Below are 235,459 nucleotides of genomic sequence, written 5' to 3'. Positions count from 1 at the left end.
CTCAAACTCACCATGGCCAGAACTGGACTCATCATCCTTCTCCCCCAAACCTTCCCCCCTCCTAACTTCCCCTTTGCTGTTGAGAGCACCACCAGTCTCCCAGACCCTCAGGCTTACGACCCAGGAGTTATCCTGGACTCCCCAAGTTGTTGCCAAGGCTTGGCGATTTCACCTTTGCGCCACCTCTCAGATACTCCCCTTCTCTCCTCTGCCACCAAGCTAGTGCAGACCTTCATCACTTCAGCCCTGGGTTATGACAATAGCTTCGGGTGGGTCTGCCGCCTCAAGTCTCCCCTGCCCCACCCATCCTCCATTCAGTTGCCAAAGAGATCTCTCTCTCAAGCATAGATCTGACCACATCTCACCCCTCCCCTCATTCAGCCACTCCCTATTACCTCCAGGATCTAATATGAAGTCACCCTACTGGCTTTCAAAGCTCTTCACAACCTGGCCTCCTTTTACATTTCCAGTCATTTTATACTGTACTACTCTCCACCCCATACTCTGCAGTCCAGTGACCCTGATCTTCTGGCTGGCACACATGACATTTCCGACCTGCGGGCATTTTTCTTTGCTGTCCCCAATGCTTAGAATGCTCTTTCTTTACATCTCCTCCTCCTGGCTTCCCCAACTAAAATCCCACCTTCTACAAGAATCTGATCTCTCTGAAGGCTTAGTGCCTTTCCTCCGTGGATTGTCTCCAATTTATCCTGCCCATAGTTTGTTTGTACATAGTGATTTATCTGTTTCCTCTCCCATTAGACTGTGAACTCCTTGAGGGCAGGGACTTTTGCCTTCCTTTATATCCCCAGTGCTTAGCATAGTTGGTGCTTACTAAATGCTTTTTTGACTCACTGACTACCCAGCTGGCATCTCTCATGGGGCTGACTCATGATTCCCAGCTGAAGAGCATCCCTGGGAGGCCACTGGTGTAAGCAGTATTGGTTTGTGTTTCATGGAACAGGCTGGGGTATGGTTGAAACTGCTGTTCAATTTCCCAATAGGGATCCAAACCCGTCTCTTTCCCCTGTTTCATTGTGGGTCCAGGTGCGGTCACCATATGTTGATGGGCCAGCTCTAAGGACTGTCTACCCAATTCCTGTGTGTATGCGTGTATGGGGGTGTGTGTAGAAACGCTAGATTGGAGCCAGGGAACCCTGAATTCTGGATCTTCCATTCCCTGGTTGTCCGACCTTGGGTAAAATAACTTCCGTTCGCTGGGCCTCAGAATCCTCACTTATAAAATGCATCTTGTTAAAATAAAGGTGTTGGCAGAAATCCCATTGAGAGGCACTTACCACAAGGCAGTCAATGACAAAAAGACATACCCTCCAAAAACCAATGTGTCCCAAAAGTCTTGGTGCAAATCTAATCTTTAACAACTTCCAAAATATAAATACTACAAACTTATTAAAAAAAAAACCCATTATTTGAAAGCTTAATTATTTCTATTCCTTTTATAAATATTTGAGTTTTGTAAATTTTGGATAACAAAATTATTTTTTTAACTTTTAAAATAATTAAAAATTTTAATGTCATCACACATTGCTCGTGCAAGAATTTCTGGACGACACGTTCTCAGATCTATGGATCAGTAGAGAAGGTCCTCTTGATCGGCCACCTCAGTAACCTGTTCTATCTCCATTAAATTTCTTCTAGTGTCTGCATGAAAACTTCATCCCGGTGGAGTAGATTCAGAGGGAACCAATGAGGAGGTCTTCTGTGACTGTTCTTTGGATGACCTTAAGGCTAGGATTAGAAATGCAATCCTTTCAGTCACCAAACAGCAGCTGATGAAAGTTTTTACAAAAGTCAAAAGCTGACTGAAGGGACATCTAGTGCAAGAAAGTGGTTGTGTTGAATTTAATCAAATGCCCTTTACAAATGCTGCTTTTTGTCATGTTGTAGCATTTATACTTCTGAAGTTATTAAAGCTTTCATCTGCACTAAGACCTTTGGGACACCCTGCATTTTCAGCCCCAGCCTTTTTTTGCAGCCACAAGAGCCAGAAACAAGGGAGGTGCCCAGCGATTGCGGAATGGCTAAACCCCGTTGAGGTACACAAACGTGATTGAATAATACAGTGCGGTAAGAAACAGGGAATGTGATGAAAACAGAGAGGAATAATTAGCTGGTAATTACTTAGCACTTCGAGGTTTGCAAAGCATTTTATGTACATGGTCTCATCCTCACAAACACCCTAGGGGGGAGGTACAGCTGTGAGCCTCATTTTATAGGTGAGGAAACTGAGGCAGACAGGAGATTAAGTGACTTGTAAGTGTCTGAGGTGGTATTCGAACTCAGGTCTTACTGACTTAATCTTGTTTACCTCAGTTTCCTCCTCCGTCAAATGAGCTGGAGAAGGAGATGGCAAACCACTGTCAGTATCTTTGCCAAGAAAACCCCAAGTGGCGCCACGGAGAGTCAGACACAGCTGAAACGACTGAATGACAACAGGTTATTGACCTCAGGTCCAAAACTCTACCCCAGGGGTGGGGAACCTGAGGCCTCAAGGCCTCTCTCTCTCTCTCTCTCTCTCTCTCTCTCTGTCTCTCTCTCTGTCTCTCTCTCTCTCTCTCTCTGTCTCTCTCTCACACACACACACACACACACACACACACACACACACACACGGATTCAAAGGGCCGCACTTGAGGACCTAGGGGGCCACATGTGGCCTCGAGACTGCAGGTTCCCCACCCTTGCTTTATCCATTATGGCTCTCCTAAGCATTGTTGTTGTTCAGTTGTGTCCAACTCTTCATGACCCCTTGGGTCACACTGTCCAGGGATTTTTCTTGGCAAAGATACTAAGTGGTTTGCCATTTATTTCTCCAGTAGCCTAAGGCAAACAGGGTTAAGTGACTTGCCCAGGGTCACACAGCTAGTAAGTGTCTAAGACTGAATTTGAACTCATCTTCCTCACTCCAAGCCCAGAGCTCTAGCCACTGATCCACCCAGCTGTCTCTAAGCATAGAAAGACTTAAATGAACAGACTCGAAGAGAAGCGAACAGAACCAGAAAAGCGACATCTAGAACGTCTACAACAATGTAAATGCAAAGAACGATACTGTTAAAACAATACAACTGAACGCTTCCAAATTACATGGCGCTGAAGAAGAGCTATGAGAAGATATGTTCTTTTCCTCTCCTTTGCATTGGTGGGGGACTGCTGGGGTGGAATACTGTGTATAATGTCAGACTTTTTCAGTATGTTGGTTACCTTTGCTTTTTTCTTCTTTATTGTAAGGGATGACTCTGGGAGAAGGAAGATTAGGATAATGATGATAATGTAGCCCCAGCCCCAAAGCCCATTCGTCTGGTGTTCCCTCTTTATTTGGTTTCTTCAGGTTCTTCTGGCTTCCAGCTTGCTGCTTACAGTAAAAGACTGGAATGAGTTCCAATCAGTGCTGATACTCCAGTGAGTGTTGGAGGGTCTGGACATACCAGAACCAGACACCAAAAATTTCCTTGGGACATTTCTAGCTTACCTGGTTGAATCCCAGGTGTAGATATCATTCAGACCACCAAGTTCAAGGCCTATCATAAGCTCTAAAGGTATTTTAGCCAAATACCTGTCATTAAAAGATTGGAAAATGATGGTCACTTGAGATGTACTGTCCAGGACAGCTCTGTAGTCTGCATTCTCAATTTTTGCCATCACCTCTGCATGAGTCCAGGTTGTTGCTGTGTTCATCCTTCCTTCTCAAGGAGGACCATGACATTAGGGAGATGATGCCATGACTTGCAATTGACTTTGATTTGAGTGAGGGAGGGCTGTGCAAGGTCACCAGCCTCACTTTCTCCTCCAGAGCCATCTGGGTCCAGTGACCAGACATTCATCAGGATGACTGGAGATGACCCAGGATGCAATGGGAGACCCTGGCCCTTTCAGGCTAAGGCCTTTTCATGTACTCACTTAAGAGTGACGTAACACCCATTCAGTGAATAGGCCCCTTTAAGAAGTGAGTCAAGGGATGGCCACTTTAATTAGAAAAAAAGAAAAAGAATCAAGCATGAATTCAGGTGCAGTAAAGTTGAAAGGAATTAATGATGAGGTCAATGGGACAGTCCTAGGTACCAGGATGATGTCTTTCCCTGCCCTGCTCTGGTTTCCTGAATCAGAATATTTTAGGAGTGTGTCCTATGTGGCTCTCAGAGAGGTCAGAATAGATTTATCTCTAGCATGTGGTTTTTGGGTTCAAGCTAACCTCCTCACGTCTCTTCATTAATGGAGAGAGTTCCAAGCTTTATAATTAAGTCTTGACTCCCTTCCTACCAAATACCAGTTCCATAATGAACACATATAGCAAATCTAAAAGAAACCCATTTATTTAAGTTGATAGCAAAAGAGAAATCAAAGGAAGTATTCATACTAGAAAGTATACACAGAGTAAACTAGTTCTCCCTCTGGGAGCAAGATAACCCAGCTCAAGTCAGAGTGAAAAGTCTTGATCTCACTCAAAGCCTCTAGTGGAGAAGTTGGGAAAAGAGACATGATCAAAGTTCTACAAATCTACTTCTTCCCAGAGTCTTTTTTTCTCCCTTTAGTGACCTGAAGAGAGGCTGGCATCTGCCATCTTCTCTCTTGAAGGTGGAAGCCGGAGGAAACCAAAGGATCTCTCCTTTCTCTGGCTGTTGCCAACTCTGTCCTGGCCCTCATGAAGACTCGGGACATTGACTTCCCCCAATGAAGAGAGAGGTTCGTGCCAATAGGCTTTGGGGCTCAGACTAAAATAGTAATAATAGCTAGCATTTAAATAGTGCTTTAAAGTTTGTAAAGTTCTTTACAAAAATTATATGAAGAAAATGTAGAAACAAAAGATATTTAGAATATTTTTATAATATAATTTATAATATTTATAAATTAAATTTATTATAAACTAAAATATAATATTTTATAATATTATTTCTAATATAAACACATAATTATTATAATATAATAATATGTAGTAATTTTAGATACTAGGAGTTGCATCTATCTAGGAATCTCACATAATCTTAATTATGTGTAAGAAAATGACATCATGTTGGAGTAAGGCTTTAAGCCTGAGATTTACTCTGTTTTGGAATGAACAAAAAACAGCCCTACATTCTGCCTAGGGAAGGGCAAATGGGTCCAGGACAGAAACTCAGCAGGTCATTGTTTCTGCGCCTAACTGGGCCTGTGAGTAGCTGCTGCACCTGGGTAGGTGCATTCTGGGTAAAATAGGGAGATGTTATTTAGTAATTTTCAGTTGCGTCTGACTCTCCCATGATTCCATTTGGGGTTTTCTTGACAGATACTGGAGTGGTTTGCCATTTCCTTCTCCAGCTCGTTTTACAGATGAGGAAACTGAGGCAAACAGGGTTAAGTGACTTGCCTAGGGTCACTCAGCTAGGAAGTGTCTGAGGCCAGATTTGAACTCAGGAAGATGAGTCTTCCCAGCTCCAGCTCCAGTGCTCTATGCACTATGGTGCCTTCTAACTGGAAAGAGAGAGGGGTGTATTTAGCTAGAAAGACAATGCACTCTGTTTTGAAGGTGTTGATTTTAAGATGCCTACTGGACATCAGTTTCAAAATATCCAATAAACTGTTGGTAGTGTGGGAGTGGGGCTCCGGAGACAGATTGGGGCAGATATATTCAACTGGGAGTCATTATCATAGAGATGTTAATTGAACCCATGGGAGCTGATGAGATCCAAGAGAGAGAATATCGAGGGGAAAGAGCAGAAGGCCCAGGACTCAGCCTTGGGGGACCCCCACCAAGTGGGCATGGCACATAAAGATGTTATGATGATGTTTTGTGGGCGTGTGGGTCAGCAGTTGATGTCCCCTCCATCGCCCTTCACCCAACAGGAAGAGTTGATTATCTTGACTCTTCAGTATCTTCCCCTCAGATATTTTGAGTGTCTGTCCTTCAGTGTCCCTAAAATGGTGTGTCCTCCAGCACTAATTTCCTCCCTGTTGTGTTTCCTTTTATACGGTTTCCTTCAGGGTCATTTCCTCTTCCGCATATAGCACACGAGGGGATGCTGAGATGCCAGAGCTCAAATGGAGATTGGTGAAGAAAATAGCCTAATGCAGGAATGCTGACGTTCCTGTTCCATTTTGGTCTGGCTGTTGCCCCCTTTCCTTTGGCCTGTTGTCCTCCTTCTGCAAAGCTCTTTATGATAAACAGATTTCACCATGAAGGACGGTGGAAGCGCCAGCTTGGACCAACGCTAGCATCACGGGCACAAATGTGCTTGTGAGGAAGGTGGAAAAGGTGCTGGAGAGGGGCGGGTCTGGACCAAACGTATGGAGAGGAGATTGGGGAGGGGGAGAGGAGGCACAGCTGTGCAGGCATGAGGGGGCGAGGTCAAGAAGCAGCTGCCAGAAGGAGGAGAAGAGAAAGTCCAGGGAAAGAAATCGTTGATCTTTTTAATATAAACAAAACCAGATGACCGCTACTGACTTTTCTGCTTCCTTTCTCACCTGTACACAATCTTTATGAGAGTTTTGTGGCTGTTCATTTGTGTCTGACTCTTCATGACCCCGAGGACCATAGCACACTAGTATCGTTCATGGGGTTTTCTTGGCAAAGATCCTGGTGGGGTTTGCCATTTCCTTCTCCAGTGGATTAAGGCAAACAGAGGTTAAGTGACTTACCCAGGGTCACACAGCTGGTATGTTTCTGAGTTCGGATTTAAACTGCCAGCTAGGTGATGTAGTGGCTAGAGTTTGGAGTCTAGAGTCAGGATGACCTGAGTTTAAATTCAGCCTTAGAGTGTGACCTTGGGTAAGTCACATAACCTCTGTTTGCCTAGGAGGCAGCTAGGTGTCTCAGTGGATAAAGTGCAGGGCTTAGAGTCAGGAAGACTCATCTTCTCGACTCAGACACTTACTGGCTGTGTGACCCTGGGCAAGTCACTTCACCCTGTTGGACTCAGTTTCCTCATCTACAAAATGAGCCAGAGAAGGAAATGGCAAACCACTCCAGTATCTGTGCCAGGAAAACCCCAGATGGGGCCATGAAGAGTCAGATATGACTCAACAAACATTCTCAGCACTTAGCATGGCACCTGGAGTGTGGGTCTCAGTGAGCACCCTGAGTCCAACCTCTCTCCTTCAGGACCTGGGTAACTTCCTTCCTCACTGCACTTCTGGACTCGTGGTTCATCATTGATCAGAGTTCTCAAGACCTTCAAAGCTGTTCATTATACAGTATTGTTATTACAATATAAATTGTTGTCCCGGTTCTGCTCACTTTAGAATATTGTAGTTGAAAAGATGGGCCTTTGTTTCCAGGGGAAGCCTAAGCTCCTTAGAAGAGCTTCGAAATTTCCTGAAGGCAATCCAGCTGTTTCTCCTCTTCCTCGTCAACTCTGGGGCCCATCTCGGTGTCTGGCTGTACTTCTTGCCCCCAGCATACAGACTGATGGGTGCTAAGGTGAAAGAAAGAAAGGAAGGAAGGAAGGAAGGAAGAAAGAAAGAAAGAAAGGAAGGAAGGAAGGAAGGAAGGAAGGAAGAAAGAAAGAAAGGAAGGGAGGGAGGGAGAGGAAGGGAGGGAGAGGAAGGGAGGAAGGAATGAAGGAAAAAAGAAAGAAAAGAGGGTCATTGAATAATTTTAAAAAACAACATACAAGAGAGAACACAAAGAAAACCAAAAAACAAAATCATAGACAAACCAGGGCACTTTGATACTTACATATTAGTGGCTAAAGCAATGGGCTTTTAAGGGAAGCCCAATGGACAAAACCCTGTGCCTGGAGTCAGGAAGACTTGAGTTCAAATCCAGCTTCAGACCTTTCTAGCTGAATGACCCTGTTTGCCTCAGTTTGAGCACCTACTTGGCAGAGTTGTTATGAGGATCAAGTGAGATAATATTTGTACATAGCAGTCTCTATATAAATGCTAGCTGTTATTATTATTAATAATAATCCTGCCCCAGACACTAACTAGCTGTGTGACCTGGTCACTTAACCGCTCTCGGTCTCAGTTTTCTCATCTGTAAAATGGGCATAATAGATCCTACCTCCCAAGGTTGTTGTAAAGCTCAAAATAAAAAATACATATATATATATATTCATTGACATAATTCTCTCTATATATAATATATTTATAAACCTTAAAGTGCTATACAAATATTAGCTATTATTATATACTTAAGAACCGAATCATGTTGCACATAATATAAATTCTTAGTTTTATGTATAAGTCATCTTCTTTTGGTTCTGCTATGGATACAGAAATGCTCATTTTATTTGGTGTTGGTTAAGTTCAAAATTTTTTTTAAAGAAACATGATTGGAAAGAGAAGATTGGTTGCCTTCAAAGAGCAAAGGGTGCAGGTAGTTTGTTGGCTAGAATGCTCCCCTGGCACCCTAATGGTGCCATGAGAAGTTGAGGAAGGCATCCAGCACCCAGGGTGGACCCTGGCTTCTTCCTCTCCACCCCTGCCCCAACCCATAGACTTAGGGGAGGATTTGGACAAGAATTGCCCAGGGTGAGTGGGCATGGGTGGGTTGGGATTGGCATTTTAGGCAGGAATTCCCAAATTGATGAAATCACAGCACCAATGGAATATTTGTCACCCTTCCAGGTTGGCATATAAATGCTCTCCCGATGACTTGTCTTTTACTTGGTTGCTGCTGAGTTTTGGGCAGTCTCTCTCATTTCTGCCTCTATTACCATCTTCTTGTGGGACTTTGAACTAGTGCTGCTCTTTGGAGCCTTAACTCGAAAATTTGGGGCTGGGGCAGAAACCTTCCCTGGGGAAGCATCCTTAAGTCAGCTTTAAAAATAAAATCTAATTATTTTAGGGAAGGCAGTGTAGTGCAGTGGAGAGAGAGACGGATTCACAGCTGGGGACCTGAGTTCAAATCCTAGCACTGCCTTCTTTTTCAGTTGAACTTCTGTAAAAAATGGTGAAGGTCCGTGCTGGTGTCCTTCCTTGTTCCATTTCCCATTTTCCAGCATCAAGTTCTCATTTCAACAAGTCAGGTCAGACCTATTTTTTTTTAACAAGGTGCATAGACATGCATTTCTGGCTGTGGCCACTATATGGATCTGTTTTGTTTGACTCTGTTTCAAGGCTTTTTTTCCCCTCTCCCTTTTTTCCTGGTTAATTTGGCAGAGTTGGGATGGGGTGGCAGAGCTGTTAGTGGAAGAAGGAAGGGTTAACAATAGTGATGCCTTCCCCCAAAAGAGGACTTTTGTAACATTAAAAAAAATGAACAGGAGGGAAGAGCAGGAAGTTCCGAAGGAAGAGCAGAGAAGCGGGACAGTTTTGAAAGTAACATGTAGAATTTCGCATGTGCTGTTAAAAAAAGAAGGCACTGTTGTGAAACGGAGATTCATGGTCTCACATAGAATCCTCTTTTTGTGTTCTGCGGTGTATGAACGTGCCCTTTATCTTGGCATTTAAGTCCAGGATACATTCTTTTTAAGATTGTAGCCCTTCTCTTATTTTCTATTCTAAATGAGGACATTTCTTCTCATTCACTGTTGATTTTAATCTTTGCTTTTAACAAATCAAGTCACTTGTTCTTGATGGACCTGCTTCTGCATCTGTGCAATGGGGATAATGACAGCACCTACCTCCTATGGTTGTTGTGAGGATCGAATGAAATAATAATTACAGAGTGCTTAGCACAGCACTTGGCACATAGTAGGTGCTTCAAAAATGTTAGCCGGTGTTATCGTGGACCCCTTGGGCAGTCAGTATTGTGAAGCCCATGCGCCCCTTCTCTGAATAAAGCCTTTTAATGCATAAAGTAAAGTATCTATACAGGGAAGATTCCATCTGTACAGAGGCCCACCTGTGGTGAGGGCTGTCCTGGTGTGGCTCAGAGGGAGGTAATATAGACATCTCTAGCTGCCTCTCCTCTGAGGAGAAGAGGCTATGTACAGGGAGAAGACTGTCTTTCACCTATAGGGTATGTCTCTATGGCTTGAAAGGAGGCCAGATAGATATCCCTAGCCTCTTCCCTCCATCCTTCCCCAAGAGAGACTTTCATTCTTGCAAGGCGAGGAAGCAGGAAGTTGGGGCCAGAAACCACCCTTCTGTCCTCAGAGAGGGCATATGGGGCTAGAATTAAATCTGCTCCCTTAAATATTATTAGTCTAGGAGATGTGGTCAGGTTCAATCCAACCTCTGATCACTTTATCATTATTATTGGGGAGAAGGAGGACTCTAAGCTCTATATCTGAGGCTTGACCCTTTTCCCACCAAATACCAGTTCCACAATGAACACACATAGCTAAGAATAAAGAAATCCATTTATCCAAATCACAGCAAAACAGAAATCAGAGAAGATCTACACAGGAAAATATACACCAGACCACAGAGCCTGAAAGAGCTCTTGCTCTGTGAGGAAAACCCAGCTCAACTAAGAGAAGTGGTCTTTTACTTCACTCAAGGGGAAATTCCCTGACATCTCTAGTCTAGCAGATGGGAAGAGGGAAATGATGGAGGGGTGCTGGCTCCTCTCAGTTCTTCCCAGAGTCTTTCTTCAGGACTTTGAAGCCCACATTAGGTCCATCTTCCATCTTGAAGGTAGAAGCCAGAGGGGCCTGAAGAAGACCCCAAAGAGTTCCCAAAGGGGACTAGAGCAGGCTTAGTCTCTCCTGCTCTGCCAACTCTGCCCCGCTCCTCCAACAGATCAGGACATTCATCACCATCAGTCGGAGAGAGTCTCATACCAATGGATTTTGGGGCAAGGGTTACCCGTAGTATCACAAGGGAAAAAATTATAATGAGATGTAGTTATAAAAATATCTTTAAAACCCAAGTTCAGAGATCCCAGGTTCTGAACTTTTGTTTTAACCAGTGACCTAATTGCACACACGGAGCTGATTGGGAAACAGCCCCCCTCCGTCAGTGAGCAGTCATTTTTCTGCTAAGTTTCAGTCAATTTCATTCTTTTTGGGTTCTGTGAGCTGCCTATCAAGGCTAGGGTCTTCTGATTCTTTTCTTAAAATATTCATAATGTATAGGCATGAGGTTTCTGGGGGGATCTGCAACACTTTTTTTAGCTTCATCATGATGGATTTAACAATGAGAAAATGAGGAAATGCCATCTCCCGATGCAGTTGGTTTTAACTATTCTGCAACTTTTGCAAATATCTCTCAAATCTTAACCCTGTTCTTCATCCTCATTAGGACTAGCATCTTTGGGGTGAAGGGTGGGGGTGGGAAGTAGATGTATATCATTATCCTCATTTTACAGCTGAGGCAGACGGTTTAGGAGATTTGCTCCCAGTCATCTGAAACAAGATTTGAACTCAAAATGCAACCTTCTATCCATCATACCATATAATTGCCTCTAATATATGGACTATTTTAAGAGTTATACTTAATAGAACTTCATGGTTTTGTATACTTTTTGGGTAGAGAGAGATAGCCTGGAGTAATGGATATAGTGTCATCCTGAGTCAGGACCTATCATATCTTTGATACTTAAATACCTGTGTGATCCTGGATAAATTACTTAATATATTAGTACATCAGGTAACTCTTCAAGATTAAATGTAAAAAAATTGTAGAACTATTGCTGGTCTGCATTGGTGGAGGGAATCTTCTCATAAGAGCGCTTCAAACTAAAAAAATTAAATTAACTGGTTTCTATGTGGCAGAAAATAAACAGCTAGTTTAGAGTGCCACCTTGTGGCTCACTCAGTTACGTGCTTAATTAATACACAAACATTTATTTATGCGGACAGCTAGGAGGTTCAATGGATAGAGTTCCAGGCCTGGAGTTAGGAAGCCTCATCTTCCTGAGTTCTAATGGGGCCTCAGACACTTCCTAGCTGTGTGACCCTGGGCAAGTCACGTCACCCTGTTTGCCTCAGTTTCCTCATCTGGAAAATGAGCTGGAGAAGGAAATGGTAAACCACTCCAGGATCTCTACCAAGAAAACCCCATATGGGGTCATGGAGAGTTGGGCGTGAGTGAACAACAAATTTATTTAAGTGCTTCCTATGCATTGGGCAGAAAGAAAAATAGTGCCTGCCCTCAAGGAGCTTATATTCTATTAGAGAAGAAGCGTGTGTGTGTATGTGTATTTTTTGCTAGATTTTGGCCTAGGTCATAGGAAATGCTACTCTGTCTGCATCTTGTTTGCACATAGCTGTTTACATGTTGTCTCTACCATTAGATTGTGAGATTTTTGAGGGCAGGGACTGTCTTTTTTGCCTTTATTTGAATCTCCAGCACTTGGCATAGTGCCTGGCACATAGTAGGCACTTAATAAATGTTTATTGATTGACAACTAAATACCACTATCCTCCAAGGGAATGTCACAAATGCTTTGTGCCCCAGAATGGACAGCATGTGCAGTCAGAGGAGTTTCCTTCCTCAGCCAAGAACCCACCAAACAAAGGAAAAGACTGGGCTTTGTCTGCCATCTAGTGGTCAGCAGGGAGAGTAAACTGTGTTATGAGTTAAGCTGTCAATGCCAACACAGCAACGCCGGGATTACCCAGCTAAATTTAAGGATGATGATGATGGTGATGATGATGATGATGATGGTGATGGCCAATATTTACACAGTTTTTAAGTTCTCCAAAGTCCTTTACCTATATTATTTCATTTTGTCCCTACAAGAACCCATGGAGTTTATCATCTTCCTTATGCTGGAAAAACCAACATAAACAGATGAAAGATAACTGTCATTGTTGAGTCACCTTTGACTCTCCGTGACCCCGTCTGGTGTCTTCTTGGTAGAGATACTGGAGTGGTTTTGCCATTTCCTTCTTCAGCTCATTTTACAGATGAGGAAACTGAGGCAAGCAGGGTTGAATGACTTGCCCAGAGTCACACAACTAGTGATTGTCTGAGGCCAGATTTGAACTCAGATCTTCTTGACTCCAGGCCAAGTACTCTAGCCGCTAAGCCACCTAGCTGCCCTGCATAAAAGATGATGGGGAACTCCTATTCCCCTTTATCTTTAACTGACTAGATAGACTCGAGTCCCTTCCAGTACCAGTCCCTCAGTTTTCCCCATATGTAGAATAAAGGGGTTGACAAGAAGAAGAAATGGGAAAACGTAACCTCTTCCTTCTTTGCAAAAGCGGTCTCTGGGTGCGAAACATCACCTAGTATGTCAGACTCGGCTGAAAGGTTGGTCAATTTTGCTGAGCCGATTGTCTTTCCTCTTTCTTTTTTATTCTGTTACAGAGATGGCTCATTACATAGGGGATGGAAACACCCCCAAGTGAAGGTGATGTAAAAACAGGAAAAAAGAGATCAGTGCAAAAGGTCTGAACTCAGAAAGTGGCTGAGGCCGCTTTAATCACGTCAGCAAGTCACCTAGCATTTACTCAATGGGCTAAGCACTGACGATACAAAAAAAAACCCCTACCTTCAAGAGGCTTACAGTCTAATGGGCAAGACAACATGCACACAACTGGGTACAAATAAGATAGGACAGGATAAGGCTTTTGGGCTTATAAAGTGCTGTACAAGTCACTTGATTCTCACAACAACCCTAGGGGGTAGGTGCTGTTATTAGCCTCACTTTACAGGTGAGGAAACTGAGGCAGACAGAGGTTGAGTGATTTGCCCAGGACCACACTTCTAGTGTCTAAGGCTAGATTGGAACTCAGGTCTTCCTGACTCCAGGTAGTGTGCTCTAACCACTGTGCCATCTAACTGAGTTCTTTTAAGTCTGAGGGTGACCGTGAGGCAGTGATCTGGCCAAAGCAAGGGCCTATGCTTCCTGAGTCAGGAAAGTTCCCTGGGAAAAGGTGAGATGGTCAATGAGAGGACCCACTTTGGGGTGAAGGGTACCTTTGGGAGCTGCTCAACAGGTTACATTAGAACAGTGCTGATGTCAAGCAATCCAGGTGCTGAGATTGAAACGGGGGATCTGAGGATTGTAGATGCTAAGGTGGAAAGGACTCCCGAGGGCCATCTAGTACAGTGACCCCCAAAGCAGGGGCTGTGGCCTTAGTCCAGGGAGTCTGGGAACTCTATGGCAGGGGCATGTGATCATGTGATCTCCTCATCAGAGGAGAGGATGGCAGCAGCATCCTGCCCTGGCTGAGCTTGTCCATCTGTGGCAGCCTTGTCTCCAAGACAGTCATGCTTCTCTTCATCCCTCTGCCTCCCCCTTTTAGAGCCAGGTGTGTGGCCTCTCAGGGCAGTTATAATCTCAAGAGACCTGTAATCACTCCATAGGTGCCACCGGGAAAAGATTGTCCTCCCTTTCTGCCTCCCAGCTCACCTCATGGCTGCACCTCGGGCCCCTTGGAAGGGGCAGGGGGTGGTTCTGGCACTGGGGCAATGACAGGTGACTTAGGGTTCTCCCTCCTCTCTCTCCCCACTTTCATTTTGGCTGGGACAGTGTCGATCACAGGATGAGCGTACTTGCATAGATTGTGATCTGGGTTACAGATATCATTCCAATCAATTAAGGCAGAGTGGGGGAGAGATTGCTAGACTTGGAGTCAGGAAAACCTGAGTTTGAATCCCACCTCCATTCTTTTTTTTTAAATAATATTTCCCCCCAATGGCAGGTAAAAAAATTTTAACATTTGTTTTTTCTCAAAATTTTGAGTTCCAAATTCTATCCTTTCCTCCCCTACCCCTTCCCTGAGTTAGTAAGCAATCTGATGTAGGTTATAAGTGTGCAATCATGTAAAACATTTCCATATTAGTCATAACAAACTTGAAGAAGCAAAGAAAGAAGGAAGGAAGGAAGAGAACAATAGTCTGTTTTGTTTTGCATTCAGATTTGATCAGTTCTTTCTCTGTAGGGGGATACCATTTTTTTCATCATGAGTCCTTTGGGCTTGTCTTAGATCATTGCATTGCTGAGAACAGCTAAGTCATTCACAGATGATCATTGTACAATGTTACTGTTACTGTGTACAATGTTCTCCTGGTTTTGCTCATTTCACTTTGGATCAGTTCGTACAAGTCTTTCTAGGTTTTTCTGAAATCTGTCTGCTCATCATTTCTTATAGCACAATATTATAACACCACAATCATATACCACTTGTTCAGCCATTCTCAACTGATGGGCATCCCTTCGGTTTTCAATTCTTGGCCGCCACAAAAAGAGCTGTGATAAATATTTGTGTACAAATAGGTTCTTTCCCCCTTTTCTTTTGGATCTCTTTGGGATACAGACCTACTAGTGGTATATCTGGGTCAAAGGGATAGTCCTTTGGGCATAGTTCCAAATTGCTCTCCAGAATAGTTGGATCAGTTCACAACTCCACCAATAGTGCATTGGTGCCCCAATTTTCCCACATCCCCTCCAACATATTTCATTTTCCTTTTCTGTCATATTAGCCAATCTGATAGTAAAAGGTTAGGTAGCTCAGAGTTGTTTTAATTTCTCTAATCAATAGTGATTTAGAGCATTTTTCATATGACAATAGGAAGCTTTGATTTCTTCGTCTGAAAATTGTCTGTTCATATCCTTTGACCATTTATCAATTAGGGAATGACTTGTATTCTCATAAATTTGACTTAGTTCTCTATATATTTGAGCAATGAGGCCTTTGTCAGAGATACTTTCTGTGAATTCTCTGCTCTCCCCCCTCCCCCCAGTTTTCTACTTTCCTTTTCATTTTGGTTGTGTTGGTTTTGTTTGTTCAAAACTTTTAAATTTAATATAATAAAAATTATTTTATATTTTGTAATACTCTCTATCTCTTGTTTGGCCATAAATTCTTCATTTATCCATAAATCTGACAGGTAAACTATTCCATGTTCTCCTAATTTGCTTATGGTGTCACCTTTTATCTCTAAATCAGGTACCTATGTTGGCCAAACCAAATTTCTGCCATATTGTTTTACAGTTTTCTCAGTAGTTTTTGTAAAATAATGAGTTTTTGTCCCAAAAGCTTGGACCAGGGTGGGGAAACTGTGGCCTCGAGATCACATGTGGCTTTCTAGACCTTTGGGTGAAGCCTTTTGAATGAATCCAAGTTTTACAGAACAAATCCTTTTCGAAGGGGATTTGTTCTGTGAAGTTTAGATTCAGTCAAAGGGCCATGCTTGAGGACCTAGAGGACCACATGGGGCCTTGAGGCTGAAGCTTCCCCACTCCTGGCTTGGACCTTCTGGTTTATTAGACACTAGATTATCATGGTCATTTACTACCATGTCTTGTGTACCTAACCTATTCCACTGATCCATCATTCTATTTCTTAGCCAGTACCAGATTCTTTTAATGATTATTGTTTTGTGATAGTTTGAGATCTGATATGGCTATGCTACCTTCCTTCAGATTTTTTTCATTGATTTCTGTGATATTCTTGACCTTTTGTTCTTCTAGATGAATTCTGTTATTATTTTTTCTAGCTCGATAAAATAATTCTTTGGTAGTTTGATTGGTATGGTACTGAATGAGCAGAATAATTTAGCCAGAATTGTCGTGTTTTTTATACTAGCTTGGTCTACCCATGAGCAATCAACATTCTTCTAATTGTTTAGACCTGACTTTATTTGGGTCAAAAGTGTTTTGTAATTGTATTAATATAGTTCCTGGTTTTATTTTGGCAGGTAGACCCCCAAGTATTTTACTGCCTTCATTCTACTAGGTGTGTGACCCTGGGCAAGTCACTTAACCCTGTTTTCCAAATCTGTAAAATGAGATGGAGAAGGAATGGCAAACCACTCCAGTATCTCCGCCGAAAAAACCTCAAATGGAGTCATAAAGAATCAGATGTGACTGAAATGATTGGACAAGTAAAAGTTTTAAGAGCATTGAAATGGTGGCAGATCCTTTGTCCCACAGCAGGGGAAGGTATGTGATAGGACCAGCACCTCCCTCATCACTCCTTCCCCACCAGTTAGGCCAGTTTTTTCTGGGAAAGGCAACACGATTGTCTCCAGGACTTGACTGGCCTGAGGACTGAGTCTCAAGCTGTAACTCCCAATTTCCTGGTACCCTCTGGTCATAGTGATATGGTTTGTTAGTCACCTGAGGGCATATGAAGGAGAATCCACGTGGAGTCTGGGCTCCTCAGACTTGGCTCAAGTCCCAAGACCATTTGAATCACAGCCTCCTGTCCTGCTGACCAGACCTATTTTTCATATGGAGACAAGAGTTGGGTGTGTCTACCCAGCTTAAATTCTGGAGATCTCTTCCTGGATATTGCCTTTTGTTAACTGTACAATGACCTATGATGGCTTTCTTTCATTCCAGCATTGAACCTGAACTAACAGCAGGGCCAGCTTGAGTCACGCCTGCCAGTAACACAGACCCGGGGAATTTTTACTGTGCTGAGACTTCCCCTCAGTGTTTTGAGTTTGTTGTTCATTCTTCATTTTTGAAGAGGACCAATGACAACCCAGGTCAATATCTTGACTTGCAAGTAAATTGAATTTAAGTGAGGCAGAGATCCACAAAGTCCTCAGCCTCAGTCTCTCTTCCAGAGTCATCAAAGTCCAGCATCAAGACAAAAGTCAGGATGATTGGCTGTAGCCCAGGATGCAGTGAATGACCTTGGTGACCTACTTCAGCACCTTCATGGCCATTAGAACAAATTGTCCCTATCTGCCTATTCCTCCAGAGGAAGTCTTCGTATACTTGGGGCCAACATCCTTCCAACTCATTGTCAAGTTGGAGGACCACTGGTTACCCTCAACCTGGTTTAGCCCATTTCCCCAGACTAAACCGGGGTGTAGATACTGCGAATGCCAAAGTTTCTTGGAGCCACAGGGGAGAGTTGAGTGCCAGGTAGACACCAAAGGTGGATGAGCAGCCCTGAAAAGGGCTCAACAGCCTTTGCACCAGAGGTGCTAGTCTTCCTTGAACACCCCAGAGAAAAGATGGTGGCTGGTGAAGTCCTGTAAAATTCTTCTCTGTTACAGTCACAGTTGAGAGTCAGGGTGATGCTGTAGAAAGAACACTGGGTTTGGAGTCACAGAATCTGACTCAGATTGGCCACGTGCTCTCTGGGTCATCTTGGACAAGTAAGTTATAGGGTCGCTGCTGCTCCAGGGTTCTAGGTACCTTGTAGGTCTGAATCCCCAAAAGCATAGCCCACCAGCAGCCTTCCCATGAACAAGCAGGCAGTAAACACAATCAACTCAAAGTAAAGGCATTTACTAAAATGTGATTGTAAGAATGGTAATGACAATCCTTTCTGATTATTTGAACCCCAATAATATCCAAAGCTTCCAAACTGCTTTGCTCTAGTCTAAAAATGCCCCTTTCTGTGTCAGCAACTTCAAAGACCAGGTAAGATTGACAAGGGGTATCTTTCCAGTTGGTGACAGGATGTCTGCAACCAGAACAGTGGGATTTCTCTTATCTTGATATTCTAGGGACATTTGCATCTTGTGATCATAATCTCTAAGTGACACTACCTTGTCAATTGTCTTATTCAACTAAGAACTTCCTTTCTTATGATATGGAGACCATAAGATTGGGTAACACAGACACGCTGAGTTTGGACTAAAAATGTATTTAAACCTTCTCATTCCTTTGTTCAGACAGTCAGAACTTATGCTCTGGCTCCTTATTCGTACAAGTAAGCTAGCTCTGCCAGCTTTAAGGGAAAAAACATCATGAATTTACATATCACCAAGCTCGTTTTCCTCTTTAAATCAAACTTTCAGGTTGATAGTAACAACCTTTTACTGCTTCTACTTGGCTTAAAGATTTTCCTGGGTGGGTGTCTCCCTGTGATCCCAGGCCTGCTCCTCTCTCTATCTGTGGTTCCGTGGAGCCTCTGTTCCCTGCTGGATGTCTCTCTTGTTTTCATGCATTAAAAGAAAACAATTTACAGGATATAAACTAGGATGCAAGGCCAGGTAACCTGATTTCTAATTGGAGGAAAGATTAGGAATTTTCCAAGTTGGGAAGTGGGGGTGGGGGGTAGGGGTGAGGCAAATAGGTGCAATTCCCTGAAAAGCTGTGGCCCACACCAATGAAGCAGAGAAATTAAAAAAGTGTTGTTGAGGGAAAAATGTACCCAGGGATGTAGAAATCCCAAACCAAAGTTCCCAAGGCAAGGCCGCCTGGAATGAGTTCACTGACCCAATCATTCTTTAAGTCAAGGAGGCAAAGATTTATTATGCTTTTTCAGCGGGCAAGAGTTCTTAGGGAACCTGCAACCATATGGGGCGACAGGGAAAGTTTAAGTACAAGATTTAGGGATGAGACCTGTCAATTAGGTGTTTTGGGGTGGGATTAGGGAGTGGTTTAGGCATGATTAAGGGGTGGTCAGTTCTTAAAGGAACATGCATTTTTTGTATCTACTGTGCAGGTATCTTACCCAGAGTTAACTGGGAAATGGCCCACGGGGGTGGGGGCGGGGGGGAGGCTACCTGGGGGTGTGATTTGCCTGTGAAATGTCACTAAGTCACCAAAAGTTCACGGCTGACTGGGAATATACAGGTGAATTCCATCATGTGCCTTGTTAGACAAGATTAATGTAAGGGAATATACATTTGACTATGTCTAGGATACATGTTATACTCAGTGTATAGTCAGTTATCAGTACCCTGAATCAATCTATAATTGGGCATAGCTGCTTACTGAGGAAGAAGCAGAGATAAGTTAGTTGGGGCATGCTGCCCTTTATCTAGAGAGAGAGACTGCTAGGGCCAATGCTCTGAAGCTAGGGAGAGATGTGATTTTAGAACTGGAGTTCAGGCACAGGCAGAGGCTAAGGGGAATGTGATGTTAGAATTAGAGTCCAAGCACAAGCACCACATCAGTGTCTCCAACAAAATGATGGGATGTACAATCGAGCCCCGCTTCTCCATCTATGTTTAACAAAATCCAAAGAAACTTATAGAAAGAGAAATAATGTTGACCTCAAAGACAAAATGTAAGAAAGATGTGGGTATTAGCCTGCCAAGACACAAGCAAGAACTTGGCTCAGATGACATTTTTACACAAATAGTAAGAGCTCATGTAAAGTCAAAGAACCTCAGAGGCCATGGGGCCCAATCATTTTATTTTACAAATGAGCAAACTGAGACTGACAGAGGTTAAATGACTTACCCAGGGTCATATAGGTAGTCAGGGTCCAAAGTGGGATTCAAAAGTAGGTCTTCCAGATTGCAAATCCAGAACTCTGTCCATTGTAGCTGCCACACAGTATAACACTTTATATTTTACAACATACTTCTCTGCTTCCTCCCATCGCCCCCAAAGATTTAGGAAGAGTATTTGGAGTGATATGTAGACAATTTATAAGGCTGGGCTGAATCAGTGAAGGCAAAATGATAAATTCACCCGGATTAATCCAGGGATTCGTTAAGAGAAGAGCAGGATTTTGTTTGATCTCACTGTGGTGGCTAAACTGCCGACAGCTGCCACACATTTCCCCAGTTTGGTTAGCATCACTTTAGGTGTCCCTTGTCTCTAATGCTCATCTTCTTTCTGTGTCCTCCTGTCATGGTGGCCTCCTCCAAGAAAAATCCAGTTTGTTGGAGTCTAAACCATTGGATTGTGAGCTCCTTGAGGGCAGGAAATGTTGTCTGCCTCTTTCAATATCTCTGGCCCTTAGCACAGTGTCTGCCTGGCACTTAGTAGGTCCTTAATAAATACTTATTGACTAAGCCCTGTAATCTCATCAGTTTGACACGTGTGTGTGTGTGTGTGTGTGTGTGTGTGTGTGTGTCTGTGTTGGGGGGGGGGGGCTGGGAGGGAGAAGATTCAGATCAACCTCTCATTATCATTATATAGCAAGGATTTCTGTCAGGTAGGTGGCACAGTGGGTCCTGGAATCAGGAGGACCTGAGTTCAAATCCATCCTCAGACACACATTAACTGTGTGACCCTGGGCCAGTCACTTCACCTCCTTTACCTCAATTCCTTATCTGTAAAATGAGCTGGAGAAGGAAATGACAAGCCACTCTAACTACACAGTCTGCTACTTGACTAGTTCTCATATTTAATATGATCATTTTGAGCTCTAGGATGATCCAATACTTGTTTGTATATTTCCTTATTAATTAGGTTTGCAAAGAACTTTATATTATTTCAGGGAGGTAGAGGCTATTTAATAATAATTTACAAAATATATTTATTCATTCATTCACAATCATATGTATTTTTTCCAAATCTCTTCTAAGCAGCCTAAAATTCTCTCCATGAGTAATACATTGATTTGGTTACTGAAGATTTTCCCATTGCCCCAAATCCTCCTCCTGAAACCTTCCCTCATCCTTTTAAAGCCTGGCCTACTTATGGGGCAGGGGTCACACCTGAAGCTATTATTAGTCCTATACTTTATTGGGAATCAGTTGGCAGCCTGCAGAATTGGGGGTGGACAGATGGAAACCAGGAGGAAAATTGTCCTTGAGCCATAAATTGGGAGTCAATCAATTAGGAGGACTAGTCTGAGGGCCAGAATATTTAAGGGATGTGTGATGGGGGATGGGAGTTTTTTTTTTAGTTATTTGGGAGTTTTTGACTTTGGGCCTACAGGAAGATGTTGATGGGGACAGACTGAGGCTGGAGGCTCATTTGACTCTGAATAGGCTAGGTTAGCTAAACTAGGGGCTGCAGTGAATATTCCAAGGCAGTGGTGTCCTTAGCAGGGGCTGAGGACTGGAAGATGGGTCCTATTTTTTCCTCCTTGACCTTACTAATTGTGGGGCTTGTCTTATGGGTAACTAGAGTTATCCTTCTCTCTTGACATTGTGCAATCTCCCGACTTTCCCCACCGTTCTCTTTCCTCAGCCAGGCATTGATCCTCAAGGCAGTTAAAAATCTAAGGCTACCTGTGCACCCACGGGAACAGTTCCACAGACACCACTTGGAAAATTTCATTCTGTCTCAGCTTACTCACTTCTCCCCTAAAGATCTCACCCTTCAGCGAGAAGCCTGCTTTGCCTCCCCTTTTCATTTCTGCTGGGGCACAGCATGAGCAAGCATGGGCTGCAATTGATTGAAAATTTTACTACATCTTTCTCAACTCAACCCTCTTTTAAACTTCCTTATTACCATTGAAGACACTCAACCTCAGTGTTCTCTTGGGCTATTCACTCTCACTGAACATCTGTATCTCACATCTGGTGCCAAGTGTTATCCTTTCTGCCTCTACATCTCTCCCACCTGCTCTGTGGTGTTTTCTCATCCCACCTCCTCTTTTCTTCCCTCCAGACTTTATAATCTCTCCTGCAGACTATTACAGTAGCCTTCTAATTAGTCTTCTGCTCTCAAGTGGCTCCCTGCTCCAATTCATGCTACCCACAGCTACCAAAACAATTTTTCCTAAAGTGCAGGTCTGAAAATGTCCCTTATCCAATAAATCCCAGTGGTTCCCTATTGACAGTAGTTAGTAAATCAATTATCATTTATTATGTGCCTGTGTGGGTCAGAAGACCACCAACTCAAGTAAAAAAAAGAGGTTTCTCAGGTTAGGAAAAACAGAAGCTATATTTGATCAAGTTTCCCGAGAGTTGGGCATCTCTCTCACTACCAGGGCAGACTAGCAGTGATGAGAGATAGCAGGGGTGGGGTGGGGAGGAGAAGGCAAGCAGGGAGATATATACCCTTGTACAAACAATTCTAAGAAATCCCACCCCAGAGGCTGGACCCCCATCTCCATTGGCGGGAGACAAGTGGCCTCACAATATAACCAGGAATAAAGAAATAAGTTTTTACCCAATACAAGCACAGAAATTGCACAATTACCTTATGGGGGCGAATAGGCGAGGGGAGGGGGAGAGGGGAATACCATCTGGTTTCCCCGAAATCATATGATTTACAGGAAAATAAAACTTAGGCCTGGTGAGGTCCTTGCCTGAGTTATTCATAGCGAAGTTTTCACAATCTTGTATTCCACTCACAGCTGAGGTGACATCTATAAATCTAAAGGAGAGGAAGAAAGACATTCCTAAAGGCTAAACAATTAGATTCTCAAAGATGCAAATTCATCCCATTTCCATTTTCTCTAAACACTGATTCTCAAACATTTTAGATATAAATACATATATACATATATAAATACATATATATATTATATATATATATTCCCTGTGAAGCCTTCACTTTATTCTCTCACTACTTCACACATGCCTAATAAATTTTAAATAAATTTTAAAAATGTAAATGAACTTATGTAAATTAAAATTTTAAATTAATAAAATTAAGTGCCAGGTACTCGTGCTAAGTAGCACGAGTTTAATGGGGTAGGCAGCATGAGAACAATTATATCCAAACAAGTTTTGAACTGTATAAATTGGTGGTGGTGGTGGTGGGGATGGCAGGTAGTTTCAAAGGGAAGGTAACTAGAACGGTGACCCTTCCAGGCATGGCGGGGGTGGGATGGGGGGGGGCGGTCAGTCAGTGAATACTGGGGAGAAGGATCACTATTTGATATTGGTCTCCGTTTTGGTCAAGGTTTTATAAAGTTCTTGTTAGTACAGTAGCACACGCAGAGAGGACGGGCAGGGCCCGGCCCGGTTTGGGGAATTCCTGGGTAAGGAAACTCCCCCTGCCAGAGGGTCACAGCGCTCTCTCTACCACTTAAAAGGCCTGTATTTGGGGCGGGCCGTCTTCCTGACTCCAGCCCAGCTCCCCAGCCACATGGACGCGCCCCTCCTGATGCTTCTAGGAGAACCCTGGGGGTCTCGTCCAGCCTAGAGGGGCTGGCCGGTCGTTTCTCAAGGCCGAGGCCCAAGCTAAACAAGCTACAAGCTCAGAGAACTGAGCCGAGCGCAGAGGGAGACAGCTAACCTCAAGGCCGCACCGAAGCCGACTCTTTTTTCTGGGACACACACCCACTTCCGGCTCCTCAGCCAATCAAAAAGAGTCTCTAGTCTCCCAGGGGTCAGCATAGCGGAAGTAGTTTCTGAGGAACAATGCGCATGCTCCCCAGCCCCCGCCCCCGCCTCGGCCCGGAGGAAGTTGCGTCACGGGGCAAAAAAACGGTTGTCTTCGGTGCCTGCGTAAGAGCGGCGTCGGCTGCGGTTACCTTCTTCTGCCGGGCGGATGGACGGGCGCCCTGCGGCCTTGGGCAGCGGCAACAGCAGCGCAGAGGGTAATGAGCCTTCTTTAACGGTGTTTCTGTGGAGAAAACGTGTCTGTGTTTGACGCCGAATCGTTTGACTGTGCCGAGGTCGGGGGTGGGGAGGACTTTCCATCCGGGTCTTCGGGAGTGGCTGCGGGGGCTGCTGAGGCAGTCTGGACTTGGGAGAGATGGCTGCAGGGGCAATTGATGGAGGCATCTTTGGGGGGCATGGTTGCGGGGGCTGCTGGGGCAGTGGATGGAGAGCCCCTCCTGCGTGTGAGGCCCCGGGCTGCAGGTTGTTGGTTGTGGCAGCTTGTGCGTAGGGGATGCCCAGCCCGCAGCAGGACTGGGGGTCGGGCGGTGCCGGACTCGGGTCCTGGCGCGCCCCGCCTCTCGGGGCTGTCCGGGCTTGCCCCGCGGGGGGCACTCGGGGGGCAGTGCGTGACCTTGGCGTCCCCGAAGTCCGAGCGCAGACGGAAGGGAGCCCCTTCCTGCAGGGGTGTGCCTGGCTGGTGGTCCCAGGTGACGTTGGGAGAGGCTTGGACACCCCGGGGTGGGTCAGACGCCCCGCCGGGCCCTGGGGGGATGGTGCCGAGGCTGTCAGGCAGGAGGTTGCTGGTAGATTCGCCGGTCTTTGTGTGAGGGCATGGTGCCATTCTCTGGAACAGCAGGGCAGAGGCGGCCGAATGTGGGCGTTGCAGTTTTGCCAGCAGGGCAGGCTAGAGACGTGCTGGGGAGTTGGGATCCCTAGAGAGGGCTGGGGTCTGACGGCATCCCGAGACCTGCCTTTCCACCATGGCGGGGGCTGGTGGCCCCAGGAGGGCATCTGAGTACCCTGTGGGCGCTGTTAAGGCCACAGGTCAAGTTGGGGAGACTTGACCTCTCTCAGCCTCCGACTCCTGTAAAGTGCGGGCATTAATAGCCCTCCTCCCCCCTTGTTGTGAGAATAAAATGAGATAATGTTTGTAAAGCGCTTTGCAAACCTTTAAATGCCGTATAAATGTTAGCTATCATCATTATCTGATTGGGTGCTTATGTTATTAGTGCATGGGAGCTGAGCTTTTGTCTTATTTCCCTTAATGGTCTTCCCTAGGTAGGGGCCTCGAGTCCATTGCCTTTCTCCCAGATGCCTTCATTTGTTTGTTAAATGACTGAGTGACTTCATTCTCAAAGGGCTGACTGCACAAGACTCCAGTCTGGAACCAGGGAAACTGGAGCCCGGGGTAATGGCAGCCCAGCAAGAACACATTTGAAAGGAGGGGATTCTGATTTCCTGGTACCCCCACTGCTCTTCTTTAGAAAATAGCTAGAAATGAAGCTCTGAGAATTATGAACTCCCCTGGTACTCCTCTCCATCCTTTCCCTGGAGCAGCAGAGAAAGGACCCAAGTTGCTCAGGTGGGTTCGGCGCTCGATGTTTATTTTCTTTTTCTGCAGTTTTCCTGAGCTGTTACTCTTGGGGAGGGCTGGGGGCAGGAGCAGGGTGACGGACCCTTGCTGTGGATCTGGGCCCAAGAGGAAAGACTGGGTGTTTTGGGCCCTCCCTGAGCTTGGGGAGACATTAGCATAGGCTGTAGAAGGTTCATAGGAGACACCTTAGAGGGCCTCTGGCTTAACCACTTCATTTTTAAAAATAATCTGTTATGGAATTTTTCTTAACTATTTAAAAAAATATTTATCAATCTTTAAATTTTCCACAATGTACAGTTCCTTAATGAATTCCCCTCTCCCGGCAAAGGGAGCTGTCCCGTATAACAAAGAGGGGAAATGGTAGAGATCAGCTGAAACGACAAACCATTGAAAGATTCTGATGTTCTCTGCTGCCTTTCATACCTATAGATCCCCACCGAAGCAAAGAAGGAGGGTAGGGGCTGTTGCAAGAGTTTTCTGTGTCCTTGCTGGCCACTGCACAAATATGCCAGCACAGGATACAGACAGACACTGTACTTTATCCACTCAAGAGTGCCACATGCACCATCACTAGGTGTTGATGGACATGTGGGTCTTAGTTCCACAGGTGACACATATCAAGTCTCTCCTGAGCTACAGGACCCAGAGAGCAGAACAAAAGGGAAGTTTTTTACAAAGCACCTTTGGGCAAGATCTGATAGGACACCTAGTAGGCAGTGAATAGAGCACTGGGCTTGGGGTCAGGAAGACTTGTCTTTCTGAGTTCAAATCTGGCCTCAGTTGCCTCCTAGCTGGGTGACCTTGGGCAAGTCACTTAGCCCTGTTTGCCTCAGTCTTCTCATCTGTAAAGTGAGCAGGAGAAGGAAATGGCAAATCACTCCAGTATCTCTGCCAAGAAAAACCCCCAGTGGAGTCATAGAGAGTCTGACACGACTGAAAGTAACTGAACTGCCCAATTAGATGAGTTAAAGGGAAGGGACAACTCCAGGAACTAGTCAAAGACTTATGAATTTTTTTTAGTAGTGGTGGATAGTGGGGTGCCAAAGGAGGCACATTCAGTACAAGGCCAAGAGGCATCACTCAGGTGAAAACAAAGTATACTAGCAAATATGGAACAAGGTGGAGTCAGTTATGTTCCCCCCATCCCCTTTTGACAGTGACTTTCCTTCTCTGTGGCCCAGCCTGCTCATTAGAATTCTGCAGCATTCATTTCTCTTCTTGTTGTTGTAGTCACTTCCCGATTTTGCTGGTCTGTCTGCAATCTGTCAGTCAGTCAATAAGGATTTATTAAGCATTTGTTATTGTCTATGCACTGGGGATACATAGAAAGGCAGAACTAGCGCCTACCTCAAGGAAATCACATTCTGATGGACATTGGGCAAAAATAACTAGGTAGGTCTGGGATTCATGTTACAGAGTAGATGGAAGGTGAACATTCCCTGTGGGGAAAAGGGTAAGAGGGGAATTGGGAAAGGCCTTCTCTAAAAGGTGGGCAGTCAGCTGAGTGTTACAGAGATTCTGGGGGCTGAAATGAGTGGGGAGAGCATCGCCAGGGTGCACCACCTGGAGGTGGAAGGCAGAATGGGTTGTGCCAGGAACCTCAACAAGGGTGATGGGGCTGGATTGTAGACTGAGGCAGAGATCAAAGTCTCCTGGAAAGGTAAATTCACGTGACATCTGGGCAGGTAGCTTGACTTCAGCATCCACAGGTGTCTAGTATGTGGTAAAGTCTGGTCAAGCTGGAAAGGCTTTGAGTGATGTTCTGTATGTTTGTGATCTGCAGACCAGCCTCCCCTCCTCCTCACTAGAGAACCATAGGGGATGAAGATTTTAACCACAACTATCCTTAGGAAGACTGCCTGCTGAGTCACAGAGGGGTCAAGATTAAGTTGGTGAAGGGAATACTCATGGTGATGAAATAAAAATCATTGTGGGCTGTGTAGATGTACATTCTGTATCTCGTGATGCCATGTCCTGTAGGTTTTTTTTACATTTATTTGCCCAGGCCAATTATTTCCTTGGTGAGGGAAACTCTATCCATTGATGCATATTGGCCACCCTGTTGAATTAGACATGCATGCTCCTCTGTTGCTGGCGTTCTTAGTTCCTAGGGACCGGAGAGGTTAATAAGATAAATAGTAAGCCAAGGCCATAGAGCTGAAGAGCCAAAGACCTTCAGCCGCTGATGTCCTGACCTTAAGGCTGGCCCTGTCTACACTGTGCAGTACTGTTAGCTTGTATAATATCATTTATGTAATCGCATGCTGTATCACATTGATTGTGTTCTGCTGCTTTGGGGAAAAACCAGACTAGAAAGGTAGGAAGGGAGCTCTTTGGTTAAGGCCTTTACATACCAAATAGGACCCTTTAGTGAACCCTGACGGTAATAGGGGTGACTGGACTCGGGCAAGTAGTGATGTGACTGTTTATTCTGGGATGAGGTGATGAAGCTTAAACCAGATTGGTAGCTATTGTGAGTGGAGGGAAGGTGACGTAGAGTTGCTGTGGAGCCTGATCTCCTGAGCCCTAGTCTCCTGTCATCGTCTGCCTGTTAACGTTTCACACTAGGTGTCTGGAGGGTGTCACAGACTCCCTGTGGCCAAAGCAGAGCTCAGGGTCTCTCCCCACAAATTCTCTCTTCTTCTGATCTTCCTGATCTCTGTGGTAGGCACTGCCATCCTCCCAATCACCCAGATTTCCAACATAGGTATCTTGTTCAACCCCTCATTGTTGTTCACCCCTTATTTCCAGGTTTTTTTGGCCTCAAATCATGTCCTTTTTATTTTCATAACATGTCTTGTTTTTGTCCTTTTTTGTACATATACCAGGTCCCTATCTTCCCAGTTCAGGCCCTCATCACCTCTCCCCTGGACTAACGTTCAGGTCTGTCACTCCTGACCCCACAAATTACAGTGATTCCGTATTTCCCCTGCTTTTGACTCTGTGGTCCCCCTTCACATCCTGTCTTTGACTTACCTTTCCAGTCTTATTGATTATTACTGCCTTTGTGCATGCTATGGTCAAGCCAAACTCACCTCCCTGCTGGTCCCTGAACAGGACACTGTCTCTCCTTCCTGGGCTGCATTCCCTTCTGCTTCTTAGGCCCTTCAGCTCCAATTTGGCCTTTTTGGATTTCCCCCATGGGTATTTGTGTGCGATGTACATGCCGTCTCTCCCATTGAGTGAGGCACAGCTTGTTTCACTTTTGTCTTGGTATCTCTGTCACCCAGCACAGTCCCTGACACATATCCATCACATCCATCCTTTCTTTGCCCTTCCTTCCGTCTTTTTTCTCTCCTGTTGAGGGGCTGGTGAGCTCACCTGCTCGACACCCCTTTGGTCTCTACTGGAGCTACACCCTCCTCCACCAGCAGAGGGTACCCGGGCTTTGCTTTCCCTCCACTACACTGCCATCTTTGGGGGTGGGGTGGGGGGGGGTGTTGCACTTCCCTACCTTCACCCTCTTCTTCAAAGAGGGCCTGGGTACCTCCCACTCTCTTCACATGACCACAGATTTATAGTTAGAAGGGACTGAAGAGGTGCTGTGGTCCAGCTCTTTCATTTTACAGGCGAGGAGACTGAGGCCAAAAATTTGAACCCATATCCTCTTGTTCCAAGTACAGCCAGTTCTCTATTCTCAACAGGTCCTTTCTGTAGGAGGCCCTGGGCTGGCAGCCTCTGCCATGTGCTAGCAGCACCCTGGGTTTCCATGATGGAGAATAATCATGCTTCCCTCCTGTCACCAGGATGCTGGGTCAGTGGCATCTTTCTGATATGTGGCTCAGGCTCTGCCCCCTGGGTCAGGTTGGCCTCCAGCTTGTATCTCAGAAGCTTTTCCCAGCAAATAGAGCCCAGTGACAGCTCATCTCTTGCTCTTCCTCCTGACCCACCTTATTCTGTCCTCGTCCTCCAGGACCAGGTAGGCCCCTTTCAGCCTGTGTGAGAATATGGAGGAGGCAGATGTGGCCCTTGGCTTAGGAAGGCTGGTGTGAAGGGCTCTACTTCCCCAAGCTTTTGCTGAGATTTTTCTTCTGCTGCCTTTGAAGAGTTTCTATTGGGAGATGTGCAGTATGGGAAAAAGATGGAAATAAAATTGAGGGAGAATGAGTGAGCCATCCTAGCCACGGGGAGCAGGCTGGGGTGCACGAGTGGCCAGAGGGTGGGCAGGGTCATTTGCTCAACAGAGCTGAAACTCAGGCCTAGAGTAGGAAGGACATAAGCGTGTATCAAGTACTAGGCACAATGCTTAGCACTTTATAAACATCTCATTTGGAAAGGCAACCCTGTGAGGTGGCGGCAGCGTTTCAGCTATGTCTGACTCTGTGATCCTGTTTGGGAGTTGTTTTTGTTTTAATATTATGTAAATATTTTTATTCTTCTGTGTCTGTCTTCTGTCTGCCTCCACATTTCTTCAAGTACTCTTCTGCAGCTACCCCCCCCCCCCCCCGCCGGTAATAGATATATCATATTTTGGAAAACTTCAAAGGTACAGATTTATAGAGGTGAGTTTGTAACGGTTTCCATTCCAGGTTTCAGTAAGTTTGTAGAAAGGAACATGCACTCTCCTTAGATTTTCTGCTTGTCTTCAGTTTTTCCTGTGGCAGTACACTTGTCTAGCCAAATGACTATGTTCTGTACTTATTCATTGGCCCTTCTGTACTGGACAGTTTGTCTCCCTATTTGCAGTAGCGAGGAGTGTGTCCTCCATACCCCTCCTGCCATCAAATCGAAGCTATTTCTCTAAGAGCAGCTGTCATCACTCTGGGACAGCTGTCTCTTTGGGAGTGTCATACATGTAGCTGCTATATATAGTATAACTAGGGAGAAATGACAGAAATGTGGTGGGATACTGAGCCTATTCTCTGCACCCTTAGTCGAGTTCCATTTATTATCTTCCAGAAAACTAGGACATCTTTCCATTGACATTGCACTTACAGTTGTGCACATGAAGGCATCTTCTTGATGTAGATACTGGAGTGGTTTGCCATCTCCTTCTCCAGCTCACTTTACAGATGAGGAAACTGAGGCAAACAGGGTTAAGTGACTTGCTCAGGCTCACACAACTAGTAAATGTTGCACTTGAACTCAGGTCTTCCTGACCCCAGGGCTGGCACTCTATCCACTGTGCCACCTAGCTAGGTGCTATAATTATCCCTAAGAAACTGAGGCAAACAAAGATTAAGTGACTTAGCCAGGATCATCTAACTAATAAGTGTCTCAGACTGATTTGAACTCAAGTCTTCCTTTTCCAGCACAGTATTCTGTCCACTGCACCCCCTAATTGCCTCTAACTGTTGCAGAATGCCTCCTGGGACTATGTAGGGAGAAGGTCTGGAACACAGATGGATTTCAGAGTCCTTTAGACTGGCAGCTTTTTAGAGGTCTTGTCAGCTGGTGAGTTGAAGGGAAGACAGTTCTCTCCTTACACAAAATTCACTTGTTGTAAGGGAACCCCCTGCCCCCAAAAGGGTTCTGGACACAACTCCCTTTCTTACTACGTTACCCAGCCAGGGAAAGAGGGGAGAGTAGTGGGAGGTTTCCATTTTAGTAAATGGTCACAGGCAGGCCAAGCAATCAGATGTAGAAGAGAAAGTGTCTTGGACAATTCATCATATAAATAATAGCTGTACTTTATAAGCAAACTTGGAAGCCATCCCATTCCACTAGGGTGCCTTTCTTCTTACACCTCCTCCAATATTAACTGTTGTCGTTTTTTGTCATCTTTGAAACCTCAGAGTTGTTTTGATTTGTATTTCTCTGTTATTAGTGATTTTTTTTCATGTAGTTGTGAATACTTTGCATTTCTTCTTTTGAGAACTGTTTGTTGTTCACATCCTTTGACCATTGGTTGATGTTCGTTCTTTGTTTTTGAAGAGGACCAGTGACATCATGGGTAATGTCTTGACTTGCATGTGAATTGGATTGAAGTGAGGCAGAGTTGCACCAAGTCGTTGGCCTCACTTCTCTTTGAGAGTCCTGGAAGTCTAGTGGCAAGACAGAAATTAGGATGGCTGCTATGGCTGGGGTTGTAGTGGATGCCATTGGTGTCTTTGGTGTCTGACTAAGCTCTAAGGGCTTCATAGCACCTGCTTCAACTGGTCTTTGTGGCCGTTGGAACAAATTGTCCTTATCTGTCCATTCCACCGGGGAAGTCTTCACAAGCTTGGGGTAGACATCCCCCTAACTCACTGGTGGGTCTGAGACCCCTCTCAACCTGGTTTAGCCTGTCTGAGGCTGACATGGTCATGGCCATTAGTTTTATGTGCGAGCACGTGCACACACGCACACAACGTATCAATCGTTTACATATCTTGAATACCAAACCCTTATCAAAGAAATTTTATACAAAGATGTTTTTTTGCATTCAACCACTTCCTTTCTTATCCTTGATGTATTAACATTGTCTTTGCAGAAGCATTTCAGTTTCAGGTAATCAGAGTTATCGCTTATCTTTTGTAATTGCCCAGGTAAGAATGCATCTCTTACCAATAGCTGAGAGGTATGTGATGTTTCTTTTCTAACTTTTTTGTAGTATGATCTTTTATGTTGAGGTCACCTATCTGTTTAGAATGTATTGTGGAGTAAATTTTATTTTATTTTCAAATGAAAATTTATCTTCTTCCCCTCCTACCTTCTATTGAGAAAGCAAGAAAAAGAAAACCTCTTATACAAATATGTATAATCAAGCAAAGCAAATTCCTGTGTTGGCTGTGTGTGGAAAAGGCATGTTTGCTCTGTCCTCTGAGTTCATCCTCTCTCTGTGGGGGAAGGGCAGTGTGCTTCATCGAGGGCCCTTTGAAATTTTAGGTGGTCATTGTATTAAGTTCCCAAGCCTTGCTGTTTAGAAGGGGCTTCTGGTACACGATCTAAAACCTGTTCTTCTACACTGTACACTACACAAGGTGACTGACAAGATAGGACTTGCCATACACAACATCCTCTTCCCAGATGTTTGAAAGACTTAACTTTCTTCTTAAAAGCTCAGATTCTGGGAGCCTCATCAGGAGTCAGCTAGGCAGGTATGCTCTGCTCATACAAACAGTACCTCACTGTAAGAGTTTGAGAAGTCCCACAGCTCTCCCTGGCTCTGGAGGGCTTTCAGAGATGGGTGATGCTGGACCTGTACTGGTTTTCTCTGAGTTATAATCCGAATTTAGCCAGCACCATGTAACTGTTGCAGAGCAATAGTAATACTTTATTCCAACTTTTAGGCACAAATCTCTAAGAAAACCATTTTATTTAAACATTGTAAATTCATTCATTTCAAGTTTATGAGAGAAGGGTTCAAACTGGCATGCTACTCTTCTCTTCCTCTCCTTCCCTCTCCCCCTCCCCTCCCCCCCCCGCCCCCATCACCATTCAGATGTCCGAGGATGATTTGAGGAAACATACGTAGGAATCTTGAACAAGAAAAGTGTGTTAATATGTTAAAATACCATTTTGTGTTAACATGCTAGAACAGTAGTCACTATTCAAGCCCTTCCTTGAATGCTGCCCCCAGTGTTTTCCTGGAGTAATTCAGGGGACCTCCTCTATCTGATCAATACCTTAATCCCTTCTGAATGGAGAAGAGGATACTTTCCCTAGGTGAGTCACAGACTAATCACTTTAGGGCATGGGGAAAGCAATGGTTTTAATTATTTTTAAAGTAATAAATTGTTGTCTTTTTTTTTTTTTTAACATCACCACAATTGCCCCTAGTAAATCTCCCACTCCCAGACAACTATCTTATATGACAGTTTTTAATAGAACAAAAGAAGAAGGAAAAAAAATCAACAAAACTGGCATATCGAAAATGTCTGAAAATGTGTGCTGTGTACCTCACTGGTGGCTCCCCTACCTCTGAGAAGGGTGGGAGGGTCACTTTTTATTTTGAGCCAGCCTTGTTCTTTGTAATTTTGTAGCTTACAGTTTTTATTTCTTTTGGTGGTTCTTTCCATTACATTGTTGTAGTCACAGTGTAGGTTTTTTTTTTTTTAAGCCCTACTTACTCCACTCTGCATAATTTCAGGGAGATCTTTCCATGTTTTTCTGTATTCATTATATTTGTTATTTCTTATACCACAGTAATATTCTATTAAGTGTTAGCAGGTAAGTGGTGCAGTGTAGAGTATTGGGCCTGGAGTCAGGAAGCCCTGAGTTCAAATTCTGCTTCAGACACTTAATAGCGGTGTGACCCTGGGCAAATCATCTAATCTCTGTTTGCCTCAGCTTCTTCAGCTGTAAAATGGGGATAATTAATGGTACCCACCTCCCAGGGTTGTTGTGAGGGTCAAAGGAGATATTTGTAAAGTGTTTAGCAGAGTGCCTATCATTGTTATTACTTTCATGTTCCACAGTTTAGTTAGCCATTCTCCATTCAGTGGGCACTGACTTTGTTTCTAATTCTTTGCTATCTCAAAAGGTACTACTCTAAATATTTTAATGAATAGGGGAACTTCTTACCAGTAGTATCCCTGGAGTATAAGCCTTGTGATAGAGTCTCTGTGCCAGAGGATATGGACATTTTAGTCACTTCATTTGCACAATTTCAAATTACTTTCCAAAAGGGTTGCATTTATTCACATCTTCAATCAGTAAATGTTTATTAAGTGCTTGCTATGTGCCGGGCACCGCACTAAGTACTCGGGATACAAAGAAAGGTAAAAAAAAAAATAGTCACTGCTCTCAAGGAGCTGACAGTCTAATAGAGAAGAAAATATGCAAATAACTATGTACAAACAAGCAATATGCAGGATAAATTTGAAATAATCAACAGAGGGAAGGCACTAGACAAAAGGGACTTGGGAAAACCTCTCTTTAGAAGGTGGGATTTTAGCTGGACTTGAAGGGAGCCAGAAGCAGAGATGAAGAAGCAGAGCATTCCAGATATGGGGATACTCGGTGGAAATGCCTGGAGGGAGACCATTGCCACTGGATCACAGAGTATGTGGAGAGGGGAGGGGTAGTGTAAGATCCAAGAAGACTGGAAAGGTTGGGCGTGGGCAGGGTTATAAAGGACTCTGAATGCCAAGCAGGATTTCATATTTAATCCTGGAGGGGATAGGGAGCCACTGAAGTTTTTTGAAAGGGAGGTAGGTTTGACTGCTGAATAGAGGATGGACTGCTGGGGGTAGAGACCTGAAGCAGTGAGAGCAGCCAGCAGGCTATTGCAGCAGGATGGCCATGAGGTGATGAGGGCTTATATGTGGGGGAGGCAAATGTCAGAGGAAAGATGGGGCATATGGGAGAGATGTTACAAGGTTAAAAGTGACAGGCCTTGGTAACAGATTGTATATGGGAGGAGTGAGAGGGAGTGAGGAGTCAAGGGTGACCCCTAGCTCATGCTCAGCATCCTGGGTGAATGGGAGGTTAGTGGTACCCTTGACAGTAATAGGGAAGTTAACAGGGAGGGAGATTTGGGGAGAAAGTCAGTGAGTTCAGTTTTGGTCATTTTGTATTTAAGATGTCAATAGGACATCCATTTGTAGACATCCAATAGGCATATAGAGATTTAAGACCAGAACTCGGGAGAAAGGTTAGGGCTGGATAAGTAGAGTTGAGAATCTTCGGCATAGAGATGGTAAATGAGTCCATGGGAGCTGATGAGAACCACCAATGAAATAGTATACAGGGAGAAGAGAAGCAGGCCCAGGACAGCCTGGTGGGACACCTGCAGTTAGCAAAATGACCCAAATGAAGGTCTGGCAAAGGAGACTGAGAAGGAATGGTCAGATAGGAAAGAGTATCATGAAAACCTAGTGAGAAAAGAGTGGTTGACAATGTCAGTCTGCAAAGAAAGGGGGAGGAGTTAAGAGATCATTAGTAACTTTGGAGACAGGTTTCAGTTGCATGATAAGGTTAGGAGCCAGACTATGAAGAATTAGGAGAATGAAAGGAAGGAAAGCAGCAGAGGCCCCTCTTGTAGATGGCTTTTCTCAAGGAGAAGGCAGAAGATAGGGATGGATGCACCAACTGAGGGCTTTTTGAGGACGAAGAAATGTGGGGTATGTCTGTAAGTAGCAGACAGAGATTGAGGTTTAGTGAGAGAGTGGGAACGATAGAGGAGGCAATATACTAGAGAAGACAGGATGGAGTGGGATCATGTGTGCATAGATTGGGGTTTGCTTTGGCCAGAAGAAGGGTCACCTCTTCACGTCACACAGGGTGAAGGAAGAGATAGCGGGGAAAGACTGCTGGGTGATATGAAATGAGGAGGAGGAGAGAAGAGGGACCTTACAGGGAATGGTGTCAATTTTTTGGTAAAATATGAGGCAGGTTCTCAACTGAGAGGGTGGAGGGTGGGGACAGATGAAAAGGTCTGGAAGAGCTGCCGTGGACAGTGGGAGAGTGCATTGATAAGGGAGCTAGGGTAGGAGCTGAGCAGCAGTGAGAGCCCAGTTCAAGTTGTGTAACAAACTGGAGTGGACCCAATCAGAATGATTGCGTGATGGTTTTTTAAAGCTTCATTCATCAGCATGCATAGGGGTGAAGGTAGCAGACAATGGGAGTAACCTGAGGAGGGCTAAAGGTAGCTGACAGTGGGAGTGATCTCAGGCCAAGGCTTGGCTGGGCAAGCTGGATGACCCAATAAGGGGAACAGAGACTTGGGAGAAGAGGAGAGTGTAGAGTTGGCCTGTCTGGTTCAGCAAGGGGTCAGGCTAGGGAAAGGAGGAGAGCATAGCTAGAGCTGGGAAAGAGCCCAGGGGTGGAGGGATTGGAGGTCACAGTGCAGATGAAGAACAGAATTTTATTAGTAGTTATTTGGAGCATTTTAAAATATGGTCTTTGATTTGCAATTTTTTATCTTATAACCCCTTGTACATCCCTCCATAGCTGTGAAAAGTATATGATCTGCTTCTTTTAATCTTTTTGTGGTATAATTTTTATAATTAAGATCATGTATCGATTTAGAATATATTGTGGAGTATGGTCTAAACAAGTAACTTGTAAGACAGTGATTTTAACATGACAAGAGATACCTTTGCTCAGTTTGCTTTCCCTCCGAATTCCATTTCCCTAAGAAAAGCCTTTTGTTCTTGGCCTTATACACACTTTGAAACAGAGAAGTCTGGAAAAGATTTTTAGGCTAGATGAAATATTAAGATATAATATTTTTTAGAAAAATCACAAAGGAGATTTTTAATATTATTCCACAGTGTGCTTCCTTCTTCTGAGTAGCCATTTCAGTTTCATTTTCTCATTCCCAGTGTCCTTTCTCAAGGATGAGAAATAGGGACATTCATACTTTATATTAATGTCTTTCAGACTTGGAACCTAGGACTGAGACCACAAAGTCAACTTCAAAAGAGAATATTCCAGGAGAAGAGTCATTCCCGGTGGTGAAAGTTGAAAGACCTGGAGGGGCTGACTTTTGCTACTCCACTTTGGGGGAAGGTATAGATAGTGAGAGCCAGAAAAGGAGGGAGCAAATAAAGGAAGAGAGTGAGGTGAGGCAGTTAACTAAACCTCTGAAGAGTCACATTGGAGCTAAAAGTGATAAATATAGTGAATACGGGAGAACCTTCAATCAGTGCTCAAACCTCACTGAAGATCAGAAAATCCAGGCTGATGTGAAGCCTTATAAATGTTGTGACTGCGGGCAAGCATTCACTAAAAACGCAGGACTTACTCGACACCAGAGGATTCACACTGGAGAGAAACCTTACGCGTGTAGTAAATGTGGAAAAGCCTTCAGACAAGTGTCAGACCTTGTTAAGCACCAGAGGATTCATACTGGAGAGACTCCTTACAAATGTAATGAGTGTGAGAAAGCCTTTATCTCTAACTCTGAATTTCATAGGCACAAGAGGACTCATACTGGACAGAAGCCTTACAAATGTCAAGAATGTGGAAAAGCATTCATTGAAAGTTCAGACTTTGTTAAGCATCAGAGAATTCATACTGGAGAGAAGCCATATATCTGCAAGGACTGTGGGAAAGCCTTCATTGAGAGCTCTTCCCTTGTTAAGCACCAGAGGATTCATACTGGAGAGAAGCCTTACATCTGTAAGGAATGTAGGAAAGCATTCACTCAGAAGTCCCACCTGGCACTACATCAGATCATCCATGCTGGAGAGAAGCCTTACCCATGTAATGAATGTGGGAGAGCCTTCACTGAAAGCTCTGCTCTTGCTAAGCACAAGAGAATTCATGCTGGTGAGAAGCCCTATGAATGTAACAACTGTAGGAAAGCCTTCACTCGAAAGTTCAACCTGATCCTACACCAAAGGATGCATACTGGTGAGAAGCCTTATGAATGTAAGGAATGTGGGAAAGCCTTCATTGACACCTCAATCCTTGTTAAGCACCAGAGGATTCATACTGGAGAGAAGCCTTATAAGTGTGATGAATGTGGGAAGGCCTTCAATCAAAAGTCCCACTTGATCCTACATCGGAGGATCCACACTGGAGAGAAGCCGCATAAATGTAATGAATGTGGGAGTGCTTTCACGCAGAGATCAACCCTTGTTAAGCACCAGAGAACTCATACTGGAGAGAAGCCTTATAAATGTGTTGAGTGTGGGAAAGCTTTCACTAGAAAGGGCCCCCTGATCAGACATCAAAAGGTGCATGCTGGAAAAAAGACTTAGAAAGAATGTGGGAATGCCTTCACTAAAAATTCAGACTTGGTTCAGCAGCAGAGTGGTTGTTCTTTATAAATGTAATGAAAATAGGGGAAGCATTCACTCAGAGGTACCCTTTGGTACTACATCAGAGGATAGGTACTAGAGAGTATATATAAATGTAATGAATGTCAGCATTCATTCACAATTTAAACCTTATTGTATATCAGAGAATTCATACTGTATGGACTGCTTGTCACTATAATGAAAATATTTAGAATTCAGCTTTTAATGCACATCATAGAATTTAAAGAGAAACTATAAATATAACAAATATGGTAAGACCTTGGATCATTAACCATCAGAGGATTCATAATAGAAGATAGCCTTATAAATGAAATGAATTAGGGAAAGATTTCATACTCTACTAAACAACAGCTGACCCATGCTATAGAGAAGCCTTAAATATAATGTGTGTAGCAAAACCTTCTGTACCAGTTTAAACATTAGAAAACTTAAGATAGGAATGAATAAAAAAGCATTTGAGCTCACTAGGTACCCTGCCCCTGATTTAAGTGCTGGGTATGCAAATAAATTTCAAGATGGTCCCTTCTTTAAAGGAGCTCATGCTCTAATTGAGGAAGACAGTGCATGTAGAAGAATTGAGCTGCAGTGAGGTTGGAAAGGCCTAGAGGTCCAATCGGTCCAGTTAAATGTACAGTGGCAAGGCCAAAGAGTCTTTCTGCCCAATAGAGCCTACTCACCGTCATTAGAAATGGGAAGAGAGGTCTAAGGGTCAGAGTAGAGAGGGCATTCTGTGTTTTCTCTAGAGGGAATTGTTGGAGGTAGAGATTCAGAGTCTGTCTAGGAGAGGCTAAGGGTGAGGGAGCATCAGCAGAAAAGTTGGGGGAGTGTTTGTGTGAGGAAGGGAAAACTCGGTCCGGGTGGGCCCCCAGGAACTTCAGGATGAGGTCTGATGCTTCTTGCCGGTGGAGGGAGTCATACTGGTGTAAGTTCACAGAAATGTAGTAAATAGTTTGAAAGTTTTCTCATACGGTATAGCTAGATAGTGCCCAGTAGATACCAGTTAGTGCGTCAATGAATCTTGTGGAATAGGTGCTTGTATTCAGATTAACACTATTTGAATCCCTAATTATGTAAAATGTGGAGTTGATTCCAGTGGAAATATGAAGTACATATTTAAATCATGAGACCACTTCACAGGATTCATTATTTGTAGTAATTGGGTCTTGGTTGTACAAACTTTACCTAATATCAGAGGATTCATAATTGAGGAAAAACTAGCCATTTCAAATTTAGTCTAACCATAATGTGTATCCATTAATATTTTTCTTGTAATTTTTTTGATTCGTTGTATAATTCATTTTCATTTAATGAAAGACTTTAAAACATCCACTTTTGTTATAATTAATAAATTCAGTTTGACTGCTGACATTTTCTTCTTATTGATGTTGCTTGGAGAGAATGAAATCAGGCCTAGTCTTCCATGTACATGGGTACCAGAATTACATTTTCTGATTATACTCGTTCCTCCTTACGTCTGATGACCCATTCCTGTCTTTCATCCTCACAGTTACTTTCCATCAGGAAAGTTCTCTTGAAGGAGATGACTCCTCCTTAGCTGAGCCTTCAGTGGAGCAAGAGATTGAACGAGTTGGATCTCTGGAGGGAGAACATTCTAGTCATGGGGGACAGCAGGGAGACAGGAGATGAGATATGGTTGCTGGGGAACAAGTACATCGTTTCAATGGGAATATAGAATGTGGGAAGGGGAATAATGTGAAATTAATCTGGAGAGCTTGGGAGGAGCCAGAGTGTGATAGATTCTAATGCCAAACAAGGAAAGTGTTTGTTTATCCTAAAGGCGGTAGAGAGCCAACGACAGGCAATGTTCCTATAATACCACTTGACTTAACCATCATATCACATGACAGGCCCCCTATTACATCACCCAAAATGCCCAAATTGTTATCCACCTTCCCTAACTCAGACTGTGCCATGACTTCAACCACTACATCTCAGCCATCCTCATCATGCTCCCATGACAGCGCCCCCTCACCCCTAAAGACATCACTAGTTATGCCCCCTAGATCTTACATCATCCCTAGTCAGTGGGTTCAGGATCTGGACTCCAGAAATTTCATTGCTGAGTGAAGGACAGAGTCCAGTCACTGTCTGGAATGGTGACAAATCTGTTTCCTTGATTACTCTTCAAGACCTCTTTGAATCTGGTAGCCTCACTCCTGACTCTCAGGGTTGACCTCATCCCCAGTAGCCAGCATCAACTCATTGATAGGATCTTCCCTGGAGGGCTTCCTATGAAAACATTTGGGAGCATGGTAAGAAATCCTGGCATGGGGAGTTCCATCTGACCTGATCTCCAAGTTATATAAGATCCATGCAGATCTCATGACAGAAATCCAAAGGGGAAAATGTTTTATAAGCTCTTCCCCTACATGGATGCAGATTAACCTAGCAGAAATCAAGGTGGATCAGCTCTGTAAAATCTGAGGATTGTAAACAACACCACAACCAGCAGAAGCAGATGGGGCAGCCCTGTCTCTGGTCATCCTTTGTATACTCTTATGATAGAAACAACTCATTTGGGGGGTGGGAGGTACCATCAAGTTGGTATAACTAGTATGTCATGGGATGATGCTATGGGGGACATGAAGAGGGTGATTGAGATGTGGTGGTGGTTGAAGTTATGGCAGAGGGCGAGTTAAAAAAAATGGAGGGGGGAGGTGGTAGATGACAGTTTGAACATTTTTGGTGATGTAATAGTCATGATGATTAAATGAAATGAGGGCATAGGGAAGTCATGGGTAATGTCCTGGGGCAAAGCCCATCAGCCAATGTGGGAGCTAACTACTAATGGGGTAGAGATTTGGCATTTGTCCCTCCCTTCCCTGCCCTTCCCTTTCCCCCAGAGTTCCTAGGGAGGGTCAAGTCCTGGATAGTGGCCAGAAGTGCATTAGGTAGTGGTACAGGGAGATATTTCGTATCACCCCTACTGGGCTACGCACATGAGGAGGTGGTGACCTATTGGCAACTTGCCTGTGTGGGACTCTACCTTGATGAGGATCCCTGACTGTGCAGGGGTGGCTTATCTTTGGGGTAGGCAGGCCTGGTGTTGCTGGTGCTGCTCCCACTCACTGTAATGTGTATGAAGGGATCCTCTGAATTGCAAGGACCATGTAGATCCACCATTTAGATTTCTTATGAAGCGGGGAAGTGAAGCCTGGAATAAAACGCTCTTCATTCTCCTATAGCTACATCTGAAGGGGCCTGTTACATAGCTTTGCGCATTTTGGTATGACTTTTTGTTATCTTTCTGTTTGAGATTCTTTTTTCATTCTGGGTTGTACTCTTCTTTCATCCTCAAGGTCAGAATTGTCCAGTAAAAGCCCTAAAAACAGGCTGGACTCAGGAAGTTTCTTGTTCAGTTTTTCAGTTGCATTTGACTCTATAGACCCCATTTGGGGCTTTCTTGGCAGTGATTCTAGAGCAGTTTGCCATTTCCTGCTCATTTTACAGTTGAGGAAACTGAGGCCCACAGGGTTAAATGACTTGCCCAGGATCCTACAGCTAGTAAGTTTCTGAGGCCTGATTTGAACTCAGGAAGAGTTTTCCTGCCTCCAGGCCCAGCATGCTATCCACTGAGCCACCTAGCTGCTCGTGGACTCAGGAAGTCTTGAGTTCAGACTTGAGTGTTTACCTCAGTTTCCTCAGTTACAAAATGGAGATAATAACAGCATCTACATCTTCAGGTCGTTCTGAGGATCAAATGAGACAATATTTGTAAAGTGCCTGGCACGTCGTAGGCTCTGTATAAATGCTCACTCCCTTCTCCCTTCCTCAAACCATTGAAGTGGGAGAAGGTCCTTTAAAAGGCCTTTGCCATACCATGCAGTCTGCTTTTGGGCCAAGAGTCTATTCTCTCTCCCGTTGGAACTTTGGACTCAGCCTCTTTGTCCCTCAGGGCCCAGCCCTCCAGGCTCCTTCCTACAGGACCCACCTTGGGCTCTGCCTTTGGGTTGGTTGGTTTGAATTGGAAGTGAAGGCTTCACCCCAGTGAAACAGTAAGGCAGTAATAACAATGTAGACGGTAATGGTCAAAATGCCTGTGTGGGTCTGTATCGCAAAGTATATGAGACTCTTCACAGAGAAGGTAGAAGAAGTAAACCATTTATTCAGACACCAGAGAACTATATTCCATAACCAAATGCTCAGCTCTCACAGCCGGTGAGTCCACTTCATCATAACAGCAAGGAACCCAAAACATTCAATATAGAAAATCACAACATGAAGCCTCAACATCCCAAACCGTCTCTGACCCCCCTGCTGGGGTCTTCTCAAAGACAAACTCACAGTACAGCTAAGTCAGCCTCTTCAGTTCTAACAATCAGGAGGGCGGCTATTAGCAGCCACCATCAGCCATATTGTCTTTCTCTCTGTCAGCATTTTCTGTGACATAACTTCCTTTTCCTGTCTGGAAGCTCCTCCCACTGTGTAACTTAGGCTTCCTGTGACATAAGCATGGCCTATTAATGGGTGGGAAAGATCTTCAAATCTAATTTCTTTTTTTTTTTTATTTTTTTTTATTTTTTTTTTCATTTTTTTTTTCAAATCTAATTTCTAATACACCCAGTCATGAGACTTCTCTGAACTGCTCTTACTCCACTGCTTGACAGTGTTTTTAATGAATGTTTTTCATGTTCTTTATACTTATATGGCTTCTTTCTAGTATGAATCCTCTGGTATTTCTCAAAGTTTGAAATTTGAATAAAAGCATTATCAGTCATTACATTTCTGTGGCTGTTTTCTGTTATCTGTTCCCTGATTTGGGTCCAGTGAGACTTTTTGCGTGTGTGTGTGTGAAAACATTTCCTCTTTCATCACATTTATAAGGCTACTTTCCATATGCATCCTCTGATGTTTAACAAGAGCTGACATCTCAATGAGGGTTTTCCCATCTTCATTTAAAAGGCTTCTCTCCAGTCCATTCCATATTGGATCACGTGGTACTTTGGAGTAAACATTTGTTCCGTTTATAAGGCTTCTTTCTAGTAGGAATCATTTGTTATACAAAAGGAATTGAGCTGTCCATGAAAGCTTTCTCACATTCACTTTCCTTAGAAGCCTTCTCTCCAGTCTGTTTGCTCTGATATAGGATCAAACAGATCTTTTGAGGGAAAGCACTTACTGCACCTATGTTTATTGCTTTTATAAGGTTTCTCTCTAGTATGCATCCTCAGTTGCTTAATAAAATATGAATAAATGCTGTGGAACATTTTATACCATTTTATGTCATTTTTGTAATTTCAATAAGACCCAGAGCCTGAATTAATGACGCACTTGAAGAGCCAGGACCCGGGCTTCTTTGTTCTCTCAAGTTTGCTCAGAGAATATCTTCTCTCAACAAGGCCAGATCCGGCTGACCTAAGAACATTCTTTCCCCTGTTAACCATTAAGGGATGAGACCCTGATCCTGAGAGACTACATCGCTTAATATTCTATGGGTATATACTCCAGCTGACCCTTGTCAACACTCTTACTGTATTTACAAATGTATTCCATTGAGGAATATCCTCTTCTTGTATCATGGTTAAACATACATGGGGATCATAAAAGTGAGGTAACACAGGCTTGTTGAGTCCACTAAAAATAATGTATATAAGTTTTCTCATTCCTTTGTTCAGACAGCCAGAGCTTATGCTCTGACTCCTTGTATGTACAAGTAAGCTAGCTTAGCTCTGCTTTAAGGGAAAATAATAAACAACATGGATTTTTCTATCACCTAGCTTGTTTGCCTTCTTCAACCAAACTTATAGGTTTAACAATACATATAGTGTACATATGTGTCTGTATCTACCTGTCTGTCTATCTGTCTATCTATCTATCTATCTATCTATCTATCTATAGTAATGGCTTTCCCACATTAGTTACGTGTATAAGACTTTTCTGGTATGTCCGCACTTATGTATAGTAAGGTTTCAGTCCTGTTTTAAGGCTTTCCCACATTTATTGCACTCATAAGGCTTCTGTCTAGTCTGAATTATCTGATGTACAATAACATTTGAGCATTGAGTAAAGATTTTTTTCACTTTCATTAGAATTATAATTTTTTTCCTTCATTTTGAATCTTACTAAGTTTAGTCTTTTTTGTCTTGTTGCCTTCCAGTAGCAACAATTAACTTCTTTGAATTTTTCTACTTTCACCACCCTTGGAAGATCCTCCTTCTGATGTATACAGTCTTGGAGTTGCTTCTGGGCTCTGATTCCTAGGGTCTGAGTCTGAATCACATTAACTGAAAGTGCAGATGTTTTCAGTTCTCCCAGCTTTGGTGAGGTAGTTGAAAAGGGTTCCCAGGGAAAGGATGCACATGGTGAACACTCTTAAATTTGGCCAGACACTCTGCAAACTCAGTAGGCAAAGGTGAGGGAAGGCTAGTGAGGAAGATCTAAAGAGGTGTGAGGGAGGAACTGATGTATATGGAAGAGGCACCCAAGAAGTAAAGCAAAACCATCTGGGGAGACTGATAGGCAGTCTTTAGAGCAATGGAATAAGAAAACTAACTTGACTGTATGGTGGATTAAGAGAATTTAAGGGCAATGGATAAGATGATGGGTAAACATCAGGAGAGCAGGGCTGGAGGGAAACAATCTAGACTAAGGGCTCAGGGCCTTGTCAGCTAAGAGCCTAGCATTAAAAAAATGGGGTTTGGAATCAAGGCCTAGGTTCAAATCTGAACCTTATTGCTCTCTCCATGACCTTGGGTAAATAACAGACTAAACAAGGAAGAATCAGAAAGAATGGAACTGAATGCCCCAGTGTTCAATCAATTCAAAAACAGACATTCCTTAGAAAGACCAACCTGCTTGGCAAACGTGACCAGAATATTAAACATCATAATGATGGAGTTCGGGCCCAAGCTGAGACCTTCACTCATTACCCCAAAAGAATTTGGGTCCCATTTATTTAGGGTCCCTGGAAACCTCACCTTGAACTTTCCCCTGAGCTCTTGAATTTTCCCACCTCTGTCAAGTCTTTGGCTTTTGCCTGAGGCATCGACCCTTCCCAGTTAACTAACTTCTCTTTCATTGTCTGTACCTGGCTCCATTCTAGACTCCTTCCTATTTAGACCCCAAGTCTCTCTTGGCCATGTGGTCTAGGTTCCTGGTGTTCCTGATGGCCCTTCTCCTTACCTCGCTGTCACCCCAGCCTTATTGGCCACTCCTAGATCCTTCCCACAGTCTTTCTGTGTTAAGGTGCTCAGATTCCTTAGGAGTCTGGCCAATATGGTGGATTTTTAGAATCACATCCGCCCTGACCAGTGTTCTAATAAACCTTGTCTTGGCTGAAAGAAGACTTGGGTCAAATTCATTTGTGCAGGACCTGTGTGTCACTATTTTGGGGTCCCAGCACCCCTAAACCTCAACAGTGCCGTCAAAAAATCAGCAGCATATAATATACCTTTTAAAGCTTTTGGGAGGAGATACATCCTCCATCAAATAGAAGCAATTACAAAAGATAAGATATAATTTTGATTACATGAAGATGAAGAGTCTCTATATTTACACTCTATCTAGGGTAATGGGGTCAAATGGGGAAAAAAGCCTCTGCCTATCAGATACCTCAGAAAAAAGTTTGGTATCCTAGATATATAGAGACGTAAATACGATTGTAATGTGTATATGCATGTGTACATTGTTCAGTCATTTCATTCATGTCTGATTCTTTATGATCCCATTGGGGATTTTCTTGGCAAAGATACTGCAGTGGTTTGCTATTTCTTTCTTCAGCTCATTTTAGAGGAGACTGACATAAATAGGATTAAGTGACTTGCCCAGGGTCATACAGCTAGTAAGTATCTGAGACTGGGTTTGAGCTCAGGTCTTTCTGACTCAAGACCCAGCAGCAGTCCGTCCACTGTGCCACCTAGCAGCCCACATGCATACATATGTGTAGATATACCCCAAGAGTCATTTCCTAACAGATAAGTGGTCAAAGATATAAACAATTCTCCTCCCCTCCAAAAATTTGCGAACTATTAATGATGGTATGGAAGAAAATTCCAAATTGCTAATAATAAAGGAAATGGAATCAGAATAGCTTTGACTTTTCATCTCATGTCCTACAGATTGGCAAAGATGCCAGTAAATGGCAATAGGCCGTGTTGGAGATAGGCACACTATTACATTCTTCATGGAGCTGTGAATTTGGAACCATTTGGGAAAATAATTTGTAGTTAGACTGACAAAAAGTGATTCCTGTGTCTGTACCTTTTGTTCTAGAGCTTCTGCTCCTGGACATGTACTCCAAGAAAGACATTGGGAAGAAGAAAGTCTCTAAATACACAAAATAGTTATTGTGGCACTTTTTGTAGTTGCAGAAACAGGAGCAAAGTAGAATCCTAGCAACTGGAGAATGACTAAACACATTGTAATACATGAAGCTGTGAATAGAAAGCATGGAAGTATCTAGATGAATTACTACGGAGGGAGGTAAGTGGAGCCACAGTGTCAGAAGTGAGAATAGCCATCACAAATTATTTGAAAGCAAGCATTGCACAGTGACAAAGAATTAAGCATGGAGGTAAAGGAGAGATTTGAGGTCACACCCCCCTTTGTTCCTTTGCAGAAGTGGGAGGTTCTTGTGGGGTGGAGCATTGTACATATTTTCACATTTTTTCCAATGTATTGATCAATTTTGCCAACTTTTTTCTCTTCCTTTTTTTTTTTTTTTGTTTTTTGGGAGGGAGGGCAGGGCAATTGGGTTAAGTGACTTGCCCAAGGTCACACAGCTAGTAAGTGTGTCAAGTGTCTGAGGCTGGATTTGAACTCAGGTCCTTCTGACTCTAGTTCTGGTGCTCCACTCACTGCACCAACTAGCTGCCCCTTCTTCCTCTTTTTTTTTTTTAAATAAAAAAAAATCTTGTTATTTGGAATGGCTCCCTGGAAGGGGAAGGGGGAAGAGGGAAGAATACAGGGGGAAATTTAGGTGATGTAAAAATGGATTAGGATAAGATCACTACCCTGGCGTTTGATTCATGATTGGTAACAAAATAGATAAAGGTCAAAGAATGGGGAGAAGATATCAGGGGGGCAGGGATCAGGTTAAACCCAGGTCCTCATTAGGTCAAAGTTAAGAACCCAACATGAATCAGAGAAAACATCATTTCTTACCAGAAATTACCCTGGACTTAAAATCAGAAGAACTGGGTTTAAATCCCAAATCCCAGGGTCATCATTTACTGTGGTTTTGCATAAATCACTTCTCTCTCTAACTTTGTGATTGTTCATAGAAAAAAAATGATTGTATTAGAATAGAAGTAGTGCTCTCTCATTTTGACAGATTGGCCTAGTGACTTGTAATAATATCTGATGTGTTCATGGGGCTTTGTTTGCCAAGTGTTTCCCATCACTTGATGTTCACAACTTCTGTGTGATTCAGGTGGTATGTGTGCTTTGCTAAAGGTCGAAGTGCAAGTAATAGTAGTTCACACTTTTAGAACACTTTCACTGTATAAGAAGTTTCTTCACAGAAACTCTGGGTTGGTACATCGTTATCCCAGTTTTCCATGTAACCTCTGAATTTGATTTCTGCTCCAGTCTGTAGCTTCCCTCCTCCCCCCACCCCCAATCAATTTTTGTATCTTGGTGGGGTGCCAAAGAGAGATCAAAGTGTGGAGGTAGTACAGGGAAAATAATAATAAAAAATTAGTAATGGTGATAACTGGCAGATGCTGGGAAATCAAGAAGGAAGACTGAGGAAATGCTGTTAGTTTTAGCAGTTAAAAAATCAATCATGATAACTTCAGAGACTATGGTCTCCCTTGAGTGATGAGCTCTCATGCTAGATCACAGATGATTTAAAAGAATCATAGCATCACAGAATCAGATAGTTGGAAGGGACTTCAGCAGCCACCAAGTCCAGTCTACATAGGAAAGGAATGTACATTGTAACATCCCCAAGAAGAGAAGTAGACCCCTGGCCTCTAAGGAGGGGGCCTCCACCACCTTTCAGAGCAGTGTGTGACTCTTTTCATGCCTATAATTTTGGGAAGTTTGTCCTGACGTAAATCATACATTTGCCCTTAGGAAATTCTATGTATCGCTCCTGATTTTGTCTTTTGGGGCCAAATACAACAAATCTAAATCCCATTTCACATGATGGTCTTTTAAACCTGGCTTGGCCGTTGTAATGGCAAGCAAAGTGGGACTTTGTGCTGTTTTTTCTTTTGGAATGCTTCTCAGCAGTAAGGCAATCGAGTGCCTTTGATTGAGCCTTACTTTGTTTCAATCGAGTCTTTGGTTGAATCAAGAGTCTTTGATGACTTGCTTAAGTCACAAGAAAGCCTAAGTCACGTGAGTTGAAGTCACATGGTTGTGGTGCCCTCTGACCTTGAAGAATCCCATATATACTTGGAGGTTAGCATTTTGCTTTGGGGGGCTCACTCATTGGAAGAGCATTTCTGTGATTTTGCCAGGCAAGACTCTGGGTAGCCATTAAGGAGCTCCACCCCTGGCTTTGAAATCCAGATGTTGGTGCTTCTCTCTCCAGTAACTATGTATGTATTGCTATGGACAGACAGAAGCCCTGTCTGCTGATTTGTGTTATTTGCTCTCTTTATATAATTTGTGCTTGTAATTTCTGTTTCTGTTTTCTCTGAAAGTTCAGGGTGCTGACTTTTTCCCCTGAACTAAGTGAATGACATATGTATGTTTAAAGTGAGATTGTAAACCCCTTAAAGTTGCTTTCCTTAGAAAAGCAGATCAAAGAACCTGTGCTAACAGCCCTCCTGTGTGCTGGTGTTATTGGCCTAACCCCTCCACAGCAGCTCTCCCACTTACCTCCTCAGGGTGTCTCTTTGTCTCCTTTTCAGCCTTCTTTTATGTGTTGCCTCATTAGAACATAAGATCCTTGAGGACAGGGACTTTTTCTTTTTACTTTTATTTGTATTCCCAGTACTTGGTACTAGTGCTTGGCACCTACTACACCAGTGTTGTTGTTGTTGTTCAATTGTATCCTTTCTGACTGGAGGACTGTACTACCCATGGGGTTTTCTTGGCAGAGATACTGGGGTGTTTTGCCATTTCCTTTTCCAGTGGATTAAGGAAAACAGAGGTTAAATAACTTGCCCAGGGTCACATGGCTAGTAAGGGAGGCTGGATTTGAACTTAGGTCTTCCTGACTCCAGATCTGGTGCTCTACCCACTGACCCATATAGATGCCTTTGGCAGGGCAGTAATAAATGCTTTATCTATCTAAAAACCTGAAGGTAGCTCTTATTTTGCTACAGTTCTTTTCTCTAGGTCCTTCAAATAATTCTCATAGGACTGAGATTAAGGTCTGTCAAGGACAAATCTTCTACCACTGTGATGTGTTTTCATGGTGAGAGCCAGTGTGGTGTGCGGGAAATCACGTTGAATTGGGAGTGAGGAAATGGGCATTGCAGACCCAGGGGGGTAGTTCCCTTCCCTTTGGAGCTGTTCATTGGCCCTCTTTTAGCCTCAGCGTCCTCTGTAAATTTGTGTGCTGATATTCACATAAGCAGCACACAGTGGGCTCCCTTGAGAAAAGTATTCTGCAAACCGTAAAGTGCTATTGCAGTGGGAGCTGGCATCATCCCCATGAGCTTCTAGATAATCACAAAATTTCTGACCTTCAGTGTTGTGATGAAAAATTGGAAGAAGGGAGAAGTCTAATACCTGATTTGTTGATTCTGGAAGGAAAACTAGGTCCAGAATTGGAGAAAGCAAATGCTGACCCCAGTCTTGCCCATCCTGGGTAGGCCGTAGAGCGCTGGCCAGATGGCTCATGTAAGGCACTGAGTGGGACTCGGCTGAGCTACTCCCTCAGCAGAAGAGCCGGGGATTCTCTCTTGGAGACATGAACCATCAGCTTCCTCCAAGTGAAGACATGAAGAAACAGCAATGTTATGCCACATGTGTGACCTTGGGCAGGGTTCTCTGGCCTTTATTTTCATATCTTTAAAATAAACAGAATGGAGTACATGGTTTGGAAGATCCTTTCCATTTGTAGATCAGTGAGGAGCTGATCTGAAGGCCATTGTGCCAGAGCTCTGGAGAGTCATCAATCCTTGAGGTTCAATAAGAATTTCCAGGCAGTCCAGGATAAACCAGCCCTTATTTGGAAGAAGGTAAAGGAAGTCAAGTCAACACACATTTATTAAGTGCCTACTGTATACCAGGCACTCATCTAAACAATGGGAATACAAAGAAAAGCAGAAGACAGTCCCTCCTCCCAATGAGCTCACAGTCTAATTGTGGCAGCAATATGCAAACAGCTGTATGTATGTGTATGTGTGTGTTCATGTAATAAAATATATATCAAGAGATGATATAAAAAGAATATGTTTCATATCTGTACAGTGTGTATATATACATGCATATACACACACACAGAGAACTTGATGGAAGCTGGGAGAGAGAGAATTCCAGGCATGGGGGGCAGCCACTGAAAGTGTAGAGAGTTGAGAGATGGAGTGTCAATGGGAGGAGTAGGACAGAGGCCAGTATCACTGGACCTCAGTGGTGGGGACAGAGTATAAGATGCAAGAATACTGGAAAGGTAGGAGTGGGCCAGGTCACAGAGCCTGAAGGCCAATGTTGTTTATATTTGATGCTGGAGATGTTAGGGAACCATTGAGGTTTATTTAGTAGAGTGGTGACATGGTGAAACCTGGGCTTTACACAGTGGGGGATGGGCTGGAGTGGGGAGAGACAACAGGGAGACCAACAAGTAGGCTGGTGGAATGGTACAGGATTGAGGTGATGAGGGCCTGCACCAGGGTGGTAACTTTGTCAGAGGAAAAAGAGCAGGTTCGTTGACAAGAGATAGTACAAATGTAGAATTGCCAGGACTTGGTGTCAGATTGAATGGAAGGGGTCAAGAGAGTGAGGTGTCCAGGATGACACCTGGGTTGGAAGTGTGGGAGTACTACAATAGGAAAGACAGGAAGGGGGGGGAGATTTGACAAGAAAGATAAGTTTAGTTTTGGACATGTTCAGTTTCACATGTCCAGTAAGTGGATCTGGGAATTATCTGCATAGAGATGAGAATTGAATCCATGGGAGCTGGTAAGATCACAAAGTGAAGTAGTAGAGAGGGAGAAGAGAACAAGGCCCAGGACAGAATCCTGTGAGACACCCAACATTAATGGGAATAACTTGGATGAAGACCCAGCAAAGGAGACTAAGAAGGAGCAGTCAGACAAGTAGGAGAACTGGGAGAGAGCAGTGAATGTCAAGGAGGTGGCAGTGATGGATAGTGTCAGTGGTTGCAGAGAGGATTGAGAAAAGGTCATTAGATTTGGTAATTAAAGAGATCATTGGTAACTTTAGAGAGAGCACTTTCAGTTGGATGATGACAGAAGCCAGACAGAAGGGAGTAAGAGGAAAGAAGGTGGAGGCCCTTTTTGTAGATGGCTTTTCAAGGATTTTAACCACAAAATGAAGGAGAGGTGTTGAATGACAGCTAGTGAGAATAGATGGATGAAGTGAGGGGCTTTGGAGGATGGGGGCACACCATTGGTGTGTTTGCAGTCATTGAGGAAATGTCCAGTAAGTACAGAGAGATTGAAGATTAGTGAGAGGGATGACAGAGGGGAGTATTTGTTGGAGAAGGTGGCATGGAATGGGATCACTTGTACACATGGTGGGGTTAGCCTTGATAAGGAGAAGGGCCACCTCTTAGTGTGAGATGACTGAAGAAGAAGAAACTGGTGGAAGGAATCTCGAGTAATGGGAGATGAGGGGCAGGGAAAGAGAGGGAGCTCTTGGCAAATGGCTTCAGTGTTTTCATTGAAGTATGAGGCAAGGCTCTAGCTGAGAGTGTGAGGGAAGGGATTTGAGGTTTGAGGAGGGATGAAAAGTTTTGGGAAGAGCCACTGTAGTGAGTAGGATTATGAAACTTAGGGAGACGTGAAAAAGATTGCCTTTCTGCAGTTAGGGTCCAGTTCAGATTGGGTAACATAAATTTGTAGTAGATCTAGTTGGCATGGTTTCATGATTTTCTTCATCTTCTTTCAGCAATACCTGAATTAGGAAGGAAGGCTGCCAGTGGTGGGAGCAGTCCAAGGCTGAGGCCTGACAGGGCCAGATGGGGGAAAGGATGAGGGGGCAGGAATTTGAGAAAGTATGACAGTATGGAATTGGCCTGCAAAAATAAGGCATGGAGGGATTGGAGTTTGCAGTGAAGATAAAGACCAGGATTTGGGATTACAAAGCAGAGGGGAAAGGTGGTCAGGGATCAGATGGGAAAATAAGGAGAGTCACAACGGAGGAATGGTCCTGTCTCAGGTCGAAAGAGCAGAGCTGGAATTCACAGGCTTAGGGGAGTAAAGGCCCTTAGCAACCATCTAACTAAGGTCCTTAGAGGGGAAGGAACTCTACCGGGTCATGCAGGTATCTTATTGTCTTCTCCCTCCAAGGCCTGGGCTCTTTCAAGTGCTCTGGTCCTGGAATCTAGTGAAGCTGAAGTCATGGTGGTGAAGCTAGAGCACTGTTAATGAGAAGGGGCTCACACAATCTCATAGCAAGGAACCCTGGCAGTCAAATGTTGGTGAGCAGGGGAGTGAAGACAGATCTCCACAAGGTTCAGCTCACCCTCTCATTATCCAGGGACTCTTTTCCTACTGTCTACAGCTGGGCCCAGATCTTTCAAATCCTGACAAATCCTTCCCTTGACTTCGGCACCTTTATAAGCTACCTTCACAGTCAAACTCTTACGAGCCGCTCTCTACACCTTTTGCCCCTGTTTTCAACTCATTTCTCTTTATCTTGTAGTCTGGCTTCCATCCCTACCACTCAGTTCAAAATGCTTTCTTTGTGCTTACTAAAGATTCATTTCAAAATCCAAAAGGCTTCCCTAGGACCTCTCTGGACCTTGGACACTGCTGACCATATGCTTCTCTTTCATCACCCACTTTTACTTTGTTCTCCCCACCCCGACAACAATGTTCTCTGATTGTTCTCCTACCCACCTGATCATTTTTAGATATGAAATCTTTGTCATATAAATTTGCTGCAAAGATTTTCCCCAGAAGTTCCCTTTTGATTTTAATTGCAATGGATTTGTTTGTACAAATATTTTAAATTTTATAAAATCACTGTTGTCCATTTTATTTTCTGTGATCCTGTCACTTTTTAGTCATGAATGGTTTTCCTATCCAATGATCTGAAAAGTAACTTCCTTGCTCCTCTGATTTGCTTATTATGTCACCTTCTGTGTCTTAGTCTGTATCCATCTTGGTGTGTGGTTTGAGATACGGTCTATACCAACTTCCTGCCAACTGCTTTCTGGTTTTCCTAGCAGGTTTTGTCAGGCCTTTCCCTAGTAAGGTTTATTAAACACCATACTATTTTCCTTCCTTCCTTCCTTCCTTCCTTCCTTCCTTCCTTCCTTCCTTCCTTCCTTCCTTCCTTCCTTCCTTCCTTCCTTCCTTCCTCTCTCCCTCCCTCCCTCCCTTCCTTCTGTCTTTCTTTTTTTCTTTGTTTTCCTTTTTTCTTTCTTGATATTGTATATCTGTTTTGTGTCAGCATTTGGAACTTACCTTGGTAGATTAAGAAAAGGATTTGTTCCATAAAACTTGGACTCAGTCAAAAGGCTGCATCCAAGGGCCTAGAAGGCCACATGCAGCCTTGAGGCTACAGGTTACCCACCCCTGCGTGAGTCCAAACCGAATATGTGCACGCTGTGGTCCAGTTTTCCCAGCAGTTTTATGTCAAATAGTGAGTCTTTATCTCAGTAACTGTGATCTTTGGATTTATTGAACATTATGGCATTGTTTCCTTACTTTTTCATGTTATGTACCTAGTCTGTTCTACAAATCAATTTCTATTTTTTAACTAGTAACAAATTATTTTAATGGTTACTGCTTTGTAGTATAGTTTGGGATGCTACTAACCGACGGTTTAACTTCCTCCTTTCTAAAATAATTATTATCCTTGAAATTCTTGACCTTTTGTTTCTCCATATTCTTTGCCTTACAGTTTTTTCTAGCTCAAGAAAATATTCCTTTGGTAGTTTGATTATTTGTTGTTGTTTTTTTGTTGAGTCGTTTTCCGTTGTGTCCAACCATTTGTGACCCCATTTGGGGTATTCTTGGCACAGATACAGGAGTGGTTTGCCATTTCCTTCTCCAGCTCATTTTACAGATTGACTTGCCCAGGTTCACATAGCTAGTAAGTGTCTGGGGCCAAATTTGTACTCACAAAGATGGTCTTACTGACTCTAGGCCAGGCATTCTATCCCACTGTACCATCTAGCTACCCTTAATTATTATTACTGAATAAATAAATTAATTTAGGTAGTATTGCCATTTTCATTATATTGGCCGGATGTATACCCATAAGCAGGAATGTTTCTCCAGTTACATCAGTTTGTCTTTATTTTTGTAAATAATATTTTATAGCCGGATTAATATAATTACTGGATACATTTCAGTAGATCCACTTCCAAATATTTTATAGCTTCTGTAGCTATTCTGAATGGAATTTCCCTTTCTAACTCTAGCTGGTTTTGTTGGTAGTACGCAGGAATGCTGATGACGTATATAGATTTATATTATTATATCATGCAACTTTGCTGAATTTATTGTTTCAATAATTTTTGCTTGACTCTTTAGAGTTTTCCAAGTAAATCATCATATATTAAAAGTAATCTTTTTGTTTTTTCCTTGCCTGTGATTATTCCCTTGATTTATCTTTGTTGTCTTATTGCTATAGTTAGGATAGGATGCTTGTAATGGTAATAATGTGCATAATTTCTTTATCCCTGATCTTACTGGAAAGGCCACTAACTTTTTTCCATTACATATAATGTTTCTTCTTGTTTATCAATAGATATTATTATTGCATAAAGGAAAAGTCCATTTATTCTTTTGATTATTTTAAACAAATACATATTGGATTTTGTCAAAAACCTTTTTAGTATCTATTGACATTCTTGTGTTGCAAAATTATTTTCATTATTGATATGATTTACATATTTATAGCCTACTTTACATCGAACAGCCTTGCATTACTGGTATATATCCAACATGAACATCGTATATAATCTTGTAAGCCTATTTACTAATATTTTATTTAAAAAATTTGTGTCAGTGTTATTTAGAGACGGTGGTCTGTAGTTTTCGTTCTCTGTTTTGTTTCTTCCTGGTTTAGCTATCAAAAACTATATTTGAATCATGGAAAGAGATTGAAAAGGAACCATCTTTTCCTATTATTGCAAACTGGTTTTGTGTGTGTGTGTGTGTGTGTGTGTGTGTGTGTATGTGTAATATTGGGGTTAATTTTGGTTTGAATTTTGATAAAATTCACTTGTAAATACATCTGGTCCTGGAATTTTTTTCTTTGGGAGTTAATTTATGACTTGTTCAAGTTCCTGTTCTGATATTAGGTTATTTCTAATTTTGTTATACAGTGTATTTTCTGTTTTTGTAAGTAGTTTCCCCTAATATATATCATTCCTCTAATAATATTTTTTTTGATATCTAATTAGTCAAAATAGTTTCCAATAATTTCTTTTATTTCATCTTCAGTTGTTGCTGTTTCTCCTTTTTCATTTTTGATTTAAAAAATTTGGTTTTCCTTCTTTAAAAAAATCAAACTAGCTGTTTTTCTATTTTATTTTTAAATGCTCCTAGATTTCTCCATTCAGTTTTTAAATGTCAATATTAATATCTTCTTTAATTCTTAGAACTTGTACTTTTTACTTAGAATTTTTTATTCATTTTTTTAAAGTTGCAGGCTAAACTTACTGGTTTGTTCTTTTTAAATCAATGACAATTTTTAAAAATTAAATTGTTTTCTTTTTGAAAAATGAAATTATACTTTCTTTCTGTCCAACTGCCCTCCTTCACATTTAAAAAGAAAGGAAAACAAAATCCTTCTAATGTAGGCAAGAAAAACACATAATGAAGGCTTTGTTGTGCCCCCTACCCCCATGTCTCAATTTGCATTGTAAATCCATCATCTCTTAGTCAGGAGGTAGGTGTCATGTTTCATCATAAATTCCCTTGCATCATGGTTGGTGGTTGGTTGTGTTGATGAGAGTTCTTAGGTCTTTCAAAGTTGTTTTTCTTTATGGTATTATTGTTAGATATGCTTACTTTACTCTGCCATCAGTTCATCCAAGTCTTCTGAGGTGTCTCTAAAACTGTCTTCATCATTTCTTCCAGCACAATAGTATTCTGTCACATTCACGTACTGTAATTTATTGACTCGCTCCTCAGTTGGTGGCTCCACCTTCCCTCTGTTTCCAGTTCTTTGCCACCATGAAAAGAACTGCTATGAATATTTTTCCTTTTCCTCTTTGTTCTCTTTAGGGATGTAGACCTAGTATTGGTATCATTCATTGGGTTGAAGGGTATGTTTGGTTTAATAACTTGGGAGATAGTTCCAAATTGTTTTCTGGAATGGCTGAACCACTTCATACTTTTTCAAAAAGTGCATTAGTGTACCTGTTTTCCCATGTTCCCTCTAACATGTCATTTTTGTTTTTTTGTCAGTCTTGTCAATCTGATAGGTGGAGAGTTGTTTTAATTTGAATTTCTCTAATTGTTAGTTGGCTTTAGAGCATTTTTTCATATGGCTATTGATAATTGAATTCTTCCTCTGAAAACTGCCTGTTAATATCCTTTGATCATTTATCAATTGCTTTTATTCTTATAAATTTTAGTCACTTCTCTACATATCTTAGGAATGAAATCTTTTTTTTTAGAGAAACTTGTTGCAAAGATTTTTTTTTCCCTCCTATTTACCTGACTCTCTTCTAATTTTAGCTGCATTGGTTTTGTTTTGGCAATTTCAAAAAAAAAAAAACTTTATATAATTAAAACTGTCCATTTTATCTTTGATCCTCTCTGTTACTTGTTTGGTGATGAATTCCTCTCTGTCTGTAGATCTGACAGATAATTTCTTCTTCTTCTGATTTGTTTATGTTGTCATCCTTCATATACCCATTTGGAGCTTATCTTGGATATATCATGATATTTTGATTTATACCTAGTTTCTACCAAAATTACTTTACAGTTTTCTCAACAGTTTTTGTCAGATAGTGAGTTCTTACTTGAGTCCCTGGTACTTTGGGTTTATCAAATACTAGGATACTTTTGTCATTTGTTTCTATATATTGTGCACTTAATCTATTTGACTAATTGACCTGTTTCTTAATCATCACCCATATTTTTTCACCGTGTCATCCAGTTTCTATTCACAAGGAAAAATCAGTCTTTTAATATTTTTGAAAAATTCCTGACATTAAAAACTAAATTGAAATGTATTAATATCCCTCTCTTACATTTCATTGATAAAGCAGGAAAAAAAAATCATGAACCCCCTCTCCCCAAAGGAAAAACAACCCCCTCCAAAACTCAAAAGCAAAACAACAATATCTAAATCCAGAGAGGCTTATTAGGCTAAATGGTTTTTAGCTTTAGTAGCTGAACAGAGAAAGGAACTAAAGCAATATAATTTTTAAAAACAAATGAGTGATAAATTTATGTAGAAACTGAAAATGTACCCAACTGTTCAGAAACTACACAGATGGATCATGGGTAGTGAACAGCACAAGGGAATCATGGGTGAGTCTAGCTGTTCCACACCTCATCTTCTCTGAGGCAAGCCTGACATTGATTAGATACTGGGCCAGGCTAATGCAGGCGGCAGATCCAGTCATGATAACCTGCCTTTCAGGAGATCCTTCCATGGATTGGCCATTTGATTTGAGCCCCAGACATCTGGAGCTCCTTTATGGTACCATTATGCCCAGTTATGCTGCCAATTAAGTCATTTACTTTGGTGAGTTCATGAGAAGTAGTCTGAGCAGATGCATCCAATACTGGCCCATAGCTTTTCACCTCTGGAGATCTGGATTCATTGCCACTGAACCTGATGTTGCCGCATATCACTGGAAAGTGAGACTATTGCTTTACCAGCTAGTGCAGCTGGTCAGATCTGGTTGTGCAATGGCATATTGGCCTTGGATAGTATAGGCCTCGATAAGGGAAGGCGGTGGCATTGGGAAAACTCGTACTATCACTGCCTGCGCTGTCCCTATACTGATCACCTGCAAAGATTGGCTGGAGAGTCAGGCTGATATAGGATGGTTACATCCTTTAGGAGGGACTTCAACGTGACTACGCAGATCTGTTTGACACACTCTGTGGGATGCCAGCTATAGTGATGGCCTTTTCAATTGAGTTTGTTAGCCACTTGGGCCTGTCCCGTCTACTCACTCATTTCTTTTCCTTTAAGGTTTACTCCTCCTCCTCCTCCTCCTCTTCCTCCTCCTCCTCTTAGCAATAGCATTGATATAGTGCTTCAGAGTTTGCAAAACACTTTACAAATATTATCTTTTTTATCCTTGCAACAATTCTGGTAAATAGATTCCATTATTATCCCTATTTTATGGTTGAAAAAAACCAAACTAGATGGTAAGTGACTTGAACAAGGTCACACAACTAGTAAGTGTCTGAGGCTGGATTTGAATTCAGGTTTTCCAGACTCCAGTCCCAGTCTTCTCTCTACCCACTGCCCCCTCCTTATCACTAGTCCTTTATTATGGTTGATCATTATGTTAATCAAAGTTATTTAAGTTACTAAAAATTGTTCATTTTTATAATACTGTAGTATCACATACATACTTTTTCCTTTGGGAATTTACTTATGACTTGTTCAGTTTCTCTTTTTAAAATAGTATGATTTAAATTATCTTATTCTTTAAATCTTTGTATATCATATATTTGTAAATGTTAATCCATTTCAGTTAGGTTGTCAGTTTTATTGACATATAGTTAAGCAGAATTATCTCTTAATCATTTCTTTTAGTTTTTATTCTTTTCTTTAGAGTTCCCTCACTTTATTTTTCTTACCAGTAATTTGGTTATCCTCTTTTTTAAAAAAATCGAAGTGTTTAGTGCTTTATCTGTTATAAAATAATTCCTAATTTTTTTCTTTCAATTTTGATAATCTTTTATTTTGAAAATTTCTACATTGATATTTGGGTTTTAAAATTTTATTGGTTTTCTAGATTTTAAGGTTGCATGCCCAGTTCATTGATCTGTTCTTTCTCTTGTTGATGAAAATATTTAGAGATGTAAAATTTCCACTAAAGATTTTTCTGGCTGCATCCCCAAATTTTGGTATGTTGTGCCACTGTCATTATCTTTAATGAAATTATCTATTGTTTTTATGATTTGTTCTTTGATCTACCAATTCTTTAGTATTAAGTTATTTAGTTTTCAATTAATTTTTAATCTTTTGTAGTGGCCTTTTTAAAAAAGTTATTAGCACTATGTTGTAGTCAACACAATAAAGTACAATCCAACATCTGTTTAATATTTCTGCTGTTCTGTATTAGCTTTTGAGGTTTTTATGCCCTAATATATGGTTAATTTTGTGAAGGTGGCATGTACAGTACAGAAGTATGTATACTCTTTTCTTTTCCTATTCAGTTATGGCCAGAGTTCTATTATGTCTAACTTTTCTCAAATTCTATTCATGTTCTTAACTTACTCCTTATTTTTTAGTTAGATGTGTCTAGATCAGAAAGGACACATTGAGGTATCCCACTATTATAGCTTTATATTCTAGTTCTCCCTGTAAGTTGTTTAGCTTTTCTGTTTAAGTATTTTGATTCTTTGATAAGACCAGTAATTTCCTGATGTAACCTGCCTAACTTCCATGACTCAGCATCCTCCCTGCAACCTGATGAAGCTTTCTGACCTGGGAGCATAAAAGGTCTAGTCATGTGTAATAGAGGCCTCTCAGACTTGGTGGGTGCCTGAAATCACAAGAGTTTACCTAGCTTGATGACATACTGACCAACATGTTTTTAGATGAAGATGAGAGGGGCTGCATTCAGAGAAACTAAGTGTCACTGTATCCTTGCTGTGTTAGAGAAAAGGAAACCACCTCCTTTGTTAAATATTCAGCGACTGCAGCTACTCATTTCATCCCAACATGGAACCTGAGTTAAGACAGCACTGGGGTTAGAGCTGTGCCTTCAACATATGTTAAACCAATGGGTGCATTTTTGTTAAGTCTTGAAGTTCCTTCATTGTCTGTGGTCCCTTTTAGTTGTCAGTTAGTTAATAGACTTTAAGCTCCTCCTGTGTGCTGGGCACTGTGCTAAGTCCTGGAGGTGGAAAAATAAAGAAAGAAAAGTAAAAGAGAACTCCTACTTAAGGAGCTTAGCATGTGTAGTTTCCCTGTTTATGTCTTTTAATTAATTATTTTGCTGTTTACTTGTCTGAGATCTTGATTGTTGCCCTTGCCTTTTTGGCTTCAGGTGAATGAAGTCAGCATAATAGATTTGGCTTCAACTCTTTATTTTAAGTCTTGGGAGAGCTACTGTTGGGTGTGGTGGAGCTATGGCCTGTTGGGGTAAGGGAGATGGGGAAGCAGCCCCTGGAGGGGCCCTTCTACAGTGGGGTCCTCTGACAAGTGCCCTTCAGGCCCCTCCAGTCATGCTACTCTTGTGACGTGAAGGGGCTGTGCACTGGACCAGATTCTAGCTGAGCAGGGTTTGACCAGCTCATCTGGCTGTGGAGTACCTGTAATGACTGGGATGACTGTGTCACACAGATGGATGCAGTAGGGCAGCCATGGAGTTCCACTGTAATCACATGGGAGCTCTTCTCAGCATCCACATATAGACCTGGGGAGCCAACAAGAAAAAGAAGGGAGAAAGGGGATGGATCTTGGGATCTTAGAGTGGCCTAAAGAGGCAGCAGGTGGTGGGGGGTAATGGGAGAAAAATGATTAAGCTTCAGAAGATTCAAATTGGAGAGAGATGTTGTCAGTGTAATGATTGCAGTAAAGCACTCCCAACTCAAACATATCAGAGGATTCGTACAGAAGTGAAGCCTTATAAAGCTAATGAAAGTTAGGCTCTTATACCCACATCTCCTGAGTCATCATGAGAGAATTTATGTTGGTGAGAAGCCTTGTTAATGTAATAAATGTTTTTTTAAGGTAGTGTTTTCTTCAGTGTATTTTTCAATATTTTTTTGGGTCTCCTTTAGCAAGTCATTGACTTGTTTTTCATGGTTTTCTCGCATCCTTCTCATTTCTCTTCCCAATTTTTCCTCTACTTCTCTAACTTGCTTTTCCAAATCCTTTTTGAGTTCTTCTATGGCCTGGGGCCAGTTCATGTTTTTCTTGGAGGCTTTTGTTGTAGGCTCTATGACTTTGTTGTCTTCTTCTGGCTGTATGTTTTGGTCTTCTTTGTCACCAAAGAAAGAATCCAAAGTCTGAGACTGAATCTGGGCGCGTTTTCGCTGCCTGGCCATATTCCCAACCAACTAACTTGACCCTTGAGTTTTTCAGTGGGGTATGACTGCTTGTAGACTAACGAGTTCTGTGTTCTACGTTTGGGGGGGAGATGCCAGCTCTGTCAGAGCCGCACTCCTCCTTCCCCAAGAACCCCCAGTCCAGACTGGGCTTAGATCTTCAGCAGGCTGTTGCACTCCTGCTCTGATCCGCCACTTAATTCCTCCCACCAGGTGGGCCTGGAGCTGGAAGTAACAACAGCTGTGGCTGCCCCACTTCCGCTGCCCCTGGGAGAACTCTTCCACTCCTGCAGCTTTTCCCACTAACCTTCTCCGCAGTCTTTGGTGTTTGTGGGTCGAGGGGTCTGGTAACTGCCGCAGCTCACATATTCAGGGCGCTAGGCCCCCCTCTGCCCGGCTTCTGGTCTGGATGGTCCACGCCGCTCAGGCTGGGCTCTGCTCCACTCCGTTCCCAGCTCCCAGCTCCGTGTGGGATAGACCTCACCCAGAGACCATCCAGGCTGTCCTGGGCTGGAGCCCTGCTTCCCTCTGCTGTTCTGTGGGTTCTGCCGTTCTAGAATTGGTTCAGAGCCATTTTTTATAGGTTTTTGGAGGGACTCGGGTACAGAGCTCACTCTAGTCCCTGTTTACCAGCCACCATCTTGGCTCCGCCCCCCCTAATGTAATAAATGTAAGAAAGCCTTCATTCAAAACTCCTGCCTTAATAAGCACCAGAGGAGTCTGAGATCCAAGTGTAAGGAGAGTAGGAAGGCCTTCACAGCTTCAAAACTAATCCTGCACTCAAGGATGCATACTGCAGAGAAGCTTTATAGATGCGATAAATATGGAAAAGCATTCACTGACCCTCTTCACATATTTCATCCTCAGAGGATTCATACTGGGGAGAAGCCATTGAAGCGTAAATAATGTAGGCACACCTTCACTCAGAATTCAACCCTCATTGGACATCAGAGGATTCATGCTGGAGAAAAGTCTTGTAATGAATTCAGGAACAGCCTCATCCACCATGTGTAATTTATTGAACAATAAATAATTCATATTGTTCAGAATTCTTAGAGAGAAGATGAAAATCAGGAAGCCTGCATTCATGTTTTAGACCTTGTTAAGCACCTGAGGATTCATGCAGGATGGAAGGAGCCTTAATAAATGGAAGGAAGCCTTGTGATTGTAACGAATGGGAGAATGCCTTGTTTTGCTGGTAAATTTACAAATGCAATGAATGTGTGAAAGCATTTAGGAATTCCTCATCTTTTTATTTTTCAACATCAGCTGATTCATACTGGAGGAATATCTTATAGAGGTGGTGAATGTGAGGAAGACTTCTGGAAGGTCAACCATAATTAAGTATCAGAAATATATGAATGAAAAGGCATTTATTAAAAGCTTAATAATATTAAGCATTGTGAGAAGTACTGGGGATACTAACAGAAGATGACAGCCTCTGCTCTCAAAGAGATTGTATTTTAATTGAGAAAGTCAGCACAAGTAGAAGGTTTAAGTGGGGAGCTAGGAGGCACAGTGGATAGAATGCTGGGCCTAAAATCAGGAAGAACTGAGTTCAAATCAGCCTCAGCAACTAGCTGTGTGACGCTGGCCAAGACATTTAACTTCTGTTTGTTTGAGGTTCCTTAACTATAAAATGGGGATCCTAATAGTACTTATCCTCAAGAATTGTTGTAAGGCTCAAGCAAGATAATAAAGTACTTAGCAGAGCACCTGGCACATAGCAGGTGATCTATAAATGTTAGCTCTTAATTGGTAAGACAAATATAAAGTCTGTGGGAGATCCTTAGGGTTCAGTGATCCCTAGTAGACATCTGGGTTAGTTAATAAATATTTATTAAAGTGCTATTTTGTGCCAAGTACTGTACAAAGCACCAGAGATACAAAGAAAGGTCAAACAGTCCGTGCCCTTTTAACCACCAGAAGTACATCTCCAGCTATTGGACATTTCAAATTGGATATCCTGTCTTAAACTTAACATGGCCAAAACTGAACTCATTTTTCCCCCAAAACTCTTTCCTCTTTATATCTTTCCTATTATTGTCAAGGGCACCTTAAGATAGAAATTAGGGCTGGATATGGAGGTTCGAGCATCCTTAGCATAGAAATGATAATGTGAATTCATGGAAGCTGATGAATACGTATCCCCCAGAAGCTGTCTGCCACCATTGGGAAGGGAAGAACATGTCAATTTATTAGAACCAGGAATGGTAATGGGGGTTCCTTGTCTAGGAAGGAAAAAGAAGGTGAAGGAGATATTGGCAGGAACATTATTAGGAGACTTGGGGGCTAATGGGTCCTGTTGGGCAATAAAAAATTCCAGCTGAGGCCCTGTAGGCAACCACAGCTAGGTCTGGGGCTTATTGCTATGGAAAATAAGAAGATTCATATTGGAGAGGAGAGAATTCATACAAACGTAATAAATGTCAGAAGCCTTCCTCTAATAAATACAAACCCTTTTAAATACCAGAGTTTTCATAATGGGCAGAAAAACTAACCACCTTGAATTTAATCTACCCCGAAATGTTTGCATTAAATGTGTTTCCTAACAAGCCATTAGAGCAAGTATCAAGTGTCTGCAATGTGCAAAGACACTGTGTTAAGCTCTGGAGGTCCTTACCTGTAAGTAACAATGTTTTTCATAGTTTTTTTAGTCTGTTCTAAAACTTTTTTTCCCCCAGGTAATAAGGTTGGCAAACACCAGATGATTCATAGGGAACAAAACTCATGATGAAAATGAATTTGGGAAAGTCTCTTCCTAAGCACCAGATGATTCATATTGCATTGACACCTTATAAGTGTAATGAATGTGAGAAAGCCTTCTGTGCCATTAACCATGAGCAGATTCATAGTTTTTAAAAGCCTTACAAATGTAATGAATTTGGGAGAGTATTTAGTCACTCCTCATAGTGTATTCACCATTAGCCGATTCATACCTGAGAGAAGCCTTATCAATGTAATAAATGTGGGAAAGCTTTTAGATATCAGGTTAGATCTTATTAAGCATCAGAAATGAAGGAAGAGAAAAGTATTTACTAACAGCTTCCTTTGTGCCAAGCCCAGGGCTAATATGTAAGTGCTGGGGATACAGATAGAAAATCCTTGCTCTCAAGGTGCCAGCATTCTGATTGGGAAGAAAACACATGTAGAAGAGGCAGCTGCAAGGTAGACAGAAAGACCTTCAGATCCTTCTGTTTCAGCTCTGGGGCCACTGGCCAGCACCAGTAGTTCTTAGCATGTATCTGGATGTCAGCTCTGAAAGGGGCTACTCACCACCTTTGGGAATGGAGAAGTAGCTCTGAGGGTCTGAGTGGGGAGGGGAGCTTGGATTCTCCCTGGTCAGGATGGTGATGGTGGTTCAGGGACTTCCCCAGAGGAGAAAAAGGGAAGGGAACATTGACTGACATGTTGGGGGAAGGGGACATGGGGTCCCCCTGGGGGCTTCTAGTGCTTTTCAGTTGCCTCTGAATGGGGTCTTGGGCTTTTGGGGATAGGGGGAGGAATAAGAGGATTGATGGTAGATTAATAGAAAAGTAACAAACATCTGAAAGCTTTCTTTCAGACCACATCACCTCTCCCCTAGATCGACGTGGGGAGCTTCTCTTGAGGCTCAGCATATCCAGGATCTTTGACTTGGTGCATTGGTAGTGAACCTCATCGTGATCATAACTCTGGACTTTCAGTGGTGTGAGTCCCAAGTTGCCCAACCCTTGACTGGAAGAAGGGAACAAAACTGTCCCTGAGGAGGAGAAAATATTAAATAAGAAGCAGTCAAAGAAGACCGAGAAGAAATGAGTGGAATGGAAGAAGTAAGCCAGGGTCAGCTCCCATCTGGAGCAGCCATTCCACTAGTGCTTGTAGCTATCCCCTTGAAGCCAGATTAGATGTCTCTGCCCTAAAGGGCAAGGAGCTAAAATTCTGCCCAAGGAAGATAGAGTTCTGACAGGGTGGCTGCCCTCTCCCAGAGCCAGGCACCTTCCCCTGCCCCCTTGCTTTTCAACTCTCTTTTGTGGGTTATTTTCCCTAATGAAAATGTATGGTCCTTGTTGGCAGGGACTGTCCTTTTCCTTTCTTTCTATCCTCAGCTTCAAGCACAGTGCCTGGCTTATAAATAGGTGCTTAAAAATCTGTTGACTTTATTCGATTGAAACTGCCCTCTCAAGGCTCTTTCCTCTGCCCTCTTCTCTTCATTATCTCATTTGGAGAACTCATCAGTTACTATCTCTGTGCAGAGGATTCCCAGATCTCCATATCTAGCCCTAATCTCTCTCCTGAACTCCAGGCCCACCTTCCCAGCTGATTTTTGGACATCTCAGACCATGTGCTTCATAGGTATCTCAAAGTTAAACTGTCCAAAGCAGAACTCATTATCTCTCTTCCACCTTCAGAATTTCCCTATTATTGTTGAGGGCACCACCCTCCACTCAGTGGCATCTTCAAGTCCTTACTGAAACTCAGCCCACATATCCAGTCTCTTCTTACATCTTATAATTTCTACTTTCACAGCCTTTCTCCCCACTCACACGACCTCCTTGCTAGTTCAGGCCTTTATCAGCTTTAGCTGGACTATGGCAGTAGCCTTCTTTCTGGTCTCCCTGCTTCAAGTCTTTCCACTGTCCAATCTGTTCTCCACTTAGGTGCCAAACTACTTTTCTTTTAGTAACTGTGTATTCCCATATGCAGTCAATTCTAGTGGGCTCCTGTTGGCCTCTAGGACAAAGTATAAACTCCTGTTTAACTATTAAAGCCCTTCATTGCCTAGCTGAAACCTATTTTTCCAGCCTCGCCAAACTGGTTTCACCTCCTGCACTCTACCATCCAGCTGAACTGGCCTCTTTGTGCTCCTCACACATGGTAGTCCCTTTCCCATCTCTCATTTCCACTTCCCATGTGTACATTAGCTGTCTTCCATGCCTAGAAGCATGGAAGCACTGGTACCTCCACCTCATGGAATCCCACTCTTCCCTCAGAGGCCTTAAGCCCCATCAGACAAGGAACAATGAATGAGTAGAAGATAAAGATAATCAGGTTGTGACTTGTTGTTGATGTAGCCCCACTGCTATCTTACTCCCTTAACCCCCCCCCCCCCCCCCCATTGCTGGGCCAGGTCTCTAGAGGGTGGATCCTTTGGATCCTAGGAATAGCTCAGGGGGGCATTTTTGATAATGTCACTCATGGGCCTCCATTAGTATGCTCCCTGTTGATAATCAGGCAGTCATCTCAACGAGCTTGGTATTCAATATGAGAACAGTTGATACAGTATGTTTTGTCCAAAAGTCTAATAGCACTCTCCCACAAATACGCAGGGCCCATGAGAAGACTGACATCACGTTTAGAGTAGGCTAGTGTTGAGGCGCACAGATAGAGACCACATGTATCCAAAGGGTAAAGTCCAAACTTCTGGTTAGTGAGAAATTGTTGGGCCTTGTACTTTGAAATTGTTTCTTCCCTCTGGTGGCTGGCTTCCTCTGTCTGTTTCCCCATTCATGCAAGTTTTTCTTTGGCGTGTCCTCTGGCTGTATTATCTGCAGTGCTTGGTCAGTGTCTCAGATGATGGGTGATGACAATACGGGAGGGGGGGAAAGCAAACCACCTGGGCCCCCTGCTGTTGTCCCAGGCCCCTTTAGACAGGCTTAAAGGAAGGTCTGTCTCTTCAAGGCACTCCCGAGCCTAGTAGAATCTTCTACCTATTGACTGAAACACTGATGAAATTTCCCCAGCTATTTCAAACACCTAGGGGCATGGTCAGTTTCAACAAGTATTTGGGAAGTGCCTATTAATGGCCTGATATGTGCCTGGTAGTCTGCTTGAGTGAGATACAGCCTCAAAGAATGAAATAATCCCTACCAGCACCAAACTAACATTCTAATGGGGGAGACAAAAATACATATCCAAATGTATACACTTAATAAACATATTTATGTAGACATTTATCTGAACAACACATATACAAGCATATATGTATATGTTTATATGTAGTATACAGATAAACTGCAAGTTTGGAAGGGAAGGCACTTGGAATTCTGGAGATCAGGAAAGTTTATTTGCTGAAGACAGTTCCCTTCTTGATCCAATTAAAGAGGAGTTTGAATGTGATAAAGGGAGAGAGGGTAGAGACAGTTTTATTTATGTATTTTAAAATTGAGTGTCTATTATTTAAAATCAATTTTTTTTACCCTTACTTTAGAAAGAACCTTGTACTCAGCTATCCTGCCAGGGAAGGAGCTTCCTTGGAGGGATTCCTTCACCCGTCCCCAAATCCCACTGCTGGAGTGGTCTGAAGTCAGGTAGAAACCAGGTAGATAATAGTTGTCCTCAACTAATTTACCACATCCTGCAGACCTGCGAAGACCAGCAGATATAATTGCTATGCCTTGTCTGTGATACTTGAAGGAAAGATCACGGAAAGTGAGAGAGGCCCCATGAGATTTGACAAGGGCCAATGTTCTGATTTTCAAAATGGAAGAAAACAGATGACAAACTATAGGACAATGATTTTGATTCCCGGGAATATTCAAGAATGTATCATCATGTTTGGTGACCATGTGGAAGGGAGGTGGTGATAACAATGAACCAGGGTGACTTTCATCAGCTTTTATTTTGGACAGCATTGCTAAAGTAGATGAAGGTATGCTCTTTATATAGTTTACTTAGAATCTAGTGAAATTTTTGGTAAAGTATCATGCTGTCCTAGTGGAGTATGTTTTGGACACGTTTTATTTCTCTGTAGGTGGAAGGAGCTGCCTTGAGGGTCGGTGGGCTCCACTTCCTTGGCGGTTTTCTTGATAAGAGGTTGAGGGATCATTGCTTGGGTATGTCATAGGGAAGGTTCTTTTCTTGATAATTCCTGATGTCCCTCCTAACTCTTAAGTTCTGTGATTCTTCTAAACTGTCTGCCCTAAGGATGGCATCATTCAAGTGAATAAGCATTTGTTAAATGCTTTTGATGCACCAGGTACTGTGATAAGTGCTGAGGATACAAAGCTGAGCAAACATGAGAGCCTCGTCCTAAAGGGACTCATTCTAATGAGTGAGACAGCATTCATAACTGCGCATGTAAATCACGTGTGGTGAAATGCAAAGTAATCTCCAAGAGGAGGTCATAGGACCGTGTGTGAGAAAGCCTCTTGGAGAATTTGGAATTGCAATTTGGAGTCTTACAGGAGGCCCAGTGATCCAAGTGGCAGGTGGGAGGAGGCAGAGCATTCTGGTCAGAACCAGGGAAAAGTCATGGATTCAAGGGATGAGGTTCTCTGTAAAAGACATAGCAGATTCTGTGGTGCTGGATTATAGATTACATGGAGGGAACTGAAGACTGCAAAACTAGGCGGGGACCAGATTGTGAAGAGCTTAAAAGGCCAAACAGAGGAGTTTAAATTTGATTCTGTAGGTGATGAGGAGCCACTGCATGGTCTGATCTGCGCTTTGGCAGTACGGCGGAGGTTGGATGGGAGTGGCCAAGAGACTAACCAGAACTGTGCAGCAGTTGTTGAAGGATGAGGGGATGAGGGGATGAGGGGCTTCTCCAGATGACCAGTGTTACGTGTAATCTCTTGATTGACAAACTGAATTTATTGTCTCAGTCCTCAGCCTTCCTGAGCTTTCTGTATCCATTGACATTGTTGACCGTACTCTCCTCCACGGGTTTTCATGACACTTGTCCCTGTTGGTTCTCTTCCTGTCTGTCTTACTGTTCCTCAGATTCTCATTGAATCTCCATCCTCACCACGACAGCTTCCTGTGGATGTCCCATAGCTTTTGGGTCTGCTTTTCTTTCTTCTCTGTATACTCCCCAGTAGACAGCGTTCCAATAAGTCTGGTGCTCACTTTGCTGCTCCAGGATACTGCTCAGTGTTTTAACGCAGTGCTGTGTCCCTGAGACGATGATACAGCAAGAATAAGTGCTCTGGACAGAATGGCCTGTATCAGCCGTGTTATTCTTGGGGCTCTACGCCACATTTCTGTCTTTGCGCTCAATGATCCAGACAGTGGTCAGAGAAAAAGATCAAGTTTTGGAGTGGGAAATTAGTTCTAGCAGAGGTTTCATGTAAATATGATTTACTGACCCCAAGGTTGCTAGGCAAATGTACCGTGTGACCCTGACCGAGCTGCTGAAATCCTGTCAACTGTATCCAGTTCCTCATCCATCAGATAAGGATAACATGTCCCAAAGCACCCTCGCTTATGGTGGTTATCATGACCAATTAATGGAAAACATTGGGCCATCCTTAAAGCCACCAAAACTGTCATGTACCAGTGATCGAGAATGGCAGAGAAGCAGATGAAGAGATCTTCTGGTTCAGTTTCTCTCATACTGTGTATGAGGAAACTTAAGCCATGAGAGGTTAAGTGATTTACCCAAGGTCGCAAATCTAGTAAGAGATGGGGCTAGGGATTGATTTTAGGCTTTTTATTCCAGATCCAAGGGACTTTCTGTTATGCAATGCTGCCTTCACTTAGTGATCTTACGCTCTTAGCCTTGAGCTAATAAGGATGTAGGATTCCCCTGAGCTCTGGATTTTTCCCATGTTTTTCTCTCTCTATCTTTTGCCCTTGAATGCATTGTTAACTCATATATCAAAGGCCAGGGGAGTGAGCCTATTCTAATCCATTCTGCGTACCTCACTTTCTATTCTTTCTAACTTATTTTTCCTCGTCTGCTATTCTCACCTTGTATTTACAGTTGAATTACCTGACACCTTATTAGACGGTTACTGATACCCCTTCCTTGCCTTTATCCATTTTCTGCAGGCTGTATTTGAGCATACTTAACACCATGTGCTTTCTCTGGGTGCCATTTTCAGTTGCATGACCTTATCCCCAGGTTCTTTCCTCCCAGTTCACAGAACTGGGGACATTCATACTTTATATTAATGTCTTTCAGACTTGGAGCCTAGTACTGAGAGCACAGAGGCAACTCCAAAAGAGAACATTCCAGGAGAAGAATCATCCCAGGGGGTGAAAGTAGAAACATTCGGAGGGGTGGATCTTTGCCACTCCACTTTTAGGGGATGTGGGGAAAGAGAGAGCCAGAGAAAGAGGCAACAACAGGTAAACAAGGAGAGTGGTGTGAGAAAAAGGACTCAGCGTCAGAAGACTCAAAGTAGAGAGAGATGTTATAAATGTCACGAGTGTGAGCAAGCCTTCACTCACAGCTCAAGCCTTGTTCTTCATCAGAGGAGTCATACTGGGGAGAAGCCTTACAAATGTGATGAATGTGAGAAATCGTTTTCTCGAAACTCAAGCCTTATCCTGCACCAGAGGATTCATACTGGAGAGAAGCCTTATAAATGTAATACATGTGGCAAAGCCTTCATTCAGAGTTCGACTCTTATAGCTCATCAAATGTTTCATACTGGAGAGAAGCCTTATAAGTGCAGTGAGTGTGTGAAAGCCTTCATCCAAAGGTCAGATCTTGTTAAGCACCAGAGGATTCATACTGGAGAGAAGCCTTATAAATGCAATGAATGTGGGAAAGCCTTCATTAAGAGCTCAACCCTGATTGTACATCAGATGATTCATACTGGAGAGAAGCCTTATACATGCAAGGAATGTGGGAAAGCCTTCATTCAGAGGTCAACCCTTCTTGTACATCAGATGACGCATACTGGAGAGAAGCCTTATAAATGCAGTGAATGTGAGAAAGCCTTCACTCAGAAGTCTCACTTGGTCCAACATCTGAGGATTCATTCTGGGGAGAAGCCTTATAAATGTTATGAATGTGGGAAAGTATTCACCTACTCCTCACATGTTTTTCGGCATCAAAGAATTCATAATGGAGAGAAGGCTGAAAAATATAAAGAGTAAGAGATAGCATTAATTCAGAATTCCACACTTATTGGACATCTGCTGAATGATACTGGAAATTAGTCCCAGAAATATAAACAACTGAGGAAACCACCGATTCAGAATTCAACCCCTATTGAACACTTGAGAATTTGTATGGGAGAAAAAACATAATTGTAAAGAATATAAAAAGTATTTTACTGAGAACTCAATCTTTATTGAATATCAAAGTATTCATGCTGAATAGAATTTTGTAACTACAAAGAATTTGGGGAAAATTTTTAGTAAATACTCAAACTTTATTCATCATTGGTTGATTCATATTGAAGAAGTTATCAGTGTCATGAATGTGACAAAGCCTTCTGTGGCAGTTTGAATCTTGTTAAACATCAGAAATGAATGAAGGAAAAAGCATTTGTTAAGAGTTTCTTATGTGCCAACAAACACTGTGCCAAGAGCAAATACACAAATGAAAAAAGAAGATACTTTGTTCCCGAGGATCTTTCAATTTGATTAGAGGTGGGAGCACATGTAGAAAGTTCTGCTGTCGAGAAGATGGAAAGGCCCACAATTCCCAAGTATTCACCTAAATACCAAAGGCAAGGCACAGTAGTCCTTAGTGTATACCTGGGTCCCTCCCCCACAAAGAACACTCCCAGTATTAGGAATAATGGTGTGGACTTGATAAATTGTGAACAAGAAGTTCTTAAGGAAAGAAACCCAAGCTTTTGATAGCCATTTATAAATGCCCCCAATAAATAATCATTAGACCACCTTCTGGTTCAGCCTCACACCCATCAGATGGGTAAAGTTGACAAAGAAAAGGAAAATGACAGATGTTGGATGGGCTGTGGGAAGACAGGCCCATTAATGCATTATTAGTGAAACTAAGTGGTGAACTGGTCCAGACGTTTAGGAAAGCTATTTGGAGCTGTGATTGAAAAAAAAAAGTGACTTAACTGCGTATCTCCTTTGATCTCGGCCTATACTCCAAAGACTTTATAAAAGAGAATGAGAAGGGACCCATGTATACAAATCTGTTTATAATGTTTCTTTTGATGGTGGCAAAGAACTGAATCCTGAGGGAGTATCTGCAATTGGGGAATGGTTGAAAACAATTATGGCATATGAGTGTAATGTAATACTGTTTTGCTAAATGAAATGATGAAAGGCATGGTTTCTGAGAAACCTGAGAAGACATATATGAACTGCTGCAGAGTGAAGAGAGCAGAACCAGGAGAATAATTTGTACAACATCATCATTAAAAAACGAACATTTTTGAAAGACTTAATAGCTCTGGTCAACACATTAACTAGTTATGAAGATTTTAGAAAACTAGCAATGAAGAATGCTACCCACCTTTTGATGAAGAGGTGTTATACTAAATATGCACAAGACAAATATTTTTGCAAATGTTTGTTTTTACTATGTATATTTATCAATTCCGCCCCCCCCCCTTTTATTTAGTGGGGAGAGGGGGGAGGGAAACAAAAATGCTTGCTAATTGCAAACAGTTTCTAAAAAGGAATGTGGGAGTGAATCTACTGGTCAGAATCAAAAGAGGATTCTAGATTCTTATTAATCAGGGAGGAGATACAGGTTCAGGGTCTTGCCTAGAGGGGAAAAGAGGGGGAAAGCATCAACAGAAAGATTGGAGTAGAATTAATTGGGAAAAGGGGGAAATAAGAGTCCTAGTAGACAGATGTTTTGAGACCCTCCAGGCATCCCTGGGATGGGATCTGGGACTTTTTGTCATTGGGGAAGTGGAAACATTGGAGGATTCATATTGAAGTGGATTCATAGAAAATAATATATGTCTGAAAGATTTCTCATACAATCCTCATCAGAGGATTCATAATGGTGTGTATATGTGTATGTAGGGAATGGGGTGGGGAACTAGCCACCTCTAACTTAAATTAGTTTTATATATATGCATTTGTTATTTTTCTATAAATATGATGTATTTTTTGTTTCTTGATCCATTCTATAACTTTTACTTAATGAAGGAATTTAAACCATCAACATTTGTTGTTAAAACTAATAAATTGAACTTGTTTTCTTACATTTTCTTGTGGATCATGTTGCGTGGAGAGAGTGAAAGCTATCTTAATCTATCTTTCCTTGTGACTGATGACCGCCTAAAGACTTCATTCTGGGAGAATTCTTCCTTCTCACAATGATCTCCTATCCATCTACCTCCTAGGTCTTAGCAGGCCAGCAGCTTTGCACTTCTTATATTTTCATCTTCTCAGTCTCAACACTTTGGTGAACTGATTTAACTCTGCACAATCCTCTTTAATCCGTTGCCTTCTTGTCCTGTTGCTGATCACACTTAGCCAAATGTCAACCCTGCATTACTTCCACCACCTGAGAACATGCTGCTGAAAAGATCAAAGACGTGATACTGATGCGGCATGTAATAAATTTATGCTCACTCATCTCAACTGGGCCCTTATTGAAGCCAAGCAATCTTTTCACACTTCCATAGTAGCCCAGGCTAACTGAGTTGGCCTGTTACCTCAGATTTGAAGTTGGAATGAAATTAAATGCTTATGGAAGCTCTGACAGTTAACAAAAGGGGATAGACTTAGTCATATTAGGGAAAGGACATTCAAGAAGGTTATATAGAGAGGACACCATATTAATTCAGCTGAGTGTAGCTCTCCTGCCTCTGTTGCCTGTGGTGGTCTGTGGGCCAAGCCTCAGAGAGCAGATGGAACTCTCTGACTTTTTATATTTAGGATATCAATGTAAGTAAGGATGATCACTTGATCGGTCACTTCACCTCAGTTATCCTTCGTACCTTTTTCAGGTAAGTGCATTGGAGTAACACTGGTAGGAGGTCTGTTCTCATTAGCTGAGGGACTTGGTCATATTCCTGTATTGTGTCATGTATCAAATAAGCAAGGTAATGTGGATTCAGAGATTCATGCTTATGGTTGCTTAAGGTGAAAGCCCAAGAAGTTAATAAGAAGGAAGCACTGGGTGGCGGTGGTGGGAGAGAGGAGAGTTTGAAGGAGACTAACAAGTCTCAAGTCTTTTCCTCTGCCTTTTCCCCATTTTAACAGATTGAATTGCCAGCAGTCAGCTCAGGCCTCTCATCACTTTGTGCTTAATCTAACCTCCTAATGGGCATGTCTTCCTCAATTCTCTACTTCTTCCAGTACATGCTCTCTATGGCCACCAAAGTGATTTCTTCAGGGATCATCAATTTCCCTTTCCTCTACAACCTGGTGAGAGGTAGTTTCCCATATTTTAGCAATTTATGTTTTTGTTTTTAATTTTCTCATGGATAATCTTTTGGCTAGTCTCACATCTTTTATATGAAGCATTTTCCATTCATGGCTTCTTCTGGCGCCTAATCATGGGTGTGGAGTTGAACTTGGGTACTAGAAGACTTTGCAAAGGCCATAACGAACTGGCCTGGCAGTGTGTTATTAGTTATGTCTGCTCTCTGAGAATGAGCTGCACTCTGTTCAAAGAAGATAACCATAGGTTGGCCACTGGGCAGTGATGACTTTTGGCCATGAAAGTGGTGAAGCCCAATTCCTGAAGCATATAAGGATCATGATGAAGGAATCAGTGAAATGAATGAACAGTTATTTATTGAGTCCCCATTCTACACCAGCCACTGTAGTTGGTAATAGGGAGAGAAGTAAGATGGCCCTTGTTTACAGGGAGTATGCATTCCAAAGGAGAAGATAACATACATAAGGGAGGATGCCATAGACGGGAGTTTGGTCTGGAAAGGCCTTGGGATGGTGAGGAGAGTCATGAGATTGCTGATGGATACACCCTAACAGGCTGTGCAGCTGGAAGGATCTTCCCCTTCAGGGGAGTCATGGAGCCTGGAAATAGAGGCAGAATCTGATCTGCCCACCCTGATTCTTTAGTCACTCATTGTCCCAGCAACATGGATTAAAGTGTCATTCCTTCCCTCTGTTGTGTTACACCTTAGCTCACCTTATACACGGTTCATGGAGAAGCGTCATAGAATCATAGCATAGTGGATTTTATTCCGGACTTGTAAGTTAGGAGACACTTTGGACACACCAAGCTGGGTGACCCGAGAAGGCCATTGGCAGGTATTGATCTGCTTTACTAGAGATACATTCCCTGTATCTCTCAAAGCATAGGTCTAGGCCTCTCCACAATTATTACTGCTGTGGTTATTACACAAGAAAGAATCAATGAACCAATAAACATTTGTTAATCACCTACTACATGCCAGGAACCTCAGTGCCTTCCATTCTGTTCCCTTCAGCTTCCATTGACTAAAGCTCCATTCTGTCCAATTCATTGTAGTTGGTGTGCTTGGACACAGGTGAACCACATGGTCTGTGTCCTTCAAGAGTGCATCATTTAAGTTGGGGAATGGCACAGTGCATAGAATACTGGGTTTGGAGTCAGGAAGGCTCATATTTGTGAGTTCAGATCTGGCCTCAGACATTAGCTGTGTGACCGTGGGCAGGTCACTTCACCCTGTTTGCCTCAGTTTCCTCATCTGTAACGAGCTGGAGAAGGAAATGGTAAAACACTCCAGTATCCCTGCCAGAAAAACCACAAATGGGGTCATGAAGAATTGGATATGACTGGACAAGAACAGCAAAGACAGTGAACAAATATAACCTCAGGGAGAACGTGGTCAGGGCATGAGTGATCTCTAAACAGCGATCTGATATGAGCGGGGCAAGATTGCTTTCTTCCTTTCATTAATCCCATAACAGTTTTGTGACTGACATGTTTCAATCAGAAATATGGCTCCTAGATTTTCTGTCATTCTTGATGTTGCTTTGTGAGCAGGAAAATGAGTAACTTGTGAATGACTAACCCTTGTATATCTGAAAGAAAAGTGGGAACTTCTGGGCTTCCGTTGACATCTCTTCATGTCCATTAATACTGCTTTGTTTGGAAAACTCACCCTGAGTCCTTCTTCTCTGTCTCACTAAAATTCCATTTTCTGATGAGGTACCAGATCTCACGTTACAGTTGTATTTCCTCTCATCTTTTTCCCCACATGTGGCAGGTTTTCTCCTCCCTATGTTGTACTCTGTAGCTTGGTACAGAGAGGATGATCAGTGGAACAAGTTAGTTATACAAACATAGAGAACTAAGTAAAATCAGTAGCCTAGTATTTGATAAATCCCCAAACCTCAGTTACTGGGACAAGAGCTCACCATTTGACAAAAACTGCCAAGAAACTGGAAAGCAGTCTGATAAAAGCTAAAGACCAACATCTCACATCATTATACCAAGTTTCCCTGACAAAGGTCTTCCCAAGATATCAAGAAATTGATTAGTAATAATAACTAGTAGTATTTATATAGTGCTTTAAGATGGGCAAGTATACTTTACAGGTATCTTTAAAAGCTGTTCCTAAACTGTTACATGATCAGAGGATGTGAATAGTTTTTAAAGGAGGAAATCCAAGCTAGAAAAAAAATACTCCAAATCACTAATAATTAGAGAGATGTAAATTTAAGCAACTCTGAAGTTTCATCCCATATCCATCAGATTGGCATCGGTGAAATGACAAAAAAGGAACATGACAGACACTGGAAGGTGTGTAGGAAAATGGACACATTAGTTCACTATGAGTGGATCTGTGAATTGGTCCTACCATTCTGGAGAGAAATTTGAAAATATACCCCACAGTTTCTAAATTCTGGATACCCTTTGTCTCAGGGATAGCACTGGTAGACCTGTACCCCAAAGAGATCAAAGAAGGAGGAAAAGGCCTGCATACGCAGAAGTGTTGTAGTAGAGATCAGGCCTTCTGAATTTTTTTTTTTTCAGCCCTTGGGATTATTCTTTTCTCAGACTGTTCTTTTGCAGTTGCCTCTGTGGTTTTAGTCCTAGACCCCAAATTTGAAAAGAGATTAATATGAAGTGTGATTACCTCCACCTGGGAGAAAGGAAATGGAGAATGGCTTAATGTATCTGAAGAGAGTGTTTGCCACCTTGGGGCAATAACCATGGGATAGATGTACTATGGAAAATATTATGGCAGGAGGTTTTCTTTTGTTTTTGTTTTTTTGCTCACAATTCTGCTCATTGAATTTGACGTCCTAAAGGACAGCTGGGTGGTGCTGGGATAGAGAACTGGGCCTGGAATCAGGAATGGCCTCAGACACTTACTAGCTTTGTGATACTGGCCAAGTCACTTCACTCTGTTTGCCTTCATTTCCTCAGATATAAATGAGCTGGGGAAGAAAATGGTAAATCACTCCAGTATCTTTGCCAAGGAAATTCCAGATGGGGTCCTGAAGAGTCAGAGATGACTGAACAACAACAAACAGAAATATCAGATACCACAGGGCCAAGCACAAGCCCCTGTTGAGCTCTACATTGAACTATTAACAGCTGACCTAATCCAGTCAGGTCTGAATCCATATGATTGTAGTACCATCCAGTCAATATTTTCATTTTCTCCACAAGAATAGTATGAGATCTTTTATCAGAAGCTTTCTAGAATATAGACAAATCATAGCCACATCATTCTCCTTATCCACTAATTTAGTGATGCTATCAAACAAGGAGCCTTGAGCCGGCCATCCTGGCTCTTTATAACCTTAACTTTTCTATTTGGTCTTCAGCCATCTTTTTAATGATTCCTTCTGGAATTTCCCCAACAATCCCTATCAAGCTCAATGGACTATAGTTTTCATACTGTTCTTTTCCTTTCTTTGGAGGAAAATCAGGACAATAGTCCCCTGATCTTTTGGTTTCTTTCCCTTTTATCATGATATTTCAGTATCACAGCTGGGCTCAGTAAATATATTTGCCAGTTCTTATGGGACACAAGGATGTGGTTCTGGGCAATGTGACTTTATTTCATTAAGGGTAGCTGCATGGTCTCTCACTAGCTCCTTGTCTGGGGTGTTTTTGTTCTGTCATTTCTAATGTAAAGGTGTTCTTTGCAGAGAGCACCGAAGTAAATTAAAAATTGAGCAGCCCTACTCCTTCTCTTTGTCAGATGTCATCATCCTATCCCCCCAAGCAAAGGTCTCATCCATTCTTGGATCTTTTTTCCTCCCAATTTAGCCAACTTCTGTCCCTAAGCTTTTTTTTTTTTTTTATCCTTAGCTTTCCTCTCCAGCCTCAAATCGTTCAGAGTTTAAGCATTTAGGACAGTATTTTTGCAGGACTGAGCCACACTCTGATATTCCTTCTCTGGTACCTTGCCTTGCTTTCATCTGTAAAATTTTTCTTTAAATTTAAGTCAATTGGTGAGTTTCCTGTGCATCCACATAGGCCTCTTTTGACTAATCTTTGTTTCTTCTCCTTTTTGGAAGTGTTTCCCTTTATGTCTGTGGAATTTCATGCTTGAGCAACTTCCAATCTTTCTAGGCTGAGGTCTGTTTAAGCATTTTATGCCAGGATCCCACCTTTTATTTTTTTGAATCCTTTGAAATATGCTTTCCCTAAATCTATGGTGGGTGTCAGGGTAGTCCAATATTGTTGTTGTTTAGTCATTTCAGTTGTATCCAACTGTTTGTGACCCCATTTGGGGTTTCTTGGCACAGATAATGGAGTGGTTTGCCACTTCCTTCTCATTTTACAGATGAGGAAACTGAGGCAAACAGCATTAAGTGACTTGCTCAAGGTCACCAGTAAATGTCTGAGGGCAGATTTGAACTCAGGAAGATGAGTCTTCCTGATCCCAGGCCCAGTGCTCTATCTACTGTGCCACCTGACTACCTCAAACAATTCAACCATAAAGGTCCCTATTTCCTCGTTTTATATCATGAAGTTTAGGACGGAGTGATCACTGAACCCTAGTATTTCAATAATTTCCATTCCATTAACCAGTTCTTCCCTATCAGTGAGAGTCTGATCTAGCATTGGCTTTCCTCTTGTTGGTTCCTCTACCTTTTGAAGGTTCGAATTACTGTTATTAGGTCTGAAAGATAGAAGGCCCTCTTCACTAAGAGCTAGCATTTATATGGAGCTTTAAGGTTTGCAGAGTGCCTTACGGATACCTTGTTTGATCCTCATGACAATGCTGGGAAGGAGGTACTGTTGTTATCTCCATTTTTGAGATGAGGAATCAGGCCAGCAGAGGCCAAGTGCCTTATCCAGAATGACACAGCTAGGAAGTTCATGAGGCTGAATTTGAACTCAGGTCTTCTGATTTCCACTATTGTACTTTGTACCTCCTAGCTACCATCATGCCTCTGGGCCAGTGTTTTGGGCCAACCCCAGACTTCCTCATCTAGTTCTTTGTGCCCAGTTCTTCTGTGATGTATTCTCATTACAAAATTACTACTGTTTCTCCCTCCTCTGACCTTCATGTCTCTCCTTTAGTTCCTGGACAACCTCAGTGAAATAAGGGCTAGACCTGTGGTTTAATAGATATGAGGAACTTCTGTTTTAGGAAATTCTTTCTGTTAATGCAGGGCAACAATTTGCCTGCAACTTTATTACTCTGAGAGAGTTGCCTAGAGCAGTGGGGTCAAACTCCAATAGAAAGGGATCCCTGCTGGTGGCACATTGTTGGAGAAAGCTCACAAATTTAACACTATCCGTGTTGTATTGTATTTTCACTTGTTTTGTTGAACATCTACCAGTTATACTTTAATCTGGTTCTGGCAACCCTGGGAATTTCCTCAGGAGAAGGGCCCCATCGCCCTGGCAGCTGGGAGCCTGGTGCCTCTGGTCTGGAGCACTGAGAGCTTCGTTGACACGCCTGTAGTTCCACAGCTAGTTTATCTCAAGGGAAACACTTAAACCCAGGATGTCCAGGCTCCCAGGCCAGTTCTCTTTTCATATCTTCATCCTCTGTCCTCTGTTTCATTTGAATGAGAATATAGAACAGTGGTTCAATTCTGAGTTTCACCCTACCAAATCTCAGTAGTATCTGGGAGGTCAAGTTTTCCTCTATGTGTTAGAACCCCTGGTTTGTCTTGTTTGTTGCCTAAACTTGAGCATTTGTGAATAGATATTTGATGCCCTAGGTCTGAATACTGGCTTTTTTCCTAACATTTTTTTTTTTATACTGTGGAAATGGGGTCATCATTTCCTACTGCCTCCAGTCTGAAAGAGCATGATCTCCAAAGCTTTGAGAGGTAGGTACCTCCTCTTCCTAATCCTGAGCTGGGCAGGTTGTGTGGGTATGGGTATAGTGAGTGGAGGGAGAGTTGTCATAGACCCACAGAATTTCAGAGCCACAAGAAACCTCTGGTCACCTACTTCAGGCCATACCCTAAAGAATTCACACAGCACCTTGTAATTGCTAGGCACTTTGTATTTGGCATGAAGCCGTAGCTGCTCATCTCGTTGCTTTTGGTTTAGGTAGTAAAAACACAAGAGAGTTAGACTGCTCAGTAGCCTGAGAGTTCAGGTTCTCAGAGGGAGCTCAAAGGCCTTTCCCTCCTTCCACCAGAGGCTCCTTAGACTCTGAGGGCCCCTCTCCCCCTTCCTTGCTATGAACTAGATAGAATACTCACTTCCTTTTGGCATCTAGGGCCCTGCCTCCAAACTTCTCTGGTCTCCCTAAAAGGTACAGGATCTCTTTTACCTGTCTCATTCTAGGGTGGGAGTTCTTCTGCCCTCCTATTTCCACCATAGAGATTTAGTGATAGAGATTCTTGGATCTGCTACTTCTGCCTGTATAACCTTGACTAAGTCCTTTTGATTTTGCTGGAACCAGTTTTACTGCTTATCAAATTTTTAGTGTGAGCATTTACATCGTGGAAATTGGCAAACACTACAAATCAAGGCTTGGTTTATTGTTTTGTTAATTGTCTAGACTTCAGAAAGTGATGGAAAAATGTTAATGGTACAGATTAAACTTAAAAATATATTTTGGGTACAATTTTTTTTTTCTGGAAAGCTGGTTGTTAAACATTTACCAGCACCCCCTGCTTTGAAGGCATCAAGGTATAGCAGGTAGAGTGATGGACATGGAATCAGGGTGACCTGTCTGGGAATTCCACTTCAGATACTTATTAGCTTTGTGATCCTAGAAGGGTCACTTCTTTTCTCTTGTGTTTCCTCATCTGTAAAATGAGGGATCTGGACTGGATGACCACTGAGACCTCTTCCAGCTGCAAATATGTGATCCTGTGAGCTTTCTCACTTGGGCCCTGTACCCCTCCTTCCAAGTGAGGGCATTGGGCTAGAGCTTTCAGGACTCTTCCAGCATGAAGTCCTGTGATCCCTGCAAGTTCTGAGCTCCTAATCCCTGCTCTCTCTGGCCTCCTCCAGGAAGCCTTCTCACATTACCTCTGTGTTTGAAGCTGGGTTTTCTGATTTTGAATCCAAAGAATTTTCTTTTATACAATGCTGTCTTCTCTTAGCCTTGTTATGCTTTTAGCCTTGAGCTTATGGGAACCTGGGTCCTGATTGCAAATGGCCTATCCTGATTCTCCTCCTCCTTTTGATGGTTATTCTTCTCCCCAGCTTGTCCCTTTAAACTACTTTGTTAGCTCTTATACAATAAAGACCAGGGTCATGATCTTATCCTACCCTATTACTTCTGAACACCTCACATTTCAGTTTTTCCAAATGGTTTCTCCTCACTCTCTGTGCTTATCTAACACACATACCAGTCTACTTCATGCTTAGATATTTCCATTACCTATACTCATTATTGTTCCAGAATTTCATACCATATATGAGAGTGCATAACACTTTTTTCAATTGCATTGCCTCATACCTAATTTCTTTTAGCTCAGAGAAAACAGGGCATTCACAATGTATAATAACCCCTTTAAATTTACAGACTAGAACTGAGACCACAGAGGCAACTCCAAAGGAGAATATTTCGGAGAAGAATCATGCCAGAGAATGAAAATGAAAAGATTCAGGGGGTCAATCTTTGTGATGCTATTTTAGAGGAATCTAGAGCGTATGAGAGCCAACAAAAAGAGGTGGCAGAGAAAGCAGAAATATAACTATCTGAAGACTCCTAGTGGAGAAAAATGTTATTAATGTAAGGGATATGGAAAACCTCCATTCAATGCTGATACCTTAATGAACATCAGTAAACAGACACTGGAGAGTAACCTTATATGTAAAAAGAATGTGGGGAAGCAGACAGTCACAGTTTAAGATTTTTTTGACAGGATTCATTTCAGATTAATACTTTCCAAATTTAACGAATGTGGGAAAACATTTTCAAGCCTTATTTGACACGAGCTGATTTGTACTAGAGAGAAGTTTTTAAGTGTAATGACTGTGGGAAAACCTTTCAGTTTTCAAAACATATTGTCAGAGAATAAAAACTAGAGAGAAGACTTATAGATGCAATGAGGGTGGGAAAGCCTTCATTCAGATCTCGGATCTTGCTCTACTCAGATGATTCATCCTGCAGAGATGCCTTATCAGTATAAACAATGTAGGAAAACCATCAGTCAAGCCTCTTAGCATGAGAGAATTTGTACAGTCAAAAAGCCTTATAAATGTAATGTAGGTAGGAAGGCCTTCAGTGAAGGCTCCTTGTTGAGCTCCAGAAAATTCTTACTGGAAATGAGCTGTATAAATGTAGTGGATTTGGAAAAGTCTACATTCAAAGCTCAGCCAGGGCTATGCTCATATCACCAAACCTGAATTAAGCTTGGAAGATTACAAAGCTCAGAGGAGGCATCAGTTATATTTTATCTTAGAACTTATGACTTTAGGCAATCTATGAGCTTTCAGGTTCCCAGTCTGAGCTGTACCTAAGATCATTGAAGAATATAGCAATGCCCAAAGAAAGCAAGAAAACAGAACTAAAGGCCCATATTCCCTCCTGAAGTGCAGAACTTAGCACTAATACAAAGCACAAGTTCAGGAATTCAGAAGATGAGAAAACAACAAGAAAAAGACTCCTACATAAAAAGTTGTAATAAAAAGGATGCCCAAGACACAAATCCCAAAGAAGAGAATGACTACAAAAGATTTACAAGTAAAGCTCCAAAGAAAAACACAACTTGGACGTAGGTTTAACTGGAATTCCTGGAAGTAGGATTGTTGTTATTCTAGAGTTAAAATTTTTTAATGTGATGAGAGTGCTGGAGGGAAAGAAAAGAGAGCTATGGATTAAAGACTTGTAGGAGAATTAACAGCACAGCAAAAGAAAGGTAAAACTTTACCCATGCAACAGAATCCTTGAAAATGAGAATGGACTAAACAGAAGGTAATGAACTGTGTGAGACAACAAGAAGTATTAAAACAGTCAGAACTTTAAATTTGCCTTAGTACTATCATTTTCATTATTTCATCATTGCCTAGCCATGAGAACTGAATATTTCTTTAGCTGTTTGAGTTGTTCTGTATTTCTTTAAGGAACATTTTATAATTGAATCTACACAAATATTTTGTGTGTTTTGGTAGATTGATGTCCAAATATTTTATGCATTTTACACTTATATTGAATGGAATTTCCCTTTCTATTACTGGATTTTGGATTTTCTCTTATTAGTTGTTAAATTATCTTGGATTTTGTTCTTATTATACAGAAATGCTGTTGAGCTTTTTGGGTTTTGTACCCTCTGCAACTTTGCTGAAGCTATTGTCTTAATTAGTATCTTTGCTGATTCCCTAGAATTTTCTATGTAAGCTATCAAGCCATTAGCAAATAGGTGTGATTTTATCTCTATCATTATGCATGTTAATTCTTTCTCTTGTCTTACTGTTATTGCTGGCTTTTGTAGAGCCATATCAAATAATAGTGGAGAGAGTAGGCATGCTTACTTTACTCCTTTATTTGTTGGGAAAGCTTCTAGTGGATCTCCATTGCATGTGATGTGTACTTCTGTTTTTAGGTACTTTATGTAATGCCTAAAAAAAGTCCTTTTCTGCTTATATGTAATAGAATTATTTTTTATATAAATAAGTTTTGTTCTTTGTTAAAGGCTTTTTTCATATCTGTTGAGACAATCATGGGTTGAGGCATTTTTGTTGTTCAACGTGATTTATTGATTATCTTCCTGATACTGAACTATCCTTACCTTGGGAGAACTGCTGTGGCCTGACAAGATTTTACTTTAAAAATTTTAAGTGATATTAATTAATGACTGATCTAATTCTCCTTTGCTTCATCCTTCCCTGCTTTATTTATTGGGACTATATTTGTCGTATAAAAGGTATCTCATAGAATGCTTTCTTTCTCAATTTTGGGAATAATTTTGGTAGTAATGGTACTGTTTCTCAAAAGTTTTGTAGAATTTTTCTGCAAATCCATCAGGACCACGAGTTTTTTCTTTGATAGGTCCTTTATAGCTGGTTCTATTTCAGTTACTGAGACTGGATTGTTTAAGATCTCTATTTGTTTTTCTGTTGGTTTAGGTATTTTACATTTTTGAAGGCATTTTCTATTTGTATTCCTAGTGTTCTAAATATACTGTGCATAGTACATTTGATCATTATTTTAAATTCTTTTTTGTTTTATTGTTATTTCACACATTAGCTACTTTGTTGATGTGCTGCCTTTATAAGCAGTGTGACTGTTTATTTTCTCCTGAATTTTGTTATTATATAGAAATGCTTTTGATTTTGGTGGGAGTGGGGGGAGTTGTTATTTTGTAGCCTGCAACTTTGCTGATGCTATTAATCATCTCATTTGGTATCTTTGCTGACTCTCTAGGAATTTTTAAGCAAATCATTATGTCATCAGTAAATAGAGATAGTTTTATATCCTTGTCTTATCTTTATGCCTGTAATGTTTTCTCATCTTACTGCCATTGCTAGCATTTCTAGAACTAAATAAAATAATAGCAATGAGAGTGGGCATCCTTGCTTTTACTCCTTTATTTCTTGGGAAAATTTCTAGTGCATCCCCGTTATATATGATGTGTATTTTTGGTTTTAAATACTACTTTTTAAAGTTATCAAAAGAAACAATGAATAAAAGGAAAGACTAAAGGGAGAATAGCACTTCCAGATGTCAAAATATTTTGTAAAGCAGCAGGAATTTAAAAAAAAATTTTTTTGGTATTGATTAAAAAATAGAGGACAGTGAAACACACAAGCAAAGGGAAAACTAGGAAAAATAGGACTCAGCCCAGTGTTCTACAAACCTGAAAACATGGGAAGGAACTCCCTATTTAATAAAACAGGTGGAAAACTGTAAAGCATTCTGACAAATTAGGCTTTGATCGCAGTCTTACATCATGTTCCACAGTAAATTCAAATGGATGTGACATGAATATTATAAATCATATAGGCAAAAATTAGAAGAGAAATGGATCATATACTTTTCATACCTGTGAGTAGGAGATATATTCTTAATCATAGGTATAGAGGCATTTGCAAAAAGATGAAGTTTGGTATCCAGGTATCCAAGATATATAGAAAGTGTGTTGTGTGTTGTGTGTGTGTGTGTGTGTGTGTGTGTGTGTGTGTGTGTGAGAAACCAAGAGCCATTCCCTAGTATATGTGGTCAAAAAATGTGAACCAGTGGTTCTCAAAGGAATTGCAAACTTTTAATAACCATAGAAACAATGCTCCATATAATAATGAGAGAAATGTAAAATTGAAAACTCTTGAGGTTTTACCTCACACCCAGAAAACTGGTAAAGATGGCAAAAGATAGGAATAGTTGAAATTGGAGGAGTTGTGGGAAGATAGGCATACTAATTTATTGTTAAGGATCTATGAATTAGCGCAATCAGTATACCTATTTGGGAAAATAATTAGGAATTATTCAAATAAAGTGACTAAAACCTTCAAATTTTCTAACCCAAAGTTTCCATTACTAAGTGTACATGGAAAGGTCATTGAGAAGAAGAAAATACCTATATATGACAAAACGTTAATAGCAGCGCATTCAGAGGTAGCAAAGAACTGGAAATAAAGTAAATGCCCGTCAACTGGGAAATGGCTAAACAAACTAGTGTACATAAATGTAATGGAATATTACTGTATCATAGGAAGTGACAAATATATTGCATACAGAGAAGCATGGAAAGATGTGAACTGATGCAGAGTAAAGTAAGCATTGCCAAGAAAACAACATACACAACCTCCACAACAATGTAAGTGAAAAGAACAATAATCACAAAATAATCAGAAGTGAAAATTATAAGATTATGTGTAACATGCATGGTCCTAAGAAGAGGTGTGAGTAAACACCCTTACCCCACTCCTTTGCAGAGTTGGGAGGTCCATGAGTGTGGAAGTTTGCTTATGCTTTTGGACTTATTCCAATATATTGATTGGTTTTGCTGATCTCTTTACTTGCTCTTTATTTTTTTCTTTAAGATACTATATTATAATATGGGGTGGCTTTCTGGGAGAGGAGAAAGGAAAGTTATTGGGAGAAATTTTGGCAATATAAAAACAAGATATCAATAAAATTTTATTTTAAAAAGTCAAAAGATGGGAAAAATAGAAGAAAATGTAAGGTATCTTGCACTATAAGCATTGGACCTGAAAAAAATAAAGTTGAAATCATTTAAGAATTATTGGACTACCTGAAACCTATAACAAAAAAAAAAAAAAGAGCCTGGATACCATATTTCAAGAAACCACAAAAGAAAACAACCACTGGCTCTTGAAACCAGAGGCAAAGTGAAAATGGAATCCACTAGTCACCTCCTGAAAGAAATTCCTAAATAAAAACTTCCAGAAATGTTATAGCCAAAATGCAGAGCTTCCAAGTCAAAGAAAAAAAAAATTAAGCATCAAGAAAGAAAGAATTCAAGGACAGAAGAGCCCCAGTCAGGACCACACAAGATTTAGCAGCCACCACTTAAAAGAGTGGGGAACTTGGAAGATGACATTCTAAAAGGCAGAGAGAAAAAAAGAAAGAGAGAGAAGGAAAGAAAGAGCTTACAACAAAAAATAACTTGTCCAGCAAAACTCAGTAAAATCTTAACTGGGGGGCGGGAGGGCAGGGGGGCAAGTGGACTTTTAATGAAATAGAAGACTTCCAAGTGTTCCTGATGAAAAGACCAGAACTGAGTAGAAACTTTGAAATTCAGACACAGGAGTCAAGAGAAACATAAAAAGGTAAATAAAAGCAAGCAATCAGAATGCATTACACAAAAATGAAGTGTTTACACTATAATAGAGGCATCTGTTATAACAGAGGCATCATCAAAGGCAATAGAGGAAACCAAAGAAGACACATTTTATTTTGGTGTTCTTTAAGAAGAAAGGAAAGAGAGGAAAGAAAGATGTTGGGGAGGGAAAGGAAGAGAAAGGGTAGGGAGAGTGGGAAATGTTTGAACCTCATTTTAATCTATACTGGTCAAAGTATAAAAAAAGATGTACAAAGCTGGGTGCAGAAATACATTTCACTCAACAGGGAAACAAGAAGGGGAGAGAAGAAGGAAGGGGGCGGAATAAGAAGGAAGTTAGATTTAGTTATAGATTATTCATAACTAAAACACTGACCGCAGAGAGTGAATCACAAGAGGGTTTATAAGGGGGAAAAAAAAAGGTAAGAATCTATGATTGGGTCCTGGACAAGTGATAGAGAAGAAAGGAAGTGAGCAGAAATGATATTCTGTTAAGCATAGAGCATTGGCTCTGAGCATACTTGTAAAGAGAAATAGGAAGAAAAGAGGAAAAAGCATAAGAGAATAGAATAGAGGGATATATACATTTAATGATCATGTCTATCAATATGAAAGGGATTAATTCATCTGTAAGATAGAAGATAGTTAAATGGTTTAAAAAGCAGATTTCAAACATAGGTTATTTATAGAAAACATACTTAAAACATAAACAATGGACACAGTTAAAATAAGGGGCTGGAGCAAAACTATTATATTTCAATTGAAGTAAAAAAGCCAGTGGTAATAATCCTGACTTGAAAAAGGGTCTATAGCAAAAATGGATTTAACCTAAAAGAGGGGAAACTGAATTTTGCTAAAAATGACATAGAAGATAAATTAATTTCAGTCCTTAATCTGTAAATTTCTAATGGCATTGTGTCTGAATATTTAAAGGGAGAACTACAACGCAAAGCTATAGTAGTTTGGTACCTCAGAGTATCCTTTTGCAGAATTAGACAAATCTGACCAAAAAAATAAATCAGAAATAGAATTTTACAAAAGTTAGATATGCTAGACCTCTGGCCATAATTGAATGGGAATAAAAAGGAGTATAAATGCTTGTCTTGCTACTGTTACAAAATCTGATCATATATCAGAGAATAAAAACCTCAAACTAATGCAGGCAAAGCAGAAATATTAAACATATTTCACTGACCACAACGCAATAAAAGTCATGTTCGGTACACTGCCACTAAATAAAAGATTAAAAATTAAAGACTAAATAACTTAATGCAAAGAATAAGTGGTACAAAAAACATATCGTAGAAAGAAATTGTTAGAAACTATTTTGCCCAAATGTATACCAATAAAACTGACAGCCTAATGAAATGGATGAATATTTACAGAAATATTCAAGAGATCCCAATCAAGAGAACAGGAAATAGAGAATTTAAAATTTAAATTAAAAAATTAAACCTCCAAAACAAATTGAATAAGCTTTGAATGAGCTCTCAAAAGAGGGGTGGTGGGAAACCGTTTGGGACAAGATGGATTTATAAAATAATTTCATGAAACATTCCAAGTACAAGTAATACCAATGTTACATAAACCCTTTGAAAAAGTAGTAAAAGGACACTACCAAATGCCTTCCATGATACAAATATAATCTGGAATCCTACCTAGATAAAAGAAAGTCACAAATAGGAAAAGAAAAATATAGGTCAACATCTGCAATGAATATTTACAAATTTTAAAGAAAATGTTAGCAAGAAGACTACAACAACAAATCACAAAGGTTATGCTCTTTGACCAGGTTAGATTTATACCAGAAATGCAGGATTAGTTCAATATTAGAAAAACCATCAAAATAACGGATAGTATAAATAACAAATCATATCAATACCAGTGATCATATCAATAAATATAGAGGCTCTAGGGAGCCACTGGGATGTCATTGAGCAGAGGGGTCAGGTGTACTCTTCAGAAAAATCATTTTGGCAGTTGAGGAGAGGATGGATTAGAGTAGGGAAGAAGTGATGGAGAGTGAATACTTTAAGTGCTGTTGAACTAATATAGGTGAGAGATAAGAGCCTGAGCTAGGGCTATGGCTGAGTCAGGGAGAGAAGGGGATATATAGGACGGGTGTTATAAAGGTAGGAATGACATGATTTGACAAGAAGGAGGATTTTGGGGAAAAGATAATGAATCTGCTGAGTTGAGGGACACAGGAGATCAGACTACAAGTCCTCTCTTGAGTCCACATGGTCTCATATGGTAACATTTTGCCCTTAAAGTTGCTCGGATGACTTGCCTCAGAATAGGTAAGAAGAAGTAGAAGCATAAGAGCTTGGTCAGGAGTCTGGACTGCCTTGCTTGTCTTGTAGAAGATCCTGAGGGGCTAAATGCTTAGGGGATCTTGCCCAGCAGTGATTCTGGATTTGGCCCCCCTCTGAAGCTAGAGAAAGGCAGTAATTCCTGATTACTGGGCTGGAGAGAGGAGCCCTATTGGAGGACCATAGGATTGTGTCCTGATTCCAGAAAGTATCCCCAGTCCAGGCTCTTTTTTCACATGTCTTCTCTTTTCTCCATCCTTTGTCCTTTAATTATTTTGTTAAGTCTCATAACAGAATACGGATGCCATCCTAATCTTTTTTTATGAAAACTTCACATTCCATTCTTCTGGATTAAAGGTGTCAAACTTTGGGTTGCAAGTGGCTACAGAACTTCTGAGTGCAGCCCAACTTAGGTTAAAAAGTAGTTGGGAAATGTTCAACAAAATAAATAAAAATATAATACAACACCTGTTATTTTTATGATTTATGGTATGTGTTGAATACAGAGGGTAAGATGAAACCATACACACACACACACACACACACACACACACACACACCCCTCTGTATTCAACACACATTCATCTATTCCTTTCCCACTTCTTTAGATGCCACACCGTGGCCTGAACATTATCTTTCCAGAGTGTCAGGACATATTTCAGAATGCTCAACATTATGTTCATTCTGTCTCTGAGCACCATTTTCAGTTGCATTATCCCATTTTAATTTTTTTTTTCCTAGCTCAGAGAATGAGGGAATTCACCATTTTTCTTAATCTCTTTCAGACTTGGAAGCTATGACTGAGACCACAGATGCAACCCCAAAAGAGAACTTTCCAGGAGAACAGTCATTCCAAGGGGTAAAAGTAGAAAAACTCAGAGGGGGCAAACGGTGCCACTCCACTTTGGGGAACTGTAGGGAAAGTGAAAGCCATAAAAAGAGGCAGCAGGCAAAACAGGAGAGTGATGTGAGAAAAATTATTAAACGTCAGAAGATTTACACTGGAGACAGAAGTTATAAATGTAATGAATGTGGGCAAAGATTTACTCACAATTCAAGCCTCATTGTACACCAGAGAATTCATACTGGAGAGAAACCTTATAAGTGCAATGAATGTGGGAAAGCATTTACTCGCAACTCAGTCCTTACGGTACATCAAAGGATTCACACTGGAGAAAAGCCGTATAAATGTGATGACTGTGGGAAAGCTTTCATTCAGAGCTCAAACCTTATTTTACATCAGAGGATTCATACTGGAGAGAAGCCTTATAAATGTAATGATTGTGGGAAGTCTTTCATTCAGAGCTCAGATCTTATTGTACACCAGAATGTTAATACTGAGGAGAAGCCATATAAATGCAATGAATGTGGGAAATCCTTCATTCTGAGTTCAACCCTTATTGTTCATCAGAGGAGTCATACTGGAGAGAAGCCTTTTACATGTAATGAATGTGGGAAAACATTCATTCAGAGATCAGACCTTGTTAAGCACCAGAGAATTCATACTGGAGAGAAGCCTTATAAATGTAGTGAATGTGGGAAAGCCTTCATTGAAAGTTCTACTCTTATTGTACACCAGAGGATTCATACTGGAGAGAAGCCTTATACATGTATTGAGTGTGGAAAAACATTCACTCGAAACTCCTACCTGCATCAACATCAGAGGATACATACTGGAGAGAAACCTTTTAAATGTAATGAATGTGGGAAAGCCTTCACTCGAAATTCAAGCCTTATTCTACACCAGAAGGTCCATACTGGAGAAAAGCCCTAAAATAGAATGAATATAGGAAACTCTTCATTCAGAATTCAACTGTTATTAAACATTAGCTATATTATATTGGATAGAAGCCTTATAAATATAATGAATGTGGGAATGCCTTCATTCAAAGGTCAGATCTCATCAAGCACCAGGGGAGTCATATTGGAAAGAAGACTTATTAATCCAACAAGTGTGGAAATTCCTTCGTTGAGAGTTTCAGTTGTACATAAGAGGATACATACAGGAGAGAAGCCTTACAAGTGTGATGACTGTGGCAAGGCATCTCCCAGCTCTTGACTTTTTTCTGCATCAGAGAATTCATGATGAAGGGAAATCCTTATTGAATGTGAGCTGCAGCATATTAGAGGGGAAGCTCACAAATGTAAATAATTTGGGAAAGCATTCACTCAGAGTCCAGGGCTTATACTTCTGAGGATTCATACTGGAAAGAATACTCATAAACACAAAGCAGTTTACTGAGAACTGAGCCTTTATTAGACATCAAAAGATTCATACTGGGTAGAATCTTATAAATGCAGTTTATGTGGGAAAACCTCATTTCGCATTAACCATCAGAGGATTTTTACTAGAAAATCATTTTATAAATGTATGAAATATGGGAAAGTGTTCAGTAATTTCTCATACTTTTTCAATAACAACTGATTCGTAAGGGAATGAATACTTACAAAGGCATTTATAGAGGGCTGATTACATGCCAAGTACTTTGCTGAATGCAGGGGATACAATAGAAAAAGAAGCCAGTCTCTATTTAAGTAGCTTGAAGCTTATTTGGGGAAAACAATCCATGTAGAAGAATTGAGGTTCAAGGAGGATGGAAAGGCCCAGAGGTCCTCACTGTTCAGCTGTAGGGCCAGTCTTGAAGCCTAGGATTTTCTAGCATACATTTGGATGTCTTCGCCACAGAGACTTCCTACCACCAGTAGGAATGGGATTGTGGAATTGATAAATGATCAGTGAATGAATGCGTCTAGGATAAGGGAAGTAGTTGAGTGAGGAAAATATCTTCATATCAGGTTTCTCAAATAAGAATTTGGTTTCCAAGACATAGAGAGAACTTCTCTATGGATTATTTCCCCTCCACCCCTTCCAAATAAGTTTCACACTCTGAGCAGAAATTGGTTTCTTTTTTATCTGTATCCCCAGCACTTAGCGCAATGCTTGGCACATAGCCCTCTGTAAATTATTATATTGTCTGTACACACACACACACACACACACACACACACACACACGCACGCACACACAGTATTACAAAAATTTTAGTGCGGTTTTAAGCTATTAAAGCCATTTCCTCAGTACAATTATAATGTAACAATATTGTTTTTTGAATCTTGACCAATTATGTAACCTTTTCATTTAATGATGGAATTCAAACCATCAACATTTATCGTTTTACTCAATAAATGTAATTTGACTTCTGATATTTTCTTATTGACCAGCAAGTGAAATTTATCTTAATCTTCTGTATTCATGGACTCCATAATTTGATATTCTGATCAAAATACTTTATCATCCTGTTTTTCTCTTTGCCTGATGACCCCTTGGGTCTTATGCTTCATTCTGACAGTGACCTCCAGTCCCTTCACCTCTCTACTCATCTATAAGCCCTCATACTTGCACTGGCCTCGCTTTTCTCTTCCCAGTCTCAAACCTTTGGGGAACCACTTCAGTTTCCCATAATCTTCTTCCCTTAAATCTCTTGCCCTGATGACCATCACAGTATGTCAAAGCCTAACCCTAGATTGCTCCCACCATGTAACTCCTTTATTCTTTCTAGTATGCTGCTGAATAGAACTGAAGAAAGTCAGGACATTATACTAATTAGGTTCATTACAAATTTAGGCTATTTCTTCTCAATTGGGAATTTAGTACAGCAAGGCAGGCCTTCTGTCCTGTATTGGAAGCCAGAGCTGATAGAGCCGGTCTGGTGTCTCAGTTCAAGACTAGAACAAAATGAAATGCTTATGGAAATTCTGACAGGTAAGAAAAGGAAATTTTACTTATGTAACATGGTTTTACTCCCCTCCCTAACCCCACCCAGCTTTCTCTAAAGCCTTAAGGGATTTGCATAGGTCTCTTCTCTACCATTGGATTGAGACCCCCCCCCCCCCCTACTGTATTCTCACCCTTTTTAGGAGGTGAGTGGCTAGCACCCTAGCGCCATTTAGCAACTTATATCAAATCAGTTTTTATAAAGGATTATTTACCTCAAAGATACATCAAGAACAAACAAACTCTCTACACCATTTCAGTCACTGCTGAACTCACACCATAGCTCCCCTAGCCTGGTGTTCTGGGATCTTGGCTTCTCTGAGCTTCCCTCTTGGACTGATTGCAACATTTGTTTTGGAATCCTAAGCTCCAGAAGCTTTATGGCTTGAACTCCTGAGTCAGAGATGCCCCTCCATGAGCCTGGAACTGAAAAGAACAAACCAAACCAAAACCCTGTCCTACTTTTCATTTCAGGACCACATGACTTAAGTGGGGGTAGGGGTGGGGAGGTGGACCTCAGACCCTCTCCCACTTGATGTCGACTGTGCTGTCAGTGGATGAATCCTCCCTCCTAATGTGACTGCTGGAAAGAGAGAGATTGTATCTAGTCAAGTTGTTTGAAAGACTCAGTTCTGACTACACAGCCCAGGAAAGGAGTCTCCTTTTAGCCCCCATGGTTGACCATTGCAGAATGTCCCCATGTGCATCAGTTCTCCTGACCTTCAGAAGCAGGTAACCAGGGTCTCCCATGTGTGTGCCTCCATCTTAGGTGATCTGGGCACGTTTGATAAACCCCTAATACACAGCCACAGCAAAGGACAGCCAATGGATTCTGCTAAGTGCGGCCCCCTTTCTGCTACCGGGGCTAGGAGGCAAGTGGGGTTTCAGACGAGCTGTTCATGGCTTAGCAGGCTCAGGGTGTTAGTTGTACATTTCACTCAGCCCTGAAACCTCTTTCAGGTGAAGTGTAAGAGTGACGTTGGCACGAAGTCAGCTAAATGGTTGAAGGACTTGTCATATCCTCTGAGACTTGTATTAAACCAGCGCTCTTATTCAGATTCCTCTATTCAGGCATCTAGATTCTTAGGGTGGAAGCTTCCAACCAAAGTCCTAAGAAGCACGTGCTGGGGTGGTAGTGGTAGGAGTGCAAGGACACTAGCAAGCCTCTGTCTTCACCTGGAATTAAATGACCACCACGTAGCTCAAGCCCTCATCATTTTCTTCCTGGATCGTAGGAATAGCTTCTTTTTTATACTTAATTTTCTTTTTTTTTTAATGAATAAAAATCATGTCTCCCAACCCCATTTAAAAAATAGTTGTAACAAATATGCATGGTCAAGCAAGACAAATTACTGCATTGGCCATGTCCAGTGTGGTGTGTAGATGTCTCATTCTGAATCCTGAGTTCATTTCCGTGCCTGCCCAGTTCTTCCCCTCTCTGTCAGGAGATGGGTCGCGTGTTTCATCAGGAGGCCTCTGGAATTGTGCGTGGTCATTGTTTTAATCTGAGTTAAGTCTTTCAAAGTTGTTTGTCTTTACAATAAAGTACAAAATTGTTCTAGTTCTGCTCACTTCAATCCATGTAAGTTGATAAAAATCTTCCCAAATTTCTCTGAAGCCATTTCCTTCATCATTTCTTTGAGCCAGGAGTATGCTGGTGAATGTTTTAACAACTGGCTCTCAGAAAAATATGTGTGTGACACACTTTTAAGGTTAATCTGCATGATTTCCATTTTCTCTGTCATTTAAGTCTAGACAACCAACAAAAGAATAAATCACTTCTGATTTGTAACATATGCTTATTTCTGAGGGGTTAAATGCGTATGCTGAAATTTTAACAATCAGCTTTGGAGAACCAGGTCAAGCTAGCTCTAGTGCACACTTAAAACAGCACAGCAGCACTCTGTCACATCCAGATACCATAATTTGTTCAGCCATTTCCCAATTGGTTAACACATCTTTAATTTCCAGTTCTTTGCCACTACCAAATGAGCTGCTATAAATATTTTGTACATGTGGCTCCTTTTCTTCTTTATTTGATCTCTTCGAAGTGTAAACTTAGTGCTACTAGATTCAAAGAGTATGAGCAGTTTTGTAATTTTGGGGGGTGAGTTCCAAAATGCTTTTCAGAATAGCTGGACTAATGAACAGCTCCATCCACCAACAGTTCATTTAGGTACTATTTGTAAAAGTGGGAGGTAAGGTGGAACCTCACTCGCTTTAATTTTCATTTCTCTAATTAGTAATTTGGAGGATTTTTTTTATGAGGCTTTTGGGATCTTGGATTCTTTTCCTCTGAAAATTGCCTGTTCATGTCAGGCAACTTGCTTCTGCTTGCATGCCTTTCCTTCCCTTTCCATTGCCCAGAGCCCCGTTACAGGTTCTTTTCCCCCCTCCCTCCCAGCCCTTCTTCATATTCCAGCTTCTGTGCTTATACTTCGTTTAACTTAGAGCTCATCTTTCTCTTAATCCATCCTCCCTTTTATTTTCTCTTGTCACTTCTCTCCTTTCCCTGCTGTTTCCCTGTTGGGTGAAATGTAGTTCTGCACCCAGCTGCTTGAGTGTGTGTTTATATAGATGTGTATGTAAAATGCCTCTTTTAACCACTTTAGATGAAAAGTGTGGTTCAGGTGTCACTTCCCAAACCTCTTTTTCCTTGTATGTATAGTCTTCTACTTGAATACTCCAGGCCTCTCATTGTTCTCTGGGTTTGGTTCACTTACTCCAGCTTACCGTCATACCAACATATCTAAGTTCCAATGGAGAGACCAGTACCAACGTAGGGTTCCATTCAAACTCAGCATCTCAGGTGTAAACCTTGTTGAGATGAAATACATTTCCCCTAGACTCCACCTTCTGTCCGTATAGCCAGCCACTCAACAAAGGCATTTTTGGATCTTAATTATAACATTATTAACAGCGGCACAAAGCAAATGACAACATAAATACTTATGTTAAAACAAATGCCCACACAAAGCCCATCAGAATACATACATAAGCCCCCATTCCACCCTCCCAGCCATGCACTTGATATCTGTGGTGAAGAGTGGTCACACAAGAATCTGGCAGTGAAGTGCAGGAGGGAGGAAAATGCCTGTGTTTATGGGAACTCACAACTCTAGTCCAAAGGTTTCAACATCTGGGATCTTAACCCCACAGAACTGCTTCTCTGCTCACTGCTTGCCTGTTGATCATTCCACTCCTAGTCAAGGAAATCCTCTTTTAATGTGAACATTATTGTTACAAACTCTTTCACTTAACCATCACCCTTAGGTTTTCAAAAAGTCTTAGTTTTTTTTTTTTAAAGCAACTTTATTGATTCTTGCATGGACCCATAATCAAAATAAAAAATTGACATCTCTGTTTCTGGATTTAAATTGTCATTCTAAATGAGACTTACCTATTAATGATAGATAGACTAGAATCAACATTTTAAAATATAGGAAAATTATGTAATATGCCAATTGACTACATCAGTTGAGGACTTTGCCAGTATATACACATCATTGCTGTTTCTGCTTAACAATTTTATTCATCCTATAGCAGATATAAAATATTGATAGACTTTTATAAGCCTGTTGTACATTTTGGGGTATAAAGTTATTAATGTTTGTAAATTGTAATGTGTTGGAAATAATAGCTAGCATTTATGTAGCACTTTGAAGTTTTTAAAGTGCTTCTCATTGTAGCCTCCTGACTACCCTGGGAGGGAGGTGCTGTATGATCGCTGTTTTACAGATGAAGAAACTAAGGCAGTTAAAAGTTCTGTTGAGGGAACACAGCTAGGACATGTCTGAATCCGGATTTGAACTCAAGTCTTCCTGACTTCCTAACAGGGAGTCCAGCACCCTGCCCACTTTTCTGCTGGGTGGCAATAGGCCTACTCTTCCCAAATCACCACGAATTACATACAGTTCTTGCTAGTGGACCCATCTGCAGATGCCTTCATAAAGTAATTTTTACATAATGCAGTTTTGCTTTAAAATGTGAGGGAGGAGAGAAGCAGAAAGGGGACAGCCAGTGGAGGGAGGGGCTGGCCTGGTTTAAGGACACATGGGGGCCAGGGCCAGCCTCGTGGTGGCCTGGACAGAACACATGAGAGTGGCAGAAACATAGGGCCTGGACACAGACAGGAGAGAATGAACGACAGGTGGGGATTGGGGAAAGGCACTGTATGCAAATGCAGAGAGGTGGAGGAAAGACACACGGTGACCAGACAGGACAGAAGGTGGGCAAAATGGGGGCAAAGGTCTACTCCCTTAGCACTGGAGGTCTCAAACCAAGCCCTGATCCTACTGTTGGGTCTCCCTGGCATCTGTTCCTCTGTTTTCACTTGGAAGGTTGCCTTTGTTTTGAGTTGGGGGTGGGGGGGCTTTGAAGTTGCTGAGTGACTATCAAAGGGACAGGAGGGCGGGGAAGGAGGGAAAGAGAGAGACAGAGCCAGTACAGAGTATTATAAAGTTAACAGGATTTTTTTTTTTTTTGGAATGCGTATTTCCTTCAGAATTCGAATTTGTGTAATGTGAATTTACATAAAGCCAGAATTGTTTGTACTAATGCCTGGTAGTCTTTTAGTTAAAGCTTTTGTAGTTCATCTTTAAGAAAAATATCATTGCATAAAGATGAGTTCTCAAACATTCTGAACTTGGATCTAATATACATAATTTTCCAGGACCAAATGCTATGTTTCTCAAAGTTGATTAATTGCATAAAGTTAGCTTTTCTTACTGAAGTCATCACTGAGAAACCCAAATAGAAGCAATTATTATTTGATCAAAACAGAACCACAGCCGATGCAAATTTAGCTTCAGTTTAGAACTTGCTACAAGTAGAAACAATAGAGCAGGAACAGCAACAACTGTAAGAGTAACAATAATCCTAATGACAAGAGAACTATACCAAAAGTCAGAGGACCTGGATGGATATCTTGGTTTTGCCACTAGCTTGGCTATGTGCCACCTTTTAAGATCACTTCTCCACTTTCATTCTTAGTTACCTAATATTTTTTAAAATAACTTTTATATATTCTTATATATATATATCTTATATATTTTTATATATTTATATGTATATCATATGTATTTTTACTTTACCAAAATGCCTCTAATTATAATTCAGTGTGCCTCCCCCCCAACCTAATGCTATCATAGACTGCTTTGAGAAGAGCAACAGTTTCTTCTACATGTGGAGTGGTGGTCCCAATGAGCTCATCCGGATAAACAAAAAATAAGAGGAAAAACTAGTGAAATTGATCAACACTTTGCTAAAAGTTTGAAAATGTGTGCCGTGCACCATTCCTGTGGAGCTACTACATCTGCAGAATAGTAGGGTAGGGGTGTGTTCTCATCGCTTATTTGGAAACATGTTCATTTCTTTGTAATTTTGAAGGATTCACTTTTGGTTATTTTGTGGTTCTTTCCATTTTACTTTGTTGTAGTCATTGTTGTGAAAGTGTCAGCTCTTAAGGTGAGCATCAGTTTTCTTTGAGCAGCAGAATGCAGAATGTTCCTTAAATGGTTCTCCCTGGTCCAATGAGAACGGACTTTACAGTAACACAGGTCAGCTCTTAAGGTTGACTCGGCTCACCCAGGGGACCCACAGCAGCTGCAAACCCTGCTTTTCCCTCTCACACTGGAGGTGGCAACAGAGATCAGCAAGTCTTTCTTGAACTCTAGGTGGCAGCGAAGAGCAATCATTTTCACTAGCGTCATTGGTCCGTTTGCAACCAATCAGGAGCCTGAAGCCTCTTAGCTGACTGATTTTACCTCCCAGCTCAGACATTGCAGCTTTCCAGTACACCACCCTACCCAACTTCAGGTTCCGATACCCAGTTCTGCAGGTTCCTTTAATTTAGGTGATGTAAATGAAAGCATCCTGTCTCAAAAAGACAAAATTCTCCAAATTCCCGCATCAAATCGATAGCCCTTTTTAAAAAAAAAACCATACCTAAGTCTCCAAATGTTTGCATGATTTCTAGTATTTTTTTAATTCTCCACAATCATAAAATATATGCAAACTAGCTGTTGTACCATAATGTCTTGTAGGTCTGATGTGTACAACAAACGTGGTAATCCATTTCTTTGATGTCCTTGAAACTATTTCTTTACTCTTATCTCATTATTTTAAAAATTAAGTTAAAGATCTTTCTTTATAACATTAAATGGTTCCCTAAGAAGCAAGAAGTAACTTTGTCATTCACAAAGAGATTTCAGGTGTTATAATTTGCAACAAAGATCTTTTTTTATTCCAAAACTGTTCAAATCCCTCCTACGACTTGGTGGGATGAAACCTCAAACCATTTGAGCACCTTATTCAAAAGAAACAGTGGAGTTAAACAGGTATATGTGTGGGAAGCTTTGTATGATTAAGAGATGTATTTAAGTGGTAGTGCTGTGGCAAGTTGGATTGAGAGCTGGCCTTAGGAGAGAAGAAAACATGGATTCAAGTTCTGGCTCTTACACAAAGTTTCTGTGAGTCCCCAGGCAAGTCAATTAACAGCTTCATGCTAAAGGCAGCTCTTTCCAGACTGTTAGTTGCAAAGAAGGTACTGGCTTGTGTTGATAGAGGGAGTTCTCTTATCTGGAAATCCTCTGTGTCAAATAAGTCCCACGTCCATTGCTTAACCCTATACTCATTTTTTTTACATTTTTTATTTAATACTTTATTTTCCCCAATTATATAGAAAAACAATTTAAACATTTTTAAAAAAATGAGTTCCAGATTCTCTCCCTCCCCCTCTCATTGAGAAGGCAACCAATTTCATACAGGCCACACAAGTGTAGTCATACAAAACACACTTCCACGTAAATCATTCTGTGAAAGTTAACCTTATACTCATGAAAGAAGTTCAATGACTAAAGGGGGGAAATATGAAGAAATGTATTTGTATGAAGGTCAAAGGTGGGAGAAATGAAGGAAATTTTGTCATTGGAATAGACTGCAGATTACCTGGACAGAGAGACGAGTGGGAAAGAGATCACAAACCATGTATAAAGTCATGATATGGTAGGGGTAGTGGTTTTTATTTTTGCTCTCTGCCAAAACCCACGTAGCTGGACTTGAGTGATAATTTCCTCCTTCAAAAAGTATAGAAACCAACAAAAGGAAATTCAATGCAGGATTAGATAATAATAGGTAACTTATATACTGCTAGCCATGTGCTAGGCACTGTACTAACAAAGAGGAATTAATTGGTTGCTGGGATGGAAATATTGGAAAACCCTCAAGGCAAGTGAACATTCCTTTATTTACTTTGTGGTAAAGGAGAGGAAATGCATCCCAAATTTTTGGAACCTGTTATGTTCCAGGCACTGTGCTAAGCACCTCATTTGATCCTCACAACAACCCTTTGAGGTGGGTTCGATTTATTATTCCCATTTTACAATTGAGGAAACTGAGGCAAACAGTTTAAGTGACTTGCCCAGGGTCACAGAGGTAGTAAGTATCTGAGGCCAGATTTAAACTGAGGTCTTCCTGATTCCAGACTCAGAGTTCTATCCACTTCACCACTAACTGCCTCTGGTAACAGAACTATGATCCAAAAAGATCCTGATAGAGTAGCATTTTGTCTATACACTTGATAGATAGTGTAGTGCTGAATCTAATAAGAGGGAATTCAGTAAAGTTAAATATAAATTATTTCACTTGTGAACAAAAAATCAGCTTCACAAATCAAAGGTGCATGAGGCATGGTTAGACAGCAGTTGTTTTGAAAATCGTATTGGAATTTTAGTGGACTTCAAAAAATTTTTCTAGGCATAGGATGATGGTCGCAATGTGCTCTGCCCGTATCAGCCTTCTTCTGGATTTGTGTTCAGTTCTGGGCATCACACTTTAAGAAGGACATTAATAATGGCTGGAGATTATTTAGTGGAGAGCAGCCAGCATGGGGAAAGGGCTTGAGTCCATATCATATTGAGGATTGGTTAAAGGAATCAAGGAAGTATGTAATTGAAGAGAGAAAATTAAAGGGAAGGAGATATGATAGCTGTCTTTAAATATTTAAAATCTGTTTTGGAAGAGGCATTAGATTTATTCTTTTAGCTTTAGGACAGAACTAGGAGCAAAGGGTGGAAGTGGCAGGGAAGAAAATTTAGGCTTGATGGTCAGGGGAAAAACTTTTTAAAAATTAGATGTGTCCAAGGGTAGAATGGGATACCTGGAGAAATGGTGGCCATCCCTCCTAAGATGTCATCAGTCAGAGACTAGATGACCACTTGTTAGGTATGTTATAGTAGAGTTTCCTCTTGGGTATGAATTGAACTAACTGGATACTAAGGTTCCTTCCCTTTCTCAAATTGGATGTAAAATTCTGTGAGTCTGTGATTCTTCTAAACCATTCATCACTCACCTGAAACTGCTCCTCCAAAGTTACCTCTTAATTACCAAATCAAATGGGATTTTCTCATTCCTCATCCTTGATCTCTGCATCATTTCATACTGCTGACCATTTATATTCTCTCCCTCCTCCTCCCTTCTTTCAAACCTTCTCTGTATCCACCATATCTTTTCTTCCTCCTGTCTCTCTTTTCTTCCCCCACTCCTTCCTTTTTTCCTTCCTTCCCTCTACCCTCCTTCCTCTCCTTCTCTCCCTGTTTTTCTCCTTGGGTTTTTTGTTCTCCCTTTTGGTGCCACATTTCTCCTGGACCCTATCTCCATTCCTCTGTTTTTATTTGGCTCAAAAAGATTTTTTAAAAAATTGGAAGGCAGCTACAAGAAAGAGCAGAAAGTAGGTTCAGACATAGGTTGTATTTGAAATAGGGGTGATAATAGTGACCTCTCTACCATACAAACATTCTGTGGAAAATGCTTTGTAGCCCTGAAAGTACCATATAAATGTGAGCTATTATTTCTTACTATATGACTCCAGGTAAGACACTTAACCTCTCTCAATATGTAGAACAGGAATAAAAAGCCCTGTTTTACTTTCATGATAGGAATGTCCTGATAACGAAGTAACATGATGTGTGGAAAGTATGTGGCTGTATTGGGAATCAAGATGGGCTCTTAGCACTTATTCAACCAAGTGCCCTTGAAGAGTTTGGCCTCTGTTTCCTTGATTAAATTAGGAGTCCTTGATGACCTCCTTGCCTCAAGGGAAAGCCTAGTTTACATGGGTTTGAGTGACATGTTTGTGACATCAGAGGCTTTTAGATCACGTGGGTTTAACTTGCATTTTTGTGACGATTTTAGGTCACGTGGGTGAGTTGCATGTGTGACTCACCTTTGACCCTGAACAAGATATATATAAAAACAGAGGTTGGGTTTCTCTTTCGGCGCCCTGAGCCACAGCAGGAGTGGTACGTGAGTCTAGGCCAGCTGTTGGTAGGAGCTCCCTGGCTTTGATGTTGATGCTTCTCTGGTAACTGTATATTGTGATTTTGTCAGACAGAAGTCTGTCTGTTGATATGTGTTTATTTGCTCTGTTTGTATTTGCTCTGAAGGTCAGGGTGCTGGCTTTTCCCCCCTGAGCTGAGTAAATGATATTTGTATGTTGGGTTAAAGTAAGATTGTTAACCTCTTAATATTGCTTTCCTTAGTAAAGCAGATCCAAAGAACCTGGGCTTGCAGCGTTCTTGTTGTTGGGCTCGTGTTGGTTTTTCACCCCCACAGCAGCTGCTAGCCTAATTGTTGCCACAATGGCAAAGGTCAAAGACATGTATACACATCAGATATATTATTGCGATTTACTAGAACCTATGGGTCAAAACCACAGAGAAGCAAACTAAGATATTTTAGTCTGATCCCCTTAATTTTGCAAATGAAGGAACATACCAAAGATGATCAAATGGTTTGTCCAAGGTAAAATACAGAGTGGGGCAACTAGGTGGCACAGTGGACAGAATGCTTGGCCTGGACTCAGGAAAACTCATCTTCCTAAGTTCAAACCTGGCCTCAGACACTTAGTAGCCATGTGTGACCCTGGGCAAATCACTTACCCCTGTTTGTCTCAGTTTCCTCATCTGTCGAATGAGCTGGAGAAGGAAATGGCAAGCCACTCCAGTAACTTTTGCCAAGAAAACCCCAAATAGGGTCACAAAAAATTAGATATGATTGAAATGACTGAACAACAACAAAAATACAGAATAAATAATAGGACTGAGATTTGAACCCATGCCAAATCTAAGGCCTTTTCTATTTTTTGAAATAATATTTTATTTTCCCCAGTTACATGTAAAGATAATTTTTAACATTTATTTATTAAAAATTTTGAGTTTTAAATTTTCTCTTTTCCTCATCTCCCTCCTCCCTGAGCTAGTAAGCAATTTAATATAGGTCATACATGTTCAATCATGTGAAACATATTACCATATTGATCATGTTGTGAAAGAAGACATAGACTCAAAGGAAGAAAAACCATGAAAAAAATACAGAAAGTGAAAACTAGTAAGCTTTGATCTGCATTCAGATGCCATTAGTTCTTTCTCTGTAGGTAGATAGCATTTTTCATTATGAGTCCTTTGGAATTGTCTTGGATCGTTGTATTGCTGAGGAATAGCTAAGTCATTCACATTTGATCATCATACAGTATTGCTGTTACTATGTATAATATTCTCCTGCTTCTGCTTTCTGCACTTTGCGTTAGTTCATATAAGTCTTTCCAGATTTTTCTGAAATCCATCTGATCATCATTTTTTATAACACAATTATTCCATCGCAGTCATATACCATAATTTGTTCAGCCATTCCCCAATTGATGGACATCCCCTCAATTTCCAATTCTTTGTCACTACAAAAAAGAGCTGCCTATGAATACTTTTGTACAAAGGGACCCTTTCACCCTTTTTTTGATCACTTTGGGATATGGACCTAGTAGTGGTGTTGCTGGATCAAAGGGCATGGACAGTTTTATAGCCCTTTGGGCGTAGTTTGAAATTGTTCTCCAGAATGGGTAGATCAGTTCACAACTCCACCAACAGTGCATTAGTATCCCAATTTTCTCACATTCCCTCCAGCATTTATTATTTTCCTTTTCTGTCATATTAGGCAATCTGATTGGTATGATGTGGTACCTCAGAGTTGTTTTAATGTGCATTTCTCTAAACAATGGTGATTTAGATAATTTTTTCATATGACTATAGATAGCTTTGAATTCTTCATTTGAAAACTTCCTGTTCATATTCTTTGACCATTTATCAATTTTGGCATGATTTGTATTCTTATAAATTTGACTCATTTCTTTACATATTTGAGAAATGAGGCAAGGCCCTTTCTATTAGTGATGTTAGTCTTTTAACTTTCAGTTGTTGTGTCCTGTGTCTTGATTCCAGATACTTCCCCAGATCCCTGCTTTCCTGATATTTTCTTTTTTCTCCATTTCTTCTCTTAAACTATTTTATTAAACCTTATTCATCAGAAGCTAGCCAGAGTGATCCTATCACAGTCTATTTTGGGAACATCCCACAATTCACTCTTCCTTGATTGTTCATCCTCATCCATGGTACTCCTTTTATGCATACATCAATCTCCCTTCAGAATCTTTTGATGAGTCCTCACTTTTCTTCCATTGTCTTTTCCACTGTCTCTCCAGAGTGTCCAGCTATATTTGAGAGTTCTCAAAACCATGTGCTTCCAGTCACTGGAAACCATTTTCAGTTGCATCACCTCATCCCCTTTCTCCCCGATTGAAGAACTGGAGAAATTCATGATTTATTAATCTCTTTCAGATTTGGAGACTAGCAATGAAACTACAGAGGTGGCTCCAAATGAGAATATTCCAGAAGAACAATCATCCCAGGTTATGAAAATAAAAAGTCTCAAAGGTGGCAATCTTTGCTACTCCGTATTTTCAGATTTGGGGAAACAAGACAGCCAGAAAAGGAGGCAGCAGGGAAGCGATTTGAGAAAAATAACTAAACATCATAAGATTCTTCCTAGAGAGAAATATTATAAATGTAAGGAATGTGGAAAAGCTTTCAGACAATGCTCACACCTTACTGAACATGAAAAGATTCATTCTGGAGAGAAGCCTTATAAATGTACCGAATGTGGAAAAGCCTTCACTCACAACTCAAGCATTATACGACATCAGAGGATCCATACAGGGGAGAAACCATATAAGTGTAATGTATGCGGGAAAGCCTTCATTCAGAAATCTGATCTTAATGTACATCAGATGATTCATACTGAAGAAAAGCCTTTTAAATGTAATGAATGTGGGAAAGCATTCAGTAAATCTTCATACTTTATTCAACATCAGCTAATTCATACTGGAGAGAAACTTTATAAATGTCATCAATGTGGGAAAGAATTCACTCAGAATTCTGGCCTTATTCAACATCAGAAGAGTCATACTAGAGAGAAGCCTTATAAATGTAATGAATGTGGGAAAGCATTCTCTAATACCTCACGAGTTATTCAACATCAGAGAATTCATACTAGAGAAAAGCCTTATAAATGCAAAGCATGTGGGAAGGCATTTACTCAGAATTCAACCCTTACTCAACACCAGAAGATTCATAATGGAGAGAAACCTTATAAATGTAGTCATTGTGGTAAAGCATTCACTCATATATCTGGCCTTATTCAGCATCAGAGAATGCATACTGGGGAGAAGTCTTATAAATGTAATGAATGTGGAAAAGCATTCTTTAAGACCTCACATGTTACTCAACATCAGAGGATTCATACTGGAGAAAAACCTTATAAATGTAAAGAATGTGGGAAAGCCTTCATTCAGAATGGTAGCCTCATTCGACATCAGAGGATTCATACTGGAGAGAAGCCTTATAAATGTAATGAATGTGGGAAAGTTTTCTCTAATTCCTCACATGTTATTCAACACCGGAGGATTCATACTGGAGAGAAACCTTACAAATGTAAAGAATGTGGGAATGCATTCACTCAGAAAGGTAGCCTCAGTCGACATCAGAAGGTTCATGCTGGAGAGAAGCCTTAGAACAATTGTGACCAAGCATTCCTTGAGTCATTGACAGGTTGTTTAGAACTGGAAGATTTGTATTGGCCAATAGCTTTATAAATGCCATTAATGTGGGAAAACATCATTTCAGAGGTCAAACTTTATTCTTCTGGAGAGGATTCGTACTGGATAGAAGTCTACTAAGTGTAATAATATATGTGGGAAAAGCTACAGTTGGAGTTCATTACTTATTGAACATTAGAATAATGAAGAGAAGGTTATAAATGTAATGTGGGAAATGCTTCAATTGCAGCTCATAACTTATTGAAATCCACTGATTCATGCTGTGGGGAAGTCTTACAAATATCATGAATCTTCAGTTGCAGCTCATAATTTATTGAACCTCAGATGATTTCATACCAGACAGAAGATTTTATAAATAAAGGGATTATTGGAAATTCATCAGTCATTGCCCAGACCTTGTTAAACACTGGAAAATCCTTACTGAAAAGAAGCCTTTTAGATGTATCGAAAGCCTTCTATTACATTCCTATTCTACTTAGCTGTTAGAGGAATTCATGTTGTAGAATAGCCTTAAAATTAAACAAATGTGAGAAGGCATTCAGTAAATCCTCACACTTTATTCAACATCAGCTGATTAATCCTGGAAAGAAGTCTTAAACATGTGGAACAGCCTTCTGTGGTAGTGCGTAATTAATAAAATATGCCCAGATTCAGTGTTGTAGTGAGTTGTAGCCACGTAATAAATATCAGAAAACTTTTTCAGACAAAGCTCTACTCAGAATCAGGGAAATAGGGAAAAAAGCCTCGCTGTGTCTAATTTAGGTCATAGGTTACAGAATTAGAACTAGAAGGGACCCTGGAGGCCACCAAGCCCGCTCCCTTTATTTACCAAGGAGGAAATTGAAGTTGATAGAGGTTAACTGATTTTCAGCAATGTTACCTGGCTTGTAAATGTCTGAGGTGGGATTTGAACTCAGGTCTTCCTTACTTTGGGTCCAGCACTCTGTACTCCCTAGCTACACCAGGCACCTCTGTTTGCATTCAGTGTGTTTCTTTGAGCAGTGTGATTATCTTGCTTTTTGTTACTTAAGCTGTTTTGTAATGTTTTCACATTTAATGCTAGAATGCAGACCATTTGTGTTTATTAATTTAATAAATTTTATTTGGCTTCTGATATTTTCTTAGTGAACGTATTTCTTGGAGTTAAATCAGTGTTAATCTTCTAGGTTCATGAAATCCAAAATTCCTTTATTTAATCCTAATCTTTTATCATTCCATATCCATCCATCAGTGCCTGAGGACCCAAACCCTGTTGCTCATCATTACCCTGACCTTCCTTCCCTCTATGAATCAATCTTTTCATAGTCTATCATCCTTGCACTATCTCTTTCCTTCTCGGTCTGGAAGCCATAGTGGGAACATTTTATTCTACGGGTTCATCCATTCTTTAATCCCTTGCCCCTTTGCCCATTGTCAATCACACTTTACCATAACCCTATCCTGGATTACTCCCACCATCTGCGTCCCTCACTTGTACTCACATGGTACTGATCGGAGCTGGAAGAAGTCATGGCAACTACGCTGATGGATCCTCTACGAATTTATGTTATCTCACACAGCTGGACTGGATCTTCACTGCAGCAGGGCAGTCTTACTCCTCCGGGATAGCCTAGAGCTGATCCAGGCTGACTGGCACCTTGTCTTCAATATTGAAATGAAAGGAAGCCCTCAGAAGATATGACATTTAATACATGCAGATTTACTTAGCCGCAGCAGGGCAAAGACACTCCAACAAGTACGTTTAGTAATCGGCACTGTGCTGGACGCTTTGTTGATTCAGCTGAGCACAGCTCCCCTGCCTCAGTTCAAACCTCAGGAATGGGAGCTCCTTGCGGTTTTGTGCATTTAGCCTTGTTGACCTGTAGTCAAGGACAATCTTAGTATCTCTAAAGGAAAAGAAGTAGCTCAGCCCACGTGGCAGGGTACAGTGGTAGAGATGTATTTCACTCACCACGTTTTACTCCTGGGTGCCAGGGTCTTCAAGAGTACCTTCCAATGCTTAAGTGGTTGTAGGGTTGTGGAAAACCCTGACTCTGGGACATGATCAGCTTCCTAGAGGTAGCATAGGTAGAGGAAAACTGAGACAGAAAGATGGCAAAATACAAAAAAAAAAAAGGCAAAACCCCACTCCCCTCACCTCCAGCAATGAATTAATATGAATGAAAAGACCAGTGTCACTTAGCATAGTGCCTGGCACACAGTAAGTCCTGTTTATTATCAAGGTTACAGCCTGGAGACTAGAAGAATATTGGTACTTTGGACAGCTACAAATCCATCATAGGATTCGCAGCCCCCCAGTATACCCAGGCCCCTTCATTTCAACCTGACCTGAGAAATCACTGGGAAAGATGGGAGGATTGTGAGAGGTGGATCTTCAACAGTGAAACTCTTCTCTGGAAAACCATAACCTCTACCCGTGTCTTGCCTCCTTAGTACCCAGCAGCATGACGTGTCTTGATGCGCGTTTTTTCAAAAGCCGCTCCTTCTCATTCCACTGCCATGTGCTCCCCCTCCTCCCCCTTCCCTGGGTAGAAATATGAGTGCTAAACAATTTTCACACAAACTAGAGGTTTTTACCATGCCTGTGTAGTCCTGCCATCATGTCACACCAATAACCAGCATCTTTTGCTGCTGGTATGGTGTGCCTCCTCAGTCAGAGTTTATTCCTTTAGAATGGGCTTTACGGAGGGAAGTGGGGGGAGGAAGATGGAAAGAAAGGAAAGGAAATAAGTATTCATGAAGTGCAAATAATGTGGCAGACAATGTGATCCTCAGAACAACTCTGGGAGGTAGGTGCTATTATTATCCTCGTTTTACATTTGAAGAAACTGAGGCAAACAAGTTAAGTGACTTGGCCAAGGTCACAGAGCTCGTGAGTGTCTGAGATTAGATTTGAACTGAAGTCTTCCTGACTTCAGCCCCAGTGTTCTATTCTGTATGACACTTGGCAGCCATTTTCATAGTGCCTACTATGTGTCAGGCACTGTGCTAAGTGTTGCTTGCTTTATGAAAACAGTCTTAACTAGCATAATAACTTGTCAAGTTTCAGGAATATGAGAGAACCAGTTTGGGTAATGGGAAATCTTTAATAAGCCAGAACTAGGCTCTGGACAAATGTTATGTCAGAGCATTGACCAAATTGTAAAATAATTTCTATCAGGAATGACATATCCTCTGCCAATCAGTCACTAGGTACTATTGAAAGGAATGCAACATTTATTAGAGATTGTTGAGCTTTTCTCTTGGTATCCCTAGTGTTTGATATATAATAGGAATCTTAATAGAACCTTAAAATAAAACAACATTTTATTTTATTTTTATTACCGAAACTTAAATACACAATAAAGAAAAAAAAGTGTAATAAACTTAAATACAAAAAAGGGGAGAAAAGAATGTCTTGTGCACAGCAGAATGTAAGAGAGGATTGAAAATAAGTAGCAATAAATTTCCATTTCAGGAAAGCCTATATAATAAATACTATATGTTGTTTTGAGAGTTGTCCATCTTTTCTTTGCTTCCTTGTTAGTTTTCTTTTGTTCTCTGTTGTTTACTTTTTACTTTATTCTTTTTCCCCCCACCATTCCCCTTCCTCCCCTGGAAGGTTAAAATTAAGCTCAGATATATTTTATATATAGTAAGCATATGTGTGTATATAGGTGTATATATATATATACATATACACACACGTGTATATGTATATATACACACACACATATACATCATATATAGACATCCATACTTTCCTTACTTCTGATCTTTGTTTTAATGTTTGTGTGTATCTCTTATTTCCAATCTCTCCTAACTCCTCTACTTTTGCCTGCTACCTTGCCCTCCTATTACTTAGCCTATCCTCTCTCCAAAGATCCCTCCCTTATCCTCCCATTCCTATAAATCTAAACACCCTCTTATATGATCCTTTGACCTGTTCTCTCACCCTCCCCTCTAAAAATCCCTCCTTTATACTTCCAAGGATCCCTTCCTTGTCCTCTCATTCCCATTAATCTAAACACCCTTCTATATATAAATATAAGCACCCTTTACTCTTCTAGATATATATGTATTGTTCTATCTTGAACTCATTCCTGATGAAAGTAGGTTTCCGGAATAACAACCCTTCTCCCTGATCTAATTCATCTGTGTTGGTTCTTCTTCTCGCACCTCATTTGTATAAAATAATTACTAAATGGTTTTATTTTTTAAAGTCATATCATACTCAAGTCTAGCCCAATCTTTCTTACAAACTACTCAGTTAATAATAACAATCTTAGGTGTATATTTTACATTTTATACATACATAAAAGGTAAACAGTCTGTTCTTATTGAGTCCCTTGTAATTAGTCTTTGGTATGTACCTTATATTTCTCTTGGCTTGTGTACGTCAAATCTATTAAGTTCAGTTTTTTTTTTTTAACAGAGTCTTCAAAGTCTGACAATTCATTAAATGTCCATTTTTAAAAAAAACATTCAGGATTATGCTTAGCTTTTCTGGGTATGACATTTTTGGCCAGAACCCCAGTTCTTTTCCTCTTTGATATATAATGTTCCAAGACCTGTAGTCTTTTAGTGTTGCCGTTACCAGGTCTTGTGTGATTCTAATTGTGGCACCACCATATTTAAATTGTTTTTTTTTCTTGTTGCTCTTAATATTACATCCTTGAGCTGGGTTTTTGAAATTTGACTATATATTCCTATGGGTTTTCTTCAGAGGATCTCTTTCAGGTGGTGATCAGTGGATTTTTTTTTCTATTTCTACTTTCCCCTCTTGTTCTAATGCTTCAAGACAATTTTCTTTATTTCTTGTATTGTTGTATTAAGAGTCTTTTTTTGATCATAGCTTTCCCGGTAGTCTGATTATTCTTGTGTTTTCTCTTCTTGATTTGTTCTCCAGATCAGTTGTTTTTATTATGAGATATTTCACATTCTCTTCTATTTTTCATTATATTTTGTTCTATTATTTCTTGATTTCTTATAACTTTGCTGGCTTCCCTTTACCTAATTCTTACTTTCAAGGAGTCATTTTCTTCCTTAAGAGTCTGGATCTCCTTTTCTAAATGGTTAACTTTCTTTTCATATCTTTTTTTTTTTTCTTGGATTGTTCTTTATTTTTTTCACTTTTTCCTCAAACTCTCTCATTTGATTTTTTAAGTTGTTCTATGAATTCTTTTTGAGCAGGTGACCATTTGATGTTCCTCTTTGGGGTAGAAGAGGATTTCTTTGCTTCAGTATCCAAATGGAATTGCTTTTCAGATCTGTTTCAGCCCTAAAAGCTCTCCTGATCTCCAGTTCTGCATCTCCAGCTGCCTATTGGACAGCTCCAACTGAATGTCTTAGACAAAATGAGGCCTTCGTAAGGTGTTGAACCAGAGGAGTTTTACTTTGCCCTGACAGCAGGGATATGGAACAAGGATACAATAGTACTGAATTTCTCTTGACCCAGACGCCTTCCTATCTATGTGGAAACATGTCTGGTCATCAGGGCAGGATATAGTGACCCCAGGTCTTCAGAAATTCACTGACTCAAAGGGGCACCAACTCCATAGGGGTGTGGTATTTTATGCCCTCAGATGACCAAGAAGCAAAGTCAGGAGAGGTAGAGACCAACCAACTGCCAGGGAGGGCTTTGCCTTTTAGGAAAAGCTGTCTCAGGAAAGAAGGAAAAGGGATGGGTATGACTCATATTGGAGGGGAAGGGAGGAGGTAGGGGCTGACCCATGTTACGAGGAAACACTGGCAGATTTTTGTCCTGCTACAATATCTTAAATCCACCATGTCCAAAAGTAAGCTGATTACCATCCCCCAAACTCTTGCCTCCTCCTAACACCCTGTTGTTATAGAGGGCGCTACCATCATCCCGGTCACCCAGGTTCATAATCTAAGTGTTACCCTTCACTTGCTTTCACCCCCTTATGCAATTTTTGCCAACTTGTGTGGATTCCACCTTCCCAACATGTCTCAGACACTCCCCTTCTCTCCTCTGGTGCAGATGCTTATCACCTATTGCAGCAGCTGCTGGTGGGTCTGCCAGCCTCTTGTCTTCCCACTCCAGTCCATTCTCACTCAGCTATCAAAGTGATTTTCCTAAAGGGCAGGTTTAATCATGTGACCTCCCCCTCCCATTCAGAACTCTAGCGGCTCCTTGGTACCTCTTGGATCAGTTATTGATCTTTGAGGGCTTTGAAGGCCCTGGATCACTTGGTGCCTTCCTTCCTTTCCAGTTTCTTAGACCTGACTTCTCTCCACATACTCTACAGTCCAGTGACACCGGATTTTTACTGTTCTTGCATAGATCCTCTGTCTCCTGACTGTTGGGGGTCGCTGACCAGCAAGGACCCCAATCTCGGGACACAATGATGAGGCGGGAGTCAGAAAGGATACAACTCCAATTTATTGGGAGACATTATCCAGTTTTATAGGGTTTTGCGCTACATGAGCAGAAGCAGGTGTCCAAGGGGTAAGGGGATGACAGCATGGGAAGAAACAGAAATGTTGCAGTATGAGTGTATTGTTGCACTTAGATTAGATATGGGTATCGATATCGGGTGGGAAGAATCTGGATTGTTGCAAACTATGGTTCCTACAAGCGTATGGGAAAAATTAGGACTGTTGCAAGATAGTTTCTGTAGGAGTATGGGAACAAAGGGAGATGCTGTCCTACAGTATCTATGGAGGCATGGGAAGGCTCGGGCATGTTGCAAGCTGGTATCAGAGCTGTATGAACTATGTGAGGCACGGGGCAGGATGTCCTTGTAAAGTATCAAAGATGTTCCAGTAAGTAAAGTAACAAAGCATTGTTGTGTTAGGCACTGGTTCAAGAGCATCAGGTAATGGCCAGCTGGGTTCCTCCTTCTGGGCTTGTGAGTCCCTTGTGGATGGACTCTGCCTGCATGTGTAGGATGACTACAGGGGGCTGTTAAGGGCGGAGGCCCTTCCTCTGGGCACTTGCCGTTCCAGCTCCTACTAAGCCTGTCTGGTTTTACCCAGGAAACAGGCCAAGTGCTAGGGTCCTGACAGCCCTGGGGTCGGCACCAACCCCTTACACCTGCCTCCATGGATTTTGGGATTCTCTCCCTTCTGTCCTCTACTTCCTGACCTCCTTCAAGTCTCAGCTAAAATTCTAATTTCTGCAAGAAGCTTTTCCCAATTTTCCTGAATTCTTTTGCCTTCCCACTATTGATTCTTTCCAATTTGTCCTGTATACATCTTGTTTGTTCATAGTTGTTTGCATGTTGCTAAAGTGGGAGCTTCTAAGATAGCTCTGTGTCCAGCACTTAGCGCAGTGCCCAGCACATAGTAGGTGCTTAATAAAAGCTTGTTGATCTGACTTGGCCTCAGTAAGAAGACAGTCCTCAGCAATGAGGGCACCTCAGATTTTGCACCTTGTTCAGGATTCAAGTTTGTCGGGCCTCATTTCCTTAAAGAGGCAGGACAGAAATAGAGTAGAGCCTTCTTGGGCTTGGCCTCTTTGGGTGCAGGGCTACACTGAGAAGGTCTGGGGTGGGGAGAGGCCATCATCCTTCAGCCTCTTTTCTTCCTCTCCTAGAAGAGAGAACACAACTCAGTCCCAAGGCACTGCAGACCCACAGAATCTTAGAGCTGGAGCAACCCTCCGAGGTATCTAGGCCAAACAGTCCCTGCCCCAAAGTGACCCCTAGAGTGTCCCTTACATGGGGTAGTCATGCAGACTTTGTTGAAGGAACTTCAGAGATGAAGCTTTTCCCTTCTGAGGCTGACCTCTGGCACTTTGGGATGGCTGTCCCAGCCAACAAGCTTAACCTTAACAAGGTTGTTAAGTTCTAGCGATGTGCCCAGCCCAGAGCAGTAAGGTCAGTCCCTGCCCTCCAAGAGGCTACACTCTAAAGGAGGAGACCCATCTAAGCAGAGTTCTTGAATCCCACCCTCACCTTGCATTCAGACAAAGATACTACAAAATTCTGGGGGTTTTGCCAATCTGTTTCTGGTCTCAATTCCTGAGCAGCTGTGAAATACTCTTGAGGTTCAGATTTCAAACTTTCCTTGAGAACCTGAATGCCTGTGCTTGGGGGCTTGGGTGATAGTACAGGCAGGGTAGAAATTTAGGAGCAGAAGAGAGCCTGAAGATCGCAGGGTTCCCTGGGTTAGGAGGCCGTAGCCTTGGGGAGGAGCTGAAGTTCAGGCCCAGGCCTTGGCTGGGAGCTCCCCAAGGAGGGGATCTTGGTAGCCTTGGGTAGCAAACAGTAGGTACTTAATCCTTGTTTGTGGAAAGGCTGTCTGAGCAGTGATAATGTTCAGAGCCTCATTTCACATTGGAAAAACTTGAAACTTTTCCAGGGTCCCTATTTCCTGAGGCCTCTCTCTTGCTGGCATTTTCCATCTCACCCTGTTAAGGACCTCAGTGGCCTCTCACCCCCTCCTAAATGAATAAGCCCTGGGCCTGGCCCAAAGACCTTTTTCCACCCGAGGAGTCTGAATATCAACAAATTACCCCAATTTCCCCAGAGTTTTCCTCTCCGCCAGGCTTCTAACTACCATGAATCCACTCCAGTCTCTAGCTGAGCTCCTTAGTAATGGTCTCTTCATTGCCAAATCCAAAGGCCTTTTCTCAGTCTTTACTCTCCTTGACCTCTCTGCAGCCTTTGACACTGTCCATCACGCTCTCCTTGATACTCTCTTCTCTAGGTTTCAAGACACCTCCTCTCTCCTTCCCCATCTCCTCCCCCCCTCCCTCTTCCCCTCCTCTTTCTTCTGCCTCTCTAATTGCTCCTTCTCAGTCTCCTTTGCTGGGTCCTCCTCTAGATCAAGCCCTCTGACCCTGGGTGTCCCTCAGGGTTTTGTTCTCAGACTCTCCCTCTTCACTTGGGGATCTCATTAGCTCCCGAGAATTTTATTATCTCTGCAGATCACATCTACCTATCCTGCTCCAGCCTCTCTGCTGACATCCAATCTTGTATCTTTAACTATGTTGCAGACATCTTGAATTTGAGCTCCAGAAGCTATCTTAAAACTCAAAATGTCCAAAATAGAACTCAGTCATCTTTGCCCCAAACCCTTCTCCCTCCCACCTTCTCTGTTACCACAGAGAGCAATGCCATCCTCCCAGCCCCTCAGGCTCACCACCCAGGAGTCATCCTGGACTCCTCACTGCACCCCACCCCCCATATCCAGTATGGCTCCAAGGCATGTCGTTTTCACATTTGCAGCATCTCTCAAATACACCACCTCCCCTCCTCCGACACCGCCCATCCACATGTAGGCCTTCATCACTTCGTACTTGGATTATTGCAATAACCTACAGGTTGGGCTGCCTATCTCATGTCTCTTGAACTCTAGTCCCTCCTCCATTCAGCCACTAAAGTAATTTTCCTAAAACACAGGTTCATTTGAGTTACCTGCCTACTCAGTAAACTCTAGTGGCTTTCAGGAGCAAATACAAATTTCTGTGTTTGGCTTCAAAGCCCTTCATAACCTGGCCCCTCTTACCTTTCTGGCCTTCTCAACCTTACTCCCACCATGTACTCTTCTATCCAGTGACACTGGCTTCCTGGCTGTTCCCCAAACAAGACCCTCCATCTCTCAGCTCCAAGCATTCTCTCTGGCTGCCTCCTGTGCCTGGAGTGCTCTCTCTCCTGTGACTCAACTGCTGACCTCTCTATCTTCCTTTAAGTCACAGCTAAAATTGTACCTTCTACAGGAAGCCTTCCCTAACCCCTCTTAATTCTAGTGCCTTCCCTCTGTTAATTGGTTCTTATTTATCCTGTACATAGCTTGTAGTATATATTTGTTTGCATGTTCTCTCCCCATTAGAGGGTGAACTCCTTGAGGGCAGGGACTGTCTTTTACCCCTTTTTTTATCCTTAATGCTTAGCACAGTGCCTGGCACATAGTAGGTGCTTAATAAATGTTTATTGATCAAATGATTGATTGCTTGTGTTCCCCCCAGGGTCTTGTCCTACTGGGTCAAGTTAAGGGCTGTATAAAAATCCACTAGACTTTACTGATTTGGGGTGCCACCCTGGGCTCTAATGGACCTGACTTGTTTCCATTCTCCCTGAGTATCTTTCTTTATTGCTAAGTATGGTCTTGTATTTTAAGTAAAGACAGCTAGATGGGGCACTGGCTGGGCTGATGTAGTCAGGAAGACTCGAGTTCAAATCTTGCCCAAGACACTTAATTAGCTGTATGACACTGGGCAAGTCACTTAATCTGTGTCTACCTCAGTTTCTTCATCTGTAAAATTAGGATAATCTCCTTCCAGGTGTTAAACCTGAAAGTTTAGTTAAAGGAGGCAAATAAGCTAGGTGATAGAAAAATCCATATTGTTTATTCCCTTAACCTAGCAGATCTAACTTACTTGTACATACAAGGAGCCTGACTGTCTGAACAAAGGAATGAGAAAGCTTATGTACATTATCTTTAGCAGACTCAGCAAGCCTGTGTTACTTCACTTTTATGATCCCCATGTATGTTTAACCATGATACAAGAAGAGGATTTTCCTTAATGGAATCGGTTGTAAATACAGTAAGTCAGGATAGTTGACAAAGTATCAATTGGAATTACAACCCAGGATCTCTGTGTTTAATTTACCATTAACATTCCATAACATAGTATATGCCCATAAAATATTAAGATAAGAAAAAGTCACATAATTCAAGATAATTTCTCGGGGCTAAAGGTCTCATCCTTAATGGCCATGGACAGAGGAAAGAATGCTCCATCTGGGCTTATTGACATAAGATAGAAGCATTTTCTGAGTCACTCAGAGAACAAAGAGACTGTTAGGATCAGGCTTTACTTCTGGTTAATCAGTTCAGACTCTTGAGTCTTATTGAAATTACAAAAATGATATAAAATGGTATGAAATGTTCCACACAGGGTTGTGGTGAGGACAAAATGAGATAGAACTTGTAAAATACTTTACAAACCTTAAAGCACTAGCTATTAGAAGTCTCTCTTCAATAAACTGAGTTTGCGGTAAGAAAGATGGAAGTAGAGAGGGATGAGGGAAGGAAAGACGGAAATCGACATTTATTTAAGTGCCTACTATGTGCCAGGCGCTGTGCTAAGCACTTTACAAATGCTTCATTTGATCCTCACAACAATCCTAGGAGGTATGTGCTGTTATTATGATCCCCATTTTACAGATGAGGAAACTGAGATAAATTATTATTATTATTACTTTATTATTGTTATTAGTTATCTCACCACCTTCCTCCTTTGTTCCTTCTTACTCATATTCTGAATAGACATGGGCGAATTCACCTAGCCACACTGGGGGGTCCACCATTTAGACGATCCCATCTCACCCACACCTTTAGTACAGCGTGGCAAAGCTCCTAAGCCTCCTTAATTCATTCTAGATCTCATTTTGCACAGCCCATGTTCCAAAGCCTTTTTTCTCTCTTCAAGAAGTATGCCCTTTTTCCTGTCCTCACCCATTCACCTTATATTTTACATCCGAGATGGAGACCAGTCTCTATGAACTCCCCACTCCCCTACTCTCTGTTCCTTTATTCCAGTCTTTAATGAAGAGGTGGCCCTTTTCCTGGCCAAAGCTAATCCCGTTTTTCATTTCAGCCCCTTCGATAACGGCAAAGATGAAATGCTGAATGACTTATCAGGTGACCCAGTTGGGAGGGATAGCTAACACCCTGGGTGACAATCAGGACCCAGATTTGACAGGCTAAAGCACTGGGTGGAATCTAAGAAGATGACATTCAGGGTGGAGTTGGTGGGGAGGGCGCGGAGTTGCACAGCAATCAGTTGGGGAGACATGGCCAGGTATCCGTGATTGTGAAATAGATCAAGGTGTTTCAGGAGACAAATTCAATAGGAATCAGCCGTGTGATACAGCAGCCCAAAAAGCTATTGTTGCCTTGGGCATCACTTAGCCAGAGGGATGTGACTTCTCCGAATAGGGAGGTGAACGTCCCACTATGTACCTTGTGCTCATCAGAAGTCATATAGATGTATTCAGGTCTGGGCTCCACTTTGATAGGAGTGGAAGTATCCAGAAGAGGGTGCTCAGCATGCTGAAGGGCCATTTGTCCAGTCCTGTGAGAGGATCGTTTGAAGGAAATAGGAATATGTAGCCTGGAAAAAAGCTGTGGCACAATATTAACAGTCTTCCCATGTTGGGGGCTGTTAGATGGAAGTGAGGTTGGATTGGTTGGGTTTGGCCCCAGAGCCAGGAGCACTGCATGGAGCTTAAAAAGAGTATGGGATTCTTTTGAGGAAAAAGTTCCTCAGAATTATCCACTGAGCAGGTAACCTCTGAACAAGATGCCTCTCCCTTTCTCAGTTCTTTTCAGTGAGGTGAGGATTACTTGCTCTATTGATGGTAATGTTTCCAGCTTCCCCAGAGGATGTTTGCTCCTTTGGGGATTTGAGTGTGTCTAGAGACTCTTGGGCCTGGGAAATGATGGACCTGGGGTCTCATTCACTTCCATATCTCCCACCCATTTTCCTCCTGGCTCCCCCAGAGCCTCTGCCAGGGCAAGAACTTTGTCCCTCTGTGGCTACAGGGCTGGGTTCTGGGTTCTGGGCATCCTGGTGAGGAGCAGATCCCGGAATCCCATTGGAGGGTCTTTCACTCATCTACTAACTAATTAATTAATTAATTTTAGTTCTTCCCTCCTAAAAAAAATTATTATTTATTTATTTAATATTTTTAGTTTTTTGCATTGATTTTCACAGGAGTTTGAATTACAGATTTTCTCCCCATTTCTACACCCCCACAACTCCAAGATGGCATATATTCTGATTGCCCCGTTCCCCAGTCAGCCCTCCCTTCTGTCACCCCACTCCCCCACATCCCCTTTTGCCTTACTTTCTTGTAGGGCAAGATAGATTTCTATGCTCCATTGCCTGTATATCTTATTTCCTAGTTGCATGAAAAAACTTTCTTTTTGAACATCTGCTTTTAAAACTTTGAGTTCCAAATTCTCTCCCCTCTTCCCTCCCCCTGCCCCAAGAAGGCAAGCAGTTCAACATAGGCCACGTGTGTATCATTATGCAAAACCCTTCCACAATACTCATGTTGTGAAAGATTAATTATATTTCCTTCCATCTTATCCTGTCCCCCTTTATTCAGTTCTCCCTTGACCCTGTCCCTTTTCAACAGTGTTTGCTTTTGATTACCTCCTCCCGCTATCTGCCCTCCCTTCTATCATCTCCCCTTTTTTATCTCCTTCCTCCTTCTTTCCTGTGGGGAAAGATACCCAATTGAGTGTGTATGTTATTCCCTCCTCAGGTCAAATCCGATGAGAGCAAGATTCACTCATTCCCCCTCACCTGCCCCCTCTTCCCTTTCTACAGAACTGCTTTTTCTTGCCACTTTTATGCGAGATAATTTACCCCATTCTCTCTCTCCCTTTCTCCCTCTCTGAATATATTCCTCTCTCATCCCTTAATTTGATTTTATTTATTTAGATATCCCTTCATATTCAACTCACCCTGTGCCCTCTGTCAATATATATGTGTGTGTGTGTGTGTGTGTGTGTATGTATATTCCTTTCAGCTACCCTAATACTGAGGTTTCATGAATTATACACATCATCTTTCCATGTAGGAATGTAAACAAAACAGTTCAGCTTTAGTAAGTCCCTTATGAGTTCTCTTTCTTGTTTACCTTTTCATGCTTCTCTTGATTCTTGTGTTTGAAAGTCAGATTTTCTATTCAGCTCTAGTCTTTTCACTGAGAAAGCTTGAAAGTCCTCTGTTTTGTTGAAAATCCATATTTTGCCTTGGAGCATGATACTCAGTTTTGTTGGGTAAGTGATTCTTGATTTTAATCCTAGCTCCATTGACCTCTGGAATATCATATTCCAAGCCCTTCGATCCTTAATGTAGAAGCTGCTAGATCTTGTGTTATTCTGATTGTGTTTCCACAATACTCAAATTGTTTCTTTCTGGCTGCTTTCAGTATTTTATCCTTGCTCTAGTCTTTCTCTTTTTGACTTCTTCAATCCCTAGAGATTCAATGGATCATTTCCATGCAAATGACTCCTAGATGTGTAGATCCAGCCCCAGGGTAGGTCCTGTGGGCCAGTCTCATGTTACCAGCTTCTTAGTCATTTAAAACTAGATTGCCCACCAGGCATCTCAAACTCAACAGGACCAAGAAAAAGCTCTTTCTTACTAACGCTTTCCTCTGTGGAGTGCCCCACTCTGAGCAGATACCCAGGATTCCAACCTCAGTCTTCTTGAGTCCTGGTCTCCTTCCTCCTCCAACCCCCTTCCCACAAATCATCAATCAGCTGGCAGTTTTTAATGAAACTCTCTGTTGAAAGCATCACCTCCCATGTATCAGGTGGATAAAGTTGACAAAAACAGAAAATGACAGATCTCTGAAGGGCTTTGGTGGCACTGTGAATTGGCACAGTCCTCCTGGATGACCAAAATTATGTATACCAAAACACACTGAAGTGAGCAGTAATCCGGCTAGTAAGCCTCTACCCAGCGAGGTCAAAGAAAGAGGAAAAGGACCCGTGTGTACAAAAGGGTTTATATAATTCTTTGTAGCAGCAGCTAAGGGCAGGGCTATGATGGAGCAGGAGCTCATTGTTAAATTTTGAATGTGAGTAGTTATACCGCAGAAATCAGCAAAAGCTACAAATCAAGGCTTGATATATTGTTTTGTTATTTTCTAGGATTGGAAAAAGTGATGGAGAAAAATGTGTCCTGCATCTCTCTCTCTCTCTCTCTCTCTCTCTCTCTCTCTCTCTTTTTCCCTTTCCTTCCCTCCCTCTCTTTCTCCTTCTCCCTCCCCCACAGAATTGGTTGTTAAACATTTACCAAAACACCTAAGTCTTCTGGTTAGTGAGTGAAAGAATAAGGGGATGATAGTGTGTTAACCACTGAGGAGTGAATCCAGTGAAAGGATCAATGATTGGAGAGAAGTCCATTGAATTAGGCAAGAGATTAGACTGTCCATATCCTCCCTTGAGGTTCAACCTGGTGGTCTCTGGTGATGTCTTCTCCTATAAGGCATTAGGAGGCCAGCCTCACAAAAGGAAAGAGCAGGCAGAGGCATGGGAGCCAGGTCAAGAGGCTGGGGTGCCTTGCTTAACTTATAAAGAGTCTCGGAGGGCCTGGACATTGAAGGGTTCTTGTCCCCAGAGGATTTGAGGATACTGGAGATGTGCCTGGGCCATGGCATTGAGACTGGGCACAGGAAAGAAATCCATTTGCTATGCTGGAGGAGCACCCCATGGGAATCTGACAGCCTGAGTCTTGGTTCCAGAATGTTTCCTCTTAATCCTTGCTCATCTTCAGATGTTTTCCTTTTTCTCCATCCTTTGCCATGAATTCATTTTGCTTGTTCTCAGGGTATGAGTGCTATACTAATCTATTTTTTTTAATATGTCACATTTCAGTATTTTAGATGGTTTCTTCTCACCCTCTGCAGGGGAAAAAAAAATACATCTTAATCTTCCTTTTAGCTCTTTGATTGCTGCCTTCCTTCCTCTCCCTTGCCTCTGATCACTGTGTCCCCAGAGTGTCAGGATATATTTCGCTGAGCACAAATCAGTGTGCTTCCTGACAATGACAACCATTCTCATTTGTATTAAACTCCTAACTTTCCTTTCTCCCATCTCAGAGAAGAAGCTGCATTCACAGTTTTTCTTACTATTTTTCAGATTTGGAACTGAGAGCTAAGACTAAAGAGGAAACTCCGAGAAAGAACATTTCAGGAAAAGAATCCTCCCAAGGTATGGAAGTATAAATTACTTATTGTCAATATACAGTCCCTGAATTTCAGTTCTGCATCCCAAACTCCCACTGCTTTGCACATCTCCATCTTAGTTATGACTCTTAGGTGTTCAACTTCAGAATGGCCCTTTCCTTCCGTTGTGCTCCCTGGAATGCTTGATCCGTAATGAACAAATGTATTTTCACATTAAGCCTCTTTCTTTGACACTTTTTCTTCTTCTGGCACTGACATCTGCTTCAGTCTGCTTGCCTCATCCCACTCTCCAGTGCTGCCTACTTCTGTCATACTCCCTGACCCACTGATTGCGTGGCGGGGAATCCGAATACACTTTTCCTTCCATGGCCCTTTCCAGACTTATCCTTTACCACTTGTACTAAGCACGCTCTCCTCTGAGGTTGGGGACCCAGTGCAGATCCACATGTCATTCCATCTTGTGACTTTTCACCTTTTCACTGGCTGATCCCTGTGCTTGGAATTCTCTCCCTCCTTATTTCCGCCTCCTTAATCTTAGTGCCTTCCCTGAGAGTATCTCCAATTTATCCTGTATATATCCTGCTTGTACACAACTGTTTGCAAGCTGTCTCCTCCACCTTAGACTATTGACTCCTTGGAGCAGAGGCTGTCTTTTGCCTTTCATGGCATCCCTAATACTTAGCACAACACCTGGAATATGGTAGATACTTAGTAAATGCTTGACTGACTTATGACACTGCATTGAGATTTACCCCTCAAACAGGATTCTGGCAGCTGTCATCCATCAACCCTCCCAGGTCATTCTCCTTCTTTCCTCAATGAGTTCAGTACCTAGCCCAGTCTTTCTCTCAACACCAACTTCTGCTCCTGTTCCAGGGGAGTTTTCATGTACATATGGGTAATACCTCAAATATCCTCACTTCTTCAACCTACTCAACAGTCCCCTTGCTTGATCTACTGTCCCTCTGCACCTTAGCTATGGAGATGGCCATATCCATGACTTCACATCACATAGAAGTGTTCCACTTCCATGTTTATGAATTCTGAAAATCCTCTATTTCATCATAACCCTTTGTCATGCCATCATTTCCTCTGCCTTATGACCCCTACCCTTGTTCTTTGTCCTCACCATGACTTCTCCCTTCATCCCTCAGTTCTTTCCCAGGAGATCACCCTGGCACCGATCACCTTCTCCTCTCTTCTCTGTCTTGACTCCTTGGTGAACCAAATTCAACCCTACACTATTGTTCTGAACTGTATATTAGACATAATCCAGCCTTGTATGTCCTGCCTTTTGAACATTTCATATTGTAGGCATTTCAAACTCAGCAGAAGAGAGAGGAGGGAAGTAGCGGCACTGAGTAAATAGCCCATTCAAGAAGTTTCACTGAGAAGGAGAGACAATCCTGTCTTCAGTACTGAGTAGCATAACCCTGCTGTCCTCACCTCTAACCTTGTAATACGTCTCCTAATCGATTTCCCTGAAACTAGGCTCTTCCTTCTCAAATATATCTTACATACAGTTTTATGCTTTTAAAGTAGCCTCATTCTTCTCAAACCTAATGGCTTCCCCTATTGCCTTAAGGATAAGTTGAAAAAAAAAACCTACTCCCTGGTTTGTACATTAGCATTTATCCCACTCTGGCTCTTAACATTATCTTTTCGGACTGAATTCTTTTGACTTCCCTTCCCGTTCTCAATGTTCTATCCAAAGTGGCCTTCTTGTTCTTCCTCATCCACCACATGTCATCCATCTCCTCTCTTCAGACTTTCATTTATTTATTTATTTTTTGCTTTTTTGGCAGGGCAATTGGGGTTAAGTGACTTGCCCAAGGTCACACAGCTAGTATATATGTCAAGTGTCTGAGGCCGGATTTGAACTCAGGTCCTCCTGACTTCAGGGCCAGTGCTCTACTCACTGCACCACCTAGCTGCCCCATCTCTCTTCAGACTTTCTACACTCTGCCTGTTCTACATGCCTAGGATACTATAGGTCCAGCTCTTCAAATCCCTTTGCACTGAAGCTCACTCAACTTGAGTCACTACCTTCAAGAGACCTTTGCTGATAAGAAGTCACTGTGTACATGAAGAGTCATCGAGCATAGAGAAAGAAAGAAATGATAAAAGATTATGATCAGAAAGAGAAACATGGAAAAGTTAAGATAGATTTCACAGTCTCTAGGTAACATTTTCAGTAAAAAAATGTCAGAATCCACATTGAACTTATTAATTGTAGGAGTGCATGTGAATGTTTTAAATTCCTTTATTAAATGAAAATGCATTACAAAATGGACTAAGAAACAAGCAACTCTTCCCCATCAGTATGTTACAGGAAAAATAGTTTATACATATCATATAGCTAGAACAAATGTGGCTAATTTTTCTTTCTATTATGAATCCTCTCGTGTTCGGTAAGGTTTGTATTGTGTAAGAAAATTTTCAGAATTTATTACATGTCTTTAAGAAAAAAAAAATTCAGTTAACAAACACTTATTTTCTCTTCCTGCATCACTGTCTCTCACTGGGGTAAAAAAAAGGAAAACAAAACTCTTGTAAGAAATATACATAGTAAAGCAAAACAGATTCTCACATTGGCTATGTGAAGAGGTGTATCTCATTCTGCAGCTTGAGTCTATATCACGTGTCTGTTAGGAGGTGGGTAGCATTCTTTATTATGGATCTTTTGGATTTGTGGTTGTCCTTTTCATGGATCAGAGTTCTTAAGTCTTTCAAAATTATTTGTATTTATAGTGTTGTTATTATTATATAAATTATATTCCTGGTTCTGCTTACTTCATTCTTCATCACTTTATACAGGTCTTCCCAAGTTTATTCTAAAAACTTGCTTTTCATCATTTCTTAATGGATTAATGCATTTCCATTATTTTCAACATAATTTGTTCAGTCTTTCCCCAAATGATTCCCACCCCTCATCCCCTTTTTCCAGTTCTTTGCTACTATAAAAAGAGCTACTATAAATATTTTTGGACCAATGAGTTGTTTTCTTCTTTCTTTGATCTCTTTGGGGTATGGGTCCACCAGTGAAATTTCTGTGGAAATGCACAAATTAGTATCTTTGGGGGCACAATTCCAAATTGCTTTCCAAAATGGCTAGACAAATTCACAGCTCCACTAACAGTGAATTAATATGCCTCAGCCCATCCAACATTAATCAATTTTTTTTAACTTTGCCAATCAGAGATATAATTGGAAGCTCAGAGTTGCTTAAATTTGCCTTTTTAATTCTTTAGTGATAGATAGCATTTTTTCACAGGGCTTTTTATAGCTTGGATTTCTTCTTGTGAAAGCTTGTCTATTCATATTCCTTGACCATATATATGTCAGTTGGAGAATTGTTCTTACATTTTTTCCCAGTTAAATATTTATCTTCTAAGCTAATCTCACTTGTGCTAGAAAAGTGGCCCACTGTGATTTTTCTTGAATTTCCTAATTGGACAGTCTGGTGTTTTTTTAGATACTTGTGGAGCAGGTGTGCCATAGAGCTTCCTTCTGCACCTCTGCCATCTCGGTTGATGTCTCCTTCCTTTACATATCTATGAATTTGCTCCAGTATGGTTACTGATTCTTCTTCCTCCCTCCATTAATAAGCAGCCCCAGGTACCTGGGATATTTTAGTGGCATCCCAATTGGTCTTCCGGCATCCATCTTTCAAATCTAAAATAAAATCTGCAAACTGATATTACGTTTGCCCAATTCTGATCATGTAACTCTCTTGCTCAAGAAGGTCCAGTGGCTCCCTATTGCCTTTATGATGAATGAACTAAAAACATTATTCTTTTATACGTTAGAATCCATCATATTCTTGCTTCCCACCCATCTTTTCCAGACTAACTTCCCATTGTTCCATCTCACGCATTCTGTGTGCCAGCCCAAATAACCCAATTATTGTTCCTCATTCATGACATTCTGTTTCTAGCCCAATTATTGTTCCTCATTTATGACATTCTGTTTCCTTCATGACCATGGACAGGCTGCCTCAACCTCTGTGCCTGAAATGTTCTCCCACTTCAGGGCCAACTCTGTGAACCTTCAGTGTGTGTGATCCCATGTCGGGGTCAGCCTGCCTCTAGTCTCTCCCGGCTTCAGTCCATCCTCTGTTCTGTCACTAATGTGATGTTCCAGAAGCTCAGATGAGATGGGTCACCCCCTACTCAGTAAACTCCACTGTCTCCCTTTTTCCCCCAGGAGCAATAATGTTTTGTTTTTTGTTTTTTTTTTTTAAATTATTTTTTTCCCTTCTTCTGCTGTAAACACTACTGTGTTTATGTTTATGCTTCTTCAATTACTTTAATCTTTTTTTTAAGGTGACCTTGTTCCCATTGATTATCCCCCTCTCCCCCACCCCCAGTCTCCTCTTCTCTCTGTCACCCTTTCCTTTTAGTGATTTGTTTATTCCTCTCTCTTGCTTTCATTTGGTTATGTGTTTCTTCTCCCTCATTTTTCCTTTGAGTCAAATAGATTCTCCTTTCCTTTCTTTCCCTTCAGTTAGTCCTGTTCGTTAGTTTTCTGATTTCATTTTTTCTACCCTTTTCTAAAAAGTATTTCTCTCACCCTCTGTTTACTTTAGACCCTCCTTTTCTGTTTCATGCCTCTATATATCATCCAGTCTTTCTCTTTTCTTTGTATTTCTTATGTAATCAAAGCTTCCATGGTGTTAATTTTTGAGTCTGCACTCTGGGTGCTTTCTGCCAGTGTCTTGTAGGGCTCATCTGGGGATTCCCCTTTTCTGTGGCACCTCACTTTGAGAACCATGACAATTATTGCATTCGTCAGAGAGGAAAGTACCCCATGGTAGGCTTCTCTGCCTCATACTGATCTATACCCTGTCTTGTTGATTGTTTTTTCTACATCTGCCTGTAAATTTCCCTGTGCCTATGCTTTCTCACTCTACCTTTAGGTGCCAGTTACCCCCCAGGGGTTCCAACTCCCTTGCTTCTAGGACAGGTATACTTTCCAGGCACCAAATCCCTAGTCTAAGGTCCTCATCTCACTTCACCCATAGGAACATTCATCAGTGGAATTCCCTCTCACCTCCACAGTAGGGTCTCCTCCCTCCCCGCCCCCAGTCCATTCTCCTCACTCACTTCCCTCTAGGTTCTTCTCATTCTGAGACCACAGAGGTCACTTTTCCCTCATTGCTAGTCCTTGATTTGGCCCTAGCACATCATTCACTCCTCTCTCTCCCTCTCCTTCCCCTTTTCGTGTACCTTCCTGTGTTGTAACGTAATTCTTAGCAGTGTGTTGCTTGGTTCTGTTCATAATTCCCATTCTCTGTGTCTTTACTGTTACCTCTTCCAGATTTCTTCCTTCACCTGTGTCTCCTTGTGTACCTTTAGAGAGAAGTCTTATTGGTCTTCTGTTGTCACTTTATTACTATTGCTGCCTTCATTTATTCACTCCTCCCTCAGTTCTCTTCTTTGAAATGTTCAAGAAGCAAATAATTTCTTCAGTTCTGGTTTTCTTTCTAAAAATGTTTCAAAACTCTTCTTTACTATTGTGTTAGTCATCTTTTGCCCTATATAGTTAAGTTCGGATTTGCAGGCTAGGTCACCCTAGGCTGCATCCTGAGCTCCATTACTCTTTAGAATACGTTATTCCTTCTTCCTTTTTCTAGTGGGTGCTGCATAATCTTGTGCTATTTAAATTTCCTTTGCTTTGTACGTGATGGTCTCTCCTGATGGCTTGAAGAACTTGTTTCTGAATTGGATTATTAACTTTAACCACAATGTGTCTTAGAGTTTGCACCATGGGTTTTTTTCTGGAGGCGATCTGTGAATTCTTTGAATTGGAATTTCATTTTCCATGTTCAGAAGTTCTGGGCAGTTATCTTCTATTTCATTCATTATGGTGTTAAGGGGTTTTTTGTCCCGTTGTGTTCTTCTGGGAGACGTATGATTGTTAGATTGTTCCTTCACATCTTGTCTTTAAGATCCAAATGTTTTTCTTGCATAGTGAGTATATTTTCTTTTAATATTTTTTGGTTTTTGCTTCACTTCTGTGTATTTGCATTTCTAATTCATTGTTCTCTTGTTTCTTTGGTGAGGCTCACTCAAGTTTTTTTATTCTGTTCATTATTTTTGCTGTGCGGGACATAAATTCTCCTCTCATAATTCCCATTTGTCTTTTAAACCACTCAGAAACAGCTTTTGTGGTTCCATATTCTCTAATTCCACGGGTATTCTGTCTCATCAGGTATTGGATCATTTTCCTTCATTTTGCAGTTTTTATTCACAGATTCCTGAGCTAATTTACTAGATCTGGAGGTCATATTTCCTTCCATTACTGTTTTTCCCTATTGATTTATCTGTTTTATGTTCAAGGTCTTTAAGATTCCTTCTTCTTGAAATCTTTGGTACTTTTAGACTTTTTGCCCTAACTTGTTTTTCTAATTACTCATTTCCTGACTCCTTCTCTTCTCTGATTATAGTTTCCTAGGGGGCTGGATCTTAGAGCATCTCAGCCTCCTCCCACATTGGGCAGTTCATGGTTCACTAGCCTATGTCTGTGCCTCAGCAGAATTTCAGGTGGTCAGAACTGGCCCCAGTTGGATACTGTGTTCTTTTCTCTGGCTTGGTGAAGTACTGCACAGATCCTTACAAGCTCAGTGTCCTGTTCTAATGACTATTCCTTTCCTCTGTTCCTTAATTCTCTGGCTCAGATCCTGCTGGCCCTAGCAGTTCAGAGTTTGCTTTCCCCCTCATGGTAGTTCAGACGTTTACAGTGCTAGTGCTTCTGGGTTGTAGCTCCTAGCATGCTTTTGGTTCTGAAGGGTTGTGGCCATGCCAGCTATTGAGGCCAGACCAAACTTCCCAGCCTGGAATCAGGGTCTCTAAATCATTGGAAACAGGGAGGGGGGAATAGGGTGCAAGAGTGAGTTTTAATGTAAGTAAACCTGTGCTGTACCTTTGGGTTTGCTTGCATGGCCTCACTGCTGATAGCTGGGAGGTGGAAAAGGGCACTGAGAGAACTCAGGGTCAGGGAGTATCAATTTCTGGTTTTTTTGGGGGGTGGTGGTGGTGGTGGTTACCTTCTTCTGGATTCTGTGTGTCCTAGAGCAGAGATGTCCAAAATGTGGCTGCATTAGTGTAATTTATGCAGCCTGCCTACAAGCATAGAAATTTACATAAATGCTTTAGTAAACAAAGCTGAGCTACCCGCAGAGCTCTCACTAAAATGGCAAATCAAAATATATTGTCTATTATTTCAATAAAAACCCAAGGTTGGACAGTCTTGTCCTAGAGTATTAAAACTGCTGAATTTGCTTTATCTTTTGAACTTTGGGAGGTCATGGGAGATTGGAGAAAATGTCTAGTCTGTCCTCTTGTTGCTCATTTAACTCAGCAATACGGTTTTACAGTTAATTTTTAATCTTTATTTCAAAAACCCTTTATTGAATGTATTTTTATTGCATTATGGTGAGTAAAAGATGCAGTTGATATTTCTGCTTTTCTATATTTATCTGTGAAGGTTTTATGTCCTAATATATGGTCAATTTTGTGAAGGTGCCATGCGTAACTGAGAAGTAAGCATACTCCTTTCCATTTCCCATTCAGAAATCTCCAGATATCTTATCATATTTGACTTTTCTACTGATTCTAAAATAATTTCTTTTTTATTTTTGGTTCTATTTATCTAGGTCTGAAAGGGGCAAATTGAGATTCCTCCCCCTATTATAGTTTCACTGTCAATTTCTTCCTATAATTCTTTTCATCTTTCCTTTAAGAATTAAGATGCTATGCCATTTGGCGCATGCATAGTATTGATATTAATTCATTGTCTTTTAGCAAAATGTAGTGTCTATGCTTACTTATCTCTTTTAATTAGGTATAATTTTGCTTTTACTTTGTCTGAAATCATGATTGCTATCCCTCTCTTCTTTACTTCAGCTGAAGTGTAATAGATTGTGCTGCAAATCTTGTTTAAGCTCTTGTGTGTATTCTTTCTGTTTCATGGATATTTCTTGTAAACAACAGATTGTTGAGTTCTGAGCCATTCTCACATCCTCTTGTTCTTTGTATGAATTTCTCTCATTCATAATTGTGGTTATGATTGCTACCTGTGTATTTCCTTCCATCCTATTCTCTTATATTTGTCAAGATATTTGGAGACACCCTGTTTCGAGAACATAGCAAGCAGGCTATGTCCTGAGCTGGGTGTGACAACATTCCGTTGCACTCTAGATGATCTCACCTTCTGGCAAAGTGTATCGCTTTGACCAGCACCAGGTATTCACTGAGGGATTTATGATTTTCATATTAATCAATTTAGATTTTTTGGAGCTCACCCTATTTCCCAGGGACCTAAGAGCCAACATCCATCAAAATCTCCTGACATGCTAACAGTTCTGAATCCCTATGCTTGTGCATTTGAATCAGATGCTGCATTCCTGTTCCCACCATGCTAACTCTGGTTCTGTACCCCACTGAATAATCACAAGGCTCAATGTACCTTAAGACTTAAGACAATCAACTTAACCATTCCCACAGGACCCAGGAACACCTGTGTTGTCATTGCTTGAGCCTGCCGTGGGGACTCCTGAGAATGATCATATCATAGTCCAGCCCATTTGTGGTTTTTGTGTATATAAGACCTGCCTTTGCCCCAGCATGTTAAACCCTGCTTCTCAGGGGCAGGGGTGGGGTGGGGGTGGGAGTGGGGGAGCTTCTCTTTGCAAGCAGTTTCCTTACTCTGAAATTAATTAAACTTTTGTTTAATCCCTGACACACCTGCCTTTGGCCTGCCCTGTTCAGCTCCTGCCATTCCCAGGTTAGAGGCCAGTTCTGGTCCAGTTAACACACTAATCCTTCTATTTTTTTTTCCTCTGCCCCCTCTTTAAGAGTCTGTTTTGCTTCTAACTAATGCCTCCTTTATTCTAACCTCCCTTCCTCCCTTTTCCTTTAACCCTTTTCCTTCGCATTTCCTTGTTTGGTTACATGTATTTTTGTACCCAAATGTGTGTTATGTGTATTTTTTCTTCCTTTACCCATTTCAGATGAGAGTGAAGTTTTTTTCTCTACTCCTCCCAGTGCCCCCTCTTTTTTGCATAAACTCCTCTTTTCACACCCCATTTATGTGAGATAATTTTCCTCATTCTTCTCCCATTCAATCCATTCTTCTTTTTTGATCATCCAAACGCAAAAGAATGAGACTCAGGTCCCCTAGTTAGATTCTCCCTATGACCCCTAATGATGAAAAATTCTGGGAAGTTAGATCTCTCTATGTGAGAATGTAGTTTAATATTGTTTAGTCCTTTATGATTTTTTACTCATGATTACTTTTTTGTGCTTCTCTTGATTCCTTTGTATGCCAAATGTTCTACTTGGCTCTGGTCTTTGGGTCAAGCCTACTTGTCTCGGGCATGTTTGGAAATCCTCTATGTCATTAAAGGTCCATATCTCCCCTCCTAACCCCTCCATAGGATTATACTCAGTTTTGATGGGTAGGTTTTTCTTGGATATAAGCCTAGATCCTTTGCATTCTAGGATATCATATTGTAAGCCCTCTGCACCTTTGTAGTGGTGGCTGCTAAATCTTCTGTGATCCTGATTGTGGCTCCATGGTATTTGAATTATTTTGGGATGCTTACTGTATTTTTTTAGTTTTTTTATGATTCCTTGAATTATGATGTCTAGGTTGTTTTTTTGTTCATAGCTCTTGAGTGGTCCATTGATTTTTAAATTATCTCTACTTTAGCTATTTTCTAGGCCAGTTGTTTTTTCTGTGAGGTACTTCACATTTTCCATTTTTTCAGTCTTTTATCTTGGTGTTATTATCTCTTGATGTCTCATGGAGTCATTAGCTTCCATATAGCCAATTCTCATTTTCAAGAAGTTATTTTCTTCAGTAAGATTTTGTAACTCCTTTTGTAGGCTGTTAATTCTCTTTTTATATCTTTCTTCCCTAGCTCTTGCCTCTTTCCCCTTTCCTTCCTCTAGTGCTATCATTTGTTTTTTAAATTCACTTTTTAGCTCCTTTAACTCTCATTTTAACTCTTCTATGAATCCTTGTTGTACCATTGCCCCAGCTGCTTTTTTCTTTGAGGCTTTGCTTGTAAATGTTTTCAAGTCATTCTCTTCTTTGTTCCTTGAGCGTCCCTGTCGTCATCATAGCTCTTTATAAATGAATCCTTTCTTTGTTTTTTCATTCTTCCAGCCAGCTTCTTGACTTTGGATCTTATATTAATTCTGGGCTCTGCACATTTTGGGGGTGGTGGATGGGGAGATTTCTGTCCTTTTCTTTCTTCTGCTTTCACAGCTCTGGATGAGTCTGCATGCTTTTTGTGCTTTCACAGTGGTGTAATCCATGGGGAGTTCTATTCACTGCCCTCCTGGTCTGAATTCTGCGAGGTAAAGTTCCAAAATTGGGTCTATCAGCTTGTTTCAGGTTGACAGTTTCAGCAGACTCCTGCTTGACTTGGCCACTATAGACCTACTGGAAGGCTCTATCTGTTCAGGGAGTCTAAACTCATGGCTCCCTTTTGGTTTAGGTCGTAGAGCTATGTTCCCTTCAAGGTTGAGAGCCACATGGCTAGTTTGTTTGCTGGAAGTTATTCCTGGATTGATGGTCACAATTGCTCCTCTCTGCCCTTGGTCTGTGACCCAGCACTGGATGGTGGACAATAGAGCTCCCTGATGACATAACTCCCATTCCTGCACCCAGCATTTGCCCAGAGATCCCCTGGAATCTCTGGTACTGCTGTCAGCACCCTGGGTGCTGGAATGCTCCCAGCTAGACTCCTGGACAAGTTCATCCCTGTAGTGTTGGCATACTTCTGTCCATCTCCCTAAGCTGCCCTGGGCTGGATAAATGACTCACGATGACTTCTTGGTTTTCCCAATCAGAATTCAGACTGGTGCATTCTCTATGCCTTTTTTGAGGAGGTGTTGGGGGAGAGCTAGATTCTATTGCCTCCTCTCACTTCTCCATCTTGGCTCTGCTTCTCTCAGGGGCTACTCCACTGCTGGGCTCTCACCACTGGCTTTAGAGCCTGCTCGATCTGGATTTTGCTTAGAGTTCTGGTGCTAATTGGGACTTCACCTAGAAAGCTCTCAGGCTGCTTTGTCTTCTTGACCTTGGAAAGAGACCCAACGGTGTCTCGGGTGAGGAGTACAGTGCTGGACCATCCCTCATGGCCTGGTATTATTTCCTGTCAAGCTGAACTCCTTTGGCCACAGATTGGAGAAGGCTTGGAATGAGCTTCAGAGCTGTTTGGTTCAGGCAGGGTGTGCACTGTTAGTCCCTAGAAGACCAGAGTTAGGCTCTGCTGCCATGGGCCTGGCAGAAATTCTGGCTGGGCTGGGCTGAACTAGGCTAAGGTGTTGCAGATCTCATGCAGAGATGGCTGGATTAGCCCCAGAGCTACTGAACTCCTGTCCTCTGCTCTTTGCCCTTGACCTGTGAACTTGATCTTGTTTAATCTAGAATCTCCATAGCACTCTTGGAGTGGGGAGTTGGGGGAGGGGGAAGGATGCTATCCTGTCAATTCCTATTTTGAGTGGGGAAATCTGAAAGTCATTCTTGCTATCTCTGCCCAGAGTAGTGCATCTCTAAACCTCAAAGGAGTGCTTGTGGAGACTCTGCAATCATCTGTATGCTATGTTGGAACAATTTCCCCCACCCCAACAACTGACCTTTCAAGAATCATTGTACAGAAGATGGAAGCAAGACTGTGAGACTTAAAGGAATATCAGCATTACAGGTTTCTGTAAAAATAGTGTAGGGAGTTTAACTCTGCCAGTCTCTACGAGTCTGATTGGGAAAGGTGAGTGACCTGCTGGCAGGTGCTGGACATGTCTAGTACTCTTCATAAGTGGGACCCTGGAGTCCTTCATCTTCTGCATCTGGGGCTGGTGTGTTCCTTGCTTGTTGGCAGATGGGCTTGGGAATCTTTCAGAAGTTACAGCAAGAAGCCATTCTAATGGTACTCAGCCAGAAGAGCTCACAAAGCCTATTAGTCATTATTCTGTTTCTTAGAAAAAGGAACTGCCTTTTGATATAGTGGAACTCATGGAAAAGGTAGGAAAAAAGACTGCATTTTTACCAAATGCCTTTAAAGTGTTAACTCATCAATGGGGGAATTCAGAGCATTTTTTTGCTCACTGCAATGCCATTATCGACAAAGAAACAGGACATCTCAGGAAGACCGATAAAGAATTCATCATGGTAGCCCCAAGTGCTAGTAACAGATGTCCCTGCTGTATAGTTGCCAATGGTGCGCTTCACAGGATGTGTTCCAAAACGACTGTTCCAGCTGGTCAGGCTGTCCTTCATTGGAAGAAGGTCAACTTATCATCTCAAGAGTTAACTGTGATGGAATTTGTTTTTGCTGTTAAGCTGATGACATAATGGAAGAACATTTTAAAAAGCCACAGTTGCAGGGTTTTGATCATGAGGATGCCTGGTATATAGCTTTCATTTCTGCTTTTTTTTTTTGGGCATATCTAACCATATTGCTTATTTTATTGATCCAATTCCCCAAAAAGAATGATCTCAAGGTCTGTAACAGTATGTCTACCACAGAGGCAATGTAAAATGTATGTATTGTGCAAATTATGATATGTTTATTAATAAGTTTTTTCCCTCTAATGTTTAGTTTATATATACTGTGGGAAATAAACTCATTTGCTATTCAACCTGGCATTACCAGTTTTTTTAAGTTCATTACACTTCATGATAATTATTGAAATGTAGTGAAATTTGGCACTTGTATAGGCTTTGATAATTCAGAGGGGCTTTTACCCAGGAGGCTATCAATTTCTTCATTGTGAAAAATTTACCTTTCATTTCCAACTACCCTTCTCACTTTCCCATTTCCATAATATTCCCTTATAAAGAAGATTGAAAAACAAAAATAGTTCAGCAGCCAATACATTGACTGAGTCTGACAGTATACGCAACATTCACCATCTCTAGTCTCTTAAAGGAGAGACATTTTCTCCACTCCTTTGTGGGGCTGAGTTTGCATTGATATTGCTGTCATTGTACGTATTATTTTGCTGGTTCGGCTCCTTTCACGCATAAGTCTTCCTAGGTTTCTCTGGATTCTTCATTTTGCTTTTCATGGTACAGTAATAATATTTCATTACATTCATGTATTGAGCCATTTCCTAATAATTGTATTAGTACACTATTACTTTCCAGTGCTCTAAAAGGTGCATTTGGAGGAAAAGGAAGCAGAGATGAGACTCAGAGGAATTCTAAGAACTGATAACCAACTACATTAGATCAGCCATTTTAATTTAAGCCCTTAGGGTTTAACAAGATTTTGCTGTTAGATGAAAAATGAGTCTGTTCAAATGAAGCATAAACATTATTTAAACTAATTCTTTTCAGAAGTAGATTTAGGGATTCTCAGATGAAAGGCAGGTTGATATAAGTAGACCCACTCTATTTTTCACATTTTACCTACTTTTTGATACCCTCCCTTTTTTCCTAACTTCAGGTGTGTACCTGATAGAGAGGCATACTGGGTGCCTTCTTTCTCAGTAGACCAACCAGTGACTTACTAAGGGATTGTAAAATCATGGTCATTTAAATAGGATTTTAATCCACAAATAACTGTCCTACTACTTTAGGTTTAAATAAGGATTGTCAGAGAAGCATTGGCACTCCTATCATTGGCTCATAGTTACCCTCTTACTGAAGTAAGAGCGGAAGAAATACAAAACTTGAAAGCAAGATCTTGTGTGTAAACAATTCTTTTAAGAGTTGTTTTACAGGGGAATTGGTTATGTTCTACTGTTGCTTCCTTACATTTGTATAGTTCTCTTTTTGACTTTTTAAAAGTGCTTTCATAGCTTTTATGTGGTTAAAATTATATATAGCCTACTTAGTATTTTCTCTGTTCATGTCTTTTTTCAATATTTTCTTTAAATAATAAATAATAATCTACTTTGAGAGCTTATTAGTATTAAAGCTTGATTTGATTTAACTATGAAATAACATTAACTTGAGTCTGAACAAAATATCAAATAAGAGGGGATTGTGTTATGACGATACCTTGAATATTGTGCCTCATAAAATATAACCCTTTTAAGTAGGGTTAATTTAATCTCACAAATAAAATTAATTAAATTGGAAAATAGTATAGGGGATTCTATACCTGAGAATAAGCTGAGGTTGGTGAGAGGAGCTAAGGGCAGCATGTTTGAGGGTGGGGTATATTTGTTTCTTTAGCTCTATTGGGAGAGGAAACGAGGCTCAAAGAAAGTCTAAAGCCTCTTCTTGGCATGGATGTGACGATGAGAACTGAAAATCAAGGGGAGGTAGAGCTACTTCATTTTCATTTTCATTTTCCTTCTGTTTTCTGGGCAATGAGAATGATGTTTTGCACTGGAAATGAGCGACTAGAAATGTTAAAAAGGAATTGCTACACAGGAAAAGTAAGGAAAAGAATTAGTAAGAGATCATGTAGATGCCCTTGATGACTTCACGTCACTCCACCCTTATGAACCACATCCTTAGGTCTTAAAAGGATTGAGAGAGAATTCTTATTGAACCCCTATCTGTAGAATTGGAAAGAATATGGAAAGTAAGAGGGTAACAAGACTGGTGAAGAGGAAATGCAATCCTGATTCTAAAAAGGTGGAGAAGGGACTGAGAAAGAAGAGATTCCAAAGAGCTAAGATGACTTCATAATGGATGGGTCATAGCATATTCAGTTTTATAAAAGTCCATCAGTGATGGTATGCTCCTTGAATTTGCAGGATCCCAAAGAATCCTGATGTTTTAGAGCGTGGGGGTTGAGATGTAAGAAGAAGAAATGCAGTAGAAAATCAGTGGAGGGAGGCAGCTTTATATAGTGCTTCTTCCCAGAAAAGTTTGGGAATTCAAAGCACAAGTCAACATGATGCGGCCCCAAAAATCTGTCTTCACCTTTGACTGCATTTGAGAAAAGTAGCTTCTAGTAATACGGAGGTGATGACACCACAGCTGTCTCTTCATCTCTAAAATGGGCATAACAATAGAACTTCCCAGGGTTGTAGTGATGGTGATGAGATGTTTTTAAAGGGCTTTGCAAGCCTTGAAGTACCTTTATAAAGGCTAGCTTTTAATATTTGCTTCTGTTTTGTTATGAGAGGAATATCAGCGTGCTGAAGAGCCCTGAGTCCCAGTCCAGGGAGGGTCATTTGAAGGAACTAAGGATGTGTATGTAGCTTGGAAAAAAGACTGATGAGGAGCTAATCATCCTCTTCACATCCTGGAAGGGCTTTCTCATAGAGGAGGGATTGAGTTTACTCTGTTTGGTACAGAGGGCAGAACCTGGAGCAATGCATGGAACTCATAAAAGACAAATAGAGGATTCCTGTCGGGGCAGATTGCCTAAGAAGTATAGCTGGTCCTAAGTAGAATGGACTTCCTTGAGAAGTGATGGGGTCTCCCTCCTTCCTTCAAGGTCTTCATTTCAAGGCCAGATTGCCCCCATTGGATATGTGGCATTGTAGACTCTTCCTGTGTGTTCTAAATTTGATGGCATCTGAGGTTCCTTCAGAACCCTCTGAGTCTGGCTTGAGAGCGCTTTGCTTAAATGAAACTGTCTGCTCCAGAGTTACCAGTGAACTCTTTGCTGACAAATAGAATGGCTTTTTCTTAGTCCTCATTTTTCTTGACTTCTCTGCAAGATTTGCCATGATTGACCTCCCTCTCCTGTTTTTGTGTCTTGGTTCTCTTCCTACCTGGCACACCACTCCTCAGTCTCTTAAACTGAACCTTGTCATCAACGTCATGACAACTTATTGAGAGCCTCCCTCAGAGTTCTGTCCTCTGTCCTCTTCTCTTTTCTCTCTCTGCTCTCTCCCTCAGTGCCCCAGTAGGCAACCTGCTCTCTAGAAAGTTAGGTGTTCACCTTGCTATTCCATTACCCTGCTCAATATTTAAGAGCATATGTTACTAGAATGGCTGTTGAACAAGAGTGAATCCTAGGAGGGCCCCCAAATAGATCAATAATCCCTGGCAGCTGGCCCATGCCGTATTCCCCTGGGGCCCTACTGCCACACTTCTGTTTCTCTTTAGCACCCAAAGATCCAGAAATGGCTCAGAGAAAACTGGGTCCAGGTTGCAGAAGGGTTGGTTCAGAGAAGGGTTACTTGGAAATTGAGGTGGATCCTCATGACCACCTAAAACCCAGAATGGTCTGAGGAAGGTGCTTTGTACACTGAGAGCATCACCTGTGACCTGTTAGTCACTTCATTGTGGATGCTGGGCAAGACACTCTGTGAACCTCATTTGCTCATCTATAAAATATAAAAAACATGCCCTTTCATAGCTTCATCTCAGTGGTTTATGAAGATTCAGCAGTGTGATGTATGGAAAGCACTTGGCAAAATGTCCAGCCCCATGATCATACTTCACATGATGATAGGGGTTAATTAGGACCTGTGGGTCCCAATGGCAGAGAAACAGAGTAAGAGATCTTCTCTCCCAATATCCTCCTTTTGCAGATAAGGAAACCTAAGGCCAAAAGAGATCTCAGAGGTGGCAAGGAAGAGCTGGGATCTGATCCCGACTTCAAGGAACAGTTCCTCCTGTAACAAAGTGTTGCTGCCTTCTCTTAGTATCATAGTAGGGTCTTAATTTTGAGGTGATTAGGACTTGGGTCCTGACTCCACATGCTCTCCCCTCATCCATGCTCCTGCCTGTTATTTTTTCTCCATCTTTTGCCCCTCACCTCTTTTTTTTTCCTCTTGTTCAGTTGTTTCAGTTCTTTCTGATTCTTTGTGACCCCATTTGGTTTTTCTTGGCAAAGATACTGGAATGGTTTGCCATTTTCTTCTCCAGTTCATTTTACAGGTGAGAACTGAGGCAGACGGAGGATTAAGTGACTTTCTCAGGGTCACACAGCTAGTAAGTGTTGGAGGTCAGATTTGAACTCAGGAAGATGAGTCTTCCTGACTCCAAGCCCAGCACTCTGTTCACTGCACCACCTAACTGCCTTTACCTCTTTGTTACCAATATTTTGATCTAGTATTTGGAGCACCTCCAATTCCAATCTGACTAGTTGGTATTCCTGATCTTCTGTGCTCACTTTACAAAGACATTAGTCCCCTTCCCACCACTTTAGATGGCTTCCTCACTAGCTCTCCTCTGCCTTTGCCCATTGGCTCCACAGATTGTCAGGCCAGGTTTGATGGCACTCAGTACCATGTATCTCCTGCATCTGGGTACAATGTACATGTGCATTACCCCACCCCCAGTTTCCTTTCTCCCAGCTCTAAGAACTGGGAACATTCAAACTTTCTATCAATCTCTTTCAGACTTGGAACCTAGGACTAAAAACAAAGAGGCAACTCCAAAGGAGATCATAATAGGTGAAGAATCTTCCTCATTGGTGAAAGTTGAAAGACTCAAAGGGGCAGACTTTTGTAACTCTACGCTTGGGGAATTTGGGGAAGGTGAGAACCTGGAAAAGCAGCAGCCAGTAAAGCAGGACAGTGAGGTAAGAATGATTAAACATCAGAAGATTCCAACTGGAAAGAAATTTTATAAATGTAAAGAATGTGGCTTCAGTCATGGCTCAGCCTTTGTTAAGCACAAGAAGATTCACATGGGAAAAAAGCCTTATAAATATAAAGAATATGGGAAAGCCTTCCCTCGATTCTCAAGGCTCACTCAACATCAGAAGATCCGTGCTAGAATGAAGGTTTATAAATGTAATGAATGTGAGAAAACATTTACTCAAAACTCAGTCCTTCTTCTACATCAAAGGATGCATACTGGAGAGAAGCCATATAAGTGTGATGAATGTGGGAAAGCCTTCATTTATAATTCAAGCCTTGTCAAACATCAGAAGATTCATACTGGAGAGAAGCCTTATAAATGTAATGAATGTGGGAAAGCCTTCAGGCAGAGTTCAGATTTTGTTAGGCACCAGAGGATCCATACTAGAGAGAAGCCTTATGAATGTAATGATTGTGGGAAAGCTTTCCCTAGTTTTTCAAAGCTCACTCAACATCAGAAGATCCATACCAGAGTGAAGGTTTATAAATGTAATGAATGTGGGAAAACATTTACCCAAAATTCTATCCTTCTTTTTCATCAAAAGATACATACTGGAGAGAAGCCATATAAATGTAATGAATGTGGGAAGGCTTTCATTTATAATTCAGGCCTCGTCAAGCATCAGAAGATTCATACTGGAGAGAAGCCTTATAAATGTAATGAATGTGGGAAAGCCTTCAGGCAGAGTTCAGATGTTGTTAGGCACCAGAGGATCCATACTGGAGAAAAGCCTTATAAATGTAATGAATGTGGAAGAGCCTTCAGTCAGAGCTCAGATGTTGTTAAGCACCAGAGGATCCATAGTGGAGAAAAGCCTTATAAATGTAATGAATGTGGGAAAGCCTTTATTCGGGGCTCAAGTCTTACTGCCCATCAAATGATTCATACTGGAGACAAGCCTTATAAATGTAATGAATGTGGGAAAGGCTTCCCTCAATTCTCAAAGCTTACTCAACATCAGAAGATCCATACTAGAGTGAAAGTTTATAAATGTAATGAGTGTGGGAAAACCTTTCCTCAACACACAAGCCTTGTTTTACATCAACAGATTCATAAGAGAGAGAAGCCTTATAAATGTAATGAATGTGGGAAAGCCTTCGCTCAGAGGTCCCACCTAACCCAACATTTGAACACACATACTGGAGAGAAGCCTCATAAATGTAAAGAATGTGGGAAAGGCTTCAGTCATGGTTCAAACCTTATTAAGCACCGAAGGATTCATACTGGAGGGAAACCATATAAATGTAACGAATGTGGGAAAGCCTTCAGTCAGAGCTCAGCCCTTGTTAAGCACCAGAGGATCCATACTGGAGAGAAGCCTTATACATGTAATGAATGTGGGAAGGCCTTTAGGCAGAGCTCAAATCTTATTTCACATCAAATGATCCATACTGGAGAGAAGCCTTATAAATGTAATGAGTGTGGGAAAAGCTTCAGTCACATCTCAGACCTTGTTAGGCACCAAAGGATCCATACTGGAGAGAAGCCTTATAAATGTAATGAATGTGGGAAAGCCTTTAGTCAGAGCTCAGTTCTTGTTAAACACCAGAGGATCCATAGTGGAGAGAAGCCTTATAAATGTAATGAATGTGGGAAAGCCTTTATTCTGAGCTCAAGTCTTATTGCCCATCAGATGATCCATTCTGGAGAGAAGCCTTACAAATGTAGTGAATGTGGGAAAGGCTTCATTGAGAGTTCGGCTCTTATTGTACATCAGAGGATTCACACAGGAGAGAAGCCTTATACATGTAATGAATGTGGGAAAGCCTTCACTCGGAGCTTAAACTTGATTGTACATCAGATGGTTCATACTGGAGAGAAGCCATATACATGTAACGAATGTGGGAAAACCTTCAGTCATGGCTCAGGCCTTGTCAAGCACCAGAGGATTCATACTGGAGAAAATCCTTATAAATGTAAAGAATGTGGGAAAGCCTTTAAACAGAGCTCAAACCTTATTCGACATCAGAAGACTCATACTGGAGAGAAGCCTTATAAATGTAAGGAATGTGAGAAAGCCTTCACTCAGAGATTCCACTTAAAAAAACATCTGAATACACATACTGGAGAGAAGCCTTATAAATGTAAGGAATGTGGGAAAGGTTTCAATCATGATTCAAACCTTATTAAGCATCGAAAGACCCATTCTGGAGGGAAACCATATAAATGTAATGAATGTGGGAAAGCATTCAAAAAGTTCTCAGGTGTTTTCCAGCATCAGAGGATTCATTCTAAAGAAAAGTCTTATAAATGTAAGGTATGTGGGAAAGCATTTACTCAGAACTCAATGCTTATTAGACATCAGAAGACTCATACTGAAGAAACACATTAGCAGCATAATGAAATCCTTTATTCCAAGATCCTAATGTATTTCCAAGGATGCATACTGGAGAAAAGAATTTTGAATATAATGAGTACAGGAAACTTTTAATTAGTGTTCCCAGCTTAATGAACACCAGAAGATTCATACTTCACAGAACTCTTAGAAAGAAATGAAAGTGGTAAAGTCTTCATTCATGATTCCAGACTTTGTTAAGGACCAGATGATTTGTACTGCTGCAAAGCCTTATAATTATAATGAATATAGGACCTGTCCTGTGTCATTTCCCATCAAAAGGAAATTCATACTGGAGAATAGCCTAATAAGAGCCAAGAACTAGGGATAACATTCAATAGCTCCTCACATTTTGTTCACCATCTAGTTCATACTGAGAAAAAAGCTCAATGATGAGAGCTAACATTTCTCTATGGCCTTTAAGGTTGATAAAAAGCTTTCCGTAGCTAGCTTATCTCATTTTATCCTTACAACAACCTTGTAAGGTAGGTAGATGCTAGTATTATTGCCAGTTTCCAGATAAGGAAGCTGAGTGACTTGCCTTCAGTCACACAAGTGTCTGAGGCCAGATTTGAACTCAAGTCCAAGTTCTGTGCTCCATCCTTTGGGCCACATTTTAAATATAGTGAGTGTAGGAAAGTTGTATGTGACAGATCAGTCCAATTCTATAAAATATCATAAATGAACAAATGACAAATATATTAAGAGCTTGGGGGCTCAGAGTTGACACCTTATCATTTCCTGCCTGGTTGTAGGACTTCATCATGCTCTCACTAGTACCCTCCTTTCTCTACTTCCCACATTTTAGCTTCTTTGTATAGTTTGTCTTCCCTCATTAGATTGTGAGCTCCTTGAGGCAGGGACTTTTTTCCTTTGGCCTTTCTTTGTATTCTCAGTGCTTAGGACAATGCCTGGCATATATTAGCTGCTTAGGAAATGTTTATTAACGTGGCTTAGCTCCCCATGGATCCCCAATCCTAAACTGTCCCAAATAGGTCATTGAGCATGATCTTAAAATACAATCCCAACATAATAGTGTCTGGGCAATGAGAAGTGTGGTTCAGGGTTTACCTGGTGGCCCTTGAGATCATTGTCAGTCTCTCAAACAAAACATGATGCCAACTTAATGCACAAGACTTTACATACGTCTGGAGTTGCTGAATGAATCACTTATAGAGGATCTGTCTGTTAACCCACCTCATTTGCTTATCTATAGCATGGAAAAAAATATTCAACAAGGCTATACTCTTTGAGGATACCACATTGATGTGGCAATATACTTCTTCATCTCCATAGAGAGGTGACTGACTCTAAGTGAATAATATCATCTAATAGCTCTGTATCTCAAAGAAATAAAAGAAAGAGAAAGGAAACCTTGATGTACCAACTTGTTTACATTATCTCTTTTTATTGTGGGACAATTTAGAAACTAAAAGTGTCTTCCTTCCTATTGGAGAATGGCTAAACAGATTGCTCTCTGTGAATGTAAGCAATATTGTTATGCCATGAGACATGATGAAATGGAATCTTTTAAAGGCAACTGGGAAGACTTCCATGATTGAAGCAGAAGAAAGTAAATGGAGCCTGAAAAACCATTTCTATAATGATAGCATCATTTAGAAAAACAACTTGGACAGACTTTCAAACTGATCGGTGCAATGATCAAGCACTGGAAATAAACCAAGGAAATATACCATTCAGCTCTTAGGAGAGAGAAGGTGATGAACTTACAATTCAGAAAAAGACCTATGTTTTGGTTTTGGATGTGTCCAATGTGTGTATTAATTGTACCCATGTACTTAGCTGTCCATTGAGGACTTTATTTTCTGTATTGTATTTAATTTGCTTGACTGGATTGGGGAAAAAATGGAGGTAGTGGTAAGGATAAATTAATTTTTTTAAAGAAGTAATGAAAATATGGATGTTTGTGCTCTAATATACAGCACTTATTTCAATACAATTTATTGTCCTACAGTGGTATTGCTCTGAATTAAATTCAGGTAATGAACCTCACTGCCAAAGAGGGCATCTTTTGTTATTTAAAAAAAATTTATTTCAATGCATTGTCTTGATGTGGTAGCACTGATAATGATGTGAATTGGAAAGATTTATTGCAAAAAAAGTGAAATGCAGAAGCATTTAAAGTGGATGACATTTGTATTTTGAAACCATTGTATTTGCAAGATATATATGATGCATAATAAAATTAAAAGGTGTGGTATAAATATAAATCAGTAAATTTTTTTTAAGCATCTATTATGTGCTGGGCACTATACTAAGTTCTGGGGATACAAAAAGAAGCAAAAGATAGTCCTTGTCTTCACGGAGCTTATAATCTAATTTAGATCTTATAGTCAAAATAAAGTTAAAGCCAATCTTGATGGCACACAGCTGCAGTCCCTGCTTTTGGGGTAGGGTGAGGATGGCTCATCGGGTGTCTTTACATGCAGTTCAGTACAAACAGGGTGAGCCTCTCTGAGCAGAGGGCTTCCTGAGGGATAACCTGACCTATGGAGCAAGTTCAGGCTTTGTGGCCAATTAATATTCATATCTGGCCCATGAGCAACTACTGACCTTCCAGTCTCGAAACAAATTAAAATGAAAAACAAAATACAATTAGGAATTTAGAAGAATGTCCCAATGGAACTCCTGAGTTTGGATACCATCTGTTGCATATTCTAGCTCTGTGGCCATGAGTAAATCTTTTCACCTCTCTCATGCTCAGTTTTCTCATCTGTTAAGTGGGGCTGTTGGACTAGGTTGCTCCTGAAGGCCCAACTCTAAACCTTGGGACTCAGCTGAGTGAAGCAGCCCTGCCTATTTCACCTGCTGGTCTGCCAGTCAAGCCTCAGGGAGGGAAGGAACTGGAGTTACTGGGCACCTTTTTGACCCACACTACTATAAAGCCAGCTCAGCAGCCTTTGTCTTAGTCCCCAGAGACAGTCAAGTCCCAAAGAGAGTTTCCATATCTCTTAAGTCAAAGAACTATTCCAGCCTACATTGCCAGGATGCTGGTTGAATTTTTCTTTTATCACATCCTCTCTATAAGTTCTTTATCCCACTTACAGCACCTGTTCCAAATCTTTTCTCTATTCTAGCAACCCATAGCAACTCCTCCCCAACCTCCCTCAGGTAAGAACCTTGTTGGAAGGTGCTGGAAAGTAAATTTAACAGCCAGCTCTCCATGAAAAAGAAAAATAGGTGGGCTACACTTTTAAGTTCATACTGCATTATTAACATTTTCTCTATCACTGTAAGTCTAGACAGTCAAACAAAACAATTAGTCAAGCCCTGATTTGTAATGTGGCTGATTTCTGGATGATTCTTCTCCTGGAATGTTCTCTGGTGGAGTTGATTTTGTGATCTTAATCCTAATCTGTAAGTCACTAACATAAAATGTGAACTTGTCCCATTTTCTGAGCCTTGAGAGAGGAAACTGGAGTGGAGCCAACGTGACTGAACAGGGTTTTGAGAGAAAGTACTCTCAGATATGGCCTGGCTCTGGACGAAGTAGTCAAGGAAGGGAAGAGGAGGAGGCATGTAAGGGGTCAGCAGTGGAGCAATGTATATATATATAACTCAAGCACTAGGAGGGAGTAAGACCATCTGGGAATACTGGAATATGAGGTATACAAAACAGCAGATCAGAAGATCACCAGCCTGACATTTAATTCATGACTGGTAACAAAATTGATAGATGACAAAGGAGTTGGAGATAATAGAATTCGCACTCCCCCCTCCCAATTTTTTTAAGTCACTGGAACAATGTCCAATCATGGAGGAAAAGAAGAGTGGGTCATTTAAGCATTTTTTAAGCATAGAAGGGAATAAAGTCTTGATGGAAACACAGCCAAGCCAGCCCATTTTGAAGGATACATACTGATTTTATTAGAAATATGTTAAAGAAAATGATTGTTGAGTTGCCGAATCTCACTTGGGGATTGGTGGTTCTGAAGGAAAGGCCTTTGAAAGCAGGAGTGGCCCCAACTCCTGAACTTTGCAGTATCTCAGGAAGAGAAGTTTGGAGAAGAGATAGGGACTGATATGTATACCAATCCTTACACAGAATTCAACAACACAACAAGTATTTTATACATTAGAGGAATCAACAAGTGAAAAGTGTGCAAGATAAAATCAATGGGACTTCCATGTGAGCTAACAATCAGCAGGGGTAGGGGGTGGGGATGAGGGACCTGTAAATTTAGAGCCTAAAGTGGCCTATTTCTTAGAGCCTTCTTTTCTTCAGTCCCAATTCTTCACAGCCCATCCTTCAGTCCACCTCCTGGAAGATCCCTTCCCAGGTTGTCAGTAGGATTGCCTTCTCCCTCCATTTGCAGTCACTGGGCATTGATTCTGCATCAGGCCTTTTACTTATCTGCATAAATTTCACATCGCTCCTGCCCCAACTCCACCCCACAGTAGAATGGACACTAGAGTTGGCTTCCTTTCGGTCTTTGTCTCCCCAGGGATAGTACTGGGTTTAGTGTATATTGGTTGATTAACTCCACTGCTGTCTTTTGTCTCTGGGACCCATTTGGGGCAGGGTCAGAAAGTGAGGAGGAACTCCATGATCCAATGAACAATCCATGAGACAATGCCTAGAAGGAGTGGAAGCTTCATTATCTGAGGCTCAGTGTTGTCATCTGCAAAAAGGGACTAAGGACTCCTGGGGTATCTACCTGATTAGAGGGAGTCTGGAAAAAGACTTTATGGGCTTTCTTTTAGTGATGTGGAGAAAGCCAGTGTGGGTAAGGGAAAGCACTTTGGAACTGGTGTCAGGGGACCTGGAATCTAGGTCCAGTCATGAGACTGCTTAGTGTGAGCTGGGGTTGCTCACTGTCCCTCTCTTGGCTTCAGTCCTCTCCCCTGTAAAGGGAGAGATGATCATGTTCACAGGAGCATGCTTACAGGGATCCCTTCACCTTAGAGATGATTGAACCAAGCCTGGTAGGTAAATCTATGACCAGAAAGCACATTGCATGCCATCCTAGGGTAGTTTTATAACACAGTTGAGAGAGCACTAGGGATATAGTTCAAGAAGAACTTGAGTTCAGATTCGCCCTAACTTGTCGTGTGACCCTTGGCCAGTCACTTAACCTCTGCCTCAGTTGCCTCATATATGAAGTGGGGATAATAATAGCACCTACCTTGTGAGGATTAAATGAGATATTTGTAAAGTGCCTGTCACTTAGTAGGTGCTTAAAAAATGCTTGCTTCCCCCCACCCTCACTCCACCCCCGACTCTTTAGCCCCAATCATTAAAGTGTGAGAGCAGTGGGAACTGCCATTATTACCATAAACTGGTCAGTCATGAAAATGGTGAAATTTTTTTTTTTTAACATTCACTTCCATAAGTTTTAAATTTTCTCCACCTCCCTCCCCTCCCCCAGACAGCATACAATTCAATATAGGCTGTACATATACATTCCTATTAAACATTTTCACATTAGTCATGTTGTATAGAAGAATTAGAATGAACGGGAGGAACCATGAGAAAGAAAAAACAAAACAAAACAAAGAGAGCAAATAGTCTGCTTTGATCTGCGTTCAGACTCCATGTTACTTTCTCTGGATGTGGATGGCGTTTCCATTATGAGTCTTTTGGAGTTGTCCTTGCATTGCTGAGAAGGGCTAAGTCTTATCAAAGTCAGTCATTGCACAATGTGGCTGTAACTGTGTACAATGTTCTCCTGGTTCTGCTCCCTTCACTCAGCAGCAGTTCATATAAGTCTTTCCAGATTTTTCTGAAGTCTGCTTGCTCATCATTTCTTACAGCACACTAATATTCCATTACATTCATATACCACATTTTGTTCAGCCATTCCCTAATTGGTGGACATACCCTCAGTTTTCAGTTCTTGGCCACCACAAAAAGAGCTGCTATAAATATTTTTGTTTATGTAGATCCTTTTCCCATTTTTATGATCTCTTTGTTATATAGCCCTAGAAGTATTGCTGGGTCAAAGGGTATGCACATTTTTATAGCCCTTTGGGCATAGTTCCAAATTGTTCTCCAGAATGGTTGGATCAGTTAAGAACTCCACCAACAATGAATTAGTGTTCCAGTTTTCCCACATCTTCTCCAGCATTTATAATTTTCCTGTTTTGTCATGTTAGCCAATCTGATAGGTGTGATGTGGTACCTCGAAGTTGTTTTGATTTGCATTTCTCTAATCAATAGTGATTTAGGGCATTTTTTTCATATGACTATAGATAGCTTTAATTTCTTCTTCTGAAAACTGCCTGTTCATATCCTTTGACCATTTATCAATTGGGGAATGATTCGCATTCTTAGAAATTTGATTCAGTTCTCTATGTATTTTAGAAATGAGGCCTTTATCAGAGACACTGGTTGTAAAAATTCTTTCCCAATTTTCTGCTTCCCTCCTAATCTTGGTTGCATTGGCTTTGTTTGTGTGAAAACTTTTCAATTTAATATAATCAAAATTATCCATTTTGCATTTCATAATGTTCTCTATCTCTTGTTTGGTCTTAAATTCATCTATTCTCCATAAATCTGACAGATAAACTGTTCCTTGCTGCCCTAGTTTCCTTATAGCGTCAGCCTTTATATCTCATATACCCATTTGGGCTTTATTTTGGTATACAGTGTAAGACAGTATTGGTCTATGCCCAGTTTCTGCCATACTATAAAATGATGGAATTTCATTGTAATTTTGATGTGGAAAACATGAGAAACAGAAATATGAGAGAAATTTGATATATGATTTAATAATTCTGCTAAAGAAACAAGGGCAAGAAGGAGATCTGGCCAGGACTGACCACAGTCCTCAGCCTTCCTGGGGTGGACCAAGGAGAGAGTCCAGATCACTCACATCAGGCAGTCCTGGGAAAGGGATGAAATTCTCCCCCAGGAAGAGGGTCCTAGGTTATGTCTTGAAACAAATCATTGCTTCCCAAAGATCCGCTGAGCCTCAGAAGTCTGCTTGGGAAGTCTGCTGATGTCTTGCTTCTTATGTGTCCATGGGTAACGCCCTCCTCCTTGGTTTCATCTTCCTCTGCTTCATTGGGAGGAGATTGGACTAGATGAGCCAGTGGGGGTCTTGGGAGCTCTAGCTCCGTGATCTTTCACCTCCCTGTCACCTCCCTGTCTGAGGCTAGATTTGATCTTAGGTGTTCCTGACTCCAAGACCATTGCTGTGTCCCACTGTGCCACCTGGCTGCCCCAGAGTTGTCATTCTTTGCTTGGTTTTTTGACCCTCAAATCCCAGGTTCTTTCCAGCATGCCATGCCTGGCTTCCAGTAAAGTAGAATGCATAGCCTTGGATCAAGCAAGAGATAGCAGGGCCCTATGAGTGAGAGAGAGGGAAAGAACCCACAGTAGTCATCCATGTGCATCTGAACAAGCATCCCCTCTGTATCTCTCTCACAAGTGGTCATTCCCCTTCTGTTTGAAGAGCATGGTGTGTAATTCTCTCCTCTTCAACCCCTCCCCCCCACTATTTGTCCTTGGTCCTCTGCCACCTTTGCTCCCACTTCTGCCTTGTGGGGCCAAGCAGAATCTGATAGAGAGAATCCAGGAACCTCAGAGTTGGAAGGGACCTCTACCAAAATAGGATTCACCACTCTGGGAGGCCTGACAGGCAGTCCTGTGTCATCTCCCCAGCTCAGAATGGCCCATTGCTGAACAACAGAGGAGCCAAGACTTGGGCAGAGGAAAGGAGGTCTTCCTTTTCAGGATCAGAGATGAGTGATCAGTAACGCAGAGGACTCCAGTCCTCTCAATGACTCCTCATTCATACAAATGAGAGAAGGCCCAAAGGGGCACAGAAGCTCCTCTCTCCTTTCTGACACAGAGATCAGATGATTTGGATCATGGCGCTCTTCTTTCATCTGGATCCATCAAGAAGCATTCCTTAATCCCTCACCTGGAATATAGCAACGGGCCTCCTAATTGGTCTCCCTGATTCCTGGGTTTCCCTTCTCAGATTTCTTTTGCATAGTGCTTCTAATTGATATTCCTAAAACAAAATTCTGAGCACACCACTCTCCTTCTCAAGAGGTTCAGTGTACTCCTTTTGGTGTTCAGGATAAATAAACAGATTTGGTTTTGACATTAGAATCCATCACACTCTGTCCCTTAGCTATCTTTCCAAACTGATTTCACATTACTCCCCTTTCCATATTCTGTGTTCCATCCAAAATGAACTATATCTTGTTCTCCTATCAAGTATTCTTTTCTGCATTCATACCCTTGAACAGGATGCCTGTTTTCCATGCCTAGAATAATTTATCCTCATAATTCAACTCAGAATCCAGCTCTTCATTGGTTCCCAAAAGATTCATTTAACAATTTCTGTTTATCTGTATTTGTAAAGTTTTTATGACCTGGCACAGTTGGTCACAGAAATTCATCTTACTCAACAGGGAACAGGAGGGAAAGGGGTAAAAAGAAAAGTGGGGAAGGTCAAAGGAGAAGGTAGATTAAGGGAGTAGTGGTCAGAAACAAAACAAACTCTTGAGGAGGGACAGAGTTAAAAAGACAAGGACAAGGATAAAAGAATAAGAAATGAAGGGTTGTGATTAAGTGATGTCTAACGACTTTAAGAGATGTAAACCATTGAACTTACGATTGCTAGTTGTACTCTATTTTTTTTTCACATTCATGGTTATGATGGTCAAATGTGTATTTCCTTCTATCTTTTTCTTTTATACTATTATAATTTTTATACTTTTATACTTTTTATACTATACTTTGTCTTTTTTACCCTGTCCCTCCTCAGGAGTTTGTTTTGTTTCTGACCACCACTCCCTTAATCTACCCTCCCTTTTAACCATCCTCTCTTTTCTCTTAACCCTTTTCCCTCCTGTACCCTATTGAATAAGATGGATTTCTGTACCCAACTGTGTGTTTATAGATATTCTTCCCTTCTTGAACCAGTTGAGATGAGAGTGAGGTTCAAGTGTTGCCTCCTTCCCGTCTTATTCTCTCCCCCATTGTATAAATTCTTCCTTCCGTGTGCCATTTTTTTTTTTGGAAATAATTTTCCCCGTTCTTCCTTCCCTTCCATCCCAGGGCATCCTTGTTCTTACACTTCCATTCTTCTTTTATGATAATCTTAACATGATAGAATCATACCCATGCTCCTTCCTCCAAGCAGATTTTCTCTAGCTTCCTCTGATGATAAAGTTCTTAGGAGTTTACATATATCTTCTCCACGTGTAGAAGTGTAAACAGTTTAACTTTGTAAGTCTATCATGATTTCTCTTTCATGTTTATCTTTTTATGCTTCTGTTGATTCTCGTGTTTGATTGTCAAATTTTCTATTTAGCTCTAGTCTTTTCATCAGGAATGCTTGAAAATCCTTTGTTCCATTAAATGCCATTTTTTCTCTTGTAGGATCATACATAGTTTTGCTGGGTAGATTATTCTTGGTTGTAATCTTCACTTCTTTGCTTTGTGGAGTAGAATATCCCAAGCCTTCCACTCCTTTATTGTAGTAGCTGCTAAATCTTATATGATCCTGATTGTGGCTCCACAGTATTTGAATGGCTTCTTTCTGGCTGCTTTCAGTATTTTCTCCTTGGCTTGGGAGTTCTGGGTTTTGGCTATAATATTCCTGGGATTTTTCATTTTGTGATCTCTTTCAGGAGGCATCCAGTCAATTCTTTAAATTTCTGGGCAGTTTTCTTTTATGTTTTCTTGGAAAAAAAATATGTGTAGGCTCTCTTTTTGTTCATGGCTTTCAGGTAGTCTGGTGATTCTTAAATTATCTCTCTTTGATCTGTTTTCCAGGTGAGCTGGTTTTTTTTTTTTTCTGTGAGATATTTCATTTTCTTCACTTTCTTCACTTTATTTTATTGTTTCTTGATGTCTCATGGAATCATTAACTTCCATTTGGCCAATTCTAATTTTTAAGGAGTTATATTTTCTTCAGTGAGGTTTTGTACCTCTTTTACCATTTGGCCAGCTCTGATTTTTAAAGGATTATTTTCTTCAGTATTTTTTGTATCACTTTTACCAAGCTGTTAATTCTATTTTAAAAATTTTCTTACATGGCTCTCATTTCTTTTCCCAGTTTTTCCACTGCTGGTCTTATTTACACTCTCTCTCTGTACATAGATACATATATATGTGTGTATGTATGTGTGTATACATATACGCACACACATATATACATACACACACACATATATATTTAAATCTAACTCTTCTAGGGATTCTGGTTGTACTTGTGTACAATCTTTATTTTTATTTGAGGCTTTGCTTGTAGATGTTTTCAAGCCATTGTCTTCTGTTTTTGTGTCTTGAGATTCTTTGTCATTATATTACCTTTTAATGGTCATTTGCTCATTTTGCCAGCCTACTTCTTGACCCTGGATTTTATATTAGAGTTGGGCTTTGCAAGGCCCAAGCCTCTGCACCCCCTAACCCCAGGACAGCAAGTGGTGTTTTGTCTGATCTTCTGTCTTTTATAGCTTTCTACTGCTTTCACAAGCCAACCTGAGAACATATGAGTTTACACTGCTTCCAAAATGTTGTGATCAGGGGAAAAGGTCTGTTCACTGCCTTTCTACAAATTCCTGATCTCGTTTGGGTCTCTTGGCTTGTATGTGGTTGTGTTTCTATAGATTGTTGTTAGACTCTGTCATGGTTAGCTTGCCGGCATATTCTGTGGGATCAGAGTGACTGAACTGCTGGTTTCCCCTTCATCTTGATCCCCTGCCCAAGTTTATTCACTGAAGGCTTATACACTCGGCTAAAGGTTAGACTGGAGCCCCCCCCCCGCTCTGTTCTTTGGCTCAGAGTGTGGAATTCGTTCCCTGCTCTTTACACAGATAAAGAACTCCTGCTCCCACACCACTGGAAACAGTCTCCTGGAACTGGGTGATGGTAGACACAGCTGCCAGATGGCACCCATTCCTGCCCTGCCCCCCCCCATAGTAGTCCAGGGCTCCCCTGGGATCTCTTTTTGACCAGGGGTTTAGTCCCCTTTCTGTCCTTGGTGCTGGGCTGCTCCCACTAGTGTATGTGCTGCCACAGCCAGCTGCACCTTCTACCCGTAGTGGAACATTTTCTGTCACTGCTGAACATTTAACTTATCATAGATTCATTTTCCCCTGTGGCCCAGAAACACAGTATCCAAGGTCTGCCCACATGGGTAGTTCAGTGGTCACTTGATGGGATGGTTGTTCTCTTGAAACATTTTCATGCATAATGCCTCCACCAGCCCTAAGTTCCACAGCTGACAGACATTAATAGAAAAGTTTGAATGTCCCGGTTTTCTAGTCTTTGAGAAAGGGAAGTGGGGATGAGATGAAGCAACTGATAGTAGTGTGCAGGGTTGAGTACACGTGAGCTTAAGAATCTCAATTGAGGAGGCATCTAAAGGGGTGGGAGGGGGACATGTGTATCTAAATCAAGCACAGAGGGTGAGAGAAACCATGTGAGAAGATTGGACCAAAGGTGTTCAGAGCAGCTGATTACAAGATCACTACCGTGGCATCTGATGGGTGACTGGTAATAACATATTAAAAGTACAAAAGATGGAGAAAAGAGAAAATTATCAAAAGGAGAATAGGGATCAGGGCCCTCATCTGGAATGAGGACCCTGTTTGTCATCACTTCAAGGCTAAGAGTCTAATGTAATGAGAAGGAAGCATCGTATACCCCCAAATTCCTTGGCTTTGGAATCCATAGCAGTGGGTCCAAATTGTTGGATTATTATTTATATTCTGTGACCGTTTATAAATCGATTGATCCCTCTTGGCTTTAGTATTCAAAATGACTGTACCGGCTGAGAATCTTTTTGTTTTCCCTGCAGACATCTCTGTGACACCTTACCTTACCAGATTTCTCTTATCTAAACTTACTCATACGTGAGATGATGGTGTTGGTCTGAACCTTTGTTTCTTTGCAGGTTTGATCTATTGGGAGTTAATTGTGATTTAAAACCCCCTGATATCATGTTTATAGGGATTTAACTTGGAATAAGGCAGACCACCTTAGACACTCAACGTGAGCCTGGCCCTGTGATTTAACCTCACACAGCTCATTTTCTGCTTGGCAAAATGGGGATAATGATATTTGTAGCACTTTTCACAGTTACCTTCTGAGCAGCCATGGGGATTCTGGCTAGAACGAGCCATCTGACCTTGCAGCGCTTTACCTGGAGCAGACTTACGCCTGCCTGCAAGTTATCTGGGATGGAAGAAGTTTGGGGCAGTAAACAGGAATAATAAAGGGAGGGAGAGAAGAGAGAGGAGGGAAAGACAGGAGAGGGAGAGAGAGCAAGAAAGAGAGAGGAGGGAGAGAGAGAAAGTGAGAGACAGACATACAGAGAGAGAATAGAGGAGGGAGAGAGACACAAAGGAAGAGAAAAAAGAGGAAGGAGAAAGAGAGGAGAGAGAGAGAAAGAGGATTCTTTTGAAGTATTTTTTAATCCTTAATGAGAACAGAAGAAAATTCTGATGGAAACACAAACAATGATGTTATTTGAAGGTTACATGTTTCCTGTATTTCATGTACATAGTTTGCTTTACATGTTTGCTTGTTGTCTTCCCTTTGGGTTGCAAGTTCATTGAGAGCAAGAACTGTCTCTTTCTTCTTTTTGTATTCCCACCTCTTAGCACCATGCGTGGTACTAGTAGGTACTTGGTCAGTGTTTTTTGATTGATTGATATGGAACATATTAAATAGTTACATGGAAGATGTTTGTTGATTTGTTGAATTTCATTTGGGCATTGCAGGTCCTGAAGAGACAGACGCTTTGAACTCGTTCCCTTTGAAAGCAGTAGTGGCCTCATCTCTTCAGCCTTGTGAGTTATCTGCAGCCCTCCTCTAGGCCTGACTTAGCCGCTAGGCAGAGAGGGCTAGATGTGGGCCCCAAGGGAGGGGAAGTGGTGGGACATAAGAGAGCCCTGGGAAGGTGGGGGCTCAGGAGAAGTCTCAGGTGACAGATCCGGAAAGGGTGTCTCCTTATGAGGTGTGATAATGGCCCCTTCAGCTCTTGAGGCAGACCTCTAAAAGCTGAGGCTGCAAACCCTTTTAACTGTTTGTGTGGAGAAAGGAGCTTGCTGTGGCCCAGGCCCTTGGAGACTTCTGGTGGAGTCTAGCTCCAGAATAGATCAACTATAAAAAGATGTAAATTGTCCGCACCTGCCAGCTCCCAGCTTCCAGGCCTGGAAAGCTCCATCCCACCCGTAAGCATTTCTACCTGGCCTCTTCCTAGGCCCAGCTCTTCCCCTCTTGTCAGGGTCTTCAGTAGGCTTTGAACTCCTTTCTAGCAGGTCTTTTGCACAACTGTTGAGGAACTGAGCTCAGAGGTGGAGGGGCCACACCCTCCAAAGTTTGCAGTCTAATTCAAGGGTGGGTGTGGGCTTAAAAATCTGTTCTGATACTGAAAGGATTTCTCTGTACAGCCCTTTGGGAGAGTGAACTTTTTTCTTTCTTTCTTTCTGTTTCCTTTGAGGGAGTGGTGGTAGTAGTTGGTTAAGGGATGTCTTTGTAATTTAGTTGTTTAGCTGGGAGACAGGAACATAATTAACACCTAAAGGATTGTTGTAGTGGGAACGACTGCCAGCCTTCCAGCCGAGAATTTTGTTAGAGTCATTCACTGTTAGGGAAAGGGTGAACTGGGCAATCCTGGGGTGCCATTGAGCTCTGAAGTTCTGTGGGCAGATATGGGACTGTTGTTAGCTGTTGTAGAAAATGTATTTTGACTTGGCATGGGCAATTCCATTTTGTTTTTATTTCTAATTTGTGACTAAGTAGTTCTCAATACTTGTGTATAGTTTGGCAATAGCATGTATGGAGGGCCTATGTTTGGTAAATTGCTACTATTGATGTGTGGGTGGTAAACCACTGATTGAAGCCTTGCTAGCGATGCTCTGGTTGATAGTTCCCTTTCATCATAATCCCAGGTATTTGATCATCAATAAGTACTAGCAGCTTGTTAGAATAATGTTTGACACCGAGATACAGATATCAAGGAAAATTTATTTAGAGAGAGTCCAGAGGATTCAGACTTACGTTTCTGGCCAGAAGTGGGCTTCACTCTTCTTTGGGAAACAGAAGCAATGAATACAGAAGTGAGAGTAGCTTCATACTGTTAATTCAACACAGCATCAGCACAGTACCTCCCTTCAGAGAATGGATTGGTTGATTCCCTTTTTGGGTTACAGTCTTCTCTATACACTCCTTACATGCCACTCCTTGATATGTTCCCCCTCCTTCAACATACATCCCTTGTTAAAAAATGGCGGAAAAAACCTCCCTGTGGGTGTGTAAGATAATATTCAGTTAGCCAATTAAGCATGCATAGTAGCAACCCTGACTGTTATCTGGCTGGTTTAAACCAGTTCTCCCAATATCCTGGGTTTGTGGTTTTCACAAAACCAATAGTTGTTTTCTGATTGGCTGGGCCCACCTGGCTTGGTTAATTTTTACTCCCTTGCTCATTCAAACTGATATTAATTCATTAATTATCCTGTGGAAACTTAATTTTTACTGATCTCTCACACTGTGAATATAACTTGTAACACTTAGCCAGAACCATAAAAACTCACTGGAGGTCTTGGGTCCAATCTGGGTGACCATTAGAACTGCCTCCTATGTGCCTAGAGATTGGAGCATCCCTGTGTGCAATCACAGAAGCAGTGCTCATTTACCGAGACTAGCCAGAGTGCTGCTTTGGGCAGAGGGGAAACCTTTTCTTGGGCAGCTGTATGATTCACCTTGCCCTGGCCCTTTCATAATCTGCTTGGTGGTGTGTTCCTAGAGGGGTTGATGTTTGTAACATCTCTTTGTGGAAGAGACGATTACATGCACAAAGCTTGATTGAATGCGTTGATATGCACATATTTTATTAGTGTACAGTGAGTATATTTAATGGTAAATTGGTTTTACATGTGCACCCTCTGTTACAAGTGGTGAAGATGATGGGATACTCTTATCCCATAAGGATATAGAAGAAACAGCAGGCCAGATTGAGAGCTAACTTCTAATATTTCCCACTAAATCTATAAGATGTTGACTAGTTTTCTTGGCTTCCACACCTCCAAGACCAGGGCAAGGTCAACCATGTTGCTGGCAGCTCCTCTTACCTCCAAAACTACTGAATCTTGACTTCTATTGCCTCATCTCCAGGGAACCCCTGTCTTATCACTCAACACCCTGCCTGCATTTCCCGAAGTTCTTGGATTGGTTTTCTCTGAAACAAATGCCCAGAGAGGAAACAAACTCTTATAGTAATCTCAGGTTATTATTTTCAAGTATTGATAAAACACTTAAAAAAGAGAGCGTCCAACCAAATCCATCTCCTTTGATCTTGGATAATATGTGATGTAATTTAAAATACATCAGCCTGAGAAAATCCATAGAGTACTTGCCATCCTAGGCTCAGGAAAAAACCAACACATGGAATGGACATATTGAGTATAAAGCAGCAACCAAAAAGTAATGTTGATTTTTGGTAGGAAAAGTTTTATGGGCTATTGTAGTTTAACCCACCCTAAACAGAGTTCTAAGTACCCGGTAGAATAGAATCAGAGGGAGAGATAAGGAAATTACAACAATATTGGAAGATTTGGAACAGGAATATATAATTCGGAAAGCAGCTTATGTGATTTTCTGACAGTGGGTGCGATATTGTTGCATCCTGCTGGAGAAGAAGGGAGTATTAAGGACATATCTAGAGAGACTGGCCTTGGAAACAAAGTGGGTTAGAGATAGAGGTGAAGGAGGACATAGAGATAATGGCAGAAGGGTTTGAGATTAGAAAGGGAGGAGAGGAAACTCTTGTGAACAACCTCAGTTTTTCAGGGATGAATCAGGTAAGAGTGAGAGAATGAGGTGTGAGGAGAGAAGGCAGAGTGTGGGGAACTTTTGTGGTGAGTTGGACAGAGAAATGATTAGGAAGATTGGAGGAGCAGAAACACCTATAGGTGTCCCCAGCCACGTGGGCTTCTCCTTAAAAGAAATCAAAACTGTCCTTGGGACTTGATTGGCTTAGGGAGCTCAGGATTGGGCTAGTCCTGGTTGCTGAGTAAAGTCAGGAGGTTGGGCCCTTTCTTGAGGCTGGACCAGAGGACCATAGGTGGCCAACACAGGGGCAGAGAAGATGCACTCAGCTCAAAAAACAAGATGTGGCCACTGAATATCTTTGTTGAACATCCTTCCTCTGCTATGGCAAAGCATCTCTTTTGGTCAGCACTTTGAGAAGTCCCCCATCACACCCTCACAGTGCCCGAGCTTCTCTGGAGATCTAGAGACTTGTGGAATGGAGAACTTCCCTTTGGCTTTGGGATTGTGAGTGGTGACTCTCCCTGTCCTTTGTAGCCTTTTAATGAGGATGGTGGGTGCAGGACTCTGTGCATCTAGGGCCCATACTGTTGGTGTGGAGAAGCTTCTTCGGTGGTTCCAGCCTTTCAGCTTCAGCAGCTGTGTGACCTGGTATCCATCCATTCCCCTCCAGGAAGTGACTTTGATAAGCATTACATGGGCCCCCAGGAGTGGTCTTCATTAACAAAATTCTGCCACCTTCATCTATGAAGTATCCCAGTGTACTGGCACAGAGCTCAGGAGGCCAGAGCATGCATCCCCACTCTGCCTCTTACTGCTTATGAGACATTGGGGAAGTCCCTTCACCCCTGGGCCTCAGTTTCCTCATTTGTCAAAGGAAGCATTTGGCCTAGGTGGCCTCTGATTCTGCAGGTCACCCCTCTCCCATCTGCAGATTGTTCCCTCCTGGCTCTCCTTTGTCTCTTGCCCTCTTTTCTACACCTCCTCCTCCTCCAACCTTGTCTTCTACTCACTCTTCCCCTCCAGTTCCCTCCCTTTCATGTCCTTTCTGTCTCTCCTTTTATTGATCTCTCCCTTACCTTTACCACTGCATCTCTTCATTCACTTTTCTTCCTCTTGCCCACTTTTTTCTATATTCTTCCCTCCCTTTCTTTCTCTTTTTGTATCTATATGGTCTCGCTGTCCTCCAGTCTCCTGCCCCTCTCATGTCTCTGTCTCTCCCCCTGCCCCCCCCTTTTCCTTTACAAGTTCTGTCCACAAAGAAGTTACAGCAAGTTCATGTTAGAGACTTAGACATCATCTTACTTAATGACTTCATTTTTGTTGTTATTTAGTCATTTCAGTCGGGTCCGACCCCATTTGGGCTTTGACAGAGGGTGAAATTGAAGCCTAGAGAACAGAAGAGACTCTTCCAAGACCACAGAGCTATTGAGTGTAAGTACTGAGCCTCAGTCATAGGGCTTCTGATTCCCAAGGCATTGCTCTTTCTCCTACCCCATCATCTTCCATCCCCCTCTTCCTCCATGTTCTGGCCCCTCTAGAAGCTCTCAGGGCCCCCCAGGCAAACTTTGAGATGCCTAGAAGGCCCCATTCCTTTGACCAGCACATCCCTGGTGATCTGCTGCACCAGTTTATTCTTCAGGCAGTAGATAAAAGGGTTCAGCAGGGGGGCAACAGTGGTGTTGAAGAAGGCCAGCCCCTTGTTGAGGTCCAGCTGTCCTGTCTGGGTGGGATGGAGGTACATGATGATGCAGCTGCCATAGGTGATAGAGACCACCAGGATGTGGGAGGAGCAGGTAGAGAAGGTCTTGCACCGGCCCTGGGCAGAGGGCAGCTGTAGAAGGGTCCAGATGATGCAGATGTAGGAAGCTGTGGTCACAGTGAGGGCACCAGCCACGGTGCACACAGCCACCAAGAAGGCAAGCAGCTGCAGATGGCTGGTGTCGGTACACACCAGAGCCAGAAGCGGGATGCTATCACAGAAGAAGTGGTTGAGCACCTTTGGTCCACAGAGTGGCAGCAGGAGGAGCCAGATGCATGGCCCTGAGAGGAAAAGGAAATCTCCAGCCCAGCAGCCCAGCACCAGCTGCAGGCAGGCCTGGCTGGTCATGAGGGTTGGGTACCTCAGGGGATAGCAGATAGCCAGGTATCGGTCCACAGACATTACAGCCAACAGGAAGGACTCCACAGTGCCCAGGGTCAAATAAAGGACCATCTAGGAGAAGCATCTTGGTGGGAAGATGGTCTTATGGCCTGTGAGGAGGTGATTGAGAACCTAGGGAGTGATGACTGAGGTGAAGGCCATCTCTAGCAGGGAGAAATTCCTCAGGAAATAATACATGGGGGTTTGCAGGCGGCAATCCACCAGGGAAAGGATCACGATGAACAAGTTGCCCAGCAGGGTCAACAGGTAAGTGGGCAGGAGGATAGTGAAAAGCAGGAGCTGCAGGTGCCAAAGGTCTGTGATACCAGGTAGAATGAACTCAGTGCCCTCTGAGTGGTTCCCCAGCTCACTCCACCCTCCTGGAGGCATCTGGAGTGGGGGGGGGGGGCAGAAAGGAGGTCAGAGCTCTCAAAACACAGAGTCATATAGGTGAATGGGCCTTTAGAGACCCAGAAAAGTCTCTCAACAAGCATTTACCAAATGCTCTGTGCTAGGCACTGTGCTAAGTGCTAGGGAGCAGGAAACAATGGGCAGTACTGTCTTATCATCAAGCAATCCACACCCCAGTCGTGCAGACAACATGTTAATACCTAGGCATACACAAGATAGACATACATGCATATGCATGTGTCTATAGACATGCATCCACACGTGTCTGTAAGTATGTATGTATATGTTATACATGTGTTGGATTATGGAAAGTACTTTCAGAGAGGAATGTTTTAGCTTGGGGTGGGGGGGTGGAGAGATCTATGAAGTCCTCCTCAGGAGGTGGATTTTAGCTAAGTGTTGAAGGAAGCCAAGACTTTGATAGGCATAGATGACTAGGCAGAGTATTCCTGGGGCTTAGACAGTCCACATGCATGATGCAGAGATGGCATGTTATGAGTGAGGACCAGTAGGGTAATAGAGGGCTTATGGAGTCAAGCTTATGCACACTCGGTGGGTCCCTCTGGGACACGTGCAGCTGGCCAGCCACATGGTCCACAGCCCAAAGACATGGGAGGTGAGTAGGATGGAGCCCATATCAGGGACTCAGATGGAGGAGAACCAGGTGATATGATGTGTAGTGAGAAAAGATGTCTGCAGTAACCCTCCTGGCTCCTGACCAGAAGATCGGGGAATGCTACCTCCTGCCTTCCCTGGCTTCCTTCAAGTTAGTTCTATAAGAAAGCTTTCCCAGTTCTCCATAAGCCCCCATAAGCCTCTCTTGCCTTCCCTCTGAGATCATCTTTGATTTTTCCTGAATGTAGCTTGACTCAGATCCCCAGCTCTGTCCCAGACCTCCTTAGTGACCATGGCTTTCTTTCTTCCTTTTCTGAAAAATTAGGGGGAGCTGTTCTCTGTCTCTGAATGTTCCTCACCTCTCATAAGCCTAGCCCTGATTGACATCCCTGAAAAAAATTCTCTCAGACTATTCCCGGCCTTCTCTACAGCCAACAACATTGAGAACTAGAGAGGGGAAAATGTGCTTTGGGGATGGCCCCTGCCTGCTCCAGGAAAGAATCCCCCAGCTAACCCCAAGTGGCTACACTTTGAGGGGGCTTGCAGCCCCCTCACCACAGCAGCCCTCCTGGGAAGGAGGTCGTTCATGGACCATGGCATCAGAGGAGGGCATTGCCAGTGTTGGTGGTGAGGCTGGAGCCTGGACCATACGCTAGTTTCCTGCCTCCCCAGAGGATGAGGCCAGTGTCCTTAGTTAGTGGTCAGCCTGTTGTCCCACTCTTGCCTTGTCAGTAGATGTCCTGGGCCCTGAAAGACCCTGCAGCCTGCTGCTGAAAGGGGCCTGAGTGGCTTCCAGCCCAGCCCTGGCTGAACATCACAACCTTCTGACCAGCCCTGGAGCCAGCCAGGCAGGCAGAGTGCTCAGAACCCCAAGGGTTCCATCTGGCCAGGCAGATGGCACCGTACAGCAACCTTCAGTTGGCTGCTACAATAATGTTATGATTCCCATTGTGCAGAATAGTGCTAAGTACTAAGTGACCCATCCAGGACCACTCAGCAGGTAAGCATTAGAGACAGGACTCCCCAGCAGTGCTCTTTATGCCCCCTAGCTCTGCCGGGGTCCCCATCCCTTGGAGTCTTTGAGGAGAGCATTGATGTCGACCTTTATGGAGCTCTCTTGGTCGGTCCCTGATGAGATCTCTTCCAACTTGGATACTGTGTGGTGATGGGCCTGAAGCACAGAAGGGCAGCCAGCCCCCAGAGCTCCCTCCTTACACCAAGCAGGTCTAGAGTGGTAGCAGTGTTACATTAGCTGAACCCTCAGGTCCCTTCCAGCTTGGAGAATGATGCCAGGCTGTGGGGCAGCCCAGGGAAAGGGGGGATCAGGTGACCTCTGAGGTTCCCTTCATCATATGCAAAGCTCTGATGTGTAGCTACTGTCAGCAGAGACCCTGAACAGAATACAGAGGAAGGAGGGAGGGAAGGAAGGAAAGAAGGAAGCAGGCATTTATTAAGTGATAACTGTGTGGGAGGCACTTTGCAAGTTCTGTGTCATTTGATCCTCACAACAACTCCAGGGAGGAGGTGCTATTATTTTCCTCATTTTGCAGATGAGGAAATAGTCAGGCAGAGGTTAAGTGGCATGCCCAAGGTCATACAGCCAGTAAGTGTCTGAGGCCAAATTTGAACTCGGGGGTCCCTGACTCCAGGCCCAGCACTGCTATCTACTACAAGGGCGAGGTGCATCCATGTTGCCCTCAAGGATCCTTTCCTCCATCCCAGACTGTTCTGACTCAGGGAGGTGGCCTGGTGAGGAGCTTAAACCCCAGCTCTGGCATGTCCTCTGTGTGACCTTGGGGAAGTACTTTCCCCTTTTTTTGGCTTCAGTTTCCTCATCTGAAAAGTGAATGAGTCAGACTCAATGATTGATAAGGAGGCTGAGCAGTCAAACCTCTGATGTCTAACTTCTGTCAGTGCTCTTGCCTCTCAAGCCTGGTTGCTCCAATGGAGCCCACAATGGGCTGATCCTCCATGTGACCATCATTCCCAGAGCAGATGGTCCAGATAGAACATGGGTGACATTGGGGCTCCTTTGCCACAAGGGCCCAGAGCCCTTTTCCTAGTGTCAGATTTGGAAAAGGACACAGAGGGACAGAGCAAAAGGAAAAGGGGGGGGGAGAAAAAGAGAGAGAAGGACAAGAGTGGACAGAGACCCAGAAAAGAGGGAGAACTTACTATTACTTTGATGATGGGCTATGGACTCCAGAGCAGGATGACTCTAACCCAAGGCTACATTTAGAATTCCTGTCACTCCATCCTCACTCATGAGGACCAGAGGGAACATCCTGTGTCTTCCCTCTGTCATCCCAACTTCCCCTCTGAGCTCCTGCACCAAAAGTTCTCTTGTGACCAACTTAGCCAACAGGACTTGGGAAACTTCCAAACCTTTAATGGCCCCCAAGAGTTTAATTAGATTGATGCCTCTGAACTTTCTGTAAGGAGAACTTGCTCCAGCCCTGAGCCTGGGGGTGGGAGGGAAATGTGTTGTTTTGATCTCCTCTATGGTGCTCAGGCACAGCCACCATGTCAACTCAGCAAGCAGCTATGACTTTCCTGCTGTGTTTGAAGTCCTCCTCTCTGCACTTGAAAGAAAGGTTTCCCATTAAAATCTCATTGTTCCCAACCACCTGGACCAAGGAGAGAGATGTTCCTTTAGGAGGTCAGCCTACATTTGGAACATCAGTCACTTGACTGTAAAAGAAATATAAACCTAGTATATGCAATGTAAGGCTCCACATGGTTTTCCCTATTCTTTATAATGGTTGAGATTTTTGCCCTTTTAAAAAATTACTTTGAGGTCTATACCTTAACCCTAAATGCCTGGTTGTGAGATTTATATCAATTATTGCCTTTTAATATCTTGATAATCCCACTCAATGACCATTCCTTAGTTACAATTCCACAGTCACACGAATCTCCTCTTCCCCCTTTACCAACCTCATCAGTTTGAGCCACCCCCACACCCCTGTCATCAATTTGCTTTACTCTCTAATTTTTCATCTTAACTTTTCTTATTTACCTTGCCTTCTCTTGCCAACAACCTTCTTCCTATCCTTCTTGAGTGTAACTATTCAGGGCTACTCCTTATTCCTCTAAGATTGTATTTAATCTTTTAAAATTCTTTTTAACTTCTTTCCTTGACTTTGGTCCTGCTCCTCTTCTCCTTGGTGGTCTTTAAGCAGAGTCTAGAGGACCAGTTGTCAACCATATCTCCAACTTGAAACAACTTGAGACTGATCCTACCTAGTCCATGCCCCTCCTGAGTGGGCCCTGGATCAGAGTCCAGACATTTCAGGTGAAGTAACGAATGGACCAGGACTGAGCTCCATGAGGAAGAAGATCTTGGATTACATTAGGAAGCAAGCCAGAAAGTTCTTCCATAGTGATCCCCAAAGACAAGAAGGTGATGCCTATGTCTTGTCTTTGTGACTTAGGACAAATCATTTCACCAACCTGGGGCTTGTTTTTGTGTGTGTAAAAAATGTTTGGGTTGGAATCGGTGACTACTGAGGTCCTTTCCTTATGTAAATCTATGAGGAGCTGGTCTGAGAGCCATCCTGCCTGGGCCCTAGACAGCCATAGATCCTTTCATTTGGAGGATTGCCAGTGCCAACCACTCCTCTTTCAGAGAAGAGAAAGAAGGCCCAGAGAGGGAAGCTGCCTTCCCTAAGATCACAAGAGCCCAAGCAGAGCTGGTATGCTGAGGAACAGGGACTCAAAAGCAGCTTTGGAACTCATGCAATCCCCTCATTCTCTGAGGGAGACCGAGCCCCAGAGATGGTCAGGAGCATCACCAATGTCATCCACATCTTCTAATCTCAAGGCCACCACTCATCATACTGTGCCCCAATTCATAGCAGTGAATCAAGCAGAAGCCAGAGCCCTGTGGGTGAAAGGTCAGAGGGGGAGGGGGAGGGGGAGGGGAAGAAGCATTTACTAAGCCCCTACTGTGTGTCAGGTGCTATGCTAAACACTTTCCCAAAGATGACCTAATTTCATCCTCATAGTCCTAGGGGAGGTGGGGGCTGTCATCTTCATTTTTACAGTTGAGGAAACTGAAGCAGACAGGTAAAGTGACCGGCACATAGTGAGCACTATACATACACTCTCCTATTAAATGGTAAGTTCCCTGAGGGCAGGGACTGTCTTTTGCCTCCTTTTGTATTTGCCAGCACTTAACACAGTACCTGACATACAGTAGGTGCTTAATAAACGCTTATTTACTGTTTTAAAATGATACCTTTGTTATGATTTTTACTACTACTACTACTACTACTACTACTACTGCTACTACTACTACTACTGCTACTACTACTACTACTACTACCATTACTGTGACTCTTAGTACTAATACTGAGGATCATATCTGAGTAAGTATCTAGGGTTTGAAGAACCCTAGAAGTAAGAAGTTGGGATGGAGGGGGGGAGACTAAAGTTGGCTTCTAGATTCATACCCAAATCTCTCACATCATAAAAAAATGAAACTTTCACTTGACCCCACCGGTTTCAGTCTTTTCCCTTTAACACTCACATTCTTGTTAAAAACTTCCCTTTCCTCCACTCCATGGAATAAGGCTTTCATGCCCACCACTCAACTAAACCACTTTCTTTTTGGCCACCTCTGGTGGTTCTTCTGCCTAGCTGGACATTCCTTCTCAAGTGTCCTCTGTTGGGTCATCATCTTGCCTGCTAACTATTCATGTATCCCAAGGCTCTGTCCATGACCCTCTTGTCTTCTCACTGTTTTTACTTTTGGAGCTCATCAGCTGCCCTGGGATCAACTATCACCTCTTTGTAGATAACTGCTAATTTGGTATTCTACAGTATCCAGCCCCAGTCTGTTCTTAGCTTCAGTTTCACATCAGCAGCACCATTGGGACATATGGAACTGGTCTCATGGGCTTCTCCAACCCAGCACATCCTAGACAAAGCTCTTGATTTTGTCCCTATTAAAACCAACTCTTCTCCTGATTTCTCTTTCTATAAGAACTCTCTTCAGAATTAATCAGCTGTTGTTGAATAAAGCAAGGAGATAATAATAGTGAACATTCATATGAACTTTGCAATGTGCCAGGCACCATGTTAAATGCTGGGGATACAAAAAGAGGCAGAAGACAGTCCCTGACTTCAAAGAGCATTCTAATGGTGGAGACAACATGTGAACAAATATATTACAAAGCAAACCATGTACAGGATAAATCAGAAATAATTTTAAAAAATTTTAAATTTACCATTTTATTTTTTCCCAATTACATGTAAAAATTATTTTAACATTCTTTTTTTCAGATTTTGAGTTCCAAATTCTCTCCCTCCCTCCTTTCTCTCCCTCCATTGAGAAGGCAAGCGATTTGACATAGGTTATAAATGTGTAGTCATGCAAAATACATTTGCATGTAAGTAATGCTCTGAAAGAAAACACAGTCAAAAAAAAAAACCCCAAGAAAAATAAAGTAAAAACAAAGTATCTTCGATCTGCATTCAACTCTAATAGTTCTTTCTTTGGAGATAGACAACACCTTTCATAATAAGTCCTTCAGAATTGTCTTGGATCATTGTATTGCTGAGAATAGCTAAGTTATTTACAGTAGATCATCATACGATATTGTTGTTACTGTGTACAGTGTTCTCCTGGTTCTGCTCATTTCACTTTGCATCAGTTCATGTAAGTCTTTCCAACATTTTCTGAGAGCATCCTGCTCATCATTTCTTATAGCACAGTAGTATTCCATCACATCCATGAGGGGAGTTCCATGTTAGCTATTGTAAAAGAAAACACAGAATGAAATACTAAAAATCAAAATTTTAAAAACGTATGCTTCAGTCTGCATTTAGAGTTCATCATCTCTGGAGGCAGATATAACATTTTTTTTTTTTTGCCGTGGGTTCTTGTCATGATCAGAGTAGCTAAGTCTTTCATAGATGATCATCCTTCCAACGTTGCTGTTACTGTGTACGATGTTCTTGTAGTTCTGCTCACTTCACTTTATATCAGTTCCTGTAGATTTTCCCAGGTTTTTCTGAGAGCGTCCTGCTCATCATTTCTTACAGCACTATAGTATCACAATCATCACAGCTTGTTTAGCCATTCCCCAATTAATGGCAATCCCCTTCACTTCCAATTCTTTGCCACCACGAAAGAGCTGCTATATTTTCGTACAAATAGATCCTTTCCCCCTTTGCTTTGATCTCTTTGGGATACAGATCTAGTAGTGGTATTGCTAGGTCAAAGGAAATGCTATATTTTACAGAATGGTTGGACTAGTTAACGATTCCACGAACAGAGCACCAGTGTCCCTGCTTTTCCACATTCCCTCCAGCATTTGTCATTTTCTTTTTCTGTCATTTTAGCCAATCTGATAGTTGTGAGGTTGTATCTCAGAGCGGTTTTAATTTGCATTTCTCTTATCAGTGGTGATTTAGAGCATTTTTTTTAATGTGGCTATTGATAGCTTTGATTTCTTCTGAAAACTACCTATTTCTGTCCTTTGACCATTTATCAACTGGGGAATGTCTCTTATTTTTTTTTTTTTTACAAATTTGGCTCTGTTCCCTATGTATTTGAGAAATGAGGCCCTTATTAGAGAAACTTGCTACACATTTTCCTCGTTTTCCTTCTAATTATGGCTGTATTAGTTTTGTTTGTGTGAAAGCTTTTTAATTTCATATAGTCAGAATCATCTATTTTACTTCCCATAATCTCTATATCTCTTGTTTGGTTATAACGTCTCTGCAGAGATTGCTTTAATTTGTATCCCCAGTCCTAGGCTTTTAATAAATGTTTGTTGTCTCAGAGCTGTCCTAAAGTGCCTACAGTGGTCTTAAGAAGGAAGGGTTCAAATTAAACCAGCAATGCTCACTTGGAGGATAATTTGGATGATGTTCTTCTCTGCAAAGAAGTTGAAATGGATGTTTCAGAGTTCCCATGCAGTTCTGGGGGGCTATTGGCTGTGCTCAGAGGACAGCTGTTTTCTCTACCAGAGGGGAAAGAAAGGTGAGAAGGCAGCCTCTCCTCTCCTCCCATTCTACTGTTTCACCTGGAGAGCTCATTGGTTCCCGTGTTTTCAGTTATTTTGTGTTCATGTGACTACTCTCAGATGTACTTGTCCAACTCTGATCTCTCATCACCTACTATCTGACATCTTGAACAGGGTCCTTGCTAGCCACTGCCCAGTACAGGATACACAGGATGCAGACAGACAGGTACACACCACATCAGTAAGGGATGGACACGTGTGTACCTCAGCTCCACCAGTGACAGATATGTGATTGAATATACATCTGTAAGTGTGTGCATACACATACAAAATATCCGACGTGTATAAATACATTGCTGAGCTCCATAACCCAGAGAGACCCAGAGAGCAGTTTGGGGTAAGATGTGTAAGGATCTGGCTGGGCAGAAAGTTGGGAAAACAGATTTCTTATAAAAGATTCTCAAGTTGTTACAAAGTCAAAAATATAAGTACTTTGTTGGGAGTTAGGTCACCCTAAGGCATAAGAAATGGGGGCTCCTTTATTAGTCAATATTTGTTAAGCTCCAGCTACTTACCTTTTTCAGATAAAGAAAAAAGAGTTAAGTTCCTATAACTATTCAGAGTCCTCTGAGTTTTCTTTTGTGATAGTAAAATCATTGTCGGGGTGGCACAGTGCAGGGGGAGGTACTGTAGGTGACTTTCAGGCTCTGGGATGCTTCCAAAAGGTTGGCCTACAAGCCCCCCCAATTCAGTAAGTTGCCAAGCCCTCTAGAATCTACCTTAATGTCGCTCATCTGACACTGCCTGGTGCAGGCCTCAGTCACCTCATCCCTGAACTATTGCAGTAGCTGCTGGCTGGTCTACTGGCCTTCATTCTCTCCCTCTTCCTGTCCATCTTCTACTCACCTGGGATATTCACATCCGACTATGTCACCTACCTCTTCAGTAAACTCCAGTGCTTGCCTGTCACCTCAAGACTTAAATATTCAAAGTCCTTCACAACCTTCTAGCCTCTCCCCGCACTTTTCCAGCTTTTTGACAGTAGACTCTGCCCCACACACTCTGTGATTCAGTGACATCAGCTTGCGTCCTTTTCCTCACACAATACTTTCCATCTCTAGATTATGCATTTTTACTGACTATCTCTCAGGCCTGGAATTCCCCCCCTCCTCATCTCCAACTCCTGCTTTCCCTGGCTTCCCAAGTCCCAGGTAAAATCCTGTCTTCTAAAGGAAGCCTTTCCCAATCACCTTGAATACTAGGTGTCAGCAGCACAATTTGAAACTTGAGCTCCCCGGTTTCTGATTCTTGGCTAACTTGGTTGGTCTGCAATCTGCTATGTGCCTCTATTCTGGAAATTCTGGGGCTTTCTACTATTGCTAATAAGGGTGAACTCAAGTGGTCAACAATCAGTTCTGTGAATTATAAGACCCTCCTAGAAATCCTAGGAAATCAGATCCTTCCTCACTTCTTTAACCCATCCCCAGACTTATAAATGCATGAGTGTGATTCGTCTCCATCCTAGGGCTCAATTCCTGTGCATCTGTGAGCCACCCCTTTTGTTTTTGTAAATAGTATTTTAGTTTTTCCAATTACATGTAAAGATAGTTTTCAGCATTCATTTTTATAAGATTTTGAGTTCCAAATTTTTCTCTCTCCTTGCTTCCCCTCCCCAAGACAGCAAGCAATCTGATATAGATTATACATGTGCAATCGTGTTAAACATACTTCCACATTAGTCATGTTGTAAAAGAAGAAACAGAACAAAAAGGAAAAACCACGAAAAGCAAAAACCAAAAAGAAAGTGAAAATAGTATACTTTGATCTGTGTTTCAGACTCCATAGTTCTGTCTTTGGTTGTGGATGGCATTTTCCATCGAGTCTTTTGGAATTGTCTTGGATCATTGTATTGCTGAGAAGAACTAAGTCAATCATCGTTAATCATCACACAGTGTTGCTGTTAATGTGTAAACCACCTCTTTTGAAAGAAAGTTCCTTCATTGCTTTAGAACCTGAATGCCTGGGGAGGAGCTTGGCCTGTGAACTGGATGGGCTTAAATCTAGAATCACACAGTAACTCAGACTTCACAGGCTTGTGAGACTAAAGCTCCAAGAGCATTTCTGAGATTTCATTTGTCTGAGAAACTCAGTTGACAAAACCAAGATCTCACACATTGATGGTGAGTAACCTTAGGGGGCACTTTTGTTTTTATTATTGATTCCTCTGCATTGAGTTTTAGTCTGAGGCTGGACTAGGAATTGACTGAGGTCTGGAGTCTGGCTAAGCTGAGCTGTGCACATAGCAGGTGCTTCAATTCAGTACTTAATCTTGCTTGTGAAATTGACTGAAAGGATTTGAAAACCAGAAGGCTTGGAGCACAGAAGAATAAAAGAGGGAGGGGCCAGAGCCCCATCCAACTGGAGGACATGAACTCAGCCTGTTCTCACTGGAAATTGGCATCTGAGAAGACTTCTCCTGGGTCCCCCTGAGGGCTCTCTCCCCACTTCCTTTTTCCATCCCGCAGGCCCTTTTATAGACCAGCTGCTTTTAGGTTCCCATGTCTTGTCCAGATTTGTCCTCTAGAGATAATCCCCAATACTGGGGAGTTCAAGAAGTCTTTGAAGGGAGGAGGTTCCACAAGGGAAGATACCAAAGGTTCCCTTTCAGAACCTCCAACGCCAAAATGTGAAAGTCATTGTATGTCTTTCAGAACTGTCTATCTGGATTTGGTTCTGGTCTTTTCTGTACCTAAGAAGCTTAAGTGTCTCTGCTGTGTTTCTGTTGGGACTTCCTTCTGTACCTAAAACAATGTCTCAGTTTTTCTTTGTCTGTATTTCTACCTGGATTTCCTTCTGTTCTGTAGGGGAAAAAAATCTTCAGTTTCTTTGGCTATGTTTTTATCTGGAAATTCTTCAGGTCTCTTCTGCATTAAAAGAATCCTTCAGTCTCTACAGCTATGTTTTTCTGTCTACAAAAAAAAAATTTCTTAATTTATCTGGCTGGGTTTTTCCCTGGACTTCCTTCTTTTCTTTACCTAAAAAAATGCCTCAGTCCTATGACTCTCTTTCTCTTTGGACTTCATTCTATTCCCCTGTCTATCTAAAAAGCATGCTTCAGTTTCTGTGGCTGTTTTTCTATATCAACATCCTCACTCTCTTGCTCTCTCTCTGTCTCTCTCTCTCTGTGGATAGATAGATAGATGGCTTCCAGGAAGCCATATATATGTATGTATGTATATATGTGTATATGTACGTATATGTATATGTACGTGTGTGGGTATATATATATATATATATGTGTATATATATATATATATATATTCATAAAATTGCCTCGGTTTCATGGCAGTGTTTCTGTCTTGATGTACTTCTGTACATTAAAAAATGCCTCTATTTCTATGGCTATGTTTCTCTGGACTTATTTCTCTTCCCTTTTATTAAAAGAATGCCAGTTGCTACTTCATTGTTTCTATCTGGACTTACCTTTTTTCCTTTCTATAACTAAAACAAATCTCAATTTTGATGACTTCCTTTTGTTTTTTTCTGTAACTAAAAAAATGCTTAATTATCTATGACTGTGTTTGTCTCTGGGACTTCCTTCTGTTCATTTTTGTATCTAAAAAAAGCCTCACTATATTCTACGTATTTCTTTCTGGACTTCTTTCTGTTCCCTTTTGCACTTAAAAAAATGTTTCAATCACCACCACCCCTACCCTGCTTTTTGTTTGTTTGTATGTGTATTCTGTGACTTTTCTGATAGTGACTTGGATAAAGGCATACATGGCATACTAAATGAACTTGCAGTTGACACAAAGTTGGGACTGTGGCTAACACTGGCTGACATTCAGGATCGCAAAGGATTAGCACATGCTAGGGAATTGGGTGGAATTCCACAGGAGGTAAAACAGCCAGCCTTCCGTTCTTCCAGTGATCTGTGAGTGCCAGAATCTGCAGTGTGACGAGGTAAGAGGCAGAAAAGCTGGGAGAGGGTCCCAGCCCCCAGGCACAGAGATGAGATGAAGGCCATGGCCCCTGCCCTCCTCAGAGCTTGTCTGGGGACTGTGTGCAGTTCTGGGCTCTGTGCCTGCAAGGACAGTGACAAGCTGCAATGCCCAGAAGAGGGCAGCCATGGAACTGAGCAGCCTTGACTCCTCCTGGGAGCATTCCAGGACTCAAGGATATGGGGAAATAAGAGTGGCTTTCACTATGGAAGGGCTGTCATGTGGAAGAAGTTTTCTATTTGTTGACTTTGGTTGTAGGAGACAGAGCTAGGAGCAATGCTTGGAACTTGCAAAGGGGTAAATAGAGGGTTGTTTCAAGAAAACCTTCCTAAAGTTGATCCTGGTCTAGAAGGGGAAGGGGCTCCCCTTTAGAAGATTCATTCAGAGGCTAGAGGGTGACTTCTTGGACATGTGACAATGGAAAGTCATATCTGTTAGCTGTTTGTCACAGAAGGCTGCGATCTCTTCCACACATATTTTTGTGATGCCCTCTCTGTACTCTCTTTCTTGGTCTGTCCTCACTCTCCAAAGTTAACATCAGTCTATTAATTGACATTTTTCTTAGTCTTCATTCTTGACCTCTCTGTAGTATTTGTGGTGATGGACTTTACTCTCAGGGCACATATGCTCTCTACCTGGGGTTTCTATAACATTGCTCTCTTCTGATTTCTCTCTCATCTGGCCCACCATCCTTCCAGGGGGGCAGCTGGGTGACCCTGGCCTTGGAGTCAGCAGGACCTGAGTTAAAATCCGGTCTTAGACACATCAATTGTGTGATCCTGTGCAAGTTGCTTGACCTCTGTCTGCCTCAGGTTCCCCAACTGTAAATGGAGAACATAATAGCACCTACCCCCCTGGGTTGTTGTAAGGATCAAATGAGATAATGTCAATAAAGGGTTACTTAGCACAGTGCCTCCCACATAGTAGGTGCTTAATAAATGCTTATTCCATTCTTCCCTTCCTTGCCCCCCCCTTTTTTTTTACTGAATTGTCATCTGTGTCATGATCACTTAATGGGGATGTCTGTCAGGGTCCTGTCCTGGGTTTTCCTCTTTTCTCTCTACACTGCCTTCATGGGCATCCCAATACATAATCTGATCACTGAAAAAATCTCTTGACCCTTTGCTGATCCAATATCCTGCTCTATCATTGAGCACCCAACTTATTGGAATGTCTATTCAGTAAGAGCTAGTGCCACAAGAAGACTTTGGGTAGAATGATTGTGATAAATATCTTGTACTATATTTCTCCTGGGCTCCTACCTCTATATTTCTATCTCTTTGGCACCCTGTGGACCAGAAATGGATTATGGGTGGGTGGTATGGAAAGTGGCTGTAGATTGGAGAAGAAAACAAGTTCAGATAGGTGTTTCATGGAAAATGGGATGGGTAACAATGACCATCCTCTCTTGGAGTCTTAGGGAGAAAGTCCTTCACAGACAGAAAATGCCAAATAAATGTTATCTGTTGACAACTCAACTTGTGACCCTGGGCAAGACCCTGAATCCCTGAACCTTATAAATTAGAGATGTCTTTCTTGATCCCAGGATTATTACCATGGTCAAATGAAGGAAGACACTTGGCAAAACATAAAGCCCCATGAACATTTCAGATATTAGAGAGGGAGGTAGGGGGAAAGTGCTCTGTATTTCAAGCACAAGTCTGCCATGACAGAAAAATTTTTTAAATATATATCATTCTACATCAAAGCAACTTCTAGCTGACAGAGAACTATCCAAACTGGTATGGTCTTCCCCATCCTACCTCCATACCCTCAGAGATGTCCCTCTGCCTAAGAATGTCTGTAGTAACATTTATCTTGGGGCAGGAAAGTCATGTTAAAATACATTTTGGGGTTGACAGGCTAAAACAATAGTCATTCCTCTGCTTCTCCCTTTATTGATAGATTCATAAAGCATTTAGTAATTTAGAGGCACTGAAACTACAAATACTTTGCATACAAACATAAGCAAAAAGAAAGCATTCCTTGCCTTCAGGAAGCTTACATTCTCACAAAAGAATGTCAACATAGAAAAAGGGTGCTGGAATGTAGAAAAAGGAGTACCCAGATGGAGGCAAGCTGACAAAGTAAATAGGGGAATCATGATTGTGGTGGGGCACTTCCTCAAATGGAGAGTACAGAGAGGAATTCACTAAGAGGAAGAGGTGGAGGTCTTAGTGCTGGGGGTACACAACTACTATGAGAAGACAACTGGGGAAGGGATGAAGAAGGAAACCTGGGAGTCTTGAGCTGAGCCCAGGTCTGAAGGGACCAGTTCCCTTGATTGTTCTGGACCTCCTCCAAATCCAAGATGACCTCTTCCCTCTAATCAGTACCTAGATTCCCTTATGAATAGAGACTTGAGCTGTGCTTCTAGGTGGTCTTAGTACAGTTCATTAAGGGGATGAAGAGTACAGTGATTTTTAAAGACATAAGAGATGACCTTTGTTCAAGGATTGGTTTTCAACCTTACCTATTTTAAGAAAGGCTTATAAGCCTTTATTTCTACATATTTTCAGATAGAGAAAAATCTGGAAAAGATTATTATACTAGGAAAAATATTATTTCTAGAGAAAGGAAAAAGGTTTTTAAAATTATTCTATAATGTGCTATCTTTCTCTGTGCACCACTTTCAGTTATGTCACTCTATCCAGAGTTTCCTTTCTCAAAGCTGAGAGAAATGGGAACATTTGTACCATATATTACTGTTTTTCAGATTTGGAGCCTAGGATAAAGAGCACAGAGGAATCTTCAAAAGAGAGCATTCCAGAAGAATCATCATGTAGAGTGAAAATTGTGAAAGAAAATTGGAAGCAGTGCTGATCATTGCTACTCTACTTCTGAGGACTGTGGGGAAAGTCAGAGCCAGGTAAAGAGTCAGGAGATGAAGAAGGAGAGGAATGTGAGAAAAATGACCAAACACCAGAAGATTCAAAATGGAGACAAAATAAATGAACATAAGGAACATGGCAAAGCTTACACTGAATCTTCACACGTTTCTGAAAATCGAAAGAACCATGCCATTAAAAAGGCTTATAAATGCAATGAATGTGGGTTAACATTTACTCACAACTCGAGATTTATTCAACATCAGAGGATTCATACTGGAGAGAAGCCTTATACATGTAAGGAATGTGGGAAAGTCTTCAATAAAAACTCAACCCTTATTAATCATCAGAGAATTCATACTGGGGAGAAACCTTATAAATGTAAGGAATGTGGGAAAGCCTTCACTCAAAATTCAATCCTTATCAAACACCAGAGAATTCACACTGGAGAGAAGCCTTACAAGTGTGATGAGTGTGGGAAAGCCTTCATTGAGAGTTCTGCCCTTATTGTACATCAGATGACTCATACTGGAGAGAAGCCTTATACCTGTAATGAGTGTGGGAAAGCCTTCAGTCAGATGTCAAACTTTAAAGTACATCAAAAGATTCATGACGGAGAGAAGCCTTATAAATGTAACAAATGTGAGAAAGTCTTTGGTCAGAGCTCAACCCTTTTCAAACACCAGAGAATTCATACTGGAGAAAAGCCTTATAAATGTAATGAGTGTGGGAAAGCCTTTAGTCGAAGGTCAAACCTGAAGGTACATCAGAAGATTCATACTGGAGAGAAGCCTTATAAATGTAATCAGTGTGAGAAAGCCTTTACCCTAAGTTCGTCTCTTCTTAATCACCAGAGAATTCATACTGGAGAGAAGCCTTATAGATGTGACAAGTGTGGGAAAGCCTTCTTTAGGAGATCAAACCTTAATTTACATCAGAAGAATCATACTGGAGACAAACCTTATGAATGTACTAAATGTGGTAAAGCCTTCGCTCAAAAGTCAACCCTTTTCAAACACCACAAAATTCATACTGAAGAGAAACCTTTTAAATGTGATACGTGTGGGAAAGCCTTCTTTGAGAGCTCAACCCTTATTAGTCATCAGATGATTCATACTGGAGAGAAGCCATATACATGTGATGAGTGTGGGAAGGCCTTCAGTAAAAAGTCAGTCCTTGTTAATCATCAAAGAATTCATACTGGAGAGAAACCTTATAAATGTAAAGAGTGTGGGAAAGCTTTCAGTCAGAGCTCAAATCTTAGTGTGCATAAGAAGATTCATACTGGAGAGAAGCCTCATAAATGTAATCAATGTGGGAAAGTCTTCACTCAAAGATCAACCCTTTTCAATCATCAGAAAATTCATAATGAAGAGAAGCCTTATAAATGTAATGAGTGTGGGAAAGCCTTTGTTCAGAGCTCAAACCTTAAGGTACATGAGAAGATTCATACCGGAGAGAAGCCTTATCAATGTAATCAATGTGGGAAATCTTTCACCCAAAGTTCATCTTTTTTCAATCACCAGAGAATTCATACTGGAGAGAAACCTTATAAATGTAATCAGTGTGGGAAAGCCTTCCTCAGGAGGTCAAATCTTAATGTACATCAGGAGAGTCATACTGGAGAGAAACCATATAAATGTACTAAATGTCGTAAAGCCTACACTCAAAAATCTACCCTTTTCAGACATCAGAGAATTCACACTGGAGAGAAGCCTTATACATGCAATGATTGTGGGAAAGCTTTCTTTGATAGCTCAACCCTTCTTGTACATCAGATGACTCATACTGGAGAGAAGCCATATACATGTAATGAATGTGGGAAAGACTTCAGTACAAATTCAGTCCTTGTTAGTCACCAGAGAATTCATACTGGAGAGAAGCCATACACATGTAAGCAGTGTGGGAAAGCCTTTAGTCGGAGTTCAAATCTTAATGTACACCAGAAGATTCATACTGGAGAGAAACCTTTTACATGTAATGAGTGTGGAAAAGGCTTTATTCAGAGATCAAATCTTACTGTGCATCAGAAGATTCATACTGGAGAGAAGTCTTATACATGTAATCAATGTGGGGAAGCCTTCACTGAACAATCAGCTCTTTTCAATCACCAGAGAATTCATGATGAAGAGAAACCCTATAAATGTAATCAATGTGGGAAGGCCTTTGTAAAGAAGTCAGATCTTAATAGGCATCAGAAGAATCATAATGGAGACAAACCATATAAATGTAGTCATTGTGAGAAAGCCTTCAGTGAACACTCACACCTTTTCAAACACCAGAGAATTCATACTGAAGAAAAGCCTTATAAATGTAATGAATGTGGGAAATCCTTCATTCAGAGCTCTGACTTGGTTAAACACCAGACAAGTCATACTGAAGAGAAGCCTTTTTTATGTAATGAGTGTGGGGAAGCCTTCAGTGATAGTTTGTCCCTTGTTAAGCACCAGAGTTTTCATACAGATGGGTTACATAAGTAGTAACTGTGAGAATGCTTTCAGCAAAAACTCAAATCTTGTTATTTACCAGAGAGGTCTTACTGAAGAGAATCCTGGAATATGGGAGCTGAACAGTCTGCCTCCATTCAGATACTCTTCTTGAGCAGAAGTCCTACAGTGTTGGATTCTGCTGGATGAAAGGCTGACTTCTAGTCAACAACAGGTCTCAGATCCCTGTGGAAAGACTTCCATGTGCTACGCTATTTCTGTAGGAACTTTTCTTTCTCAGATGAGAAGTTTGCTTTTTTTTTCTTTCCTTTTCAACTGAGTCAGTTATGAAACCTGATTTGTGTTTGTGTGCTTGTATGTGGCTTGAAGTGACTCCAGCAGAACCCTACCCAAAACCCAGAACCAATTATGGATCCTGAAACTGGCAGGTTCTCCAACATTTACCCCAGGAGAGCCATTGTTCATTGCAAGTCATTGGGAGGCAGTGGAGGATGACAGAAAGTCCTGGACCTGAAGACAGAAGCATTCCTGGCTCTGCCAGTTGCTGGCTGTGTGTCCTTGGCCAAGTCATTTCCCCTTCAGCATACCCATCTACAGCCTGAAAAGACGGGATTGGCCTGGGTTGTTTCTGATGTCCCTTCCAGTTCTGAATGTTATGCAAACTCTTAGATCATCAGTCCCTGCCTCCTTCCCTTCCTCATTATACAAGTGAGGGGACTGAGGTCCTGAGGGAGGCAGCGGCTTACCCAGGGTCACACAGTAAGTCAGTGGTAGAGGCACAACTAAACTCCCTGTTCCCTGGTTTCCAGCCCAGGCTCACCTTCCCACCTCTCCAAGTGTCCGATTCTAACCAGACCTGATGCTGAACAGGTCTCTGTGATTACCTATGCCTTCTGCTTTCTGACTCTAAACCTAATCTAAACCCCAAGCAGAGGGGAAAATTCACAAAAAGATACTAAAACTCTCAATTTCATCTTTAATCATGTCTCCATTGTGAACTCAACCCTCCCCCATCCAAGATCCAGGCTCATCTCTCCCTTCTCTCTTTCTCCCCATAAGCCATCTGATGGAGCTTCAGTTTAGTTAAGTATTCTCAGGTGTCCCTGGGAAGGAAGGAGAAGGGAGGAGTGTGGAGCCAGTCAATCTGCCTGGAGAGAGAATGAGGCCCAGGGGAAACAAGGGGAGACCTTCTACAGGAAGACTTTCTTAATTCAAGTGCTTCCCTTCTATTGATTCCCTCCAACTTTTCCTGTCTATAACTTATTTGTGTGCAGTTGTTTGCAGTATGATGATACATTTTCCTTTTCCTTTTATTCAGTTTTTATTATTCCATTGCCCCCCTGGAACATTTGGTTAACTAAAGCATTTTTCTTGTTAATATTGACCTCACCTGGATAAAACCTGACTCACTGAATCATAGTAAGAAGTCAAAAGAGAGGTTGAGCTTGCCAGGGGGATTTAGCTGGAAGAATTCTCCTGATCCCTGACCCTTTGGTGACATGTAAATCCCTTCCTCTTAGTTAGCCCATTGTGACTTCTTGAAAATGTAGCCCTGTAGAATTATAAATGTAGTATTTTGCAAACTCAGTGTTTAATTCTGTAACTTTGTGTGTTTACTAATTTGTTTTAACTTCATTTGTTCAACCTTAATTGAAAGAAGCATGAAAAAATCTTTTAGTAGGCCTGGGTGACCTTTGTGACCTAAGAGACCATAAAAATTGCAATTGGTTAAAAAAAAATTATTTCTCTGTCTCTGACAGTAATTTTCTCTATAAAGACTTTGCCAGAAGTTCCAATCTTGGTACAGCTATTTTTCTACTATCTGAACCTGTGCTTAAGTATAATAAAATCTAGGTTTTTACATCTATGATGTCTGTGTTGTGGTAGATTTATTTAGCAGCAATAACCTACTGTATGAACTTGTAAAGACAGGCCCTGACCTCAAGGAGCTTATCAACTAATGGGAAAAACAACATAGAAAAGGAAGTTGGAAACTTTTCAGCTAAGGAATCCATTAGGGTTACCTGGGGCCAAGGCAATGATGTATTTCTGGTGTCCCAACCAACTAGAGCTGCTGATGAAAAGTGGAGAGTTAGCTGTGAAGTTCAGAGCCCAGCCCTCTTTAAGGTTTACATGATGCTTTAAATTGATTATGTCAGTTGGTCACAGACTCAACTAGAAATGACTTTATTGTCACCTATCCCAACCCCTTCTTTTCACAGCTAAAGGAACCCTTAGGCCAGACAGGTTAGATCATAGACATAATGAGAACTGAGATTTGAACCCATGTTCCTTTACATGGAAGAGAATCTAATTCTCTTCCTGTTCTACCACAGCATCTCTCTCCAAGGAAACTGATGCCTAGTGTGAAGAAGAGACTTCTCTCACTGGTCAGAGACTTGTCACTTAGGGCCAAAGCTAAGCTCTGAGTTCCAGCCTTCTGACCCCCAAATCCACTGCTGTTTCCAGTAGACTACATTGCCTTCTCAATGACAAAGGATGTGTTCAGCAGCCACTGTCTAGGAAATTTCAAATCACCAAGAATGTCAAAGACCAAGACAGAGCGAGCACACAGCTAGATGGAGGAAGGGAGGCTTGGTCTATTCTTTGGCATGGAATGAGATAGATATGTGGGAGCTGGGCCTTTAAGATGGGTTAGGACATCTCTGTGACACTGGGCAAGTGACTTCACCTCTGTACCTTTGTTTCCTTAACTGTGAAAGGAGGAGATTAGACAATATGACTTTGAAGGTCCCTTCTTGACCCTCCCAGTGAGACAGATAAAGGGATGATTCATCCCACTAACCCCATTGGCATGCCCAGCCCTGGTGCTGCAGAAGGAAAGGAGACTCTTCCTGGTCATCTAGTCTGACTCTCTCATCTTACAAATGGGAGAAAATGGGCCTAAAGGAATTAATGAGACTTTGTGGAAGACCAGGCAGCTTCCAGCCCCAACTTCTCATCAACACCTGACAAAGATCATGGAAGTAGACCTTGGAGGGAGCTCAGAGGCCAGTCTGAGGCAGTGCATGGGAAACAGCATTTTTTCCATCAGCTAGCGCACCTCCCTCATTTTACAGATGGGCAAACTGAGGACCAGGGGAGTGAATTGAGTTGCTAAAAGTCATACAGCTAAAATTAAGCATGTGAGGCAGGGTCTTCTTCCTCCAGATTTCTGGAAGGGCCTTCTAATTCCCAGAATTAATAACCATTGGAGTTTCCCCTGGGCAATAGATGCCCCAGCATCTCTGGGATGGAGCCTCAGAATTTGGGAGTTTGTCTAATTCCAAAATGTGGTATGGAGGATTAAAGACCTCAACTGTAAGGATCTCTGTCTCCTTCTTCCCTATCTGCCCTCCTCCTCACTTCCAGCTTTTTGTCATTAGCCTCAGAAGTGGTATTTTTCAGGAGAATCTTGAAAGAGCAGTAAGATGCAGATTTGACCTTGATGCTACAAACACTTCCTCACCATTAGAGCCATCCCAAAGTGTCCAAAGCAGCCTCCAGAAGGAGGGGCTTTGCCCCATTGAAGATTTTGGATCAAAAGTTGGGCAGTCATCTACTGGAAACCCTGTAGAAGGCATTGCTGGTCAAAGATGGTTTGGGCTTCGATGCCTCTGATGACCTGCTTAACTCTGTAAGCTCTTTTAATAATTCCTGACTTCTAGGAACAGAGACTTATCTTTAATACCAGTAGCCCCTTCCTTTCAAACTAGTTTACTAGGGATCCTGTGCTGTCATACACTTCCTGGGATTAGATTCCCCTGCATCATGTAAATTTTGAGGGTTGGACTTTCAGAGCCCTCTGTCATTTTAGGACAAAGTGTTAGAGACCTTGGAGTGCCTGAACCTGGCATGTCCTCTTCTCAGCCATGCTACAAGACTGATGTCTCAGTCCTCTCACATCCCAGTTATTTTTTTTTAATCTCAGTGGTAATTTCTTGCGGGAGCCCTCTTTTGGCCTCTGGATAAAGAGCTTGTTGTCCTTGTTGGGTTTTGACATCTTGGGAGGCTGCTTGCTGCCTCATGTATGGGGACACTGGCTTTCCTTGGTACCCCCTTTCCTATTGCTCATGAGTTTCTGGCTGATTTCTTTTGCGGAGTTCTGGAGTAAAAGAAGTCACTTAACTGTAGTTTCTCATTGACTTGAATACATTTGATCCCTGTTTATTCAGGTATAATTTTGACAGTTTCACTGCAATAGGCGTGTAAGAGCGAGATGGTCTGCTTCTGTTCTGGCAGCCATCTTGCCCAGAAATCTATATTTTCACATTGAGATGGGTATGGGGAGTGACTTCTGGTCAATCACAGGTCCCTCATCCCAATGTCCCACAAGCTATAGGGATTCTATTTTGTTGTTGTGGCAGCTAGTGGTGCCATAGTACATAATGCATAGAGCCCTAGGCTTGGAATCAGGAAGACTCATCTTCATGAGTTCAAATCCAGCCTCAGATACTAGCTATGTGACCTTGGGCAAGTCACTTTACCCTGTTTGCTTCAATTCCTCATCTGCAAAATGAGCTAGAGAAGGAAATGGCAAACCACTCCAGTATCTGTTAAGAAAACCTCAAAATGGGGTCGCCAAGAGTAGGACATCACTGAAACAAGCCAACAACAACAAATTGGTACCTGACTTTGCCCAGATAGAGGATGCCCTTTCTGGCTGAGGGAGAGGATGAGGGCAAAGAAGCCAGCCCGCCTCGATCAAACGATGAGTGTTGCTGTACACGTAACAAGACCAATCAAACATCTCTAGCTCTTGGCTAATTTAATAAGAGTTGATCTGCAATCTGCTATACAAGTCTACTCTAGAAACTGAGACATTTTGTGTTTACTAATGAGGAATAACTCAAATGGTTAAAAAATTCTGGGAGTTGATTCTGCCTCACATGTTTAACCCCACTCCATACTTGCAGATGTATGAGGGTGTGTCTCCTTCATCCTGGGACTCAGTTTCTGAGCATCCGTCACCCACCATTTTGGGAAGGAAGTTCCCTTTGTACTTGGGAACCTCAATGCTTGGGGAAGTGCCTGGGCAATGGTTAAATAAATTTAAGCAATCAAAACGATAACCCAGACCTTCCCAGGCTTTTGAATCTAAAGCCCCAATAGGACTCCTGAGATTTCAACAGCCCTAAGAAGCCCAACTGAGCCTTCCAAGATTCCAGACACCCATGGTGAGTAAACTTCAGGGAAAATTGTGTTTTTATTATCGAATTCCTCTGCATTGGGTTCTAGTGTGAGACTGGGCTGGGAGCTGCCTGAGGGCAAAAGTTCATTTCTGTAGCCCTAGGCTCTGTACATTGTAGGTACTTAATTCTGCTTGTGAAATTGACTGGATTTGGAAAACAGTGGCTCAGGAGCACAGACAGAATTACATCTAGAAAGTCCAGATCTCCATCTGACAGGGACATGAACTCAGCCTGTCTGCACTGGAGACTGGCCTCTGAGATCTCTTGGGCCCCCTTTTTCTGAGGACCCTTTCCTTGATTCTCTTTTCCACCCCACAGGCCCTCCTATAGACCAGTTATGTGGTCCCTACTGCTGCCTTTAGGTTTCCATAGCTTGTTCAGATTCCTTTAGTGATAACCTCTGAGGTCTAGGGAGTTTAAGCCCCTCCCTACTTTCAAAGGGAAAACGCCAAAGGTTTTCCTTTAGAACCTCCAATACCCAAATGATACCGTCATCCTGTATCTTTCAAAACTGTCTTTCTATCAGGACTTCATTCCATTCCTTTCTATTAGTACTATATTCTGTGCCCTTCTATATCTAAAAAACCCTCAGTTTCTATGGCTGTGTTTCTAACAGGATTTCCTTCTGTTCATTTTCTGTTGGGGATAATAATAACAGTGCCTATTTCCCAGAGGCTCAAATAAGATAATGTGTGATATGTGTTATCTGTGCCCATCACCTACCGAAGGGGCGTGACACACTCTGAGTGGATAAACAAATTTCAGTTTACCTGTCTAAAGCCTCGGCTGGCTTATTCATGTAAGGACCTTGAAAATTCTTGCAGCTATTATTATTAAAAAGAATATCCTAATTTCTATGACTACTTCTACCTGAATATACTTCTGTTATCAACCAATAAACATTTGTAAAGTACCTAATATGTACCAGCCACTGTGGTAACACTGGGAATACAAAAAGACCAAAAATACAATCTCTGCCCTCAAGGAGTTTATAATCTAATGGGGGAAATGACAAGAAAACAGATACTAAGCTAAATATTGGATAAACAGGAAATAACAGCAAAAGCAATAGAGTTAAGGGATGGGGAAGGCTTTTGTAAAAGGTGGGATTTTAGTTGGGACTTAAAGGAAGTCAGAACTCCAAAGGAGGAAGAGGATTCTAGGATCAGGGGACAGCCAGAGACAATGCTCGGCATCTTATTCATGGAACAGCCAGGAAGTTGGTGTCATTGAATCAAAGAGGATGTAGAGGAGAGTAAGACTGGAACAGCCAAGTGATGAAGGGCTTTGAATGCCAAATGGAGTAATTTGTATTTCCTCCTGGAGGCAGCTGCCTCTGGAGTTTATTAATTGTAGTGGTTGTTTAAATGGATTTTATGTTTTAGGAAAATCATCTAAGTAAATGGAGGAGAGACTGGAGTGGGGAGAGACTGGAGGCAGGCAGAGCCACCTGCAGGCTATTGCAACAGTCCAAGTGATGTGCCAAGGGTCTACACCAGTTAGTGTGGGCAGTGTCAGAGGAGAGAAGGGGGAGTGTTTGAGAGAGGTTTTAAAGGTGAAATCAACAGGCCTTGGATGTGGCGGGTGGCAGGGAAGAGGGTGAGAGAAAGTGAGATGCTAAGGATGGCTATTGGGTTGTGAGCCTGAGGTACTGGGAAGAGGGTGTTGCCCTCAACAGTAATAGGGGAAGTAGGAGATAAAGGTGAGTGGATTTAGGAGGAAACATAATGAATAATGACGTACTGAGTTTAAGATGTCTACTGGATATCCAGTTCCAGATGTCTGAAGTACAGTTTGAGATACAAGATTGGAGGTAGGCAGAGAGGTAGAGGCTGGAAAAGTAGATTTGAGAATCATCAGCATAGAGATGATAATTCAGTCCTTGGGAGCTGAAGAGATTACCAAGTGAAATAGTTTAGAGGGAGGAGTGAAAAGGGCCCAGGACAGAACCCTGAAGGCTATCTACAATTAGAGGGCATGATCTAGAGGGATATCCCAACAAAGGATACCAAGAAGGAGCAGAACCAGGAGAGAACAGTGTCCCACGAAACTACAGAGAAGAGAGCATTGAGGAGAGAGTGACCAACAGTTTCAAAGGTTGCAGAGGTCACAGAGAATGAAGATTGAGAAAAGGCCTTGAGAAAATTGCACTTGACCACTAAGAGACTGCTGGTCACTTTGGAGAGAGCATTGTTGGTGGAATGATAAGGTCAGAAGCTGGATTGTAAGGGGTTAAGAAAAGAGTGAGGAGTGATCATGGAGGCAACTATTGCGGATGGTATTTTGGAGGAATTTAGCTACAAGAAGCAGAAGAGCTAATGGATGATAGTGTCAGTGAAAGGGTCAAGTGAAGGTGTTATTTTCCCCCAGGGCATATTTACAGGTGGTAGGAAACAAGCCTTTAGAGAGGGAGAGATTGAAAATAAATGAAAGTGGGGATGACAGAGGGGTGCAATCTCCTAGAGGAGATGGAATGGAACTTGAACAAGTTGGGAGGTTAGCCTTGGTAAGGAGTAAGGCCACTTTATCATGTAAGAAAAGGTTGAAAGGAGAGAATGGCAAAAGGCCTTTGAGTGGTAGGAAATAAGGAAGAGGGGAGAATAAGGAGTTCATAGCAAATGACCTCACTTTCTTCTGTAACATGAGACAAGGTTCCCTACTGAGAGAGTGGTGGTAGGGAAGCTATGAAGGCTTGAGGAGGGATGACAAGTTTTGGAAGAGCCTTTGTGGACACTAGGATAGAGAGTTGATATAAGAGGTATAATAGGATTGCTCAATAGCACCATGGTCCCAGTTGAGGTTGTGTAGCATAAATTTGTTGTGGACCCACTCAAAACTATTAGATTTTCTCTTCTGTTCAGCAGCACATGTATAGGAGTGAAAGTGATGAATGGCAAGCAATCCTAGGTTGAGGCTTGTCTGGGGGTAATAAGCAATATAATAGAAATTCGAGAGAGGAGGACAGTTTAGGGTTTAATTGGTTCACCAAGGAACCAAGATGGGGAGAAGAGGAGAGAATGGCTAGTGTGGTGTAGATGGCTTAGGAATGAATTGAAGGGTCAAGGGATTGAAAGGTTGCAGCTAAAGAGTAGAGTCATGTAAGAGAAGGCAGAGGGAAAGGTGAAATGTTACTAGATGATGGTCAGATAAGGGAATTTTCAGAATTCTTGAACATACAAATGATATGTTTGTGGGTGATGGCAAGATTACAGGTGTGATCAACTTTGGGTGTGGCTGAGGTGGGGTGCAAGAGTAATTCATGGGAGGTGTGTAGGTTGAGGAATTGAATTATTAGGGTATTTGAGGGAAGGATCAATATAAAATTCCCTAGTATGAAGGCTGTAGTTAAGAAGGACAGAAAAATTATAAGCCATGTATCAAGTTCATTGAGTAAGGGAGGGGAATGACTTGAGGTTCTATAGACAACAGCTACCAGGATTTTCATTAGGTGGTAGATATAAATAGGATGAAACTCAAAGGAAGAGAGGTTTCTGAGTAATGAAGGAAGGGGGAAAATGGAAGTGGCAGTGGGGAGCATGAAATATTCCAACCCCACCCCCCACCTTCACCTCTACCAGTGAGCTATAGAGAATGAGTGGCAGTGCTGGTTGTGATCCTTCATTCTAGAAGAGCACCAAAATAACACCACTGTGTTGGGGCCAAGGGACAGTGCATCTGACTGTGGCTGATCAGACCAACATGAGCTTAGAACACTGTATCATAGGTTAGGCACAAATAGTCTACACAAATATTTGGAGAAGAGATGTCTCTAAATTTGGGCATCTCGTGTTTCTTCTGAGCAGTAGCAGTAGCAGGTTTGCTACAGAACCCTGAAAGGCATCTACAATTAGAGGGCATGATCTGGAGGGAGATCCCAGCAAAGGATACCGAGAAGGAGCACACCCAGGAGAGAACAGTGTCCCAAAAAACTACAGAGAAGAGAGCATTAAGGAGGAGAGAGTGACCAACAGTTTCAGAGGGTGCAGAGAAGTCACAGAGAATGAAGATTGAGAAAAGGCCATTGGACTTGACACCATCTTTGATGTGGGTACACCATACTGGGCAGTGCTTTGCTAGTGTCTCCCATGTCATGCAATCAATTCCAAAGTTCTTCAGAGAGTGTCTTCTTGAGTGTGTCCTTGTATCACTTCTTCTGATCACCATGTGAGCACCTTTTCCATAAAATATTTTTTAGGCAAACACATTTGGCATTTGAACAATGTGGCCGGTCCACTGAAGTTGCACTCTCTGTGGTACAGTTTGGATGCTTGGAAGTTCAGCTCAAGAAAAGATCTTAGTGTCCAGTACTTAATCTTGTAAGGTTATCTTCAGAATCTTCCTAAGACAATTCAAATGGAAGCAATTCAGTTTCCTGGCATGGTACTGGTAGACTGTCAAGTTGTCAAGACAGTGAGGTCAGCCCAATAACTCTGTAGACCTTCAATTTGGGAGGCAGTCTAATACCTCTTCTCTTGCACACTTACCTTTCAGGTCTCCCAAACACTGAGCTAGCTCTGGTAATAAGTATACTGCCAAGGTAAGTAAACTTATCCATGGCATTCAAAATTTCTCCATTTGCTGCAACCGATGGTTCCATGTATGGATAGTGTGGTGCTGGCTGGTGGAGAACCTGTTTCCTTGGTGTTAATTGTTAGGCCAAAATTAGCACAAGCAGCAGAACACTGATGCATATTTTATTGCATCTCAGCTTCAAAGGCTGCATTGAGTGCACAATCATCTGTAAACAAATCATGCACCAACTTTCCCTCCACATTAGTCTTGCCTTTTCAAGTTGTCATCTACCATCAGTGAGGCAGCTGACTTTGATGATGTTGTCCTTATTGAAGGCTTCTGACAATATTGCAGAAAACATCATGGTAAAAACCATGGGAGCAAACAGAAAGCCCTGCTTCACTTTTTTGGTGGCAGGTAAAATGTGAGAGCATCATCCATTATCCAGAACTGGAGCAGGCATGCCATCATGAAATTGGCATATTGATGAACCTCTCTGGGCAACCAAGTTTTGATGTAATTTTCCACAAGCTCTCACAACTGACAGTACCAGAAGTGAAGGACAATGGAGGAAGGTGCAACCAGTATTGGGAAGAGGATGCCAGGGAGACTGTGGCATCGGGGAAGCCAGGCTTTATTAAGAGCTAGTAGATGGAAAGGCTGGTAGAGTAATAGATTTAAGATGAAGGGAAGTTTGTTGCTCATAGAACAGGTATTCCAGAGGGGAAGGGGCAGGTGGAGTTGGGATAAAACTTTGGGGTGTGAGGATTGAGGGGGATGGAAATGAAGAATTAGGTTGTAGGATGTAAGGAGTGGAGCTTGGATGATGATCTAGGGGAATTTAAAGATGATAATCCCAGATCACTGGGATGTCAAGGGTATGACCAGTTGTGACAATGTTCATCATTAAGGGAAGAGCACTCACCTGTTCCCTCAAAGGACAAGCGCAGTAGAAGATGGGAGGCATGAGGTTGAAAGAAGGGTTGCTCTTCGCTGTACAGAAGCTTCTCCACATCCCAGTTGGGAGATTGGGCTGGCAGCAGGAGGTAGCAGATGCCTTGTGCTGGATGGAAGTGGTTGCTTTGTGCCTCTATTTCTAGGACTATCCACCTAGCTTGACTTTCTACTGTTTTCTTCTCTACTAAAAGAATCCTTCAGTTTTCCTGGCAGTGTTTCTATCTCAACCTCTTTCTGTTCCTTTCTATAGATTAGAAAAAAAAAAGTCTCCTTTCTCTGGCCCTGTTTTCTCCCTAACTTCCTTCTGTTCTAAAAGAATCCTTCAGTTTCTCCAGCAGTGTTTCTTCTATCTGGACTTCTCTCTGTTCCTTCTGGATCTAAAAAGAATGTTCCAACTTCAATGGCTTCTTTTTGTCTGCAAATCCTTCTGTTCTTGTCCCTCCCTAAAGAATGCTTCAATTTCTGTGGCAGGATTTTTATCTGGATCTGTTACTTCTTTTTTTTCTGTACCTAAAATCAAAACCAAACTTCAGTTTCAATGCCTGTGTATCTATCTGGACTTCTGTTGCTCCCTTCTGTGCCTAAAAGAATGCTTCATGGCTGTGTTTTTGTCTGCATCTCCTTGAGTTTCCTTCTGTATATAAGAAGATGCTTCCATTTCTAGGGCTGTGCTTCTCTCTAGACTTCCTTCTGTTTGTTTCTGTACCTTAAAAGTTGCTTCAATTTCCCTGGCAGTTTGTCTTTCTGTACTTCTTTCAATTCCCTTTTAGACCTTAAAAAAAAAAAACTTCACTGACCCACTCATCTTTTCCTTTGCTGCGTGATATTTTTTACCGGTGAGTTGGATAAAGGCATACATACATGGTATGCTCAGAGGACTTAGAGATGAATTGCACAAAGCTGGGAGAGTTGCTAACACACTGGTTGACAGTCAGGGTCTAAAAGGATCAGCACAGGCTGGATGATTGGATAAAATTCCAGAGGGGATCACAGACAGCAAGGGTTCCTTGGGCCTGCAAGCTGAACAGGAGTCAGCAGAGCTAAAAAAAAAAAAAAAAAAAGCTCTGACCACCTTGACCTGCATAGAGAGGGGTATGGCTTCCAGCGATAGGCCAGACCCAGAACCCAGGTCCTCTACCCTCATCAGATTTGATCTTGGCATCGTGTGCAGCTCTGGACGCTATGCATAGGAGGATGCTGATCAAGTGGAGTGTCCAAAAGAGGGCAGCCAGGACTGGATGGCCTTGACTCCTTGTCCTGTGAGGGTTGTTTGAAGGACTTGAGGATTTAGAGCCTGGAGAAAAGACTTGTGGGGAGATAAGAGCTGCCTCCCCATATTGGGAGGGTCATCATGTAGAAGCAGGTTTAGCTTTTGTGTTGTGTTTGGCTGCAGAGGACTGACTGGGGGAATGCTTGGGACCTGCAAAGGGGCAAAGAGGGGTTTGCTTCAGGACAAACTTTGTCATGTTGATCCTGGTCTAGAAAAGGAAGGAGCTTCCTGGAGAGGTTGTAGGATCCCTCTCAGAAGGTTCATTAGAGTGCAGATGATGGCTTCTTGGGATGTGACAATGGAGATTCATTTCTGGTACTGTTGGTACTCAATGGCTGGTCAGTTACCTTTAAAATCTCTAGTCTTGTGATGCAGGGGGTTTTCTGAACCCTCTACCTTTGTGCCTGACATCTTTCCTCAAGACTATACCCCCCAGAGTTAGAAATTGTTTCTTAATTAATAAAACTAATGACAGGCTGCACTGTTAAGCTGTCTCCATTGTTAACCTCTCTATCATTTGTGAATCTGGGTTGTCAGCCCAGATATATTCTGGGGTGTGTGTGTGTGTGTGTGTGTGTGTGTGTGTGTGTGTGTGTGTGTGTGTGTGTGTGTGTGTGTGTGTGTCTTCATTCTCTCTTGTCTCATCACTCTTCAAGAGTAACAGCTGGGTGGTACCGTGGATAGGGCACTGAGCCTGTGGTTGTGAAGACCAGATTTGAAATCCATCCTCACACACTTAATAGCTATGTGAGTCTGGGCAACTTAATCATACCCTTTATGCCCTGTCTGCCTTGGTTTCCTCAATTGTCAGTGGAAAATATAACATCAACTACCTCCCAGTTTTGTTTTGAGGACCAAAAGAGATAATGTTAGTAAAGGGCTTCCTTAGCACAGTGCCTGGCACATAGTAGGTGCTTAATAAATAATTGTTCCATTCTTCCTTTGCCTGCCATCTCTTACTGAACCTTCATTGATGTAATGAGTGTCCAACAGGATCCTGTCCTGGGTTTTCCCCTTTTCTCTCTACATTCCCTCCATGTGTGCCCCAGTAGATAACCTGCCCACTAAAAAAAAAAACAGTCCAACCTATTGACTGTTTTTTGATCCAGTGCCCTGCTCTATCGTTGAGCATTCAAATTACTGGGATGTCTGTTCAGCCAAAGTGAATGCCATGAGAGCCCCTAGGAGAGAATGATTGTGAGAAATATTCTGTACTGTGTATTATTTGGGCCCTTACCTCCATTCTTCTGTCTCTTTTGTACCCTAGAGTCCAAAAAGTGATTATGAATGAGTGGTAGGGGAATAAATGTAGGCTGGAGAAGAAGACAAGTTCAAATTGGTGTCTCATAGAAAATGTGCTGGATAATAATAACTACCCTAACCCAGAATTACTAAGAGGAAAGCGTTCTTGTACACAGAAAGTGCCAAATAAGTGTCATCTATTGTTGACTTACTGTGTTACCTAGGGCAATAAATACCTTGAAACTCTACAAAAGATTTCTCTATTCATCATCTGTAAAATAGGGATATCTTTCCCCATGGGTAACCTTGTCACAGGATTCTTACCATGGCCAAATAAAGGAAAACATTTAGCAAAACTTAAACATTGAGAGAGAGAGACAGGGTGGGGGGAGGGAGGGAGGGAGGGAGAAAGGGAAGGAGGGAGAGGAGGGGAGCAGGGAGGGAGAGTATTCTATCTCAAACACAAGTCTCCCTTGACAGAAACAATTTCTAAATTTAATGTCATCTATGGCATAGTCTAGCTAGCCCATCCATCAGAGAGCCCTACTAACCAAGAATATTTATGGTAACATGTATAGTAATCTCAAAAAAAAATAGAGAATGGTAAAATACATTTTTGGGTCAACATGCCAAAACAATAGCCATTAGTATATTAGTTCCACCATTTATTGATAGATTCACAAAGCATTTATTAAGTGCTCACTATTTGTCAGACAGTAGCACTACAAATACTTTGTACTGAGAATACAAACATAAGCAGAAAGAAAGCATTCAAGAAGCTCACATTCTCATGAAGAAAATTAACATATAAGAAGGGTGCCTGGAGGAAGTATCTAGCAGGGCCAAGGTGACAAAGTAGACAGGGGGAATCGTGGGCTGGACTACTTTTGAAGTGATCATGGTTGGACACTTCCTCAAATGGAGATTCTGAAGAGAAGTTCACTAAGATGAGGAGGTGGGGAGTCTTAGTGGTGGTGGGGCACAGCTACTCTAAGAGGACCACTGGGGCAGGAGTGGAGAAGTAGTCCTAGCAATCTCCAGCTGAGACCAGGCTTGAAGGGATCAATCCCTTGGCTTGCTCTGGTCTTCCTCCAGATCCAAGATGACCTCCTTCCTCTGATCAATACCTAGATTCCCTTATGAATAGAGTCTCGAGCTGTGCTTCTAAGAGGGTCTTAGCACAGTCCATTGAGGAGATGAGGACTACAATGACTTTTAAAAAGATAAGAGGTAACATTTGTTCAAGAATTAGTTTTCACCTTTTCAACATATTTTTAAGAAAGGCCTGTGTTACAATATAAAATACTTGGGAGTCTACATGCCAAGATAAACCCAGGAACTATATGAACACAATTATAAAACATTTTTCACACAAATAAAGTCATCTAATCAATTGGAAAAATATTAATTGCTCATGAGTAAGTTGAGCCAATATAATAAAAGTGACAATTCTACCTAAATTAATCTATTCAGTGCCACACCAATCAAACTATCAAAAAACTTTTAAAGAGCTAGAGAAAATAATGAAATTCATCTGGAAGAATGAAAGCTGAAGGATATCAAGGGAATCAATGAAAAAAATGCAAAAGAAGGTGGTCTGATCATAACAGATCACAAACTATATTATAAAGCAGTAATTATCAAAACAATTTGGTACTAAGAAATACTCGTGGATCAGTGGAAGAGATTAGGTATAAATTACATTTTAGTAAATGACCATGGTAATCTAGTATATGATAAATCCAAAGATTGAAGCTTTTGGAACAAAAACTCACTATTTGATAAAAACCACTGGGAAAACTGAAAAACAGCATGGCAGAAACTAGGTATAGACCAATATCTCACACTGTATACCAAGATAAGGTCAAAATGGGTACATGATTTACACAGAAAGGGTGATACCATAAGCAAATTAAGAGAGCATGGAATAGTTCATCTGTCAGATTTATGGATAAGGGAAGAATTTAGGACCAAAGAAGATATAAAGAGCATTACAAATTGTAAAATAGATAATTTTAATTATATAAAGTTAAAAAGTTTTTGCTTAAACAAGACCAATGAAACCAAAATTATAAGGAAAGCAGAAAACTGGGAAAAAAAGTTTTTTGCAATAAGTATCTCTGATAAAGGCTTCATTGCTCAAATATATAGAGAACTAAGTCAAAATTATAAAAATACAAGTCATTCACCAACTGATAAATGGTCAAAGGATATGAACAGGCAGTTTCCAGACAAATTGAAGCTATCTATTGTCATATGAAACAATGCTCTAAATCACTATTGATTAGAGAAATACAAATTAAAACAACTTTGAGATACCACCTCACACCTATGAGATTGGCTAATATGACAAAAAAGGAAAATGTTGGATGTTAAAGGGGATGTGGGAAAACTGGAACACTAACGTACTGTTGGTGGAGTTGTGAACTGATCTAACCATTTTGGAGAGCAATTTGGAACTATGCCCTAAAGGATCCAGCAATACCGGTCTTAGGTTTATATCCCAAAGACATCAAAAAAAGGGGAAAAGATCTATTTTTATAAAAGTATTTATAGCAGCTCTTTTTGTGGTGGCTAAGAATTGGAAATCAAAGAGATGCCCATTAATTGGGGAATGGCTAAACAATCTGTGATTTTTTATTGTAATGGAATATTATTGTGCTATAAGTGGGATGATTTCAGCAAAACATGGAAAGACTTACATGAACTGATGCATAGTAAAGTGAACAGAACCAAGGGAACATTGTACACAGTAACAGCAATGTTGTTTGATGAAGAATTGTGAATGACTTAGCTATTCTCATTAATACAATGTTCCAAGACAATCCCAAAGGACTAATGATGAAGCATACTATCCATCTCCAGAGAAAGAACTGATATGATTGAATATAGACTAAATATAGACTTCACTTTCTTTCATATTTTTCTTTTATTCAAATCTTCTTGTACAAAATGACTAATATGGAAATGTTTTACATAATTGCACATGTGTGACCTATATTTGATTGCTTACTATTTAACGGAGGGGAGAGGGGAGGGAGGAAAGGATAGAATTTGGAACTCAAAACTTTAAATAAAAATGTTTAAAAATATATGCAACAGTCATTGCCTGGGTTTTTGAGCAGGAAAAAAAAGGCCTGTGTCCCTTTATTTCCACATAATTTCATTTAGGGAAAAGTCTGGAAAGGATTATTAGACTAGGAAAAAAGTTGTTTCTCAATATTTCTAGAGAAAATAAAAAGGCATTAAAATAGTTCCACAATGGGCTACCTCTCTCTGGGCACCATTTTCAGTTGCATTACTTCATCCCTAGTTTCTCAGAAATGGGGACATTTATACCTTATATTACTGTTTTTCAGATTTGGAGTCTAGGCTAAAGAGCACAGAGGGATCTTTGAAAGAAACCATTCCAGGAGAAGAATCATCCCATAGAGAGAAAATTGGAAGCAGTGCTGATCATTTCTGCTAGACTTGTGGGGACTGTGGGGAAAGTGAGAGCCAGGTAAAGAGTCAGGAGATGAAGCAGGAGAGGGATGTGAGAAAATTCACAAAACTTCAGAAGATTCAAAATGGAGACAAAACAAATGAACATAAGAAACATGGCAAAGCTTTCTCTCAATCTTCAAATGTTTCTGAACATCAAAAAATCCATGCTGTTGAGAAGGCTTATAAATGTAATGAATGTGGGAAAGTCTTTGGTCAGAGCTCAACTCTTTTCAGACATGAGAGAATTCATACTGGAGAGAAGCCTTATAAATGTAATGAGTGTGGGAAAGCTTTTAGTCGAAGGTCAAACCTAAAGGTACATGAGATGATTCATACTGGAGAGAAGCCTTACAAATGTGATCAGTGTGAGAAAGCCTTCACCCTAAGTTCATCTCTTCTCAATCACCAGAGAATTCATACTGGAGAGAGGCCTTATAGATGTGACAAGTGTGGGAAAGCCTTCTTTAGGAAATCAAACCTTAATTTACATCAGAAGAATCATACTGGAGACAAACCTTATGAATGTACTAAATGTGGTAAAGCCTTCGCTCAAAAGTCAACCCTTTTTAAACATCACAAAATTCATACTGAAGAGAAACCTTTTAAATGTGATACATGTGGGAAAGCCTTCTATGAAAGCTCAACCCTTATTAGCCATAAAATGACTCACACTGGGGAGAAGCCATATACATGTGATGAGTGTGGGAAAGCCTTCAGTAAAAAGTCAGTCCTTGTTAATCACCATAGAATTCATACTGGAGAGAAGCCTTATAAATGTAATGAATGTGGGAAAACCTTTGTTCAGAGCTCAAATCTTATTGTTCATCAGCGGATTCATACTGGAGAGAAGGCTTATAAATGTGATCAATGTGGGAAAGTCTTTACTCAAAGATCAACCCTTTTAAATCATCAGAAAATTCATAATGAAGAGAAGCCTTATAAATGTAATGAGTGTGGGAAAGCCTTTGTTCAGAGTTCAAACCTTAAAGTACATGAGAAGATTCATACTGGAGAGAAGCCTTACAAATGTAATCAATGTGGGAAAGCCTTCACTCAAAGTTCATCTTTTTTCAATCACCAGAAAACTCATACTGGAGAGAAGCCTTATAAATGTAATCAGTGTGGGAAAGCTTTTCTTAGGAGATCGAACCTTAATGTTCATCAGGAGAGTCATACTGGAGAGAAACCATATAAATGTACTAAATGTCATAAAGCCTACACTCAAAAATCTACCCTTTTCAGACATCAGAGAATTCACACTGGAGAGAAGCCTTATACATGCAATGATTGTGGGAAAGCTTTCATTGATAGCTCAACCCTTCTTGTACATCAGATGACTCATACTGGAGAGAAGCCATATACATGTAATGAATGTGGGAAAGACTTCAGTACAAATTCAGTCCTTGTTAGTCACCAGAGAATTCATACTGGAGAGAAGCCATACACATGTAAGCAGTGTGGGAAAGCCTTTAGTCGGAGTTCAAATCTTAATGTACACCAGAAGATTCATACTGGAGAAAAGCCTTTTACATGTAATGAGTGTGGAAAAGGCTTTATTCAGAGATCAAATCTTACTGTGCATCAGAAGATTCATACTGGAGAGAAGTCTTATACATGTAATCAATGTGGGGAAGCCTTCACTGAACAATCAGCTCTTTTCAATCACCAGAGAATTCATGATGAAGAGAAACCTTATAAATGTAATCAATGTGGGAAAGCCTTTGTCGAGAAGTCAAATCTTAATAAGCATCAGAAGGATCATACTGGAGACAAACCATATAAATGTAGTCATTGTGAGAAAGCCTTCAGTGAACACTCACACCTTTTCAAACACCAGACAAGTCATACTGAAGAGAAACCTTTTTTATGCAATGAGTGTGGGGAAGCCTTCAGTGACAGATCATCCTTTGTTAAGCACCAGAATTTTCATACAGATGGGTTACACAAGTGAGAATGCCTTCAGCAAAAACTTGTCTTCTTATTTACCAGAGAATTCTTACTGAAGAGAATCCTGGAATATGGGAGCTGAACTGTCTGCCTCCATTCAGATACTCATCTTGGGCAGAAGTCCTACAATGTTGGATTCTGCTGGATGAAGGGCTGACTTCTAGTCAGCAACAGGTCTCAGATCCCTGTGGAAAGACTTCCTCGTGCTATGCCATTTCTGTAGGAACTTTTCTTTCTCAGATGGGAAGTTTGCTTTTTTTTTTCCTTTCTTTTCAACTTAGTAATGAAACCTAATTTATGTTTGTGTGCTTGTATGTGGCTTGAAGTGACTCCAGCAGAACCTACCCAAAACCCAGAACCAATTATAGATCTGGAACTAGCAAGTTCTCCAACACTTACCCCAGGAGAGCCATTGTTCATTGCAAGTCATTGGGAGGCAGTGGAGGATGACAGAAAGTCCTGGACCTGAAGACAGAAGCGTTCTTGGATCTGCCAGTTGCTGGCTGTGTGTCCTTGGCCAAGTCACTTCCCCTTCAGCATACCCATCTACAGCCTGAAAAGACAGGATTGGCCTGGGTTGTTTCTGATGTCCCTTCCAGTTCTGAATGTTATGCAAACTCTTAGATCATCAGTCCCTGCCTCCTTCCCTTCCTCATTATACAAGTGAGGGGACTGAGGCCCTGAGGGAGATAGGGGCTTGCCCAGGGTCACACAGTAAGCCAAGGGAAGAGTCAGAACTAGACTGCCTGTCCCTTGGTTCCTGGTTTCCAGCCCAGGGCTCACCTTCCCACCTCTCCAAGTGTCCAATTCTAACCAGACCTGATGCTGAACAGGTCTCTGTGATTACCTATGCCTTCTGCTTTCTTACTCTAAACCTAACCTAAACCCCAAGCAGAGGGGAAAATTCACAAAAAGATACTAAAACTCTCAATTTCATCTTTAATCTTGTCTCCATGGTGAACTCAACCCTCCCCCATCCAAGATCCAGGCTCATCTCTCCCTTCTCTCTTTCTCCCCAAAAGCCGTCTGATGGAGCTTCAGTTTAGTTAAGTATTCTCAGGTGTCCCTGGGAAGGAAGGAGAAGGGAGGAGTGTGGAGCCAGTCAATCTGCCTGGAGAGAGAATGAGGCCCAGGGGAAACAAGGGGAGACCTTCTACAGGAAGACTTTCTTAATTCAAGTGCTTCCCTTCTATTGATTCCCTCCAACTTTTCCTGTCTATAACTTATTTGTGTGCAGTTGTTTGCAGTATGATGATACATTTTCCTTTTCCTTTTATTCAGTTTTTATTATTCCATTGCCCCCTGGAACATTTGGTTAACTAAAGCATTTTTCTTGTTAATATCGACCTCACCTGGATAAAACCTGACTCGTTGAATCGTAGTAAGAAGTCAAAAGAGATTTTGAGCTTGCCAAGGGGATTTAGCTGGAAGAATTCTCCTGACCCCTGACCCTTTGGTGATCTTGGTGACGTGTAAACCCCTTCCTCTTATTTAGCCCATTGTGACTTCTTGAAAATGTAGCCCTGTAGTATTATAAATGTAGTATTTTGCAACCTCAGTGTTTAAATCTGTAACTTTGTGTGTTTACTAATTTGTTTTAACTTCATTTGTTCAATCTTAATTGAAAAAAATATGAAAAAATCTTTTAGTAGGCCTAAGAGGCCATAAAAATTGTAATTGGTTAAAAAAATTATTTCTCTGTCTCTGATGGTAATTTTCTCTATAAAGACTTTGCCAGAAGTTCCAATCTTGGTACAGCTATTTTTCTACTATCTGAACCTGTGCTTAAGGGTAACAAAATCTAGGTTTTTACATCTATGATGTCTGTGTTGTGGTAGACTTTTCAGCTACGGATCCACCAGGGTTACCAGGTAACAAGGCAATGATATATTCCTGGAATCCAAACCAACTAGAGCTGCTAATCAAAAGTGGAGAGTTAGCTGGGAAGTTCAGAGCCCAGCCCTCTTTAAGGTTTACATGATGCTTTAAATTGATTATGTCAGTTGGTCACAGACTCAGAGCTGGAAGTGACCTTAATTGTCATCTATCCCAGTCATCTATGAGGGTTAGGTCAGGGGTGGGTAACCTGCAGCCTCGAGGCCACATGTGGCCCTCTAGCTCCTCAAGTGCAGCCCTTTGTTCTGCGAAGTTTGGATTCAGTCAAAAGGCCAAACTTGAGGCCCTAGAGGGCCAGATATGACCTCAAGACCACAGGTTCCCCACCCCTGGGTTAGGTCATAGAGATAATGAGAAGGAGAACTGAGATTTGAACCCATGTCCCTTGACATAGAAGAGAATCTAATTCTCTACCTGTTCTACCACAGCATCTCTTTCCAAGGAAACTGATGCCTAGTGTGAAGAAGAGACTTCTCTCAGTGGTCAGAGACTTGTCACTTAGGGCCAAAGCTAAGCCCTGAGTTCCAGCCTTCTGACCCCCAAGTCCACTGCTGTTTCCAGTAGACTACATTGCCTTCTCAATGACAAAGCATGTGTTCAACAGCCACTTTCTAGGAAATTTCAAAATCACCCAGAATGTCAAAGACCAGGACAGAGCGAGCACACAGCTAGATGGAGGAAGGGAGGCTTGGTCTGTTCTTTGACATGGAATGAGATAGATATGTGGGAGCTGGGCCTTTAAGATGGTTTAGGACATCTCTGTGACGCTGGGCAAGTGACTTCACCTCTGTACCTTTGTTTCCTTAACTATGAAAGGAGGAGGTTGGACAATATGACTTTGAAGGTTCCTTCTTGACCCTCGCAGTGATTCATCCCACTATCCCCTTTGGCATGCCCAGCCCTGGTGCTGCAGAAGGAAAGGAGACTCTTCCTGGTCATCTAGTCTGACTCCCTCATCTTACAAATGGGAGAAAATGGGCCTAAAGGAATTAATGAGACTTTGTGGAAGACCAGGCAGCTTCCAGCCCCAACTTCTCATCAACACCTGACAAAGATCATGGAAGTAGACCTTGGAGGGAGCTCAGAGGCCACTCTGAGGCAGTGCATGGGAAGCAGCATTTTATCCATCAGCTAGTGCACCTCCCTCATTTTACAGATGGGTAAACTGAGGACCAGGGGAGTGAACTGAGTTGCCAAAAGTCATACAGCTAAAGTTAAGCATGTGAGGCAGGATCTTTTTCCTCTGGAGTTCTGGAAGGGCCTTCTAATTCCCAGAATTAATAACCATTGGAGTTTCTCCTGAGCAATAGTCAGATGCCCCAGCACAGCTGGGATTGAGTGGCATAGCTAAATGTGGACCAACTCCTCTGAAGTTAGCCTAGAACTAGGAATCATTGAGATCTGCTTTCAAATGTGCCTGTGACACTCACTTCATCCCTCTGAACCTCTGTTTTCTCATCTCTAAAATGGACTCAATGTTTCCTATTGTATCATCTCATAAAAATGTTGCCAGATCCAATGGGGTATTTAATTTTGCTTGTCATTTCTAATGAAGCACTAATTTCCTGTCTCCAGGAGCTGGGAGTGAGGGTGATGTTGGCATCTTTGCCCACATCCTCTCCCTCTTCCAGGAAAGGAATGCTTTACCCTGGGCTCATTCTGTTCCTCCCTGAGCCCATGTAGTATGACAACAAAGCGGACACACATTTCCAGCTTCATTCCTCATCAAACGGTCCTTTTATTCTGTACTCATAAACACTGATTAAGTTTCCTCATTGCCTAATTTGAAAAGGGAAAAAGATCTTGGTGAGATTTTGTTGTAGGTTTGATTCAACGTAAGACTCCTCTTGTCTCGCCCTCTTATTGGTAATTCAAATAGACTGCTGCTGGACTCAGCCACTATCAGCCAGTGGAAAGCTCTTTAGGTTCAGAAGGACTGAAGGCTTCTCTTTGGGCTGAGATTCCTTCCCTAGTTATTTGATTTCAGGCTGTATTTAGGGACAACTAGGTAGCACAGTGGGTTGGGCCTGGAGTCAGGAAGACCTGTGTTCCCAATACACACAAGCACACACACACACACACACACACACACACACACACACACACACACACACACATTACCCCATTACCCATATGACCTTGGGCAAGTCACTTAACGTCTCTGCTTCAGTTTTCTTATCTATTAGGTGGTGATAGTAATAGCACCTACCTCCTAAGGTCTTTGTGAGGATCAAATGATACAATATTTGTAAAGCATTTGGCACAATGCCTGGTCCATAATAGGCACTATGTAATTCCTATTCATCGTCATCATCAGTCAGCCTGTGCTGGAGACTAGGGCTGAGACCCCACTCATCTGGGATCGGAGCCACACAGTCATTCTTTGCTTCTGAACTTGTTCTTAACTCAGTATACGACCTGGGGTCAGTGGTCAGTACTCATTGTGACCTCCTGTCCACAAGTGCAAGACCTCAGTCCCCCCTCCGTGACCTGGAACGCCTAGGAAGGGGCAGAGCTGCTGGTGGGCTGTTGTTCCTTCACATTATGCGTATTAAGCTCTGCTTGTGCTGGATCTGGAATCTCTTCTTGTCCTGGTCCACTACTTCTCCTTGCTCTGAAATGCAGTGAGTTCCTGTCCAGACCATCCCCAGGGGTCCACAGACAGTCTCTGTCTCCCTTTGTTGAGCTGGGCTGAAAAAATGACTTGCTAAGAGAAGGGCATACTTACTGGGGCCCAGGGGATGGTGTGGTGGAGTTGGTCTTGTATAATGAATGGTCTGCAGTCAAGAAGATCTGGGTTCAAATCCCATCTCAGACACTTAATAGATTGTGTGACCATGGGCACATCACTAACTCTTAGTTTCTTAGTTTCTTCATCTGTAAAAGAGGGATAATGATATTTGTAGAACGTCCCACAAAGTTCTGTTGTGAGCATCAATGATGATGCCGACTGGAAAGGGCACGGTGCATATTATCATGCTCTCTAAGTGTAATGTACTATGAACTTGAATGAGAGGAAGGTAGATTGGAAAAGGCTATCAAGGGAAACAGGCTTCAAGGATAGAGAAACAAACATCTACTCAAGGGAGGACAGGCAGAGGGCCTGTCCCTGTATGATATGAAGTCCCTGTCCCTTCAGCATTAGGTTGGAGTTATGGCTCAGAGAGCTCCTGGTTCCAAAAGTTTCAAGACAATTCCACAAGCAGGGGTTAAATGCCTCTGGGTACAGGACTCTCAGCTTTGGAAATTAGCTGAGTCAGGCTTCTGCTTTGGCCAGCTTCTAGGCTTGTCTCTGGTTTAACTTCAGTGTAGATGAATTAAATAATATAAAGAAAGTTGTCATAAGAAATAATGAGCACAATAGTTTCAGAAAAACCTAGGAAGTCTTCTATGAACTGATGCAAAGTGAAGTGAGCAGAACCAGGAGAATATCTACACAGTAACATTGATATTGTGATGATCAGTTGCAAATGATCCAAAACAATTCCAAAAGACTCAAGATGAAAAATGCTGTCTGTATCTACAGGGAAAAAAAAGCTGATGCAATCTGAATACAGATCAAAGCATGCTATTTTTCCACTTTATTTTTTGTGTTTTTTTTCTTTTTTGGTCTATGTCTTCTTTCACAACATGACTAATATAGAAATGTTTTGCATAATCCCACATGTATAATCTATATCGAAATGCTTACTGTATCAAGAAGAGGGGTTGGGAGGGAGGAAGAGAATTTAAAACTCAAAATTTTAAAAAATGAATGATAAAAATGTCCTTTCATGTAATTGGGAAAAAATAAAATATTATTTTAAAAATGATGTAAAGAAAGTGGTTATAAGAAATTATAAGGACAATAGTTTTAGAAAAGCCTGGGAAGTCTTATATGAACTGATGCAAAGTGAAGTGAACAGAACCAGGAGAACACTGTACACAGTAACTTCAACATTGTATGATGATCAACTATGAATGACTTAGCTATTCTCAGTAACACAGTGATTGAAGACTAATCCAAAGGATTCATGATGAAAAATGCTTTCTACCTCCTGAGAGAGAACTGATGAACTCTGATTGACTGAAGCAGACTTTTCACTTTCTTTATTTCTCTTGGGTTTTTGTTTGTGTGTGTTTTCTTTTGCAATATGACTAGCATGGAAATATATTTTGCATGACTTCACTTGTATAATTGATATATTGCTTGACTTCTCAAGGAGTGAGAAAGAAGAGAGGGAGAATTTGGAACTCAAAATTTTTAAAAAAAATATGTTAAACATTTAAAAATGTAATTGGGAAATATTTAGTAAAATAAATAAAAATATATTAAAGGGGAAAAAAGAAGTATGTTGTCTGTGTTAGATATTGGCCATCAGTGTCCATACTCTTGGGGATTCTCCATGGGGTGTCTCAACATCAGGTCTTTACTTCTTCTGACTAAGAGGCCCAGGAATGTCTAGTTGACAGGCTTCAGCTGCCTCTGAATTTATAACCAACTTGTTCATAACCCAAGTTTCTCTCAGACATTCAAGTTCTCAGGTTCTTTCTCTAGAACTCCCACCCCGCAACAATAGGGCACTGTGGACTGAGCCCACAGATGGAGGGCCTCACCCTCAGAAATTGGGAGTTTCTTTGTGTAATTCCAAAATGTAGTTGGGGGGAAGACGTCAACCTTCAGGGATCTTTCCTTTCTCCCTATCTGCCCTCAGCCTCCCTTCTAATTTTTTTGTCATCAGCCCCAGAAGTGGCATTTTTTTCAGGGAAGAGTATTGAAAGAGAGACCAGTAATGCTGATTTCTCCTCAAAGGACAAGCACAGTAGAAGATGGGAGGCATGAGGTTGAAAGAAGGGTTGCTCTTCTCTGTACAGAAGCTTCTCCACATCCCAGTTGGGAGATTGGGCTGGCAGCAGGAGGTAGCAGATGCCTTGTGCTGGATGGAAGTGGTTGCTTTGTGCCTCTATTTCTAGGACTATCCACCTAGCTTGACTTTCTACTGTTTTCTTCTCTACTAAAAGAATCCTTCAGTTTTCCTGGCAGTGTTTCTATCTCAACCTCTTTCTGTTCCTTTCTATAGATTAGAAAAAAAAAGTCTCCTTTCTCTGGCCCTATTTCCTCCCTAACTTCCTTCTGTTCTAAAAGAATCCTTCAGTTTCTCCAGCAGTGTTTCTTCTATCTGGACTTCTCTCTGTTCCTTCTGGATCTAAAAAGAATGTTCCAACTTCAATGGCTTCTTTTTGTCTGCAAATCCTTCTGTTCTTGTCCCTCCCTAAAGAATGCTTCAATTTCTGAGGCAGGATTTTTATCTGGATTTGTTACTTCTTTTTTTTCTGTACCTAAAATCAAAACCAAACTTCAGTTTCAATGCCTGTGTATCTATCTGGACTTCTGTTGCTCCCTTCTGTGCCTAAAAGAATGCTTCATGGCTGTGTTTTTGTCTGCATCTCCTTGAGTTTCCTTCTGTATATAAGAAGATGCTTCCATTTCTAGGGCTGTGCTTCTCTCTAGACTTCCTTCTGTTTGTTTCTGTACCTTAAAAGTTGCTTCAATTTCCCTGGCAGTTTGTCTTTCTGTACTTCTTTCAATTCCCTTTTAGACCTTAAAAAAAAAAACTTCACTGACCCACTCATCTTTTCCTTTGCTGCGTGATATTTTTTACCGGTGAGTTGGATAAAGGCATACATACATGGTATGCTCAGAGGACTTAGAGATGAATTGCACAAAGCTGGGAGAGTTGCTAACACACTGGTTGACAGTCAGGGTCTAAAAGGATCAGCACAGGCTGGATGATTGGATAAAATTCCAGAGGGGATCACAGACAGCAAGGGTTCCTTGGGCCTGCAAGCTGAACAGGAGTCAGCAGAGCTAAAAAAAAAAAAAAAAAAGCTCTGACCACCTTGACCTGCATAGAGAGGGGTATGGCTTCCAGCGATAGGCCAGACCCAGAACCCAGGTCCTCTACCCTCATCAGATTTGATCTTGGCATCGTGTGCAGCTCTGGACGCTATGCATAGGAGGATGCTGATCAAGTGGAGTGTCCAAAAGAGGGCAGCTAGGACTGGATGGCCTTGACTCCTTGTCCTGTGAGGGTTGTTTGAAGGACTTGAGGATTTAGAGCCTGGAGAAAAGACTTGTGGGGAAATAAGAGCTGCCTCCCCATATTGGGAGGGTCATCATGTAGAAGCAGGTTTAGCTTTTGTGTTGTGTTTGGCTGCAGAGGACTGACTGGGGGAATGCTTGGGACCTGCAAAGGGGCAAAGAGGGGTTTGCTTCAGGACAAACTTTGTCATGTTGATCCTGGTCTAGAAAAGGAAGGGGCTTCCTGGAGAGGTTGTAGGATCCCTCTCAGAAGGTTCATTAGAGTGCTTCTTGGGATGTGACAGTGGAGATTCATTTCTGGTACTGTTGGCACTCAAAAGCTGCTCAGTTACCTTTAAAATCTTTAGTTATGTGATGCGGGGGGTTTTCTGAACCCTCTACCTTTGTGCCTAAGATCTTTCCTTCACTCTTTTTGACCCCATTTAGGCTTTTCTTTTTGTTTGTTTGTTTGTTTTTTGGAGGGTGGAAGGCAGGGCAATTGGGGTTAAGTGACTTGCCCAAGGTCACACAGCTAGTAAGTGTGTCAAGTGTCTGAGGCAGGATTTGAACTCAGGTCCTCCTGACTCCAGGGTTGGTGCTCTATTCACTACACCACCTAGCTGCCCCCATTTAGGCTTTTCTTGGCACAGACACGGGACTGGCTTGCCATTTCCCTCTCCAGCTCATTTGACAGATGAGGAAACTGAGGCAAACAGGGTGAAGTGACTTGCCCGGGGTCATCTAGCTAATAAGAGTCTGAGGTCAGATTTGAATTCAGGAAGATGAGTCTTCCTGACTCTAGGCCTGGTGCTCTGTGCACTATGGTGCCACCTAGCTGCCCGATTCTTTGCCACCATAAAAAGAGCTGCTATAAATATTTCAGTATATGTAGGACCTTTAGGTCTTGTATAGATTTAAGTCCTATATACATTTCAGGACCCATAGGTCTTTTCCTTTTTTCCTTTGATCTCTCTGCGGTACAGACCTAGTAGTGGCATTGCTGGGTCAAAGGGCACATACAGTTTTACAGCCCTTTGGGACTGGTTCCAAATTGTTCTCTGGAATGGTTGGACCAGTTCACAACTCCACCAGCAATCAATTATTGTCCCAAATGTTCAGGAAGCCATTCTTAATTCCCTTGCTTTCTCTCTGTTGATTGCCTCCATCTTCTTCTGTCAATAGTTTGTCTGTACATTGTTGTTTGCACGTTGTCTTTCACATTAGTCTGGATGCTCCTAGAGGGCTGGGACTGTCTTTTATTTTCCTTAGGCTTAGGGCTTGGCACAGTGCCTTGCACATTATGGCACTCTGCAAATGTTTATTGAGTGACAGACTGGGCCTTTGGTTTCCTGAGCTCCTGGAGCTATGTCATTCATCCCTGCACAATGTCCTCCATGTCCTTCTGAGTGATGGCAGACTAGCCCTGGACCCTGTGTTGGATCCTGGCCTACAGCCTTCTGGAGATGCAGTGCTTGGAGATGCCACCCCCTGTCCTAGGTTGCAGCCTCTCATCTCATCTATGATCCCCATCCTGACCCTTGCTATCAAAGTATGGTGTGGTCAAGAAGCCCCTGGGATGGAGTAAGAGAACTGATATTGGGGATTTACTAAGACTTTAACATTTATTAACTACTAGTACATAAGAATTATCTCCAGATAAGAATCCTCCCTTCCCAGCCCCACCCCGAAGTAGGAGGAGCTTTGGTAGTAAGAGTGGGGTTAAGGTAATAGAGCCTTTGATCCTGTCCCTGCTGGTCACATGCAGCCATGTAGAATACCCTCAGAGAATTGAGAGGACAAACCTGTGGCCTCGAGGCCGCATGTGGCCCTCTAGGTCCTCAAGTGCAGCCCTTTGTCTGAATCCAAATTTCGCAGAACAAACCCCCTTAATAAAAGGATTAGATAGATAGATAGATAAAAAGATGGAGAGAATGTACCAGATCAAGTTCTGATTGAGAAAGCCAAGAATACAAAACAAATCCGTGAGTCCTTTTTCCAGCTCGTCAGCATAGGGACCCTGGAGATGAGCTGGACAGGGGCTCGCTGCATTTCAGAGTAAAGAGAAGCTGTGCACCAGGGGCAGAAAACACCCCGGATCCAGCATATTTGTGTTTGTTGTTCTTCAGTAGTTTTCAGCCATGTCCAATTCTTGATTGACCCCATTTGGAGTTTTCTTGGTAAAGATGATGCAGTGGTTTGCTGTTTCCTTCCCCAGCTCATTTTACAAATGAAGTAACTGAGGCAAACAGTGAAATGACTTGCCTAGGGATACGTAGCTAGTAAGTGTCTGAGGTTGGATTTGAACCCAGATCTTCCTGACTCCAGGACCGGCACTATTTACTGGGCCCTCTAGCTGTCCAGCTCCAACATAAGAAGGGCCTACGTGTGTAGGCTGCAGGAACAATAACCCACAGCCAGTTCTATTCATCACTAGGAGCTCCAGGGCACAGATATAGGGCAAAATGAGGTCCCAAAGGTCATGGCCCAGGGTGAATGACGGCTATGGACCCTAGGTTCTATGCCTACTGAGTTAGGAGGCCCTCCTCCTTAGGGGCTCAAATTGAGACCTGTTGAAGACCTTAGCTTGAAAAGGCTAAGGTCCCCCACTGCATCCTGGGCCATCTCCAGTCATCCTGATTGATATCGGGTTACTGCACCCAAATGACTCCAGAGGAGACAGTGAGGCTGGTGACTTTGCACAGCCCTACCTCACTTAAATCCAATTCACTTGCATGTCATGGCATCACCTACCTGATATCATGGTCCTCTTCGAGAATGAAGGACAAACAGCAACTGAGCTAGGAACAAGTTTACAGAAAAAAATAGCTTTGTGTTTCTCCCCTCAGTAGCTGATTAGCATCTCAGATCCAGCCTCTGGCTGAGGTTTCACCTTCATCATCATTGTCATCATCACCATCATCAGCACTAGTAATTATAGTGCCTACTATGTGCCAGACACTGTGCTACGCACTTTACAAGTATTATCTCGTTTGACCCTCACAGCTCTGAGATGTAGGTGCTATTATCATCCCCATGCTACAAATGAGAAATCTGAGGTAAATGGAGGTTAAATCTCTTATTTCATTTAGGTCGGTTTCCCCCTATTAGCAAGATAGAGGAGTTAGATGAGATAACCTGTAAGGGCCAAAGCAGATTGTTAGATGAATGATCACTCTCTATCTCTCAATGTTATAGAGGTAGTAAATGTCTTTAGTCTGGATTCGAACTCAGGTCTTCCTGAATCCAAATCCAACAATCTTGCTCCTGCAGACCCTGAATGGAGCCTGAAGGATAATAATCAGGGAAGGAGTTCCAGACCAAAGAGTAGCCTGCACTTCTGTCCCTCTGAACCTACCATTTTCCTTTCCTTTATCCATCTAATTGAGTGCCTTGCTCCCATTCTATCCCACTCTTTTAGCTTGAATTGTCTTGGAAAGAGGCCATTGACCACAGGCCTAGTCATTCAGGAGGCAGTATAATCTAGGGGAAAGAGCCCCCAAATTAGTCAGAAGGCCTGAGTTCAGGTCTTAGTGCTTACACTAACTCTGTCGCATTGGACAAGTCTCTTCTTCATACTTAGTGTGGAGTTTAATTTCCCTTGGAGAGACATGTTGAGGTGCAACAGTAGGAGTAGCAGATTGGGAGTTGGGGGACATGGGTTCAAATCTCAGTTCTGCTACTTACTCACTATCTCTAACCACTCTGGCCCTCAGTTTCCTTGTCTATAAAACAAATGGGTTAGGATAAATGACAACTAAGCGTTCTTCAAGTTATGGGTCCAGGACCAACTAAGATAATATATTTAAAGCACTGTGCAAACCACAAAGTGCTATATAAATGCTAACTGTTTTCATTAACTGTTTTTTTCTATGGATTCTGTGAGCTTTCTAAACATCTTGAGCAGCAATGAAGGACCAAGGATCTCATTAATTTCACCCCCACCACAGATAACACTGATCACTAACCTGGCTTCATCTTTAGCCAATCTCTTAGGCAGGGCTTAGGGCAATAGGGGAAGAGAGGCCAGGTGGGATTCAGGTAGGAATTCTCTACCAGGTAGGGAAAGTAAGACTGTTGGCTCGTCAGCCTTTCCCTATTCTCACCAGTGTTAGGATGCCTGCTCCCACCTATCTCTGGCAGCAGAGACAACACAGGCAGGCAAAAACCAAAACTGCAAGGTAGGAGTTTGATTTCTGTTCTCATTCTCCCCAGAACAGAACCAGATAGGGATCTGGGATCTCTTGAATGCTTTTTCTTCTTTTGCCTCCTATTGGTCTGGCCCATCAGCCTCTCAGAATGCTTAGGGAAAGCCCCATCATTGAGCCTTCAGAGGTCAGCTTCGCAGTCCACTCCAAAATAATATGACTCATTTATGTCCCACATTTATGAAACCTTTACCCAGAATCCAGAGAATAATACAATAGGGATCTTTTTGGCTTTGAGGGTGTATGTGTGTGTGTATATGTATGAATGTATGTATTTGGATATGTGAGTGAACGTGTGTGTACTTGGCTAGGCATCAGGAGCCCTGGGTTCCATTTCCAACTTCATCTCATTATGTGTCCCAGGGCAAGTCCTGTCCTTTTCATGGGCCTCAGCTTCCTCATATGTAAAAGTGAGTTAACAGCTCAACTGCCTCCTTCAGAGAGATATTTGTGAGTCCGATGAAATCATGGCTGGCAAATCATAAAGTTAGTGTCATAGAAATATAAGGGGAAAGGGTAATTATTATGACACATTAAAATAATTATATAAGACTAAGAAAGCTGAGAACCCATGAAATTATTCAGGACAGATATCAGTTCTTGCCAGCCTGAACAGGAAAGGAGCTGAGAGTGAGTGTTCTTGAAGGCTCATTCATACTCTTGAGCCTCTAACATGGGCATCTGTCTCCTGTAAAACTGTGTCCTGCAGCCACAAAGCAGAGGGCTCTCACAAGAACTCCTCACTGAAATCAGACATCCACAGCATGAACCTTGAAGAGGAATGAGAGAGTAGAAAACAGTCCTGGTGTAGCACCACTGAGAAGACACCCCAGGCACAGGACCTCTAAGGTCCCCAGCACTTAGTCTTGAAATAGAGAGCTCTGAAAGTCCAGACCTCTGAACTTCAAATATCCAAAGAGGAGAGATCTACTATCAGGTGGTATAGGTCAGCATACAGAAATGGTGGCTCCTTCTCATCTATGCTCTGAAAGGTTTATATCACATAGCATAGAGTGCTGACCTGGAGTCAGGAAGACTCATCTTGGTGAGTTCAAATCTGGCCTCAGATACTTACCAGCTGGGTGACCCTGGGCAAGTCACTTCACCTTGTTGGCCTCAGTTCCTCATCTGTCAAATGATCTGGATTAGGAAATGGCAAAGCACTCCAGTATCTTTGCCAAGAAAACCCCAAATAGGATCATGAAGAGTCAGAAAGGACTGAACAACTCAACAACCCACACATTTAAAGCACAGATTAAAGGTAATGGGGCTGGAGCAGAATCTATTAAGCTTCAGCTGAAGTAATAAAAGCAACAAAATAAAAAAAGTTTAAAAAAAGTGAAAGTAGAAAAGTAAAAAGTAAAAAAAAAAGAACAAAACAAAAATAGATCTAATGAAAAGGGATGAGGAAAACAATTATATCTTGCTAAAAGGCAGCATAGACATCAAAATAATGTCAATACTAAACATATATGCATCAAATGATATAGCATCTAAATTTTAAAAATGAGTTACAGGAGGAAATAGTAAAACTATACTAGTGGGGGACCTCAACTTTCCCCTCTTGAAACTAGATAAATCTAACAAAAAAAAAACAAGATTGAAGTTAATGAGGTGAAAAGAATTTATAAAAGTTAGATATGTTAGACCTCTGGAGAAAATTAAATGGGAACAGAAAGGAATGTACTGTTTCTCAGCAATACATTGCACCTACACAAAAAAATTGACCATATATTAGGCCATAAAAACCTCACAACCACATGCAGAAAGTAGTTTGGTAGTGTCAACCTGAAAGTTTGGCAACAAGCTAGGTGATATATATTTATTATGTCATTATTTATTCCCTTAAAGCTAGCAGAATACATGCATGTATGAAGCCAGACAAAATCTGACTGCCTGAACAAAAGAATAAGAAGGCTTAAATGCATTTCAGGACAGCCCCAACTCAGCATGTCTGTGTCACTCAAAATTTATGATCACCATGTATGTTTAATCACAGTATAAGAAAGGAATTTCTTAATTGGATAGGTTGTAAATACAGTAAGATAAGAGAGTTGACAAAATGTCCATTGAAATTATGATCCAGGACATCTCTATTTTCTTTACCATTAACATACCATAACATAGTATATGTCTATAAAATATTAAGATAAGAAAAAGTCCCATTATTCAAGATAGCATTTTGGGTTAAGGGTCTCATCCTTAATGGCCACGAACAAGGGAGAGAATGCTCTTAAGTCAGCCCCACCTGGGCTTGTTGACATAAGAAGAGGACAAAGAAGCTGTTAGGGTCCAGGCTTTGCTTCTGGTTGATTAGTTCAGGCTCTGGACCTTATTGAAATTACTAAATTGATATTAAATGGTTATCAGTAGAAACTGGGTATAGATCAACAACTCACACCACAAAAGGTCAAAATGGGTACCTGATTTAGACATAAAGAGTTGCTACCATAAGCAAATTAGGAGAGTATGGAGTAGTTTACCTGTCAGATCTATGGATAAGGGAAGAATTTATGCCCAAACAAATGGATAATTTTATTACATTAAATTCAAAAGGTTTTGCATAAACAAAACCAATGTGATCAAAATTAGAAGAAAAGCAGAAAACTTCAGAAATTATTTTACAGCAAGTATCTGTGACAAAGCCCTCATTTTTCAAATATATAGAGAACTGAGTCAAATTTTTAAGGACACAAGTCATTCCCCAACTGCCAAATGGTCAAAAGATATGAACAGATAGTTTTCAGACAAAAAAATAGAAGTTATCTATAGTCATATGAAAAATGCTCTAAATCAATATTGATTAGAGAAATGCACATTAAAACAACTCTGAGGTATTACCTCATGCCTCTCAGATTGGTTAATATGACAAAAAAGGAAAATGATAAATATTGGGGGGATGTGGGAAAATTGGAACATTAATGTACTGTTGGTGAAACTAAACTGATCCAACTATTCTGGAGAGCAATTTGGAACTATGTCCAAAGGGCGATAAAACTGTGCATACCCTTTGATCCAGCTATGCCATTACTTTGTCTTTATGTTTATTAAAAAGGGAAAAGAGCCTATTTGTACAAAAATATTTACAGCAGCTCTTTTTGTGGTGGCAAGAATTGGAAATTGAGGGAATGCCCATAATTGGAGAATAGCTGAACAAGTTGTGGTATATCATTGTGATGGAATACAATTGTGCTATAAGAAATAGTGAACAGGAAGCTTTAAAAAAAAACTGCAAAGACTTACATGAACTGATTCAGAGTGAAGTAAGCGGGGGCAGTGTATCAGGAGGGCAGAGTTTATAATCTCAAAGAGGATCATAAACATGTCTGAAAGGTTCGGAACCGCCGGATATAAGAAACTCTCAAAGTAGAAGGCAAAAGAATCAAAACATATATTTAGGCTCCACAGTAACCAACCCATGAACCAGCAACCCCATTTTGATATATTGATCAAAAGCTTCCAGGCCCAATAAGTACGCCTTGAAAGAGTAACCAGGAGGCTACAGAGAAGCATGATTGCATAAAGCAAAATCATACTTCCCCCTCTATGGTAAAAAGATTACCCACTGGCCTGAAGTCTTTGTTCAGCTTCCTCCCGTAGGTCAGCTCTGCTACTGGCAGCTCCTGCTTCGGCTGTGGCTATAGCTATTGCAGCCTCTGGCTCCAACAGGAGCTGCTTTTAACCATCCGGCTTTTGCGGGGGTGTAAGGTACGCCGGGGAAAGCACAGGTTCTTTCAATCTGCTTAAGCAAGGTGAAGGGGTTGACCGGGAAAGCACAGGTTCTTTCCATCAGCTTAAGCAAGGGAAGCAAGGTGAAGGGGCCGACAAGCTTACTCCAGTCCAACATACAAACAGTATTCAGTTCAGGGGAAAAAGCCAAACTAGTCAAGGGCACTTGTTGACTAAGTGCTAAGGAGCCCATTTTTGGTTGCCAACACAGGCAGCTAGGTGGCGCAGTGAGTAGAGCACCGGCCTTGGAGTCAGGAGGACCTGAGTTCAAAATCTAGCCTCAGACACTTGACACATTTATTGGTTGTGTGACCTTGGGCAAGTCACTTAACCCCAATTGCCCTGCCTTCCGCTCTTCAAAAAAAAAAAACCGGAATGAAGTAAGTGAAGAACCAAAGGAACATTGTATATAATAACAACAATATTATACAATGAACAATTGTGAATGACTTAACTATTCTCAGCAATACAATGACCCAAGACAATCCCAAAGGACTCATGAGGAAAAATGCTATCTGTCTCCAGAGAAAGAACTGATATCTGAATGTGGATCAAATACCTTCCTTCTTTCCTTCCTTTGTTCTTTTCTTTTCTTCCTTCCTTCCTTCCTTTTTCCTTCCTTCCTTCCTTCCTTCCTTCCTCCCTTCCTTCCTTCCTTCCTTCCTTCCTTCCTTCCTTCCTTCCTTCCTTCTCATATATAGGAGGGGTAGAGGAGGGAGGGATAGAATTTGGAACTCAAAACTTTAAAAAAAAACAATGTTTAAAAAAAACAATGTTTAAAATTGTTTTTACATGTAATTGGGGGAAAATAGAGCATTCTTTAAAAAAAAAAATTTAAAAAAAGTATAGCAAGGAGAAAGAAAGAAGAGGGCCTTGCTATTTCTCATCATCAGGTGCATGAGAAGAAGAATATAGAGAGCTGAAAAAGGAGTAGGGGGAATAGGTATCAGATTCCTTACCCTTTTTGAACCTGAGAAAAGAGGTTCAGATACATACACTTACAAATTTTGGTGAAGAAATGCATCCAACTAGAGAGAGAAGTAGATGAAAATAGGGATACACACATATGGGGTATATATAATATTTAAGTGTTTTAAATATATAAATATTATATAATTATTTTATAATATAATAATATGTAAAAGGGGATATATAAGTAGATGTGTGTATACACACATATATGCTATAAAAGTAGGATAATAGCAGGAAGGGAAGTGTCATAAGCACAACAAACTTCATGGTTGTGAAGTGGGCAGAGGATGGAGAGGAGAGAAAAGAATGAAAAGGAATAATTTTTATTCTTGGATAAATTTAATACTTTATTGCATTATGATACATAAACAATGTATTTAAGATAGTGGATTTTCTATATTTCTTGGTGTTTGATGCCCTAATACATAATCAATTTTTTGTGAATGTGCCATGCAGAACTAAGAAATGGTTTTCTTTTGCCATTCAATATTCTCCAGTGGTCTATCATATCTAACTTTCTAAAATTATATTCAGGTCCTCCATGTCCTTTTTTATTTAAATTTATATAGGTCTGAGAGAAGTAAATTGAAGTTATTTACTATTAGCCTTTTATTGTCATTTCTCTACATAATTCATTTAATTTTCCTTCAAAAATTTGGATGCTCTAATATTTGCGATATATATTTAGTATTGATATTAACGCTACCTTTTAGCAAAATGTAGTTTCCTTGTTTATCTCTTTTAATTACACTTATTTTTGCTGTTGCTTTTCCTGAGATGATGATTTGGATCCCTGCCTTTTTTAAAATTCAGGTGAAGATTATAGATTATACTCCAGCCCATTATTTTAACTCTGTGCATCTTTCTATTTTAAGTGGGCTTCTGGTAGATAACATTGTTGGACCTTTCTAATTAATTGTGCTATCCTCTTCCACTTTATGGGTAAATTCACCCCATTCATAATCACAGTTAAGATTGTTAACTGTGTATTTCCCTGCAACCTATTCTCTTCTACTTTTCCTTCTCTTAGTTTCCTACTCCCTCTTCAAGAACTTGTTTTGCTTCTGACTAATCCTTTCCTTTTTCTGCCCTCTTTCTTATTCCTCTATTTTTGTTTTCCTTCATTTCCCTATTGGGTGAAAATGGATTTCTGTATCCAATTGTATGAATGTGTATCTTCCCTTCATTTGCCAAGTTCAGGCTTCCTCATTTTTTTCAGGCATCTATTTGGGCATCATAATTATGTGAAATAATTTTCACCACTCTTCCCTTCCTTCCACCCTCTTTCTCTCCCCTATGTGCTCTTCTTGTGTTCTCTTTCCATTCTTTATTTAAGGCCATTAAAACACAAAAAGGGCTACTCCCAGGCCCTCTGTGTAATTAGATCCCTGCTATGACCTGTGATGGTGACAGAGTTTGAAGGGGATTCATGTATCACCTCTTCATAGAAGAATGCAAATAGCTCATCCATGTTTCATGATTGATAGTTAATATTTATCTGCCCCTTCACAACACATGCATCTCCTTTGTCTTCTGCGTGATAATCATTTTTAATTTTTGGAAACTGTAGCATTCCAAATTTCACAACCATAAAACACTAATAGGCTGTTGATATTAAAAAGATAAGCTTCTGTTTCTGAGAGAAGTGATCCCTGACATGAGTACCTTCCACAGTGTTCCCAGAAAGTGATTACTAAACCTTTGTCACAAGACCTCCAGGGGTTTGAAGCCTCTTCCTTGTAACACTTTGGAACAGCTCTGATTGACTATTTTCTCTTATTACTTATATACACAGTTCTTTCTTCACTTAGTAATTGCCCATAATAAGCAATAAAAACTTTTTCATTCTTCTCTACTGTTTTATCTGCCACAGGAGGCTTTTCTAAACACATTATGTTAAAATAAGATTATTTTTCCAGGACGAACCCTCTTACGTTTAAAATCACAAGAAGGCCTTCCCATATATCTTATTTTTGTAAAGCTTCCATCTCTTCACTATGAATTATGTAATGTATTTAAGGACTGAGCTCTGGACAAAGGCTTTCATTAAACTGATAAGGTCTTTCTCTGTTGTATAATAAGGCTTAAATGCTGAGTGAATGTTTGCCCACATCCATTTTATTCTCTCCATCATGCTTCCTCTTTTGTAAGATTAGTAGTTTCTCACACAGGATTTCCCACAATCATGGCATTTATGTAACTTTCCTCCAGTATGTGTCTTCTGATGTCAGATAATTTTAATTTTGAGATTGATGGTTTTCCTACATTTGTTACATTTACAAGGCTTCTCTTCAGTATGAATTATTTGTTGCTTAATAAGAATTGAGTTTAGGAAAGGTTTCCCCATATTTACTGCATTTATAAGGATTCTTTTTAGTAGGAATCTTCTGATGGTTATTAAGTTTTGACATCTCAAAGAAGGATTTCCTACACTCCTTACAACTATAATTTCTTCCCTCCAATATGAATTCTCTGGTGTTTAATAAGGTTTGAGTTTTCAGTGAAAGCTTTCCTCCATTTATTACACTTGTAGGGCTTCTCTACAGTGTGAATTCTCTGGTGTTCAATAAAGGTTGATTTTTCAGTGAAAGTTTTCCCACACTTATTATATTTATAAGCTCCTCTCCTATATGAATCATCTGATGTATATTCATCTCAATAAAGGCTTTCCCACACTCCACACATTTATAAGGCCTTTCTCCAGCACAAATCCTCTGACATCGAATAAGTCTTGAGTTATAAGTGAATGTCTGCCCCTATTGATTACATTTATAAACCTCAAGAACGTGGACTTTCTGATTTTTAGAAAAGTTTGCATATTCAGGGAAGATTTTCTCACATTATTTATGTTTATAAAATTTGTCTCCAGTTTGAATATTCTGGTGTTTGCTTATTTTTCTCACATCACTCTCTTGTTTGACTTCCTGACTCTTTACCTGGCTCTCACTTTTATCCAATTCCCCACAAATAGAGGAGCAGTGATAAGCACTGATGAGTTTTTCAGTCTTCACTCTAATGCATGATTCCTCTTCTAGATTGTTCTCTTTTGAAGCCACTTCTGAAATCTTGATCTTAGGCTCCAGATCTGAAATATATCAGTATAAATACATACATAGATATTATACATATATATATATATATATATATGTATAATATCAAGTATAAACGTTTCCAGTTTTGAGCTTTGAGAAAAAAAGCTAAAGAAGTAATATAACTGAAAAATGTAACTGGAAATATGGAGAAATAATATTTTTCCTAGTCTAACAACCCTTTCAAGAATTTTGTATCTTTGAAAGTATGTAGAAAACCAAAAACAAAGACCTTTCCTAGGGAAAGGGGTCAAAGGTGGAAACCAATCCTTGAACAATGGTTGCCTCTTATCTTTGAAAAAATCATTGTACTGGCCATCCCCTCAATGGACTGTTATGTGATCTACCTAAAATCACTGCCTTTGTTTCTCTTTAGAAGGAATAAGTTACTGATGGCTGGGGAAAAATTATTGCATTGTTTGAACCTAGCCCTACCTGGCTGAGAAACCAGAACTGTTGCTTAGAGATCAGATTTGTTTAATACTTAACTCAGGACTTTAGGTCATGCTAACCAGAAGCCTCTCAGATCTAAAGATTAATGTAAGGAGTTTTCTCCCCCTATACGTCTCAAACAATGCATGTATCTTATCTGGAAACTGCATTCTTGTTCCTTTATTTGAATTCTATAAAAATGTCTAACTTATAGACATTCTGGGGGAGTGGGGCACCTCTTTTTTGTCTCTCCCCCTCTGCTAGACAACTAAAAAAGTCTTTCTCAGTTGTTTCAGTTCTGAATTTTGTTCTCTGCCACATCAATCAGATGGAGGAAATTCCCCTTGGTTCTGGGAGGTGCAAATGACTTGAGAACAGTGGTCTTTTCAAACTAGGCTCAATCCAAGACTCCCAGGAATTTTTCTCTACCTCTGTACCCCAGTGACCTTCCCACATTAGCACTATGCTCCAACTCTTGACTCCCATCTTTTTCACCTGGTGAGTTACGTCCCAGAGCCGTCATTTGAGGAAACACCCACACTAGCCCTGATCACTTCAAACCTATGTACTTCTTACCTTGCCTCCATATGGATCCTTCCTCTCACCCAGTATTTTAGCATACTTTATATTTGACTGCCTCTACTGGAATATAATCTCCTTATGATTTGGGACTGTATTTCTTTGTGTAAAGTACTTTTAGTCTCAGTTTCTGATAACATAGTAAGCACTTAATAAATGCTTGATTGATCTTTTTATCTGTCAGAGGGGGAACAGAATAATGATTTTTGTTTGGGACCCCAAAACATTTTAATATGATATTTTGTTTTCTTTAAGATTACTATAAATGTTACATGAATATTATTGGTAGATGGATGTGTCTGAGGCCATGGTGATGGGCATGGGGTAGACCACGGCAGTTTATGTCAATTAGTAATTACTTTGATATAGAATGAGATTAGATTTTAAAAACTGATTTCTGGCAACTTGTGCATGAAACATAGACTGATATATAGATGTGTTACTGTATATATGCAGATATAGATATTTACCTATAAATATAGATACCTAAATATTTATATATAGATATACTAGATGAACTCTTAGTTCACTTCTTGGCAGTTTGGACTCATTGGTCCTAGTTAATTATGAGAAAAATAACAATATATGACATGTTTATAGGACTTTTAAAGTTTTCCAAGTGCTTTCTTTCATAAGATCCTGGTAATAACCCTATGATCAGAGTACCATGGGGAAACACGTCCTTTATTTACAGATGATGAACAGAGGGAGGTTCACAGTTTCTGGGTCTTGCCCAGGATCATAAGGTAAGTTAATAGTAGATGACACTTATTTGGTACTTTCTATATACAGAGGGCTTTCTGCCTAAAATTCTGGAGTAAGGTGGTAATTTTTATTCGGTCTAGATCATGAAACTCCTATCTGAACTTGATTGCTTCTCCAGCTTGCAGTTCTTCCTCTGCACAATAAATTTCTGGGTCTTAGTGTACCAAGGAGCCAGAAATGTGGAGGTAGGACCCCAGGGGAAATGTAGTGCAGGATATTTCTCACAAGCAGATTCTCATGGCATTTGGAAGATACACGATAACTTTATCATTTGGATGTTGAGGATTCTAAAGCAAAATATTTGGTATGTTCCCTTTGAAAGCAGGAGCTTAATGCAAAGATACAAGCTGTTGGGACAAGAACTCACTATTTGATAAAAATTGCTGGGAAAACTGGAAATCAATTTGGCAGAACTAGGTGTAGATCAGTATCTCACACCATATAACAAGATAAGATCAAAATAAGTACATGATTTAGACAAAAAGGGCAATACTGTAAGCAAATTAGGTGAGCATGGAATATCTTTCCTGTCAGTTCTAGGGATAAGGGAAGAATTTATGACAAAACAAGAAATAGAGAGCATTATAGAAAGCAAAACAATAATTTCAATTACATTAAATTCAAAAGGTTTTGCACAAACAAATCCAACGTAGGCAAGATTAGAAGGAAAGCAGAAAACTGAGGGAAAATTTTTATAGCTGGTTTCTCTGATAAAGGACTTATTTCTTAAATATATAGAGAACTAAGTCAAATCTATGAGAATATGAGTCACTCCCCAATTGACAAATAGTCAAAGGGTATGAACAAGCAATTTTCAGAAGAAATCAAAGCTATCTATAGTCATAGGAAAAAATGCTCTAAATCACTATTGATTAGAGGAATACAAATTAAAACAACTCTGAGATACCACTTCACACTTATCAGATTGGCTAATAAAGGAAAATGACAAATATTGGAGATGTGGGAAAATTGGAACACTAATTCTCTGTTGGTAGAGTTGTGAACTAATCCAACTTTTTTGGAGAGCAATTTGGAACTATACCCAAAGGACTGTTTTAAAACTCTGTATACCCTTTGATCCAGCTATACCTCTACTATGTCTGTATCCCAAAGAGATTTTTTAAAAAAGGAAAAGAGCCTATTTTTATATACTATATATATTTATAGCAGCTCTTTTTGTGGTGGCAAATTAGAAATCAAGGGAATGCCCATCAATTGGAGAATAGCTAAACAAGTTGTGGTATATGGCTGTGATGGAATACTATTGTGCTATAAGAAATGACAAGCATGATGATTTCATAAAAACCTGGAAAGACTTACATGAACTGAAGCAGAGTGAAGTGAGCAGAACCAGGAGAACATTGCACACATTAGTAGCAATATTATACAATGATCAACTAGTTATATACTGGGATTCTAAACCCTATGATTCTACTTTTTCAGTTCTCCCGCAGAAAGTAGACCAAAGGACTACTCCTCTCTTTAAAGGCATTTTCTAAACCCCTAGACTCCAAAGAATATGATGCTGACTCAAAGCCTGGATTCTCTTCTGTCTTATCAGTCTTGGGGGAAGGGGTGAGGAGAAAAGACTGAGAAGTCTCTTGTGCAGAAACAATTAGTTGTATTACCATGTATTACATGTATTTTAAAACATCCAAGGTGGATCTGCCTATAGGGAGGCTTATACACCTGGGTCCAACATATTCCTGCTGGATAAGAGGTTAAGGAGTATGAATTTGTATTGAGGAAAATTCACTCTCAGCTCTTTTCCTATTTAAAAAAAAAAAGGCTGTAAAGGATAAGTGGCTGTCACCTGTAGTCCACTGGGTACTGGGCTACATTTTTCTTATTTTTAAATAATCCTAAGTGTAATAATATTCATATTATGCATAGTAGTACATGCACACTACACTTTAACTTTCTGCTTCTCTAGCCAAGATCTCATTGGAATCTCAAAAGATTCTCAGAAGTAGGTACTAGAGTGTTAATCCCTTTTATAGATGGAGAAAATCAGGCCCAAAAGGATGGCAGGATTTGCTCCATGTAACCTAGTGAGACAAGTTTCTGAATGAACCCAGGCCTCCTGTTGCCTAGCCACATACACACAGACAGACATACAGAAATATATACATAAACATACATATACCTCAAAAACCCCAACATACCCGCATTCTTTTTCTCCCTGGACTCTGGGTAAAGGTTTGATAAATGGGAGCTATAGTGAGTAACAGTATTAGGAGAAGGGTGGGAAAATGAGCTGGGAAGGCTGAGAGCCAGGGTTTTCCGTTACTGTTCCAGGGGCTGATGGACTATCACAATAGGAGGCAGGGCAGGAGCAGGGATGTCAGTGATCTCAGATCCCAGCCTGGTTCTTCTCTGGAGGGAGGAAGAAGAGAAATGAAACTCCTACCTTGGGCTAACAGACTTTGGGGCTTCTCTGCTTCTACAGATAGGAAGAAACAGGCACCCTAACAATGGTCAGAATATGGAAAAAGTGAAGGAACGAACACTCTTACTTTCCCTTTCCTGCCTGAACCTCATTTGCCTTCATCCCCCAGTATCCTAAACAAAGGCTAAGAGATTGCTAGATGATCTAGTCAGTGTAGAGTGAACACTTCTGTCCATGGTGGTGGCAAAAGGAATGAGATCTTTGTGGTCCCACAGAAGTACTTGGAGACACTTAAGAAACTCATAGAATCTAAGGAAATAATTGTTAATGATAACACAACTGTTATTTGGCATCCTGACTGCCCTCTTCTGGAAAGCAGCTGATTTGTCAGTGTCCTTTTTATTCATGGAGCACAGCATTGAACACAAGTCCCACACTGGATCTGACAAGGGCAGAGGACATGGGCTTGGTCCCCTGTCTCCTGGAAGCTGTGTCCCTCCCTGGGCAGGCCCAGGTGGTAATAGCATTTTTGGCTCTTGTTTCACCCTGCTCACTTGTACTATTTTGAGGAACACTTACGGTCTTTGATCCCATCAAATTTTCCCCACTTCTCTAGCACGTGCTGATTCTTTAGGATCCTGATTCTGTCATCTGTATGTAAGCTATCCTCCCAGCTGCAGGTTCATTGAGCATACCATTTATGCTTTTTCTAGGTCAAGACAGGACTGATGGGAAAAGAAAAAAAGAGTGGGTCAGGGAAGCATTTTTAAGGCACAGAAAGAAACAGAAAGAAGTCCAGAAAGAAACATAGTCATAGGAATCAAGGCATTTTTAAAAAATGTACAGAAGGAAACAAAATAAAGTCCAGATAAAAACACAGTCATGGATATTGAAGCATTCTTTTAGGTACAGAAGGGAACACAAGATAATCCAGAGAGAAATACAACCATACAAATAAAAGCATTCTTTTAGGGAGGGACGAAAACAGAAGGATGTCCAGGTTAAAAGACGGCCATAGAAATGGAAACATTCATTTTAGATACAGAAGGGAAGAGGAAGAAGTTCAGACAGAAACACTGTTATAGAAACTGAAGCCTTCTTTTATGTAAAAAAAAAAAAAAAAAGAAAAGAAACAAAAAATGTCAGGATCGAAGGTCAGCCTTAGAAACCAAGACATTTCTTTTGGTACAAAAGGGAATAGAAATAATTTGTCCAGAATAGAAACAAAGGCATAGAAGTGAGGTATTTTTTTATTTACAGAATGGAAAAACAACTCCAGATAGAAACTGAGCCATAGAAATCAATTTTTTTTCATACAGTAGGAAGTCCAGATAGAAACACAATACTAGTATAGAGATTTTTTTTTTTTTAGGTACAGGAAGGAAAATGAGGAAGTCCAGATAGGAACAGTCTGTATGAATTCAGGCTTTTTTTTTTTAAACAACAACCAAAACAACCCAACAAAACAACAAAACCAAACAAACCCAAATCATAGCTGTATATCTTGAAGGAATTATTCAGTATAGAAGGAACCTGAAGAATTTCCAGATAAAAAACATAGCAACACATATTGAGGCATTTTGTTTAGGTACAAAAAGGAAAAGGAATTCCGGATTGAAACACAACCAAAGAAATTGAAGTTTTTTTTGTTTTTTGTTTTTTTGTTTGGTATACAGAAGGGAACAGAAGAGAGTATATAGAGAGAAACAGAGCCATCGGAACTGAAGCATATTTTAGGTACAGAAAGGAATAGAATGAAATCCACACAACCATGCCACCTGGGTCTTATATACATTTGAGTTATCTCATATCAACAGGGCCCTCACTGAAGCAAGGCTAGTCTTCCAAGTCCCTCTAATTGTTTTTTCTTTAAAAAAAAAAACAAAAACAAACCAACAACAAATGTTTTTAAAGACAAAAAAGGAAACAAGAGGAAAAAAACAGAATAACTGACTAATGCATTGAAAAATTTTGAAAATATGAGCAATATTCAATCCTTGTGCCTGATCCACCTCTACAAAAAGATGGAGTGGAGATGTCTTCTTGTGTGTCTTCTTTCAAGCCATGTTTGTTCTTTATAATTTTCTATCATTCACTTTTAATTTTGTGTGCACGGGCAGTTCTTTCTCTTTAGATTATTGTAGACTCTTTGTATGGACATTTTACTTTTGCCAGATTGCCAGAGTTACAGATTACTTTCCAAAATGTTCACACTGATGTCTACCTCCACCAACAATGCAGCAATGTGTCTATTTTCCCACAACCCCTCCAATATTGATTATTCTAAATTAATCAGTTATCCTAATAATCTAATAAAAGGTGACCTTTAGTAATCTTTTCCAATTTTTATAGGATGTGAAATGAAATCTCAGGGCTGTTGTGATTTGCATTTTCTTTTTTTAATGTGGTTACTGAGTTTGCAATTTTTTTTGAAAATTGTTTTTTCCTTTGACCACTTATCTTTTGGGGAATAAACAACTTCTGTTGACAGAGAAATACAGATATATTTGTGTATATATCTATATTATATGTATAGATATGTATGTATGAATATAGGTATGTGTTAATATATCTTGGATACTAAACCCTTGTCAGAAAAATGTGACACAAAGTTGTTTCCCTCCCTATTTTGTTTCCTTTCTTATCCTAGGTGCATTAATTATGTTTGTGCGGAAGCTTTTTGGTTTTGCATAATCAAGCTCATCTATCTTGTCATTGTCTTGATCCCTTGTTTGGTTAAGATATGTATCTTAACCATATCCTGCCCATAGCTGGGAGAGGAATATGAGCTACTTCTCTCCTCTCCTCTCCTCTCCTCTCCTCTCCTCTCCTCTCCTCTCCTCTCCTCTCCTCTCCTCTCCTCTCCTCTCCTCTCCTCTCCTCTCCTCTCCTCTCCTCTCCCTCTTCTTTCTCTTCTCTCCTCTCCCTCTCCTCTCCCTCTCCTCTCCCTCTCCTCTCCCCTTCCCCTCCCCCTCCCCTCCCCTCCCCTCTTCCTCTCCTCTCCTCTCCCTCCCTCCCTCCCTCCCTCTCTCTCTCTCTCTCTCTCTCCTTTACAATAATTTTTAATATTAAGGTCATGTATCCATTTACAATGTATTATGGAATATGGTGAAAGGTCATGGTCTAAGCCTAATTTCTTCCAGACAAAAGCTTTCCAGTTTTTCTATCAGTTTCTATCAAATAGAGTTCTTTCCTAAGTAACATATATTTTCCTATTTATCAGGCACTGGGTTATTAAGTTCCATTGTTTCTGACTGTCCCTTGTCTTCTCTGTTCTATTAATCTATTTCTCTTTTTGTTAAGGAATACCAGGTGGTTTTGATGAGTGCTGCCTTTATAATAGAGTTTGGGTCTGAAATGCTCTTTTCTCTTAGTCCCTAACTTTTTTTTTTTATCATTTTCCTGGATATTCTAGATATTGTGTTTTTCCAAATGAGTCTTATTATTTTATCAAGTTCTGTAAAGTATCCCTTTGATAATTTGATCAGTATAGCATTAAATATCTCAGCAATGATATTATTACCATTTTTATTATGTTGGCACATCCTACCCATGAACACTAATGATTCCACCAGTTAAGTTGTTCTTTATTTCTTTCAGGAGTGTTTTGTATTTCAAACTATGCCAGTCTTTATCTACTTCAGCAGATTGATCCCCCAATATTTTATGAATTTTGTAATTATTTGGAATGGAATTTACCTCTCCATGGTTACTTCTTGGATTTTGTTATTATTATGTTAAAATGCAATTAATATTGAGAGTTTATTTTGTAGCCAGAAATTTTGCTGGACCTAATACTTCAATTAGTATCGTTGCTGATGTCCTAGGATTTTCCAAGAAAACAATTATAGTATCAGCAAATTAGGGTAGTTTAAATCTCCTTTTTCCCTATCTTTATACTTTTAACTCCAGTTTCTTATATTATTGCCCTCATGTTCCATTTTTAGGGATTCCAAAATTTATCTTTCAGGTCAAAATATTTTATAATTCTATTTTCTACTGATGCACCCTCCCCTCCTCCTCTTCATCCTCACAGGGCCCTCCTGCCATTTCCCTTCTCAGTCCCTTAATTATCCATCATGCCTACACGTTCCTGTCTTCCCATTTTCATCTCCCTGGTGAGCCACTTCAACTCCACTCAATCCTCTGTTCTTGAGTTCCTTGCCCCCCTTTTATAGTTCCAACAAGAGCTACCTAACCCCAGTGTGGAATTACTTTGGTCTCCTGGTTCTTTTAAGGCAGCTAGGTGGCACCATAGTGCATAGAGTGCCAGGCCTGGAGTCAGGAAGATCTGAGTTCAAATCCAGCCTCAGACAGTTACTAGCTGTGTGACCCTGGGCAAGTCAGTTAACTGTGTTTGCCTCAGTTTCCCCATTTGTAAAATGGGCTGAAGAAGGAAATGGCTGAAATCACTCCGGTATCTCTGCCAAGAAAACCCCCAAAGGAGTCACAGAGTCATACATGCCTGAAAACAACTGAACAGCAACAACCTGGTTCTTTCCTTCCTACTAAGATACTGCTGAAAAGAGCTAAAAAAGCCATGAACTATGCTGACTGGGCATCATGTGCATTTGTTCTAAGTCTCCCCAATCAGTTAATCAAGGAGCATTTAAATAACACCTGCTATCGCCCTGCATTGTGCTAAGTACTGGGAAACAGAAATTAAAACAAAAAAAAAAAAACCCAAACTAAAACAACACATGCACAGTGCCTGCTGTCAAAGATCTCAGAGTCTCATGGGGTTACCAAAAAAGCCATACAAAGAGCTAGGTACAAACAAGACGTATAAGAGATAAATTGAGGATAATCAATAGAGTTTGGCTCAGCCACGTCCAGCCCTTTGTGACCAGATTCAGAGTTTTCTTGACAAAGATAATGGAGTGGTTTGTCATTTCTTTCTCCAGCTCATTTTTCAGAAGAGGAAACTGAGGCAAACAGGGTGAAGTGATTTGCTCAGGGTGACACAGCCAGGAAGTGTCTGAGGCCAGATTTGACAAAGAGGAGACTTCCTGACTCCAGGCTTGGCACTCTATTTCCACTGTGCCATCTAGCTGCCCCATAATCAATGGAGAGGAGGCAGTAATATTAAGGAAGATCAGGACAGGTTTCCTGTAGAAGATAGGATTTTAGCTGAGACTTGAGAAGCCAGGGAGAGCAGGAGCTGAAGATGAGGAGGGAGAGAATTCCAGGCCTGAAGGATCTTCAGTAAAAATGCATGATGGGGAGTATTGTAGGAGAAAGAGGATGAAGGCTGATGTCACTGAGTCACAGAGTGTGTGGGACAGAATCTAGTGTCAAAAAGCTTGAAAGGTTTGAGGGGGGGGCGGGGGGAGGAGGGGTTATGAAGGGCTTTGTTTGTCAAACAGAGGGCTTTCTATTTAGTTCTTGAGGTGATAGGGAGCCACTAGGGTTCTTTGAAGAGAAGGGTAACATGGTCAGGCATTTGCATTAGGCAGGTCAGCTTGACAATTGAGTGGACAATGGACTGGGTTAGCGAGAGACCTGAGTCAGGCCGACCAAGCAGGTTATTACAATAGTTCTGGTGTTAGGTGATTGGGGCCTGCACCAAGGTGTTGGCAGTGTCAAATGAGAGATGTCAAGAAGGTAGATTCCGCAGGTCTTGGCAACTGTGTGGATTTGGGGGTGTGGGGTGGGAAAAAGAGAGGAATCAGTGGTAATACTTAGGTCATAAGTCTGCTTGATTGGGACCAGGATGGTTCCCTGGACACTAATAGGAAAATCAGGAAGAGGGGAAGGTTTTTTTTGGGGGGGGGTTATCCAAAGCAGATTTTAGGGAGGACATTGCCAACTTTATTTTGACCTATATTTCTTATTAGATTTATTTCTTTTTCTGGCTGATACCTCTTTGACAGCTACTGAGAGGGTCTCCTTCTGTACCTCCCTTCCCCCAATAACTTTACTATTACTACTAGGGCTCTGAATAGTTTTAAGAACTCACCCCCTTTTCTTGATCTTATCTAAGGTGGCAAGCGGCTAGAGTTTAACAAATGTGGATCAAGGAGCTCCAGGTTACTGGGGTATGTAAAAGGCAAAGCTAAGGGACACATTCTTTCATTCTTTCCTTAACTGTCCTCTTTGTTATTTTAATAAATACTTTTTCCTGCCTAACACACCTTACCTTGTCTTAACCAAAGCCACTAGGTAATTTTGTATTTTATCTAGGTCCTGCATCTCAGGAGAAAGTGTGTATAGAATTAGAATATAACGTATGGGGTAGCTAGGTGGCGCAGTGAGTAGGGAACCTGGAGTCAGGAGGATCTGAGTTCAAATCCGACCTCAGACACTTGACACACTAGCTGTGTGACCTTGGGCAAGTCACTTTACCCCAATTGCCCTGCCTTCCCCCCTGCAAAAATAAAATAAAATAATAGAATATGATGTATATTATATTTAATATACATTTCAATAGAAAAACAGAGAGCCAATAGGTATGTCTGTATCCTGTGCTGGTAGCCTCACCTGATTGGTTCCTTTTGCTGCCTGCCCCAAAATTCTCTGTGTATTTCTCCCTCTGGTCTGTGGAATTATTAGCTACCTGGCAACTGCCAATCAACTGATTCTAGATAAACTTATCTTCTAGCCTTGCCTTCTGATTTATTGACCTCCAGTCGAAGAGACCGAGGTGGGAATAATTACTTTCTAGCAGGATTTTGGGACATCGAGGTGGTACAGTGGACAGAACACTGGGCCTGGAGTCAGGAAGACCCTGAGTATAAATCCAGTCTCAGATACTTAGTAGCTGTGTGACTATGGGCAAGTCATTTAACCTCTGCTGTAGTTTCTTCAACTGTGAAATACGGATAATTATAGCACCTACCTCCCAGTGTTATATGGATTGTTGAAAGTGGATTTGGGGGAGACCATAGCTGACTCCGTTTTGTGCTACATTGGCTATATTCTATTTCTTTCTTTTTCCGTGTGACACTGGATGTACCGAATGTCTCCTTCTGTACCTCCCTTCCCCCAATCACTTTACACTTACAAAGGAAAACTCTTAGGACTTTGAATAGTTCTGGAAGTTGGGGAATTTCTCTTTATCTGATCCTATTGGCACAAAATGGGAGCTTAACAAACGTTAATTAACTATCTGACTGATAAAGAAGATAGTTTTCTTTTGTTTGGTGTAAATAGCCATGCTAAAGGCTTTCTAACAGTTTAAGCATCCTCTTTCTTTCCCCAAAGATGTAACTTTTCCTTTCTGCCCCTCTACTAGATCTTAACCAAAACTGCCTTCTAAATCTGCCTTCGTGCGGAATTTGATCTTTCCTAAACTCCCTAGGTCATGTAGCTCAAGAGGAGAGACAACATATATGTCACTTGTGGAACCTACTAATGTGGTTTATCACACTCTTAAGTGGGGAAATAAACTTTAGTGTGCCTGAAGCCTGTCTAAATTCTGTGCTGGCTTATTCGTGCAGTGGCTAGCCAGGACAAGGAAAGTTCTTGCAACTGAATCCAAAGTAAAGTGCTTTGCGTGGTGTCTGGAACATTGTAAGTGATATATGTTAGCTGCTGTCATCATAAACCTTATAAAGGCAATGAGTACCTTCATTCAGAGTTCAAATCTTATTTTACGCCAGGGGATTCGTACGTAAATATAATTAATATGAAAAAGCCTTCATTCAGAACTTGAGACTTATTTTAAATCAACATTTGTAAAGAAGTCTTATAGATGTACTGATTGGGAGAAAGAATTAACTCACTTTATTCAGCAAGGGTTAATTAATTCTGAAGAGAACACTTAGAGAAATAGAGAAGTTAGAAGAAGAGTTGGTTTTAAAAAGGAAAACATCATGAATTTTGTTGGATTTGAGATGCCCGTGAGACATCCAGTTCCATATGGCCCATTGGTAGATGCTGATGTGGGACCAAAACTTAGAGCAGAGAATGGGTATATAGAGCTAACAGTTATCAGCCAGGAGGTGATAACTGATCTCAGTGTAGCTAATGAGGTCTAAATGTAAAAGTAGTGAGAAGACAAGAGGGACTTGGGCAGAGCTGTGGGGAAGGCAACACTTAGCAGGTTAGACCTGGGGCCTCCTGCTTAAGGTCTTATTTTTGTAGGGGTTGTGTGTGTGTGTGTGTGTGTGTGCGTGTGTGTGTGTGTGTGTGTGTGTGTGTGTGTGTTGGGGGGGGGCAGATTAACTTCTATGCACACCTCCTTGACTTTAGTTCATTAATATATCCAAATAATGTTGGAATTGTCAATAAAACTTCAAAGTTAACATGTATATCATTTCAGGGTTATCAGCACCATTCGGTGTTCTGCTGGACTTCCTGGGGATGTCTGAACTTTACATATCATAGGACCAGAAGGCCCCCAGAGCAGGGTCTGGATGGCTTCTGCTGATGTGAATTTTGGTTACTATATGATCTAATCTGTAAATTCTGCTCCTTTGATCTTTGGGTTGGTTTCGGTGAGTCTTCCACGTTTTCCTTTGTATCCTTGCTTCTTGCTCTTGCCCCTTTTTACTGGCTACTTATAAACTTACTACAATGACTAGAAAAGGGGAGTGGTCAGGAGGACCAGAACAAGATACAATATTAGCACATCTCACCCAACCATAAGGATCTGTGATAATCCAGAGCCCAGGCAGGATGGATCTCAGATCAGTTCTTCATAGATTTGCACCTGGGAGGTTATCTATTCCAGCCCAGTCATTTTTCACAGAATACTGAGCCCAAGGTTGGTGCAGTGATTTGTCCTGTCACACAGATAGCAAAACATATGCATCTTCTTCATGTCTTTGGGGATCAGTGTGTAACTTGGAGGAACTTCATCACTTACTTCCTGATATCAGGTAGGACCTTCTCCTCATGGAGAAGCTCAGCCTCATTTCATTCACTGCTAGACCTGGAATGTCTGGACTCTGATCCAGGGTCTGCCCAGGGGAAGTATGGGCTGAGATTAATCCTGGCATTGTCTCAAATTGGAGACAGAGTGGACAGTTAGTCCTCTAGACTCTGCTTGAAGACCAGGGAAGAGGAGGAAAAAAGAGTAGGTTCAAGGACAATTAAATGGCTTTTAAAGAATTTTAAAAGATTAAATACATTTCCAGAGTCCTAGGGAGTGGCCCTGAAGAGTTACACTCTAGAAGGACCAGAAGAATGTTGTTGGCAAACTGAGGAAAGGCAATTAAGGAAAAGTAAGTTAAACAATTAAAAAGGTAAAGCAAATTGAGGTAGGAGTGCCAAATTGATGAGACCTAGGAGTTTGGCAAAGGGGAAAGAGGAGATGCCTGTGGCTGTGGAGTTGTGTGACTAAGTGGTCAAGATATTAAAAGGTGATAATTGGCTACAAATGTTACAACCAGGCATTTAGGGTTAGGGTATAGACCTCTCTAGGTAGTTTTGGTTTTTTTTAAAGACAAAAAACTCAACCATTATAAAGAGTAGGGAAAATCATGTGGAGCTTTGCATTGAATATATTAGGTTTATATTTCTTCTACAGCCAAGGGACTGATACTTGTTTCAAATGAAGGCTGACAGGAGGAGAAGGTGAAAGAGACATCTCTCCATGCCAGGTTATTGGGAACAGTGAAACAATCAAATTGTGGATTCTTACTTATCATTTATTATGTTGTTCAGAAAATTTATTAATTATTATACTGCTTAAATCTGACTAGAGATTGCTTGAACTCAGAATGCTGCCGTGATCTCAGTAATTCTCCAAGAATGCTAGAGATGGCATCAAGGGATTCTGGGGTGCCCCAGGTCCTAGATCCCCCCAAAACATTCTTGTTTTGGGTCTCCACAGCCAGGGCTTGTTTTTGGACCACCCAAAGCTTGTGTTTGGGGTTCCTGGTAATAGGGTGACTTACTCACAGATGTACATCTCAAACTACCCTGCTCTTGTAGACTACCTACTGTCTACATGATGGGAATCAGACAAATGTCCTTACACCCTTGTTTAAATCCTATATGATGTAAACTTTCCAGAACCTGAACAAGAAGGAGCTAGCTATACCTCCTCTCCAGTTTGCTTTCCTTTCCAAACTACCTAATAAATTTCTTTCTAAAACTATTTCAAAATCAGAAATCATGAAATTTAATGGGAAAACTTTCTTCCAAGTACAGAGAAGGACTTTAAACACAGCAGGAAAGTCATAGCTGCTTGTTGAATTGACATGGTGGCTGTGCCTAAGCACCATGGAGGAGATCAAAACAACACATTTCCCCCCCACCCCCAGGCTCAGGGCTGGAGCAAGTTCTCCTTACAGAAAGTTCAGAGGCATCAATCTAATTAAACTCTTGGGGGCCATTAAAAGTTTGGAAGTTTCCCAGATCCCTGTTGGCTAAGTTGGTCACAAGAGAAATTTTGGTGCAGGAGCTCAGAGGGGAGGTTGGGGATAGCAAAGGGAAGATACCCCTGTGGTCCTCATGAGTGAGGATGGAGTGACAGGAACTCTAAATGTAGCCCTGGGTTAGAGTCATCCTGCCCCGGAGTCCATAGCCCTTCACCAAGGTAATAGTAAGTTCTCCCTCTTCTCTGGGTCTCTGTCCACTCTTGTCCTTCTAGAGCACATTTCTCTCTCTCTCTCTCTCTCTCTCTCTCTCTCTCTCTCTCTCTCTCTCTCTGTCTCTCTCTCCCTCTCTCTCCCTTTTCCTTTTGCTCTGTCCCTCTGTGTCCTTTTCCAAATCTGACACTAGGAAAAGGGCTCTGGGCCCTTGTGGCAAAGGAGCCCCAATGTCACCTATGTTCTATCTGGACCATCTGCTCTGGGAATGATGGTCACATGGAGGATCAGCCCATTGTGGGCTCCACTGGAGGAACCAGGCTTGAGAGGCAAGAGCACTGACAGAGGTTAGACATCAGAGGTTTGACTGCTCAGCCTCCTTATTAATCATTGAGTCTGACTCATTCACTTTTCAGATGAGGAAACTGAGGCAAAAAAAGGGGAAAGCACTTCCCCAAGGTCACACAGAGGACATGTCAGAGCTGGGATTTAAGCTCCTCACCAGGCCACCTCCCTGAGTCAGAACAGTCTGGGATGGAGGAAAGGATCCTTGAGGGCAACATGGATGCACCTAGCCCTTGTAGTAGACAGCAGTGCTGGGCCTGGAGTCAGGGACCCCCGAGTTCAAATTTGGCCTCAGACACTTACTGGCTGTATGACCTTGGGCATGCCACTTAACCTCTGCCTGACTGTTTCCTCATCTGTAAAATGAGGAAAATAATAGCACCTCCTCCCTGGAGTTGTTGTGAGGATCAAATGAAAAATTTGTAGAGCAGTTGACACAGTGCCTGGCCCATAGTAGGAGCTTAATAAATGCTTCCTTCTTTCCTCCCTTCCTCCCTCCTTCCCTCCCTCCTTCCTTCTTTCCTTCCTTCTTTCTTTCTTTCTTTCTTTCTTTCTTTCTTTCTTTCTTGCTTGCTTGCTTTCTTCCTTTCTTCTTTCCCTTCCTGTTCTGTTCTGGATTCTATGAAGCCAAGAGAGAGCCCTGCCAGGTTATTCTCTAAGGTCAGGAGAGGGTCTCTTGGGCCTTGGAGCCTGTGCACAGTAGCTGCAGATCATAGAGGTCCAAATATGAAAGTGAACCCAGAGGTAACTTGATCACTCCCTTCCATGGGTTTCTCCATAGCCTGGCATTATAGACTCTCCAAGTTGTAAGGAAACTTAGAGGTTAATTAGCCAAAATAATTAATTGGTTAGTTGTTATTATTTAGATATAAATTATTTATATGATATATAATGATATATTATTAGTTATATTAGAGTTCATTGGTCTCCTAATGCACAACTGCCAGAGCCCTCTTTTGACCTGCTTTTTGACCTGGCACATAGTAGTCACTTTATAAATCTTGATTGATGGATGGATTGATTGATCAGTCCATCAGTTGCAATGAACTTGCTGACTAACTAGGAGTAGTCCATTGCTGTCTCTGAGTCTCGGGCACTTCATCTGGAAAATAAGGAATTTGAATCACCCAGTATGCTCCAAGGGAGGCCCCACAAAAGGAAATCAACTCCGCTTGGGGAACCCAGGGAGAACTTTAGTTTCCATATAAAGTATGCAGTTGGGGGCAGGGCAGAGAATAAATAGGAAAATATATGTTACTTAGAATTACTCAGTCCCTTGGCTGTAGAAGAAATATAAACCTAGTATATTCAATGCAAAGCTCCACATGATTTTCCCTACTCTTTATAATGGTTGAGTTTTTTGTCTTTAAAAAAAAAAACAAAACTACGTAGAGACGTCTATACCCTAACCCTAAATGCCTGGTTGTAATATTTGTAACCAATTATCACCTCTTAATATCTTGACCACTTAGTCACACGACTCCACAGCCACAGGCATCTCCTCTTTCCCCTTTGCCAAACTCCTAGGTCTCATCAATTTGGCACTCCTACCTCAATTTGCTTTACCTTTTTAATTGTTTAACTTACTTTTCCTTAATTGCCTTTCCTCAGTCTGCCAACAACATTCTTCTGGTCCTTCTAGAGTGTAACTCTTTAGGGCCACTCCCTAGGACTCTGGAAATGTATTTAATTTTGGTAAAAACTGATAGAAAAACTGGAAAGCTTTTGTCTGGAAGAAATTAGGCTTAGACCAACACCTTTCACCATATTCCATAATACATTGTAAATGGATAAATGACCTTAATATTAAAAATTATTGTAAAAGAGAGAGAGAGAGGGAGGGAGGGGGAGGGAGAAGAGAGGAGAGGAGAAGGGAAGAGAGGAGAGGAGAGGAGAGGAGAGGGGAGGGGAGGGGGGGGAGAGAGGAGAGGAAAGAAGTAGCTCATATTCCTCTCCCAGCTATGGGCAGGATATGTATCTTAACCAAACAAGGGATCAAGGCAATGACAAGATAGATGAGCTTGATTATACAAAACCAAAAAGCTTCTGCACAAACATAATTAATGCACCTAGGATAAGAAAGGAAACAAAATAGGGAGGGAAACAACTTTGTGTTACATTTTTCTGACAAGGGTTTAGTATCCAAAACATATAAATAATTAACACATACCTACATTCTGGGTGAACCACTAAGTGCTCCAAGTCTCAGTTTTCTCACCTGTAAAATGGGGATCATGGCATTGCCTATAGAAGCCACCTCCGATTTGCTATGTGGTGCTATCTGCCTGGCAGGTACCATTGTCATTTCTAGTGCTCTTTCTGCCTGGCTCCAGGGGAAGAGCTGGGGCAGAGGAGGAGCCGTCAAGGTGGCACTTTGGTATTAGAGTCACAAAACTGTGGTTTAAGGTCCCGATTCAACCACTGATGTTCTCTGAGACCCTGGGGTTGCCCCCCTAGGCCTCCATCTCTATCCATAGATGATAGCTTGGGTATGCAAAGTGAAGGTTGTGGTCACTGTGTGGTCACTGTGCGATCTTGGAAGCCTCTTTCCTTCTCTGGGCTATCTGCTGGGCTTATTCCAGATATTCTTTAAGGCCTCCTCCAGGTCTAGCATTAGTGATTATGTGATTATCTCAGGCCCAGCTTATCAGGGCAACCATGGGAACTGTTCTTGGCTTGGTGCTAGAGAGGATGAGGTCAGAGAAGGTGGACACCCAGGTGAGGACCTTGGAAATTCAGAGCTGGTATTGGAAGGGAAGAAAAGGACATCTAGTACCAGTCTGACCAAGGGTTCCCCTGAGCTATCCTTAACAAATGGTCGTCCACTGTACGCTAGAGTATAACTGTCATGGAGAGAGGCAGGGAGCTTGGGTTGGGATGCCAACTGTACTTCTTACTAGCTGGGTGACTTTAGGAACCTCTCTTCCCCTTTCTGAGCTTCAATTTCCTCATCTGTAAAGCAAGAGGGTGGGCATAGGTGGCTTCTGTGGTATTTTCCATCCCTAGATCTATGGTCCTGAGATTCTGTCTATGATAAACTCACTACTTTCTAAATAGACCAATCAAAATCTACTTCTCTGTAACTTCCTCCTACCTCTTATCACTGGGGATAAGAGAGACAAGTCTACTGCCTTTTCCATATGACAAACTTTTATATCCCTAGACAGTGTGACTGACTCCCCTTCCCCTGCCTTATCAGAGCCTTTTCCTCTCCACACTAGTCATTATTAGCTCCTCCAACAGGCAGACACCTGGTTTTCTAGATCTTGTTGAATCACCTACAACAGTTCTAGATCTTAAGGGGGAGATGAAGGTTGGAGGAGGTGATGCTTATCCTCAGGTGATTTTTACCAGGGCCAGGTGTACTGGGGTGGAGGTTCTGTGGCCTGGAAGTCTTCAAGGACTTCAATCAAGGCACTGTGGGAGAGCTGAGGAACATTTGGAGACTAAGTATAGCCCTCTTCATTTTAGATAAGAGGAAGAGACAAAAATCCATGGCCCCTGGGCAAGTTTGGAGCAGAGCAAAGACTCTTCCCATCCCCACTCTCAGTTGAAGTAAGTATGGCTTTGGAGTCAGAAGATCTGGGGAGAGTTTTGTATGAGAACAACTGGCAGTCGTCCCAGAGAGAAAGCACTAGGGTTACTGAGGACTGGGAAAGGATTTTTGCAGAAGAAGGGACATTAGGTGAACTTGAGGGAAGCCAAGAGGCAGTATTCCCTTGATCTTCCAGTTTAACAGCCCATTGGGGTGATTCCAGATGTCTTTTCTCATTAAACATTACCTTTGTCAGCATGAGCCCCTTCATCTGCCATGGGGATGGGCTCATCCCTGCTTGGGTCCCCTCAGTCTGAATCCATCCCATGCACTGGCTACTTGCTCTCCTGTGGTTCTCCCATCATCCCTCTGGATCATCCATCTGGCTGATGGGAGGGAAGTGGCCCCAGAGGCTGCTGTCATTTCAAGTCCTCCCCGACCTATCCCTTTCCTCCCTTTCCTGTCTGCTTACCTTTGACTTGACTCCATGGAATGGAAGACCCTCGTGCTGCTCCGCCCTTATGACACCGTCTCCCTCCTCCATGTGTTGCTTCTAGCTATCTCCCATGCCTAGATGCTCCAGTGCTCTCCTCCCTTCCAGTCTCAGCACAAATTCCATCTTTTATAGGAGGCTGTTCCCAGTCCTTCCATCCTCTGGAGCTGCCTATGCCATCCTCTTTCAGACCACCTCCCATACTCGATATATCACTTTTATTTACCTCATTATTTACATGCTGTCTCCTCCACTGTAGTGTGAGCTTCCTCAGTTTAGGGCTCTATTGGCCTTTCTTTGTATCTCTACGGCTTAGCAATGTGCCCAACATTTATCTCTTCAGAAATCCTTGTTAAGTGATCAATTAATTTGGGATTGGTCTCTAAAATCCTCCTAGTTTTTTTTTTAAATTACTTTTCCCAAATACATGTAAATGCAATCTTAATATTAATTTTTTATGTTATTTAACATGTAATAGGTTTATTGTTATTTTGGGGGGGAGAGGAGCATTTATTAACCACTAATAGTGCTTAATAGCACTTAAGTGCTAGGGATACAAAAGCAAATATAGTCTTCAATCAGTGACCTGTAAAAGAGCTTACATTCTTTTTAACAATTTAAATAATATTTTTTCTTCCAATTACATGTAAAAATAATTTTTAACGTTCATTTTAAAAAAATCAAGTTCTAAATTTTCTCCCTCTCTCTTTTTTTTTTTTTTTTTTGTGCAGGGGGGAAGGCAGGGCAATTGGGATTAAGTGACTTGCCCAAGGTCACACAGCTAGTAAGTGTGTCAAGTGTGTAAGTTCAGATTTGAACTCAGGTCCTCCTGACTCCAGGGCTGCTGCTGTACTCAACTTGCCGCCTAGCTGCCCCTCTCTTGCTCTTTCTACTTGCTCTTTCTCCCTTGTTGAGACAGTAAGCAATTTGATTTAGGTTATACATGTGTGATCATGCAATATTTTCATATTAGTCATGTTGTAAAAGAAGACAGACCAAAGGAAACACACACACACACACACACACAATAAAGTGACAAAGAGTATGCTTTGATCTGCATTCGGATTCCATCAATTCTCTCTCTAGAAGTGGGTAGCATTTTTCATCATGGGTCCTTTAGAATTTTCTTGGATCATTGTATTGCTGAGAATAGGTTAAGTCATTCACAGTTGATCACTGTTAACAATATTGCTATTAATGTGTACAATGTTCTGGTTCTGCTCACT

The 235,459-nt window shown here is 41.5% G+C and overlaps 3 protein-coding genes and 1 pseudogene across 7 annotated transcripts; 3 read left to right on the top strand and 1 right to left on the bottom strand.

The window, feature by feature from the left end:
• Nucleotides 1-23,809: 23,809 nt before the first annotated feature.
• Nucleotides 23,810-178,527, top strand: LOC118839164 (zinc finger protein 850-like). Of its 5 annotated transcripts, none has more exons than XM_036746612.1 (4): nt 23,810-23,927; nt 121,579-121,650; nt 138,899-141,431; nt 174,463-178,527. In XM_036746612.1, exons 1-4 carry the CDS (start codon nt 23,879-23,881, stop codon nt 176,690-176,692), a joined length of 4,884 nt encoding a protein of 1,627 aa, XP_036602507.1. In that variant the 5' UTR covers nt 23,810-23,878; the 3' UTR covers nt 176,693-178,527. The 5 variants fall into 5 exon arrangements, with proteins under 5 accessions (XP_036602507.1, XP_036602503.1, XP_036602504.1 ...); XM_036746608.1 differs by lacking the exons at nt 23,810-23,927; nt 138,899-141,431 and adding exons at nt 154,189-154,257; nt 158,575-158,674 and having other exon boundaries at nt 121,578-121,650; nt 174,101-178,527; XM_036746609.1 differs by lacking the exons at nt 23,810-23,927; nt 138,899-141,431 and adding an exon at nt 154,189-154,257 and having other exon boundaries at nt 121,578-121,650; nt 174,101-178,527.
• Nucleotides 57,440-62,088, bottom strand: LOC118839815 (annotated as a pseudogene).
• Nucleotides 69,115-73,048, top strand: LOC118839810 (zinc finger protein 239-like). Its single transcript, XM_036747326.1, has 2 exons — nt 69,115-69,190; nt 70,084-73,048. The coding sequence occupies exons 1-2, from the start codon at nt 69,115-69,117 to the stop codon at nt 71,004-71,006; spliced, it is 999 nt and encodes a 332-aa protein (XP_036603221.1). The 3' UTR covers nt 71,007-73,048.
• LOC118839803 (zinc finger protein 239-like) lies at nt 90,042-91,536 on the top strand. Its single transcript, XM_036747320.1, has one exon. The coding sequence runs from the start codon at nt 90,042-90,044 to the stop codon at nt 91,017-91,019; it is 978 nt and encodes a 325-aa protein (XP_036603215.1). The 3' UTR covers nt 91,020-91,536.
• Nucleotides 178,528-235,459: the final 56,932 nt, after the last annotated feature.

The sequence above is a fragment of the Trichosurus vulpecula genome, chromosome 2 (assembly GCF_011100635.1).
Source record: "Trichosurus vulpecula isolate mTriVul1 chromosome 2, mTriVul1.pri, whole genome shotgun sequence".
Classification (NCBI taxonomy): domain Eukaryota; kingdom Metazoa; phylum Chordata; class Mammalia; order Diprotodontia; family Phalangeridae; genus Trichosurus; species Trichosurus vulpecula.
The sequence above is the reverse complement of the archived record's forward strand: the minus strand, read 5'-3'. Positions and strand labels throughout refer to the sequence as shown.

What these genes read in the sequence shown, in the direction of transcription:
- LOC118839810 (XM_036747326.1), top strand. Translation starts at nt 69,115, where the DNA reads ATGGCCTGTATCAGCCGTGTTATTCTTGGGGCTCTACGCCACATTTCT. An exon ending in GCTCAATGATCCAGACAGTG is followed by an intron (nt 69,191 to 70,083) that starts GTCAGAGAAAAA and finishes AATGTCTTTCAG; the next exon opens with ACTTGGAGCCTAGTACTGAG.
- LOC118839803 (XM_036747320.1), top strand. Translation starts at nt 90,042, where the DNA reads ATGACTGAGACCACAGATGCAACCCCAAAAGAGAACTTTCCAGGAGAA.
- LOC118839164 (XM_036746612.1), top strand. Translation starts at nt 23,879, where the DNA reads ATGGACGGGCGCCCTGCGGCCTTGGGCAGCGGCAACAGCAGCGCAGAG. An exon ending in CGGCAACAGCAGCGCAGAGG is followed by an intron (nt 23,928 to 121,578) that starts GTAATGAGCCTT and finishes ACTATTTTTCAG; the next exon opens with ATTTGGAACTGAGAGCTAAG. An exon ending in AGGAAAAGAATCCTCCCAAG is followed by an intron (nt 121,651 to 138,898) that starts GTATGGAAGTAT and finishes AATCTCTTTCAG; the next exon opens with ACTTGGAACCTAGGACTAAA.